Below are 279,121 nucleotides of genomic sequence, written 5' to 3'. Positions count from 1 at the left end.
TATTCTCGACCTCGGCATATTAATGGTGTAGAACCCCACCCACAAACCACGCAACCTTCAGGGTTTGTGAAATATGTTGCCAAGCTTGAATCTACTCAAAATCTGATTTATATCTGATTCGTTCATTTATAGTGCGTTTCTCAGGGATTCTTCTGCACAATTAAAAAAAACTCATTATTATTTACTGTAGAAATATATTAGAATTTATTTATTGTAGACAAGTGGAAGTGTATAATTTTGTAGATATATTTATAAATATTATATTAAGTTCTCAGGATATTGTAGATAATTAATTTATAAATCTTAAGTTATTTTTTTTATAAATTAGATGCATTAATTAGTTTATACTTAAAGTAAGTAGTAAAGTTTTAGTTGTAATGCTGAACGTGCAATATTCTTGTATTATCTAGATTATTTTGTTCTGTACAAATGTAATAAAAGATAAGATTCAGATATTTATTTGAATAACACCTCAACAAAAGTATTGTGTTTCTGAATGAATGAATAGTCGTTTTAATGACACCGAAATTGTAAAGTACAAAACGAAAACATTGAAATATCGTTTAGACATTTATTTCTGTAGCCGCCAAAAATATAAATTGTAAAAATAATTATTTCACAATAATTATAAGAGTTCCAACTTGTAGAACGCAATAAACGAATTCAAAACAATTCTCGCCTTTCAAATTGAACAATCACAGTGACTTCTGTTACCACAGATTATGTAAATCGTTTCCCGCCATTTCGAATCAGTGACAGAGGCGCAGACGACCGTTGCCTATTTGCATATTTTAAAAGTTGGTAACACGCTCTTTGCCTCTTTGTGGGACATTAAAATTTATTAGAATGATTTTGAACTTACATTAAGGTGAATAATATCGAAATGCAATGCATTCTTGATAAATTGTTTCTAGAAATAAACTTTTTTTATGGATGAGGAAGACAAATAAGTATGGGTCGCCTGATTTTAAGTGGTCAGTTTTACCAGTGGGAGGCTCCTTTGCACAGGATGCCGGCTAGATTATGGGTACCACAACGACGCTTATTTCTGTCGTGAAGAAGTAATGTGTAAACATTACTGTGTTTCGGTCTGAAGGGCGCCGTAGCTAGTGAAATTACTGGCCAAATGAGGTTTGACATCTTATGTCTCAAGGTGACGAGCGCAGTTGTAGTGCCGCTCAAAAGTTTTGGATATTTCAAGAAGCCTGAGCGGCACTGCATTGAAATGGGCAGGGCCTTTCAATTACTATCAGCTGAACGTCCTGCTGGTCTCGACCCTTATTTTCATAAAAAAAAAAGATCACCACCGCCAATATTCTACTGCAGCACTAGAGACCATTCAAAAAATCATATGCGCTCTTTTGAGGGTACCCATGTGTTATCGTCCTGAAAACACTGCACAATGAAGCTAAGTTCATAGTTCTTTACTTACAACTAGTAAACAAAGAACGTTCCTTGAAAACTGCATTGAAGAGGAAAACCACACATCCGGATGGTGGTGATGGTATCCTAATTTGTTGCGTGTCATGTGAATGTGGAGTTTGGCGGCAGGTATCTGGTGAAACCAGTGGCGTGCAAGATAGGCACTGTAGTTCTTATTAGTCGTTAATGCGCTTTAGTCGGGCAGCGTTAGGTTTTGAGGTCAAAATATTGAAGATGTTTGTTTTTTGTGACCATATGGTCAACCTAATACTCTAGTTTGTGTCATGCTAGGTACAAGTAGGTACCTTATATAGTTAGAAATTTAGATATTGCACGCATAACACAAAGAGGTTGACGTTACCTCGCGAGGCAATGGTTTTTACTATGTATTTACCGTAATGTAAAACTTATTGGGTGTGTGTTCAATAGAAGTTTGATTATAGATACGAAACTAAATGAACTTTCATAATAGTGATATATATAATTAATTTAGTATCTTATTAAGGAAGGCATTGCCCAATTGCCTATATGGAATGCACGCCCCTGGGTGAAACAGCTCTTCGGAACACTCCCCGTGATAAATGCGGGAGAAGACACACAATGAAACGACGTCTCTACGCATCGCCAGGCGATCGAGCTGTTCGCAGAGTGGATCCCCCACTATTGGAGCAGCTCTGCATTATTGTATACAAAAACTGTATTTATCTATATGGTATCTTTTCATGTCCATAGAGAAAGACCAATAAAAGCTGTGATAAATCACAAGCAGGGGCGTGCATATCATATAGGCAATTAGGCAGTGCCTACCCTGTTATGAACCTAAATAAATATAAAGTCATAAAATTTTGTATGCTTTGTTCAACTCTCAGGTTGTGGCTTCATCTACAGGATCTACTTTCGTTCGTTTCGTTCGAGTCCCGCATCGTTCAAAAAATTTTGTTTTTAAAATTTTATTTGTGTATTAATCCTAGAAGTGAGGGTTATCGCTTTAAAAACATAACAAATTGTTTAGATTTACAAAAGCGACATCTCAAGTCAATTTCCTAATATGCAAATATAGGGGTTGAGCAGGTTATCAACTGTAAAGAAGATCCTGTAGATGAAGCCACAACCTGAGAGTTGAACAAAGCATAAGTACAAGATTTTATGACGATACGTCACTGGAACGGTTAGCTCAGTTGGTTAGAGCACTGGCACGGATATCACTTTAAAAACATTACAAAGTGGTAACGGTAGCAGACAATACTTTTTGAATAGAGGTTTCACGATTCTAGACTCTAGAGGACTGATATTGAATTGAGTCCTTATACACTTTTTATGCCAGTAAACCATTTTATAAAGAAAATGAATATAATATACAGTAATCGATGCAAAATATTCGAACACTGAAAAGTAAAATTTTAACATTACTGTTACATAAATGTTATTATAAATCGAAATGCCAAAATATCAGCATAACAGAATGCCGTGGAACCAATAATACTTTGTAAATTGTGAATGAGAATACAGGGAGGGATTCAGTTACCTCGTTGGCAATATAAAATTTATAATGTCTTATGTCCATGTTAGATTTGGTATGATATTATTTACGCCTTATTATTTTATTATTTTCCATAGGGTTAATATGTAATATAATAATATTGACACACTTTTTACACAAATTATATTGCCCCAAGTTAAGCATATATAGCCTGTGTTATGGGTTACAAGACAATGATATATTTATTAATATTAGCTTTCTAAGCACAAACCTAGCACTAGCCTGAACTGACATGGCGGGCTAGCATTGACGTACCTACCTACAATAAACAATAACGCAATAAGACTCACAATCACGCTCAAACATTGTCTAAAGCAACACTCTGCCTACTATTAGGCAGATTTTTCGTTCAGTTGTGTTTCGACCGCGCTTTGAATACAACGCCACGCAATGACAAACTGTTCAGTGAAAATCTGTCCAAATAACAGCATACCACCTTAAGAAGGATGGAGTTTTGTATTTCAGGTAAGATTAACAAAATTGACGTTTTCAATCATTTTGCTTAATAAATAAATTTCAATTGCTAAATTAAAACGTTCTTGCCTCGTGTTCGAGTCCGCAACACGCGTGACGTAGTAGTGTTACTACTTCTAATAAGCCTATACAATAGACTTTGAACACAACTGCCACGAAATAAGGTTTTAATTTGATCGAATTTCTTAATGTCAAGTTAAAGTAGACGTATATACAACGCCGCACGGACAGTTTTGACGACCTTTTAATAGACGATTGTGAGTCCAATACGGGCTACGAAAAGCATGTCAAATACAGTCCATGATTTAAAGCTTGATGGTCGTTAAATTTAATGATGGAACCTTAGATTAGAGATTGGTCTCCACTGCACTCCAACTACATACCGCACTACCAAAGCACAATAGCTTTTTTATTTATTTATTTATTCATGTATAGGAAACAAACAGTATTATGATACTTAAATATTAACAAATCTTAAAACTTACACTTTCACAAGTGAAGTTTCCAACAATTTATACGACCCTTTTAGTTAAAAGGTAAGCAACGGTAAGATAAAAACCACAAAACAAAAGTAATACAAATTAACAAATAATTAAAAGCTATATAAGTTACACAATACTATACACGCCTATTACATACAAATACTATACAAATAAGTTAAGTATTCAGAAAAAAATTATAAGAATGGGGTTAAAAAAAATCAGTAATTATTTAAATTATCACAAACCAATGATCTGAATACTTTTCATGAAATATGTCAATATGACTGTAATACTGTATGCTCTATTATAACAGCTACACGCCTGAATTATAACGGCAACTATTCGATGCTTGTGTTAGTGGCATCTTGACACTCAATGGCATCTTTCAAATTGTGTAACATACGCTTCGTGTTATTTTACATTGATATTAATAAAGTACAAAATACTTACTGATGATATTATGTCATCCCAGTGTCTTTCATATTTCTCGTAGTATTATTTTCACAAACTTTTATTACGCAACCCGGAATTTTGCGACTACGCCTGCGCTATCTTGTTGGAGCGCAGGGGAGACAAATCCTTAAACTGAGGTTAAGCTGTCAGTGGGAACTTAAATCTAACTCGGAATGTTAATATAAGATAAAAAGCAACATGTCTTTGTTTGTCTGTTAGTGTTATAACTCACACCATAAATCAAATCAAATCAAAATCACTTCATTCATGTATCTCGAGGAAATGTCTCTTTCGAATGTCAAGAGTTTTTATTTCTGTTTAAATTTACCACCACATCGGAAAACGTTGAGCTTTTCTGAGAAGAAGTGGCAAAAACTTATTGCCACTCATTTAAATCAACATTTACAGCCTTATCCTTTTACAAATAATTTCAATTACAATATTTGTAAAGTGACGCAACAAAAATACTCAAACGTCAAAGCCTTACACGAGTAAGTCAAACAAATTGTTTTAGTGGTTGTTGGACATGGATTGTAGATTGAATTCGATAATTACCTGTGAGTGAGAAGCCGTTACTAATGTACCTTCTATAATCACTAATATCATCCTATAATAATTATAAATATCTCTGTATTTCTAATTAGAATGTGCACAGAGAAATTGTTTGCGCGATGCACTAAAATCTAGTCATACTAAAATATACTCCTGCAATGGAGTGAGAGCAGTGTGCCCTTGTGATTTCTAACAGTTACTTCATCACATAAAGTCACAAAAACTGTACAGTCTGTTAAAAAAGTTCGTATGAAACTCGTTCGCAACTTGCTCACTAGACACTCGGCTAATTTTCGATTACTGCAACCCACAGCCTCGTGTTTAATGAGTTGTAATTATTATATATTAATCACTTGTATCATATAGTGTCACTTGCTGTCACAGGCAGATTTATAGGACTACCTTCATGGTGTCAAAAATCATGTCAATGTGTGCGTGCATCATTAAAAAATAACTTCATAATTTACCCCAAACTCACCATGAGAAGTATAAATTTAAAAGAGTACGCACCATAAGAAGTATAACTTTAAAAGAGTACGCACCATAAGAAGTATAACTTTAAAAGAGTACACACCATAAGAAGTATAACTTTAAAAGAGTACGCACCATAAGAAGTATAACTTTAAAAGAGTACGCATCATAAGAAGTATAACTTTAAAAGAGTACGCACCATAAGAAGTATAACTTTAAAAGAGTACGCATCATAAGAAGTATAACTTTAAGAGAGTACGCACCATAAGAAGTATAACTTTAAAAGAGTACGCACCATAAGAAGTATAACTTTAAAAGAGTACGCATCATAAGAAGTATAACTTTAAGAGAGTACGCACCATACAAGTATCACTTTAAAAGAGTACGCACCATAAGTAGTATAATTTTAAAAACGAGCGATAAATATGTATCTAAATACTTAATACAACGCCAAGTCGGGTCCTGTGTATAAGCCAATTGAAACAAATAATATGGTAATTTGAGGGCGGACACAAAATAGCGATTTATAACATCTTCATTCCAGTTTACAAACGAGGCTTCATTACAGGGCCCGTGCTGCGACGTAATTGGGCTGTTGTGTTCCGAGCGAGGGCGCCCCCTCGCGGCTAATTGAAGTATTTCTACAAATTGTGGGGTGACTCTCAATGGATTAGTTAGCGATAATACCGGCCATCTAAACTGTAATCATACATCGGTTTAATTATTTTGATTCAAGATTTGTGTTAGGGTCATGTTCGTGTCTTAGTGCACGTTTACTTACGTGCGCGCTCTTAAGTTTAAAAGGCATTTATTTTCGCAAAATTGATTCCTTAAGAATTATTTTTGATTCACTTCAAACACTACCACCGCTTCGGAAACAAATGGCGCTCTGAGAGAGAAGAAACAGCGCAAGAGACTCGCCCAGCATTCTTTTTTCACTCTTTTTAATAAAAAATATTGTACGGTCATTGTTATAGCTATAAAATAATCATAATCCCAGGCTATCCGACCACTTAGATATTCAGCTGTGGTATAGTAGGACAACAGAGCCATTTTTTTTAATAAAGCTTTTAAATTTATTTATACATAACGCCAGAACTATTATTATTATAAATAATTAATATTGATTGATTATTATATAGAACGAAGTTAACAATGCTTGGCTAAATATTGCAAATATTTAAAATATTCCAGATTTAAAGTGTCAAAAAGCATGGGACGCACTTCTTTGGACGTCAGCCTTTGATGATCTTTTGATCTTATCTACCGACAAAACACAGCGTGCTCGTCTTTTGGCCGTGACACAAAACGAGGGCTTTTGGTTACAAGCCTTGCCTTCTGGGTAGATGGGAACGCTACTTGACAGACAATATGACACAATATGCGTATCACTCCGGCTAGGTTTTATAAATCTGAATGAACCACATCAATGTAGATGTGGCGTTCAGGTAGATGCTCTTGGGCGTCACCGGTTTTCCTGCCTAAAATCGGCAGCATTAATGAAGTCATCCGCAAGGCATTTGCCGCTCTTAACATATACCAGCTGTTTTCGAGCCAAATGGCATTACCCGCCGCGATGGCAAGTGTCCTGATGGAATGACGCTGGTGGCTTGGGTACGGGGAAGGGCGCTGGTGTGGGACGCGACTTGCGTCGTCACTCTGGTTCCTTCTCATTTCTCAGTTTCGTCAGTTGATGCTGGGGCTGCTGCTTCGACTGCTGAGGACAGCAAGCATCACAAACATGTCGGTCTCGGTGAGCCTTCATCTCTGTGCCATTTGGTTTCGAGACACTTGGCCCGTGGGGCCAAGAGGCGCGGAGAATGTAAAAAGTACTATCTTCTATCCTCAATCGGGCTTCTGGTAGCCCAAGTGCTGGCAACTATTTCGGTCAACAGATCACCCTAGCTGTCCAACGTGAAAATGCTGCCAGTTTTCTTGGTACGCTTCCCCGTAATGATGTTACAATTTATGGCGCGCGACGTTCTGGTAATGTGGAACGCGCGTAAACGAAAATGTTTTTTTTTTTTTTAAATTCATACAGATACCACGCATCGAGCAATGAGAATGTGGCTGTCTGTTGAAACTCTTTGCGCATGAAGGGATCAAAAAAAAATACAAAGGAGTGTTATTATGAAATTCAGTACAACATTACATCATCCGTTTAGATGACGTAATGGTTATTAGGACATTGGGTGTTTTAATATTGGCAATAAGCTAATTGTTTCAGAATCTTTAATACAGGATTTAAAGCATGGGTGTAGATAAATCTCATTATAAAATTTGTTTTGATTGAAAAAACTATAACATAATATTATGTTGAAATATCAAACATTCCTCGCGAACAGATTACTATCGTGGAGGAGAGTTTTTGTCTTCTCTAGCCACTTACTGAGCATAATAGCCAAAGTAAGCAATATAGCTTTGTCCTTTCTCAGTATGATAGGAGATCTCGAAGTGAAACATTATCACAGAAATGGGCAGCAAATACGCTGTTTGGATTTGTAAAAATAATAGCAGACATAAAATGTATCTTTTCACGTGTAAGTACAAATTTCAACCTTTTATAGAAGCCATTTTTTCCTAAAATGAATAAAATATAGCATGTCAATAAAATATAATACGTCATTTTAGAAAGTACTCATTGTGCATTTACATGCATCAGAGTGCCAAGCCAAATGTAATAGCAGGTAAATAAATAAATAAAAAAAATCCACACTTAAACAATGTCTGCGAATTGATATTAATATAGCTATTATTAAGTAACATTGGGAAATTTATATGATTCCTGTTCCTGATGACCAGGATTATGAATTAACCACTGGATAAGAAACCCAGGAAGAATGTCTTACGGAATGACGAACAACCAACTCTGGTACGTACCTACACTCTCCACGCGTGACTTTAAGTGGGATAGTTTGGTCTAGAATAAAACAACCCAAGTGGGCAGATGTCGTTGATAATTATAGTAGGTAAGCTGTTTATAATATAAAGCTTTATTTTGTTTAAGGTTTAGCACTGACTTAAAGCCTATCAATATGTAGCACATACAAATAATAGTATTTTATAAATATTAAAGGTAAAAGGTAAAAGGTTAGGTATGCATAAGAGGTCTATTAAATTAAATCCTTATCAAGTTATTTTATACTTTTTATTCTATTTTCTAATTGTAGTTCTATTTTTCATATTTCAATTATTAGCAAAGTTTAACAGAACATACGGCACGTCAACGTCACACATTGTTCGAGACTGGCTCGAGTACACCCACTTGAGCGTAGTATTAGTTGCCCCACTTTGCGACTACGCCTGCGGACTCTAGTTGGAGCGCAGCGGAGACCAGTCCTTAATATAAGATGTTTGATAATATTTGTTGCATCGCTTCACAAAGTTTTAAATTAAAATAATTTGTAAAAATATGAATCTGTGAATATATATATGAATGAGTGATAATGAATGTCAATGATACAATATGTATAACTTTTAAGTGAAAATTTTTTGGGCATGTGAAACAGTGTGTCATGATATCTTAATATATATATAAATTACGTGACACGTTGTTTCTCCGCGATGGACTCCTAAACTAATGAATGGATTTTAATGGGGATACTTCATGGAGTGCAGTTGGGTCCACCTTGAGAGATAGGATAGTTTTTATTTCGATTTGGGACCCATAATTATTTTTATCTTCAATATTTGTTTGGTATGGACATATTTTCTATTAGAGAAATTAGTGACGCACGGTTTGACAGTTCTGCTGTGAAACAATTTCATTATAACAACAGGGAGCATTTTTTAAGAAATAATTCTTGATGTTTTGAAATATTATTGGCGCATTTTTTTTATTATCTACAGAACAATGTCTGTCGGGGCAGCTAGTCTTATATAAATAAGATTCCCTCCAACCTATTTCAAAGATGCTAGCTAACACAAACAATAACATTATTATACACCCTTTTGCAAAGAAAAACGGGCACCTAGATAACCTGTTTCACTGGCATCTTTAGAATTTAGATTATTTCATAATTCTAAGTAGCTTGTTTTTTTTAATGAAAATAAGGGAGAAGACGAGCAGGACGTTCAGCTGATGGTAATTGATACGCCCTGCCCATTACAATGCAGTGCCGTTCAGGTTTCTTGAAAAACCCCAAAATTTCTGAATGGCAATACAACTGCGCTCGTCACCTTGAGACATAAGATGTTAAATCTCATTTGCCCAGTTCACTTTCACTAGCCGGCATCATGTGCAAAGGAGCCTCCCACATAACTGAGCATCCACCGTAAGGGGTTATTTCTTCAAAGTTAACTTCTGCGAAACGTTCCCCTTACCTTCGCAGTACTTGCCGACGACAATCTTCACCATATAGTGATATTCTGGTTTCATCGGAGAATAATACTCTACCTAAGTCCTTTTGAGTCCACGTCGCATAATTTCGAGCGAAGCTAAGTCTAGCAACTCTGTGCTCGCGAAGTAATTTAGGGCCATGGGCTGGACGGTAACTTCATATATTGCCAGTGAGAAGCCTCCTCCTAACAGTCCATAAACTGGTTTCTTTCACTTCCTCTAGTCTTTTTGAGGCCGACATAAGAAGATTTGCGATTTCTCACTGCCTGGTTCACCAGTAAACGGTCAACTCGAGCTTCTGTGCGTGTTTTCCTCCAGTTGATTATCCTGACGTAAAGTGCTAGGGGTCCCGGTTTCCACTCCCGGCAGGTCAAACATTAGTATGATGAATGTTTATATGCGAGTCATGGATATTTTATACGTATTTATGTATAATTCAGTATATATATTGCATTAAATGTATCGTTATCTCACCAATTTAGGGATTTTTTTATATGTCATGAAAGGGGAGGACAAACGAGCGAAACGGTTGTTCTCCAACATCAGAGGAATCACAGGAGCCTTGCAGGTCCTTTAGGAAGGTGTACGCTCTTTTTTGAAGGTGTCCATGTCGTATTGTTCTGGAAACAACGGACAAGGAAGCTCATTTCATATTTCTTTTAAAGAAAATAAGGGACGAGACGAGTAGGACGTTGAGTTGATGTTAATTGATGCGCCCTGCCCATTAATTTCTTTATTCACGGCAGAATTTGGCGCCGTTGTGGTACCCACAATCTAGCCGGCATCCTGTGCAAAGGAGCCTGCCATTGGTAAGTGTAGATATACGTGGCAAAGCTAGAACGCCACACATGTAGTTTAGGGTTATCATCATCACTACATGTGTGGCGTTCGTGTCATACGAAGATGTAATTCGGTGGCAGGATTCAGGTTTAAGTCGTTTCAAGAACTTTCTCGAAAAATGTGGGAGAAGATAAACAATGAAGCGACGTCTCCACGTAACGCCAAGTGATCCAGCCGTTTACGGTAGTGGATTCTCGGCAATTCGATCAGCTCTGTCTGATCAGTAGACTTAGTTAGAACTGATACTGTTATGCAGGAGAATGCATTGATTAGAGCAATACTCCATATGTGACCGGACCTGCGCTTTATAGAGCGCTAGAATGTGAGCCAGCTAGAAGTATTAATAGTATAATAATAATTTATATTTCCATAATAATTGTAAGTAAAATATCCTAAATTATGTAAGTATAATCATAACTAAACAGGCACATGAAGCCGCATAAATGTCTTTATAATATTTATAAATGCCATAATGACTAACAATGGTTTGCAGAATGATGTATTGCCGTGCTCTACTTATGATCCCTAATTTATTTGAAACATATTTGGCTTTTCCTTTCAGATGACCACGGAATTGGCAGTTATATACTAGGTGAGGCATCAACGAGAGCGTTGTCGAAAAGCAGTGATACTACAAGTAAGGTTTTTTCAGTGGCAATCGCGACTTAAGTGTGATAGATAATTCGTGTGAATGTGTGTCAATAATAAATGTTGCAAATATGTTGGTCTCAGTGAGTCATACATCATTGTTTTTTTTATGATAATAAGGGATGAGACGAGCAGGACGTTCAGCTGATGGTAATTGATACGCCCTGCCCATTACTATGTAGTGCCGCTCAAGATAATTAAAAAACCCAAACATTCTGAGTGGTACTGCAACTGCACTTGTTACCTTAGCTTACCATAATCTATCCGACATCCCGTGCATTGGAGCCTCCCACAGGTAAATTATCATTGTGCCGTTTGGTGATGACATACTTGGCTACAGGGCAGGGGCCCCAGGGGGGGGGGACGGAGAATGTACAGAGTACTATCTACGCGCTTCCATAATGCTACTGGGAACCCAATTGCTGGAAACTATTTCGGTCAACGGATCAGCCTAGCTATCCAATGCGCAAATGCTGCCAGTATCTTTGGTTCATTTCCTCGTAACTATAGTCATAGTGTAATGTAATTATAGAATTGTAAATATACTTAATAATTAATTTTAATTATGTGTAAATTTGAATTACTAAAATTGGGCATAAAACTTTTTTAAATTTCCTCTCTTTTCTCTCGCCCCTGCCTTTTTAATTAATCATAGAACATTGTTTAAGATACGCACCATCTACCGTATTGCGAATTCAATTTAGAACAACGTTGTTTGATAAAGAGAATTGTCATAAACATGCTTTTAAAAATACAACTGTTATTCTTACTCACGTTAAAAAATATTGCAATTTCTATCTCTGATGAAAGAAATGGAGAAATATTAAAAAATATTGACAGAAATCAATTTCATGTGACTGAATTAAAAGAAATAAATCACGGAGATAGCTGCGAGCTTGACAACAATGAAAGAAAAGCGAAAGACAAGTTGAAATTTGTAAATTATGTTTCTAGTGATCCATTGCCTTTCAATGAAAGCGATTTAAAAAAGAACGATTGTAAAAATAGCATTCCAAATGCCAAACTGTCAAATGTCAGTGTCGCAAACGTTGAGCAACCACAGATACAAATTTCTAATACGTCGTACACTTCGCCAGGGCTGACAACAGCAAAACATGATGAAAAACAGGGGAAAAAGTTAATAAATGGTAGTGATTCAAGACGTAACGATGAGTATCAGTTTAGTTCCGTTGAATATTACGACGATATGCCGGACTTCACTGAAGCATTATGTCCCGACTCTGTGATTGTACTGGAATTGGAAATAGATCAGCTCAGGACTTATGACGTGGAGTGTGAAAAGATGATTGAGTGGCGCAGTTTGGATTGATATAAAACTTACACTAAATTTAAAGATATGTAACCACATATTATGTCATACTCGTATGAAATATATTATAATGCGGTATTATTGTATTTTTACAAGCTTTTTATTAGCTTCACCTGAATGTATGTTTGCTTGGAATCGACTCTTTGGACGCGATTTTGACCCACTTTAAACGGCCAGATTTCGATCAAACTTAGTAGATTTGTCGAGGACCGTTGACAATATATTACTTTGATAAAATTATTCCATTTATCAATTTGTAAAATAAGTTTTTTGTTATTTTATATAATTTTCATCTATCGTCTATCGGCAGGAATTGATGTTAGTTTTAAAATTCTTTTCTATTTTCTAGTTCGGTTTTCTATAAAAGCGTGTTTATTCATTTTTTAAATACCTACTATTTATTAACGACAAGATCTATGTGCGTCAAACTGTATAATTTTTAATGATAATTTGTTTGATATTTGTGAAAGTACCTATAATGTTGTTTTTATGTCAAAATCATTATTTATCTTTTACATTTTTATTAATTCCCACTAATATTATAAATGTGAATGTTTGTTTGTTTGTTACGCTTTCACGCCTAAAACACTGAAACGATTTGGATGAAATTTAGTACAGAGAGAGACTAGAATTCAGAGAGACAAAAAGGAAATAGGTGACCTTTTCTCACGAGCTCGTCTTTTCCGAACATATGGTAAATTAAGTAATTTAAAAAAAAAATAGATATTTGTAGTGTCAATTCAAAAGCGCTTAGTTTCAGCCTATTTGAATAAAGTTTATTTGACTTTGACTTTAAAATACGTATTATGCTACAATTGCTACCCTGTTATTTGTCTCATTATAATCTAGCCTTGTATGGAAACAAAAAGTTGAAACATACATATTTCAACATTAATAATTTTAACGCATCTTTGGGTGTAATTAAACAACTTATGAAGTTAAAAAATGGCACAACTATTACCATACAGGGATGGATTAGTTACAAATTCAAAAAAAAAATTTTTGAACAGGCACATTCAGTAGTTTTTTCACATAGATAATTTGGGTCTATATAGAGTCTCTTGGTGTTAGAAAACCGAGTGTGCGTGACAAGCTACGTCTGACACTCGCGATTTGTATGACACTTTGTGTTAGTGTGCGTGAATTGCTCAAAATAGAGGTCAGTTCTAAACTCAATTTTTGTTTACGTTTTCACAGCTGTCATAGTCTATCAAGACGTATTATGATCTATTTTATTTAAAGATCCTATGACCTCTCATATGGCAACGCTCCTGTGATTCCACTGGTATTGCAAGATAATGTGAGCGGCGGTGATCACTTAACATCAGGTGACCCGTACATATACTCGAAGGAGGCTTCCATAAAAAAAAACTTTTTATTGAATTTTACGCGCTCGTTTTTGTTATAAATTATCACCTTTTTCACTGATTATTGTGTGTGCCTGAGCGCTTTCAGTCGGCTTTGAGCATTTGTTCATCACTGTTCACCTATCACCAAGCCAGAAACAAAATATTATATATTATAATCTTTTATTAATTTTTAATTAAATAATTATATCACAGGATCTTAGCACTATTTTTGGAGATTAAGATATTTGGAGAACTAAGAACAGCGCCATTGGCAGGGTCGGATTTAGTGGGGGGCAATCGGGGCTACAGTTTCGGAGCCGTCACAAAAGAGGGGCCCCCACAATAGAGATTTCGGAAAATGGATTGAACTATAAAATTTAAATCTCAGAACGATTCAATTTAATTCAAATATTTTGATTCAAAATAGGATGTGACATCACATTTTGAAAGTCAAAAACTACCACCTATTCCAATAAGAATGCCTCAGACCTGAGATGAATGGGCGCAACAAACTTAGCGGGCTTTTTTTTATAAAAAATATGTTAAAGTAATATCGTACTATTAAACTTATTTTAATAGCCTGAGGGCGGTCGCTTCATTCCCAATCCGTGGTATCATTAAGAAAGTCATTTATGTAACCTTTACCCCACAAACGTTTTTTAACAATTCGTTTGAATATCGTAATACTTTTGTTTACAAAATCTTCTGGTGTCATGTTGTAAAAGCATATTCATCGCCCCACAAAAGTCTTACTAACTCGATATTTCGTGTTTCCTCTTTTATAAATAATAATATGTCTGTTAAATAATAAAATAATCTATTCTTGGTTTCACAATAAAATATTTATTGAAACTCGATTGAAAAAAACTGTTTTTGAGGGGGCCTCCACTCCTTTGTTGTCCCGAGTTCTCCAGAACTCTAAATCCGGCACTGGCTACTGGTACAATAGCATCTTATGTATGTCCTACGGTTACGAGCACAAGCGTTCTGATGCTTAAAATGAGTATTTGAGAATATTGACCAACATTTCACAGAAGAGGGCGAGGCATTTTACTAACCATCATGCGAATAAAAAAATCAGAATTCATCATGTGAATTTATACATTATAAGAGTGAATATCTTGTTATTTTAAGCGGATTACGGAGTGCTATGCTCTTTTTACAAGTCGTAATTTTATGGATAAGTACATCTGGCGACATCTATTAGCTCAAGGTTTCTTTCCATTTGGGGGTTAAGTTTCAGAATGAGGGTTGGTATCAAAATGTAAGCTACTTTTACAACCCTTCCTGTGTTTTTAACATGAAGGTAGTGATAGTGTTAGCAGATGGCGTATAAATACAATGATTTTAGAAAAGTAATAATAACATTCGAGTCTATGTAGGGTAATTAAATTAAAAAAAATAAGTTAATAAGCTAGAGATTATCAATGATCATTATTATATCAATGATTTAATAATTTAACACAGAAATCAAATGGAGTCACCCGTTGGGAGCTCCGCTCAGCTTCGCTTCGCCTGCTCATAGCTACGCCAGTTAAATCTTCTTAGAGATAAGAGATGTCGCTATTTTCAAGATCTTATTAACTATGGTTTTTAGAGAATCGTTCTTTTTATTCATTAGAACGTCATTGTTTTTGTCACATAAAATGCTTATTCAATATAAGTAACCATCTCTACTCTGTGCTATATAAATCATTACATAAATCCTACTACTCCACATCTGAACATCTAAGTGATCCGACAGCCTGGGACTAGATTATGATTATTTTATATCAATAGCAATGATAGTACAATATTCTATATTTCATTAAAAAGTGCGCAAAAAAAATGCTGGGAGAGTTTCTCGCGCCGCTTCTTATCTCTCAGAGAAGGCATAAAAGGGTATTTATTTTCTCAAAATTGATTCCTTTAGAATTATTTTTGAAGTCATTTCTAATATTTCAAATGTAACTTTTACTCAAATATCTAATGTACAAACATAGTTGACGACCGATATAGCCGAATGGTTAGTGACCCTGACTACTAAGCTAGTGGTACCGGGTTCGAATCCCGGTAGGTGCAATCATTTATACGATGAATATGGATGTTTGTTTCCGAGTCATGGATGTTTATATGTATTTATGTATGTTTAAGTAAGTATATTGTATTAAATATATCGTTGTCTTGTACCCAATGTACAGGCTATCCCTAGTTTGGGACAAGATAATTTGTGTAAGAGTGTGTCAATATTATTATTATTATTACTTACAATTACACGCGTTTTAATTCTTTAAAAGTGTTTTATTTATTGTACCATGCTAGTCTCAAGCTGTCAATGTACTATCATGATTTCAGTGTTGCAGATGTGCAGTCAGCTTAAGTATTAATAGAAGAGTGACAGTCGATAACAATAGTATTGAATATAGTATTGGTGTCGCGGAATAGTGAAACCTTTCAAACTAGGTTAGCGGTTACCCTGACGCGCAACCTTGAACTATCGACACTGTTTGCCCAGCACTACGTCATGATGTTAACTCAAACTCATATTCAAAATTCAAATTAAAAAAAAATATTTACTGTTAAACATTTATAACTAATTTAGTACAAAAGTAACTTAAATAATACTATAAAATGCCATTAAAATATGCCATTGGGTGTCAAGATACCACGCACACAAACATAGAATAGTTGCCGTAATAAAAAAGCTATTGTTTTTAGGTACTGCGGTATCTAGTTGGATCGCAACGGAGACGTATCCTTTATCTAAGCCTGAAAGCTTTGACCTTCAAGGCAACTAAATTCAGTTATAATTACAAGATATAGTCCTGCAAAAAGTATTTCATTAAAATAGTTCTTATATATATAAGACATCCGAAAAGAAATCCGACACCGACGGTTATAACTGTAACAAGGAGTTCTAATCCGCATATAAGAACTCATTCGTCTGTGGTTGGCCGTCAAGCTAAAGTTAAAGAATAAATGATTCAAATTTAAATATTGACGCGGATGAGAAGATAATCGAATACAACAGAATAGCCCTGTACTTTCTCCGGGGCGTAAAAAGAATAGGGGAGTCCCAGGCCCATGGGTGTCGTAAGAGGCGACTAAGGGCTTTTTAGAAGTGGGAGAGTCACGCTGCCGTCTTATGACGTCAGCACAATCGGGCCAGACTCGTCCGGGTTAATTACCACACTCGCACAGAATACCGGCGTGAAGTAGCGGCCTAGTGCCGCTATGTTTCGCATAGGTTAGTGTCGAGGACCGGAGGCCATCCCTTCCCCCCCCCCCACACAAATTATGAGAGCGGTCCGTAAAAAGATATTACCCCAGGAGGGTACCAGCTCTACCAGAGCCGGAGAATCCCTCCCCGAGCACTCTCGCTCGGGCCGCCCTTCGTATTCTGGGGTGGGCACAGAACCGCGCATGACCGAGGACAAACGAGGCAGTAACACCACGGCACCCCGCTCCACGCTCAACGTGGACTTTTGCAATATCAGCGGAATTCACTCCAATTTAATCGCCGTCCACCACCACCTTGAGACGGCGCAGCCGGCCTTGTGTTTCCTTACGGAGACGCAGATATCTCGACCTAGCGATACGTCATATTTAACGTACCCCGGGTACAAAATTGAGCACAACTTTTTGCCTCATGCCGGGGTATGTGTGTACGTTAGGGAGGATATCTGCTGTCGCCGTCTCAGCAATTTTGAGGGTAGGGACCTGTCTACTCTCTGGCTCCGCGTAGATTTAGACGACCGCGTCCGTATCTATGCGTGTGTCTACAGGTCCCATAGTGGTAACGCAGAAACCGATCATCTCATGGGCTGCGTTCAAGCTGCAATTGACGTCGTGCTTGCACAGATCCCCTCCGCTGAAATCGTGGTCTTGGGTGATTTCAACGGGCACAATGCCGAATGGCTTGGATCACGTACCACAGACTACGCAGGGCGATCTGTGCATAATTTTGCATTGGCGTATGGTCTGTCCCAATTGGTTGAGTCGCCAACGCGGCTCCCGGATGTGGATAGCCACATGCCGTCCTTATTAGATCTTCTGCTGACTACACATCCCGATGGTTACCAGGTCTTTGTCGACGCCCCTCTTGGAACGTCCGACCATTGCCTGGTCAGGAGTGTAGTGCCTATCCGACGCCAACGTCGCAGACCACCAGCGACCCGCCGCGTTTGGCACTACAAGTCAGCAGATTGGGATAGGATGCGTTCCTTTTTTGCATCCTACCCTTGGGGCAAGGTTTGTTTCTCTTCGGATGATCCTAGTGCCTGCGCCATTGCAGTAGGCGATGTGATACTGCAGGGCATGGATATTTTTATACCAAGCTCTGTAGTACCGATCGGTGGCAGATCACAGCCCTGGTTCGATGCGTCAGTTAAAGCAGCATCTGACTGCAAAAAACAGGCGTATCGAACTTGGGTTGCGGCGCTGGGCACAAAGGATCCAAACTGCAAAGTTCTTAAGAGGAAATATAACCGTGCCTCCAGATTTTTTAAGCGGCAAATCGCCCGTGCGAAGTCTAAGCACGTCGTCAAAATCGGCGAGCAGCTTTCCAGTTACCCGACCGGAACACGCAAGTTCTGGTCGTTGTCGAAAGCTGCTCTTGGTAACTTCAACCAGCCGTCCATGCCGCCGTTGCACATGAGGAATGACACCCTGGCCCATACGGCAAAAGAGAAAGCCGAGCTCCTGTGCGCTCTTTTCGCCTCCAACTCGACTCTTGACGACAACGGAAAAACACCGCCGACCATCCCGCGGTGTCAGAGCTCTATGCCTGAAGTACAGTTCAGACAGAAAACTGTTAGGCGAGCTCTGTTTTCGTTGGACGTCAGGAAGTCGAGCGGGCCGGATGGCATTTCTCCAATCGTGCTTAGAACGTGTGCCCCTGAGTTGACGCCGGTGCTAACGCGTTTATTCCGGCACTCTTATTCCAAAGGCGTAGTCCCTGACTCATGGAAGTCAGCCCTTGTCCATCCGATCCAAAAAAAAGGAGACAGTTCGGATCCGGCGAACTACAGGCCTATTGCTATCACCTCCCTGCTCTCCAAAATCATGGAGAGCATAATTAGCCACCAGCTTTTAGTATACCTAGAGGGTCACCAGTTGATCAACGACCGACAGTACGGGTTTCGCCATGGACGGTCGGCAGGTGATCTTCTGGTATACCTAACACATAGATGGGCGGCGGCTATTGAAAGCAAGGGGGAAGGCCTGGCAGTTAGCCTGGATATAGCGAAGGCCTTTGATCGTGTACGGCACAAGGCGCTCCTCTCAAAACTTCCATCATTTGGGCTTCCCGAGAGCTTGTGCAAGTGGACCTCCAGCTTCCTCACTGGGCGTAGCATACAGGTCGTTGTCGACGGATATTGCTCGAACCCGAAGCCCGTGAATGCTGGAGTGCCCCAAGGCTGTGTGCTATCTCCTACGCTGTTTCTTCTGCATATCAATGATATGTTGGACACCTCCAACATGCATTGCTATGCAGATGACAGCACTGGTGATGCCGTATACACGGGCCATGCAGGTCTCTCTCGGGAAATCGTCGACCAGTGCCGGGAGAAACTTGTGTCTTCTATCGAGTCCTCTCTCGAGAAGGTCGCGGAATGGGGTAAATTGAACCTTGTCCAATTTAACCCCCAGAAGACTCAAGTTTGCGCGTTTACCACTAAAAAAAACCCCATTTGTCGTATCACCGCTCTTCGAGAACACTTCTCTTAAAGCCGCGCCTAGTATCGGAATACTGGGTCTCGAAATCTCGAGCGATTGCCAATTCCGTGGCCATCTGGAGGGCAAAGCCAAATTGGCTTCGAAGAAGCTGGGCGTCATCAATAGAGCACGGCAATACTTCAAGCCGGCCCACATTCTAGCGCTCTACAAAGCGCAGGTCCGGCCACACATGGAGTATTGCTGTCATCTCTGGTCTGGTGCACCCCAGTATCTGCTCGATCCATTTGACCGCGTGCAACGTAGAGCAGCTCGAATTGTCGGGGACTCAGTGCTCTGTGAACGGCTGGATCACTTGGCGTTGCGTAGAGACGTCGCTTCATTGTGTGTCTTCTACCGCATTTATCACGGGGAGTGTTGCGAAGAGCTGTTTAACCTGATTCCTGCCGCCGAATTTCACCATCGCACGACACGCCACAAGTTAGGATATCATCCCCACCATCTGGATGTGTGGCGGTCCTCCACAGTGCGGTTTTCAAGAAGCTTTCTCCCTCGTACTACAAAGCTGTGGAATGAGCTTCCTTGTGCGGTGTTTCGGGGACGATACGACATGGGTACCTTCAAAAAAAGCGCGTACACCTTCCTTAAAGGCCGGCAACGCTCTTGTGATTCCTCTGGTGTTGCAAGAGAATGTGGGCGGCGGTGATCACTTAACTTCAGGTGACCCGTACGCTCGTTTGTCCTCCTATTCCATAAAAAAAAAAAAAAAATGATGAGAAGTGAAAACGGTCGGCCTTTAGACTAATGTTTAATATTTATAATTAATATCATTATGTTTAATAGAAAGTGAAAGTGAATATAGAAGTACCAGAGAATATTAGATTGTTCGATTGTTCAACGATCCCGTGTGTGAGGAAGGACCCACCTTTTAACGTTCTCTGGACTTCCACAAATAATTCAAGACCAGAATTAGCCAAATCGGTCCATCTGTTCTCGAGTTTTAGCGAGACTAACGAACAGCAATTCATTTTTATATATATATATATATATATAGATACATAGATTATTTGTTTATTTGACGTAAATTTTATTCCAAAATATTATTCAGTATGGAGCTAGCTTGATTTAAATTAAAATTGAGTCACATTAAATTTATTTTTCACTATAACAATAAAGAACGTTCAGAACATAATATTATCAAAATTATCGTTAAATATCCAATATAGTGCAGTTACATTTCTAATCTTAAATCTACTATTTTAATTGGATTATATAAAAGTACTTATGTAATCATTTACTATATTTATTAATAATTAATAGACACCGGTTTCTAGATTGTTTTGCTTTTCAGCATTGGCCTCCCCAAGTTTTCTCCACAAAGATCTATCTCTTGCTGTCCTCATCCAAGTCGGACCTGCCACCTTAAGAATATCATGTTCCCATCTTCGATGCTGTCTTCCTTTATTTCTGGTATTATATCTTGGACACCATTCTGTCACTTCTTTAGTCCATTTCTCAGTCTTACTTCGTATCATGTGTCCAGCCCATTTCCATTTCAGTTGTTGGATATGATATTTTATATATATATATATATATATATAAGCTATATATATATATATATATATATAGCTTATAAATATAATACTCCCCAAACTCTAACGTTTGATGGCGAGATAGGCTAGATAGCTTCAAAGGCATAGTTGAAGCTATATATATATATATATACTCATAAATGAAATATCATTTATGAGTTCCAAATTTAAATTATATTCTTTTTTAACTTTATACCAAGGAGATTTTATTACAAGTAAGATCTCTTTTCTACTAGCTATTGCTTGCTCTAAAAACTCTTTTGTTCTGCGCGGTGTGAGAACTCGCATTGTCGTGATGGAGGATGATGCGGCGGTTGCAGTTCTCTTTACGGAGTCCAGAAACAACCTGTGGCAAACAAATGCTAGCATACCATTCTGCATTAACCGTTCTTTGTCCCTCAAGAGGAATAGTCGCAACATGGCCGGTTTTGGAGACAAACGTAGCCACCATTTTTTTTTGCAACACTCCGTGAACGAACAATTTTTGTTGGCTTTAACACATTTTCGAACACCCAAACTCGTGACTGGTTTTTTGTTTCGGGTTCGTAAGCATATATCCAGGATTCGTCACCTGATACGATGTATACAGCATTTGAGGATCCTGTGTGGAGTCTTCTTCGAGTTCTGACGCACCAAGTAACGCGAGCCACTTTTTGCTCTTCACAGAGCAAATGCGGTATCCATCGGGAAAACGGCTATATATATATAGCTTATATATATATATATATATATATATATATATATATAGCTTCAACTATGCCTTTGAAGCTATCTCGCCATCAAACGTTAGAGTTTGGAGAGTATTATATTTATATGTTTGTTTCTAACTTTGTATACTGTTTTATAAATAAAAAAAAGAAGAAAAAGATTAGGATAATTGATATAAACGAGATTTAAAAATGAGTTTTCCAAAGAAGTTTCACTTCAGACATGTGTACTTTGTACGCACGCCATTTTATTACTTTCACTGCTTTCTTTCATTTTTATTCATTTTTAGTTTTTAAATCTATAATTATTTAATCAAAGTAGCATCGGTGTAAGTTAAATAAAACCAAATTGTCAGCCTTAGATTAAGGATTGGTCTCCGCTGCGCTCTAACTAGATACCGCACTACCTAAGAACAACTGCTTTTTTATCACGGCAACTATTAGATGCTTGTGTATGTGGCATGTTGACACTCAATGGAATCTTTCAAATTTTGTAACATACGCTTAGTGTTATTTTACATTAAAATTTATAAAATACAAAATACTTACTGATGATATGTGATTCCAGCGTCTTTCTTATTTCTTGTAGTATTATGTTTATAAAGTTTTACCCGCAACCCGGCATTTTAGTTTTAATAATTAGCAAAGTTTAACAGAACATGTGGCACGACAAGTTCGAGACTGGCTCGAGCATGCAGGACGTAGTATTAGTTGCCGCACTTTGGACTATGAAGACCAATCCTTTATCCAAGTGCTTAGCAAAGAAAATTTTAAAACTATCTCCAGCAATAAGCCACGACAAATCTTGAACAAATTTAAAACTTGGCAAGGAACAAAAATTCTCATCAAGCTGCGTTTATGAACCATAATTCTATTATTCCCCAACAATTGGCCTGTACATTCTAGATCCGAGCCAGCAAATTATTCCTTCACCACATTTATGTTACCCTAGTTTTAATGATAGCTAGTAGAAAAGAGATCTTACTTGTAATAAAATCTCCTTGGTATAAAGTTTAAAAAGAATATTATAATTTAATTTTGGAACTACGATCGCACGTATGTTAACACATCCATATGGAATAGGAGAATAAACATTTTACCGTATTAGTTGAGAGTAAAGAAAAGAAAAGAAAGAAAGAAAAACATTTATTTCACGAAACACTCACAGGTTATACTTAATATAAAAAGATAAAAGTACGAGAGAAACCAAGAAAGAACGGAATTAAATACATAGGCTGCACTAAAAGTATCGGGAATGGAATATTTCCACTGTTCCTGTCATATTAAAACCTTAAAACTCGAATACCATTTATTTATTTAAAAAAAGATTCTCGGTCTTGTCACAAGGTCTTGTCAAACTTGTTTAGTCGTTGAGAAAATGGAATTGACTCGAGAAAATTCTAGAGCGATGATTTATTATGACTTTCGAAGTCGTTTAACACAAAAACAGTGTGAACGGATGATTTCTGCATTTGGCGATGAAGCCCCATCCAAAACCACAATTTATCGCTGGTTTGCTGAATTTCAACGTGGACGTGTCAAGCTCAGTGATGATCCCCGTCAAGGTCGTCCAAAAACTGCAGTCACCAAAGAAAACGTTGATGCTGTGCGTAAGCTGATAGAGGAATATCGACATGTGACATACCGCGAAATTCAGGCAACTTTAGACATTGGCATGAGTTAAATACAAATAATCTTCCATGAACAATTAGGTTTAAAAATATCATCCTCCATCACGACAATGCGAGTTTTCACACCGCGCACAGAACAAAAGAGTTTTTAGAGCAAGCAATAGCTAGTAGAAAAGAGATCTTACTTGTAATAAAATCTCCTTGGTATAAAGTTTAAAAAGAATATAATTTAAATTTGGAACTCATAAATGAAATAAGAAAAAACAATCGTGATGACAGATGATGCATTGAAGTTTGAACGGTTGGACCTTACATTCAGTAATTTTTATAGCTTGGAAGTAATATGTTAGAGCAAATGAATAAAATATATAAGAAATAAAGTTTGTTTTATTGATATATAGTAGGTTCCAAAACAAATAACACTGTTAAGTCGTTTTTTTCATCTTTTTAAAGTGAAACTTTTATTATATCGTCTCAAACTTTTTCGTCTGTGTGTTGCATGTCGCGTGACGGTCGGGCGGCACCTATAGTTCGCAACAGCTGACCGTGTAGTGTATAGACTATTACTCATTTGTGCCAGTTTTCTTCCAATTTTCCAAGTATAAAATTAAGATTGATAAAGCGGTTTTATACCCTTAATGTAATATTAATCCAAAAATTTTTAGTGAATTGTCTTTTTTTTAATGAAAATAAGGGATAAGACGAGCAGGACGTTCAGCTGATGCTAATTGATACGCCCTACCCATTACAATTCAGTGCCGCTCAGGATTCTTGAAACCCCAAAAATTCTGAGCGGCACTACAACTGCGCTCGTCACCTTGAGACAAGATGTTAAGTCTCATTTGCCCAGTAATTTCACTAGCTACGGCGCCCTTCGGACAGAAACACAGCAATGCTTACACATTACTACTTCACTGCAGAAATAGGCGCCGTTGTGGTACCCATAATCTAGCCGGCATCCTGTGCAAAGGAGCCTCCCAAGGGTCTATAATGTGAATAAAAGTTTCCCTTTTACTGTGGTTTCATAAAGCCACACAATCCTTTTTACAGCTTGCAAGTAATATGTTAGAGCAAATGAATAAAAAATATAAGAAATTAAGTTTATGTTTTATTATACTACGATCGCACGTATGTTAACACATACATATGGAATAGAAGAATAAACATTGTGCCGTATTAGTTGAGAGTAAAGAAAAGAAAGAAAGAAAAACATTTATTTCACAATATAGAAAGATAAAAGTACGAAAGAAACCAAGAACGAACGTAATTAAATAGTAATTGATTTAAAATTAGAGAGTTCCTGTGCAGTGCAAGAAATAGGTCACCGACTCAGGATTATCTGTGACACGGCCGTGGCTATGAAACAGCACTGTATCGATGTATATCTGGTTCCAAAAACAAATTACAGTGTTAAGGCGCGGACTGACTAGGATTGTAAACGCTAAAACCAACAGTACAATTTTCGTGTTGATCATGTGGCTAAGCTACAAATGGGCATTTATTTTACTGGTTTTGTTTTGTTTATTCAAAATATACATATTAAATTGAATACCTGTTCGGTTTAAGTTTTAGAAAATTACTAATTCTATTAAATTCTTTAAAAAAAGAATGTTGTTGCTGAAAATTCAGAGATTTTTAACTTCAAAGTCTATTTTTGGGAAGCAACTTTCAAATTTTTTATTGAATATTTCAAATTATATATACATATTATATTCGGTTCAAATTTTTCTTTAAGTTCTCCTTTTTGTACTGTATTTTTTGCGTCGGAATATTTTCATTGCGTTATGTTGTAATCGACTCTCTAAGAAACCAATTTTTGTGAATATTGAGGTATGATCGCGCCTTAAGTAGTTTTTTTCATCTTTTTTATTTCTGTCTGATGGTCACCCTATTGTACGAATGGCCTAACCATTAGCCAGCCAATTTATTAAATGTTGTAAATGCTACGGCTGATCATTTAAGCCTCTAGTTAAACGCCGCTGTTTAGTAATGGGGATAGGCTGTTGATTTAACAGCTAATTAAGCTAGTCTGATCCGACATGGACATGATATATTTGCTGCTCTAACTAGCTTTTGTCCCAGTCTTCATCATGCTTCCACGGAAATTTGGACTAATAACTAATCACTAACAGCCGTTCCCAATATTCAGTCTATCTATTACTTGAGATAAAAATCGTAACTATCGTTGACTTTTCTGTACCAATAAACTTATCGACGGTAACTCATCTTATCTGTACACGCTGTCTGTCAATGGGACGACGTATAGCTCACCAGCGATAGAAGTTTGTATGGAAATTACAATTCATAAGGCGATAAGAATGACTTATCGGGTATATTGGGACATCTCCAGATTATTGACAGCTAATTACTGACAGTAGAAGGTAGTAATTTATCTCTATCTGTAGATAGTATATTTGGAACGGCCGTAAATTTTTCTGTAGGTACGCCTGGTAACGTTTAACAATGGCCGTTTTCAATTACCTATCTACCCTTAGTTTAACTTACGGATACATTGCTGTCACCGTTTAATGTCAAGATATTATCTATCCATAGTTATGTCGAATATAGTTATAGTCCAATGCTATCTGTCAATAAGTTATTGAAATGTAAGTAAGCGCAAAAGGATAGATTTGTCTACGTCTAGTAAGTTATTGGAAATGGCCGTAAGACGTCATGATAAACGGTGAAGACGTCGAAAAATATTGAGGTACACGGTTAACTTCTATTTTGGAGCAATGCACGCAGGCTTACACAAATTGTCATACAAATCGCGATTGTAAGACGTGGCCAATTATTACATTATCTATGGGTATAGTATTGGGGCCATCCCACAATTATTACTGTTTGGTAAGCACATAAAAAGAAATTAACAGCAATGTTACTGCATAGTAAATAGACAAAATCACCGACCTCTACCATATACCAATGGATAGGCGGCTGTCAAAGTGCTTTTGTGCCTGTTTGATATTCGCCATTTTGGCGCTGTTGGCCATGTAGCGAGAGTCTACACTAACATCGAAAGATGGAAACTAATTAAAAAAAAAATGTACTTTGATGATTCTTGAAGTATAAATAAAACGGAAAACGAACGAAATTAATTCAAAAAGCTAAAATAGTTCAGAGTTATTGTACGTTCCTTCGCAGCCATTTGTATTATATGTCAAAATTAGATCTCTGGACGCTGGCTAGTAGCTCTTCAAACAGGCACAAAAACATTGCTGTCAAATATATGGAACAGCCAATGTGGTATTCGACAGGTCAGTGGACAAAATGAATTAAACAGATTCAATCTAAGAAAAAAATATTGTACCAGGTTATCATAAGTAAGAAGGTATTAACAATCACAAATACACAATCAGCAATGACAACTGACACGAATGTCAGAAGAGTAACGAGTGTGTAATATAAGGAAGGCATTAGGAAACCTTAGCAAGGTAGTAGTTTGAGTAAAATCAAGGTTTGCAGGTTAGCAACAATCGATAACGGTCCTCGCGGCCGCAAGTGTACGCTTCTATTGATATTAATAAGGTTAACGCGAGTGTTATTTAAATAAAACACTTTTCAAAGGATTGTATAACACTCGCTTTAATCGAAGAAAATACTATGTGCAACAGTACATACGGACTGGCAAATGCCAACCGATTTAGCAGATTGGGACTGTTTTCCAATTACAGCACTAGAGTATGCGGCATAATGCTCAACGTTGAGTGTTCCAACTACAGCAACCAACAATCGAGCACTCTCAAAAGTACTGCTTTCGGGTGATGCGTAGAATAGATACCAACTCAGTGGCAGAAAATTAAAGTGTTTTTCTATAAGTTGGCATTGATCCAAATTTTATTTACTATCGGCAGTAATATTGTTTATTGTTGAAAAAATTTTGAATACTTTCGTTTCGTCGTAGTTTTTTAGGAAATAATAAAACTTAATTCGGACTGTGTTAAAAAAATGTAAGTATGGATAAAGGTACAAATTTACCGAAAAATTATTTAATTATTCTTCGTTTATTTTATATTGGTTTGAGCTGATGGTCTTGTTACCAATGCTCTAAATAAATCAAACTAAAACTAATGAAGGTACAAACATTGACTATTTAATTTTATATACCACATTTAAAATGTGAATACAATTTCATCTTAGAATTCTAAATTATACAAAAATTTATTGAACAGAAATATACTTTTGTCAACATTGCAGTGGCTTGATTGAATCATTTAATTCAAATTCAAATATTTTTATTCAAAATAGGATGTGACATCACTTATTGAAAGTCAAAAAACTACCACCCATTCCAAAATGAATGCCTCAGGCCTGAGAAGAATGGGCGCAACAAACTCAGCGGGCTTTTTTTTTTCATCGAATAAATATGTTTACAAAGTAATATTGTACAATTAAACTTATTATTTAATAGCCTGAGGGCGGTCACTCCATTCCTAAGCTGTGGTATCATTAAGAAAGTCATTTATGTTATAGTAACCTACCACACAAACGTTTTTTAACAATTCTTTTGAATAACGTAATACTTTTGTTTTGAACATTTTCTGGGATTTTGTTGTAAAAATATATACATCGCCCCACAAAAGACTTACTAACTCGACTTAGCCGAGTAGTAGGCACCATCAGTTTATGTCTGTTCCTGGTGTTAACATTGAATGATTAAGAGTGTTAAATTGAAATGAATTATGAGTGTTAAATTGAAATGAAGAAGACAATATCTTATTTTCTTATGAGTTTGCTAACTCTATATTTTTTTTCAACACTGAACTTAGCATCAGCATAATTCGGCATTGTGCGGCACTAGAAACTACCAGGAATACAACAAAACAAAGGTATCTTGTTTCCTAGCATCTCTATATAATCTAAGAAGATACCAAGACAATAACATAATCCCAGTTTGGGTACGAATCGCGCCAAGATTTGACATAACTGGAAGAACGTCGCAAAAATTCAGAGGCTCCATTCAAAATCTGTGGTATGAGTTTCTAAGCCTAATACAGTTTGATCGGTAACTCGTAGGTAAGGTTATAGAAATAAGTTTTCTTAAGGCCTAAATTGTTAGTTGGTTCTGTAATTAGATAGTATGCTCTTCTGTAAATATTTAATAATAAATTAATTAATTTTTAATTTAATTTCCGTCAAAGTTTACAGAAGTTGATTGAAAATTGATTGACGTAGGTGTTACTTTGCGGAAATCCATAATTAACTGGCACAAGACTGTCTCGTCTGTCTTTAGGTTTTGGCGAGACAACACGTCCTGAGGATGCCTCGTGTAGAGGCGAAACACGTGTCGAATTGTTTAAAGAAAAATATTGGCGGAATAGAAAATAAAAAAAAATCAAATCATTTGGAGAAGTTGATTGATCAAATTAATAAAATGTCTTAGTTTTTGATTGTCTTTATTTGAATTAAATAATATTGCATCTCTTTATTAACTTTAAAATTTATGTAATTATTACTAAGATCATTATTAATTTTCTATTAATATTATATTATTTTCAATTCCATATTTACATTTACTTTGAAATTGTTATTTATTTTCTTGAATTATTCTATGCACTATTTAATTGTAGAAACTTTATTGGTTAAAGTTTTATGTTTAGATTTTTAGTGTATTGAGTTGCACTGTTTGTTTCCCGAAAAAAAAAAGTTTAGAGTTCTTTTGCTGTCGCGGGGGGACAGTAGGGGAGGGACACATTTTACCACTTTGGTAGTGTCTCTCGCTCGAACTATTCGGGTTAGAAAAAATGACGCATAAGTAATTTTTTTAAAGAAACCTAAATATCATTTTTGAAGACATATCCATAAATACCGCACATACACGTATGGGTTTGATGAAAAAAAAAATAGTGTTTCAGTTCTGAGTAGGTAACACTTAAAACTGAAACTCAAAATTTACTGTTTTTTTTTTCTATTTTTATGTTAAAATGTTAATGCAGTTCACAGAATACATCTACTTACCAAGTTTCAATAGTTCTTATAGTTTTGAAAAAAAGTGGCTGTGACATACACGGACAGACAGACAAACAGACAAATCTATAAGGGTTCCGTGTTTTGCCATTTGGCTACGGAACCCTAAAAATCAGGGTTTCATACTTGACTATTTCCTCTTCCTTAACTTTAGCAATCTTAACCAAAAGCGATGGAAATGCTCTGTGTCGAACTGAATTATTTGTTCAGTCGTGGGATTTAATAGGCTTTTATCTGTCGCTTACCATTTAGCCGTTACTGTTTAAAGTACATACATGACAATAACTTACAATAACAAAAATATAAAAACAGCCAAACAAAAAGACGCAGATAGATTGTAAAAAATATTTCTCTTGAGTTAAAAGCCAATGAAAGAAGAGTCGTAGCGTTTGTAGGGAAAAAGTCTTTCTAATCTGTCTAATTAAGGTCGGTATTCCAAAAGCTGTCTCAATACGTAATTCCTGATAGTTTTGTCTCTTTCATACACAGTCACGCAGACAGCGACGAAACTATGTATCTGTCTCTTTCATGTCCATATCATTAGTTTGATGAATCGCGCTCATATCTTGCAATCCTTGTTACCCTGGTACATTGGTTGAGCGGTGCACACGTGACTCGGTATCTTTTTCCCACGCCTTTCTTATTTTATCTGTGTCGGATGGTCAAGTGTGACACGCCATTTTGTTTGCTGAATAATTTTCTCATTTATTTCTTATTTTTAGTTAGATAATTTATTATTTGTATTTTATTGAATTATGTGTCTTAATTATAAAATAAAATTAAGTTCAGTCATTGCGGGGTTGAAATTCCAGCATTTGTAAGATAATTACGTTAAATGTTGAAGTTTATTAAAATTTCTTTTAATAATAGGTTATTTTAACTTCCTTGCTTTTTTCTTTTGCGATACATTTTTAATTATCTTTTAAGATACCTATGGAAAAACTCTGTTTTAGCAATTTGCGAAAATTATAACTCCATAATAAAGTACACATAAAAAAAATGTAGATCCAGGAAATGACACTTAGGAATGTCAAAAGTTTTCTTTTCTTTTAATATTTACTGCCACTTCGAAAAACCACTCTTTTAAATCAACATTTACTACAGTTTCATCTATTTAAAAATCATTTCAGTTACAATATATATATAATGTAAAGTGGCGCAATAAAAATACTCAAACGTCAATTACTCAATGTCTTACACGAGTATGTCAAAAAAAGTAATTGTAAATTAATACGTAACAACAAGAGTTATTGAGTACAACTGAAGCATAATTCCACACACACCATAAATAAATAAAAAATGCCTTTTTTTATGAGAGATAGCGAGTTAAAAATGAGCGAGCGAAAAAATGTTTCGTTTTCTGTTAATTAACACCATCTGTTCTAGATGGTATTAATCAAATCAATAGCTTAGACAGTTTTATTAGAGGTACCTAATATAATGGCTTATATTGTTTCCAAATAAGACATAAGATCCATCTGTTATAGTTAATAAGTCATTGTACTTGTTGGATACAATTACTAATTGTGTAATAATAATAATAATATAGTAATCACGACCATCATACACACGAAGCATCCTTACACAAACAATGAGTTCAAGCTCTAAGGTTGATGCATCATACGATACATCCAATGTACGATCATTTATATCAATACTTTTAATTCTTTATTACTTTTCATGAAATAATTTATATTATTTAAATACAAATCGTATTTTGGATGCAGCACTTTACAAACTAATTTGCTATGTATATAACACCATTGTAAAATACCCTATTTGATTGAAAAGAGTGGCTGTTGAGATTCTTGTATGTGTTCTCACGAGCTCAAACTTTTACGTAGATATTATGGTAAATTCGGTAGTTTAAAAGAAATATTTGTGGTGACGATTCAAAAGCGCTTAGTTTAAGTCTGTTTGAATAAAGTTTATTTGACTTTGACTTTGAAATCGTCTTTTGTTGTCGTGTCTCTTTTTCACATAATAATAACTCATCGCGTAGACCTGTCGTCCGTAGAGACACCCCTCTGAGTAAACTTTGCTTCAAAAGGAAGCTCTTCCCATTCCTGTGACAGGATCACAATGTGTATTCCGTACGCAAGTATTCCGACAATCTTTTCCCACGCCAATTCGTTGTAGAATGCCTTGCATGTGCCGGATAAAATTCTAAGGTCCTACAAAGCTTCATGATATTAAATTATTATTAGAGCATTATAGTTGCATCACTATTGACTTTGTTTGTTAATAACATTCAATCAAAGGTATAGAAAGGACTTTTGATTTCAATAGGTATTATGAAATAACAAACTAAACTAAAATGAATTAATTCACTAAAAAAAATCTAACTAAAAAACCGAAATATATATAATAAACAGCTTATTAAAATTTTATGAATTAAATGTATTAGGGTTATTAAAAGCTAAGCTAAGCTTTGTTAGTCTTTTGATTACGAATATAACTCGCATATATAAATTAATTTGGCGTATTAGAGATTTAAAGAAAAAAACATATTTCATTGAAGTGAACCCTAAAAATGACATGAAAACGTTATTTTTATACAATAAAGTGAAAACAGAAAAAAGTTTGAGTCAGCTGACTAGGTTCCGGTAGGAACGAGTAACAGTCACGTGTATGATGTAACCGAAGTACCAGGAGATCAAAACTTTATAAGAGATTGATTTTTATCGATGGAGAGATTCATTTTTATAGCTGGTTATATTATTTTCATGATAATGATGCAAGTGCAGTCCATTTTTCCAAGTGGAATGTTTTGCATTAATTACTATTAAACTATCATTGATTTGAAGAAATTTCTCTATGGGTTATTACAAATCGGTGAATAAATAAAAAAAACAACTTAGAGGAGTTGTTAGCAGTGTTAGGAACAATTCTTTTGGGAGTGAATATGTGTGTGAGTGAAATATTTTGAAGTTAAACTTCTTTAGGCGCAACTTTTAAGGTAGACGACAATGCAACGGAACCGGAAGTCCGTTACGGTAAGATGGCCGGTTTTTGGTTTCTTCGACCATTATTAGGACAGGCAAAGGGTTCAAGCCCATACAGCCATATTCGTTAATAACAACGTCAAATTTACTTTCAATTATTTAATTTAATGAGGGAAAATTTTAAAATGTACCAGTGGTAGAAATAAATAAAAAAAATAGTGGTAGAAAGTGGTAGAATATCAAATGAAAATAATAATCAGTGAAATGAAATGGCGAGATCCCACGAATATTGTACTCTTTCATCGATAAATAAGAATAAAAGAGAAAATCAAGAAACTGATAATAACTTTATCTGTAGAAAGTGTAAGTGTTCTTTTTTCTGATGAATAATATCAATATAACGCTATTTTATTCTTTGTAAAATAAATAAATACTCGCTCGATTTTTTTTTATTCTAGGTAGAGAATGAAATGCCAACTTTGCTCAAAAGATGACGTTATATCCTCAGCGTTTCCGAGAAATATAGCAAAAAAAATCTAAAAAAAATCTCCTAGCTTTTCAGCAATACGTGAGTGCCTAATTAAAGTATTTTTAGGCTTTAATTAAAGTATATAATCATATTGTATTTATGTATCTATTAATTATTATTAAGAAATCCAACTCCATATTGGCCTTTATTTTCTCCGTAGTAGCAAAAAATATGTTTTGATAATTTTACTATATTGTATCCAGTTCTACTTATTTCGGAAAGGCCAATAATATCATACTTAATTTGCGATATGGATTCTTTAAATTCTATCAGACTTACTTCCTACAGGAGTGATCGAGCATGATAAGTACAAATGTATAGTAGTTCATCTGGAGGGTTGGATGAAAATAAACGGGAAAAAACGGCTATAGACAGGAAGACTTGGAAAAATCAGCAGGAGGCTGGATTACTCGTTGAGAGATCCTATAAAAAAATGATAAACTGTTATTCTAATTAACATATTTATATTTAAAGATTATATAATTATATAAAATCATATTATAGCATTATAACATTATTATATTAAAGACTAGCTGACCCGACAGACGTTGTTCTGTCAATAAACGATTCGAGAGATATGGTAAATGCGTGGGTGAGTGCTTGGGTGGGATCGTAACACAAGAAACTATATATTATGTAAGCCTTCCTTGATCTTCAACGAATCTATTACAAAAGATTTCATTGAGATCGGTCTAATAGTTTAGGAGTTATTAGGGAACATACAAACATACTTCTCTTTTATATATATAGATTTACCAATAAATATCACCTAGTACCAATGACGTTGTATATGTATATGTACGTCATTGCCAAATCATACACAAATCATTTAATTTATAAAATTGTGAATTTTTATTATGTTTCTATACTGTCAAAAAGAATTAAAATGCATGTATAAAACTTATAAATTTGTAAACAAATTATTATTTTAAGGATGAATAAAATGCTTTATATATTTATTTATAATTATTAGTAAGTTTTACTTAATTCGCGCGTAAATATTACACGCACACACTTTTTTATAACCATTTTTGGTTGCATTATTTTCACTGCCCTACTTCTACTTTTGAAGTAAAATTTAATTATTTAAAGAAAATTATTGTTATTTCATTTTGTTGTTTTTAAAAGTCTTATGTCTAGCTGTTATGTTATTAGAGCTGTTAATAAAATATAATAATAAAATTAACATAAATATTTACCTCATTAGTCAAAGTACCAAGTACAAGTAGTATGTCTTTTGAACTCAAGTTACAATGTTTTTGGAAGAAAGAGTCCAATTAATTATCGCGATAGCTTTGGTTTAAGTAACAAATAAATTAGATGATTAAAAACTTTTTATTTGACGTGGTTCTATACTTTCGGTACTCTATGACAATTCAATTCCTATGCAATTTGTACGTATCTCTATCTGAGGGTCACGAGATCAATATCCAGATTTGGTGCATTGAACTTGTGACGTCACGTGTTAAAGGGCATTCGGTACTAGGATACCAGAAGCAGCGAGGAGATAGCTCGAATTTTGATAGTACACGCGATTTCCGGCTCTATCCCGATAGCGTTCATCTCCATTTTCGCTTGATGGGTGGCAGGTTATACCGCAGACAGGGGTGTTTACGATTCAATGGAATCGAAATGGACCACAGATTAAGATGCAAGTTGGTTGCGTGGTTTCAATAATAATTATAATAACCTAAAATGAAACAACTAGAACAATGCTACCATAATAATATAACCGAATTTTTTGAAACACATAGAAGTACTTTTATTGTATGTGAAACTTACTTTCGAATATTATTTTGTTTCAATAAAATATTGCTGTGCCCTTACATATTAAATGATTATTAAGATTAAAAAGAGCGCAAAAAAGAATGCTAGGAGAGTTTTTTGCGCCACTTCTTCTCTCTCAGAGCGCTATTTGTTTCCGAAACGGTCGTAGTATCTAGTATATTAGAAATGACATCGAAAAGAATTGTAAAGGAATCAGTTTTGAGAAATAAATGGCTTTTATGCCTTTTTATTATGTACATATATATTGCACCACAATTTAGTAATAATTTAAAAAAAAGCAATTGTGTGGTTTTATGAAACCACGATGCAAGTGAAAATTTTTTTTACAAATTAACATAGGTATTAATATCAAATTAGAAAAAATAATAATTTATATATTATGCTTTACATTTTCATAAAATAAAAAAACCTTTATCAAGTGTGTGAGGTTCGGACCTACTCTTCCACCCGAATGCAATTGCATCGAATATGCGAACTATAGGCGCTGCCTGACCGTCACGCGACATGCAACACTCAGACGAAAACGTTTGAGACGATGCAAAGTTTTACTTTAATTATTTGATTTGAATCACGCAATTTAAGCTATTTATGTCATTATTCATGGTGAATTAATAGTGGTTTTTTATTTGAATGATGCAATAACTACTTGTTTATTTATTCAGATTCACCAGTAGTAATCACAACATTATATTTGTAGTTATGCTAAGCTACAAAGGTATTTTTACTAAATGCATTCCCTTTTAAGGTTATTAACCGGTAAAAAGTGAAGGAATAAATTCATACATTCAAACATAAAATAATGATTTAAGACTGTAAATTTCTACACTGTGACACATGTACTGAATTTATTCGATTGATGTGCTCCTTGTATCTCACCCCAAACTTTGGTTAGTTTTTTAAAAATCAACTATATGCTTTTACGATAAGGTTTGATATCGTGTAAATAATAAACTGTTAATTGAGAAGAAAAGAGAGTAGAATCAATCTGCACCGTTCTTTATCCTGTTGTAGAAAAAACTATTTTTTTATTTTTTTATACGTTGTATAAGTCACATGCATGTTTGAAATTGCTTTTTTTTTCTATTTCTTTTTTAATATTAAAATTAATATTAGGACTCCAGGGTGTGATATCGTTTCTAAAGTCATACATGTTAAAGCAACCTTTATAACGCATTTACTTTTAAATAATTTTTATTTTCTGGGATCCCATTTTAGTAGTACAATTATAATTTTTTCATGTCTGTCAGAACTAATTAACTTGAGCTAACCAACTAGAGATAAAAAATGTCTACAACTTAATCATTCTGATAAAATTATAATGACGACCACAATTCCTGAAAAAATCGATTCACGCGATTGTATGCAACGTGCATTCATTGACGGTAGTACAGTCATGGAGATAGCTAAAATCGACTACGTTTTAAGCAACTGTTCGCACTTAAACGAATAATACTTCGTCGCCAATCGCCGTACTGTAATTACTACAATTTCCAACATATGTTAAATGACTGCACGTTTCATACTAAACTAAATTTTACTTAGGCAGTACCGCCTCTTATTACATAGTATTTACATCCTCTTTGATAGTACCACAACGGCGACTATTTCTGCCGTGAAGTAGTAATGTGTAAGCATTATTGTGTTTCGGACTAAAGGGCCGTAGCTAGTGGGCAAATGAGACTTAACATCTAATATCTCAAGGTGACGAGCGCAATTGTAGTGCCGCTCAGAAATTTTGGGTTTTACAAGAATCCTGAGCGGCACTGCATTATAATGGGCAGCGCGTATGAATTACCATCGGCTGAACTTCCAGCTTGTCTCGCCCCTTATTGTCATTAAAAAAAGACATATTACGTAACAAACCAAAACAGAATTGGAAAACTCAGGTGCATCAACTCACACTTGACCAGTTAGCAACGAAAACTGTTTCAACGAAAGCACAGCACTGTTAGCGGTGACCTTCGATCTGCTGACCTCACAAAATATCACTTGGTCACTCGTCATGACCTACAAACTGAAAATATAAAATATTTTGTATTCCAACAAAAACTGTAACTGTATTCATGGATTGTTTTCAGTTTAAAATTCAACGTTTCGTCCCAAACAAAAAGTCTATGGAGATGTCTGAAAGATTGATTAACTTAATGTCTGATCAACCGAGCAATGACGAATTAAAATTAGTTATTGTCATGCACATCAGAGAGTATGTGTAATTATAATTGAAATTAAATTGTTAATAAACGTTTGTGTGGTACAGGCTACTATAACATAAATGACTTTCTTAATGATACCACAGATTGGGAATGGTGCGACCGCCCAGAGGCTATTAAATAATCAGTTTAATTGTAAGCCATATTTTTATGAAAAAAAAAGCCCGCTGAGTTTGGTGCGTCCTTTCTTTCTTTCAAACAAACAAACAGAAATAGTTTGTGACTTTCGATAAGTGATATCACATCTTATTTTGAATAAAAATATTTGAATTTGAATTACATGAAGATTTCCATTTGAAGATTTTAAGTAAATTAATATCTACTTTAAAATACGCGCGAAAACGCGCGTAGGAAATGAACGGTACCGCGTGATATTATAACAACCAAAATCAAGCGATGGTAATTGAGGCATGACGTCATTCCGATGGCCTGAGGCCGATTGCCATATTTTTTTATTAAATATCATCTAAGTCTATATATTTATATTAAAAAGTAACATTTTTTATAATCTTTGCATCATAATTTTTTATTAAATTAAATTAAATCATTTACTTATTTATTTACAATTAGGTACGGAAACAGATAACACACTTCACTAAATTCTCATAATGGGGTCGTTTCCGATACATTATTATTTGAGGTTTAATACATAATTATCACTATTCACAATGTTATGGACGAAATACATATCAGATACCCATATTCGCTTTTCATGACTACGTAAGTAAAATTTACGTAAGCGCTCAGAGTATTCGGAAATTTTATGTCTAACACTCAACCTGGTATAAAGAGCTCTTACAAACCGCCGCTGAATTGATTCTTCTCTGCCACGTAACATTATAAATCGGAGACCGAATGACTGAACATCAGGATACTTTGGTGAGAACCAAGTCAGTGTAATAAAATATGTAGTACCAAAGAGGATGTAAATACTAAGTAATAAGAGGCAAGACCGAAGAAAAAATTGAAATTTAGTTTTGGTATGAAACGTGCATTGACGTTTGACGTAACTTTGAAATAGTAATTACAATATGGCGACGAGTTTGAAAGCGAACAGTTGCTTAAAACGTAGCGGATATAATCTTTGTAAAATCCGGGGCTTTTACAAAGATAAGACTGCACGTTTCATACAATCGAGAGAATCTTTTTTTTCTTAAAGAGTTTCGCTAGGCTGATAATATTGTGATAATATTATTATTCTTTGATTCATTCATGCTGTCATCTTGGACACTGATAAAATAGGTCCGTGCCGGGAGATTTTATTCTTTTGCGTCGCTTGCCTTCTTGCTAAAAACAATAATAACTCACGTTGAACAATCTAGAACGATGCCTCCTGGTTGGTCAGTAAAGTAGGTTGCTACACGGAAAGTAATTTCCGCAATCCCGGTCTGTTTTGTAATCCCCGTCGCTGATGCACAATGCAATTATACTACACTCATTAGAGGGACCCGAGGAGTTTCAATTATTAATTACGCAGAGAGGGATATAGGAATATGATAGATAGAGCATTGACACACTGAGAGTATCATCATAATATATTAAGAAATAAAGATAAAAAAGTTAAATAGCAGCATTAAATAATTCATAAGTTCAATAGCATTGGATTTTATTTCGAAAGTAAAAGAATATTCTCGATATCCTAATTACAAGCCAGGCAATCGTAATTTTTCGACTGAATAGAGCCGTCTTGACTTAAAATATTTTTGTTGAATATTAATGCCTCAGCTAAATTAAACGCATGCAAAACGTCAAATAAAAAAAAAAACTTCTTACAATTTTGAAATTAATGCATACGAATGGGGTTAACTGGATCGTTGCGATACCATCATCATTAAGGCAATTTAGACAGAGTTCTAGTTATGGACTTTGAGTACTGGAAAGATAAACGAAATATAGCACAACCAGCTGTTACAGATTTACTTGCGCCTATAATTCTACTAATGTCTGAGGTAATTGTCTTCCGAATGTATAGTAGGTATATTTATTTTTGCAAAAATTGTAAGCAGCAATTCGTTAGTCCTTTGAAATTTACAAATGAAACATTTCTACGGCCTGGAATACATACGACTAATAGCAGACATGGATAAATATGGAATATTTCCAGTATGGATCGAATATGTGATGCAGACTAATTGTGTATCGCTCGAACAAAATGGTTCTTCTGTGTTTTGAGCCTGGCCGGAGTTTTGAAAAACAATGCTAAAGGCAACTCTACATTAAATAAATATTTATGGGCCCGTTTTAAATTATGAGAACCATGAATAGTAACAAATTACAATATCAAAACATAGAAGTGAAAAATCCAGAGTCTCCATTTCTCGATTTAAGCCGATTTTACCCAAACGATTGTTGTTACATAGTATGAATAAAATCTTGAAGTGTTAACTTCAAAAACATAATATACAATATAATAATAAAAACATAATTAAAAAAAACATAATAATATTTAATGGTAGTCCTAGTTCCTTCCTTGTCTTGAACCACTCGCTCTATCTTGTTCTTAGATCTATGCAGTCACCTGCTTACTGTGCATGATAAGTTTAATTTTTAATGCGATTTTCTCATTATGGAGTGAGATGTATTTTGGTGTAGTTTTGCTATTTGCAGTGTGATTGAAATTTGATTGTTTCGACCGTGCTAAGTTCTATTTGCCTACGTATCTAACATAAGGTTTGTGTACCAGTATGAAGAAAGCTCTAATACGATTCAGATATCGCATTTTTTATTTAAATAAAATACTAGTGGGAGGCTCCTTGGCACCGGATGCTGGCTAGATTATGGGTACCACAACGGCGCCTGTTTCTGCCGTTAAGCAGTAATGTGTAAGCATAACTTTGATTCGGTCTGAAGGGCGCCGTAGGTAGTGAAATTACTGGGCAAATGAGACTTAACATCTAATGTCTCAAGGTGACTAGCGCAATTTTAGTGCCGCTCAGAATTTTTTGGTTTTTCAAGAATCTTAAGCGGTACTGCATTGTAATGGGTAGGGCGTATCAATTACCATCAGCTGAACATCCTGTTCATCTCATCCCTTATTTTCGTAAAAAAAACAACGGAATATAGAGTACTTTATTACTTTAATAAGATTACATTAAGAAATATCTAAATTCATTAAATTTCATTGCGTATTTCTTCTAGTTTTTCCACACATAATTCTGCATCTCGAATATTTTTGGTTAAGAACGGAATTTGAAAAATTTTGTCTTTCTATCTATTATTGGTATTTTTTTAATGAAAATAAGGGACGTGACGAGCATAACGTTCAGCTGATGGTAATTGATACGTCCTGCCTATTACAATGCAGTGCCGCTCAGGATTCTTGAAAAACCCGAAATTGCGCTCGTCACCTTCAGACATAAGATGTTAGGTCTCATTTGCTCAGTAATTTCACTCAGAGTTCCATCTGACCGAAACACACTAATGTTTACAAAATACTGGTTCACGGCGGAAAAAGGCGCCCTTGTGGTACCCATAATCTAGCCGGCAAAGCGCCTCCTACTGGTATTCAAATCAACGATTTTATTTTAGAAACTGGGTAAGTTGCGATAATATTTTGTTATCACTTCAAGATGCACAATGCCATATAAACATACAAATGATTTAAGTTTTCTTTAGTGTTAATTCCGCCAATATTTGTCTTTAAACAATTCGACACGTGTTTCGCCTCTACACGAGGCATCCTCAGGACGTGTTGTCTCGCCAAAATCTGGCACGAGACACTGTGTCTCAGAGACAAATATTGGCGGAATTAACACTAAAGAAAACTCAAATCATTTGTATAATTATGGATTTCCGCAAAGTAACGCCTACTTCAATATTTTTTTTTTGCCATATAAACACACAACGCCTAAGGAATTTCCACCTTTAGACTAACGTTTAAGACACTTTCCTCAATCTTAACGACAAAGTTTTGTATGCCAGCTTGTACAGTAGTAGTAAACACACAGTGAAAGTCCCCCCTGAAAGTCATTATAGGCACAAGTAAAAGGAGTTTTGAAGGAAGCTTTGAAGGTCACCCAAACTAAAATTTCTCTTAAGGCGCGGACTGACTAGGATTGGAAACGCTACAACAAACAATGATATTATAGTTTTAAAAGAGGTAGATATGTCACTAGCGCGCCGAAAATCAATCGCCTAAATGGAGTCAATTGGTTCCTTTGGTCGTAGTCGCTCTAATATTAGATACAAAAAAGAATACTTAATTGTAATCTTATAACTTTTTGGGAGCTGTCGTTAGTAAAATTGTAAAAATGGGATTCCTTACTGTAGATACCTTTCGGTTTTGTTTTGGTGTCTCTATGTTTTTTATTATTTTATGTATAAATAATTGATATCATCAATGTGAATATATAGAATAATCAATATTAAATTATTTTTTTAAAAAATCAATGACATATTATCTACCTAATTTCAATGCAGTTTTACTACTTTATAGCTTTTACTACATGAACTCATGAATGAATCGTAATTTAGGCATAAAACACGGTGTACGGTAAAAATCATATCTGTTGAATTAACTGTATTTTTTCTATACAAATACGAAGCAATTAGTAAATGAGATTTATCTCTTTTTCGCTTGCGATAATTGCATTTACTATCCTTCTTTGACGTGTAACCGTAATGTAGTGTGCTATTGCAATGTTAAATTATTCATATGTGCGTTAGTGTATCATTTTCAAACACCGAATGTTGTCAACGTAACCTTGTGTTAATATTTGTGTTGATCATGTGGCTAAGCTGCAAACGATTTTCTTTTGTTTACTCAAAATTTACATATTAATTTGAAAAATTGTTCGGTTTAAGTTTTAGAAAAGCACTAATTCTATTAAATTATTTTAAAAAAGAATGTTGTTATTGCTGAAAGTTCAGACATTTTTGACTCCAAAGTTTATTTTTGGGAAGCAACTTCCAAATTTTTTATTGGACATTTCAAATTACATATAAATACTAGCTGACCCAGCAAACGTTGTATTGCTGATATTAAAATCGCGATACAAAGGGAACTGTTGATCGTAGATGGGTGAAAATTTGAAGTTGTATGTATTTTTTGATGTTGACTCATAATCAAACAAATTTAAAAAAAACGTCAAAAAAATAAAAATTTGGCGTGGACCACCCTAAATATTTAGGGGGATGAAAAATAGATGTTGACCGATTCTCAGACCTACCCAATATGTACTCAAAATTTCATGAGAATCGGTCAAGCCGTTTCGAAGGAGTTTCACTACAAACACCGCGACATGAGAATTTTATGTATTAGATTCTATTCGGTTAAAAATTTTCTTTTTTTAAGTCCTTCTTTTTGCACTGTAATTTTGCATAGGATTTTTTTTCATTGCGTTATGTTGTAATCGACTCTCTTCTAAACAAATTTTTCTGGATATTGACGTATGACCGCGCCTTAAATAACGTTCCTGTAAGATTTGTAACATTCACTTTGCGTATAAAATGAGTTGCCGCATTGCACAAACCAATGCGGCAACTCACATTCGTAATGTATCGGATATTTGATCGAATGCATTGAAAGCATGGGGTCGGGGTTTGTATTCCCACTGGTAAATATATAAAATACATCTATTACTACACTTACTTTTCAAATTCAAATATTTTCATTCATTCCAAATCAAATCAAATCAAAATCAGTTTATTCATGTAGGTCACGGAAATGACACATGTGAATGTCTAAAAAAATTTTTTTCTTATTGAAACTACCGCTACTTCGTAAAGGGTTGAGCTGATGAGAAGAAGTAGCAAGAATGAGTATTCAAATTAAGGACATCTGAGAAGGATGCGTGCAGGAAACTCAGCGGGCTTTTTCTATTTTTATAAAATTTCATATGCATCAAATTTATAATTTAAATTTTTTTTTACAAAAAAACGACCGATACACTGTTTCAAAACAATAGATATAATATACTAAAAAGTATAAAAATAATTCCGTATTCTTATACAATATAATTAATTAATCTAATTCTAGTTACGATTATTGTCATTTTTGGAATCGTAGTCCTTCCGCCGCGACTCGCCTTCGCCTCTCGCCTCCTCACAACTCAAGCACATCGCACCTATAACTATATATGTAGTTACAAACCTATCTTGGATGACACCGACTCCAAAAATTATAATAATCGTAAGTATAATTAGATTAATTAATTAGATTGTATAAAAATACGGAATTATTTTTATAGTGCATTTTATATCTATTGTTTTGAAATAGTGTTTTTGAAGTCAGTCATTTTTTTGATAAAAATATTTTTGGTTCACCCAGTCGAAAGTTATGTGGTAACAAAGATAAATAAAACATACCGACGAATTGACAACCTCCTCCTTTTTTGAAGTCGGTTATAAAGCAACCAAAAATCCCACTGTTTAAAATTACATTGCAGTTTACAATATTTTTTAAAGCGGTTTCCAATAAATTCCTTCCATATTATTTAACCAACGTTGGAATAAAGTAAAGCGATTTTTTCAAGTTTCCAGTTTAATAGACACTGCTATCTTAGAAAGCGAGTTCACCTTAAAATTCGTGTAAACCTCACCTGTGATTTCGAGTACTGATAAAGGGTATGGGTTCTGGTATTTTACCATTGGGTTCCCCCTTCTATCTTGATCGAAAAAAATATCCACTCTTTGATTTTTATCCTATATTTTTTTACATGTAATTTTTTACTCATGACAGTTATTAGGTTAAATAAGTAGTTAAGTAATTTATAGGTAACCATATATAAAGATACAAATAAAATTTGAAAAACAAAATTTTATGAACGATGCGGGATTCGAACCCACGACCTCCGGCGTTCCGTGCCGGTGCTCTAACCAACTGAGCTAACCGTTCGAGTACCGCCTCTTTATAAAATTCTGTTTGCTTTGTTCAACTCTCAGGTTGTGGCTTCATCTACAGGATCTACTTTACAGTTGATAACCTGCTCAACCCCAATATTTGCATATTAGGAAATTGACTTTCCAACTGTTGGTTAGAGCACCGGCACGGAACGCCGGAGGTCGTGGGTTCGAATCCCGCATCGTTCATAAAATTTTGTTTTTCAAATTTTATTTGTGTATTAAATCCTAGAAGTGAGGGTTATCACTTTAAAAACATAACATATTGCATATATAAGAACTCTACAAATACATAATTTAAAACCGTTAAATGTAAACATATTTGAATAATAACGAAATAAAACCGTGAAATTGGCCTATAATATATAACATTGCTGGCTGATAGTATTATCTAGGATAAGAATATAGAACATGTACTTGTTGGGCCGAGAACAATTATTATGGCATTGCCAAAAACATTCACTATACACTTCTAGACGGAGTGTGCACTAAGATAAAAATAAATAAATAAAAACATAAAATCACTCCAACGAAAATTACATTTAAAGTGAGTCAGTGCTTTCGATTAAGTTATTTAAATAATAAATCTATTTTCTATAAATATTGGATACTGGAGCATATTATTTTTTTTACCTATAAGTTTTAATATTTGTATTCGTTAAACTTATATAGCTGGGCATATATGAGTTTTGGGATGAGTTTTAGTTCAAAACCGCTACTCGTAATAGTATATTTTCACATTTTTTTATGGTTCAAGGGAGGCCACGGGCAAGATGTGTATCTTATGGTATAAATTACGCCCCACCCATTACAATAAAATGCCACTTATCTATTTTGTTTGAACTCGAAATTCTTAAAGTGGCATCACAATTATTGCGCTCGTCACCGGCCTAGCGATACTCTCTAAAAAAGCGATTCACTCGATTGTATGAAACGTGCGGTCATTGATAGATTGACAGATGACGGTTGTAATCTTTTAAAAAACGAAGATAGTCGAAATTCACTACGTTGTTAGCAAATGTTCGCTTACAAATTCGCCAATCGCCATACTGTAATTACTACTATTTCAAACTTATGTCAAATCGCTGCACGTTACATACTATACTAAATTTCAATCTTTACTGAGACAGTCCTTCCTCTTATTACATAGTATTTACATCCTCTTTGCTCGTCACTTTAAGAATATATAAGATCTCATCAGCCCAGTAATTTCAATATCTACGGCGTCCTCAAACCAAAACACAATAATATTAATAACTAGCTGACCCGGCAAACGTTGTTTTGCCATATAAAGTATAATTCACGCGATAGTTTTATAAGTAATAAAATATTGCCTATATTATAGCCATACATCATTTTGTTCTATTGTCAATAGTTTTTGCAGCGCACGCAAAAATAGGTTTTCGATTTTACACCTTGTGTTACAAAATAGCAATTTTATTACAGATCCCCAATTTTGAAAAAAAAAACATAGCCTTCCTCGATAAATGGTCTACCCAACACTGAAAGAATCATTCAAATCGGACCAGTAGTACCAGAGATTAGCGCGTTCAAACAAACAAACAAACAAACACTGCAGCTTTATAATATTAGTATAGATAAAATTACACACTGCTGGTTAAAGGCAAAAAAGTGCCTCTGTGGTATACTGGTGTAAAGTATTCCAACGAACTTGTCATGGTAAATAAAACATTCACAAAAAATTATTTTCAACTATCTGAATATTTTAATGTGACGCCTCTTCTAAGGATTAATATGTCTATAGTTATGAGATACACTAGAATATTCTCTTTAAGCGGTGTGCCAGTTACTTGCACATTTAATAGTGTCATTTGGCTAAATTGCACTGCTTCGAATATAATAAAAATATAAAACAATGACATTTAACATTTGATAGTGACATTACAAAAAAATATTCCAATTTCAAATGGAAGTTTGTAAAACGGTCTTTAAAAAGTTTCGTTCACGATATTCGACGAAGTTATATTCTACTCTATACAAATATGAACTATCGAGAAAGTTTTAAGTGTGGTTAAGTTTGGATTCCATTTTTTTATTTTCGTTTATCAATTGTTTTACTCATTCTTCATGCCATTGTGAAGTTAATAGTTAGTAGTTATTCTTCTATTTTTCACACTCACACATCTCATTGGAAGTAGTGACGTGCAGTGCTATTGCGACCTATATTGCAAATAATAAATAGAAATAAAAGCAGAGAAGCTCGAATCCGAGTTGCGAAGTTGCGAAGAACTGAACCTGATTTCTGCCGCCGAATTAAACCTTCGCACGACACGCCACAAATAAGGTTATCATCTCCACCATCTGGATGTGTGGCGTTTCTCCACAGTACGGTTTTCAAGGAGCTTTCTTCCACGTACTACAAAGCTGTGGAATGAGCTTCCTTGTTGTTTCCGGGACGATACGACATGGATACCTTCAAATAAAGCGCGTACACCTTCCTTAAAGGCTGACAACGCTCCTGTGATTCCTCTGGTGTTGCAAGAGAATATGAGCGACCCGACGCTAGTTTATCCTCCTTTTCCATAAAAAAATATCGTCGGCTACCAAGTACTATGAGAACGGCTGGATAGAGCTGATATCACATAAAGGGTTTTTAAAAATAATATGCCAGTTTGGGACTGAAGATTATCTCATGTCCTATTCCAGTTCCAGTTACCGTTTTCGCTCCGTTCCCAACATTTTATATGAATAAAGAAAAAAAATAAGCTCTAGTCTATCGCTCTACCAAATTTCATCAAAATCGGTTCAGTAGCTCCGGTGTAAAAGCGTAACAAACTTACATTCACATTTATTATATTAGTAGGGATATTTTAGCATATATTTGTGATCAAAATAATTCAATTCAATTGTTTAATTGACATTTAAACGTACTGAAACTAAGTCATTTTCTTCAATCGCATTAAGTTAATATTTATTGAAAAGACACAATGATTGTCAATCAAATTGACTGTTTGAGACAAAAGACTACTAATTAGTGCACTGCTTGTAATGAGATGCACCACTCGGTTGGATCGTTGACTTCTGTATCCGATAGTGGGCGCTTGTGTACAGGATTATGACTGAAGAGTTGCTCTCCTTAATTTATTATTATCCTGTTCGCTTTTAATAGTTGATTGACACACGAAAGAAAGTTACGGTGTCAAGTATCAAAGTTGCTATGCCTACCACTCGATTAAGTCGATTTAGTATTTTGTTGGTTGAGAAAATGTACCAAACAAATGTGTCAAAGGAATTGTTAAAAAACTTTATGTGGTAAATTGTCAGGCTATTAAGTAACGAAATATTATTTTAAAAAAAGAAGACTGTTGAGTTTCTTGAGCCTGTTCTTCCCAGAGGAATACATTTTCGAATGGGTTGTTGTTTTTTTTTTTTATATGAGAGGGGGCAAACGGGCAAGAGGCTCACGGGATGGGGAGAGGTGAGGCAACCGCCCATGGACATCCACAACAACAGGTGTGTCAAGAAATGCGTTGCCGGCCTTTAAGGTATGCTTTATTCTTGAAGGTCCCTAAGTCGTATCTGTTCGGGAAGACCGCTGCCGGTAGTTGATTCCACAAAAAGGCTGTGCGAGGCAAGAAATTTCGAAGAAAACGCGCGGTTGTGGAATGCCAGACGTCTACTTGATGCGGATGGTACTTTGCACGTAATGTCCGATGGTGGAATTCGGCCGCTGGAATCAACCCGAACAGCTCCTCTGAGCACTCCCCGTGTTGTTTTTGACGTTTATTAAGTGATATTGCTCATGCTAAATTCTTTCGATTATTTAATGAAGAAGGCGTTACTTTGCGGAAATCAATAATTATACAAATCATTTGAGTGTTCTTTAGTGTTAATTCCGCCAATATTTATCTCGTGCCAGATTTTGGCGAGACAACACGTCCTGAGGATGCCTCGTGTAGAGGCGAAACACGTGTCGAATTGTTTAAAGACAAATATTGGCGGAATTAACACTAAAGAAAACTGGAATCATTTGTTCTTTAGATTAGCAAAATCGACATCTCAATTAAATTTCCTAATATGTAAATATTGGGTTTGAGCAGGCTATCAACTACAAAGTAGATAATGTAGATGAAGTCACAGCCTGTATACTTTGAATAAACGAACGGGTATACAGTAAATATTTGTAGTATAAGTAAAGAATGTGACTTATTTAAAAGGCATTTATTTTCTCAAAATTGATTCCTTTAGAATTCTTTTCGATGTCATTTCTAATAACCACTAGATACTACTACAGCTTCGGAAACAAATGGCGCTCTGAGAGAGAAGAAGCGGCGCAAGAAACTCTCCCAGCATTCTTTTTTTGCGCTCTTTTCAATAAAAATATACAATATTGTACAGTCATTTCTATCGCTATAAAATAGTCCCAGGCAGTCCGATCATTTAGATATTCAGCAGTGGAGTAATAGGATTTACGACACAGCCATTTTTTTTATAAAAAAATTAAATTTATTTATAGATAATGCCTGAACAGTGGCTGGCACTTTATTATAGAAGTGTATACATTTACCCTTACAGCTATAATGTATCTTATGAAGCCTACTAGAATTACTTACAAGCAATGCCTTATTTCTAGTGTTATAATATTTAGTAGTAGTTAGTGTTATAAGGTTTCTTGCAATAAAAACTTCATTCATTCATTTATTCAGATGAAGTTTAATATATGTAACTATGCAAGTTTATGTTTATCCCAGCAATAGATGCAGTAAAGCAGCATCAAACAGCGTTCCGCTTTAGAAATGTTAATGTGAAGACATCCTGCCTGGCTCGGTGATGGAAGCCGCGCATAACGAGCCCCAAGGATCCGTTTGTGAATTTCCGCATGTTCCCGTTGAATGCACTCATTAAAACTCTCTCCTCACTCGGGCATAACGTAGCCACTAACACAAACGTTTGATTTATTTTACAGCGGTACCATAAACAAATAAATGGCAGTCAGTTATACCTCTAGATAGCCCGTAACAGCTGTGAAATCGTCGAAAAAACGTGGACTGTTAACCTATATTTTGAACAATTCACGCAGACTAACACAAAGTGACATATAAATCGCGAGTGTAAGACGTAGCTTGTCACGCACACTAAAGTAATAAACCTGGCCTGTTTCAATCGGTTGTCTAGTAGCAAGAGGCTCTATCTAAACGTTTATATTATCCAAAAGCTTGCGTTAAGCTCACACTTTTTATGAAAATAAGGGAAAAGACTTTCTGCTGATGGTAATTGATACGACATGACCATTACATTGCGAATCCGCTCAGGATTCTATAAAACCCAAAAATTCTGAACGGCACTATAATTGCACTCGTCACGTTGAGATATAAGATGTTATGTCTCATTTGTCCAATAATTTTGCTAGCTGCGGCACCCATCAGACCGAAACACGGCAATGTCTACACATTACTGCTTCACGGCAGAAATACATACTTCTTTTGGCGCGTTAGGGAGAAATTATCACCTGCGCGCGCACACCGTCACGCAAATTAGACGCCCTGACTGACGTTAGTTGGTAAGCTAGACTATTTCTATCATACTTCAGCTACCGCAAGCCTCTTTTAACTTATATGTCTACTAAACTACAAGTATCCAGTTCGAAATTAAATCAATTGTGAAATAAAAAAAAAAAACTGATTGTATAAAAATAATTGAATGATATTTATACAAATCTTATGTGTTAAAACGAGCAATTCTGTATATATATAAACTGAATCTCGGGAACGGCTCCAACGATTTTCATAAAATTTAGTATACCCCCTGTATACTAAATTTTATGAAAATCGTTCAGAGGGCGATAACTCGATCTAGCTAAGCTAAGTTTCATTTAAAAAAAAATGAAGTTTTATCCGTGTTTTAATGAGAAACAGCTACATAAGAATACAAAGGTACATTACGCCACTATTTACAAGACTATAATAGCTCAGATGGGACATTGGGTGATCCGGAAAGCAGAACTCCCCGTTTCGAATCCAGATGTCCTATTAGTTTTTTTTTGTTCAAGTTTTGTACATTCTTATAAATCCGAGTAAGTCGTCCGGATATTAATATTTAGAGTGGTTGTATTTAATAACTTTTTATTACATTTTTGTTGAGAGCCAACATCTCTACGAAACGCCAAAGAAGTACGATATGAATCTACTTCCAGATTCAATTAATTTCATATAGCTTGTGTTGTTTCATTAATAATGAGAGATATTAAATTCACACACCAAGTTGATGTCTGGCATTTTACAACCGCAAGTTTTCCAAGAAGTTTTATAGCGCTGCATAGCTATTGTGCAATATAGTGTAAGTACAAGTGTGAGTACCAGTGGGAGGCTCCTTTGCATAGAATGCCGGCTAGATTATGGGTACCACAACGGCGCCTATTTCTGCCGTGAAGCAGTAATGTGTAAGCATTACTGTGTTTCGGTCTGAAAGGCGCCGTAGCTAGTGAAATTACTGGGCAAATTAGACTTAACATCTTGTCTCAAGGTGACGAGCGCAGTTGTAGTGACGCTCAGAATTTTTGGGGTTTCAAGAATCCTGAGCGGCACTGCATTGTAATGGGCAGGGAGTATCAATTACCATCATCTGAACGTCCTGCTCGTCTTGTCCCTTATTTTCATTAAAAAAAATGTACCGTCGGCATGAATACTGTAATTCTCGAACCGATACGACTTGGGGACCGTAGAGCATTGCTTTGAGGTCTTTACAAAGAATTAACACACACAAGAAACTGTAAGTAGACTAACGGCCGTTTTCAATAACGTATCTCTAGTTACGGATAAATTGTCACCCTTTAATGACAAGATCTTATCTATCCATACTTATGTCCAGTATAGTTATAGTCCAATGCTTTACGTTGATAGGTTATTCAAATGTAAGTAAGCGTTAAAGGATAGATTTGTCTACCTCTAGTAAGTTAAACTAAGGGTGGATAGGTTATTGAAAACGGCCGTAAGATCTTTTATACGTCTAGATAGACTATGACAGCTGTGAAAACGTCAAGAAAAATAGAATTTAGAACTAACCTCTATTTTGAGCTATTCACACACACTAACACAAAGTGTCATACAAATCGCGAGTGTACTCTATCTAGACGTATAAATTATCTACGAAAGTAGAGTTATATGCAGTGAATATGAAAAACTGTAAATAATAAAGTAATTTTATTATTAAAAAAAAGCTTAAATGGCGGCAACGCATCTCATCACTTCCCATGACGCTTCTTTTGCCCCCTATATATATATAATAAAAAAAAATAACAAACAACAACCAGTGGGAGGCTCCTTTGCACAGGAAGCCGGCTAGATTATGAATACCACAATGGCGCAACAAGCTTCATTACCTTTTTTTATTAATTCCTACTAATATTATAAATGTTAACGTAAGGTTGTTTGTTACGCTTTCACGCCTAAACCACTGAAACGATTTTGATGAAATTTATTTACAGAGAGAGTCTAGAATTTGAAAAAGGACATAGGCTACCTTATCTCACGAGCTCTACTTATTCCGAACATAAAATGGTAAATTCAGTAATTTAAAATTAATATTTATAGTGACTATTCAAAAGAGCTTAGTTTAAGTGAAGCAGTAATGTGTAAGCATTACCATGTTTCGGTCTGAAGGGCGCCGTAGCTAGTGAAATTACTGGGCAAATTAGACTTAACATCTTGTCTCAAGGTGACGAGCGCAGTTGTAGTGACGCTCAGAATTTTTGGGGTTTCAAGAATCCTGAGCGGCACTGCATTACCATCAGCTGAACGTCCTGCTCATCTTGTCCTTTATTTTCATTAAAAAAAATGTACCGTCGGCATGAATACTGTAATTCTCGAACCGATACGACTTGGGGACCGTAGAGCATTGCTTTGAGGTCTTTACAAAGAATTAACACACACAAGAAACTGTAAGTGGACTAACGGCCGTTTTCAATAACGTATCTCTAGTTACGGATAAATTGTCACCCTTTAATGACAAGATCTTATCTATCCATACTTATGTCCAGTATAGTTATAGTCCAATGCTTTACGTTGATAGGTTATTCAAATGTAAGTAAGCGTTAAAGGATAGATTTGTCTACCTCTAGTAAATTAAACTAAGGGTGGATAGGTTATTGAAAATGGCCGTAAGATCTTTTATACGTCTAGATAGACTATGACAGCTGTGAAAACGTCAAGAAAAATAGAATTTAGAACTAACCTCTATTTTGAGCTATTCACACAAACTAACACAAAGTGTCATACAAATCGCGAATGTACTCTATCTAGACGTATAAATTAAATAATGAAGTAATAATAATAAATAATGAAGTAATTTTATTATTAAAAAAAAAGCATAAATGGCGGCAACGCATCTCATAATTTCTCATCACGCTTTCATTTGCCTCCTCTTATATAAAAAAAAAACAACTGACTTCAAAAATACTATACACAAAACACTAGATATAATATGCAGTAAAAATTATAAAAATAATAACATATTTTTATACAATCTAATTCTTGTAAATATTATTGTTAATTTTGGAATCGATATTGAGTTATTCGTCCAATTGTCGCGCAAATACTTTTACCAAATATAAGACGTTTAAAGTTATTTCATGGATAACATTGTCAGATGTGGACCAGATTACCACGGGAAGCACCAGCTTTCAAATAAAATAAGAATTATCAAAATTGGTTCACCCAGTCATAAGTTCTGATTTAACAAACGTAAAAACATACCGACGTATTGAGAACCTCCTCCTTCTTTTTTTTTTAATGAAAATAAGGGACAAGACGAGCAGGACGTTCAGCTGATGGTAATTGATACGCCCTGCCCATTACAATGCAGTGCCGCTCAGGATTCTTGAAACCCCCAAAAATTCTGAGCGGCATTACAACTGCGCCTGTCACCTTGAGACAAGATATTAAGTCTCATATGCCCAGTAATTTCACTGGCTACGGCGCCCTTCAGACCGAAACACAGTAATGCAATATATTACAGTATGTATGTAATCTATACATTACTGCTTCACGGCAGAAATAGGCGCCGTTGTGGTACCCATAATCTAGCCGGCATCCTGTGCAAAGGAGCCTCCCACTGTAGCACAGTACACAGTAGCAGGTGTACTCAAAGAGATCGGTAATAAAAATTTTAATAGCTTCATTCACAAACATATGTGCCTACCGTGAACGAATTACCTTTACAATTTTCCTACACTATGTGAAAGCATTTGATAAATCAAGAGTTACCTAGTTTTATAATTATTACGACACAGTGATGCAACAGAATATACTGCAACAGCCGTTAATATCTCGAGAATTAAAAAAAACGTCGCTACGATATAAATAGTGTTTACAAAACGGTACAAGACACATGATTAAAGAAAAGCGATGTAACAGAAAATTTCGCACGACTTAACTGCTATTCCGCCTTCCAGTCAGGCCCATACCGCGAGTTCGTCTACACCTACACGACGCCAACAAAACGCGCCAATATTAATTCAATTAAAAAAAAATTATATGACCGTGAAACATGTGATTTTAAACCCAGTGACCCGTACTCCCTGATTTGTGTCAAAGAACAATGGGATTGAGTGAACGGTATCTATTCAATGACTTATTTTGGCGCCAAACTCGGATGACAGTGAGTTTGACAGATGAGCTTCCCGCGCTTTTCCTTCAGGTGCGTTCAAGTTACATATTGATAACAATGTGCTCACATATTGATTAATGATCGTAGACTACTTTCATGCGTTTCATTATAATGTGATGTTTAACTAAAATGCGACTATAAAACATCAGATATTAAAAGAATACGTTCTACAGAATTGTGTCACAAACAAAATAAACGTTGGCCCACTTTTGTTGAATTATTCGCTAAAACCGTTGAGTTCCACATTAAAGATCAAAGCGAGACTACATGGAGTTAGTTAAATTAATGGCTAGAATTAGTTGTTATTATTAGTATTGTATTTTAAAGTATTGGTTTATTGGAATAGTGAAAATTTGCGTCAGATATGACGGGTGAACGGCGTTAGGCGCACGTGGCCGGACGCAACCGTGTTGTGACAACTTTATTTGTGAATCGTGTCGTGTCAAAATTAATCTTCTGTGAGTGCTATGACAAATTGTAGCCCGTGTTAATTATTCTGTGACCAATGGACGTATTCCTGTTACTCTTCAAAGGCCTTAAAATTGATGATGTAAGGTATAGTACAAGACGACTCCTTTGACAGTTTGCAATCTAAATTTGAAATACGAATAGCGTATTTGAGATCTGTCAAAATTTGAAATTATATCTCGTGTTCCAAATTTGAAATTTTACAATTTTAATGGTCGAATGATAATGAATAATTTTGACGGATTGTAATTACAGTGGTTGAGCTTTGTAGTGGATATCACCGCCATTAAAAATTACATTACATTGTTATATAATTCATTAAAATGCTAGAAAAATCTGCTTAATCTTTATATTTAAATCAACGTATGTTTAATGCCTATATGCGTACGTAGGAATGTATTGATACTAATTTAATTACGCAAAGGCAACGCATATTATTCGCATAGTATTTCAATACGATTGCAGAGAGAAATTCTATTTTGAGACATTATTTAATTGATAGCTTATTCGTAATTTAATGTGGAAAATAAGTAAACTTTTATAGTAACAATTCAATTTGAAATAAATTGTTTTAAATTGAAGATGTTATATGATTGTAATTGTTATATTTTACTATCAAAATTACTGTTCTTTCTAAGACTTTTTTTTAGGCTTTATATCTGATAGAACTTCATGTGCACGTTAAGTTATAAATAAATCTCATACACCATAAGGTTACCTGGAAGAGATCGCTGATTAGCGATAAGGTCGCCTAATTGTGCATAACTATTAAGTATTTTGTAGATAACCTTATTGTATATGTTTAGTGCAATAAAGAATTTTCATTCATTCACGTTAATTCAATAGTAGACCCTATTTTTATGCCATTCTAAGGGTTGTGGCCTCGATTTACAATTAAGTAGGTACCTAATAATATTTCAGAAATATTTATATCTTGCTCAGATCTTTTATTTGTCTAGATAGATAGACAGCTGTGAAAACGACGAAAAAAGTTGAGGCTAAGACGTAGCTTTTCACGCACACTAAAGTATCACTCCAGGCCTGTTTTTTATCGGTTGTCTAACAGCAAGAGACTCTATCTAGAGGTATTAATTATTTAACATATCTTGTTAATTTTATGCCCAATATTTTTTTTCGTGCGACGACGGAATTATTTTATGCTTTTAATTTAACTACTAGGCAAATAGAAATTTTACGGTTGAAATTGTACAATGTTGTGTAGTACTGCCCCGGACGAACTCTATACTTCGTTTTTATCACGAAAAATACTCTTACAATTTAGATATAATAATAATATTTGCACACTTTACCAGTCGGAGGCTCCTTTGCACAGGATGCCGGCTAGATTATGGGTACCACAATGGCGCCTATTTGTGCCGTGAAGCAGTAATGTGTAAGCATTATAGTTTCGATCTGAAGGGCGCCATAGCTAGTGAAATTACTGGGCAAATGAGACTTGACATCTTATGTCTCAATGTGACGTGTGCAGTTGTAGTGCCTCTCAGTATTTTTGGGTTATCTGGACGTCCTGCTCGTCTCGTCCCTGATTTTCATAAAAAAAAACTTTTACACAAATTATCTACCGCAAAGTAGACATAGCCTGTACTATGGGTGCAAGACAGCGATATATTTAATACATATAAATTTATATCATTTATACATCTAAATAGAGCCTCTTTCTGCTAGACAACATAAAAAACAGGCCAGGAATATTAGTTTAGTGTGCGTGACAAGCTACGTCTTACAATTGCGATTTCTATAACACTTTGTGTTAGTATGCGTGAATTGCTCAAAATAGAGGTCACTTATAAATTCTATTTTTTTTGGCATTTTCACAGCTGTCATAGTCTATATAGACGTATAAATGATCTAACAATATAAACATCCATGACTCTGAAACAGACAGACAGACAAAAATTCAAAAACATGTTATTTTGGTGTACCGTATATATATTCAAATACATGTAGTAAAAAACGGTTATTTCAATATGTATAGATAAAAATATTTGCACCTACCGGGCTTCGAACCCGGAATTGTACATACAGATGTTCTATGGCTCTACTACTACCATTTTATTCCTTGCTAGACGAGGAAACGGGAATTCATAGAAGTAAAAATAATCTCCACTTACTCTCCTTTGACATGGTTCCTCAGTTGATTCAAGGAGAAAATAGCTTTCACGGAACATTAAGAATGTGATGCGACAAGGTACATATTTAATGTTATTTATTTTTATGTTATGTTTTCGAAGATATATTTATGAAAACGAAAAGATTTTTTTTCGAGAAAGTACAATGAAATATATCCAGTATATAATAATAATATTGACACACTTTTTACACAAATTATCTTCCCCCAAGTTAAGCATATATAGCCTGTGTTATGGGTTACAAGACAATGATATATTTAATACAATATACTTACTTAAACATACATAAATTCATATAAACATACATAAATACATTTAAACATCCATGACTCGGAAACAAACATCCATATTCATCATATAAATGCTTGCACCTACCGGGATTCGAACCCGTATATATTTCATTGTTATAGGATATTATATATATATAAAATACTAGCTGACCCGAAATACGTTGTTCTGTACATAATAAATAAAATATTTTTTTTTATGAATTTGTCTACAATATTTCATAACATCAAGAATTATTTCTTAAAATATGCTCCTTGTTGTTATAATGAAATTGTTTCACAGCAGAACTGTCAATCAATTAAAATCTCATAGAAATAATGTCATACAAAACAAATATTGGAATTAAAATAATTATGGGTCCCAAATCGAAATAAAAACTATCCTATCTCTCAAGTTGGACAAAACTGCACTCCATGAAGTAATCCCCATTAAAATGCGTTCATTAGTTAATGAGATCACTGGAAACAAACATCAGGACACAGGGTTTATATATATTATATTAAGATTATTTAATTATAGGATAATTATAGGATAAATAGGATATAATTAATTAAATTTTGGTTTTAAATTTTCAAAAAATATTGATTTAGGGCGAAGAGAAATTTATAGAGGTCAAGGTTTATATAATATTTTAAAAAATATTCAATTATTTTTAATTTTATACAAATAAATAATTATATGATTTATTTATATAGATTTGGAAACAAAAACAGGATATTAAATCACTTATTGAAAGTCAAAAACTACGAACTGAGAAGAACGAGAAAGAACTGTGCGGGCTTCTTCTTATTTTTAAATAAAATTTTGATACAATCAAATTTATAATTAATAGCCTGATTGCGGTCGCTCCATTCCCAATCTATGGTATCTTTTAGAAGTTCATCTATGAAATAGTAACCAAATAAAATATTTTTACATAAATTTTTGACTTTCCTAATACATTATCTGTTTTGAACACTTTCATTTATGTGAGAATATATTGAGATGTAATTACAGTTAAAATGTTTATTTTCTTAAATTTTTCCTTTAATGATTCCTCAGGACTTATTATAAATAGCGCGAATAGCCCTTTACTGCAGCATAGCTGAGATATTCTGCAGTTGATACATAAGATTTAAAACCTTTAAATTTATTTATTAATAACTTCAGAATTGCGACTGAGACTTTGGTATAAAAGTGTTAAAATTTACCCTTAAAGCTATTGTAGTTAAGTATTTTATGTCTTTGAAAAAATTTACACCGGCATCAGGTTGTGAATAAAATCTTTATTTGTTGCAAAAAGAAAATAAAATTTAGCTTAAAATTACCCTCGACCTCCAAACTAGTATAGCCCCCTCAGTCTCTTCCCAGTTTTGAAATGAAAAATGTCAAAGAAAATAAACAGGAACATATTTTAAGGCAAGTGACTTAAATTAAATGGTGGTTATTGAACTAATGTTGACAACAATAACTATTTTATATATAACTAGCTGACCCAGCAAACGTTGTATTGCCGATATTAAAATCGCGATACAAAAGTAACTATTTATCGTAGATGGGTGAAAATTTGTATGTATTTTTTAATGTTGACTGATAATCAAACAAAAAAAAAAATGTCAAAAAAATAATAAATAAAAATTTCGTGTGGACCACCCTTAACATTTAAGGGGATGAAAATTAGATGTTGTCCGATTCTCAGACCTACCCAATATGCACTCAAAATTTCATGAGAATCGGTCAAGCCGTTTCGGAGGAGTTCAAAGGTTAACACCATGACACGAGAATTTTATATATTAGATATAGGTGTGTGTGTGTGTGTGTGAAAATGTGTTTTGTTCCGTTTATTTATCAAATACCTATCTTGCTCCAAACAAGGCATAACCTGTACTATGGGTACAAGACAACGATATATTTGATATCAATATTCTTACTTATACATACATATTTAAACATCTATGACTCGGAATCAAACATTCATCATCAAACATACCGGGATTCGAACCCGGGACCTCTAACTCAGTAGGCAGGTTCACTACTGCCACTGGGCTACAGGTTTCATAAAAGGCATTTATTGATTCCTTTAGAACTCTTTTCACGTCAATTCTAATATACTAGACACTACTACCACTTCGGAATCAAATGGCGCTCTGAGAGAGAAGGAGCGGCGCAAGAAACTCTCCCAGCATTCTTTAATATTTCTCTTCAATATTTCCTCTCTTTTAATCAAATATAGAATATTGTACTATCATTGCTATTGATATAAAATAATCATAATCTAGTCCCAGGCTGTCCGATCACTTAGGTATTCAGCTGTGGAGTAATAGGAGGAGCCATTTTTTAATAAATCATTTAAATTTATTTAAAGATAATGCCTGATCAGTGATCATTATAATTAGAGTGTATACATTTACCCTTAAAGCTATTATGTATCTGTTGTCATAATCTTAATATATATAAATTACGTGACACGTTGTTTGTCCGCGATGGACTCCTAAACTAATGAACGGATTTTAATGGGGATTACTTCATGGTGCAGTTTGGTCCATCTTGAGAGATAGGATAGTTTTTATTTCGATTTTAGACCCATAATTATTATCAATATTTGTTTGTATGGATCTATTTTCTATGAAAGAATTTAGTGACGCATTGTTTGACAGCTGCGCTGTGAAACAATTCCTGTGTGTGTGTGTGTATAACAACAGGGAGCATTTCTTACGAAATAATTATTGATGTTTTGAAATATTATTGGTAAATACCTATGAAACAGTATTTTAACAAATATAATATACAGTCGGGGCAGCTAGTAAGTCTATATATATTAGAATCAAACTAGAATACATAAAATCTTTCATGATGTTGAAATTCAGTTGACATCATTAGACGCTCGCCTGTCCCAGCGGACATGTTTGGCGGGATTTCGAAATATTTGATTACTTTTTAAACAGGTGTAACATAAATTGTAACAACTATTCCTAATTACCCAATTATAACCCACGCAACAATCAACTATAACTTTATCGTTATTTCTTTAATAATCATTCCAATTTACAATAATTATACATCCAAGTGCGATTTTACTTTAGTGGATTTTAATTGCGGACAATTTTTTTGTTCAGCTCCGAAAGTTTTCCTCTTATCACCTACAAAGACTCGTTATACATGATGTTCCCAAAATTACTAAATATAATAAAAGTTGTGTTTGTAATTGTGTTCGTGTTTATAATAAGTTACCGAGTAGCATTTATTCATAATAGTCTGATACCTTAACTTAAAGCATTGCTAATTCTCACTCTGTCTTCTTCTATTGACCTAAGTCAGAATGAGAAAAAACACTCGTTAGCGGCTGTTTAAAGTTAGCGGACCATTATGAATGAGGGGTTAAATTCTAGATTATTTAAGAATAAGCTATATAGTTGGATAAATGCTTATAATTTTTATAGTGTTAAGTTAAATATTTGCATGCTAGAAATAGTGCACATATAAGCTTATTATTATAATATTTTAACACCATTGTATACTATATTTTTTTGCAAATAAATATATGTATTAAAAAAAATATATATTGAAGTAGGCGTTACTTTGCGGAAGTCCATAATTATACAAATGATTTAAGTTTTCTTTAGTGTCGTCCTGAGGATGCCTCGTGTAGAGGCGAAACACGTGTCGAATTGTTTAAAAACAAATACTGGCGGGATTAACACTAAAAAAAACTTAAATCATTTGTATAATATCATTTGTATACAGTTTGACTATAGTAGAATAGATAGATATAGAAAAAAATGAAAATAGTTCATTTAAATGACAATTTTGAAAAATGACTGATATATTTTATGACTCTTCAGCAAGTCGGTATTATATATGACCAGGTGAATGTAAATCTAAATATTCCACAATAATTCCATCGACAATTACGAAGTGCAATCCTTAGACAATTTATACGTCTATCGGCCGTTTTCAATAACGTATCTCTAGTAACTGATACATTGCTGTCACCGTTTAATGACAAGATCTTATCTATCCATAGTTATGTCCAATACAGTTATAGTCCAATGCCTTATGTCGATAGGTTATTGAAATATAAGTAAGATCGAACCCGCGACCTCTCGCGTTAAGTGCGAGTGCTCTTTCCAACTGAGCCAACCGTTCGAGTGTTCGAGTTCGAGCCACTCTCAGGTTGTGGCTTGATCTACCTTTCTGCATTCTAAAAGTTCATTTAAATTTAGTTTTCAAATTTGATTTATGTGATAAATTTACAAACAGTATTACATGACATAAATAGGTTTAAAAAGTATACATCTATTTACCATTGACAGTTTTCGCATATAAGGGATATAAATGAGGGGTATCACTTTGAAACACAACAATTTGTTAAGTGTAATATGATTTACCTATGAAATAAATGTATTTGTTTTGATTTGATTTAATGATCTCAGGTACAATGAATAGGTTGTCTTATTCTTCCTTTCATCTACAAACAACCTCAACAGAAAGCATGATAACTAATAAACTCCCACAAGGTCCCCCAGATATATTTACATCAATGCGCGCTGAATACTCCAAAGAATTGGATTCTAAAACTTTAATTTAAACTTCAGTGGATCTCTATTGTCGTCACTCCACTAACCTAAAATCTCTCACCATTTTGAATTAATGTCGGGAATGAAAACTTTTATACTCGAATATTTGTTACAAGTTTTCTGTAACTCCAAAGGCTCTCTGCGATTGCTATATATATGTAAGTGTAGTTGAGAGTTTTCTTTGTGTCACTACATGTGGTGATGTCGTAGAGTAGGTCATCCTTTCCCTAAAATATGTTTGAGGGAGGTTTTGGCTGGTCCATGCGTTATACTCGTGAACGGGCGTCACCTGTAAGTCATGGTCGCTCAGAGAGCAATGGAGAGGGCTATGCTCAGGGTTTTCCTGCGAGATTGAATCAGAAATGAGGACATCCGTAGGACAACCATAATCACCGACATAGGTCTATCTGGGCAGATGGTTGCGAAACTGAAGTGGCAGTAGTCAGGGCACATAGTTCGACGGACAGATGGCCGGTGGGGCTGTAAAGTCCTTGAATGGCGACCACGTACCGGAAGACGCATTGTTGGCAGGCCCAAGATGGACCGACTGGTCAAGATCGCTCTTCGATCAATCTTTGGGGGAGGCCTTTGTCCAGCAGTGGACGTCTTTCGGCTGAAATGATGGTGATAGCAAATCGGTAGCCATAATGGTAGTCCCACGATACTGAAACTGAAACCGATACAATAATTGCGTTCGCAGTTTCTTCAGTCGATTCAGCAGCTCTAGCGCTAACGGACGTAGCTTGAACAAAAGAAGTAGACATTTCATTCAAAGGCTCTGTTGATTTAGACAGGACTAATTTGTTCTTTACTCCTGTCAGTATGGGTTCTGTGGTTTCATAATAAAACCATAAACTTAGTATACCAGCGTAATAGACAAAAACTCTCCTCTTTACGGCGAGACTGAACTCGAAATGTTCATGTGTGCTAGTTCTACAGATGTGTGAGTGAGTTGGTGAAGTGTGTAGTATTTTGCTTTTGGTCAATCTCTATGATAAATATTGATTAACGTCGTCTTATTCGCGTATACAATATTTTATTATCTAACACATATTTTTTTAATTAATATAATTTTTTAAAATAGAGTGTTTATTGCGTATATAAAATGTAATATTTAGTATTTTGATGCATATGTTCTATGAAAATAAACATCACGAAAGTAGTATTGAAGAATAAGTATTTATCTTTGAAATAATTCTTTAGTTGGAGTGGTGCTTTAAGTAACAACACAATGTAATACACATCACGACACCAATAGAATTTTTTGAATATCCGTTAAAACACAGAACAATAATGGCCTAAAATTACAAAGCGGTCCAATTTGTCAGGAGACTAATGGACACTAAATTGTTTCAAAACGGTTTCATTGTCTTCATCTATTCCGTCTCTTATATACATATATATCGTACTACAATTATTGTATTCGATTGCCATCTTATTGGTGTCGGAAACACACTTCACAGTAAGAAGCTAATTTAGAATCCCAAATTATAAGTTGTACCACACAATGCACCCAGATGGCAAAGCTCATGGCAGCTCCGCCATTTTAATTAGAGACAAAATTAAGCACTACGCTACAAATTCGTACGGGTCGGAAGAGATACAAACTACTAGAATAATAGTACTCTTTCCAAAGATAATCTCTTTTGCCCTGTGTTTTCCCGGGGCGTAAAAATAATAGCAACCCTATAGCTGATTTGTGAATGGAACAGAATAATATAGAAATCGCGATACAAAAATAGGTGTTGATCGTAGACGGGTGAAAATTTGAATGTATGTATTTTTAATGCTGAATCATAATACAATAAAAATTGTCAAAAAAAATGTTTTGAGGTGGGTCACCCTTACCAATTAGGAATATGAAAATATCCTAATAGATGTTACCCGATATGTGCACAAATATTCATACGAATCGGTTAGGCCGTTTCGGAGGAATTTGGTAGCAAAACGTGTCCCCGCACGAGAATGTTATAAATTAGATCGACATATTTTATTACAAGAAAACGATATATTTAATACAATATACATACTCAAACATACGCAAATACTTATAAACATACATGACTCGGAAACAAACATCCGTATACATATTTCGATTCGAACCAAGGACCTCTAGCTCAGCAGACAGGATCACTAACCACTGGGCTATTTGGGTCGTCATGTCTGTTTCAGTACGCGATTATTTAAATCTCAGGTCTACTCAACAACGTCAATTCAGCTAGACACGTCTATAATAGTTGCGTTCTAATCACATAATCCGATAATCTTATCGTCACTTTTTAGGGTTCCTTGCGCATCGGTGATACTTATAATGTTATACAGGGAAGTAATTTAATAACGCTTTAGCTCAAATTGTGTTTAACTTAAAGGAGTGTGTCCACTACACTTTACCATACCATGATGGTGCTGTGAATGTGTTGGGTACATAAATACGACACGAATTACTATCTCAATATAACTAATTGACGAATCATATAGCCCATATCGATGGCTGAAAAGAAATGATAAATTGAATGAATAAATTGTTGATTCCAAGATACCGACTACAAAAACTTAACGATTCTTTCAAGGGAAACTCTGTGCATTTCTATAACAAACTCCCATCAAAAGTGACAGAGCTATCAATTCGTCATTTCAAATCTTATATTAAAAAATATTTAATTGAGGAAGCCTATTATAGAATAGATGATTTTATAAATGCCAAAATAGCCTGGCCAGATGTCGCTCCATCTCGCAATGACAGCTTGACAATACCTTAGGTTCTTGTAAACCGGTAAAGAGCTATGACTAGTTTTTGTATAATATAGTGCAATAGTATAATTATGGATACAACTTTGTATTTTTGTCTTCTTCTTCTTAACGTACCATCTCCTTGCGAAGGTTGGCAATCATTAGGGCAATTTCTTTTTTCAATTTTAAATAAAGATCTTGTGCTCTTCCCAAACCATTAGCGCAAGTTTTTAAGCCACGATATCCTTCTGCGGCCAGGCCTCCTCCTGCCTGCCACTTCCCCTTACGTGATTAGTTGAAGGAGTTCATATTTCGTGGCATTACGCATCACATGTCCAAAATATTCTAACTTTCGTTCCTTAATAGACGTAAGTATTTCTGTAGCCTTTCCCATTCTCTCTAACACGATGCTATTCCGTACGCGCTCTGTCCAAGAAATTCTCAGCATACGTCTCTACACCCACATCTCGAACGCTTCCAGTTTTTTTGTCATAACTTCTGTCAGCGTCCAAGCTTCTACGCCGTATAGGAGTACAGAAAAGACATAGCACCGCGCTATGCGTATACGAAGAGAGATGTTTAGGTTCCGGTCACAAAGTACTTTTTGATTTTTGAAAAGGCGTCGCGTGCTTGCTCTATTCTGCATCGTATTTCGAGGCTGTGATCTCCTGAGTCGTCAACCATTGTGCCTAGATATCTGAACTTGGCAACCCTTTCAAGACTTTGACCATTGAGGGATAAAGAAGTGGTAAGCTCAGGTATACGGCTTATTACCATGTACTTCGTCTTTTTGGTGTTTATGTTAATACCATACTCAGCACTGACGGAAGCTACGAAGTTGACTAGTCTTTGAAGGCCCTCAAGACTGTCCGCGATTAATATCGTGTCGTCTGTATTTTTGTATATTAGAATAATTTATCTTGTGACGATTCAATGTGATCCTCGAGATTTTATTGAATAAAGATATTCTGATTCTGATTCTGATGGCCTCGAAATAGCTTCCCATGAAGTAGGTCTCAAAATGAACATGGACAAGACGAAGGTCGTGTGTAATGTACATGTCGCATCTACTACCATTAAACTTGGGAGTTGTACTCTCGAAATTGTTGATGAGTACGTCTAACTTTGACAAATATTCCAGTTAGACAAGTCCATTCACGAAAGAGGTCACTTTTCGAATCCAACTCGGATGGGCAGCGTTCGGGAAAATCTTCACGTCCCAAATACCACACAGACCACAGAGCGAAGCACAAAAATGCTTACACATTACTGCTTCACGGCAGAAAAAAGCGCCGTTGTGATACCCATAATATAGCCGGCATCCTGCAAAGGAACCGGTAAATGCTCTAAGTTGCCTCTTACGACACCTTTGGGCCTTCTCTATTATTTTTATGCCCCGGGGAAGCAAGGGTAAATTATAGGTTATGCTTAGCATGGCGCTAGATAAAATATTATTATTATTAAATTTAGTAACCGTAGCATTCATGTATGATTATCTCCGGTTAAATACAAATTAAGTTTATTACTCCCAATATGTAGTAATTATTATCATTTATCACGGGGAGTGTTCCAAAAAGCTGTTTCACCAGATTCCTGCCGCCGAATTCATTCAATAAGGCCAAAATGACACTTATGAATGTCAAAGATTCTACCAACTCTCCGGAAGAGTTGAGCATTAATTAAAAAAAGTACAATGTATGTAAAATGATGCACCAAAATTACTCAAAAGTTTTGACTAACTTGTGTAAGTTTTACCAGTGGGAGGCTCCTTTGCACAGGATGCCGGCTAGATTACGGGTTCTACAACGGCGCCTATTTCTGCCGTGAAGCAGTAATGTGTTTCGGTTTGAAGGGCGCCGTAGCTAGTGAAATTACTGGGCAAATGAGACTTAACATCTTGTCTGAAGGTGACGAGCGCAGTTGTAGTGCCGCTCAGAATTTTTGGGGGTTTCAAGAATCCTGCGGCACTGCATTGTAATGGGCAGGGCGTATCAATTACCATCAGCTGAACATCCTGCTCGTCTTGTCCCTTATTTTCATAAAAAAAAAAGTTAAAAATTGCACATTTGACCATTTTTTCAAACACACTACGAAATGCAATGTCCTATCAATTAATTAAGAAATATAACACGTACTACGACGTATTCGAGAAGACAAACCTCATTAATTCCTTAGGACGTGAACAAAGTTTTTACGACACTTGTCTGAGTCGAGTTAACGACACTCAGCTGACTCATTAACTCATTAGATGCTGCGTCGCTTGTTCTGTTTTGATTTACATTATAGATGTGCGGTTTGGTTTGATCATTTATCTACACCGATGCCTTAAATCCTCTATTAAAGATTCTGAAACAGTTAGCTTATTGCCAACATTAAAACACCCAATGTTCTAATAACCATTACTCGTTTGGATCACTCGTTTGGGTGATCCAAACGAGTGTTGTAATGTTGTACTGAATTTCATAACAACACTCCTATTTTTTTTTCAATCCCTTCATGCTCAAAGAGTTTGAACAGACAGCCACATTCTTATTGGACGATGCGTGGTATCTGTATGAATTTCAAAAAAGAGAACGGCGCTCGTTCCACACTACCAGAACGTCGCGCGCCGTAAAAAAAAGTAGGTTATACGAATCCCCGCCACAAAACAATTAAAATATCGAAGAAAAATCTTCGATATTTTAATTGTTTTGTTTACAAAAAATGAGCGATTCATTTTAAACGCTGCAAAAGAACATAATATTCAAGCGAATTTTAATTATTGCACTACACAAACTGTAAATTACTACTCAAATAAATATTTTTTTCATTAATACTTACATTATTTGTATATAATCAGTAATGGATGATATTAGGTTACTACTCGGACTAACTGTTTCAGAATCTTTTAGAGGATTCATATTATGGGTGTAGATAAAGTCTTGTATGCAACTGTTGATAATAAGTTTTTAAAACACTCATGTGATACTATTGTCACACTCGGCTTCGCCTCGTGATATATATCCACATTCGTGTTTTAATACCCCTTACTACACAACAGTTGCGTAAATAACTATTGTTTTATTACTAGCTGACCCGACAGACATTATAAGACTAAAATGGCTAAAATAAATCAAACTGATAATCTAAAAAGAACTAAATAGCACAGCTATATATACAAAAAAACAATAAAACCGTTTTTTTTTATATTGACACTATCTGCGCATTACAATGCAATTTCATAAGCTACGGCGCCCTTCAGATCGAAACAGGGCTGTTTCACTGCTAGTTTTGCTATCATTGTTCGGAGTTCGGAACAGTAGATATTTGCCGTTATTACTTGACCAGATCGGAGAAAGCTATAGTGAATAAACACCATGCTGAGACCACCAAACATATACCATTATTTTTTTATTGGTAAGCTTTGCTTTAGGACACTGTTGCGGCGTTCGACCTGGGGTCAGCTATTTCATTTTCGCTTACGGTTATCGCAAAAGTATCCATTTTTCATCGCATGTAACTATTCGATCCAATATTCCTTTATTTCTGTATCGATTGAACAAGGCAACACAAGTTTCAAAATGCGTTTCTTTCTGCAGATTAGTAAAATAATGAGGCAACCATTTTTCATATTATTCATTTGACTCAAATGAATCAATATTGTTGGTAAGGTAACGTTAAACCCTGCCACTAATTCTTGGGTAATTTTGATCGGATTGGCTTTCATCATCTCTTTCAATTCATTGTTATTCACCTGTGTGTGATCTTGGGCGGTCTTCCACGTGGTTCATTCTTCAACTTAAAGTTACCATGATAAAGGCGCATAATCCAAAATTTCACGGTGCGTTTATTAGCAGTCCCCTCTCCAAACGCAACATTGATATTGCGAGCTGTTTCTGCCGCGTCGGTACTCGTATTCAAAAATCGCTTGAATTTTCAAAGTATCTATCTTTTTTGTCTAAACTGAATAAAAAAAAACACAACTGAAAGTCAATACTTAAATGTTGCACATTTTTTATAAGATGAACTTCATAGAAACCATGTGAAAAAAAATTCCCTCCAAAATCTCTAACGATGAAAGTTTGTAAATTATAGTTATGTCAATGTCAATTTAATACTTTAAACCCTATTATCTTTTGATTGACACAAATTATTATGTATTGGTATTCCAAACTTAGCATTATAAAATATGAATACAAGCAGGAATAATTTAATTTTGAATCCGGCCTAATGATTTTATTGTTTCTCTGCTGAGAAGAATCTGTAGAAAAGTTTGTAACAAAGCAGAAAATATAGGACGTCAGTAAATTATCGTTAAGCGAATATTAACCTACCCTCAGTTAAGATAAGGGAATGCTGATCGTTGTAACGGGACGAATATCCCGATTCCCGACATTACTGATAGAAGACATTTTGTTACCAGAGTTTTACGTAGTACGTAAAACTTATTCGTGTTTTTTTGTAGAGCTTAGTTTATTTATTAATGTATTAAATGCTTTTTTACGACAATAAGGGACGAAACGAGCAGGACTTTCAGCTGATGGTAATTGATACGCCCTATCCATTACAAGGTAGATCTTTTTATTTCTTTTATTCTATGAGAGGGGGCAAATGGGCAAGAGGCTCACGGGATGGGGAGAGGCGAGGTCACGAAATGCGTTGCCGGCCTTTAAGGTGGGAGTATGCTTTTTTCTTGAAGGTCCCTAAGTCGTATCTGTTCGGGAAGTAGTTGATTCCACAAAGTGGCTGTGCGATGCTCAGGATTCTTGAAACACGCTAAAATTCAGAGCGGCATTACAAAGGCGTTTGACACCTTGAGACATAAGATGTTAAGCCTCATTTGCCCATTAGTAATTTTACTAGCTAGGGTGCCCTTCAGACCGAAAGAAGTAATGCTTATTACTGCTTCACGGCAGAAATAGGCGACGTTGTGGAACCTATAATCTAGCCAGCAGCCTATGCAAAGGTGCCTCCCTGGTAAAATGACTAGCTAATACTTACTACACTTCTTTGTAGATCAATGTTAAGGTACTTAGGGGGCGTCCATTAATTACGTAAGGCATTTTAGGGAATTTTTTGACCCCCTTCTTTGTGAGATATCGTAAAATTTCCTCAACTCCATATCTCACGCGAATCAAAATCTATGTTTTGGCTGTAAGCGTGTTGGATTATTGAGAAAAATAAAACAATAACACAACTTGTTCTTTTATTTTTATTGAACACTAGCAAAGACTATTGTAATTTCAATTCACAACAAGAATACATTTATTCTAATCCAGTCCATGGAGACTCGTGCACTTTTTAAAGCATTTTCTGCTTGAAAAATAATTACGTGATACTTGCCAAGACCTACCAGTGAAATTTGGAAAGATTTATCTTGATCACCTCCCTTTAATAAATCATAATCTATTCATAAATAAATATAAATACATGTTACAAACACGGACTAGTAAAAAAAAGAAGAACTCCACGCCGTGATATTAGCAAGTGAAGCACCCTTATGCTAGTGTATACCTATATACCGTATGCTTATACCAGTTACACAATTTTTTCTCCTCATATATCCACAAATACTTTTATGTTATTGTTTTACACTTTTGCACAATGTACGACGGCATTTTTAAAATATTTTTTTGAGACGCAAACTGATCTGTGACAGACGATGACAATTCTCATAATGGACGCCTATCGGCCTGTAGTAGTGTGTGTGTGTGCGTGGGGCTATGTATTTACACGTTAATCGGCTTGTTTTTGTGCTACACTGTTATGTTAGGTGTCACGGAGTCCTTATTTCTCTACTAGTCCGTGGTTACAAATGAAATTTCCTTACAACTGGATCTGGGTTCTGTTTAGATACATAATCATTCCTACCATGCATTAAAATAAAGAAACATTAAGTATCAGATAATATCAGAATAGAAGTTGACAAACACAGCACTTAACAAACTTTTGATGATAAAACTCCTTTTCCGTGAATTCAATCAAGTTTTAATTAAATCGAAATGTAGACTCACAGTGTATATTTAGGGACACGAACAAATTTTGTACAAAAATTGTTACTAAACATTTCAAAACTTTCATGTTTCTGCTTCCGTTCCATCAGAAATAATCTAGATGATAACTTCTCTTCGTTTTCGTGATTGTATAAATGTTCTAGCATTTTTTTTAATTTCCTAAAAGCAAACTTTTTTATGAAAATAAGGGACGATATCAGGAGGACGTTCAGCTGATCGTAATTGATACGCCCTACCCATTACAATGCAGTGCCACTCAGGATTCTTGAAAAACCCAAAAATTCTGAGTGGCACTACAATTGCGCTCGTCACCTTGAGACACATAAGATCTTAAGTCTCATTTCCCCAGTAATTTCACTAGCTACGTCGCTCTTCAGACCGAAACATAGTAATGTTTACACATTACTACTTCACGGCAGAAATAGGCGCCGTTATGAAATTTTGAGTGCATATTGGGTAGGTCTGAGAATCGGACAACATCTATTTTTCATCCCCCTAAATGTAATCTAACGAATTTTTTTTTTTAATTTTATTGAGATTTTTTTTTAATTTGTTTGATTATGAGTCAGCATTAAAAAATACATACAACTTCAAATTATCACCCTTCTACGATCAACAGTTTCTTTTGTATCGCGATTTTAATATCGGCAATACAACGTTTGCTGGGTCAGTTAGTTATATATAATATCAGAAGTTTTCCGAATGTCAAGCAGCCTAGGAAATAAACGCGGGGAACGTTATACGTCCGAATAAACCAACCATAAGCAAAATGTATATTTGTAAACATTTTGCATATTCTTAGGTATAACCTTATACCAAGTTTATTTATAAGGACCTAAGAAGTTTGTTTTTAATATATTTGCCAATGTGTGTTTGTCCGATGTAAAAGGTATGACGGGTTCATTTTATCCCGACAAAATTTTTAAGAGTTCCCTAGGGAGCGCTATTTGAATATAACACAGGCTCTCGTTTCAAATTAAAACATAACGTAAATTCAACAAATGATATTTTGTCTAGTTCGAGAGATTCCGTTTCGATTCAAGCTCGGATGTAGCCCACTTCTGATTCTGGTGAAGCTGGGCGTGACGCCATTGTCTGTCGCAGCTGACCTCGGCTTACAGCGGCCCGAAGCTTACTGTTGCCAGATACCAAATATAAATTTAATGCAAATGTTCTTTACCTATTTTAAATAATATATTCTAGGACACAAGATCAAAAGGGTTTTTTTTTGGGTCCCGTAGCCAAATGCCAAAAAACGGAACCCTTATAAATTCATCATGTCTGTCTGTCTGTCGGTGTATGTCTCTGCCACTTTTTTCGAAAACTATAAGAACGATACTGTTGAAACTTGGTAAGTAGATGTATTCTGTGGAACCGGATCAACATTTTCACACAAAAATAGAAACAAAAACCATTAATTTTGGGGGTTCCTCAAACTTAGAACTGAAACTCAAAAAATTATTGAGATAGGATGGATGGTCTTGGATGGATGGTTGATGATGATATGGTTTTTCTAAACTCAATAGTTTACCCGAGAGACACTCTCAAAGGGGTAAATTGTGCCCCCCCCCCCCCCCCTGTAACTTCTAAAATAAGAGAATGATACAACTAAAAAAAATATCAAGTACAATACCATGAAAACTTCCAGCAAAAATTGGTTTGAACGAGCTCATTTTCCATTTCAATAATTTAATATCATTTTCCTTTCTATATAACTTTAATATTATGTAACTTGCTGCTACGGAACCCTTCATGGGCGAGTCCGACTAGCACTTGGCCGCTTTTTTATAACAAATTTTAATACCACCGTTCTAAAAATTCGCAAACAACATAAATAATTAACTGTGGAATTAAATAGAACAATTTGCTAAGCTTCTAAGAATAGATTACGAATAACACAGTGGCTAATATTCGAACAGTAATCGGGCAGAGAAATGCTCTACCTCGTCAACAGTAGCAGCGGAAGTGTGTCGACGCCTTTCATTTTTTTTTGCGCCCATACAAAGGCAGAGGGCTACCCTCCGGGATATCGACGGGAGGGAGGTGGTGAATGCTCATGCATACCAACCCAGCCTAAGTCTGCGTTAGTTATGTGGGACTCACGTTAAACCTAAGTGCCTACCGACTTAACAGCACCTGAGGTAGTCTTTGGGCAAGTGCCCTCTAAGCCTTCGTCGAAGGCAACCTTCTCTTGGGGAGAGAGAGGCGCAAGCGGCACTCCCTATGGAGTATCCGCTGGGATTTCTATCGTAGCTAGAGAGATGGGAGACATCGCCTTTTATGTACATCTTCACCATGTCCACCTGTCAGTGTCAACAATATTTAATGTAATTTATTTTCTGTGACAGTTACGTCAATATTTGTAATGATCATTTTATTTTGAGCAAGAAATTAATTTTGTGAAAGTGAAATAAGTTCTGGGATATTTAAATAGTTGAAAAGCCACGCCATTGGTCAGAGCGAATTTGATGTAAAAAAATGGCGCCAAGGATATAGCGATAGCCAATCTTCTTTTTTCAAAAGTAATCTTGAAATTATTTAGTCACTTCAAATGTATGTATGACTTAAGATGGCTGGATCACTTGTTATTGCGTAAAGACGTCGCTTCATTGTGTGTCTACTACCGCATTTATCACGAGGAGTGTTCCGAAGAGCTGTTTAACTTGATTCCTGCGGCAGAATTCCATCTTCGCACGACACGCCACAAGTTAGGATATCATCCCCACCACCTGGATGTGTGGCGGTCCTCCACAGTGCGGTATTCAAGGAGCCTTCTTACACGTACTACAAAGCTGTGGAATGAATTTCCTTGTGCGGTGTTTCCGGGACAATACGACATTGGTACCTTCAAAAAAAGCGCCACTCAGCTTCCTTAAAGGCCGGCAACGCTCCTGTGACTCATCTGGTGTTGCAAGAGAATGTGGGCGGCCGTTATCATTTAACACCAGGTGACCCGTACGCTTGTTTGTCCTCCTTTTCCATAAAAAAACACACCCCTCTGAGTAAACTTTGCTTCAAAAGGAAGCTCTTCCCATTCCTGTGATCCTGGTAATGTGTATGCCGTACGCAAGTATTCCGACAATCTTTTCCCACGCCAATTCGTTGTAGAATGCCTTGCATGTGCCGGATAAAATTCTAAGGTCCTACAAAGCTTCATGATATTATATTATTATTAGAGCATATATTTATATTAAATAGAAATACCGCTATCCTATCAAGTAATTTCTATACCACCCGTTCTATAAGGTTTGGTAAAACACGAAAAGGCTAATTTGAAAAGCTAAAAAAATGTAAATGAGATACCAAGTATTGAATAAGCACACTTTATGAACTGTAGCGGTAATTAAGTATCAAAATTTATTGCGTCGTATATTTTTATGGGCGTTATAAAACCGGAAATGACGAGTTTCATTCATTGGGGAGACTTATTTGCTCAGATCCATTCAAATGTTTATTTGCGGTTGTGGATTGTCTGACTTTCGAGACGTTATGGGTTACAATCATGTATGTACTTACAATAACAAATTTGTTAAAAAAAATATTGAAGTAGGCGTTACTTTGCGGAAATCCATAATAATACAAATGATTTAAGTTTTCTTTTCTTTCTTCTTTTCTCGTCTCTGAGTCTCGTGCCAGATTTTGGCGAGACAACACGTCCTGAGGAAGCCTCGTGTAGAGGCGAAACACGTGACGAATTGTTTAAAAACAAATATTGGCGGAATTAACACTAAAGAAAACTGAAAATCATTTGTATAACAAATTTGTTATTTTTTTTAAAGTGATAACCTGGGATAATTACACAAATTAAATGAACGATGCGGGACTCGAACACGCGACTTCTTGCGTTTCATGCGAGCGCTCTTCCACTGAGCCAACCGTTCGTGTGACGTAAAGTTCATAAATCATGATATGTCTTTATTCAACTCTCAGGTTGTGGCTTTATCTACTGGATCTATTTTACAGTTGATAATCTGCACAACCCCAATAATTGCATATTAGGAAATTGACTTGAGATTTTGCTCTTTCAAATCTAAACAATTTTTTTTAAAAGTGATAACCCTCATTTCTGGGATTAATTACACAAATTGGTAATTTGAGCTCTTACAATAAACTACCGTATAGATGACCAGACGGCGAAATAATTTACCAGTGGAAGGCTCCATTGCACAGGATGCTGGGTATGGGTACTACTATGGGTACCACAACGGCGCCAATTTCTGCCGTGAAGCAGTAATATGTAAACATTACTCTGTTTCGGTCTGAAGGGCGCCGTAACTGTGAAATTACTGCGCAAATGAGACTTCATATCTTATGACTCAAGGTGACGAGCGCACTTGTAGTGCCGCTCAGAATTATTGGGTTTCCTGAGCGAAAGACCCTGAGCAGCATTGCATTGTAATGGGCAGGGCACATCAATTACCATAAGATGAAAGACCTTAATATCATAAAAAAAAAATGTCAAAGTGTGCTTTATCTAGACGTTTAATTTTTAAAATACGAAAGAGCTAATGTCAAGCGTGGCTGACTGTTTACGACTTGTCAATCAACACAAGCACACTCTCACAAATACGCTAATATTTGATTAATAAATCGATCGGAAATAAACAAGACTGTCATAGACAAAACCCTACGCTACCACGTTCGTAATAAAAATCACTATCCTTATTTTGATACATGAACATGACAGTGATATAGACCTACCTTTTTTAATTCCTGCCATCCTAATAACTATAAATATTCAGAAAATAGTCAAACTTATTTCTGAATTAATTGGCATACTTAGGCATTAAGATTAGCTCACATAAATTAACGTTTGAATAAGGGTATTCCGTTTTTAACCGACTTCAAAAAAGGTGAGTCGGTGCCAGCCAAGGTAGGTTTGTAACTACATACCTATACATAGTTGTAGGTGAGATGTGCTTGAGTCGCACGCGGGATTGAGGAGACCAGAGGCGAGAGCGGGGCCGCGGAGCGAGGACGCTGATTCCAAAAGTAACGTTTAGTGCATAATATATCTATTGTGTTGGAATAGTGTTTTTGAAGTCGTCTGTTTTTTTGTTTTTTTTTTTTTTTATAACATAAATATTTTCAGACAGCTTACTTGCGTTATATTTTTATCATATAACTATCCTTTACTTCAGTGGAGCGATACTACAGATCCAACAAATGTGTGTATCTGGTTCCAAATGAGAACTATCGTCTAATTGCTAAGCTTGTTCACTACATACTATACAACAAAGTCCTTCGCTCCGTCTGTCTGTTAGCGATAAACTCAAAAAATACAGCACCGATTTTCGCGCTGTACAGACCAATGGATAGCGTGGTTCTCGAGGAAAGTTTGAGTATATAATTTGTTAAGTTTTTGTATACATTTCTGTATATATTAACGATTACGAAAACGCTGTCTAAAGCACTTAGAGATATAACAAAACAATGTATGGTGGAACTGCGTATCTTAAATAGTTCTACAGAATAGTCTGCGTTGGGATATATTTATCTTTTAAGTATAACATACTATATCCATTTTAATACTTTAAAAAAATTGGCAATTATAAAGCCGTAATATAAAAGCTGTTTACACATATACGATATTAATCCTTATCATTTTATAATGAGAGAACAACGTCTGTTGGATCAACTAGTTAAAGATAAAACAAAGTTTTTTGTCATCATTATTCATAAAAATATAAGTTATGAAATATTTAATATAACATTTTTAGAAAGAAACGTAATGTAGAATCACTAACAATCCGAACTTATGTGTATGTACATTTTTAAAATTAAAATACACAAAGTACAACTTTCATACAAGAAAATTCATAAGGTCGTGAATAATAAGATGAGCTTCCGATGACTGGCTTGTGTGCTAGCTTCCTGTTGTGTGGACCTTGGCTTGTATTTCCTACGTCTTTCTGCTGCCCTAGTAACGCGGCTGCTTACAATATGCGGCTTTGAATATCACTCGCCGGTTCTCACGCTACTGGGAGCAGCTTGAACGATTTAAGTTTTACACTTCTTATGAACGCGTGCTATCCTGGTACGTAAATGTTTAGAAACACGTGACTTTCCCACGGTATTAGATTTTATCTTCACAGGCTTTTAGGAGGCGCGTATTTTGAATTTGAAATGTGTGATTGTGAATTTCGATTTTGAGAAATATTTGTATAAGTAGGTAAAAAATAGGTAAAATTATATGAAAGCCTTATAAGGTTCAAACTTAAAAATAAAATGAATTATGTTCGAATTTCGACCTCAGGGCAATCACTACTTATTAAAATTGTTTATATAACTTTCCTAAATCATGCTTTGACTCAACCAATTAACGAGATGTTATTCGGCTTCCACTGGGTCAATAAAAAAAAAATACGACATATCTCCACACTTTTTATTTTCCATAATAATAAATACAATATTTGGAAGGACCTACCTCACTTTTCACTTCTTGCCGTTTTGGAATTTGAAATACAAATCAACGCGCAACGCTAATGTCGGGGTGTTAGCTTAATATTTATATAAATCCAGTGTCCTGATGTTTGTTTCCAGTGAACTCCTAAAATAAATAATAATAATATATATATATTTGCAAAAAATATAGTATACAATGTTGTTAAAATATTATAATAATGAGCTTATATGTTTTGCTTGCACTATTCCTAGCATTGAAATATTTAACTACAATGAATAATATAAGAGTTTCGTTTCCATAAATTCCTTAACACTATAAAAATTAGCATTTAGCCAACTATATAACTCATTCTTAAATAACCTAGAATTTAAATTTTTAAAAGGATTTTAATGGGGATTACTTCATGGCGTGCAGTTTAGTCCAACTTGAGAGATAGGATAGTTTTTATTTCGATTTGGGACCCATCATTATTTTTACTTCCAATATTTCTTTTCATCATTTCATTATATCAACAGCATATTATAATAACTAAATTCAAAAAATCTAAAAAATTCTTGATTTTATGAAATATTATTGGCAAATTCATAAAAAGCAGTTTTTATTTATTATGTACAGAACAACGTCTGTAGGGTCAGGTACGAATAAAATAAATCTTTAGGTCACCGAATTGATGCCTACTGTGAGGTATCACAGCCTGTAACAGCTCAGTAACTGACATTACCCACAAGATAAGCACAGTAAGAAGTTTTCTCTTCTACAATTGTCGAGTCGAGTTGTCTTCTCACCCTCTGTCTGAGGGCGGAAGGAGGGTGTCAGGGCTGAGCCCTACTATTGTTGGATTCGCCGCTACTTTGTTGGGTCATAACGATGTATAATTTTTTTTTCAACATTTCTGCAATTATTTTTACTTATACATTATTGTAAGATTGCGAAACTGAAGTAGCAGTGGCACATAGTTCGACGGACAGGTGGCCTTTGGGGCAGTAAATTCCTTGAATGGCGACCACGTATCGGAAGACGCAGTGTTGGTAGGCCCCCCACAAGATGGATCGACGATCTGGTCAAGATCACCGGAATACGTTGGATGAGGGCAGCGCAGGACCGATCGTCGTGGAAATCTTTGAGGCCTTTGTCCAGCAGTGGACGTCTTCCGGCTGATGATGATAATACATTAATGTATGCACTTAAGCAGGTTTTATCAAGGAATCCCTCCTTATTAAGTAAGTTTTAGTGTCACTGTTACATAAAATAGTGCAGGGTGCAGAAAATCGGTAACGATCTAAAATGTTCGTTTCTTTGTCGATTCAGCAAACTGAACTACGCTCGGACGCCTTTCGTATTCTGAAGACAATTCACGTGGCTGATAAAACCTGTCTATTTTATTGATATGTTGCCAATAAACGTTTCAGGAAATGTAATGTCTTCAAAATGTTAGCCACTGATTACAGATGAAAAATACGTGATGTGCATTTTGCAGATTTTATCAACTTTTAAATATGGAACATCTATTGTTAAGATATCAGCCTTTGGCGTGGGTACGCTTGTAATTATGAGATCAAATTAGTATTCCATGTATATATTAGATAATTTATACGTCTAGATAGAGTTTCTTGCTATTATAATAATATAATAATATTGACACACTTTTTACACAAATTATCTTGCCCCAAATTAGGCATATATAGCCTGTGTTATGGGTTACAAGACAACGATATATTTAATACAATATACTTACTTAGACATATATAAATACATATAAACATACATAAATACACATAAACATCCATGACTCGGAAACAAACACCCATATTAATCATATAAGCTATTTGATAACCGAAAAAAACAGGCTAGGATTAATGCTTTAGTGAGCGTGACAAGCTACGACTTACACTCGCGATTTGTAAGACACTTTGTTTTAGTGCGCGTGCATTGCTCAAAATAGAGGTTAACGCTATTTTTAAATTTACTGATTCAATTCACATTAATATTTATGAATCCTATGTATAATTTGAGAATGCTTTCAAGTGTAAGAAGGCAGAAGCTGTCAAAGATAGCCAATAAGAATGTCAGAATTAGATTTATGTAACACCGCGCAATGCAATTTCTTTCGACGTTTTCACAGCTGTCACAGTCTACTATGTAGACATTAAATGATCTAAGTATATTTATCTATATATTTTTAACTCAAAAATATTTGTCTTTATATAAATTTGGTTACTGCCGCATTATTTGATTAACGTAAATAATTAAGTAAATCACATTAAAAAAATCAAAATCGATTCATATCGAGTCATAAGGACTGCTGACAGAAAACTTAAAATGGTATAACTATGTGTTTTAATTTAAGTCTTAAATTTTTAAGGCTAGCAACCCATTTCGTAACCTACTGTGTTGCGAGTGTTCATGGTGGTCATCATTTATCATCACTTGAGCCTTATGCCCGTTTGCCCCCTATGATATAAAAAGAAAAAAAATACCCATTTGAAAATGTATGCCTCACCTTATAAGAACGCGCACAGAAAACTCAGCTGGCTACTTCATTTTATGAGATTTCGTTACAAAAAAAATATAACTTAAATAAACTGAGGGCGGTCGCTCCATTCACAATATGTGGTATTATTAAGTAAGTCATTATCAAATCTTTTCAATTTCGCTGTACATTTTTTTAACATTTACTGGGATCATGTTGTAAAAGCATCGCCAAACAAAAATTTACCGACTCGGCTTAACAGTCCATATACATATGTACTTACGTACTGCAGCCCCTACCAGTAACTCACTCTGCCAAAAGTCAAACAAACGCTCAACATAAGTTAACTTGAAAGCTCCAGATAAAACTGTAACCTATTAGCTATCAGACTTAAGACGCGAAGAAATATGCCAACGGTCGGATGCCAAAACGCCTGTCCCCCCAAGTAACACGTCCGATTAATTTTTACAAAGTTACTTGGCAACACAGCCCATCCTTGCTGGCTTGGCCTTTGCGCAGTGTTACATAAATCTAATTCTGACATTCTTATTGGCTATCTTTGACAGCTTCTGCCTTCTGACACTTGAAAGCATTCGCAAATTATACATAGGATTCATATAAATGTGAATTGAATGAGTAAATTAAAAAAAAAACTCTATTTATGAAATTAATTTTGTCTCGTTACTTATTAAAAAGTATTGTATTTTTGTATTTGTATTGTATTTCAAAGATGATTTATCGATCTTTTTGGTAAGTTTTGTATATTTTTTTGTAAGGTAGTTTTTCGGCATGCATCCGGCAAGGGATTTTTAAGGAGAACATGGAGAGGTGTATCGCTATCTCATACAGTATAGGAATCCAAAATAAGATTGGGAGGTTTTTAGTGACAAAAAATCCCACACTGCTGGTCAAACAGTGACTGGCCAGTATCTTTTGAAAAAGTTTCCAACTCTCGCCCAGAAAAAGATCATTTCTTTTTGCTTTTAAACAATGATTCGAGGTTTTTTTTCTCATCATCACAAATTCTTATTACAGTACAACGTAAAATAAAAATCGAAAGTAAAGGATTTTTTATACACACTCGACGTTATGTCTATGACGACGCGTTTTTCCGTTCCCTCTGTCAAAATTAGTCCAGTCATTTCGTACATAAATTGAAAGCATAGTGACAAATAAACATCTGAAGAAAATTGGTTTTTTCGTACTAGTATCACGAGTAAATACACACATAAAAACATATATAAGGATAGACAGACTTTGGATACAATTTAATATAGATTAGATGAAAACATTTTGTTATTTATAGATAAAATTTACTAGATGTTTCGATGCAGCAAAATCTGCAACACGTAATCCTAGAAGCGATCCTACCGAAGCCGGAAATCTTATTTGAGAACCGCAGTCTGTCCCTCAAACGATTCAAGACGAATTGCAAGCCAGAGAGCTTTCTAGTAAGTTCCATTAGTATGCTTCCAAATACAACAGTTACAATGCAGGTTTAGTATACCGATAGAGCCCCTTATTTACGATTTCCGCGATAAATGAAATTTGTACGTTACATCGCAAGATAGTTCGTGCCGATTGCAATAAATCGTGTAACGTAAATATTTTATCAGAGAAATACTGCAGCAGTTTTTAGTTCTGCCGTTGAACTTTCTAGAAATTTGTCGAAAGTGGCCCATTTCATGATAAACTACAGTAGACGCTTGAAATATTCATTTTGTTACTGCCTCCAGTGAATTCAAATTATGTTTCTGTTTGCGTTACTTTTTGCTAAACATCTCTTGAATATTTGAATGTATAGTGTACTTACTAGCTTTGACCCGCGACAACGCCCGCGTTGAATAGTTACTTTGGGCAACATTTTTTATTTTTTAGGATACTTTTCAAGTAATAATATTGACACACTTTTTATGAAGAGTTATTAGTTTTTGGCCATTCTTTCGATTGGCATCATAAGAGTAGGGGTGTTTTTTTTTACATTTAAGTCGGTTCGATTCCCAGACGAGCCAAGTAATTTTTAGAAAATCTTTGAATGCAGAATTACTAACTTTTAATAATTAAATAAAGTCTTCTTTCAGTAAAATAGCCTATCTTCGATATTTAAGGTACTTTCCCTTCATGTCCCATAGTTTTGGGACACCCTGTATAGCCTATGTTATGGGTTACAAGACAATGATATATTTAATACAATAAACTTACTTAAACATACATATATTCATATAAACATGCATATAAACATACATAAATACATTTAAACATCCAGACTCGGAAACAAACATCTATATTCATCATATAAATGCTAGCACCTACCGGGATTCGAACCCGGGACCTCTAGCTTAGTAGGTAGGATCGCTAACCACTCGGCTATACAGGTCGTCTTTTGTGATACAGCGCATATCACTTGTCAATGTGGACAGTCTCTTTAATAGTATTTCCCTGCGAACTTTAATCTCCTATTTCATCCCCATGTAGGTCAAAGTTTCAAAAATGCTCGAACAAATATTTATAAATTATTTCTTATCAAATGCTTAAATACAAAGTTTCATGATTTTATCATCGATAATGTCGAATTTCCATACAAACTGTCATCCCCTATTTCAATCCCTCCCTTTATTGCAATTAAAGGTTGCCTATGTCATTTTTAAAGCTCTATTCTATCCTTGTACTAAATTTTATCAAAATCGGTTCGGTGGTTTAAGCGTGAAAGCATAATAAAAAAACATACACTCACATTTATAATATCAGTAGGTATATGGATATGCTTTTATAACAAGAACCCAGAAAATGTTCAAAACAAATGTATAATGAAATTCAAAAGAATTGTCAAAAAACGTTGTGTGGTTAAGGTTACTATAACATAAAATTATTTCTTAATGATACCACAGATTGGGAATAGTGTGACCGCCCTTAGGCGATTAAATACTACTATTAGATATTAAATTGTAAACATATTTTTCATTTCTCATACTCGGAAAGTAATGTTATTTTGATCTGATTATTGGGTGGAAAATGCTGCTTCTTCTTCCCTCCGTAGAGAGGGAAAAACTCATACAAATTATTCATAAAAATCCCACCCAAGGGCTGGAATAAACTTTGAAAATAGAACTGCTGTCAGTTATGAAGAGTTTTATGTAAAAAAAAAACAAATCAAAAGAAATGCCATGTGACTTTCTAAACAGCCAGTGTGAACTTAGCGCAAACTTCTTTGAGCGGAATAAGCCGCAACAATTACGCGGTAAGTTCCATATTTGAAATTTAAAAAGTCTACATAAATTGGCGGGATACTAATCTGTGCTTAGATAAACAACTAATTTTATTTTCCTCATATTTGAAATGAAAAGTAGAGTGTTTAACTCGGGTAAAAGTATAATTCCTACTCGGACTATCTGCTGCGCTCGGGCGTCTAAATACCTCGGGAATTGATTCTTTCGACCCTCGTAACAATCTACTATTTATCAAAAAAAAAGAAGCCCGCTTTGTTTCTTGCACTTGTTCTTCTCAGGACTGAGGGATACTTTCTCGAATGGATGGTAGTTTTTTTTTAAATAAGTGATATCATATCCTATTTTGAACAAAAATATTTGGATTTGGATTTGATAGTTAAGCAGGAATTACTTCAGGGTTTATACATTTTACAGTCACTAACTAACAACAAAAATTATCGAAGTCTTTTTACGCTTTCCCTGAGTCATGAAATGGTTTCATTTTTAGGATTGCGATAATATGGTAAGACACAAGACTGAGTCTCGTGCCAGATTTTGGCGAGACAACACGTCCGGAGGATGCCTCGTGTCTCTACACCTAAACACGTGTCGAATTGATAAAGACAAATATTGGCGGAATTAACACTTAAGAAAACTCAAATCATTTATATAATTATGGATTTCCGCAAAGTAACGCCTACTTCAATAAATATGGTAAGAGTTGTTTTTTTTGTTTCGATAAATCGATGTAAATGTAAATCTTGATATAAAAGAGTGGCAATGAGTTTCTTGCTACTTCTTCGCATTAGCTCAACCCTTTACGAAGTAGCGGCAGATTTAATAAGAAAAATATAATTTTGACATTCTTAAGTGTCATTTCCGTGACCTAAATGAATAAAGTGATTTTGATTTGATTTGATTTCCGAGTCAAGGATGTTTATATATATTTCAGTATGTTTAAGTATGTATATCGTACTAGCTGACCTGACAGACGTTGTTCTGTTCATAATAAAAAAAACTCTAATAGAATTCTATTAAACGTATTTCTCAACGATCCATATATTATTAACGCCCCCGCAAAACCCTTTTGTGGGTGGAATTTCGTAAAATCCGTTCTTAGCTGACCTTTACTCAACTGGGCTTTATGGTGCCGGATATATCATGATGAGTCACTACATAGGTGGAAATCTCTTAAATATATTTATTAAATATATCGTTGTGTTGTACCCAATTACAGTCTATGCCTAGTTAGGGGCAAAATAATTTGTGTAGATTTCTCTCACTATTGTAATTACCATTATTATATTTTCAAATTTTATTTGTGTATTAATCCTAGAAGTGAGGGTTATCACTTTAAAAACATAACATATTGTTTAGATTTACAAGAGCGACATCTCAAGCCAATTTCCTAATATGCAAATATTGGGGTTGAGCAGGTTATCAACTGTAAAGTAGATCCTGTAGATGAAGCCACAACCTGAGAGTTGAACAAAGCAAACAGAATTTTATAACGAGGCGGTACTCGAACGGTTAGCTCAGTTGGTTAGAGCACCGGCACGGAACGCTGCAGGTCATGGGTTCGAATCCCGCATCGTTCATAAAAATTTTATTTGTGTATTAATCCTAGAAGTGAGGGTTATCACTTTAAAAACATAACATATTGTTTATTATTATTTCAATAAAATTTTTGAGATACAACTTCAATTCCTATCGGATATTTGTTGTTCAAGTGTACAAGATTAGCATTAAAGAAAATATATAATACTCCCGCGGATAGATTCATCTAAAATATATAATTAATATCTCACGTGATTTTTTTAATTGTCTTATAATTTTCTATGATTTTTTGGCATCAAATAGATTGTAATTATAATAATTTGTAAAATATGAAGCTGTAAATATTAATTTTAAGGGATGGCAACGAGTTTCTTGTCTTTTCCTCTCATTAAATAAAACCTTTTCCGGAATACTAAAATGTACAAATTGTTTACATTAATAAGTGTCTTTTATTCGTCATGAATTAATAAACTGAATTTGATTTGATTTAGTAATAGGATGAAATCTTATCATTATGTCATAGACACTGGTTCTTACCTAGCACTAGAAATAAGGGATTGCTTGTAACTAATTCTAGTAGGCTTCATAAGATACCTAATAGCTTTAAGGGTTATTGTAAGTATACACTTCTATAATAAAGTCCCAGCCACTGTTCAGGCATTATCTATAAATAAATTTAAATGTTTTATAAAAAAATGGCTCTGTCGTAAATCCTATTACTCCACTGCTTAATATCTAAATGATCGGACAGCCTGGGACTAGATTGTGATTATTTTATAGCGATAGAAATGACTGTACAATATTGTATTTTTTTATTGAAAAGAACGCAAAAAAAGAATGCTGGGAGAGTTTCTTGCGCCGCTTCTTCTCTCTCAGAGCGCCATTTGTTTCCGAAGCGGTAGTAGTATCTAGTAGTTACTAGAAATGACATCAAAGATAATTCTAAAGGAATCAATTTTGAGAAAATAAATGTCTTTGATGCGTTTTACCAGAATAAGCAGAAAGCAATTCCGGCTGTCCTTCGTCGCGTGAAGTTCACCGAATCCGATGAATCATGAAACATTCGACGAACAAAAGTGGACAATATATCGTGCAATCGTGGACAGTGGCTGCACACACGAGCAACAAACAATCACAGTGCATTGTTTGCTGCAGTTGACCAAGCCGCCATTGTGCGCGGGCCATTGTCAGAAGTTGCTAGTGACGTTTCAAATTTTATCTATGACAGAGTGACAGTTTCTAGATTATCTCGTCATTATAAATAAATAGTCGTAGAATGAATGGGACCAGCACATTTCGTAATGGACAGACCGCTTGTTGCAGAAAGCATCTTTAAAGCACGGACGAGTAAAAAAAGAAGGACTCCGCGCCGTGATATTAGCAAGTGAAGCACCGTTATGCTAGTTTAGTTCAAAATATTTTATTGAGACGCAAACTCATCTGTCACAGACGATGACAATTCTCATAATGGCCGCCTATCGGCCTGTAGTAGTGTGTGTGTGTGCGTGCGTATTTACACGTTAATTTGCTTGTTTTGGTGCTACACTGTTATGTATACCATATATATATTCATGAAGTAAAAAACAGTTATTTCAATATTACAAACACCGATTTTATTTATATGTATAGACTAGCTTATAGACGCCATTCTGTCAATAGAAAAAAAAATGATTTTAGTTATCGGCTATAATGTAGTCTAACGGCCTTTCCCAATATTCAGTCTATCTCTTACTTGAGATAACAATCGTAACTATCGTTGACTTTTTTGTCCCAATAAACTTATCGACGGTAACTCTGTCTGTCTGTCAATGGGACGAAGGATATATAGTTTGTACGGAAATTGCAATTCCCGCGTCCCAATATAGGGCGATTAGAATGTCTTATTGGGTATACTGGGACAGCTTCAGATTATTGACAGCTAATTAATGACAAAGAAGGTAGTAATTTATCTATCTATCTATAGATAGTGTATTGGGAACGGCCGTAAACCCATAGGAAATGTTATCTTATTTGATTAGTTAAATTAGAAACAAAAACGTATTCCTGAATGATAATCCTTCATATTAGGATACCCTTCAACTACCATTCCTTGTGTGCAGTAGGCAAGACGGTGCGAGGTCAGGATCATATCATACATCAAGCAATTATATGGTGTGAAAGAATAAAATATCTAACATAATTAAAATGATAAGAATTAATATCATAATATTTGGGATAATTTATTGAATTAGGCGTTACTTTGCGGAAATCCATAATTATACAAATGATTTAAGTGTTTTTAAACAATTCGACACGTGTTTCGCCTCTACACGAGGCATCCTCAGGACGTGTCTCGCCAAAATCTGGCACGAGACTAAGAATTAACACCAAAGAAAACTTAAATCATTTGTATAATCATAATATTTGTGTAAAAAAGCATAAACAGCTTTTACATTACCAATTTTTTATAATTGCCAATTTTTTTAAGTATTAAAATGGAAATAGTATATTATCCTTAAAAGATAGACACATGCCATCCCGGACTTTTTTGTAGACCTATATAAGATATGAAATTCCACAATACATTATTTTGTTATATCTCAAAGGGCTTAGACAGCGTTTTAGTTAATAAAGCCCAGACGGCAATTTTTTTCCGACACCTACAGATATCATAACAAATTATATACTTAATACTTCCTCGAGAACCACGCTTTCCACTGCTAAAAATCAGTGCAGTAGTTTCTGAGTTTAGACAGACAGACGCGGCGGAGGACTTTGCTTTATAATATATAATGATTTACTTATTTCGTAAGTAATATTGCAAATAGTCATTATTTGGTATTGTATTGGAAAACTATTACCTTTTTAAAAGGCATAAAATCCATTTATTTTCTCAAAATTCATTCCTTTAGAATTCTATTGATGTCATATCTAATATACTAGATACTACTACCGCTTCGGAAACAATGGCGCTCTGAGATAGAAGAAGCGGCGCAAGAAACTCTCCCAGCATTCTTTTTTGCGCTCTTTTCAATAGAAATATACAATATTGTACAGTCATTTCTATCGCTATAAAATAATCATAATCTAGTCCCAGGCTAGTCCGATCACTTAGATATTCAGCTGTGGAGTAATAGGATTTACGACAGAGCCATTTTTTTCATAAAACATTTAAATTTATTTATAGATTATGCCTGAACTTTATTATAGAAATGCATACATTTACCCTTAAAGCTATTATGTATCTTATGAAGCCTACTGGAATTAGTTACAAACGATCCCTTATTTCTAGTGTTATAATAAAAACATTTTGTCACATTGCACCCCGAATTCTGAAACTCTTCATTTTCTTTTAAGAACTTGATGAATAAGTATAATAATCCAGGCAACTTTTCGCATCCTTCCCACGTCATTGAGCCTGGTTGTGCGTTTAATTAATTCTAATTATGCGCATATTCTATCGCCTCCCTTGAGATATATTAGCTGACCCGACAGACGTTGTTCTGTATTTAATAAATAAAATACTGTTTTTTATGAATTTGTCAATAATATTTCATAATATCAAGAATTTTTTCGTAAATATGCTCCATGTTGTTATAATGAAATAGTTTTACAGCAGAACCACTGTAGACATATTGTGCCTACTGTGGCAGAACTGTCAAACCGTGCGTCAATAATTCTCTCACAGAAAAACAAATATTGGAAATAAAAATAATTATGGATCCCAAATCGAAATAAAAACTATCCTATCTCTCAATTTGGACTTAACTGCACTCCATCATGTTATCCCCATTTAAATCCGTTCATTAGTTTAGGGCTCCATCGCGGACACACAACATGACACGTAATTTATATATATTAAGGTTAGTAATATTATGTGTTTTAACAAATCTCGTAGCATGGTGGCTTGAATTCATTATTATTGAAAACTTGGCAAGAGTTGGGTGCTACTTACGAAAAAAGGGTTTGTAACTTAATCAAAGGTTATTAATGATTACAATGAATACTTCTTTCAATTTATTATATTATTTAGTACTCTCCGGGGGCTAACATGCCAACTAAAATGAACACTTAAAGCATTAGAAGTACGGACATTTTTTTTTAGTTTTTATACAAATTATGAAACCAAGTAATATTGGTTTAGTTTAGCATCATAAGCTGTGCAAGCATGCTATAAAATGTCACACTGTGGTAAAGATATAAATACTCATACTATTATATACAATTTAATTTGTATAATAAATTTATGAACGATGCGGGACTCTAGCCCGGGTTCCGTCCGTGCGCTCTTACTAACTGAGCCAACCGTTCGAGTTCACAATAACAAATTGTCGTGATATTTTACTCTCCCGATATAAGTTTTTAACCTTAAGATTAGCTGAACTCTTAGTGTCAAACAGTTTGTTTCCAGTGATCTCTTAAACTAATGAACGGATTTTAATGGGGACTACTTCATGGAGTACAAATTAGTCAAAGTAATTATTTTTATTTCCAATATTTGTTTTGGATGGACATATTTTCTATGAGATAATTTATTGACGCACTGTTTGTGTGACTGCTGTGAAACAATTTCATTATAACAACAGGGAGCATATTTTACGAAATAATTCTGATGTTATGGAATATAATTGAAAGATTCATAAATAACAGTATTTTATTTATTATGTACAGAATAATGTCTTTCGGGTCAGATATTTTATTATATACTAGCTGACCCGTCAGACGTTGTTCTGTATATAATAAATAAAATAATGTATGAATTTGTCAATAATATTATTCATAATAATATATATTCATATAATATATATCATATCATCAAAAATTACTTCGTAAAATATGCACCCTGCTGTCGAAAGGAAATTGTTTCACTGCAGAACTGTAAAACCGTGCGTCAATAAATTCTCTAATAGAAATTATGTATGGACACATCAAAGGAAAAACAAATTTGTTGTTTTTATTTAATTTAGCAGCGTTTTCCTATTTATTCGCCTTTTAAACCTTCAATGGACTTCCACGAATAATTCAAGACCAAAATTAGCCAAATCGGTGCAGCCGTTCTCGAGTTTTAGCGAGACTAACGAACAGCAATTCAATTATATTTATATATATATATAGATTTTATTGAGATTTAAATTTGTTTACAATGTTTGACTAGTACAAGTGTATGTAAATACTCAAGTGCTGAACATATATCATTGTAACGTTTCGTTTATTCGAATGATTTCTGTGTTATAAGAGCACAACTGAAATTGAAAACGGTTCCTGTGCATTTATAAGCTTACTGCGTACGCATAAAACAATCCCGGGACCTTTTAAATTATAATTTAACGTCTAGATATCCGCAGTCTTTGTAGATATCCGTAAATCTTAAGTAGAAATTTAATCTCAAACATTTTTCTAACTTACCGGGATAATGGCTAAGGTAAGATTAATAGGCCTCTGAATTGTGAGGCTTTTAAATAGTGGATAGAATGTGTCGTCCATTTAGTATTATATATTTAAATTTATTTCATAGTTAATATATATATACATAGCTTTAAATAAATAACAGTGATAAAATCAACAAGTAACCACAAAATCAAAAAGGCTCAATCTCTGCAATCTTTCAAAACGATGTTCTATAGTTTTATTTATCACTGAAACAAATTTATTAGTTCTTTTCTTGGTATTTTTTACTGTATCTATATGTTTAAACTATAATATTTATTAATTTACCAGGGGGAGGCTCCATAGTGCCTATTTCTGCTGTGAAGCAGTAATGTGTAAGCATTATTGTGTTTCGGAGTGAAGGGCACCGTAGCTAGTGAAATTACTGGGCAAATGAGACTAAAGATCTTATTTCTCAAGGTGACGAGCGCAACTATAGTACCGCTGAGGAATTTTGGGGTTTTTCAAGAATCCTGAGTAGCACTGTATTATAATGAGCAGGGCGTATGAAATACCATCACTGAAGGTCCTGCTTGTCTCGTCCGTTATTTAAAAAAAAAAAAATTGTGTTTCGGTTTGAAGTGTGCTATACCTAGTGAAATTACTGATCTAATAAGACTTAAAAGCGGCTTAGACTCTTAAAAGAGAGATTTACATCAATAGAATTCACAAAAAAATACATAATTTCCGTACTTATTAGATTTGGTCCAATGAGTGGCGTAGTGCTGCTACGAAATGCTACGAATCGTTGAACTTGTAACGCAATGCTACGTGTTTTCTAATGAATTACATTATTGTTCCGCATGGTATATTTCAAGCCAGGTCACGTTCAAATAATTTTATGATGCAAGTTGATAATACGAGCTTTTTGAAACTGTATATACTGCAGAGTAAATATGTTTATAATCTAGATTTGCTATAAGTTCTGTTACAAATAAAATGCATTTACTTTTTTATAACGTCATGTAATCTAAATTAAACTTGTACGATTTAATTTTTTATTTTCTTTTTATGGAAAAAGGACGACCAACGAGCGTAACTGGTGTTAAGTTATCACTGCAACCTACATTCCCTTGCAACACCAGAGGAATCACAGGAGCGCTGCCGGCCCTTAATGAAGGTGTACGTGCTTTTTTTGTAGGTACCCATGTTGTATTGTCCTGAAAACGCAGTACAAGGCAACTCATTGCACAGCTTTGATGTATGTGGAAGAAAGCTCCTTGAAAACTGCTCTGTGGAGGACCGCCACATATCCAGACGGTGGGGATAACCTCTTAATTATGGGGGCAAATGAAGTATTGCCGTGCTCTATTTATCGGACGCGAACTGTCTCCATAGAATTTGATGAAATGAAAGCTATAAAAATCAATTCAACAAGACCGTTACACCAGTCAAGTTGTATCGCTTCAACGGCCTTATTGAAATTCATTCAAATAATAGACTCAAATAAAAATAAATCAATTCAAAATCACTAAATTAGATCCTGTAGATGGAGCCACAACCTGAGAGTTGAACAAAGCAAACGGAATTTTATAACGAGGCCGTACTCGAACGGTTAGCTCAGTTGGTTAGAGCACCGGCACGGAACGCCGGAGGTCGTGGGTTCGAATCCCACATCGTTCATAAAATTTTGTTTTTCAAATTTTATTTGTGTATTAATCCTAGAAGTGAGGGTTATCACCTTAAAAACATAACATATTGTGTAGATTTATTCATATAATAGACTCAAATAAAAATAAATCAATTCAAAATTACTAACTTTGTCTTTAATCTCTCTGGTCGCGAATCTATTTCTTTACGACCCGTTTCCATAAAAACTTTAGTAAGTCCTTATTCTAGATATTTTTTAGGCGACTCGATGTCGGCGTGTCTGACCACAATCTTTAGTCAACGTTTTAGATCGTGGTTAATGATTCAGTATAACTCTGTAGGTACTGTACCCACCATAGGCTTTAAATATAATTTAAATTATTAATATTATTATTATTAATTATTTTGTTTTTAATTGTGATTATGACATGACATATCTAAAATTTTAAACTGTCATTTTATCTGTAATTTAATTAATATCAAATTAAACTCAACAGTGTTATGTAATTTAATTTAAGTTAGGATTGTTTGTATATCTATGGGTAATGCCTAAAAATAAATGATTTATTATTATTATTATTATTATTATTATTATTATAGGCAGTAAAGTTCATGCAAACGAGCGCTAACTTCTTAACAACATAACCAAACCTAACATTCTTTAAATTTTGTTTTTCTCTTAATCTTTTTTTTAATTCTTACCAGAAAAATATTTTTGTGAATGATAAATGAATTATTAAGCTTTACTTTATGCTAACAGTTATCGAGATAAAATATTTGTAAGTGGTCCAAGCTGCACTGCTGGTCATACTCCTTTGAGTTTAAAAAACTAAAAATTCAAACTACATAGGCTGCACTAAAAGTATCGTGAATGGAATATTTCCACTGTTCCTGCCATATTAAAATCTTTTTAATTGAAAACTCCTTGGTTTTAAAAATCGAATACCAGTTATTTATTTAAAAAAAAATTCTCGGTCTTGCAACAAGGTCTTTTCAAACTTGTTTAGTCGTTGAGAAAATGGAATTGACTCGAGAAAATTCTACAGCGATGATTTAGTATGACTTTCGAAGTGGTTTAACACAAAAACAGTGTGTTGACCGGATGATTTCTGCATTTGGTCATGAAGCCCCATCCAAAACCACAATTTATCGCTGGTTTGCTGAATTTCAACGTGGATGTGTCAAGCTCAGTGATGATCCCCGTCAAGGTCGTCCAAAAACTGCAGTCACCAAAGAAAACGTTGATGCTGTGCGTAAGCTGATTGAGGAAGATCGACATGTGACATACCGCGAAATTCAGGCAACTTTAGACATTGGCATGAGTCAAATACAAATAATCTTGCGTGAACAATTAGGTGTAAAAAAGTTGTTTCCCCGATGGATACCGCATTTACTCTGTGAAGAGCAAAAAGCAGCTCGCGTTACTTGGTGCGTCAGAACTCTCGAAAGATTCCAGGCAGGATCCTGAAATGCTGTATACAGCATCGTATCAGGTGATGAATCCTGGATATATGCGTACGAACCCGAAACAAAAAACCAGTCACGAGTTTGGGTGTTCGAAAATGAGTTAAAGCCATCAAAAATTGTTCGTTCACGGAGTGTTGCAAAAAAAATGGTGGCCACGTCTGTCTCCGAAACCGGCCATGTTGCGACTATTCCTCTTGAGGGTCAAAGAACGGCTAATGCAGAATGGTATGCTAGCATTTGTTTGCCACAGGTCGTTTCTGAACTTCGTGAAGAGAACTGCAACCGCCGGATCATCCTCCATCACGACAATGCGAATTCTCACACCGCGCACAGAACAAAAGAGTTTTTAGAGCAAGAAAACATTGAATTACTAGACCATCCGCCGTACAGCCCCAACCTAAGCCCTAATAATTTCTATACTTTCTCGAAAATAAAGAATAAATTGCGTGGTCAGAGATTTTGATCACCTGAAGATGCTGTGGACGCCGACAAAACGGCCATTTTGGAGACCCCAACTTCCGAATGGAATGGTTGCTTCAATGATTGGTCTCATCGTGTGGAAAAATGTGTTAAATTTCGTGGTGAATACTTCGAAAAGCAATAAATACATTTTTGAATAGTAATGTTGTGTCACTTCCTTGATTCCCGAAATTTTCAGTGCCGCCCTCGTAGTTATACTTATGTAAACACTATATTTGTAATTGGATGATTAAAACCTTTACACTTGATTAAAGATGCGATATTTTTACTGTCTGTCCAAATATTCGATAGTTTAAAGAACTTCATTAGGTACAAAGCTAATAAGATTTTTTTTTTAATTCAGGTACTCAGATATAACTCTCTGGTCTTCATCTTTATAAATAGAAATCAACGTTTGTATGTTTGTTACCTATCATTTCTGACACCATTGATCAGATTGTGGTGAAACTTTGAGTGTTGTGGGGACGCTGGAGACGGCTTCTTACCCGAAAAAAACTGTAAACTGTTAAAAATTTTTTTCATTTATTTAAACTTATCACGGCAATGAAACGCAACCTGAGATCTAGATATAAATAAAATTCAACGTTTATTTCTTGATTCCATATGCGTTACAAAGTCATTAATATTAATCAAATAGTGATGAAACATTGAAAGGGTCTTCTGTTAACACCCGCGACGGTTCTTGACCCAAAACTGTTTGTATATAAATGAAACAGTTTTTCGACCAATTATTTCGTTATGCACATTACGTGGCATAAGTTTAATTTAGAAGTCGGTTAAATATAAAGCAAATTGGTTAAATGATACTCATAACTACGATTCAGTAGGTTAAACTTCCGCTTCTTAAACTAGGAAATATATAGAGAGCGAAAAACAAACGGAAAATACTTGGCGTTTGTTGCAAAGGAGATTCTGTACAAAAGCTTTTCTTTGTAATGCATTACGGGAGAGTGGAATCCTGTCCCGAAAGATATTTTATACCTACGAGCAAGAATCGTCCACTTGACCATAAATAAATAGACAGAACGCGCCATTTATTGATTTCTTAGCCCTAATTTCACCATTCAAGTAGAACGCTTTCTTCTTCGTCGTTACACTCTTGACAAAGGTCAAGTTGAAGAAGAATCGGTCGTGGTCATCACGAGGTAAAATCTTTTGGGGCAGATTTGATTCGCCCCACGAGAATTCGCCACTTTTCACTGCTGGCCGACAGTCTGGTGCACTCGTTCAATGGACCGCCCACAGCAGACTTAATTTGGTCGGTTCATCGCATGGGCGACCTTCCCCAAACTCTGCTGCCCTTCACTCTGCCCCGCACGATAAGGCGCTCAATGCACTCACTCTCGCTCCGGGAGTCGTGTCCGAAGCTTAAGTTAACTTAAGTTCTTCGAACGCGACTCTGTGTTAACACTGAAAGGCGTTTATTTTATGCCAAGTTCTTGGAGAATGGAGACGTTGATGCGAAACTCGGACCATGAGACTCCCAGCATTCTCCTCCAGTACCACATCTCCAGAGCATCAATTTTCTTTTTCTCGGCTTGTCGCAACGTCCACGTCTCTGCAGCATACAAAAATATGGGACAACAAATGTTTGGACGAGCCGGACGTGATTAGAACGAAGCTGCACCCGTACACGAGTTTAGAGATTAAATTCGGATTTCACCAATACAAACTAAACGCAGTTAAAGCCTAAACGCGTTTAAAAGACCTCTGAATGATGCTCAGCATATTTGATCTCGTTCAAGAGCTGCTGTCACTATCGTTATCGCAATAGAAACATTGACATACATTTATTTTTATTTTGTTCATATTTATCGATGACAGTTTAGACAGTAGTATTTGATTTTCTTTTTATGAAAATAAGGTAGGTACGAGACGAACAGGACTTTCTGCTGATGGTAATTGAAACGCCCTGCCTATAACAACCCAGTGCCGCTCAGAATTCTTGAAAAACCCAAAAAATATGAGCGGCATTACAATTGCGCTCGTCACCTTGACAATTAAGATGTTAAGTCTTATTTGCCTAGTCATTTCACTAGCTACAGCACCCTTCAGGTCAAAACACAGGAATGTTTTCACATTACTTGCTGATTCACGGCAGAAATAGGCGCCGTTTTGGTACCTATAATCTAGTCGGCATCCTATGCAAAGTAAACACTCCCGCCCGCACACACGCCCCACTGGTAAAAATAAAGCAAATAGTTTCATAAAAAAAATAGTTTTTGATACATACTATTATTGTTTATCACATATAAACTCAGTTTACGTCAAATGCTCAAAATGTATTGTTAAAATCACTTTGTGTTAAGTCGAGATCAAGACTGGAATTTCAACTCCTCTACCTATAACTGAGTTTTATTAAACTCAGGCTTAGTCCAGTGGTCTGCTCACCGGGGCCCGGGTATGCAATATACATACAACAGTATCCCATAGCAAATCTATGCCTAGATTTGGGGCTAGATCTCCTTGCATTTGAAGCGGTTCAAGTACGCGGAGAACCCACCATGTCCCGTCATCACCTGAACCAGAACCGGATCCAGCTCCAACTGCCTGGTTATTCTGTACGCCTTCTCGGCGCTTGACAGGAAGACTTTTGTAGTCGATGCCACACTTTCCGATCCGTATCTCCTGTCCCATTCTCCAATCGACTCCTTGCGGATCTGTCGCTTGGCGAACGAGACAGGTCACTTGTCATAGTGCGGCCTTGTGTTCAAACGCAGTGCAGCATCCTTTGTGAGCTCGTCAGCTCTTTCGTTCCCCTCCAGCCCCACGTGCGCCTTTATCCAACATAATTTGATCTTATTATTGTTCTTTGTCCCTTTTGGTAGGTATTCTCTTATCTCGACTGCGAGGGGGTGGAGGGTTGCGACGTTTGCGACTAAGTCCAATGCCGACTTTGAGCCACAAAAGATACTGCACTCTTTGGCCGGAAGTTCAAGCGCTAAACTTGTAAGTCCTAGCAGAGCAACCAATTCAGCCTGAAAGACGGTGCATAAAGGTTCCAATTTAAACTTCTTTGTTCGCGTTTCCGCGGCTCTGTTCCAGATGGACAGCGCTGCGCCAACCTTCCCCTCTATTTTACTTCCATCCGTAAAAATACGGATGTTTCCAGATTCATAACTTTCCATATCTGCACTGTCTCTGACGCTCCCTATGTCGATTTCTGCCTGATCTGCTGCATGGGGTAACTGTGCACATGGTACTGGTTTCTCCATCTCTCGATCGCCTAGCGCTTGTTGGGCGTAACCTTTCTTATACTCATATAAGGAGGCTGCTTCCCTGATTCTAATATCAAGCGGAAGCAACCCTGCAAGTGCCAGGGCCGAGTTAAGTGACACGGTCCTGTATGCCTTAACAATTTTTTGGGCAAACCCGCATTTTTTTGTGTCAATGCATAAATTATTTATTTATACATACATATTTATTTATTTATAATCGCTTTTAAAATGCTCACAGAATACCTTTATTTATTTATTTATGGTGTATGTGGATGATGCAGCTACTGTACTCAATAACTTTTGTATTAATTTACATTTACTTTTTTGACTTACTCGTGTAAGAAATTGACTATTTGACGTTTGAGTGTGTCTGTTGCATAATTTTACATATTATATTGTAATTTGAAAATCGATATACTTAAATGTAAATCTTGATATAAAAGAGTGGCAATGAGTTTCTTGCTACTTCTTCTCATTGGCTCAACCCTTTACGAAGTAGCGATAGATTCAATAAGATTTTTTTTTTTGACATTCATAAGTGTCATTTCCGTGACCTACGTGAATAAACTGATTTTGATTTGATTTGATTTGAAATTATCAAAACAAAGTGTTTTCACACGTGCAGTACTCCAGCTACTGATAGGCTTTTGCTATACCAATGTCGGGTACCTGTCTATGAAATTCTTAAGTCTCTGGCAACATTTAAGTTGATTGAATAGTTATATCGATGGGGTTATGCTATTATTATCGTAAAAAAAGGTTCAAGCTTTTATCGGACAAATATTTTAGGCTTTTGATAAAGAAAATGATGGAGTGGAAACCATTGTGTTAAGAATGAGTTTGTCATTGTTGCCGTGGCAGATTTAATATCAAGACTAAATGTTATCTTTATTATGCTTAGTCCGGCCGTAAATAGTGTTACAATTAAAAATATTACATTTGAATTTGGAATGTGTCATTTTTATATGATTGTTCATTGAGCTTTCTCATTTTGGCGCCAATACATTCTACAATATTTTGCGAAATTAAAATGGAGTGGGATGATAAAAAGTATATACTTTGTGCTATCATAGCAGTTCGTTTCTCTTTATCAGACCACTCCATTTTATTATTACAACAATATTCAACACGGTCAGATTGGCGCGAAATAACAATGAATATTTTCATAAGACTGACACGTTCCAAATTCAAGCGTAACATTTTTCTTTTAATTTTAACCGTATTTATGACCATACTAAGTACATTCACAGATTATATTTAAATTGAAACTTTGAAGGTGACCTCAATTATACGCGATTGAATTTGTAAAACATAAGTACATTTCCTAACCTAAAAAAAATTAACAATAAAACTTCTTCGACTTCAAAAAAACCAAACCAAACCAAAATATATAATATGCTCTAAAATATATAAAAAATTGCGTATTTTTATACAATCTAATTTTAATTAATCTAATTCTAGTTACGATTATAGCTATTTTTGGAATCGGTGTCTCCGCCGCGGCCCGCTCTCGCCTCTCGCCTCTCGCCTCGTCACTTCGCGCTTGCGACATATCACCTGTAACTATGTATGAAGATACAAACCTACCTTGGCTGAAACTAACTACCACACGGAAAGCATTAGCTTTCAAACAAAAATAAAATCATCGAAATCGGTTCACCCAGTCGAAAGTTCTGAGGTAACAAACATAAATAAATACCGTTGAATTGAGAATGTCCTCCTTTTTTGAAATCGGTTAAAAATCTGTGTTATTTATTTAAAGACAATATATCCTAGCCAACAAAAAACACTTCATCGTAGAAAAATTAATATCTAATAACCAAGGAACCCTAAACCACGCAATCACAATCCAACGATAATATCAAATAGAACGCGATATATTTCATATGAGCGTAACAGCTTCAATCAATGTTATGTTTTCTATAAAAATAAACATCATAACATGCCATAAGTCCAGTTGTAAATCGACAACAACGTATTGCGCGTGCGCATGAGTTATTATATGGTAGTATTTGGGGCCACTAGATCTGAGGTTTGTTGTTGGCTTAGTCAAACGAGCGTTATGCATTGAAAGAAGTTTTCTGATCTGTACTATAAACGGAAGAACAATGCTTTAAAGAAGATACAATATTTATACACGTATAAGGACTAGAAGTAAGTTGAGAAGAAGTAAGACTTGAATGCTTACTTTTTTATCCTTCAATTACATTTTAAATTTGAATATTAATACAGTTATAGAACTTTTGGAAGTCTGTAAATAAAATAAATACATTAATTTGGAATACTACAAAATTAATTCCACATCATGTTGACGTCTGGCATTCCATAACCTGCGTATTGCGAGGAACTTGTTGCCTCGCACAGCCACTTTGTGGAATGATTCAGTGACCTTTAAGCATTCTTTGGGTGAAGTATTAAATCACTGTAAGCAATAATGTTAAAAATTTATTTTAACGTTTAAATTTAAAATAAAATCACTTATTCATATTATTAACACAAATTTCTTTTGTTCGTCTAGAAGATTACAATACAATTTCAATTTATAGGTTATAAATAGATTTTTAATCATCAAAGAGCGTCTTAGCCCGCTAGTGTAATGGCCCGCGCGGTACCATTATCTAAAACAGCTGGACTAGCGGCAATAAATTTACATCGCCCAATAAAATGTAATGGCGTGTATCGCTCTGTCAAACGTGGAACACTTGTTGATAAATTCAAGGGAACTATGAGCACGGGAGAAATAATAATACTGCTGTAGCAAACACTAATAGAAAAAAACTATGCGAGTTTAAGAACAAGCTAATAAAGCGAAAAATTCCGGAAGCGAATAAAATGAAATACCATTATATTATGTTCACAAATCATGGCACAAACAATAAACTCAAGTTCATTAAATGTATTCAATACACGATAACTTATATGCAAACATTTTTTTTTGAAATGAAAACTTCATGAGTATCGTTAAGCACTTTTCTTGGGATGGGTATAAAATGTTGAACTTGCGTCAGAACACGTGGCCTGATCGAAAATGAATAAGACAGACGTTGACATTATGGATCATGAACTTTGGGTGAAATGTTATAGGATTCAAATTAGATTGCCAAACTTTAACTTCATTTGATACATTAATATAATATATTTGATAATAATATATGTAATAACATGTACGCCTTATAACAAAGTTCCGTATAAAAAATTATATTTTTATTGTAAATCAAAGTCGCTACAAATATATTATTATTGTGTTTTATTTCAATCTATTCGTGACCTTTTTATTGTTTTAAATTATCATGTTATTTATTAAATGTGTCTGAACAGAAGATTAATCACGGCTGTTATTTGACAAATTGCGTTTATAATGATATAATTTATCTTAATGCATTGCTATAAAGCCCTTATTCAATTGATCATGATGAAACAATCGTTTAAATATTAAAAGATGTTTTAATTTTTGAGGTGAAAACTCCTTAGCGGCGTTGAGCACTTTTCTTGGGATGGGTATAAAATGTTAAACTCGCATCAGGACACGTGACGTGATAGAAAATTCGTAAGAGAGTCGTTGAAATTATGGATGAAAATGATTTTTCTGATTAGTCAGTTGATTATTTAACCACATAAATGCTAGAACTTGAATACTGATAAATAAAGCAATCCGTGCGGAATTATTCCCTAACCATTCCAAACTATTCAAAAATGCACAACGATAATGTTTTCACTTCTGCCGGCTCTCCCGGAATGTAACCAGTTATTTTTTCAGTTAGTTTTTATGAAATACTAGCTGACCCAGCAAACGTTGTATTGCCGATATTAAAATCGCGATACAAAAGTAACTGTTGATCGTAGATGGGTGAAATTTGAAGTTGTATGTATTTTTTAATGCTGACTCATAATCAAACAAATTAAAAAAAAATGTCAAAAAAAATAAAAAATAAAATATGGCGTGGACCACCCTTAATCTTTAGGATGAAAAATAGATATTGTCCGATTCTCAGACCTACCCAATGTGCACTCAAAATTTCATGAGAATCGGTCAAGCCGTTTCGAAGGAGAACTACAAACACCGCGACATGAGAATTTTATATATTAGAAGATTTGATATTTCAATTGATATTTGATATTTCAAACGCGCTTTGAATTTGACCACGATTAATGTATTGGATGCAGCACCTTACAAACTATATGTTATGTATTACAGCCATTGTAAAATACTCTATTGATTTAAAAGAGTGGCCGTTGAGTTTCCGAACATTTGGTAGAATCAGTAATTTAAATGAAATATTTATAATAACTATTCAAAAGCGCTAGGCTTAAACCTATTTGAATAATGTTAATTTGACTTTGAAATACAACTATTATATGCTCATCAAACAAATGTCTTGTACCAAACCGAGCCTACCCGAACGAGCGCTATATAACCGAGCGTAAAAACAAAGTCGAAATATGGAACATGCCACATATGACACCATAATAAGCTCCGACTGCTATATATACATTGCCGCATTTACTCCAGCTGCTTAAAATATTATTTGTCAATAAGCAGCAATGTAAAACATTTAATCAGTTTCCATTCGATTCGGACGGTGACAGTTGACACACGACTTAGGAGAAATGTGTGCTTCATTGTCATTATCCACACTTTTGTGTTCCGCTATCAGATTGCGAATGATATGTCCTTAGAAGTGTATAGAACGTCATTGAATGGATAGAAGTAACAAAGTGTAGAACAAAAGATAAGGTTATAGCCAATGCTACAGTATAAACGATTGGCATTTTATTTTCTCAAAATTGATTCCTTTAGAATTCTTTTTGATGTCATCTCTAATACTACTAGATAGTACTACCGCTTCGGAAACAAATGGCGCTCTGAGAGAGAAGAAGCGGCGCAAGAAACTCTCCCAGCATTCTTTATTTGCGCTCTTTTCAATAAAAATATACAACATTGTACAGTCATTTCTATCGCTATAAAATAATCACAATCTAGTCCCAGGCTGCCCGATCATTTAGATATTCGGCAGTGGAGTAATAGGATTTACGACACAGCCATTTTTTTATAAAACATTGAAATTTATTTATAGATAATGCCTGAACAGTGGCTGGGACTTTATTATAGAAGTGTATAAATTTACCCTTAAAGCTATTATGTATCTTGACGCTGATTTACTTTTTATTTATGCTTTCTTACCAATAAATGAAATATAGAATGAGAAAAGTCTTATTTTTATAACATTTGATTGAAACGCAAAGAATAGCGAGGTGATGACGACGCGACTTGGCTTCAAAACTAATGAATTACCTTGAAGTTTGATCTACAGCATCTAGCTCAACTTCTACAGCAACCTTTCTGTTTTGTATATCTTTGTTAACAAATCGATTTCTTGCAACTGGTTGGCTTGTATGAGTTCAAAAAACATCAAATCCACGAATAGCTTTACAGTTGTCTTGACACCTTTTCATTCCTTCAAATCTACGAATAATGCGTTTGAGAAAACGGAATCTAATTCCTTGAGTTATTTAAGTTTATCGAGCCAGCTATAATCGTAGATACCTGATTGGTAACCGGCATTAATCTGCAGAGCACGTAGCACTTATCTTGGCTCTATTGTAGGGCTTCATTCGTCATACAATCTCATTTACTTATACAAATGTTATTTTTACGACTGCATTACTATTTGTGTTGTAACAATGCAGCCTTGTAAACATATGTAGAAGCAAAGAAAGTACCATCATAATATTATTATTAGATATTATGAATGTAAGACTACGGAGGATATAGTTGAAAATATATTATTTTCAATATTCTAAAGTAAAGATGTTTTGGGTTACGGAGTATAAGCATTGTCATGCTTCAAGGTTGTGTTTTAGATCCCAAATTTCTCCATAGCTGCTCTGCTTGTAAACAGCAACTTGCAGTTTCCCGTGGGTAACTTGATGTTATGTGATAGCCTAATTCTGTTTTGCAATAAAATATATTTGTTAGTCTTCAAGCTGGAGAAAAAAAAACTATGTAAGGGGTGACACGTACATAATTCTTAACCAATAAACTACTCAAGCATTAACACTTAGATCATACGCCTAGATAGACTACTCGTATGACAGCAGTAAAAACGTCGAGTTGAGTCGAAATTGAGTTTAGATAACCTTAATTTGAGCAATTTTTGAGCAAAAAAATCGGGTGTCTAACAGCAAGATACTCTATTTAGATGATATGTAAACTATCTAAGCATAAACAAATACAATTTGCTGAATTTAAGGGTTTTTATTATTAACAATGCCAAGCCAAGTTGAAGGACAGGTATCTTTAAACGCTGGGCTAGAATGCGCCAGGTGGATGTCAAGAAGCTCAGCCACCGGCAGAAGTCTGGCAGCAATTGCCTTCAGCATATCGATGACTTGGTGACCAACAGCCTGGGGCTTCGTAGATAGCACGTCCAGGGCTTTTGAACTGATCGCGAAATTTACTGTATTTCGAAGATGATACTGGAACACAGAATATTTAACTTGATTTAAGATTTTATTGAAAGAAAATGTATAAACGAAGGGCCAATATGAATTAAATTATTAATATTACGATTTCAAACCAACAAGTTTTATTTAACATGGTGCACGAGGTATGAATATGAAAAGGTTTTTTAACTTGTTGCTATGATAATATACTGGTTGTAGCTAAAGTTAATAACCAGAACTGTAATGCTCAATTATTTCTAAGCGTACCAAAATGTTATAAAAAAATAAGTAATGCTTAAAACATACTTATAGCATTATCCAAAAAAACGCAATTATTTTATTGGAAGCCTTTTCGTAATGTAACTACCATTCTTGTATTTATTTATTTGGAGAGGGTGGCTATTTATTTAGTCTTAATGAGTCCTAGTAACACCACGTCCAGAATTGAACTATTTTGTTAGCCACTCATGCTTATAGCTCGTCGTCAAGCCCTGCCACATTTACGAACCGGAATATCTTCTTGACGCGAATATTACAATCAGCATCTGGGAGCAGGGTGTACTCGCCAAGGATGGTGTAATTATGCATTAGTGGGCCGCAATTGCAGAGGAGATGAAGAGGCGTTTCATCGGCCTCAAGGCAATATAATTCTTAAGTTGATCATATTTTAGTCGGATATACTGTACCTGAATAAGTAAAGTGATGCCCAGGTGCACAGGCTTTATATCCATCTCGGTGAGTTTTCGTACCAGAAGCCTGGGTGTCAGATCATCCAGGTTGCCAAGTTGTGATATTATTCTGGGCGCCTGAATGATGCAAAAGTGTGTAAATAAGATTTATCAATCATTATTTTATTACTACAATAATTTTCATGCCTCCGCAGTTTATATTATTTGGGGTTCTAATGGAAGTCCTGGTTGATGAGATTCCACGTTTGTGAATCGCCAGGAATGGTTTATCTTAGTTCGTATATCTCAATTCTTGGAAGAACATGATTATAAATCATCAGATGCTGAACGTTATGTTAGAAACTAGATTCAACGAAGAAGCCAGAGTGGGTACCGCAACGATGCCTATTTCTGCTGTGAATTAGTAATGTAATGTAAGCAACATTGTGTTTTTGTCTTCGGACCGAAATACTATGCTACAGGCCTTCAGGGCGCCGTAGCTAGTGAAATTACTGGGAAAATGACACTTAGCATCTTATGTCTCAAGGAGACGAGCGCAATTGTAGTGCTGATCAGAATGTGTTTTGGGTTTTTCAAAAATCCTGAGTGGCACTGGAGGTCATACGAAAAAACCTTGCCATCGCGTCTGGTAATACCATTTGCCGCTGTTAGTATACCAATCTAAAACAGTTGTTATATTGAGAGCGGAAAGTGCCCTGCGGATGACTTCATTAATGCTGGCATGACGACTGATACGGTCTGCCGATTTTAGGCAGGATAGGCAGTGACGTCTAGAGTTAATTTAATCTTATACTTAGCCAGAGTGACTTAGACTCATTTGTGAATATCATATTAACTAGTAGCGTTCCGATTGGCGCAGATGGTCATCTCTTAATATACCAGTTGTTTTAGAGCCAAATGGTTTTACCCGCCGGGATTGCAAACATCCTGATGGTGTGGGTCGCAACTTGAGTCGACGCTCTCATGTCCGCGTTACGTCAGTTGGGCTGCTGCTTCGACTGCTGAAGACAGCAAGCGTCGCAAATTTGTCGGTCTCAGTGAGGCTTACATCTTTTTGTCGTTTGGTGTAGAGACACTTGGCCCGTGGGGCCCAGAGGCGCAGAGTTTATACAAAGAACGATCTTCGCGCCTCTACAGGGCAGAAGCTGCCAGCTATTTCGGTCAACGGATCAGCCTAGCTATCTAACGCGGAAATGCTGCCCGTATTTCTGGTAATCATGGTATTGTTATCATACTTATAAGATTTGTTTTGTTTGTATAAATATAAAATTTTTGATTTTAATTTTTTGTTATGGTGGAATGAATGGCTAGACTAAATATTGCTAGACCAAGTCGTCACGGTTTTCAGGCGGGTTGACTTGCTGTGTGATATGCAATAAAAAGATTTTGATTAAGAAGTTACCGTGAATATGATATCGTAGAGCCTGGCGCACGCGTGGAATACCTGGACATCCGCCATCTGGTCGTGCATGTCCTTACTCTCCACTGACATGTAGTATCTGTGCGCTGTGTCGATGCGGCTTATGGTGCTGGTGTTGCGGGGGAGGTCCTAGATTTAATTTAAGAACATAAGTTCAAGCGATATTAAATTCGTAGCCGAAAATTGTGAAGGATTTACCATCTAAGGGGGGGCTTTTTATGTATTTTTAACCGACTTCAAAAAAGGAGGAGGTTCTCAATTCGTCGGAATGTTTGTTACCTCAGAACTTTCGATTGGGTGAACCGATTTAGATGATTCTTTATTTGTTTAAAAGCTAGTGCTTCCAGTGTATTACTATTGCAATTATTTTTAGTTGTGAGTATGGTTTTATTTAGGTTGTAACTTCATACATAATTACATATATATAGATGAGATGTGCTTGAGTTGCACGCGCAGGGTGAGGAAGCGAGAGCGGAGCCGTGGTGAGAGGACACCGATTGCAAAAATAATAATAATCATAATAATAGGATTTACGACAGAGCCATTTTTAATAAAACATTTAAAATTATTTATAGATAATGTCTGAACAGTGGCTGGGACTTTATTATAATGGTGTACATTTACCCTTAAAGCTATATTATGTATCGTATGAGGTCTACTAGAATTAGTTACAAGCAATCCCTTATCTCTAGAGTTGTAATAATGAAAATCACTATTAAGAGCAAAATTTTTGTAAACGTATATTAAATTTTCATACTTTTTGTACTGACAATGAACAGTCATAATATTAATTTCTTTAAATTTTTATTTGAGAGACTGTCTATAACCAAGCTTATATATAGCACGAACAGTTCTCTTTTGCAGAGCAAACACTATACCAATGTCAGCAGCATGACCCCACAGTAAAATACCGTACGTTATGATGCTGTCAAAATAACTGAAGAACACAAATCTAGCAGTCGCAATATTTGTGTACTCCATAATCTTTCTAACGGCGTCTAGTAAATTCTGATCTTAGTCTATGGTTTAAATCACAAGGCGTTTTCTATGTCAAACATCTACTGGCGCGCCGTGGCAGTAAAATCGACTCATTGAAATTGTCAATCGTTGCAACATGGCGTTCTTTATGCCGTCATGTTCACTTCACGCCATTGATTATCTCGTGTGTGCGCCCGTTTTATGTGTGAACTACAATACTTTATGACCCTAACTAAAATATATAATATAAGTAAAATGTATTTAATTTATTAACGCTACTCATTTTTTTATAGTAGTATCTATGGTAGCAGGGGTGAAGTTAAAGTGAAGAAAAGTTTAAACAAAGCATAATACTTATTTGACCCTATAGATGTCGATATTTTTCAAATCAAATCAAATCAAAATCACTTTACTCATGCAGGTCACGGAAATGAAACTTATTAATGTCAAAAAAAAAATTATTGAATTTACCGCCACTTCATAAAGGGTTGAGCTAATGAAAAGAAGTAGCAAGAAACTTACTTACCACACACTTAAATCAACATTTAACTGGCGTCAAATGCTGTGTCATTCAGAAACGACGTTTGAATGAGATTTGGGTTGGGTTCCGCACGATACGTCATGTGTCATATTGTTTGACAGTGACGCTTTGATTAAGACTACTGCCAGGGTCGGACAGCCTAGCAAAAATCTCTAAGAAAAAAGCGATTCACTCGGTAGTATGAAACGTGCAGTCTTTCATAGATGACGGATATAATCTTGTAAAAAACGGAGATAGGTGAAATCCACCACGTTTTACGGCCGTTTTAAATAACGTATCTCTAGTTACGAATAGATTGCTGTCACCTTTATGTGACATGATCTTATCTATCGCTTTATGTCGATAGGTTATTGAAGTGTAAGTAAGCGTAAAGGGATAGTTTTGTCTACCTCTAGTAGATTAAACTATGGATAGATAGGTTATTGAAAACGGCTGTTAACTTATTACAGTTATTCTTCGCCAATCGCCATACTGTAATTACTACTATTTCAAACTTATGTCAAATCACTGCACGTTTCATACTAAACAAAATTTAAATTTTTACTTAGTTAATCCCGCCTCTTATTACGTAGTACTTACATACTCTTTGGAGTCGCATACAGAACTTACTGTGCTTAGTATCTATTTACATGTGTACAAATTGTGTGCTATTATTTAGTCTTATTATTGAAACTAAGTAAACCTATGTTGATCACGCCGACTTGACTCTTATTTCGTGTTATTTCTTGAAAATAACTCAAAGTATGCAACAATACTATGATGACATTACTCATCATAGTATTGTAAATATAGGTATAAGCTAATAAATTGAACCCGAAATAGGTCAACTATCGAATTTAGTTAAGGAAGAAGTAGCAAAAATACCGTAAGAGAGAATGCAAATATTTCTTCTGAAAAAAATAAAGGTTGAACATTAACGTTGCGAATTTTTGAATATTTTGGAATGGCTAGGGAATAATTTCGCACGAATTGCTTCATTTATCAGTATAAAAGTACTAGCATTTATGTGGTTAAATACAATATTAATTTATTGCGCACACAAAATGACATTTTATTTTACATAAAACTTTAACACTTCCGAACTATTATAATTATTTTACAATAATATTTTAAGTTGATCTCTCAAAAAAATCAACTTTCATCCAAATTAAACTGTTAAAGATTTCATCGTCTGAGATTCGATTCCTTGGGGTGTTTCGGCTTCGCAATCAAAATGATTCAACCACTGGTCCAATGCCCGTATGATCAATAAATTAAAATAGACGAACTATAATCACTTAGAAGTATAAATTCATAATTTCAACGAATGCCTCGCGAATTTTGGATCAGGCCACGTGTCCTGACGCGAGTTTAACATTTTATAACCATCCTAAACAACGTGCTCAACGCCGCTAAAGAAGTATTCACTTCAAAAACTATTTTGTGGTCTAGACTGCAGCAATAACCCGACTTATGTTTTTTAAGGCTCTTTATATCCAGAAATGATTCATTAATTTGTTGTTTCTTGGTTTTTAGAACGCTGAATCTACGAAATACATCTTGTAAAACTCAATGCCAAGATTTTCAATTTTCATTTGCCAAGATTTAAGAAGACTTTAGGAAGTTGTACGTCTGTCACTCACTTCTTGGCACTCAAAAAAATTAGACAATTAACTGACATAGATACGGCGTGACTAGTATACTTTAGTTATTTCCATAGTATTATGTCCTATGGTATATTGCTATGGGGCAACGCTGCTGATATTAATACAATATTTGTGCTGCAGAAGAGTGCTATTCGCGCTATTTATAACCTAGGTCCTAGAGAATCATTGAGAGCAAAATTCAAAGAAATTAACATCTTGACTGTTGCTTCTCAATATATTCTTGATAATGTAATGTATGTTCATAGGCACATAAGTGAATTTGCCAGAAACTGTCATAACCATAATGTTAACACCAGGAACAGACATAAACTGATGATGCCTACTACTCGGCTTAGTCGAGTTAGTAAGTCTTTTGTGGGGCGATGTATATATGCTTTTACAACAAGATCCCAGAAAATGTTCAAAACAAAGGTGTTACGTTACTCGACTGTCTCGCCGAGTAGTAGGCTTTATAAGTTTATGTCTGTTCCTTGTGTTAACGTTATGGATATGACAGTTTTTAGCAAATTCACTTATGTGCCTATGAACATACATTACATTATCAAGAATATAATATTGAGAAGCCATAGTTAAGATGTTAAATTCTTTAAATTTTGCTCTCAATGATTCTTTAGGACCTAGGCTATAAATAGCGCGAATAGACCCTTCTTCAGCACAAATATTGGATTAATATCGGCAACTTTGACACGCCACAAATTAGGATATCAGAAATGCGGTAGACCACAGAAGACACATAATGAAGCGATGTCCCTACGCAACGCCAAATTATCTACCCGTTCACAGAGCACTGGGTCACTGACAATTCGAGAAACTCTGCGTTGCACGCGGTTAAAAGGTTAAAAGACAAAAAAGGCATTTATATTCTCGTAAGTCTTTTCTTAAGAATTCTTTTTGACGTCATTACTAATATACTAGACACTACTACCGCTTCGAAAACAAATGGCTCTCTGAGAGAGAAGAAGCGGCGCAAGAAACTCTCCCAGCATTCTTTTTTTTGCGCTTTTTTTTAAAGAAATTTATAATATTGTATAATTTGTAATATTGTATCAGCTACTTTTATTGCTATTGCTATAAAAGTAGCTGATACTCCATATGTGGCTGGACCTGCACAATAGGTCTGAAATAGGCTCCCCGAAATATTATTTTAAATTGATATCAATTATGCTCACCTTCGCTATATCAATAAGTTTCATTACTAACGATGAATAGAGTCGTCGACTGATAGCGTCTGTTCTTCTTGACCTGTAGTTGTCTACCTCCCTGAAATAAAGAAAACTGTAACTGAAAACTGTAACTGTAACTGTAACTGAAAACTGTAACTGTAACTGAAAACTGTAACTGTAACTGAAAACTGTAACTGGAAGCCATGGTTCATTCTGTTTTAATGTGTTGTTAACAAAGCACTTGCCAATGAATTCAAGCACCATAATCTAAGCTTTAAGATTATGGATTGGTCTCCGCTGCGCTCCAACGAGATACCGGATTACCTAAAACAATAGCTTTTATACAACGGCAACTATTAGATGCATGTGTGCGTGGCATCTTGACACTCAATGGCATCTTTAAAATTTTGTAACATACGCTTCGTGTTATTTTCTGTTGATACTTATTTATGATATGTGATCCCATGTGTCCATGTTTCTTTCTTATTTCTTGTAGTTATTATTTTTACTTATTTAAACTAAGCAACCGAGCATTTTCGTTTCAATTATTAGCTAAGTTTAACAGAACATGTGGCACGTCAACGTCACACATTATTCAAAACTGGCTCGAGAACGCCCACTTGGGCGTAGTATTAGTTGCCGCTCTTTGCGACTACGCCTGCGGTATCTAGTTGGAGCGCAGCGGAGACCAACCCTTAATCAAAGCACTAAAGAGACCGCAGAGAAGAGAAGAGAAGCACCTTTGATCATTTTTACGTCTAAATAAAACGTCTAACGTCGGAAAATTTGTATATGGAACGAATTGTCATACAAATCGCGAGTGTAAGACGTAGCTTGTCACGCACACTAAACTAATATTCCTGGCCTGTTTTCATCGGTTGTCTAACAGCAAGAGACTATCTAGAGTCTAGACGTATAAATTATCTAAGAAAGTCCCAGTCACTGTTCAGGCATTATCTATAAATTTAAATGTTTTTTTTTATGTCTTTGTCGTAAATCCTACTACTTCACAGCTGAATATCTAAGCGATGGGACAGCCTGGGACTAGATTATAATTATTTTATAGCAATAACAACGGCAGTACAATATTGTATAATTTATTAAAAAGAGCGCAAAAAAAGAATGTTGGGAGAGTTTCTTGCGCCGTTTCTTCTCTGTCAGAGCGCCATTTGTTTCCGAAGCGGTAGTAGTATCTAGTATATTAGAAATGACATCATCATTCTTCTAAATGAATCAATTTTGAGAAAATATAGGCCTTTTATGCCTTTTTAGCGGTTAGCCCCGCATTCAAGTAATTGTCACAATACTAAATAAACAATTTGTGTCAATCTTATCCTGACACAAAGTAAAATATATAATTAGCGTACAATATATTATATACATATTATTTTGTATTCTCTCTCAGAGCATTTGTTTCCGAAGCAATAGAAGTAGTAGTATTAGAAATGATATCAAAAATAATTCTAAGGGAATCATTTTTAAGAAAATAAATGCCTTTTATGCTTTTTATGCCAAAAACATACCGTTTCACAATATATTTGATGAGTAGTGACATAGTTCTGTTCAGGTACACCTGATTCTCTTTCTTCAGGTCAAATAATAGTTCATAATCGAATGACGAATCTTGCATCGACTCAACTATAAGTTTAGCCAGTCTCCGGTTATCTTGAAATTCATCCTGAAATTTGGCAACATGTCAATCATCAAAACTCAAAAATCACTTAACCGATTTTCATGTTGTTTTCACTAATAGATAGCCTGGTTCTCGAGAAAGGTTTTAGTATATAATTTGTTATGTTTTCGTCTACATTTTTGTATACATTATCGATGGTTGTTGGAGATGTCAGATAAAAATAAGCCGTCTGAGAGCTTTCAACGAAAACGCTGACTAAACCCTTTGAGATATAACAAAATAGTGTATGGTGGAATTGTGTATCTTATGTAGGTCTACAGAAAAGTCACGGAAGGCATATGTCTATCTCTTAAGGATAACAAACTATATCCATTTTAATACTTTAAAAAATTGCTAATTATAAAGCGGTAATGTTAAAGCTGTTTACACAAAAACGATAATTAAAACTTATCATTTTAATACAACATATTATACAATCATTCAGAAATACGTTTTTGTTTCATTTTTAAATCATTAACTTTGACTGCATATTTCCGATCCGAAAAACTTAAATCAAATTTACTTAATCATATAACATGTCTAGTTTATTGTAAATCTATGGTCAGCAGAATGCGGTAAGAGTTAATATCTAAAGACGTTTACAATTGTGACTGATTAGTTAGTCAATAAACTTTATATCCGTAGATTAAGGATTGATCTCCGCTGCGCTCCAACTAGATACTGCACTACATGGGAGCAATATCTTTTTTATTACGGCAACTATGCTTGTGTGCGTGGCATCTTGACACTCAATGGCATCTTTAAAATTATGTAACATACGCTTCGTGTTAGTTTACATTGAAGTTAATGAAATACAAAATACTTACTGATGAAGTGTGATCCCTGTGTCTCTACTACGTAACCATGCAGTTTACTTTCAATTATTAGCAAAGTTTAACATAACATGTTGCACGTCAACGTCACACAGTGTTCGAGACTGGCTCGAGTACGCCCACTTGTGCCTAGTATTAGTTGCCGCACTTTGCGGCTACACCTGCGGAATCTACTTGCAGCGGAGACCAATCCTCAATCTAAGCTTAAATCACTCGAAGTCAAGATTTAAAATGTAAACACCAAATAACGGAAGAAAAAAGAAAAGTAAGAATTATTCAAGCGTGATCTGTGACGCTTTGTAAGATATAGTCTCAAAGGAGTTGTCTTCTCTTTGTGCAACTACAAGTGCGGCGTTTTTATAAATTAAAACGATTGTTTTGTTATTTCGATCAACGAAAGGTATTTTCTTTAAGGTAAGGCCTCTTTGCACAGGATGCCGGCTAGATTATAGGTACCACAACGGCGCCTATTTTTGCCGTGAAGCAGAAATGTGTAAAAATTATTGTGTTTCGGTCTGAAGGGCGCCGTAGCTAATGAAATTACTAGGCAAATGAGACTTTACATCTTATGTCTTAAGGTGACGAGCGCAATTGTAGTGCCGCAAATTTTTGGGGTTTTACAAGAATCCTGAGCGGCATAGCATTGTAATGGGCAGGTCGTATCAATTACCATCAGCTGGACGTCCTGATCGTCTCGTCCCTTATTGTCACAAAAAAAAAAACGAGGTAAACACTGTTATGTAATAGAAAAAGATAAACTCCATTTAAGACGACGTTATTGTTAGGTCACTTACGTTGTTATATTATTAAGTTTTTTTTTATTTTTTTTTTCGTAATAACATCGAATAAGTTTTAAATTTGGAATAACTTTATTTTGCATTTATTAATAACACAATCAAGGCTTACCAATCTAGATCTTGAAACAAATTTACCTTTTCCGCATTTCCATATACAAAGAGAACAGCAAATAAAACAACACACGGTATTGAAAACATTATCCGAGTGCAATATTCATTTTAAGTGCCCGTATATATTTTTACGATCCTAGCAATACATACGGAATACAGAATTGAAACAGGACGACTTGTAGCCAACTTGCCGCTTAAAAACATATAACATGTCTGAACATCGAGAGCTTTATTAAAACTCACATCAAATAGCATTTCATATTGTGTCGTTTTAAAGGAAATTCAGATTAATATGAACTGTTAAATTTTCGGTTGGTATTTCTTTAGAGTCAGTATTAAACTAGAAAGCCAATTTTTTTTTATGGAAAAGGAGGACAAATGAGCGTACGGGTCACCTGGTGTTAAGTGATCACCGCCGCCCACATTCTCTTGGCACACCAGAGGAATCACAGGAGCGTTGCCGGCCTTTAAGGAAGGTGTACACGCTTTTTTTGAAGGTAGGTATGTCATATCATCCCAACACCGCACAACGAAGTTCGTTGCACAGCTTTGTAATACGTGGAAGAAAGCTCATTGAAAACCGCACTGTGGAGGACCGCCACACATCCAGATGGTTGGGATGATATCCTTACTTGTGGCGTGTCATGCGAAGGTGGAATATTCGGCGGCAGGAATCTGGTGAAACAGCTCACAATAAATGATAATTGTATACGCGTTTATTTTTAATTATGTTTAAAAATGGTTACCTTAGAAGAGTTTATAGTCAAAATTAAAATGGTAATAATAGAAAGGATTAAAGTGGAAGTAGGTGGTGGTTAACGGGTGCTGCTTGTGGTGCCAGGTTGACCTGTTATAGCTAAAAAAAAACTACGTTTAAAAAAACCGACTACAAAAACGGAAATGTATCAAATAACTAAAAATTTAATTTAAGACACCTTTACCTTTAATATTAATGAAATCCTTTTATTTATATGTGATACCTATTGATAGGTTTTAAGTCGGTGCCAACTGCCAAGCCAAATAACAAGTACCTAAAAATGTTCATTAAATGAAAACTACTGGGCCAAACTATGTAAAATTTTTATGGGACCAAATGGCATCTATTTTGTATCGAACTATAGAAAAATTACATAAATCGGATCATCAATCTCAGAGTAATCGGTGTACATACACAAAAAAAATACCGATCGAATTTTTGAAGTCGGTTAATGACAGTAATATGTGGTAATAACGACCATCATGTTCACGAAGTATCCTTACACAAACAATGAGATCAAGCTCTAATGGTCGACGCATCAAATATAACTTATATTATATTATACAGTTAACTATTTATTAATTCTTATGGAAAATTTATATTTTTAAGCACAACACTTATTATATTGGATACAGCACCTTACAAACTAATTTATTTGTTATGGGGCAGTGCAGCCCATTTATAACCTATGTCCTAAAGAATCATTAAGGGAAAAATTAAAAAAAATAAACATTTTCACTATTGCATCTCAATACATTCTTGATAATGTTCTATATGTTCATAGGTACATTCAGGAATTTGCTAAAAACTTTGACAACCATTATGTGAACACGAGGAACAAACATAAAGTTATTGTGCCTACTACTCGATTAAGTCGAGTTAGTAAGTCTTTCATTGGGCGATGTATCTTCTTTTACAATATGATCCCAGAAAATGTACAAAACAAATGTGTTACAAAATTTAAAAGAATTGTTAAAAAATGTTTGTGTGGGAACAGTTATTATTACATAAATGATTTTCTTAATAATTAATTCTCTCTTTAATTATAAATGTTTATTGTACGATATTACATTGTAATCTATATTTTTATTTAAAAAAAAATCGCTGAGTTCCTTGCGCCCGTTCTTCTCAGGTCTGAGGCAGTATATTTTGAATGGATGTTAGTTTTTGACGTTCAATAAGCGATTTTGAATCATATTATGACTAAAAATATTTGAATTTGAATTTATCCTAAATTTTTAATTAAATTGTTATAGGAATAGGATTTCTTTGTATTTAAAATGTTAATATTTAAGGAATATGTACAAATGATTGAATATAGTAAGAAATATAAGGCTTTCTTATTTTTGAATTTTTAGTTTTACAAAGTAGTCTGATAAGCGTTTTCTATAATAAATTGATTTGGAAATTAACATTACCATATTCAAATGCAAATTTAGCTCTGGATTCAAATTAATTTTAAATTAACAATACTTCAAGAATCCACGTAATAAAGTACACATTTTTTTTGTAAATTATTTCCCACCATCTATCAATGTTTGCTAAGGTTGTCATCACTAGTACCGCAGACTCTCGCTACATGGCAAACAGCGCCAAAATGGCGAATATCAAACAGGCACACAAGCACTTTGACAGCCGCCAGTCCAGTGGTATATAGTAGAGGTCAGTGATATCAACACTGCTGGAAAATAGTCTTAGGTATACTTTTCTAGATGATATCTAGAAATCGCAATTTTCTAAATCTACCAGAATATGTTTGAAAACTGATAAAGCCACCGGTAAAAGGATAAAATATAGATAAAGTCGCGTTGCTCAAGTTTATTATAAACATGAAACGGTTATAAAACAATATTCAGTGCGCAGTAAAATGTAATTGTTTCATGTCGACGCAGACCATTCCCTGCCTGCCTTAGAGTTAGTATATTGTAGACAAAACGACGGTCGGATGAAGAGTGTTTTCATAAACCTACTTAAATAAAAACTTTTTGGCTTTTTACTTTTGACTTTTGAAACTTCTTTAGGCGCGTTATGAAAAAATGATGAGAGTGAAATTTTAAGATGAGCGCGCCTCACTGTAACACAAAAGTAACAGGTTGAAGTTGGTTCCTAAAATTTTCTGACGTTTGCGACAATCGTTATTTTTTTTTGGTTTCTTTATCCATTATTAGGACAGGCAAAGGGTTCAAGCCCATACAGCCGTATTCGTTATTTGATAATTAATTATCAAAGCCATCTTTGCAAGATTTTACAATATTGTTCTTTCTACAAACGTAGAATAGAAGGTGGAATAAGTAATTTAAAGGATTTTTGCTTTGTTAGGCCAAAGAAGTATAACTTCTTGCGTGCATACATACAATTTTACACACAATTTTATATTCTACTCAAACAATATTGTTTTTGAGAATATTTTGTAGCGGAGTTTTTATACGGACGTTCGGGCGCAAGCTCTCTATTCGTGCTAAGCGTCAGTTTTTAGTGTTACTCGAGAGTGTCAGACTTAGGACAGTTACACAATATATATATGTATAGGTATCACCGCCACCCACACTCTCCTGCAACACTAGACGAATCACAGGAGAGTGGAACTGACATACCAAGATTTATAGGTTATATACATAACTTACAGTTATATATTATATTTTCATCATTATTCATACAAAATACCTTTATTAATAATTTATAATGTGTGTGGATGGATGCATCAACTAAACTCGAATACTATTTTGGTTTTTAATTTTTATTTCTTACTCGAGTAAGTTTACTTAGAATTTTCAAATCAAGCGGAGTAATCAATTCATCTCGTAGATTTTGATTGAACTTGTCACCGAATTTACAATAACTGGACAGTCGTTTAATTCAGCGACGTAATTCGCACTATTTTCGCCGGTGTTTTAACCTAACCGGTAATATATCCGCTGACGATTATATATTTAGTTGTATGACTAACAATAGGCTTTTGGCGCTAAACCAGTACACGATGTCAGATAAAGCATTGTTTATTTCGTCATATAAAACTAGTTTCTTTTCACTTTTAGTGAAGTGTCATCCGCAAACAATACTACCTTGTGTTTTGTTTCTACAGGGTTGGGTAGATCATTTATGTAAATAAGGAAGAGGAACGGTACAATAATAGACCCTTGTGGTACCCCCATACTGGTGACAAGGCAGCGTTCCGTCTATAATATTTTAAGATCTGAGTTCGATACACAGACTTCATTGCGCCCTTCAGTTCGTATTTCAGGTTATGTTTCCGCCAATATTGAGGTTATAACAGTTCTATTCAAATTTCGTAGAATATTTGATTTATCTAAAAGAAAAAATAAGTAATAAGACATATTTTAGTAAACTGAGCTACACAATAACTTGTTACTGCCATTGTTACTATTACAATGAATAGTTTACCAATGGGAGGCTTTTTAGCGCAGGCTGCCGGCTACCACTGCAGAGCCTTTTCCTGCCGTGAAGTAGTAATGTGTAAGCATTACGTTGCTTCGGTTTGAAGTTAAAATTACCTGGGTAATTTGACCTAAGGCGAATAGTAAGCAGAAAACACGCACACATGGTGTTATTAGACAAGTTTTGTGGTGAAAGTATAGCATTTCGAGCTATGAACACTACTTAATCCTGTTACACATATCCTTAATTCTTATTTGTAGGTTGCTAATGCTTGCTGTTGGTTATAGTTAACACTGCCGAGCCTTTTTGAACTACCACTTTTCTTTGAAGTTAAACAAGTTTTTTGACATGGCGTGACGCATTTTTTTTGGTAATTCTCTCAGAAAAGTTATTCTTATAGCTTGAACTTTTTTGTGTAGGTTCATTTATTCAGATTAGTAGTGAATAACGAGGATTGTAAGCATATAAACTGTTTTCCACCCAAGAATTTTGAAATTATTGGCTTTGTTACATCTCGTATCGCTCAAGGTCGCTGGCATTTAGTGTCGCCTTAACTATTTATTTGGGATGGGATTTTTGGGGGCATTGCACTTACCTGTGAAATTCTTGCTCGACTCATTCCTTTTAGTCCTAATAAAGATATTTTTATGATTCTATATTTTTCAGTTTCAACACAATGCTCTTATAATATTTTATGCAGCAGTTGTATAAGAACGTTGTATATACAATATTACATACATAATACTTCCATGTTAAAGTAATAAGACTTGTTTAGTCTAATTTAAATGTGATTAGTAAACGTAGTATAATGTAAACTTAAGAAAAAACCTTTATACATCTCTCTCTCATCATCTACTCTCATCGCAACCCACACCACATGCGTTTTTTGATCTTTCTTATACAACTGTTGCATAATAGTGTTTTAGCCGCAGGCGAACATCGCAATGAATCACGCCACGAGCGTTTTTTGACTTAGTTATACAACGTGTCGTATACAATAATTTTTCTACGACTTGGTAATTTGAATTTTAAAAAAGTAAACAAACAAATACCACAAGTTTTCGAGTTTAAATGGGCATTTAATCTTATCTCTGGTGAGTTGTTTCATTTTTCCTAATCGCTAGGGTACACCGATACAGCCAACGCAGGAAAATTTTAAATTACAAAATATACCAAGCAGCATCTTGGCAAATTATATTAACAAGTTTCTTCTTAAGTTGACATTAAAATGATAAACCTAATGATTTAAACAATAAAATATTATGTATGTAATAAAGCATGTACTATGTATTACCTAATATATTTATAAACCTACCATTCCTAACCTAGATTTAGTTATCTGTGGCACCACAAAAGCTGTCCTTATTACATCTTTATTAGGGTCATATACACTGATCTGTATAAATACCACTGGACAGGCTGTTCCATATTATGTTTGACAGCAAATTTTTGTGCCTATTTGAAGCGGCACTCGCGAGCGTCCAGAGAAATAATTTTGACGAATAATACAAATGGCTGCGAGAGAAGCGTACTCTGAAGTATTTTTGCATTTTGAATTAAATTCGGTCAGTTTCCGCGTTATTTATACTTCAGGAATCAACATAATAAAGTACACAATTTTTTTTGTAAATAGTATTCCTATTGATTTTTGTTTGGCTTAGGTTGTCAATACTGGTTTTAGTACCACAGACTCTCGCTACATGGCCAACAGCGCCAAAATGGCGAATATCAAACAGGCACAAAAGCACTTTGACAGCCGTCAGTCCAATGGTAAATAGAGAGGTCAGTAGCCATAAACCAAATGTACACACGTACATATTAATTTTACAGACAAGCATATAATAGAATTATCCCTACAAAGTTTTCAATTTAAAGAGCATTTTCAATTTAACCGTGTTTTTTTTTCATTCATTCCATTTCCCAACATTAAACTCAAAATCATTTTATTTGTTGAATGCAATCACTGATTGTGACAGTAATCACGACCATCATGTTCACGAAGCATCCTTACACAAACAATGAGTTCAAGCTCTCAAGGTTGATGCATCCAATAAACGATAATTTATATTTATACAGTTAATTCTTTATTACTTTTTATGAAATAATTTATATTATTTAAACACGACTCATATATTGCATTCAGCATCTTACAAACTAATGTGCTATGTACATTACAGCCATTGTAAATTACTCTATTTGATTGAAAAGAGTGGCCGTTGAATTTCTTATATTTTCTTCTCACGAGCTCAACTATTTACGAACATATGGTGAATTCAGTAATTTAAAAGAAATATTTATAGTGACGATTCAAAAACGCTTAGTTTAAGCCTAATTGAATAAAGTTTATTTGACTGAGTGGACTAAAAACGATTTTTTGCTGTTGTCGGAAATATCTGACCATGTTAGTACAAATTACATCCGTGTCGTAAATAACAGGTTACGACTATCGGAACGGTTAACTTGGATTGCATCGGTTTTATTGGAAGTACAGAATTAATGGTATTTTCTAGAATGCTCTGTGGATTGCAATTCGTCTTGCATCTGGATGTCGTTCCGAATCTTTTTGAGGGCAGACTGCGGCTCTGTAATGAGATTTCCGGTTTCAGGAGACATTACTTCTTGGATATCGTGTTGCAGATTTTCTTGTAGCGAAATATATCTCTCGCAATATATCACGAAATAGAATCTGTAAACTGTTTCCTAAATTCGACTGTATCCGTGATATTTATTAAACTTGTAATGCTTTCTACTCGGTTAAGTCTAGTTAGTAAGTCTTTTATTGGGCGGTGTGTATGCTTTTTTTTTTTTTTGGAATAGGAGGACAAACGAGCGTACGGGTCACCTGTTGTTAAGTGATCACCGCCGCCCACAATCTCTTGCAACACCAGAGGAATCACAGGAGCGTTGCCGGCCTTTAAGGAAGGTGTACGCGCTTTTTTTGACGGTACCCATGTCGTATCGTCCCGGAAACACCGCACAAGGAAGCTCATTCCACAGCTTTGTAGTACGTGGAAGAAAGCTCCTTGAAAACCGCACTGTGGAGGACCGCACATATCCAGATGGTGAGGATGATATCCTAACTTGTGGCGTGTCGTGCGAAGGTGGAATTCGGCGGCAGGAATCAGGTTAATCAGCTCTTCGGAACACTCCCCGTGATAAATGCGGTAGAAGACACACAATGAAGCGATGTCTCCACGCAACGCCAAGTGATCCAGCCGTTCACAGAGCACTGTGTCCCCGACAATTCAGCTGCTCTGCGTTGCACGCGGTCAAATGGATCGAGCTGATACTGGGGTGCGCCAGACCAGAGATGACAGCAATACTCCATGTGTGGCCGGACCTGCGCTTTGTAGAGCGCTAGTATGTGGGCCGGCTTGAAGTATTGCCGTGCTCTATTAATGACGCCCAGTTTCTTTGAAGCCAATTTGGTTTGCCTTCCAGATGACCACGAAATTGGCAATCGCTCGAGATTTCGAATGATTACAATATGATTCGGAAAATGTACAAAACAAATGTGTTACAAAATCTAAAAGATTTGTTAAAAATTGTTTGTGTGGTAAATATTATTATAACATATATGATCTTCTTAATGATACCATAGACTGTTAATGAAGCGGACACCCTCAGGCTCTTTAATTATAAAAGTTTATTGTACGACATTACATTGTAATCTATATTTTTATTTACAAAAAAGCCCGCTGAGTTTCTTGCGCCCCTCTCTTCTCAGGTCTGAGGCAGTCTATTTTGAATGGGTTGCAGTATTTGATGTTCAATAAGTTATTTTGAACCCTATTTTGAATTTGAATTTAATCAATAACAATATTAATATAATAGAATGGACAGGATATATAGATATAACCTAACATATTACAACAACACTTGTTACATAAGACATAAAGCTAAATCATTTCGTAAACGAGTCTTTGACATGGAGAGAAGAACTGATATGAAACTCCCAGCCCATCTTTATTATTATTAAAAAGACTTTTGTTGAAAACCCGTGGTTTAACAATAAAATATGTGTTTTTTGTGGCTCATAGGTACTTTGGTATTCTGCGGTTTCAGTTGAACAAGCGAGCTCAAGTTCTAACTCGACAGATAATTGTAAGCCACCGAGATAAATTAAAAAAAAACCTACTATTAGGCATCAAGTATAATGTCTGTAATAAATATAATACCGTCGTTGATCTCTAGATATGTAGGTATATACATATTCTGGCGATCATCTAGATATGTCAGTCTGGACAGCAATTCATAAAACTCGCCATCATTTTGGAGACATCTGGACATATTATATAATAAATAAAAAAAAAAATAACTAATAAACACGTTAACAAGCATAAAATTCTGTTTGGTATTCGAAATTTTTCCTAATATTATATAAAACTGTTAAATATAATGGTTGAAATATTAAATTAACCTCGTGACGGTTGATGAAAATTATATAAATTAAATAAAATCTTGATTTTCAAATTGAATAATTCTATCAAATTAATGTATTGTCATCGGTCATGTTTGAACGAGTGCTTCTAAATCGCTCCCAAGTGAGTCGGTTACAAACAAATATACATACAGGTGAAGCTAATAAAAAGCGTGTAAAATTGGTAAAAATATAGGGAATTTTTGGAAAATTCTAATTAATTTTAGCATAATAATAACCGAAGGTTTATAAAAATACGACCCCACCCTCCAGACGTTGTTCTGTACATAATAAAAAATAAATCTGGTTTTTATGAATTTGTCAAAAACATTTCATAACAATATCAAGAATAATTTCGTAAAATATGCTCACTGTTTTTATAATGAAATTTTTTCACAGCAGAACTGTCAAACCATCCGTCAATAAATTATCTCAAAAAAAATATGTCCATACAAAACAAATATTGGAAATAAAAATAATTATGGGTTCCCAATCGAAAAAAAATCTGTCCTATCTCTCAAGTTGGACGAAACTGCACTCCATGAAGTAATCCAAATTAAAATTCGGTCATTAGTTTAGGAGTTCACTGGGAACAAACATCAGGACACTGGATTTATATATATTAAGATTTCATAAATAAATAAATAACTTAACGTTTTATAGCAAGTACTTAACTGCTAGTTCAACATATGAAGTATCTTTGTGAATCTGGCATCAATTCACACCCGAAACGAAATGGGTTATGAAATGTTGATCCTCTTATCGCATATATTGAAACGAATTCAATTTCCTCCCATTTTTCGTGCGCTATTACTTTTTTCCCAGCTGCAATATGTTTTTTCGACATATTTTCATCTGTTCGTTGAGTTTCAACGTTCTGTTCATTGATATTAAACTTTGTATTTTTGACTTTTTCTATCTGCTCTTCGTTTTGATGTCTTCATATGCTTGCAGTTCATAATTACTTTACTTAAGTCGATTGTCTCGACTTGTGAATATTATTGAAGTAGAATATTATTTTGAATTTTATTTATTCATACAAAACAAATTTTATAGCTATATTTACAATACTATGCTTACATTTTTTATGAAAATAAGGGACGAGACGAGCTGGATGTTGAGCTGATGTTAATTGATACCTCCTGCCAATTACAATGCACTGCCGCTCAGGATTCTTTTAAGCCCCAAAAATTCTGAGTGGCACTAAAATTGCGCTCGTCACCTTAAGACATAAGATGTGAAGTCTCATTTGCCTGGTAATTTCTCTAGCTACGGAAAGCTACCCTTCAGACAGAAACACAATAATGTTTGCACATTATTGCTTCACGGCAGAAATAGGCGCCATTGTTGTACCCATAATCTAGCCGGCATCATCGGATAGCTAGACTACTGACTGACTGAGCACTTATGACTGACACTGACTGAGCTATTATTGATAGGCGCGTAGATATGTACTTTGTACATTCTCCGCGCCTCTGGGCCTCATGGGCCAAGTATCTCGATACCAAAGGGCACAAATTGTAAGACTCACTGAGACCCACATATTTACGTTTGCCATCTTCGACAGTTAAAGCAGGAGCCCTAGCACTTTATTCCATAAGGAAAAATTGGTTATTAGTAATTTACCGTTGACCTATCAAACAAGCAGGCAACTTTCCATTAGGCGAGCGCATGTAGGTATCAACGAGAATACCATAGGCATTCTCGTGGATGCCATATCGGTTTACCCTTTCGAAAGTTGTGAATTACCAAACATAAAAAAATACAGTCGAATTGAGAACCTCCTCCTTTTTTTAAGTCGTTTAGTTTATGTATTTCTTATGTTAGTAAGTTACTTTGTTGTTCATGGATCAATTTAGAAAAGTTTTCATTTGAAAGGGTCCAAAAGGGTTCAATACTTTGACATTCGTCCCATTTATGCCCGATTGAAAAGCCAATTTTGAAGATAGTATTCATAGGGAAACAACTACTTATGGCCTTACGAATTGTGTTTTTTTTATCAATTTTAGCACTAACACACAATTTTAACACTAGATCAATAATGTTTTAAAATAGTCTCAAATCCACGTACAAAATTTTACAATTAGTGTGTCGCAGTTGTTATGAAGAGGTAGCCATCAAATCTATATACATAAAAACTATGTAAGCTTATATATATAAAGTATATTATGTCGTTGCACTGATGTGATTATTTTTGTTAATTTCATACTGATTGAAAAAAATACCTTAAAATTTTTCGCTTGACCAATTTATATCGAAAAAAAGTATGTTCATACTTATATTATGTTTACCAATTGGTTACTTAACGCTAATGTAGTAAAGACGTTTAAAGTTTAAAGATTTTCGCGAAAATATTGAAGAAACTTCATTAATTTAAGCTTGAGATTGTCCTAATGTAGTACATATGGGTTTCAAAATGATAAATATAGGTTCAGTATAATGTAGAGAAAAAAATCTTGATAAAAATCAATTTTAATTCTGGCAGCCCAACTCGAAGGTAGGGAAAAAAGTACACGAACTTGCGGCACACAATATATTATGATCAAATAAATTAAGATTTTTGTAATATCTATCATAAACCTTAACCTTGATGATAAACATTATATTAAATGATAGATTGAAACTGAACTTATGTTTAAATATAAATGCATTCTTGGACTAGCCTTAACTAATATCACCTTCAGTTCTTGATAACCAGTAATCGAGTGACTTTAATATTACAAACGTAACAAACAATGTTTTTAACATGTGAATAATACCTAAGTTATAGAATGTAACAAAAAAAACAAGACTTAAAACCGAGTGAAAACTACCCACGTAAAATATAGGCTGTATGTTCAGTTGTCGTAGGTACATGCTAGATGGCGTTGCTCGCGCATGTTGAGCGAGGCTAGCCGCTAAGCTGTCAGTCGCGCGCCGACTACCCGATGGGAAAGACGTCCGGAGGGCGCCCCGACGCAGGAGTCCGTGCTCAGAGATTCAGTAGCCGCAGGTGAATATTGAACGGCCAAATGATACAATACTGCCTCTTTATGCATGGATAAACAAAAATAACAAAACACAGAATGACGTTTTACATCACTAAAAACCAAGCACGTTTTTCACTTAATACCTATTACAGCACACTTCAGTATATTAAAAACTTACCACAATACTTCCAATTTTTAAATTGTTATTATAGTTATTGCACGATTTGCAAATCTGAAACTGCTGAGAAGAAGCGACAAGATGCTTCAATGCTGATACTAGTTAATCTTACAATATGATGCTGAGAATAATCTATCTTGGTATGGATTAACAGGTCATCTCTTCGTCGTTACACAACTAAATTAATACTGTTCCTAACCCCTTGCGGTGTCTGTCATGATTGAGATACTACGGCACATAATGCATTAATAGTTACTATTAGATATTTATGTAGTTGAGTCCTGTATAAACTTGAAATATTCAACTTTGGAATGTATTATTATACATAACGATTAACTATAGTGAGACAAAATGAGCATAATGCCATCAAATTTTGACTTCTTATGTTTCCAGAAACGAGCGCAATTGTGGTGCCGATAAGAATTTTGAGTTTCCTAGGAATCCTTTGCGGCACTACATTGTAATAGGCAGGGCGTATCACTCTAGCCATCAAGTGTACGTCTTGTTTGTCTCGTTAGCTCTTATTATAACAAAAATACCTTATCTGTCTTATTAATAAACGCAACGTAAAGTTACTCCAAGTTTTAAATTACTTCTCCCTGTCATGTAATTTCTGAAGTGGCAAAGGTAATATATAAAGACTTTAAACTTGGAATAACTTTATTGCAAGTTTATAACACAGTATAGGTTTATTTAGTTTATAAATGTATATTAGTGATAATAGCAAAAGAATACCAAGATATTCTAATATTGTTAAATCTGCTAAAAATACTAAATTTTATTTAAATGCTAAATTATATTATTGAGAAGATACGATATTATAAGGAAACACAGATGCTATTAAAATAGAGTGTTGTTCATTTGCAAATTATTTCTAGTTCAAGGTTGTTGTTAATCACGGTGTGTTTACGTTAAACTAAATCTGGGAGATAAACCTCAGCTAATTATAACTTACTAACAATGCAATAGATTACTATTGAAGAGATCGATGTGTGATTGAACGGGTTGAATTTCATTGAATTTATGAAAAGTTTGTAATTAATTGTGTTCCTTTTTGGCTACAAAAATGAAAACTTCACGAAGGCGAGGTTAATAATGAGAATTTTTTATTGAAGTAGGCGTTACTTTGCGGAAATGCATAAGTATCCAAATGTTTTGAGTTTTCTTTAGTGTTAATTCCGCCAATATTTGTCTTTAAACAACTCAACACGTGTTTCGCCTCTACACCAGGCATCCTCAGGAGAAGTTGACTCGCCAAACTCTGGCACGATAAAATTACTCTCGTGCTAAAACACAAATATTGGGGGAATCAACACTAAAGAAAGCTCTAAACATTTGGATAATAATAATCTTTTCTAAAAAAAACTACGTGATGTTAAGCCTAAGCGTGACAGCTCAGTCTAATTCAGTACCCATAAAATCACTTTATTTTCACACTGACTCGATTTACACTCTGCTCGCCTTAGGAAGTTTTTACCTCAAAAAAGATTCTAAATATGTACTCTCTATCTTATGTGAACTCAAAGTTGTAAATCTAGATTGTAACACCTTTGAATCTTTTGTGAGCATTAAAGAAAATCTGTATACACTATAAATACTTGGGTATCAAAGACAGCGATGATTGTCCATTAAAGATTTTCATATAAACACGAATGTTGATAAAAGTCCCAATCGGCAGACGTTTGACCGAGTTCCAAATATACTTCTGAATAACACGACATCGCACCAAACAGACAAAGAGATTTCTTTTCAAACACACAGCTGCAGTTGTTACGCCGTCAATCTTCGTACTTTTTGACACGTGGGAAGCTTTTGACAGCGTTAACCATGTGTATTTATTTAACGTCCCTTTCGAACGGACATTCAGCTAATGTTTAATGAAAGCTAATGTTGCAATGTTTTCTAAAATGTCAAGATTTTATTATCATAACAATCAACTGTTTGTAATACTAGGGAACAAAGAAGATGTACGCCAAGGAAAAGATCTAAGACCACTTTATTTAAATATATATCATAATAATCTGCTTCATATAGTCAATGCACGTTTATAACTCTATAATAACAGTGGATAAAATTATTCTAAATTGATGTCTATTTAATAGTTAATATATTGCGAAATTAAAATATTCTAAAGTAAATTTATTACACTCAGTTGAGCCATTTGGATGGTTTCCAAATTAGTTTTTTACCAGCATACAAAAGAAAATCGACGTTCAGTCGGATTTTAAAGGTAGAATTTATCATTCTGAAGTAACCATGTAAACTTTATAAACCGCAGGAATCAAGAGCTGGTTAATTTTAAATTTATGTGGTTTTAAGCAATCTAATTTATTTACTGGCGCAATACAAAATAGAATTATTATTTCATTAAGGACAGAATCATGATCCTCACGATTGTTAAAAAATGTGTAGATTGTCTTTACATTTCACAGATAAACCTTTTAGTTTTAATGTGAATTCGTTCACACACGTCCGTTATTCTAAACGTGTCGAACGTTTCGTTAGCGCATACATTTATTTTAAGCTTACCTACCCATTGTCTAGTCTCGGAGTTTGGTTGGTAAGTATTATTAGTTCACAACTTCTGTAAATAATGTTTATGTTTCGTTTGAATAGCAAATATTCAGTTTCGCTTTTAAGAAATTCATTGTTTTCATGATCAGTAACATTAATCTTGTCTTGTAAATATTTAATGTTGGTTGCTTTACTGCTTCAGCTTCTTCTGCTGCTGTATCATAAGCTTAAGCATGAAAATTTATGCCACAGCTAAACTGAAAAAGAGTAGAATTCAAATTGTCCGAAAAAAAAATGAGTATGAGTTGATTTTATAACGCAGACAACCGTTTGAAATTCTAGTCTTATTGAGGTTATTAACCATAGAACTTTCAAGTATTTTTTTTAAATCCAGCCTTTTTAAAAAGTGTATTATGGTTATTTTTTTGGATTGCTTAAAAATACCATTCCGAATTAACACTTAAAATTATATTTTATCTTTGTTCTATTTTTTGTATAGCTTGAAAAATAATAATTATATTTCTTCATTTACAATATTTATTTGAATCTATATACTATTGAACTATTTCATTGGCATGTAGATTCAAAAATGTATAGTATGTTTTAGTCATACACTTAGAATATACTAGCGTAGAGGTCGTCTACCTGACAACCAGATACCAGTGGGAGGCTCCTTTGCACAGGATGCCGACTAGATTATGGGTACCAGGACGGCATCTTTTTCTACCGTGAAGCTCTAACGTGCAAGCATTATTGTGTTTCAGTCTGAAGGGCGTGGCCCTAGTGAAATTACTGGGTAAGTACTTAACATCTTATGTCTCAAGGTGACGAAGTGTAGTGTCGTTAAGAATTTTTCGGTTTCTCAAGAATCCTGAGCGGCTCTGCATTGTAGGTAGGGCGTATCAATTACCATCAGCTGAACGTCCTATTCGTCTCGTCTCTTATTGTCATAAAAAAACCTGATATTATGACCAATTTTGTTTTGTCAATACGTACGCTAGCTATTGGCTTAATATTCAAAGTATTAAGGAGTTAATACCAAGCGTGGCTGAGTTTTGACAACTTGTCAAACAAAATCGGTTACAGTAACAATATATTCGCATAGCTTCTTCTCTCTCGCACGATTTGTTTATATATACGCTAGTACATTGTAAGTCTATGGTCTCATAAAATTTGTTATTTTAAAGTGACATTCCTCACTTCTGGGATTAATTATGTAATTTAAATTTGTAACCAAAATTAATGAACGATGCGGGACTCGAACCCGCGACCTCTCGGGCTCTGTCCTGTAGATGGAGCCACAACCTGAGAGTTGAACAAGACAAGCCAAGATTTACGAACGATACGAAACGACGGTTGGCTCATTTGATATGAGAGTTCGGAATCCTGCATCAAGAGGCATAAAAGGCATTTATTTTCTCAAAATTGTATCCTTTAGATTTCATTTTGATGTCATTTCTAATGTACTAGATATTACTACCGCTTCGGAAACAAATGGCGCTCTGAGAGCGAAGAAGCGGCGCAAGAAACACTCCCAGCATTCTTTTTAATAAAATATACAAGATTGTAAGATTGTACATTTACGGACGTTCCCAATATGCAGTCTATCTGCGGTTGTGGCCTACTTGAGATAAAAATCGTAACTATCGATGACTTTTCTGTCCCAATAAACTTATCGACGGTAACACACCTTATCCGTATACGCTGTCTGTCAATGGGAGGACGTATAGCTTACCAGCAATAGAAGTTTGTATGGAAATTGCAATTCACGCGTCCCAAAATAAGGCGATAAGAATGACTTATTGGGTATACATGGGACACACTGAAAGTTTTGCTCTTCTAGCTAATCGGAACTATTTGAATTTCGATTATTATATTTTTTGAAAAGTTGCAACCCTTAATCAAAAAACAACCATTGGCGGGAATTCATGTGTCAGTTGTTTTTTATCACACATAAAACGTTCTGCGTACGCAACGGAAATGGAATTAAGTCGAAAAGATTTTAGAGTGATGATTTTTTATGATTTTAAAAGTTCTCTCTATCCGCAAGACCATGCCTCTCGTCTTCAATATGCTTTTGGGAGAGAAGCAGTTTGCTTGAGCACCGTGAGGCGATGGTTTGCTGAATTTTAGAGAGGTCGGGTTTCTTTACATGACGAATTTCGTGAATTTCGAAAGGGTGGCCTTCAACTGCCGTCAACGAAAATAATGTAGCTACTGCTAAGCGGCTAAGTGAAAAAAACCCGCGGATTACCTATGAGACAATTCGAGGACTACTGGGGATTGGTATGAGCCAAATTCAGAAAATTTTAAACGAAGAATTGAAAGTTCGGAAACTTTGTTGTCGTTGGTTCCTTCGGGAACTGACAGCGGAGCAGAAGCGGGCTCGTGTTAATGGTGCCCACAGATACTAATGAATTACGACTACGGACATTCTAATGCTGTTTATGATATTATCACAGAACACAAATAGTGATTTATTGTTTTGAACCCGAAATAAAACAGCAATCTTGTGAATGGGTGTTTGAATATGAGAACAGTCCAACAAAAGTAAGGCAGGCGAGCAACGTTTGCGTGAGCAATACTTGAAGATCAAAAGAGTGTTAATGGCGAGTGGTATTGTACGATTTGTTTACCCAGGGTGTTAAAAAAAGTTCGCGAAAGACGACCAAAAAGCCGCGTTCTGCTACATCATGACACCGCTTCTTCACACATGGCCAATAAAACTAAATCATTTTTAGCTTCTGAAAAAGTACAACTCGTCACCCATCTTGCACATAGCCGCGACCTAGTACCCTGTGATTTCTGTATTTTCCCCAAATCAAAGATTTGAAGAGAGGTTTCACTTTTATCAATTCCGAAGAGGCAGTGATAGCAATCAATCGCCACGTGGAAAACATGCCTTCAGATCTGTGGTCCTCCTATTTTAAGAAATGGTAAAGGAGATTATTTTGAAAAACAATAAACATAATATTTTGATTATGACATTGTTCTTTTAAGTAACGCCAAACTTTTAGTGTGACCTACGTATTGGGACAGCTTCAGATTATTGACAGCTTATTAATGACAGTAGAAGGTAGCTATTTATGTCTATCTGAAGATAAGTATATTATATTGGGAACGGCCGTCAATGTTGGTTACAAATTTAATGTATGTTCTCAGATATTTTTTTGCTAAGTGATCGGTCTGTTTGTCTGTCAGAGAGTCGGGTGTAGCGTGGGGGCGCCGCGGGCGGGGCGTTGCTGGCGCCCGGGGCGCGAGCGGCGCGTGGCGGCGACGCGAGCGAGCTGGACACCCGCGCAGGCCCATGGAGATCCTCACCAGCATCTACGCGCTGCTCGCTGGAGGGGTAAGCTTCTTCCTGCTCTACACAATAAGGACTATTTTCCTGTCACGCGGATTACTCATCTATTACTTAACACATGTGTTTCCTATCTCGCGTGCTGCATGCGGATTGGTTGCAGTTGGGACATTGTCTTGCGTGTTTGCAGGAGCGTTCGTAGTAAGCGGATGGAAATCCGCGTGGCAGGAGAACCACCCAAAACTATTTATTTATTAATAGTTATTTATGCAACTGTTGTGTAATAAGGGGTTATAAACACGAATGTGATAATAGTATCACATGAGTGTTTTAATACCTAACTATCAACAGTTGCATACTAGACTTTATCTACTCCCAGAATATGAATCCTCTTAAAGATTATGAAGCAGTTAGCTTACTGCTAACATTAAAACAGCCAGTCCTAGTAGTAACCTAATATCATCCATTACTGATTATATACAAATTTATTAAGTATTAGTTAAATAAATTAATTTGAATCGCTCATTTTTTCAAAAAAAAAATGGCGGGGTTTCGAATAATCTACTTTTTTTTACAGCGCGCCACGATCTGGTAGTGTGGAACGCGCGTAAACGAAAATGTTAATTTTTTGAAATTCATACAGATACCACGCATCGAGCAATAAGAATGTGGCTGTTTGTTGAAACTCTTTGCGCATGAAGGCATCGAAAAAAAAAAAAACAAGGAGTGTTGTTATGAAACTCAGTACAACATTACAACACTTGTTTGGATGATGTAATGGTTATTACGAAATTTGGTGTTTTAATGTTGGTAATAAGCTAACTGTTTCAGAATCTTTAATAGAGGATTTAAAGCATGTTGTAGATAAAGCATTAAAAAATTGAACATTATTAAAACTATAACTAATTAATTAACAATATTTTATATATCATCCTAATGCTGGGCGCAGACCTCTCCCTTTGTCTTTCATTCGTCCTGCATTCGGCTTGCTGTTCGGGGCAATAGCACTCCTTCATAATTTACTTGATCTCCTCCATGTTTGGCATACTAATGTTAGCGAGGCCCAAACCTATACTAGATTATAGACCTAAATATTAAACTGTTTCGCCTAATTCCTGCCGCCAAATTACACCTTCGCACTAAATGCCATAGGTTAGAATATCATGCCCACCATCTGGATGTGTGGCGGTCCTCCACAGTGCAGTTTTCATGGAATTTTCTTCCACGTACAACAAAACTGTGGAATAAGCTTCATTGCGCGGTGTTTCCGGCACGATACGATATGGGTATCCTTCAAAAAAAGCGCTTACACCTTCCTTAATGGCCGGCAACGCTTCTGTAATCCCTCTGGTGTTTCAAAAGAATGTGGGTGGCTGTGATCACATAACCTTAACCTTAACTCGTCCTCCTTTTCCATAAAAAATCATGGCTTATGTCAATAAAATATTCCCAATGTATTAATAGTAAAACATATGTCTCGAGATATAATACCCATTGTTATGGGCAGGGCGTATCAATTACCATCCACTGAACGTCCGGCTCTTCTCGTCCCTAATTGTCACAAAATGTCAAGTCGGCAAGTATTTTTTTGAGAGTCACGTCTTCGCCCCATCCTAGTGTCCCTGCCATATGCTCTTTCATATACATTTTACATGAAACGATATTACCAAAACTTTCCGTTCGTTAATAATAAATTTATTTATTTACATTACCCATATTATATTGTTAGTATCAACTTATTCTAAGGTTAGTAATATTACAAGGATTTATTTTTAGATTTAAGAGTGATATAACATAACATTTTCTATTAATAAAATTATGTAAATTGTTTAAGATTCATAATATATTTTTATAATTTTGAATTTTTATCAATTCTATCCCCAATTGAATAAAATATATAAAGAAAATAAAATTATAAAGACCCGCCAAGCTTGCAGCGATCTTAGAGCCATTTAATTTTGATGACACGTTGACCCTAACATCTCCACAACAGTACAGATTTCGAAATTTGATGACATCCCGAATGTTTTACACTAACGGCACCTAAACACCCCGAGACCCAGTCACATAAAATCGAACAGGCTTAGCGCGTTACAAGGCCACCCGTTCATCCGCTGGCTCGTTCACACATTCAAGTATTTGTCAGCCGGCGGCGGTCGCAACGCGATAGTGGGTTAATCCTCGCTAATCAGGTGGTTTATGCGATGCTATATTAAAGGTGTTAGGAGTGAGCTATTATTTTAGCCTTTAACCAGGAGGTAGGCAACGTCCCATTCGTCTTTCTGAACGGCATTAAAAAACAAATGTAACTTAGAACTTGAGCTTTGAAAAAAACAAAATGAAAAATGGGATGGCCATGTGACGAGAAGATCCGATAAGAGATAGACAAAAATAGTAACATTCTGGAACGGCAATAGGGAATAGCACAAAGGGACGGTGAAATAAAAATATAGCAGGTTCCAATTGGCAAACAAAAGTACAGGACAGAGACAACTGGAGATCCTTAGAGGAGGCCTTAATCCATTAAAGGTTACTTGTAGATTAGTTATACTAATATAGATTAAAGTAAAAAAAAACTAAATATGTATATCTTAAGCTATACGATATTTTTTTTACAATAAATCCTTTTTTATTTTTATTAATCTTAGCGGTACCATAAACAGTGATCTTTGCTTTGATCCCAAAAGGACCCAACATCCCAACCAGATGGTTATAATGAGATCCGTTGAACAATCTTAATCAACTTGCATTGCTAATATATAAATGGTTATATTTGGATAGATTAAAATATACAAATAGCGGTGAAAATATAAGTTCAGTGTTCAGACTTGATATCGAATGATATGCAGGTCGACGTCCTTCCATCCTCCGTACTTCTATCACTAACATACTTCTAGCACACTTCCCAATTTGAGGTGTTTTTATAACTAGTACACCCCCTATCGTCTAATAGAGGAGGTTTTAGCCCGACATATGAGCCCTGTTTCAGAGTCTAAATTCGTAGTATATTTTTCTCCTCTCAACAAAAAGAAAAAGCGTACTTGTTGTTATTTATGCATATCCCCATCTCCTGGGATTTCAAAGTCCAACCATCAAGGATCCAACTAAGGTTTTTTTTATTACATTATGTTATATTTAAGGAAAGCATAATACACCTCGGAGTTTCCCTGCGAGATTGAATCAGAAATGAGGAGATCCGTAGGAGAACCAAAGTTACCGACATAGCCCGCCACTTAGCTCACCGGACAAATAGCCATTGGGGCAGTACAGTCCGCGAATGGCGACCACGTAGCGTAAGACGTAGTGTTGGTAGGCCCCCACAAGATGGACCGACGATCTGGTCAAGATCGCTCGAATGCATTGGATGAGGGCAGCGCAGGACCGATCGTTGTGGAAATCTTTGTCCAGCAGTGGACGTTTTCCGGCTGATGATAATGAGGATATATTATCTCAAGGTGAAGAGGGCTACTCAGGTGCTGCAAACAGACATCTCCCTTGACGCAAAATAAACTCCATGGTGAAAATGGAGAATGGTGGTCTGAGCGTTTTGCTCTGTTCGCCCGGAGTCAGCACAGTTTTGCCACTTACAGTGTACGTGAGACAGCCCGGGAAATCACCATCAGGTTCAACTGGTACTGGTTGTGGAAATCCAGGAACAGATTCTCCAGAACCACCGGACTGGATGATCAAAAGAAACTCAGTAGCAAAGCTGGTATGCCACGTCAGTTGTGGGAGCATAATAATCCCCAGGCGTGCCAGCCCCATAATTCGGTGTCCCAAAGGATGTAATGTGGCACTCCCACTCATTAAAAGTCAAGGGTTAGTCCCAGTGTCCTCTTCCGTTTGAGTAACATTAGTTTTGGCTTTTAATTGGGAGATTCCTGTTAATTGGATATTTATCACTATCTTCTCCATGGAAATTTGGAGGTTTTTTGTAAACCAATGGCTTTTGCCATTTGCCAATGGATTTTACCATTACTAGTATCCATTTATTTTTGCCAAGATTTATGGCTGATCGAAGCGGATTTACTGATTTACCAGTGACTAGAAATTGCTGCATTTGGTTTAAAGATCGCTGCATCTTATTGCTGAATATAACTCTTTACTGGTCTGAATAATTTATGTATTCTCTTGTGTGGCTTGAAATAGTATTAATTGAAGCTCGTTTTAGAGGGGTGGATCGTTACTTTGTAGAGCTAGGCTAATAATACTTAAGGGCCAACATTTTTGAAATATCGACCGTTATTTCAAATAACTGTTTTCAAAATGTGTACTACAAACGTACCTACACCGCCTACATGGTATAAGACAGTGATAAAAGGGACAATAATATTTTTTATTTACCTTCCAAAATCAGCAGTGCCCCAGAGCACGAGATTTTTCACATACCTACATCAAAACCGAAAGTGCCGTACGGCACCCTATCCTCACAAAGTTGTGACCCTTATTTTGTTTATAAGATGGTTTATTTTGCATGGTCTTACAGCTTGTTTCAATAGCTTTCCGATACATTCACTCAAATCCTAATTAAAAACAATCTACTGCTACACGTAATACGCATTGATGGAACGCTGCGCGAGAACCAAAATCACGCCGATCTGAGGCAATTAGAGTTTCCCAGAACGAAAAGGTTTATGTAATAAGACTCAGACATAGAAGGTCAATAGGATATGTGTTATTTTTTCCAATATATTGTCAAATTTCAAGCTTTTGGGCCTTGAGCCCAAAACCCTTTAGATGGATATCTAAAGGGTAGACTGGATAGTCTGGTAGATTTTCTAACATTTTAATAATTTATAAAAGTATTTTGAATAAATTTCATTAAAAAAAAGAACCGACTTAAAAAAATACTATTCCAAAACAATATAATATGCACTAAAAAGTAAAAAAAAATGTTACTTATGAAGAATAATCCAACTTAGTAATCAACTTATTTTTAGAGTTCTCCTAAGTAAAATGAAATGAAAAATATTATAATAATTCTATCTAAAAGTCAATCCAATTATTACGACACTATAATGTTGCCAGTTACAATTATTTTTATTTTATTTTATTGTTTTGATACTCACATAAACTCTTTTGTCAATGGTTAAAAGGCATAAAAAGGCATTTATTTTCTCAAAATTGATTCCTTTAGAATTCTTTTTGATGTCATTTCTAATAACTACTAGATGCTACTACTGCTTCGGAAACAAATGGCGCTCTGTGAGAGAAGAAGAGCGCAAGAAACTCTCCCAGCAATATTTTGAGCGCTCTTTTCAATAACAATATACAATATTGAACAGTCATTTCTATCGCTATAAAATAATCACAATCTAGTCCCAGGCTGTCCGATCATTTAGATATTCAGCAGTGGAGTAATAGGATTTACGATAGCGCCATTTTCTTTATAAAACATTTAAATTTATTTATAGATAATGCCTGAACAGTGGCTGGAACTTTATTATAGAAGTGTATACATTTAGCCTTAAAGCTGTTATGTATCTTATGAAATCTACTAGAATTAGTTACAAGCAATCCCTTATTTCTATTGTTATAATAACTATTTCCTGAATACGAGTAACTGTTATTTTGAGGACTTACAAACACTTTGGGCGAATAGTATCAGTACCTTTTAGAACCCAGAATTATTAAAAACGTTTGTGTGGTAAAGGTTACTATAATATAAATGACTTTTTTAATGATACCACGGATTGGGAATAGAGAGACCGCCCTCAGGGTATTTAATAACAAGTTAAATTGTACGGTATTACTTTGTAACCACATTTTTCATGAATGAGCCAGCTAAGTTTGTTGCGCCCGTTCTTCTCAGATTTGAGGCATACTTTTTGGAATGGGTGGTAGTTTTTGACTTTCAATAAGTGATGTCATATTATCCTATTTGAATTTGAACCACCACATATGCTCTCTAGAGAGAGAGAGAGTGAATCTATGAAGCAAAAGTATTATTTTCATTTAAATAAATGCCTAACGACAATATAATGATCTAAATTCTAAAACACACCGTGTTGCAAAATGACTAATGCACAAGGAGCCCAACCACATCACTTCTTCATGTCTTATTGATTGCGGGTTGTCAACCGCACTTTTTTTTATGGAAAAGCGTACGGGTCACCTGGTGTTAAGTGATCACCACCGCCCACATTCTCTTGCAACACCAGAGGAATCACAGGAGCGTTGCCAGCCTTTAAGGAAGGTGTATGCGCTTTTTTTGAAGGTACCCATGTCTTATCGTCCTGGAAACACCGCACAAGGAAGTTCATTCCACAGCTTTGTAGAACGTGGAAGAAAGCTCCTTGAATACCGTATTGTTGAGGACCGCCACATATACAGATTGTGGGGATGATATCCTAACTTGTGGCGTGAACAAACGACGTGTGAAAACAACGTTTTTGTTGATAAAAAACAATAATATATTTTATAAATATCTTAAACTGCGACATAAAGCTAGCCTTAAGCCAGTTCTTTTAACGATATGAATTTATTTTGGATTTTAGAAATTTAACTCAATTCTATTAATTTTAATTAATTTCACCCTGGTGCACGTTTAAAGTAATGCGACAGACGAAAAGACTAAATTAATTAGTAGGTAGGCAACCCTAAGGCATAGTTCAAAATTCAACTTCTCCTAACTAATTTTAATAAATTTAATTGTTAAGCCAAAAAATCTAACGTAAATATTTGTTCAATTTAAGTAAAATATATTGGTTAAACTCAGTGTATATATAAACAAGTGTTATTGTGTATTTATTTGTATATTTGTGTTACTTTAATTGTAAAACATATTTTTGATAATAAAAACCCCGCTGAGTTTGTTGCGCCCATTCTTCTCAGGCCTGAGGGATTCATTTTGGAATGGTTGGTAGTTTTTTGACTTTCAATAAGTGATTTCACATCCTATTTTGAATAAAAATATTTGTATTTGAATTTGAAATTGAATACACGAAAATGGAGTGTTACTAAAATTGCCAATGATGGGGTACGTCCCAATTATTCATCCTTTACCATTATTGCCGGCTTGTTACAGGGCTTTACAAAAAACGTAACTTTACAAATAAAAACTGGGCAAAATTTCTCCCGTTTGTCCTTTCATTAAACGTACGATAAAGCAGTGAAGTAACTAAAGTACTAATATTTCTCCTTCAAGTTATAATTATCGCTAAAGTTGTGTTTTCTTTTGTTGTTTTAGCAAGGAATTAATCCAAAGATCGATTCAATAGCCTTCCGACTACATTGTGGAGCAACAACGGCCGCGCTTCTTGCTGCCAGCGCTGCACTGACCACGCGCCATCTTGTGGGAAACCCCATAGACTGCATTCACACAAGGTAGGCACAATAACAATTATACGTACATAGTTGTAGTTCACGTAAAACACAATAGATGGCGCTTAGAAGCAAATTTAGGAATGCACAAAACTGCATTATTTCAGTGTAGATGTCAGAAGCTTGTTATTTTATGGGATTTAAATTGTTTTATATACGATCTACATATTTTATGATTCAATGGAAACGCCATACTTATTTTGAATGTGTTGTTAAATACATATTACAAATCTATGTAAGTATATAAAAATGAATTGCTGTTCGTTCGTCTCGCTAAAACTCGAGAACGGTTGGACCGATTTGGTTAATTTTGGTCTTGAATTATTTGTGGAAGTCCAGAGAAGGTATAAAAGGTAAATAAATATGAAAATGCTCAAAATGAAATAAAAACAACAATTTTGTTTTTCCTTTGATGTGTCCCCCGTCGTTCAGAAATCAAATTGAAAGAATAGTTTAAAATGAATAACTAACTAATCAGAATTTTTATATCTTTTTAAACTGGCTTTTACTGGCGCGATTTTGACCCACTTTAAACGGCCTGATTAAATTCAAAGATTTAATTAATTAATTCTTAGATTTTTCGATGACCGATGACAATACATTAACTCGATAAAATTATTCTATGTTAATTTTAAATTTCAACCATTATCTTTCAAAGTCAAAGGTCAAAAATATTTTATTGAAATAAAACTTGACTTTAACCGATTTATCTAATTTTAGGCAATTTTCGAACACCAAAGAGAATTTTTTATTCAGCAATGCAAATAATAGTTTTAAAAATCTAAAAAACACGCTTTTATGAATTAACCAAACTAAAAAACGTGTTTTTTAGTATGTTTTGACGCACGGTTTGACAGTTTTACTGTGAAACAATTTAGTTACAGCAACAGGGTGCATATTTTATGAAATAATTCTTGATGTTATGAAATATTATTGACAAATTTATAAAATACATTACTTTATTTATTATATACAGAACAACGTTTGTCCGGTCAGCTAGTATTTAATATAATTTTATCGAAACACGTATTATCGCTTAATATTCACAATTTAAGTCACAAATTGGAAACTCACAAGTTTAAATTATTATTATAAAAATCCATGTTAAAAATATGTTTTGTCTGTATTTATTGGAAAGAGTAACAAAAGTATTATTTTTATAATTATTTTTGATTACTGACATAATTCAGGAAGATATTTGAGTATTTCAACTTGGTTAAATAATTTAAATATTTTTTCAACATTATCTCCATATTATTATATTGAATAACGGGAATACGATATCAATTTATTTTTCGATTGTTAAGTCGTAATAAGGGTCGGCCATATTCATTAACTTATCTGCATATTTGGCAATCAAATAACATGAAGAAAAAATATCATTAAATGCTTATATTAAGGAATGGTCTCCGCTGCGCTTCAACTAGATACCGCTTTACCTAAGAATAATAGCATTTCTATTACAGCGTCAGCAACTATTAGCTTTTATATTACGGCAACTATTAGATGCTTGTGTGCGTGGCATCTTGACGCTCAATGACGTCTTTAAAATTTTGTAACATACGCTTCGTGTTAGTTTACATTGAAATTAATAAAATACTTATGATATTACAGTGCTTTTCCTATTGCTTGTAGTATATATTATTTTTACAAACATTTACTACGCAATCCGGCATTTTAGTTTAAATTATTAGCAAAGTTTAACATTACAAGTGACACGTCAACGTCACACATTGTTCAAGACTGTCTGGAGTACGCCCACTTGGGCGTAGTATTATGGCCGCACGTTGCCTGCTACTTTGCTTGCCACCTGCGATATCTAGTTGGAGCGCAGCGGTGACCAATCCTTAATCTAAGGCGTAAGCGAATCACCTCAGGTGATAAAATATCAAATATTTATGAATCATATTTTGATTAAGTAATTGATTAAGCTGTACACTTAGGTGCGTTTCATTGCGTTACAGAAAAAAGAAAGAATTAAAATAATTATTCAATAAGGTCAAACTCACACTTATGAGTGTCAAAGATTTTACCACCACTTCGGAAAAGTTGAGCTGTAATGTGAAGAAGTGGCGAGAAACTCATTGCCACTCATGGCCTCTTATTATGTAGTATTTACATCCTCTTTGACTCGTTGCAGGATCATCCTGACTTTTACGATTGGGTGGTTGTTTTTGACTTTCAATAGTATATATTTGAATTTGATTTGTTCAGGGACATCCCGGAGGACGTCCTGAATACCTACTGCTGGATCCACTCAACCTTCACGGTGGCTGGCGAGGCGGGCGCTTACCCCGGCGTGAGGGGAGCGGGGAACTCGCCTCGCCGCTACGGGAAATACTACCAGTGGGTCGCTTTCTCGCTGTTCCTGCAGGTAAGTACTGAAATCTACTGACGATCGCTATTTCAGATAAGCTTATAACAACAGAAGAAAGAAAATGACGCCTTTATCTAAATAGATACAATAAGCCAAAGAGACGAAGAGCCTAAAAGGCATTTATATTCTTAAAAATCATTGTTTTGATGTTAATCAAAACACTATTTTGCTTCGGAAACAAATGGCGCGCTTAGAGAGGAGAAATGGCGCAATATTAAGTCTCAGGTTTTTTATTGATATAAGATATACATAATCTGCTGTTGAGTGATATTTACAGCAGAACCATTTATGATTAAGTATAATTATAATAATATAACTAGCTAACCAGACAGACGTTGTTCTGTTAATAATAAAAATAAAACTCTTGCGCGTGGAATTTCGTAAAATCCTCTAATCTGGTTCCAGAGATATTGTGATGAGTCACTACATAGGTGGAAATCTCTTACAAAGGTTTAAAGATCAGTTATTCTCATTAAAAACATAACAAACTGTCACTTACATGAGAACAATATTTATAAATAACTAGTTGACCCGACAGACGTTGTTCTGTATATAATAAATAAAATAATGTTTTATATGAATTTGTCAGTAATATATCATAACATCAAGAATTATTTCTTAAAATATGCTCCCTGTTGTTGCAATGAAACTGTTTTACAGCAGAACTGTCAAACTGTGCGTCAATAAATTCTCTCATAGAAAATATGTCCATACAAAACAAATATCGGACGAAAGGGTACACATCTAAGGAAAAACAAAATTGTTGTTTTTATTTAATTCCGACCACTTTCATATTTATTCACCTTTTAAACCTTCCACAAATAATTCAAGATCAATTAGCCAAATCGGTCCAGCCGTTCTCGAGTTTTAGCGAGACTAACGAACAGCAATTCATGTTTATATATATAGATAATCTATGAATCGTCCGTATGATAAACATAGGTAAAAACTAAATATAAGTGTGTGCACTAGACAAAGGAAGTATCATCTGTAATATATTTGGCTAAACGGAGCTTGAATAAATTTAAAGTGCCTGCATCTTTGATATCCGAAGATAGGCCATTGTACAGTTTAGCACCTTCATAGGTAATTGTTTTTAGTTCATAAATACAGGTGGTTTTTTGAGAAGAGCGGTGATGGCCAAGTCGGGAACTACGAGTCTTAGAGAAAAGTCGTGAAAGGAGTCATGTCCTTGATTTATAAGAAAACAATAACTGCATATTTAATTTATTAAAATTACTTATACTTTTGACGGAAATCGACCCGAATGATTTTACAAAAAAAATTACATCCTGTATTATTGAACTACTGGACTCTGTTGCTGGTAAGGATCAAAGTAACTTTGGAAAGATATGTATTACTAAAAATGAAAGGAAAATTTTTACAAATTGCTTTTCTTACCCCTTTTTTTACCTAATTATAAATTGCTCAAAATGGTTTCCGTTGACTACAATGCATAAATTTAAACTCTGTCTTTAAATTGTCTCTATAATGACCTGACTGCATTCGATACCATGAAAGGACTTATCCTTGATAGAATATCAGCAAAAAAAGTAAGATTTCTAACAAACAGTTTGAATTGATCCTTATCAGCAACAATGTCCATTGGTCCAATAATACAGGGATGTAATTTTTTTGAAAATCATTCGGGTCGATTTCCGTTAAAAGTTCAGAGGCGCAGTATGGAGGCAAACCTTGTTCATATATCATCAGGTGACCCGAATGTATTCTATTTATTACTAATTAACTATTAATATTTCATTACATCAAGAATTATTTAATATATTATGCTCCCTGTTGTTATAATGAAATTGTTTCACTCATAGACATTGTTTTCTCTAATAGACAATATGTTCGTACAAAACAAATATTAGAAATAAAAATAAATATGGGTCCCAAATCGAAATATAAACAATCCTATCTCTCAAGTTGGACCAAATTGTACTCAATACTTAAGTATGATATAGTGTAGAGCTTATAAGCAAAATAGTACTCAATTAATGTGAGATTTTATCGAATACGTAGGCTACACTAAAAGATTTGCGTAATTTAAAAAAAAAACAACATGTTATAACCAAAATATTATGTTAATTGCTTTTCAAAATACTCTCTCTCACATTTTAAACATTTATTTCATGCGATCGAACAATTTTTTAAAACAGGAGGACCACAGATCTGAAGGCACGTTTTCTACGTGCTGATTGAACGCTATCACTGCCTCTTCGGAAATGGTAAATGTGAAACCTCTCATCGAATCTTTGATTTTGGGGAAAATACAGAAATCACAGGGTCAGGGCTATGTGTAAAATGGGTGACGAGTTGTACTTTTTCGGAAGCTAAAAATGACTAAAAACTAAAAACGCGGCTTTTTGGTCTTCTTTCGCGAACTTTTTTTTAACAGCCTGGGTAAACAACTGGTAGAATAACACTCGGCATAAACACTCTTTTGATCTTCAAGTGGAATTGTGCAGTGGAACCCGTAGCTGAGAAATAAAATGCGATCATTTTTTTGCCAATGTTTCTCGCCTGCCTCACTTTTCTTGGCCTGTTCCCATTTTCAAACACCCATTCACAAGATTGCTGTTTTTTTTCGGGTTCGAAACAATAAATCCACGATTCGTCTCCTGTGACAATATCATAAACAGCTTAGAATGTCCGTGGTCGTATTTCATAAGCATCTGTGAGCACCATTCCACCCGAGCCCGCTTCTGCTCCGCTGTCAGTTCATGTTGGAACGACAACAAAGTTTCCGAACTTTCAATTGTTCGTGTATATTTTTCTAAATTTGGCTCATAGCAATCCCCAATAGTCCTCGTATTGTCTCATAGGTAATCTGCGGGTTTTCTTCAATTAGCCACTTAACAGCAGCCACATTATTTTCGGTGACGGCAGTTGAAGGCCGCCCTTCACGAAATTCGTCATGTAAAGAAACCCGACCTCTCTCAAATTCAGAAAACTATCGCTTCACAGTGCTCAAGCAAGTTGCTTTATTTTGAAGATGAGCGGCACAGTCTTGCGGAGAGAGAGAACTTTTAAAATCATAAAAAATCATCGCTCTAAAATCTTTTTGACTTAATTCTATTTTCTTTGCGTACGTAGAACTTTCATGTGTGATAAAAAACAATTGACAAATGATTTCCCGCCAATGGTTTTTTTATAACTAAGAAGGTTGCAACGTTTCAAAAAATATTACATTTGAAATTAAAATAGTTCCGTTTAACTAGAAGTGCAATATTTTTAGCCCCATGTATGTATGTGCGTCTAGATGTACGTTAATTTAGGTGCTAAATTTTTATGTATATTAGAATTTTTATGTTTTTATAAAATTATGTTTTCAAATTTAATCTGTGTATTAATCCCAGAAGTGAGGGTTATCACTTTAAAAAACTAAAAAATTATTTAGATTTGACAAGAGCGACATCTCAAGTAAATTTTCAAATATGTAAATATTGGGGTTGAGCATGTTATCAACTGTACAGGATCTACTGTAGATGAAGCCACACCTGAGAGTTGAACAAAGCATACAAGATTTTTATGACGATTCGTTATTCGAACGGTTAGCTCAGTTAAAAAAGCAAGTCGTGGGTTTAGTCCCGCATCGTTCATAAAATTTTGTTTTCAAATTTTTTGTAGAATTTTTATATATACTGACAAATGAAATACCTTAGTCTATTTTATAAAAGCGGTAACTTATAAATGGCCTACCATAGCATAAAATCATACTAAGTCGCTAGCTGTAAGTAGGGTTGCCAGCCCTACTATATAATATATTATCCTACTATTTAAGGTGTAACCTACTATTATTTTAAAAATATAATATAGTAGGCTAAACGACTATATTTTATCAGCATAAAGAGCGCATATTTTCTGTGATGAACAAAGTAAATAAATAGAGCCAGTACCAGTCTCATTAAAGCTGAGTTAATGGAGTTATGTAACTTAATTAATTCTTCTAACTTAATTCTTCTCAGGCCTGAGGCATTAATTTTGGAATGGGTGGTAGTTTTTCGACTTTCAATAAGTGATATCACATCCTATTTTCAATAAAAATATTTGTATTTGAATAAATAAAATTGTAAATATAGGTACTATTGTAATTTTACTATTAAATAAAAACGAATCAAAAAAAGCTCAAAGCAGTATTAAAAGAAATTATAAAAAAAAACATATTTTTAATTAAATCCCTATCTATATTTTTGTATAAAAACTTGCCAGCCCTAACTGTTTACTAAAGATCTGGAAGCAGTTCAGGCCATTTTCGACCCCCTATAACTTCTTTGTGGGTAAAACTACAAGCCTAAATTGGATCGTTTAGTGTGATGGCCAAGTTAAACTATTTATTTAAAACATAAAATGTTTTCAATACTAATATGATCACTATAAGATAAAAAGGCAAAAAAGGCATTTTCTCAAAATTGATTCCTTTAGAATTCTTTTTGATGTCATTTCTAATATACCAGATACTACTACCGCTTCAGAAACAAATGGCGCTCTGAGAGAGAAGAAGCGGCGCAAGAAACTTATTTTGCACTATTTTTAATAAAATATACAATATTTTACTCTCATTGCTATTGCTATAAAATAATCATAATCTAGTATCAGATTACTACTATCACTTAGATATTCAGCTGTGGAGTAGAAGGATTTACGACAGAGCCATTTTTTAATAGAACATTTAAATTTATTTATAGATAATGCCTGAACAATGGCTGGGACTTTATAATAAAAGTGTATACATTTACCCTTAAAGCATGTATCTTATGTCTTATAAGATGTTGTTAGGTTATCTAATTATGTATTAACTTAAGACAGAAGGACTCTTAAGTAGGGACTGAATAAATTGACTTATAGAAAGCATGACATATATCTCACATTTTATACTGTAGAAGAACTGAGTTGCGAGACTGTGATGCTTTTACAAGTTATCGTGTTTGTAGCATTTATTTAGTTACTCACGGTTTGTGGGAGTTGGTACCAAACAGATTCGGGTTAGGTTAGTGAAGTGAGTCGCTACATTCACCCTGATGAAGAACCTCCGAATGGTCCAAAACTAGTTGCTACCAACTCCCACAAACCGTGAGTAATTTCTCCTAGCGTAAATTGTAATTTACGAGGTCGAAAGCACGACTCAAATCGAGAAAGCATCCGTAAACAGATGTCGCTCTGCTGACGTAATGGTAAATGGTTGCATGAAGACAGAAAATTGCTGAATCCGTCGAGAGACCGGGTCGGAAACCAAACTGAGCATCATTTACCTCGATGCCTTCCTTCAGACCTCGATGAATCATACTTTCCAGTATTTTCCCTATCACAGTACCAAGCGAAATCGGTCTGTAGTGAGTAGACGTTTTAAACAAGTAAAGTTTATGATGTCTGATCAAATTTAATTCAAGAAAAAAAAAATTAAAGATTGTAAAATAAGACCTAAAACTTTTCTGAATCATACCGAGTATTTAATAAATAGTAATGTATCTGTTCGATCGAATGTGAAAATGACGGTTGTGGATGGAAGTAACCGCTAAAGTTATATTTTCTAACTACCCTCATCTTCTCAAAATGACAGCTGTTAACGCCCAAAGGCTTATGCGAACGATAGACACGATTTGAGAGTCCGCGTCCGACCACTGCGAAGAAGAGGTGCTGCCAGTTTGTATTTTAAAAAACCCCTTGTTCTATTGTTGCGTCTTACGTAACGGTTTCGATTCATAAGTCTCCTTTTAACGTCCGTGACGAACTTCGCCTGAGCTACGAGTGCCGTGCATCGAGCTGGAAGTTAAAGTGCTGGATCCGAGGCAGGAAGAGGCGAGGAAATTTAAGGTTAGTGGTCACTATCTTTGTCCCGATTTTGCACATTGAGGAAGGGGTCTAAGAGGACTCACATTAATTCCTCAATTATAAAATAATAAAGTACAGTCAAATAATTATTTATATCGAATTACCAGCGTTAGTTATAATACACAACAGTATCATTGTAGCGAAAATAACTACCAATAGCTCTACGATATTTTTACTACAGAAATAAACGGCAAATCATCTCAATTACTCAGGAAACAACTCATCCCTTCGATGGCTAATCTCCAGAGTAACTATGATGCGTATTCCATGAACACATCTAATTCGTAAATAGATCTCTGCGCGATACGGCTTCTATGGTTATCAATCATTGGTCCGCGGCTACCCAGGTGGTTTATATTATTAACTGAAGTGGTAACCTTTGGAAGTAACCTTGCTCACTCGAGTGGATCGTTGAGAATTATTGGCATATCATTCGAAAAGATTCATTGCTGAACTATATTCTATCTTATAGCTAAAACAAATACAAGTAATTTATACTGACGAAGCAAGGCCGGATTGGTCTTGAAGATTTTTGGTTTTGTTATTAGTTCTCCCAGTTTAGCTGATGATAATTGATACGCCCTGCCCATAAAAATGCAGTGCCGCTCAGGATTCTTGACAAACTTTAAAAATTCTAAACGGCTCTACAATTGCGCTCGTCACCTTGAGACATAAGATGTTAAGTCTCATTTGATCAGTAATTTCACCTGCTACGGCACCCTTCAGACCGAAACACATTAATGCTTACACATTTCTGTTTCACGGCAGAAATAGCCGCCGTTCTGGTACCCATAATCTAGCCGGCATCCTGTGCAAAGGAGCTGCCCACTGGTATATGCAAAACAATCATAATATAATGTCTGTCATGGTTTTCGCTGCGTTCGTCTGAAATGATTTTTCTCCAACTTACTTTACGAACCCGGCGGAAAAAACATTTAAATTTTTCGAATTAGTATGCATATTATAATGGCCAAACTAAAGCAAAATCTGTATATTATGTATCATAACTGTATAATATATATTTTCTTTTTTGTAATTATTTCAATGCGTTTTTTTAAACCTAAACCCTAATATTGTTGTTTTGTTGCTTTTTTGATGACTTATAATTGTTATCTAAGCTGTATTTAAGTTTGTGTTGGAAACTTTAAATATATTACATATTTTGTATTCATTATTTATGAATTGAATAAACTTGGCTAAGTCAAGTTAGTAAGTCTTTTGTGGGGCGAAGTATATGCTTTTACAACAAGATCGCAGAAAATGTTCAAAACAAATGTATTACTATATTCAAAAGAATTGTTAAAAACATTTGTGTGGTAAAGGTTACTATAACATAAATGACTTTCTTAATGATACCACAGATTGGGAATTAAATAATAAATCGTATTGTATTACTTTGTAAACATATTTTTAAAAAGCCCACTGAGTTTATTGCGCCCGTTCTTCTCAGGTCAGAGGCATTCTTTTTGGAATGGGTGGTAGTTTTTGACTTTCAATAAGACGTGATGTCACATCCTATTTTGAATAAAAATATTTGAATTTGAATATGTTTAGGTTACGCGTTGCATAACAATTTAATAATGTATAAGTACCAGAAATTTTAGCTAGGGACGGTTAGTAGTAGCATCGTAGTATTAATGCATGAGGTCAGGTCTGGTCAGGATTGGTTTTCTAGCAAGTTAGGCACTGTGGATGTAACTAGTCGTAGTTGAGCTTTGGAATAAGCGAATATTTCTTACCGCAGGTATTTTGCATCGAGCGCAAGGAAACATTTTATGAGTGGGTGTTCAATAGAAGTTTGGTTATAAAATAACGGAACCAAATTAAACTAAATTAACTTTAACACTAGTGCTATATTTATTTAGGTTCATTACGAGGTAAGCACTGCCTAATTGCCTATATCATATGCACGTCCCTGCATGAGGTGTTTAACTATAAATTAGTTATACACTTATTAATAGTTATGTATACTTTTGTTGCTTTTTTTATAAGTTTTGTTGTAAAACTAGCTGACCCGGCAAACGTTGTTTTGTCATACAAATTATTTTTCGAGTTAGACCGTTTCTGGGACATTGCAACAATAGTTTAACTGGGACTAAAATAAACGTAGCCTAAGTTACTCCTTATTACATCAGCTACCTGCCAATAAAAGTCCCGTCAAAATCGGTCCAGCCATTTCAGAGATTAGCCGGTAGAAACAGACAGACAGACTGACAGACAAAAATTGTTAAAAATTCTATTTTGATGTATGTGCCCTATATATTCATATATATGTAGTAAAAAATATTACAAACAGACACTCCAATTTTATTTATATGTATAGATGCATAGATAATAGGACATTCGCAAATAAGATGGCTTTCTATTAATAACAGTATTGTCAAAATCTGTTCAGTAGATCCATAGATTAACTCCTATAACCTCACAAACCTCTTTATACTATTAGTATAGATAATCTAAGCATAAAAGTGGTCTTTGTAAAGACATAAAAGATGGAAAGGTTCAAATCATAACCTACTTATCTTCTTTACAATATAATATTGTAAAGTATTTTCACGACAATTCTAAGCTCGACAATAATATTCTAGCTCTCAGCTTAAATAAATGTGAATCAAATGTGTATTAACTAAAACGAAACTATGTTAATGATTGCAGAGAAATTATTGCTGTCCTCGCTCAAGTTTGGGGTGTAGAGTACAGGAAATAGCGGGCAGTTTAAAGGGTTTCGTTGATTTATGTAAAAGGGTGTATTGAAAGAAATAAAGAAGAAATAAATATATTTATTTGCAACATACACAATATTTACATGTGTCATAATGATCATGTGTAATCATAATAATACAGAACCAACTTAAACATGCTTTTGAGCTTGCACAGGAGACAACTAAGAGCCGTCACGGGGTTCCTAGGGGGCACCTAGCTAGAATGGGTCTCTGTCAATCAAACCTGCGCAGGTTCTGCTGCGAAGCCGCTGAAAAACTCATACATATCCTTCTGGAATGCGAGGCAATTGCCAGAATCAGGCTGGGGTTTCTTAAAATACCTTACCTCAAAGCAGAGGATGTGCTCTGCCAAAGGAATAGGAAAGGAATAGGTCTTGAGAATACAATTTAAATCCCGGCATCCGTTTCCTTGTCAGTAGCCTCGATTTTTCCACAACTCATTGTTTTTTAGACATAGGGTTGGCGCGATAGCGCAAGCAGGGCGCACAATAGATCCTAGGATTTAAGTGCATCCAAATCCCCTACTCATAATTAAAAATAATTTAAAAAAACATAAACAAAATCAATTATACTTTGAAGTGTTTGTCACGAATAGATCATACTTCATCGTAATGCTGATTACTATTGCAACCAGCGCTTATCTGCCAGTGGGACCAATAAAGGACACCACACACGAACGCCAAAAGCAGGTGACGCCTTCGTAAAATAAAATAGACATTAAAACACATTTATGTCGGAATTAAGGAAAATATTATTCAATTATTTCACGAAAGAAAGTAAAAAATCTTTAAGTAGAAATTAGTCGCGATTGATAGGCGATCCAAGTGGGAAGAGGCGGGGCGGTGGAGAATGAGATTATTACGGAGACTATTATGGGTAATGTTCTACTTACTGACCGTGTGCTCCAGGCACTTTGCCGTAACTATTAACTTGGTATAGAATACCCTCATTTCTTCGTTTAGTTCTAGATTTTCAACCTAAGACAAACCCACTATTTCTTCTCAAAATAGGATTCAAAATCACTTATTGAACGTCATAAACCCATTCGAAATAGACTGCTTCAGACGTGGGAAGAACGGGGAGCAAGAAACTCGGCGGGCTTTTTTTTAATAAAAATATGGATTACAATGTAATATTGTACAATAAACATTAAAGAGCCTGAGGGTGTCCGTTTCACTCTCAGTCTGTGGTATCGTCAATTAAATAATTTAGGTTATAATAACCTTTTTCAGACAAACGTTTTTTTTTTTTATTTAGTAACACATTTGTTTTGTATATTTGCTGGGATCATATTCTAAAAGGATATACATTGCCCAATAAAAGACTAACTAAGTCCACTTAACCGAGTAGTAGGCATAACAAGCTTATGTTTCTAATAGAGCTATTTATTTGAATTAATTTATATCAGCTATCTGAAATGGCAGTGGAAAGCAAATGCGTTAAGAAGAAGACAGGAAAAATACACTAAGTAATAACCGAACACAACCGAACGGAACACTATTATAATAACCGAATGGTGTCCATGGGATGGTAGTAGAAGAAAAGGAGAAATGACATTTGAGAAGACTCGCTCGGCCAAAATGAATGCAAATAGAAACAGACAATCAAAAGAAATACTTTTTGAAATAAATTAACTTAACAAAGGCAATTTAAGATTTTAATAATGTATATATATATGTAATGAAAATGGTCTTTGTTTGAGGCTCTTTCACAGCGCAGGCCTAATCCACTGATCGTATCGACACGAAACTACCACCATTCGATGCGAAATTTATCCTAGATTTTTCGAATTCCAACGTTCCTTCATTAACTTATTTCCTATTTAAATGTGCCCAGCGATGCGGGCGGGAACAGCTAGTAAGTAATAATTAATATGTTAAGTCTTTTACCCTAAGGTAAACGACTTCTTCATAGGTCTTGGTTAACAATGTTCTTGTCTGGTTCTGCGCAGGCCCCTGTATAATATTTTATTAAGTAGGATAAGTTATTCTATGTTTTAAAAGATGGGCTGGAAGTTTCTTATTAGTTCTCGTCCCCATGTCAGAACAAGTTCGAACAAAGATCAGACACTAAAAGTAGCATAGATTGAGTTTAAAATCATAAGGTCATCCAACTACAAGGGTCTATATATTCTATGAACGGTGGCTTACAATATCGATATTCATTAATATCGAACATATCGTAATAACATTATCGAATAAAACATTCCTGGAATGTGAGACTAAATGATCGACCTGCCGAGAAATTCCATCTGCCGTAAACCCTGAGTTAACATAGATGAAAAAAAATCCAATACAACAGTGGGAGGCTTCTTTGCACTGGATAGCGGCTATACAGGTAACACATCGCAACGGCGCCTTTTTTTAAAACAAATGTCACACAAAAATTTTACTATCAATTAAATTATTTAATTTTGTTTGTAAAAGTTCTCCGCTTATCACTTGTACCATTTCCTCAAAACCGCTCGCACCTGGGACCACGTCATAGTGCGACATATGGTGTTATTTCAGACTGGACATATGCTGGACTCGTTATTCTTCATTGCAACACTCTGTCAATTTCCTAAATCTGTGTCATTATAATTAGATATATGATGTGAATGACAAATCGAATGTCATTCATTTCTAAAGGCCACTATCCCAAGATATCGCCAAAATAGCGCATTATTGAAACCATTTCTTGTCGGTTTATATAAAGCGTATTATACCTTTACAAAAAATAAATATATATCTACAGAATACGAGTCCAAAACTCAGTTTTTCTTTACATTTCTATTTTTTATACACAGTGCGAAAAAAATCACCAAAATACTCCTAACTATTACAGTTGGAGCCATGCTAATCATTAATCTGGATAAAAATTGTAGGAAAATTTATTAATTGTACTCCAATACTATGTCACATGACATAATTTTGTTCGTTTTTAATTCTAATAAAATCTAATTCTGAATAAAAGCTATGGTTATATTGTTCTAGAGAGGTAACGTAGCTCCGATCGATTCCTCAATGCCATTGGTTCGGTCATCCCCAACTATCATCCGCATATATGGACCGCGTCCGCATCTATGCGTGTGTCTACAGGTCCCATAGTGGTAACGCAGAAACCGATCATCTCATGGGCTGCGTTCAAGCGGCAATTGACGACGTGCTTGCACAGATCCCCTCCGCTGAAATCGTAGTCTTGGGTGATTTCAACGGTCACAATGCCGAATGGCTTGGATCACGTACCACAGACTACGCAGGGCGATCTGCGCATAATTTTGCATTGGCGTATGGTCTGTCCCAATTGGTCGAGTCGCCAGTTGGATCTTCTGCTGACTACACATCCCGATGGTTACCAGGTCTTTGTCGACGCCCCTCTCGGAACGTCCGACCAGGACAGGTCAGGAGTGTAGTGCCTATCCGACGCCAACGTCGCAGACCACCAGCGAACCGCCGCGTATGGCACTACAAGACAGCAGATTGGGATAGGATGCGTTCCTTTTTTGCATCCTACCCTTGGGACAGGGTTTGTTTCCCTTCAGATGATCCTAGTGCCTGCGCCATTGCAGTAGCCGATGTGATACTACAGGGTATGGATATTTTTATACCAAACTCTGTAGTCCATCGGTGGTAGATCACAGCTCTGGTTCGATGCGTCAGTTAAAGCAGCATCTGACTGCAAAAAACAGGCGTATCGAGCTTGGGTTGCGGCGCTGGGCACAAAGGATCCGAACTGCATAGTTCTTAAGAGGAAATACAACCGTGCCTCCAGATTTTTTAAGCGACAAATCGCCCGTGCAAAATCAAAACACGTCGTCAAAATCGGCGAGCATCTTTCCAGTTACCCGACCGGAACACGCAAGTTCTGGTCGTTGTCGAAAGCTGCTCTTGGTAACTTCAGCTAGCCGTCCATGCCGCCGTTGCACATGAGGAATGACACCCTGGCCCATACGGCAAAAGTGAAAGCCGATCTCTTGTGCACTCTTTTCGCCTCCAACTCGACTCTTGACGACAACGGAAAAACACCGCCGACCATCCCGCGGTGTCAGATCTCTATGCCTGAAGTACAGTTCAGACAGAAAACTGTTAGGCGAGCTCTGTTTTCGTTGGACGTCAGGAAGACGAGCAGGCCAGATGGCATTTCTCCAATCGTGCTTAGAACGTGTGCCCCTGAGTTGACGCCGGTGCTAACGCGCTTATTCCGGCACTCTTATTCTAAAGGCGTAGTCCCTGACTCATGGAAGTCAGCCCTTGTCCATCCGATCCAAAAAAAGGAGACAGTTCGGTTCCGGCAAACTACAGGCCTATTGCTATTACCTCCCTGCTCTCCAAAATCATGGAGAGCATAATTAGCCGTCAGCTCTTGGTATACCTAGGGGGTCACCAGTTGATCAACGACCGACAATACGGGTTTCGCCATGGTCGGTCGGTAGGTGATCTTCTTGTATACCTAACACATAGATGAGCTGCGGCTATTGAAAGCAAGGGGGAAGGCCTGGCAGTTAGCCTGGATATAGCGAAGGCCTTTGATCGTGTATGGCACAAGGCGCTCCTCTCCAAACTTAAATCATTTGGGCTTCCCGAGAGCTTGTGCAAGTGGACCTCCAGCTTCCTCACTGGGCGCAGCATACAGGTCGTTGTCGACGGATATTGCTCGAACCCGAAGCCCATGAATGCTGGAGTCCCCCAAGGCTGTGTGCTGTCTCCCACGCTGTTTCTTCTGCATATCAATGATATGTTGGACACCTCCAACATTCATTGCTATGCGGATGACAGCACTGGTGATGCCGTATATACGGGCCATGCAGGTCTCTCTCGGGAAATCGTCGACCAGTGCCGGGAGAAACTTGTGTCTTCTATCGAGTCCTCTCTTGAGAAGGTCGCGGAATGGGGAAAATTGAACCTTGTCCAATTAAACCCCCAGAAGACTCAAGTTTGCGCGTTTACCACTAAAAAAACCCCATTTGTCGTATCACCGCTCTTCGACAACACCAATGCCTCGCCTAGTATCGGAATACTGGGTCTCGAAATTTCGAGCGATTGCCAATTTCGTGGTCATCTGGAAGGCAAAGCCAAATTGGCTTCAAAGAAACTGGGCGTCATTAATAGAGGACGGCAATACTTCAAGCCGGCCCACGGTCATCTCTGGTCTGGTGCACCCCAGTATCAGCTCGATCCATTTGACCGCGTGCAACGCAGAGCAGCTCGAATTGTCGGGGTCCCAGTGCTCTGTGAACGGCTGAATCACTTGGCGTTGCGTAGAGACGTCGCTTCATTGTGTGTCTTCTACCGCATTTATCACGGGGAGTGTTCCGAAGAGCTGTTTAACCTGATTCCTGCCGCCGAATTCCACCTTCGCACGACACGCCACAAGTTAGGATATGTGGCGGTCCTCCACAGTGCGGTTTTCAAGGAGCTTTCTTCCACGTACTACAAAGCTGTGGAATGAGCTTCCTTGTGCGGTGTTTCCGGGACGATACGACATGGGTACCTTCAAAAAAAGCGCGTACACCTTCCTTAAAGGCCGGCAACGCTCCTGTGATTCCTCTGGTGTTGCAAGAGATTGTGGGCGGCGGTGATCACTTAACATCAGGTGACCCGTACGCTCGTTTGTCCTCCTATTCCATAAAAAAAAATCATCAAAAATGAAATGTAGATCAATTGATACATCTTGATAAGATGATATTTTATAGTATGGCGACAATTATACCGAACACCGACATTATACCGAAGATATCCGAGATGTCAGCCTGTACGAGATTAGTATGGCCTTAAAGCAGTAATTACAATCTGTGCTTAAAGCCCCTCCAGAAGCAATTCAATTCCGTCATCCTCGAGGGCAAAACACCGCAAGCATGGCACAGAAGTATAGCGGTGCTGTTCTTGAAAAAGGATGATAAAACGCTTTTGAATAACCTTAGTTCCATAACACTTCTGAGCTATGGCTCAGAAGTGTTATGGAACTATTATATGTAATATGTAACCTATTTTCTAGAGTTATAACGAATCGTCTCGTTCTCATTGTTGACGGTTACATCTACCTTGGAGAAACAATAAGAACCCAGATAATGTTCAAAACAAATGTATAACGAAATTTAAACAAAATAATTTTAATTTTAATATATCACTTTGTAACCATATTTTTTACGAAAAAAAGGAGTCCCTGAGTTTTTTGCGCCCGTTCTTCTCAGGTCTGAGGCATATTTTTTGGAATTGGTAGTCGTCTTTGACTTTCTGACTGTCTTGAATAAAAATATTTCAATTTGAATTTGAATCCAGTTAGGCAGGTCCAATTTCACGAATGATGTCACTCGTCGAATCCAACTCGGATGGGCAGCGTGAAACAGGATGCTCCGTAAAATCTCGTCAAAAAACCACAGTGTCTGAAGACGAAAGCTTTTAACCAGTGTGAGTTTCCAGTGATTACTACGGGGAATATTAACTAACTATGGGGCTGATAAGAAAGCTCATGGTCGCTCAGAGGGCTATGCTCGGAGTTTCCCCATCAGAAAAGAGGAGATCCGTAGGAGAACCAAAGTTACCGCCATAGCCCAAATGATTGCGAAACTATAGTGGCAGTGGGCAGGGCACATAGTTTGACGGACAGATGGCTGTTGGGGCAGTAAAATCGTCGAATGGCGACCACGTACCGGAAGACGCAGATGAAACCTTCACTTTCTTTGAAATATGTGTAAATGAAAAAACAAAAGTTTTTTCGTTAAAGACTTTCACTTTGCCGATTTTCAGACATATAAACTTATAATGTCTACTACTCGACTAAGTCTAGTTAGTAAGTCTTTTCCCAGAAAATGTTCAAAACAAAAGTATTACGTTATTCAAAAGAATTGTTAAAAAACCTTTCTGTGGTAGAGGTTACTATAACATAAATGACTTTCTTAATGATACCACAGATTGGGAATAGAGCGACTGCCCTCAGGCTATTATATAATAAATTTTATTGTGCAGTATTACTTTGTAAACATATTTTTTGATGAGAAAAAAAAAGCCCGCTGAGTTTGTTACGTCCATTCTTCTCAGGTCTGAGTCATTCTTTTTGGAATGGGTGGTAGTTTTTGACTTTCAATAAGTGATGTCACATCCTATTTTGAATAAAAATATTTGAATTTGAATTCCAAAAATGTTTAAAAACAGTACGTTCTAATAAACCCCTTTGACATTTGTACAGTATTATTGTATTGCAGGATTATCAAACAATTTTGTGTTTTACAAGACCAATGAAAATGTAACAATATCGATGTACTAGTTCAGAGATAAAGAGAGCATATCGGAGAGCTTATGCTAGCGTGAATAATATATGTTTGAAATGCCGCAAAGGAGAAAACTCTCCGTAGTTTTATCTTCAGGAAGCGCAGAAATCTCTTGTTGCAGTATAGCGTTGTTACAATAAAGCCTTAGATATTATTAACGTCTAGAATCTAGATAGAGCCGGAGAGAGAGAGAGTCGTGTTTATTATTTTAGTGAAATGACAGCTACGTTTCACACTCGCGATACGTCAGTCACTTTGTTTTAGTATGCGTGTGTTGTTGAAAATATAGGTTAACTATTCGCCGCTATTTTTCAATGTGTTCACAACTGTCACAGTCTATCTGGATGTACACATTATTACAAGAATAAAGCTTTAATACTTGTGAGCTTGAAGAGCTCAAACAAAACGAAAATTGCATTTTTGAGCTCGAAGAGCCCGACGGGACATTCGTGATATTTGAAAGGCAAGTTTTACGCAAAAATCTATTGTAAAAAATACTGTTATAATTACGCACGTCTTAATCCTTTTAAAAGTATTTTATTTATACGGGAATAACTTTACTACTTTCATCCAAAATGCCGATATACTGGAGTTGATAGATTGCCATTTCGTTACCAAGAGAAGTTAAAATCAAATACTATCCAGTGGTATAAGCATGTATTAATGTTATCTCTGTGTTATACATGATCTCAATTTTGATTACTGATTTCAAAAACATTCCAAAAGTATTTCAAGAAATCGCCATCCTTTTAAATTGGTAGTATTAAGAAATGGTAATAATAATCAAACATTTTATACTGTTAATAATGACAGTATGATATAAACATTTTACTGAACCGTCTGAACTGAAAATTTCCCCGAAATGTCAAAAAATTATCAAGATATATAATTTCTCAACTAGATATTATATTCTTGATTTTATTTTTCATAAGCTTTATTCTTCTCTTGACTAATTGAAGTAAAATTGAGAACATAAGTATGGTAGCGGTGATAGTAATGTCTTTCATAGCGGTTGATTTCAACCTGTATCATCCTAGTAACATGTACAAGGACTTCATATGCAGTTTAGATGTTTAATGTAAATTTTGCATCGGATACAGCGATTCCGTTGATTGAGTCTTTGGACACCAAATTAAATTTGAAAATGTGCAGCAGTCGCACTGTATCATCAACAAGATCAAAAACCGTAATTGACGCAGTATTCCAAAGATATATATATATATATATATATGGATATATACATATTTATTTATTTATAATCGCTTATAAAATGCTAACAGAATACCTTTATTTATTTATGGTGTATGTGGATGATGCAGCTACTGTACTCAATAACTTTTGTTACTTACTTACTCGTGTAAGACATTGACTATTTGACGTTTGAGTGTGTCTGTTGCATCATTTTACATTTTACATATTATATTGTAATTTGAAATGGTTTGTAAATCGATGTACTTAAATGTAAATCTTGATATAAAAGAGTGTCAATGAGTTTCTTGCTACTTCTTCTCATTAGCTCAACCCTTTACGAAGTAGCGGTAGATTCAATAAGAAAAATATTTTATTTTTTTTTGACATTCATAAGTGTCATTTCCGTGACCTACGCGAAGAAACTGATTTTGATTTGATTTGATTTATTGACCATATTAAGACCAAAGTATTTATTTCATACTTCAGTTACCATATTCGCATCTTGTATCATTTATCGAAGATGTAAGCTCTGTGTCTGAATATATCTATGTAATTTAAACGAATACAATGTAAAATAATTATCAAACTTTGTGGCACTATGATCATAACTAAAACCTACAATTATCCTGTTCCCGAAATTACACATTCGTCTATCTTAAAGCCAAATTTTTTGAAGGTTTTTTTTTAATGAAAATAAGGGACGGGACTAGCAGGACGCACAGCTGATGGTAATGGAAACGCCCTGCCCATTATAGTGCAGTGCCGCTGAGAATTCTTGAAAAATCCTAAAAATTCTTAGCGGCTCTACAACTGCGCTGGTCACCTTGAGACATACGATGCTAGGTCTCATTTGCCCAGTAATTTCACTAGCTGCGGCGCCCTTCAGACCGAAACACAATTATTCTAACACATTACTGCTTCACGGCAGAAATAGGCGCCGTTGTGGTATCCATAATCTAGCCGCCATCCTGTGCAAAAGAGCCTCCCACTTGTTAAAGGTTTCTTTTCTACCACGCGTGTTGTAGCACACATGTTTTTTTTTAATAATATAACGTCTCGACCTTGAAAGTAAAAATGTATTATAAATGTAATCAATTATGTATTAGCTTCCCATATATTTCGTAATACTTTATCATCCTATTTCCTGTATAATAGAATAAATTAAACACAGTAATATGATTCCAAACAAACGTTATCAAATGACAAAATAAATTCTCATAACGGGCAAGTTCCGAACTTTTATAACTGTTTATTTTTTATTTGTTTACTCACTGTGTCTAGGCTTTTAGGTTTTTATACCATTAAGGCCATGTGTCAATAGAATTGGTAGTATGTCAGTACATCCATTGTTTGGAAGGATTCTTTCCACAGGTTCAGTTTTTTTGTAACGTTTGTAGCAAAGTAATGTCCAAGCAGTATTGTGTTTCGCTAATTATAGGGCCAAATACCACAGTGTCTGACGACGAAGGTATTCAACGAGTGTGTGGTACCAGTGATGGAATGGGATATATATAGATTGCAATGAAGAGGGCTATGCTCGGAGTTTCCCTGCGAGATCGAATCAAAAATGAGTAGATCCATAGGAAAACCAAAATCACCGACATAGCCCAAATGATAGCGAAACTGAGGTGGCAGTGGGCAGGGCACATAGTTCGAGGGAGAGATGGCTGTTGGGGCAGTAAGGTTCTCAAATGGCGACCGTGTACCGGAAGACGCAGTGTTGAAGGGCCCCCATAAGATGGACCCATATTCTGGTCAAGATCGCTGGAATAGGTTGAATGAGCACAGGACTGATTGTCTTGGAGATCTTAGGGGGAGTCCTTTGTCCAGCAGTGGACGTCTTCCGGGTGATATGATGATGATGATGATAAATTTTAAGGCGCCGTAGCTAGCCAAATTACTGCGCTAATCAGACTTAAGATACTCGTATTATGGCTTAATCTAACGAGTCTTGTACATAGTTCGGAATACAACCAAGAATCCTGAGTGGCACTGTATAGTGATTGGAAGGCGTATCACTTACTATCACGTGAATCTTAATGATATTTAATTGTAAAATTCTTAATGATACCACAGATTGAAAATGGTGGTCAGACTATTTAAATTATAAATTCGATTCTATCGAAATTTTATAAAAAAAGCCCGCTAAGTTTATTGTGCCCGTTCTTCTCAGGTTCAAGACATTCATTTGTGTATGGGTAGTAATTTTTGACCATGTGATTTCATATTTAATTTTAAATTAACACTTTTTGATTATAATTTGGATAACTGGCTCTTCTCGTCACTGTTTGTCGTAAAATAAACCACAAAGCTAGTAGAGAAGTAAGAACAGAAATTATGCAACGTTTCCCTATAAATTTTATAAAAATAGGTAAACTGCACTAAGTCTTACCCATCATCGTAAACACCAAAGATTGAGCATGGTGCTCATTTTTTAATTTATACCAAAATTTTTGAGCGATCTTACCAACTGAGCCAACCGTCGAGCGATCACGTCCCGTCTCTTACTGTGGACTTGTGATCGTAGGGCGCGGCTGCACAAGGCGGTGGGCAAGTCCGCAGTAATAGCCTAAACGCATGGTCGGATTTATGGTACGGCCAAACCATCGGATAATCCGGTGGGTGTAGGTGTGCGCCCGCACCAATTAGTCTGATACCAGAGCTATGATTCGGCTGGACCTAATCCGACTATGTGTTTAGGCTATAAGAGACGGGTTAGGCAGTTACCACGAACCCACTTCACTCCTGGTCCGAAACTAGTCGGTACCCACACGGATAAAACGTGAGTAAAGCCGTGTTAATAAACAACTTTATGCTGTAAAAAATACAGTGAGTGAACATTAAAAAATAGCGATTTCTTTTTCTCGCAAGCCACGTTCGGTAGTGGCGTCTTCTTGCCAAACTTTGTCGAGGCTTACAGCACGATCTATGAGATATGTGTTAGTATGAATATTTTAACTAATGCGCGGTTACCAATGCATTTCTTGAATATTTGCCATATCAGTTTTTCGACTAAATGTTTTGCTTTTTCGTTGAAATATGACGTTTTCTTTGCTGAGGGTTCATTCTAGTATCTATAGTCATAGTCAGAATAAAATATAGTTTAGAATTGTATCCTGTTGCGAAAAGTTCAAGAAAAATAGTTTTCGTATTCTTCATCTTGCAATGCTATAGATATTCTGAATTGGTACCTTGATATTAAAACTCCTCGAAACATAATTACTCAAATACAATTCAAATGTTTTTATTCAAAAAGTATATGAATTCGTTTAATATAATATTACAAAGTAAAAAACTACCACCCAATTGAAAATTTATAGCTCGGACCTGAGAAGAACGGGCGCAAGAAATTCATCGAGTTTCTTTTTTTTACACGTTTTTTATTAGCGTCACCTGTGTGTTTGTTTGTTTTTACATAATACGCGCGATTTTGACCCACTTTAAACGGCCAGATTTCGTGCAAACTTATATAGTTTTCATCTATCGTCTATAAGGTTGGAATTGATGCCAATTTTAAAATTCAACTTTAAAAATTTTCGAATACCAAAGAGAATTTTTAATTCAAAAATCCAAAAAATTGTTTAAAAAAACACACTTTTATAAATAAACCAAAATATTAGCGTGTTTTCAAATTTTTTTAACTTTATTTATTTCTAATAAATTTGCGATACAATCAGTCGTATAATTTAAATAGCCTGTCCATTTATGCTATGGTTACCTTTACCACATAAACGTCTTTTAACAGTACTTTAGTATTTCGTAAGACATCGCCCCGTAAAAGATTAATCAACTCGACTTAGCCGAGTGGTAGGCAGAATAACTTTATGTTTGTTCCTAGTGTTAACATTATGGTTATGACAGTTTCTAGCAAATTCACTTTAATGTGGGTTATGTACATACATAACATTATCAAGAATATAGTGAGAGGCAACAGTTAAGAAGTTTATTTATGTAAAATTTGCTCTCTATTATTCTTTAGGGCCTAGATTATAAATACCGCGAATAGCCCTGTTCTGTAGCACAAAGATCTATTTAAAAAAAGTAAAGATTAATATCAGCTGCATTGCCCCATAGAAATACACCATAGATCATAATACTTTAGTATTATGACGTAGTAATATTACTAATAATATAGTAGTAATACGAAAGTAAACTAGTCGCACCGTATCTATGTCAATTAATTGTCTAAGCCTTTTAACCGCCGTATGCTGCAGAACTAAGTCTATTTGCCAATCCTTCAACATGGAGGCCCCATTGCAATCTGGAGTCAAGAGTAATGCCAAGAAATATAGCAGATTCCACTAATTTTATCACCTCTTCATTCAACAAAACATTCGCATCTACATTTTCGACATTCGGCACAGTAGATTTTATAAATTTCGTTTTCTTGCTGTTTAGTATTAGGTTATTAGCGCGAACCCAGTACACGATATCAGATAGAATATCGTTTACATCATATATAAATTGTCATTGTTATCCGCAAACAATACTACTATGAGTTTCCTTCTTTATGGAAGATCATTTATGTAGATAAGAAGAAAGAAGGACGGTCCACGAATAAAGCCTTGTAGTACCCTCATAAAGGCAAAGTCAATTAAACTTTATTCAAATAGGCTTAAACTTAGCGTTTTCAATTACTGAATTTACCATATGTTCGTAAAAAATTGAGCTCGTGAGAAGAAATACAAGAAACTCAACGGCCACTCCATAAACAATACATAAAAAATTTGTTTGTGAGATGCTGCATCTAATATATGAGTCGTGTTTAAATAATATAAATTATTTCATGAAAAGTTATAAAGAATCGTATATTGGATGCATCAACGTTTCGAGCTTGAACTAATTGTTTGTGTAAGGATGCTTCGTGAACATAATGGTTGTGATTACTGTCACAATGAGTCCCATCCAGTCACATCCAACAAATACAATGATTTATTAACACTAACAGGTCAACCTGGCACCACAGTAGCATGAACCAGTCAACATTCCCGTTGCACATAGTTGAAGGAAGGAGACTTGCGGCATACTGGAGTTCCAGAAAATCTCCTGCCATTCACGTCAAACTTCTTAATTCTATTTTAATAATATTATTAACATTACCAAATAATAATAAAGTTCTTATTAAAAAAATTGAGTGTAAGAATAGCCTGTTATCATTTTTGTTCGGATCTGCTATCACAAGATGCAGTTGTCAAACGATTTGTTCTTTCTTTATAATATCAAATAACATATTTGTATCCAAGACATGTTGATTTCTGTCTCACAATAATATTATGTAGAAGAATATCTGTGCGTTTGTCATGCGACAAAAATTAACTTCAATCCTTGTTACAATGCCAAGAAAGAAGCCAATCATCAAATTATGAAGTGTGAATATTAGACACAATACAATCGTGATCCACGGAACATGTTTTGACAGCCGTTGACAGCATCTGTCAGTTTTGACAGCCCGCGCGCGGGAAAAGCTTTTAAGCCGCCATCAAGTTTTATTACCCATACATCATTTTCATAAATCAGTGCACGCTCCCGATTTATTGACGTTTTGATGGCGCTCATGGGTTATTTCTGTAAATAAAATAAAACGTCTGTCTACTTGTGTGTCAAAATTGCGGTCGTAATGTCTCTATTATGGATTGGATTTCGTCCAATAGTAGCCAGTTAAACTGAGTATATAAATCTCCTAAGGACTCGCATTATAAACAATATTGGAAATGTTAAATTATTTTTAAGCCACCGAACTTGTAACGAACAATCTAGGCTGACAACATTGATGTTGTGGTAAAACTGACCACTTACCGAAAATTGAGTATTAAGTTCTTCCCCAGATAAAATAATTTTTATTTATTTATTCATGTATAGGAAACAAACAGTATTACAAAAATAAGTATTAACAGAACTTAAAAATCACACGTTTACGATTGAATTTTTCAAAAATTATGCGATACTTTTTGTTAAAAGGTAACGATATAACCACAAATCAAAAGTTGCACAAATTATCAAATAATCACTAAGCCATATAAGTTACACTATATTATACACTCCTATTATACAATACTACACTTAACTAATTACAATAAGTATAGGATTCAGAAAAAATATATTTAAGAATCATCATCATCAGCCAAAAGACGTCCACTGCTGGACAAAGGCCTCCCCCAAAGATTTCCACGACGATCGGTCCTGCGCTGCCCTCATCCAACATATTCCGGCGATCTTGACCAGTACGCCGGTCCATCTTGCCCCCACAAGATGGACCGACAATCTGGTCTCAAATCAACGTGGTCGCCATTCGAGGACTTTACTGCCCCAACAGCCATCTGTCCGTCGTATGTGCCCTGCCCACTGCCACTACAGTTTCGCAATCATTTGGGCTATGTCAGTGATTTTGGTTCTCCTACGGATCTCCTCATTTCTGATTTAATCTCGCAGGGAAACTCCGAGCATAGCCCTCTCCATTGTCTTCTGAGCGACCTTGAGCTTTCCCATAATATAAAGAATGGGGTTTAAAAAATTCAGTAATTACTTTAAATTATCACACTATTAATCGACTTGAAAAATATTAGAAACCAGTTTAAAAAAAGTGAAGTAAGAAAAATATAAATATGCTCAATGTAAAGAAGAAAATATTTTGTTAAGAACAGAGAGTTCGTTATATTGCGTTGTAATTTTTATTTTGCGCCCAGATAATGGGAAAGTGCTCCTCCTCGGTAACGACGGGAGGTGGTGAATGCTCTTACATACCAACGCAGCCTAAGTCTGCGTTGGTTATGTGGGGCTCACGTAAAACCTAAGTGCCTACCTAAACACTACCTGAGGATGGCTTTGGGCAAGTGCCCTCTAAGCCTTTATCGTAGGTGACCTTGGATCCACTTGGATAATGCATTGTAATAAACGAATTCTCCATACTTAATAAATTTATTGTGCATTTATTATTGTGTGTTTTATTAGTTTTTTCGGAATGAAAACTTCTTTTAGACTGAACCGATACATTCTGACCAAATATGGCTTGAATCGGCTGAGCTAATTTAAGCTCTAAAGGTTGATGCATCTAATATACGATAATTTATATCTTTACAGTTTATTTATGATTAATTTTAATGAATTAAAACGCTCTTAACTTTGAACATGATGAATATATTAGATGCAGAACCTTACTTATACTTTGTTTTGAATTACAGCCCTTGTTAAATACTTATTGAATTAAATAGCATGATCTCTACTCTTAAGCTCTTACAGCATCACGGCAGAAAAAGGCGCCCTTGTGGTATCCATAATCTAGCTGGCATCCTGTGCAATGAAGCCTCCCACTATTAAATGCCCTTAGTCGACTCTTACGACACCCTTCGGCCTAGGTCTTCCATATTCATTTCATGCCCCGGGGTAGCACAGTGCATGTTTTATATTTTTGTTGGTAAAAACAACAGAAAATGCTTAAAATAGAAGGTCAAAGTGGAAAAATCTGTGATCCTGTTGCAGAATAATATTTTATATACGACCAAGAAAAGTCTTAGTAACTTAAAGGAGTAATGGACAGTACAACTTTTTATATGGAAGAGGGGGACTAACGAGCGAATGGGTAACCACCGCCTACACTCAACTGCAACACCAAAGGAATCACAGGAGCGTTGCCGGCCTTTAAGGAAGTACGCGCTTTTTTAATTTACCCATGCCGTATCGTTCCTTGTATAAATATTAAGATTTTCTCTAATTTTAAGTAGCCTGTTTATTAAAAAAAAGCCCGCTGAGTTTCTTGCGCCCATTCTTCTCAGGTCTAAGGCAGTATTTTTGAATGGGTGGTAGTTTTTGACGTTCAATAAGTGATTTTAAATCCTATTTTGAATAAAAATGTTTGAATTTGAATTAATAATAATTTATTGAAACAGTAATTCGACAGATTAGCGTGAATATTACGTATATTACATATATATTTACCTTACATAATATTCCATTGAATCCACCAATTTCTTTTTTTCCTTTCATTCAGGCATTAACGGAAATGTTTGTTAGTTTAAAATAAAAAATTCCAATAGAGTTTTCAATATTTTCGAGCGGTTTATTTAAATAGATTAATTATCACCTATATTGTTTAGTTCTGCAAAATATTTGTGATCTTGCTGTGGCACACGGTCCACGTATAAATCAAATCAAATCAAAAATTACTTTATTCATGTAGGCCAAGGAAATTATACTTATCAAGGAAATGTCGAAATTTTTCTTTTCTTTTTCAGAAAAGGTTCGAGCTTTAATGAGGAGAAGTGCCAAGAAACTCATTGCAACTCTTTGAAATCATATTTTCAGCTTCAGATTTACAAATCATTTCTATGCAAAGTGATGCAACAAAAATAATATTTTTTTTTGTTGCATAATTTTACATATATCGTAATTTTCATCTCTTATCGCATTTATCACAGAGTGTGATCAGCGAAGTTCGGGTTGTTACCAGGAGCCGAATTCCAAACCGGATATTACGTCAAAATGCAAAATTACACCCACATCTAGTTGACGCCAGGCATTCTACAGCCAAGCGTTTTGCAAGAAATTTCTTGCCTCGTTACATTTCATTTTTTGAAGTCGGTTCTTTTAAACGTAGATTTTTTATTTTTTACTTTTAAGTGTCAGTTAATAATAATAAAATATAAACAACCAGAATAAAAACTCCTAAAAAAGCCGTACACAAAAAACAATTATACCATCGAGGTAAACAAATATTTTCATAAAAAATGTTCATAAAATTAAAACTACTGGGCCAAACTATGTAAAATGATTATGGGATTTGGCATCCATTCTGCATCGAAAAAAAAAACGTAAATCGGATCATAAATCTCAGAGTAATCGGTATATTGATAACCTCCTTCTTTTTGAAGTCGGTTAAAAAGTAATACGTTAGGTTAATTAAGAGATGTAGCCTAATACCAAATACTTTTTGAAGATCTGGCTTATCACTTACAAAAAGAAAGTTAAAATGCGATTAGAAATTAACTAGTTACAACTAACAAATCACAGACAATTAAAAAATAAGGACTCCGTGTCACCTTACATAGCAGTGATGCACCAACACAAGCCGGTAAACGTGTAAATACATAGCTCCACGCACACACTTACACTAATCCAAGCCGATCGGCCGCCATTGTGAGATTTACCATCGTCTGTGACAGATAAGTTTGCGTTGCAATGAAATATTTTAAAAATGCCGTCGTGCGTTGTGAAAAAGTGTCAAAACAATACTATAAAAGTATTTGTGGCTATATATGATTATTTAAGGGAGAAAAAATGTGTAACTGGTATCCCCCGTAACCGCACACACACTAGCATAAAGGTGCTTCACTTGCTAATATCACGGCGCGGAGTCCTTCTTTTTTTACTCGTCCGTGGTTCAAATAAAGAATTAAATAAAATCTTTCATCTATATAAAACAGATAATTAATTATAGATATAATTTAAAGGTTTTAAAATAAAATTTACATATAATATTGTCACATAATAGTGTCACATAGGGTTTAAGAAATTGATGAATTTACGTGAACATAAATATGTAAGTGTAATCTTATAAAACCATATTTGTTTTTTATTGTGTAAATTGAGTAAGAGCTGAATTTTTGATTTGAATCCACTCTGAGATATAAATGTGTAATAAGTTTTAATTAACTATTTGATGCTAAAAATCATATAGTTATCATCAGACTCCAACAGGAATCAAACCGACTTTCCAGAGTGTGTATGTTCGAAACAGCAAAGATTAAAAGTAATACAATTGTAAAAATATTTTAAATATATAATGTATTTATCAAAAAGCATGTAAAACAACATCAAACATAAATATTAGATTTTCAGAGTTCAATTAAATATTAATAAGTGAAGTTTGGGCGCCATTTTGAATATTTAGCAAATCCGCAGTGCCGTCCAATTTGTTAGTTTTTGGAGTATTGCTTAGGTACTAATACTTTATCTAGACCTTATTACATTCACGAACGCGTGCTAACACTGCACGCGCGCACTACAACTTAACTTTATAAATAGATTGCACATCGGCTCTGTATGTATTTAACGTAAGGAGCTTTTTCAGTGAGGCCGGCCAGTCGACGCGAACGTCTCGGCGCGCCGCTCGCGCCCTCACCCGACGCCACTCCCGCCAAAATAACTTGTCAAACTCGATTCGAAATTCGAATTTCAAACTTTTTAATTTCTCGGGCAGTGGCCGTCGCGGGAATAGTAGCGCGTAGACAGAGTAACCGAGGTTAAGTCAGTGAGTGTTGAGTTTATGCTAAATACTAAACGTTTGAGCTAATCACCGCGCGTAACCGTGTTTCAAAAATAAAACGTTGTTCGAAACCGGAGCACCTTGAAGGTTAATGACAAAAAGCGTGCATTTAACTGTGTCTACGCGGTCATCATAGCCTGGATAATCCTTTAATATGTATGTCATGTGAGTCATAAGAATACTGAACCCATAGCCTATACAGCCATTATAAGTAGTATTTAAAAAAAATACTAAGGAAATTGTCGATAACACGTCAATGATGCTGCAAACTGAATTTATCATCCATCGTGAGATCTAAGGTTTTGGTTACACGCAAAAAATACAGAATCCCCTAAAGGTAAAATTTGATACCCTGAAAACTATAGATATAACTTAACGGTACATTTGCGTTTTATTATTTACTATCTTTTAACGTCACGTCAAGCAAAAACTCATAAAACGTTTATCGGCCGCGTTCTATATTCAAATCTGCCCAATAAATCCCGCCCGAAAATCTCGAACATAATTACCCAAATTCTCTATGATAGAGTAATCGTGTGTCGAAACAATTCATAATGCTAATAGTTCATCGCACCGGCGGCGGCCGTTTGGACAATGTTGACCCATATTGCTGGACTAAAACACACGCCAAATTACAATACATTAAACAACCGATAATTTTTCTACGTTCGATGTGAATAAATTTTGTCCACTTCTCTCAAATGAAAATTTACAACCATAGTCTGCGTCATGTCCTAATGATTAGCTATGAAAAGATTTCGGCAATAAAACATGAAAAAGAACGTTTCAGTGGTAAATTTACCCGTCGACGTTATTGGCTTTGTGTTATTAGGTTATGTATCTTTACAGGAAGCTTGTTGATTTTAGTGACACATTCATCCGCTTATTAATTTTTATTCGAACATAAAAACTTTTTCGAGTCTCCATAAAACCTCATTGGATATCTAGCCTCGACATAATGCTCTCATTTCCCTGTTTTTGAACGTTACTTTTCGACGAAATGGCCGCTTATCGTTGGTCCTTTCTGTTTTCGCGCGCTTTTTCCTGTCAGATGGAACGGCGTGACCGATTGATGGTGCCTCACGCCGTTGATTGATATAGAATGACCATAGTTACGACCGTCTAACAGCGAAAATGAAGAGCGTCGTAAAATCCTATCGGCGAGATAATAAACATTAATATTGTGGTGGCTAGAAGCTTAAATATCATTCGCACCATGCGCCCGCCTGATTTATGTTAGATTTCTTTGAAAATTTCTTTCACGAATCATTTAACTTGAGCGTTCTGCTAATAATTAGTTCTCTGCTTTTTCGTCTATGGCCTCACATATTTAAATTGAATACAAAAGTTCATTAAAGTTGTCAGGTTATTTTATTTACATTATTTTTATTGAATGTGGTGATTCATCACTTATAAATGTCGCCGAAAATACCCCAAATTCAAAACCGGTTACCGACAGGGAGCGTCTTTGAACATTGACAAAGGTTTTTATTATTACATTACATATTTACTATATTAATAAGTAAAACATCTAAATTATCTCAGAGTTTCCCTGCGAGATCGAATCAGAAATGAGGAGATCCGTAGGAGAACCAAAGTTACTGACATAGCCCAAATGGTTCCGAAACTGGCAGTGGGGATGGCAGATAGCTCGTCGGACAAATAGCCGTTGGGGCAGTGAAGTCCGCAAATGGCAACCACGTTCACGAAGACGTAAGGAAGACCCCCCACAAGATGGACCGACGATCTGGCCAAGATCGCCGGAGGACAGTGCAGAACCGATCGTCATGGCGATCTTTGGGGGAGGCCTTTGTCAAGAAGTGGACATCTTCCACATGAAATGATGATGACAATGGAATACACCTAAATAATATTTTTTTTTGTTTTCTATTATTATGGTCATATTAACACGTTATTTTGTGAAAAAAGTTTCAATTGCATCGTGTTATGTGTATGGACTCTTAAATTCAAAATATTTCATTCAAATAGCACTTTAAATCACTTATATACCAGTTGGAGGCTCGTTTGTACAGGATGCCGGCTAGATTATGGGTACCACAACGGCGCCTATTTCAGCCGTGAAGCAGTAATGATCTGTGTTTCGGTTTGAAGGGTGCTAGCTAGTTAAAATTACTGGGATTAAATGAGACTTAACATCTTTTGTCTCAAGGTGTCGAGCGCAACTGTGGTGCCGCTCAGAATTTATGGTTTTTTCAAGAATCCTGAGCGACACTGCATTGTAATGGGCAGGGCGTATCAGTTACCATCAGCTGAACGTCCTGCTCGTCTCGTTCCTTATTTTCATAAAAAAAACTTATTAAAACTGAAAACAAAATCTTATGAATGATGCAGGAATCGAACCCGCGACCTCTCAACCGCTCAACCTCAACCCCAGTATTTGCATATTAGGAAATTCACTTGAGATGTCGCTGATGCAAATCTAAACAATTTGTTATATTTTTTTAAAGTGATCACACCCCAGTAACGGGAAATAAATGGTGTGGCAGAGTATTAAATATAGCCTGTAATAAACTCTTTTCACTTAGAAAATATAAAATTATCTATATATTATTATAAACCTATACACCTAACGTTCGTTTGTTTTGGGCAAATTTTCTTGTTGAAGACCAATCGTTTTTACATTAATATTGCATTTATAAAGGAGCATGCTTTTATTCATCTTAAATAGACAAGCGACAGCAAAGCAACTTGATTATTTTTCAAATTCGTTTATTCGTCTCTGATATTTTCTACTAAGAGTAGGGTTAGGACCGTTAAAATCGAAAATTTTTTCGTTCGTTCAATCATCGTTTCGACATTGAATACGATGTAACTAAGAGTAGGATTCGACACGACTAATGCGACGATATATCGAATATCGATTTTAGGAGTAGGCCCCCTCGAAGCGGACCATATTCGATGATATGTCGCATTGGCCATCGCACAAAATTATTTAATTACCGTTCGAACCGTACCGAGTACGACGCCGGACCATCAGACCGTCCGATGAACCGGCCGTACCAAATCCGACCATGTGCTTAGGTTATAAGCGGAGGCCGAGTTTAATTCAAATTCAAATATTTTTATTCAAAATAGAATTAATGATGACTTATTAACCAACAAACCTACTACACATTCGAAAATGTATGCCTCAGATCTGAGAAGAACGGGTGCAAGAAAAAAATTCTTCATAGTAAAATTCATTATTAAATAGCAAGCATGAGGTCGTTCCATTCCCGATCTGTGTTTTCATTAAGAAAAACTTTTTTTTTATGTTAGTTAGGGGTGAGATGAGCAGGACATTCAGCTGATGGTAATTGATATACCCTGCCCATTTACAATGTAGTGCCACTCAGGATTCTTGAAAAACTCAAAAATTCTGAGCGAAACTGCAACTGCACTCGTGACCTTGAGACATAAGATGTTAAGTCTCATTTGCCTAGTAATTTCACTAGCTACGGCGCCCTTCAGACCGAAACACAATAATGCTTATAAATAACTGCTTCACGGCAGAAATAAGCGCCGTTGTGGTACCCAAAATCTAGCCGGCATCCTGTGCAAAAGAGCCTCCCACTGGTGAGGTTGTTATTTTCTTAATTCTTTTGAATTAATTACCTACTACATTTTTTTTACATTTTCTAGGATCATGTCTTAAAAGCATATAAGTACATTGCCCAACAAAACACTACATCGACTATAAGACTTAAACGAGTATAAGGCTAAACATGTTTATATTTGTTCCTGATGTTAAAATTTATAGTTTTTTATATAAAAAAAATGGCAGTTGTAGAGACTGTTCATAGAAAAAAACTTAGAAATTTTAGTACTGAAATTTGAACTTGAATATGTTTGAGAACAATTTAATTATTAAAACTTATTTTCATTAATATATTAATGAAACAAATACACTATTTCAACAATGCACAGTATATACACACTGAATTTTAAATTAAATCCATTCAATTTCACTTAATATATAGATTACATAGACACAGCACTAATATCGCACAATACGTCAGCTGTATAGCTACAGGTATACTGCTATAAGCATTTCGGTGACGCGAACTCACGAGATTTCACCCATCCAAAAAGTGTCGAACTAAATATTATATTTATGTTTTAATCCTTTATTAATCTCGTCCGCCAGTCATGAGCATGTCAGTGACGCAAACCCATAAGATGTTCCGCTACCAAAAAGTACCCAACACTGCTAAAGAAATTTTCACTTCAAAAATAATATCAAATATAATATTACGTTACGTTTTGTCACGGACTAGTAAAAAAATAAGGACTCCGTGTCACCTTACATAACAGTGCAGCACCAAAACAAGCTGATTAACGTGTAAATACATAGCCCCACGCACACACTTACACTACTACAGGCCGATAGGCGGCCATTATGAGAATTGTCATCGTCTGTGAGAGATCAGTTTGCGTCTCAATAAAATATTTTATAAATGCCGTCGTGCGTTGTGAAAAAGTGTAAAAACGATACTATATAAGTATTTGTGGCCATATATGATTATTCAAGGGAGAAAAAATTGTGTAACTAGTATCCCCCGTAACCGCACACACAATAGAATAACGGTGCGGAGTCCTTCTTGTTTTACTCGTCCGTGTGTTTTGTTAAATAAATATCACTAATCTCATTTTCGGTTCTAATAAAATAATTATCAAGTCATTTGTGCGTATTTTGTCTTTCGCCAGTATTTCTTATACTCTAGTCAGCGATTTATTCTCTCGAACTCTATTGATGGCATTTAAGAGCTTGTGGGACAGATTACTAGAGAGTTAGAGCCTTTGCGGTGTTGTAAAACAACGTGATATATATCTGTGGACACTGTATAGAACAATCTGGTAAAAATATTCTTACTGTTGTCTAATGAAGATATTTAGATTATCATACTTAGTAAAAAGGCATAAAATGCATTTATTTTCTGAATAATAAAGCCTTTAGAATTATTTTTGATGTCACTACAAACATTACCACCGCTTCGGAAACAAACGGCGGTAGGAGAGAGTAGAAACGGCGCAGAAACTCTCTCAGCATTCTCTTCTTGCGCTCTTTTTTATAAGATATATAATATTGTACTGTCATTGTTATTGCTATTAAATAATCTAGTCCCAAGCAGTCCGATCACTTAGTCAACTGTGGAGTAGTAGGATTTACGACAGTGCCATTTTTTAATAAAACATTTAAATTTATTTATGGATAATGCCTGAACAGTGGCTGGAACTTATGTTATAAAAGTCTATTACATTTACCCTTAAAACTATCTAAGTTTTCGTTTGGCTAGGTATGTGCTTCGAAACTCTTCTAGCTAAATAGGGTTACAAGAATGTACGAGAGGATGTAAAAATATTAGAATTAGCTGTAATTCTGCGGAACTCCAACGTTTATATGATAATGTAGTGTTAATTTACTGAGTTTCACACGTTAGACACGTGGGAAAATCGCCTGCACTTCTTCTTCTGGAGCTGTTGGCTCGCCAAACAATCCAACTAGTTTTGTTGTAATACATTTTTTTAATGTTATTTAATAAAACGTAAATTTTAATTAACATAAAACATGTGTTTTTGAAGGGTTATTTGTAGTAAAATTCAAAAGAATTGTTTTAAGGTGTTTGTGTGGTAAAGCTTATTTTAACATAATTAATACTTTTTATACTTTGGGGATTTCGTGAAGTCTTATTCATTCTACGATTTCAATATTTAAAAAAGAAAAAAATACCGCAAGCCAGCTCATTGTTAGAATTGTCATATGCACTGAAATTTCGCTGATAGAATTTTTTGTATTACCAATATATGTATTTCTAAGTCAAAAATATAGGTTACGGACAACTAATCACCAACATATTATATATTAAATCCTTCTCCGAAACACGCTGCATCTTATGGTATAAGTATTATTCTGATCGGTTTAGCAGTTTTTGCAGTGTAACCGAAGAAATCATCGGCTCTCCATTTATTAATATAGATTAATGGACTTCCGTAAAACTACGCCTAAAACATTCATATTGAAGGTGGAGTAGGTGGAGCGATAAAATAATAGTCAGTCGTAGAGACTGCCAATATAATGAAAACTTACAACTTTAAGTATTAAAATTTGTAATTTAATAATGTTTTGACCAACTTATTTTGAGAACTTATTTTCAGTAATATATTAATCAAACAAAAGCACTATTTCAACAACGCACATAAATACACACTGTACAATTCAATATTACTAATAAGTTATACACAGCACTAATATCGCACAATACGTCAGCTGTATAGCTACAGGTATACTGCTATAAGCATATCGGTGACGCGAACTTACGAGATTTCACCCATCCACAAATTGTCTAATTATATACATTTTTTTAATTATGTATTTATCGCGTACGCCAGTCATGAGCATGTGGGTGACAAGGTTTCCCCCTACCAAGAAGTTTTCACTTCAAAAAAGAATTTTAAACAAAGAGTGCGAACAGAACTAGTCTTTTTATCATACGATTGAAAACGTATAAATCAGTAACACGAGTCGACGACGTAAAAGTAAAACTCGAGTCCGTTTTAATGTCTGCAGATGTGTCGAGCTTTGTTACCGTTTTTTTATTCGTTGCTACAGTTTCGGCAAAGGTAAATGAATTTAAATCTCAATTGTTTGAAGCGGGCCTCGATTTTCAACAATCGATTGCTCTAGGACTTAGCTCAACTGCAAAAAAATTAAATTGATAGGTTTTTTTAATAAAATCGTTTCAGTTGACCAGACGACCTTTTACTGTTTTATGAGATAGTTTTCGAACAAAATGCATTTCTTGTACCCACCATTCCTGTATACCGACAGTATTTACTTGAACATTTACAGAGCCAACCAGGCACCAGAAGCAACGTGGTTCACGAATTTTAAACAGTTATTATCGTCAGTTCACTCGCGAGAGTCACACTGATTAAAGTCACACTGATGAAAGTCATCCTGATTAAAGTGGCAGTGATTAAAGAAATACTGGTGAAAGTCACACTGATTAAAGTCACACCGGTTAAAGTCATACTGATTAAAGTTACATTGATTAGTCACACTGTTTGAAGACACACTGATTAAAGTCATACTGATTAAAGTCACACTGACTAAAGTCGCACTGACTAAAGTCACACTGACTAAAGTCACACTGACTAAAGTCATACTGACTAAAGTCACACTGACTAAAGTCACACTGACTAAAGACATACTGATTAATGTCATACTGATTAAAGTCATACTGATTAAAGTCATACTAATTTAAGTCATGCTAATTAAAGTCGTAGTGATTAAAGTCATTCGAGTCGAGCAAGCGTTCTCCTGATGATTAGTGATCTGTGATATGCCATGCTCGTTATAATGCAGTGCCGCTGGATTATTAATTGAACCCAAAATTCGTCAGTTTGAGACATAAGATGAATATATCCCATCCGCTGTTGTATCCATCTGACCAGGATCTGTAAACAAGACAATATGAACGTGTCAATAAATTCTTAGACAAGCATTAGACTGAATTGTATTAATCAATGACAGAATTTTACATGATTTATAAGTGGGACCTTGTAATGGCTCAGATTCAATTTATATAAAAGTTAAAACAGGCTTTGTGCGCCGCATTGTAGGTTGGCGATATCCGCAGTGCTTACATATTATAATAGAACCGAGGTCTAAAAGTCGGGGAATCATTCATTTTAAAATGAGACGTATTCAAGAACCGCTGAGAAGTGGCATGATAAATCTGTTTCACTGGCTCAAATGTCTTATATTCTTTGTAGTTCCGTTGAAATAGAGCAGTAACATTTGTGCTTTATAGTTGAATATTTATTTTAGTATTAGGCTAAGTCGTAACGGTATTTTTTTTTTCCTCCTCATAAAGGTACAGATGTACAGATTAGTATAAGAATATTGTCTCGTTATTTGGTTTAGTTCTCGTGGCAGGCTACGTCATGCTCGCTTAAGGCGAAGGGTTAGCAGAAAACGCGCAAACATGGTGTTTTTAGACAAGTTTTGTTGTGAAAAAGTAGCATTTGGAGCTATGAACACTACTTAATCCTGTTACACATATCCTTAAGTCTTATTTGTAGGTTGCTAATGCTTTCTGTTGGTTATAGTTAACACTCCACAGCCTTTTTGAACTACCACTTTTCTTTGCAGTTAAATTAGTTTTTTAGCATGGCATGACGCATTTTTTTAGTACTACTCTCAGAAAAGTTATTCTAATAGCTTGTATTTTTTTGTATAGGTGCATTTATTCAAATTAGTAATTAAACGAGGATTTTAAGCATAAAAACTGTTAGAACCTGTTAAAATGTTACGTTTTCAAAAATTTTGAAAATATTGGCTTTGTTACATAGATGGCGGGCCGGCAGCCGTGAGCTCATATCGCTCAAGGTCACTGGTTAGTATCGCCTTAAACGTCTGTGTTGTTGCGGAGTCGAGGGACGGGTCGTTCCTGTCCTAGAATATGGTTGGACAAAGCAATGGCTGGTCGATACGTCATGCTCGTGGACGGGCGCTACTTTTGCGACTAAATGATCCTGTCATACAGAATCCAGATTTGTATTTAAAGCTATGTTTTTTATGTTATTTGTTCGCATAATATCTTTATTTATTTACAGTCTGTGTGAATTTTATTTATATTTTATTGACTTATTTTTTTATTTTGCACTAATTTAAGCAATGTGAAACATTTGAGTATTGACTTCACCGTTTTGAACTTGTGTTTAAAAACTTGTGAAATGAAGAACTTGGACAGTTTGAGTTCAAACATTGGCAATCAGTTTCTTGCCACTTCTTCATTTGTTATTGTATAACTTAATATGCTTATTAGCTGATTTGATTTGATCCCTACATTAGAAATTACAAATACGGTTTTTCCTTACGGCCCTTATGGTTCCCACTCATAATTCGGATACAAGTATCGTATTTCTTTAGGCTGAAGAATCGACATGTAAGTCGTAGCCTTCGGTTCTTACGATTGTCTTTACCTATAAAGGTTTGTCTTTTTTTAATGACAATAAGGGACGAGACGAGCAGGACGTTTAGCTGATGGTAATTGATACGCCCTGCCTATTCTTGATAAACGCAAAAATTCTGAGCGGTACTATAATTGCGCTCGTCACCTTGGGGCATAAGATGTTTAGTCTCATTTACCCAGTAATTTCACTAGCTACGGCGCCCTTCAGAATGAAACACAATAATGTTTACACATTACTGCTTCACCGCAGAAATAGGCGCCGTTGTGTTACCCATAATCTAGCCGGCATCCTGTGCAAAGGAGCCTCCCACTGGTATCTATTGGCCATTGTGTGACTGAACAGAAGTCAGTCACTTGTGTCATCTTGTCCCTTCTTGTCAGATCATCCGTTGCATCATTTTCTAATAATGCCCTTAATCCATTGTAGAGTTACATCGTTATCAGAGGCGTCCAGTTCGAAGGATTAGTGACACTCTTGGATTAGCGCTGAGGTAAAGGTGCGTAATTTAGCCCGTTGAGCAGCGCCATACTGTCGGAGAGAATCTTAACATTGTAACCATTTGCTTTGCTTCTTAGTATACCAGTGTCGGCTCCCTAATGGATAACACACTCACACCACACGACCCGTCCGACGTCACCTCCACAAGCAGTGATATTGAAGCGCGCGTGGAGACGCCTGGAGCCCTATTACCAAAATCTAAATACGAAGTTTCGGTTGACGGATCGTACATTTCTTATTACGAAAGTGTTTCGAATCCGAAGATCGCGATTCGCTATTAGACATTTTGTCTTTCGTTTACCTTATTCCCAAATTCACTTGACATTTACTTTTTCGTTGTTTGAGATTAGTAAGGTCGTAGCTACAACTTCATATTTTATAGTTATGTCTATGGTTCCGAAACGAAATCCGTCCGCACTATTCGATCCAAAGTACTTTGGTAATAGGATTGATTTGTTGTTGTTGAAAGTTGGTTGTTCTTTCGTTTCGGACGAAACTTCGGCTTTCGATTTCGGTACTAGACCCCCTGTCACGAGAACTCTACTAAAGAACACAAAAGAATGATCATCTACATATTATGCAATATTCACTGAATACCTCTAGTTAGTGATTTAAAATCCTATTTTGAATTTAAAATATTTGAATTTATCTGATATTCAATCAAAGGAATTACAGAAACTATAGAATTAAAGCTATAAATGAATGCCTAAGTTGTCTTGTTTATGATGAAGTAGAAAAATTTTCAGATCAAACCAACATGACAAGCACACGTAGTCTAAAGATGGAACCCAAATATAGGTCTAAAATCAAACTCACATGCACACACTCACTCACACACAGTTTCGAGACTTGTTTTAATTGTGCGATAATTGTAAAATTTGGTTTTTAATAATTTTTTGTCTATTTCTTTATTGCTTATCAAATATTATATATTTCAGCTACTTTCATAGTATCATGTCCTACGGAATTATATTGTGGGGTAGGGCCACAGATATTGACAACTTATTGGTGCTGCAGAAAAGGGCAATTCGAGCAGTCTATAAAAAATGCGTTCAAGGGATTCATTGAGAGAAAAGTTAAGTGGAATTAATATTATGACAGTACATATAAGAGAGCCTCCTGTACGCTCATAAACACATTAGCCAATTTCAAAAGACTAGTGATGTACATAATGTCAATACTCGAAACTAACATAAACCCGCAAGTCCATCTACTAGGCTCCATAAAGTTGCTTAATCTCTTAAAGTGGACTGTGTTATACTTTATAATAAATTGCCAAAAAATATTAAAAAATTACCAATAAAAAAAAATGTATCGTAAAAAATAAATTAATATTAATATATAATTATTTGAATGATAATGATAGTTGGTATAAAAGTTTCTAAATTTATTGTTAATGAATATTGTTATACTCATTTGAATGCTATTGTAACTTTTTTACTTCATTCAGACTTACACTAAATAACTTAAAAAAGTTTTACAGTGAATATAGTTTTTTTTAAATTGGATTTGAATATGTATCCGCTAAGTTGCGAGATATTTCCAATACAAGTGTCCTAAGACAACTTACTGGAAAGTCTCAACCACTAAAATGTTTTTTTTTATGATAATTAGGGACGCGGCGAGCAGGACGTCCAGCTGATGGTAACTGATACGCCCTACCCATTACAATGCAGTGCCACTTAGGATTCTTGAAAAACCCAAAAATTCTGAGCGGCACTAGAATTGCGCTCATCACCTTGAGACATAAGATGTAAAGTCTTATTTGCCCAGTAATTTCACTAGCTACGCCGCTCTTCTTCTTCTCAGAAATAGGCGCCGTTGTGGTACCCGTTATCTAGCAGGCTTCCTGTGCAAAGGAGCCTCCCACTGGTAAATGAATATGCATCTTTGTATCTTTGAAATAAACGAAATTTATTGATATATTTAATTAAACATTCAGAAGTAATATAACGATTTATAAGCCCCGTACATAATAAACAATGCGACAGATTCTCGACAAGAGTTCCATGAATATTCAACGATAGTTATAAAAAATGATTTTGTTTCCGATCGTAACGACCGCTCCCCATCTCCATAGCATCGACGAGGCAGGAATTGTGTCTGATAAGCAGTGTTAAGAGTTTCTTTCATCATTCCCTTTATTAACGTCCACGAGACATCTTGACGGAATTTTTTACTTTTAAATTTTAATCCGTGTAGTCTTAGTTTTTATATAATAATATGTATAGGGAAATTGTATGGTTTATGTTTTACTCGTTTCACATAATGTTATTTTTATATTTAGACTAATCTATATATTAACATTTTACATATTATATTGTAATTGAAATGATTTGTTAATCGATGTAAATGTAAATCTTGAAATAAAAGAGTGGCAATGAGTTTCTTGCTACTTCTTCTCATTAGCTCACCCTTTACGAAGTAGCGGTAGATTCAATCAGAATTTGTCATTTCCGTGACCTACGTGAATAAACTGATTTTGATTTGATTTGATTTATATGGTTGGTACTTATATCGTTTTATATAAATTTTGTTGATCATCTGACAGTTCGTTTATTATGTATATACATATTAAGATAAAATATTTATATATCTCGGTAAATCAGGTCAAAATTAAAATACAGAAATAATTTCACACAGTCACTTAGGTAGACATGAAAGCTATTCTTAAAGTGATAGATTAGCGTTCATATAATGTTAATACTTTGGAATTTGATTAATCAGACACTCTCACTCACATATACACAAACACACAGAAACACACACTTAATGCATTTTTTGACCTTTAGGTTCATATTGGTAACCATAGAATGTAAATTGGTTGCCTACAGGACAGGCTATGCCTAGCATAGGGACCAAATACTATGTAATATTATGGTATAAAGTGTCTGTATATAAACTATACTAATAATATTATAAAGCTGCAGTGTTTGTTTGTTTGTTTGAACGCGCTAATCTCTGGTACTACTGGTCCGATTTGAATGATTCTTTCAGTGTTGGGTAGTCCATTTATCGAGGAAGGCTATAGGCTATGTTTTTTTTTTTCAAAATTAGGGATCCGTAATAAAATTGCTATTTTGTAACACAAGGTGTAAAATCGAAAACCTATTTTTGCGTGCGCTGCAAAAACTATTGACAATAGAACAAAATGATGTACAGGCTATAATATAGGCAATATTTTATTACTTATAAAACTATCGCGTGAATTATACTTCATATGGCAAAACAACGTTTGCCGGGTCAGCTAGTAATAAATAAATATAAATCCAGTTCCTTCCATGGAGATAACTTCATGTAGTGTAGCTAAGTCAAACTTAGATAGTCAATGGGATAGTTTTTATTTCGATTTGAGACCCATAATTATTTTTCTATCCAATATTTGTTTTCTATGGACATATTTTCTGACGATGAGAATTTATTGATGGACGGTTTGACAGTTCTGTTATGAAACAATTTCATTATAACAACAGGGAGCATATTATACGAAATAATTCTTGATGTTATAAAATATTATTGACAAAATCATAAAAAACAGTATTTTATTTATTTTGTGCAGAACAACGTCTGTCGGTTCAGCTAGTAATAATTATAAAGTTACTTAGTATCATCACAGAGTATGATAGATATTTACGTATTAAGTATTATACCATATATTATACCATAGATATTTTTGGTGCTTGGAATGCAAAATCTCTGAGGTTTATTCACAATCAAATTAAATCAAATCACTTTATTCACTTAGGTCATATAAATGACACATATGAATGTCAAAATTTTTTTTTACACTTACCACGATTTCGGAAAAAGTTGAGTGATAAATTGAAGTAATAACAAGAAACTCATTGCACCTCTCTTAAAAAAAATTTATTGAAGTAGGCGTTACTTTGCGGAAATCCATAATTATACAAATGATTTGAGTTTTCTTTAGTGTTAATTCCGCCAATATTTTGTCTTTAAACAATTCGACAAATTTAAACGTTTCGCCTCTACACGAGGCATCCTCAGGACGTGTTGTCTCGCCAAAATCTGGCACGAGACCGAATCAAATTTTAAATTTTTTTTAATTTTAGAGTTTTTTTTTTTTTTGCGCCCAAGCAAGGGAATGCGCTACCCTCCGGGATAACGACGGGACGGAGGTGGTGAATGCTCATGCATACCAACGCAGCCTAAGTCTGCGTTGGTTATGTGGGACTCACGTGAAAACCTAGGTGCCTACCCACTAAACACCACCTGCTGTTGGCTTTGGGCAGGTGCCCTCTAAGCCTACATCGAAGGCAACCTTCTCATGGGGAGAGAGAGGCGCAAGCTTCTCATGGGGAGAGAGAGGCGCAAAGGAGAGAGAGGCGCAAACAGAATCAAGTGAGCCGGAAGCCGCTCTTTTATACCCACGTCCCATGAAATGACGCGCTATGATTGGTCGGCTGTTGTGACGTATTACCCCCGGAAGGGATACGTAACAAAGGTGATGGGACTAAATTTGAAAAATGAAACACGTGTCGAATTGTTTAAAGACAAATATTGGCGGAATCAACACTAAAGAAAACTCAAATCATTTGTATAACTCTCTTAAATTTAAATTTAATTTTTTTTTAATTACAATATATTATTATATAGAGGACCGATCGTCGTAGAAATCTTTGGGATTTTATAAATTATATTGTATGTTTTTAAAGTGATAACCCTCACTTCTAGGATAAATACACAAATAAAATTTGAAAAATAAAATTTTATGAACGATGCGGGACTCGAACCCACGACCAAACCGTTCACGTTATAAAATCTTGTTTGCTTTGTTCAACTCTCAGGTTGTGGCTTCATCTACAGAATCTACTTTACAGTTGATAACCTGCTCAACCCCAATATTTGCATATTAGGAAATTGACTTGAGATGTCGCTCTTGTAAATCTAAACAATATGTTATGTTTTTAAAGTGATAACCCTCACTTCTAGGATTAATACACAAATAAAATTTGGTCAGTTGGTTAGAGCACCGGCACGGAACGCTGCAGGTCGTGGGTTCGAGTCCCGCATCGTTCATAAAATTCTATTTTTCAAGTTTAATTTTATGAATGTCATAGCAGTGTCGTCCAGCAGTGGACATCTTCCGGCTGATGATGATGATGATGGTGATCATTATCATCATAGTGATGCATCATCATCACAAGTACTCAAACGTCAAATAGGTACTTAATGCCGTATATAAGTAAAAAGATTTAAATTTAAAAATAAAAACACAACAGTACATGTACAGCAGAGAACAATAAGATGCGTAAATAAATAAAGAAAGGTATTATCTGTCTATATATATAAAAAATAATTGCTGTTCGTTAGTCTCGCTAAAACTCGAGAACGGCTGGACCGATTCGGCTAATTTAGGACTTGAATTATTTGTGGAAGTCCAGAGAAGGTTTAAAAGGTGAATAAATAGGAAAATGCTGCTAAATTAAATAAAAACAACAAATTTGTTTTTCCTTTGATGTGTCCACATTCTATGACAGAATTTATTGACGCACGGTTTGACAGTTCTGCTGTGAAACAATTTCATTACAACAGCAGAGTGCATATTTTACGAAGTAATTTTTGATGTTATGATATATTATTGACAAATTCATATAAAAACATTATTTTATTTATTATATACAGAACAACGTCTGTCGGGTCAGCTAGTATATTATAAAACTATTAATATATTAAATAACTTTAATTTTAAGAACATGAAGCAAAGTCTCCGATGACAGAATCATTATAATACGTTTGTAGAAGAAATATTTTTGAAGTGAAGGATTCTTTAGGAGCACTGGACATTTTATTTGTAGGTATTAAATGAAGCTGTTCATTCGGGTGAAGGCAGCTCCAGACGACGAAAGGAGTCTCGAGAGATCACTCCAGTCCATAATTTCATATTATAATTTTACGGCGATCAACTGCGATTTGCCAAAACATATTTTTAAAGTAAAAACTTCTTTAGCTGCGTTGAACACTTTTTGGTAAGGGAATATCTTTGGGGTTTGCGTCACCGACATGACATGGGATAGTCCACTGACAAACAATCGGAGAGACAGCCTAATAAAATCACTTTATTCATGTAGGTCAAGGAAATGACACTTATGAACGTCAAAAGTTTTCTTTTCTTTTTATATTTTCCGCCACTTTGAATGGTTGAGCTTAAATGAGAAGAAGTAGCTAGAAACTCATTGCCACTATTTTAAATCAAAATTTACAGCTTCATCTTCTTACAAATCATTTCAGTTACAATATATGTAAAGTGACGCAACAAAAATACTCAAACGTCAGATACTCAATGTTTTACACGACTAAGTAAAAAAATGTAAATGTAAAACTATACACAGAAAAACAAGAGTTATTGAGTGACTGAAAATAAATAAAAGCATTTTATTAGCAATTATAAAAAAATATAATAATTTTAATTAAAACAAAAACATGAAGCAGACTTTCTGTTGATAGGATCATCCTGCCACCACAAATAGCGCCCGTTCATGAGCATAACGCATGGACCAGCCATCGCCTCCCTCGACCATAGCTTAGAGAAGGGAACGACCTGTCCCACGTCATCGCCCATTAATTATTATCCTTCGGGTGCAGAAGCCAAAAAAAAACAGTTTTAAAAGAATTTAATATTTTACTAAGAAAAATGCACTTCAAATAATATTGTTAGCTTCATTATGAAGAGATGTCTCATAATATTTAAGATGTTAAAAATATGCGTTCCTCGAGCAAAATTAAGTAACAAAATCTTGATCCAGCAACCAATTAAAAAGACACCAATTAGCATGAATGATCACTTAAGAAATAGGGTCTAATTAAGTTGGTTCCTCGCAGCACGTTTTTAGGGTTTCAAGAGCCCTACAGCGTCTAGAAGGTACCACTATCGGCAACTATCTGTGCCATTCATTTAAACCAAGCTGACATTTTTCTTCAGCGAATATTAATTATTTTGACGCTTGCAACACTTATCTTTCTCAACCAGCATTCGGATGACTTTTATTTAATAACTAGCTGACCCAGCAAACGTTGTATTGCCATTATAGTATCATCATCAACTATAGGAAGCTAAAATTAAGTTTGTTTTTTTAACTCCTGAGAAAGTTAGACAGATACAAAGTTTCTAATTAGTTATTCATTTTAAACTATTCTTTCAATTTGATTTCTGAACGACGGGGGACACATCAAAGGAAAAACAAAATTGTTGTTTTGTTTTAAATTCCGAACATTTTCATATTTATTCACCTTTGAAACCTTCTCTGGACTTCCACAAATAATTCAAGACCAAAATTAGCCAAATCGGTCCAGCCGTTCTCGAGTTTTAGCGAGACTAACGGACAGCAATTCATTTTTATATATATAGATAATATTGAAATGATAGAAGAAGCGCATACCTACACCTTCCTAATAGGCCGGCAACGCTCCTGTGAGCCATTTTCGTGTGTGTCTTTCTGCATGAATATCTCAAATTATTTCTACGAAAGCATATATATTTTAGTTTTGTTTTAGAAAGAACATATAGAGTTGATTTTAAAACCAGAAATACTAATAAGTAAAACCAATTATTTTCATTGATAATGCTCATTTTTTTTTAAATATAACTGTTTTCAACTTTTTGACGAATGAAAGGTCTGTGAAATAATTAAACTACAAATCAAATAATTGGCATTCATTATAATAAATTGTTTAAGTAGCTTTCAGATAAATTCACTGAAATATAAGAATTCTTTTGCTACACGTAAAATAATTCGCAAACAGGCGACATTCAATGTTTAGACAGCATGGAATTCAAAAGGTTAAAATATGATCAAAATAAAATTCGACCACTTTTTTTTTTTATATAGGTATCTTATCTAAAGTTTAGATATTTTATACGTTTAAATAGAGCCTCTTGCTGTTAGGCAACGCTTTATAACAGGCCAGTATTACTTTATTGTGCATGACAGCTACGTCTTATAGTCTAAACACATGGTCGGATTTGGTACAGCGAAATCAAAATACTGAAAAATCAAATCAAATCAAAATCACTATAATCATTTTGGTAAGATTGAGCTTCAGTGATAAAATGTGGCAAGAAACACCACAAGATGGGTCGATGATCTGCTAAAGCAGAACGCAAAAAAAGAATGCTGGGAGAGTTTCTTGAACAGCTTCTACGTTGAAGTTTCGTTACTTTGTCAAAAACTAGCTAATCTAACTCACACTACGCTGTTTCCAATACATAATAATGATACACATTAGCTCTAGCAAAACAGCTGTCCCGGAAGACAAGAATACACACCCATATCTTCTACTTGACTCAATAAAACAAACTCTACGAAACTAATGTACGCAATTGTACACTTCGTTAATACTATTCTAGACGCGTAGACATTTTGTCGATTTCAATCATCTATTAACCCAGTAGATATTATAATTGTAATTTATTCAAATAAATTTTTGTTTATGACAAACATGAACCGTGACATCTTACCATGCGATATGAAAACATTTCTTAATTGTCAACAGTATTTTTGTTATATGATACATTTTTCCAGCTCTTATTACTTACATGGATAATTTTTAGAGGACAAACGAGCATACTCGATAACCGTACACCTGATATTATTATTCAGAAAAGTATTACTTTAATCTGTAGATGGATGATTGTGCTCCCTACTTGTGTTCGAACGCACCTGATGGTAAGTGATCATCGCCGCCCACTCCTGCAACACCAGAGGAATTACAGAAGCATTACCGACTCCTTAGAAAAGTAAACGCGCTTTTTTGAGGTACGCATATCGTATTGATCTGAAAACACCGCACAAGGAAACTCATTCCATAGTTTGGTTGTATGTGGAAGAAAGTACCTTGAAAACCGCACTGTAGAGAAATGCAAGACAGTGGGGATGATATCCTAGATTGTGGACGAAGGTGGAATTCGGCGAAAAGATTTATTTATGAATATAAGGGACGAGACGAGCAGGACGTTCAGCTGATAGTAATTGCTACGCCCTGCCTTTTACAATCCAGTGCCGCTCAGGATTCTTGTAAAACCCTAGAAATTCTGAGTGGCATTACAATTGCGCTCGTCACCTTGAGGCATAAGATGTTTAGTCTCATTTGCCCAGTAATTGCACTAGCTACCGCACCGTTCAGACAGAAACAGTTCAGGCAGAAATAGGCGCCGATGTGGTACCCATAATTTAGCCGGCATCCTGTGCAAAGGACCCACTGGTAAAGATCATATATTCGATATTATATAAATTAAAATCTCTAATAAGCATTTCTAATGTAAGCATTAAGCTATTTTTCGTTTAGATGTCATCGGTTTTGCCACATGAATTCTCAGACCCATAACCCGACGTAATGGAGTGATATATCTACAACGCACGAATCGACCCCGAGACCTTGATTTCCTAAACCTTGGCTATTAGCGTTACGTACATAACATTTATTTACAACCGTAAATCGAATTAAGAAACGGGCGGTTTATTTTTTTAATTCTGGTAACATTGATCTGAATCGGTTAAATGAAGTGAATATTTGCTTTCCGCTGGTGAAAACTGCATGCCAGACGTACTATTTTCAACTGGGTACTAAGAGTTGGATAATATAGACAGAGCGCTTGACATTGTTTTTTATGAAATTTTTAGGGGACAAGTCGAGTAGGACGTTCAGCTGATGGTAATTGATACGCCCTGCCGATTACAATGCAGTGCCCCTTGGGAATCTTGAAAAACCTCAAAAATTTTGTGCGGAACTGCAACTGCGCTCGTCACCTTGAGACATAAGATGTTAAGTCTCATTTGCCCAGTAATTTCACTAGCTACGGCGCCCTTCAGACCGAAACACAGTAATGCTTACACATTACTGCTTCACGGCAGAAATAAGCGCCGTTATTACCTTGGTACCTATAATGTAGTCGGCATCCTGTGCAAAGGAGCCTCCCACTGGTAAAAAGCGTGAGCGCTCTTTCCAACTGAGCCAACCGTTCGAGTGACGTATTGTTTAATGAGACTTAACATCTTCAACTGAATGAAGTAAGTAAAAAAGTTTTCTCCGCACATGGATCCCTGCGCCGGTTACGTAATCTTCTCCCAGTACCTAGTAAAATATGTCTTGCGCAGGCTTGCCTGCTCTCCATTCTTGATTATGCAGACATTTGCTATCCCGACCTTACCGAGGCTCAGCTGGATAAACTCGAACGCCTACTAAATTTATGTATTCGCTTCATTTTTAACCTACGTAAATACGATCATGTCTCCTCCTTCCGAAAAAAACTCAACTGGCTTCCTATACGTCTACGTCGCAATTCCCACATTCTACACCTTCTTTATTCCATAATTTTTCACCAAAACACTCCTTTTTACCTTAAAGACAGATTTGAGCTACTAGGGTCTCAGCATGAGCTTTCGTTGCGCTCTGCTGCGAAACAAATACTTAATGTTCCTTTCCATAAATCTGATAGCTATCACTCTTCTTTCACCATTAATGCCATCACTCTTTGGAATCAACTGCCACTTACTATCCGTCAAGCACAATCATTAGCATCCTTTAAAAATCAACTAAAAAAACATTATCTGTCCTCTATTTGATAGAATCTATCTGTATGTATTGTATCCACTAACATAATTCAACAATTCTGAAATGTTAATTATTGTTCCTACTTTTTACTTTCTTATAAATTTATCTATTTTTTAGTATAGTATATATTATGTGTGTCTATATTTTTGACACTTTTCTTACCCTTTTAATGTACTAATATTTATAACCTAGGTCCTAAAGAATCATTAAGAGAAAAATTTAAAGAAATAAACATTTTGACTGTTGCTTCTCAATACATTTTTGATAATGTTTTGTATGTTCATAAGCACATTGAGGAATTTTCTAGAAACTGTGACATTCATAATGTTAACACGAGGAACAAACATAAACTTGTTGTGCCGACCCAACCGAGTTACTAACCGAGTAGTAACTCGGTTGGGTCGAGTTAGTAAGTCTTTTGTTGGGTGATGTATATGCTTCTACAATATGATCCCAGAAAATGTACAAAACAAATGTTTTACGAAATTTAAAAGAATTGTTATAAAACGTTTGCGTGGGAAAGGTTATTATAGCATAAACGATTTTCTTAATGACACCACGGACTGGGAATAAAGCGAACACCCCCAGGCTCTTTAATTATAAATTTTTATTGTACAATATTACATTGTAATCCATATTTTATATTAAAATAAAAAAAAAGGCCGCTGAGTTTCTTGCGCCCATTCTTCTCAGGTCTGAGGCAGTCTCTTTTGAATGGGTGGTAGATTTTGACGTTCAATAAGTGATTTTAAATCCTATTTTGAATAAAAATATTTGAATTTGAATTTGAACTGTCTTTCTCTTTTATTGTATTACAAATGGTTGCCTGGAAGAGATCACTATATAGTTATAAGGCCGCTATTTGCACCATATCATATAATTATGTATGTTAGTACTTAAGTTATATTTTGTTAATGTGGTGTCAAAAAAGTGTAATAAATAAATAAATAAAAATCTTATGTCTTGAGGTGACGAGCGCAGTTGAAATGCCGCTCAGAATTTTTGGGGATTTTCAAGAATCCTGAGCGGCACTGCATTGTAATGGGCAGGGCGTATAAATTATCATCAGCTGAACGTCCTGCTCGCCTCGTCCCTTAAATTCATAAAAAAACCTTACAAAATAGAAAAACCACTAACAGAAGGACGAAAATAAATAAGATATTAAGCTGATCAAATTGTTCTGCTCTGTCTATATCATATCTTACTCTGGTTTTAGGAAGTATTTATAAATTTTTAATGTCAATCGCTAACCTTACGATATTAATGTGGATTTTCACGCGTAGTGTGATGCAATAACGTGTATATAGCCTTTTAAATTATTGACTTTTCTACCTTGAAGATGTGTACTATAAAAACATCTATTTGTAGTTATTAACCGCAGGAATGGGAATGGAAGGGAATTGGATGTTATTTCGAGATAAGTGTTACGTTTAATGATAATCTTACAGTTTACTTAAAAATAACTGCGAGGTTGTGGTTTTATAAGTCAATAAGATTTTTATTTTTAATTAATTTAAGTCCTACTATGAAATACTAACAAAAAAGTTTGAATAGGATCCACTGACTGGCGGCTGTCAAAGTGCTTTTGTGTCTGTTTGATATTCGCCAATTTGGCGCTGTTGCACATGTAGCGAGAGTCTGCGGTACTAAAACTAGTGATGACAACCTCAACAGACCTCGATAGATGGTGGGAATCAATTCACAAAAGAAATGTGTACTTTATTACGTTGATTCTTGAAGTATAAATAAAACGGAAAACGAACGAAATTAAAAATGCAAAATTACTTGTACTAAACGTCTTGAGTATTGTACGTTCCTTCGCAGCCATTTGTATTATACGTCAAAATTAGTTCTCTGGACGCTCGCGAGTGGCGCTTCAAATAGGCACAAAAAATTTGCTGTCAAACATATGGCACAGCCTGTCCAGTGGTATATGTACAGGTCAGTACGAATGTCCAATTTTAAAGATAGAAAAAAAAATGATATACTTTTCAACCGTCTTCAAAAAAGAGGTATTTCTCAGTTCGACTGATTTTTTTGTATGTTTGTTACATCATACCTACCCTATTTATGAACCTATTTTTTTCATTTGAAAATACTTCTAGATTGTTCTCATTGTAAAGAGTTCCAATTATGAGGACTATGATTATTTGAAGGACTTTCAATTATTATTTAAATTTTTATCATTAACTTGTTATGCCAACTACTCGGCTAAGTCGAGTTAGTAAGTCTCGATGTATATGCTTTTACAACAAGATCCCAGAAAATGTTCAAAACATATACGATATTCAAAAGAATTGTTAAAAATACGTTTGTGTGGTAAAGGTTACTACAACATAAATTGCAAATGGAGCGACAGCCCTCAGGCTACTGAATTATAAGTTTAATTGTACAATATTACTTTATGAAAATATTTTTTGATGAAAAAAAAGCCCGCTGAGTTTTTTGCGCCCATTCTTCTCAGGTCTGAGGCATTATTTGACTTTCAATAAGTGATGTCACATCCTATTACGAATAAAAATATTTGTATTTAATTTAAGTATTGGAATTTCAAATGCATAAGAAGTCCAGTGTTCTAATCATAATTTTAATTGGATAACCGCTTCACTTCAATAGTGAATAAATTATCTTAAAATACAAAACAATAATTGTTTTATTAATGATGTTTCGCGCGATCAAAACTACGGTTGCCAAAAACGGTTAATGAACTCAAATATTCTGTTCAAGTAGTCTTATGTAAGTGGTATATTTTTTTGATCATTATAAATTTATACCATTTGGTAATATTGCTTCAAGTCAAGATCACGTAAGCCATATCAGAACAATATACTCAATATTATTGTGACCGGCAAATTAGGTGGAATAATTAATTCACTCATGTAGCTAGTGAAATTACTGGGCAAATGAGACTTAACATCTTATGTCTCAAGGTGACGAGCGCAATTGTAGTGCCGCTCAGAATTTTTGGGTTTCTCAAGAACCCTGAGCGGCACTGCATTGTAATGGGTAGGTTTTATCAATTACCATCAGCTGAACTTCCTGCTCGTCTCGTCCCTTGTTTTCATAAAAAAAAAAGTTACGGTCTTCCCAGAGTTAAGCTAACACCAAAAAACGGTCATAAACAAAAATGCCGTTCAAATAATATGGGCTATCTACTCATTTTGTCGGTTATTAGTGTGGGTACCTCGTACCATCGTTCATAAAGTAGGTAGATACCATTTTGTTTATCATTTTTGTGAAAGAATCGATTTATTTTTAACCGACTTCAAAAAAGGAGGAGGTTCTCAATTAGTCAGTATGTTTTATTTTTTAATGTTTGCCGGTGTTAGTCGGTGTCAACCAAGATAGGTTTGTAACTACATACATAGTTATAGGTGAGATGTGCTTGAGTCGCACAGGCGACGGTGGAGGCGAGAGGCGGGAGGACACCGATTACAAAAATAACAATACTCGTAACTAGAATTAGTTTAATTAATTAGATTGTATGAGAATACGCAATTATTTTTATACTTTTTAGTGCATATTATATCTACTTATTGTTTTGGAGTAGTGTCCTTGAAATCGGTTGTTTTTTGTTAATATTTTTTTTTGGAAATAACCGTTTTGGTATTAATTATTAATTGCTTGCAAAAAAATTGTCAAAATTTTAATAGTGTATACTTATTGTGTTTTACTTATTTAAAAATCACATCAATTCGACCTATGGTTCAAAATTTTAAAATCACTGTCATCAGCGCCACCTATCCGGCACTTAAGTAACTACTTGCGTTGGAATTGCCATATCACCCTTTGTATGAGTGCAAATTGTCATTTCGATAGCCTAAACATATGTCAGATTTAGTACGGCCAATGGAACGCGGTCTGGTACTGAGCCATATTCGATGGGAAGTCGCATTGTCCATCGTACAAAATTATTATTATTATCGTCCGTACCGTATCGAGTACAACGCCGGACCAATAGCTGACCCGACAGACGTAGTTCTGAATACAATAAATATTACAAATAAAATTTGAAAAACAAAATTTTTATGAACGATGCGGGACTTGAACCCACGACGTCCGGCGTGCCGGTGCCGATGCTCTAACCAAGTGAGCGAACCGTTCGAATAACGTTTCGTTATAAAATCTTGTTTGCTTTGATCAGCTCTCAAGTAGTGAATTCATCTACAGGACCTGCTTTACAGTTGATAGTCTGCTCAACCCCAATATTAATAATAATAATTATAATTATTAATAAATATGATACTGTTTTTATGAATTTGTCAATAATATTTCATAACATCAAGAATTATTTCGTAAAATATGCACCCTGTTGTTATAATGAAGTTGTTTCACAGCAGAACCATGCGTCAGTAATGTCTCTCTTAGAAAATATGTCCATACCACGACCATACAAAACAAATCTATATATATAAAAATGAATTGCTGTTCGTTAGTCTCGCTAAAACTCGAGAACGGCTGGACCGATTTGGCTAATTTTGGTCTTGAATTATTCGTGGAAGTCCAGAGAAGGTTTAAAAGCTGAATAAATATGAAAATGCTCGGAATTAAATAAAAATAACAATTTTGTTTTTCCTTTGATGTGTCCCCCGTCGATCAGAAATCAAATTTAAAGAATAGTTTAAAATGAATAACTTACTAGAATTTATATGTTTCTGATTTTCTCAGGAGGTAAAAAAAAACTTAATTTTATATACAGAACAACGTCTGTCGGATCAGCTAGTATTGGAATAAAAATGATGGGTTCCAAAAAGAAATAAAAACTATCCTATCTCTCAAGTAGGACTAAGCTGCACTCCATGAAGTAATCGCTATTAGAATTCGTTCCTTAGTTTAGGAGTTCACTTGAAAAAAACTTCAGGACACTGGATTTAAATATATAAAGATTTATAATAAACCCGTGGAACTTCTATACAAAAATGTTTTCTTTTATATGATACAACTCTTTTTAGTTTTAGTAATATGGGTCCCGTCAGGGCTTCGGTAGCGCAAAAGATAGAGTCATTGAGTGTTTTTTTTATTGAAAAATGAAGGAGATCAGTTTGACATTCAGCTGATGGAAATTGTTACGCCCTGCCCATTACAATGTAGTGCCGCTCAGGATTCTTGAAAAACCCATTAAATCTGAGCGGCACAACAATTGCGCTCGTCACCTTGAGACATAAGATGTTAAGTCTCATTTGCCCAGTAATTTCACTAACTACGGCGTACTTCAGGCGTAATGTGTAAACATTACTGTGTTTCGGTCTCACGGCATAAATAGGCGCCGTTGTGGTACCCATAACCTAGCAGGCATCCTGTGCAAAGGAGCCTGCGATTGGTACATTACTTGTTCGTACTTTGTACGATTTTTAATATTTGTACCAATATTAAGGCACTAAGGTAAAAGCATCGACTTACAATATACTTACGTATAGACAAACATAGCGTGCGAAAGAGAACAACATCTGTAACGGAAATACAGCAAGATAGAAAAGTAAATCGAATATAATTTAATTGTAACCGATTTTGATTAACAAGTCTTAAAAAGTCAGCCACGCTTGGAATTGAGTCGTTAGCATTTATTAAACCACTGGCTGCCCCGACAGACGTTGTTCTGTTTATACTAAAATAAACTCTTGCGGGTAGAATTTTTCCGTTCTTAGCTGACCTCTGCTCGGCGATAGGAATATTCCTACCAAATTTCAAGTCTCTACGCCTTATGGTTCCAGAGATATCGTGATGAGTGACTATATACGTGGAAATCTCTTATATATATATAGACTAACTAAAACATCAAAAATGTTTACGCATTATCGGGCTGCCAGGTCGTATATACGCTTGTAATACTAAGTGTATGGTAAAAGGTGCTTGAACACATGGCATATACTCAAAATATGCGCATATTAAAAAAATTGGTAATTTTTAAAGTGATATCCCTCAGTTCTGGGATTAACTAAATTAAATTTGTAACCAAACTTTATGAACGATGCGGGAGAGCCAGAGAGTTGAACAAGACATACCAAGATTTACGAATCATACGTCACTCGAACTGTTGGCTCAGTTGGGAGAGCGCTCGAACGGAACCCGAGAGGTTGCGGGCTCGAGTACCGCATCGTTCGAATAAATTTTGATTACAAATTTAATACGCATTTTAGTCATCGAGTTGGGGAAAATTCTCCTTATTTAGAATTTTTTTTTTTAATACCCTTCGATGACCCTAAAGATGATGTGTCATAATCAGGAGGAAACCGAGTGCACAGCTTAAGCATGCTTGTTACAATGAATCACTAATATTTTGTTAGTACGATATATTTGGGTCGACTCTGCTTTTGGCATGTGTTACATCAATGAAATCAGTTCCCTACAATTATGTTGCGAACTCAGACTTACAGGTGAGATAGACAGCGTCTGCAGTGACGTTATTTTTAAGAGTACTGTTAGATATTAATCAGTTATAACTATATCCGTCTCATTTTCACATGTGCTATTAAATATTTCTCATAAATGATACTGGTTTGTTGATAATCAGTAAAATTATAATTAATTCATCTTTCAAATAACCTTAATAATAATTCAAGATTTGTTTATGAAATTTTTTTAACAATTAAAACCAGTTAGTTGATGATAACTTTTTACGTTAATTATCAGGCAAATTTAACTTTATTTATATATATACGTTTTGGTTTCTAATTTCTAACCATGGTTTATATATTTCTTTTGTGCCTTCGTGTGTCGCCTCTTCGTGAATGATTAAAAATTCATTTGACCAAATAAATAGTAATTTAAAACGTGTATTATTGTTATATATGTTAGTTGAAACATTAGATCATAATTATTTATTTTGTGGAGCAAACCAAAATTTACTCCCTTTGTCCCTCCCTAAGTTCACCAACACTCCTACTTTCTTCTAACATTTTAAGCAGGAGTGACCACTAACTATGATATAAAAGTTTTCAAGAACTCGTTCCATTCTTAAACGGGCCAAATAATCGGGAAGATTTTGAATTTTATATGTAGATTAAAATTGATTCATTTAAGGATAAAATAATACTGAGCGATAATCATTGTAAAATCATGCATCAACTAATCAAATATGAATCATAAACAATTGTAGACAATGGATTTTTTTTCTTTCATTTATTCTAAACATTGGAGCGAAATATTAACTTATCCTTTGATGCAGACCGGCTCGTTTCTCATGCTCCATCTGTGTTCTTCATTAGTCTATAGTTGTTAATAGGGTCAGTCTAATTAGAAGATTCTTTGTAACGCTGCTTACGGTAAAAATGGTGTAATACGGTTTTAAGAGCATGCAACAAATAGTTATTGTTCATGTTAGTGAGAACACTTTATGTTCTCCTAGCCGAGCCGCCAAGCGAATTGTTGAAAACATTATTTCCACAAACACCTTATCGCGTGATCCAATGATTATCCAATGAGAATATCCCTATATGGCAAAACAAATAAGTGTGCAATTTCGTTTCATATTTATGAGTGTAAGTTTTTTTTTATAAGGGTAAGGTTTTATAAGGGGTAAGGGTAATGGACGAGATGAGCAGGACGTTCAGTTGATTGTAATGCTGTGCCGCTCAGGATCCTTGAGAAACCCAAAACTTATGAGCGGTACTACAATTGCGCTCGTCACCTTGAGACATACGATTTTGAGTCTCATTTGCCCAGTAATTTAGCTACGGCGGCCTTCAGGTTGAAACACAATAATTATAAAAATATAAACACAATAAGTATGGTAATTAAATAAAAATCTGTCGTTAAGGAACAAAGTAGCCTAAGTAAACGCTCTATTTGTGATTCTGTGCTAGACTTGTATTTCCCTACTATCGTAATACTACTACATATTACATTCACATTTATAACATTAGAATGGAGACAAGGAAAGATAGAAAAGGAAAGCGAATCTTTTGTTACTTTATTAACAAGTCGGAAACAGTAAGCCAGCCAGGCGTGGCACTAGCTCCTTAATATTTTGAATATTAATCGGGCTGTCAGATAACTTATACATTAGTATATTCTCTTATTCAGAATTGGATACGATTTCACTTATTGAAAGTCAAAAACTAGCACCCATTCAAAAAAGTGTGCCTCAGACCTGAGAAGAACTGGCGCAACAAACTCAGCGGGCTTCTTATTTTTTTAGTTAAAAAAAATATGGTTACAATGAAACTCATTATTTAATAGCCTGAGGGCGATCACTTCATTCCCAATCTATCGTAACATTAAGTTAGTCATTTATGTTATAGTAACCTCAACATAAACTTTCTTTTGAATTTCGTAATACATTTGTTTTAAGATTTTCTGGGATATTGTTGTAGTCTTAATAACTCGACTTAGCCGAGTAGTAGGCACTATAAGTTTTTGTCTGTTCGTGGTGTTAACATTATGGTTATGATGGATTCTAGAAAATTCTCTTACATGCCTATGTACGTACTTAGCATTATCCAGAATATATTGAGAAGCAACAGTTAAGATGTTTATTTCTTTAAATAATACTCTGAATGGACCTTTAGGCCCTATTAAATAAAATAAGGCCCATTATTTCAAGGCTTCTTTCTACACAAACCCAATAAAAACACGATTTTAAAGAGAAAGAAGCCATAAAATTTAAGTAATATTTAAATAATAACTCTACCTTCATTTATTTTAACTTAAAACTCGAGTAAAAATAGTACAAAACTGCAATGAATTCAATGACAGAGCCTCATAAGTGCCAAAACCAACTTTATTTCCACATCATGGTCGATGTACACTTATCCGTCGCCTTGGATGTATAGATATTAAGTGCAGCCTTCGGATACAAAGATAATACGGTGATTATCGCGACTAACCCAAGTTTAACTCGTCGACAGCCTTGGCTCGCGATCACTGCGTCATCATAGTTAAGTTTATTGTCAAAGTCATTCAGTATTAACATAAGTGTAAGCTTAAAATTATTGTTCGTTGCACTATTATATTGGACTTGAGAGTTGTAGAGAAATTAATTGGTTTAACTTTTTCTATACAAAGTATAGGTTGGATAAAGATACTTGTTTTTAATATAGAGATGCGTACAACAGTTACTAGTAGGAGGCTCCTTTTTACAGAATGCCTGTTAGATTATGGGTACCACTACGGTGCCTATTTCTACCGTGAAGCAGATTACTGCTACACAAATTACTGGTGAAGCAGATTACTGGTAAAAATGGTGTAATACTGGTGTAATAAGTGTAAGCATTATTGCAAGTGAGACTTAACATCTTATGTTTGAAGGTGACGAGCGCATTGTAATTGGCAGGGCGTTTCAATTACCATCAGCTGAACGCCCTGCTCGTCTCATCTCTCATTGTTATAAAAAGACATCTTTCTAGAAGGTCGGAAACGTACCTGTCATCAGGTGTCACAAAGGTTCGTTTATTCTTTTCTTCTATAAAAGAAATCAAAACCTCTTCTGAGAAGGTCGTGGAATGAGGTAAGAAAACATGCTCAATTTAACCCCCAAAAGACTCTAGATTGTGTTTTAACACTCCACTAGCACCCATTAGTCTTATCTTCGCTCTCGTTATCTCGCTATCGAAATAACACTTCCTTTAATGCCTGGCCTAGTATCGAAATACTGAGTCTCAAAATTGACAGTGATTTCCAATTTATTACCAATATTTCAAGGATTTTTGCTTAACATCGTGCTTACGGGTTACTGAAGTTATTAGAGAGTAAATGGTAGTTTTCAGCTAATTAATAATTTCTATTTTCACTCCTTGATTCTTTATTATCATCAGTACTTCTAGTTTTCCATGGATTTCATCTGGAACTATTAAGAGTTTAGTTACTAAAGTCAGTCAGTCAGTCAACTAATCCGAAAAGGACGGGCTTCTTAGCTTTCTTTTAAGGCCTCTTTTACCACAGTGGTAGAGGCTTCCTTTAGCCTGCGCCATAAATTTATGTCTTGGGAAACACACATCCAGTTCACCCCAATGTAAAATTTCCAAAGTATTTTCGGAATTCCATTTGGCTGCTTCACCCCACATGGATTTCATTTAAGAATCGACTTGCACTAGAAACCTTATTTCCTCTTGACGTGACCAGCCCAAATCCATTTTAGAATTTCAATTTGATTGCCGAAGGCGGCCTTAAGAAGTTAATATGTTTGTTTGAGGAAAAATTTTTACTCTTTATTTCGGTTTGGGGTTAATATTCGAAAACTCAAGCGTATAAATCACGTGAAACCCATTTGGCATACATTACGCAAGTGCAAGAAACGTAAAATTGTTGCTGAAAATAATATCGTGAAACTAATTTCACGGCATTAGTTCTGTTTAAATTCGGCACTCTTGAGAGTTGCCAACTCTCCCCTACCTTCCAACCTGTGAAAAAGCACTTTGCATGAATTCCTCACTTCAATGCTTCAAACACGAGAATATAACCACTTCTTGTTATTAGTTCAAATAAATAACAGAAATATAACAAATAAATGTAAAACAAGAGAAGTAACAAATTGGTTAGTAGAAATAGATGTTTTAAGTAAAATATCAAAAATCAATCAAATAACTATTTTAAAGCAAAGTGATCGATGATAATATAAAATAAAGATCAATATTGATGTGAAAAACCTTTTGCAAAAATTACCAATTCTCAAACAATCAGGTGACCAGAAATTAAACAATTCTCTACAATACATTGAAGTCATTCGAATAACCTATTCCAAAAACCAATGTTTGCAAAAAATAGATAGATAATAAATCTGACAATTGACAATGTTTTACCAACAATTTTAGATTATTTACTATTAGTTAAAAAAAAAATTGTGAATATTAGATTATATTAATAATAGCGTCATTAAAAATAATATTTATTTACATGTGTTCTGTGTGTCAGCTTGAATAAAAGCAAAAAAATTACAAAAATATAAACGTTTACAGTTATGTTCTAATGTGATTGAAAGATATGGAAATATTTAAATCTATATATATATAATTATTAAATCTATATATAATTTAAATCTTGATATAAAAGAGTGACAATGAGTTTTATTGCTACTTCTTCTCATTAGCTCAACCCTTTACGAAGTAGCGGTAGATTCAATAACAAAAATATTTTTTTGACATTCATAAGTGTCATTTCCGTGACCTGCATGAATAAAGTGATTTTGATTTGATTTGCCTACAGTTGTGAATCGGCTGTTCTTTCGCTTACGACTGTTTAGTTGAGTATTTATGTTATCTAGGTAGATTAGGCTCTTTCTTAAATTCATTTATGAGAAAATAGGTCTATTGCAAGTGAGAAAAGAAGAATTTTGGAAGTAAAAAAAGTTAAATAATATCTGTATTGATGAGAGATGTAACCTTGTTACCTTATGATAAATTTATTTGGCAATGATAACTGCCTTATAAGATTTACCAAACATGTGATTCGTATTGAATCTTAGAGTAGGCACTATTTTCTTAATAGATGCAAAAGAATTGAAACCATAAGAAGTATGACTCCAATAACAGGACAATTACTCCAGCACACATGCAGGAATGGATAGAACTTAGAAAGTGGTAGATAAAAAGCAAAGTTTGCCTTTTCAAAAATGTGTCAAACTCCTGACACAATATGTGAATTTGTATAAGAAATAATCTTGAAAGAACTGTTCGATTTATTGGCAGAGATAAGCGAAAGTATGATGAATGTTGAGCCGGGATAACCCCGCATAATGCTCACGTTTAGTTTAAAATAGATCTTACAAGTGGGTTAATAACCGATGCTTTTTGGCCAGACGCGGACGTGGTCTGTGTCGATATTTGTTGTTTGATTGACGGAAGTGTTTTGTAGTCCGATACAGTAACTTGCAGCCACTCATATATTCTGGAGATACGAGAAACAAAGATTATCTTTACACCAGCTTCTGTTTGGCAAGTTTGTTGGCAGAATCAATAGTTTACACAAGCATTTCAAGACTTATAAACAATATGCTCTCCGACATTTAGCTTTGCAGTAATACATAGCGTGAACTTAGAAAACAGGTGGCGTTATCCATTAATTTTGGCACAAATAAAATTTTCTATATATTATCCGAAAAATGAGGGAAGTGGTTTAAAATTACAAATTGGCTAGAATCAGTAACCCTCATGGAGTCTATAGCCCTCTTCAGATCTGTTATATCTACATCTTTTTGTTCCATGTGGTCAACAATAAGTCTTTTCTTGTAAAGAGTCTTTCCTTGGCTTCAATGAATTCGGATGGGGGGCTGCTGTTTGTTTTCTCCCCATGCTGTTTCCTCTAGATCCTGGCCCATGTTCATATATGAAATAAGAGATTATATGAGAAATGTAGGTTCTCTTATACCGTATATATCTCGGGCAGTACTCAGGAGAGTTGTTCGGATTGTTATCAGCAGCCGAAATCCACCACCGGAAATTACATCAAAATGCAAAATTCCACTGGCACATTGGCGGCTGCGTCATCATTTCCCATCACGCTTACGTGATAGCTTACCTCTTGCCCGTTCTCCTGGTCTTATTTAAACATATTCTTGGAGGATGGGGAGCTAAATCTAAATTTCAAAATTTATTTATAATAGACTTATAAGAAGATAAGTATTTGAAAATAAAAACAATTTAACTAAACGGTAGTTTTACTTGTAATCTTTTATGGAGTTTTTTCGATATGCACGAATAAATTTTTATCTGCCACCGATTCCCACAATAGCTCAGAGAGGTAGAATCAGTTACTAAACGCAGCCTCAATGGTCGGCGCCTGCGCAGATTGGCAGCAGATCTGAGGACGAATCAATCATATATTCTCAATGCAACGAGATCAATCGGATTGTGCTTTTGGCTCTTCAGCTGGTGCTATTATTGTTCCTATATTCTACCAGATGGAATTAAACAGGAACTGTGGTTTACCACAAAGATTTTTAAGTTTTATACTCTTGTAGTGTTCTAGTGATTTTCTAAATATATGTGCATATCATTTTAACTAACATATCTTAATATATATAAATCCAGTGTCCTGATGTTTGTTTCCAGTTTTCCAACTCCTAAACTAGTGAACGGATTTTAATGGAGACTACTTCATGGAGTGCAATTTAATCCAACTTGAGAGATAGGATAGTTTTTATTTCGATTAGGGAACCATAATTATTTTTATTTCATGAGACATATTTTCTATGAGAGAATTTGTTGACGCATGGTTTGACAGTTCTATTGTGAAAAAATTTCATTATAACCAAAGCATATTTTAAGAAATTATTCTTGATGTTTGAAATATTATTGACAAATTAATAAGAAATAGTATTTTATTTATTGTATACAGAACAACGTCTGTCGGGTAAGCTAGTTATAAATATGAAATTTACCAGTTCAACGTGTAAACATGAGTCAAATTCGTTCTGACGCCTAATAGATGAACGAAGAAAATTGTTTTTTACAATACGGAAAAGAATACTTTAAAAATAATATGATACTCTTGAAAAATATACAAAATGTTCTTATTCATATTATATTATGAAATAAACCTTGCAGTCCTCAGGCTTCCCTTTGACAGGAACTCAGGATAAAATCCTTAGACAGGACTAAGTCCTGAACTACATTTAGGTCACTCCAGGATTACAGCCTTATTCATTTACTTGCAAGCTCCTTGAAGAGATCCTGTTTACAATACTAATATATACCTTTCCATAGCTATGCTTAGATCTCCAACAAGATTGTCTTACAAGCTTTAGCGATTCAATGACTGTTAATAACTTAAATATTGGGTGATCAACTCGTGAGTTTTAGCATCATAAAATCAACAATCAAATTGAGATTTCAAATTCAAATAATTTAATTCAAATTAGGATTTAAAATCACTTATTGAACGTCAAAAACTACCACCCATTCGAAACTTAAGAAGACGGCCGGAAAATTTCTTTAGAAAAATAAAATATTATTTCTGTGGTATCATTAAAGAGAAATTTATGTTATAGTAACTATTACCACATAAATGTTTTTTAACAATTCTTTTGAATTTAGTTACACACTAGAATTAAAAAAATTCGTGGGATCATGTTGTAAAAGCTTGCCCAACAAAAGACTAACTCGAATTAGCCGAGTAGTAGGCATTACAAAGGATTCCGCCGGATAGAAAGGTATTATTTCAGTTCGGTTGAGCTTTAGGGGAACATACACACACTCAAATTTTGTTTATATATATATAACCTTCATATAATCGCCAAATTGTAACTATTATCAGCTCATCTTTTGCGCCGAATGAAGGAAGGTTTTCTATTATCTACTATCAATCAGTTAAAAGTATTATTCAGGATTAAATACTCTTCAATTTTAATAAAAAGCTTGCCAGAAATTTATAAAACAGCTTTCACTTAAAAAAAAGCTGCTCGACTGTTGACTAACTTAAGTTTTACCCACTTCATATAATTAGCTCAAATAGCTTAAACCGCCAGGAAAACTTTGTGATGTGAATTTAATTGCACTTGGTAGGAATAGTACTAGTTTTAGCGAATTGGCCCGTTGGCTCACGTTGTTCTTAATATAATATTCCACCAAATTTTGTGAGTTTTCTTGAGTATTAATTCCGTTAGGATACATCTTTAATCAATTGGACACGCGTTTTGCCTCTACACGAGGCATCCTCAGGAGATATTGTCGCAATACTCGCAAATTCTGTAAAGAGACAGTTAGTCTACAATTTTCGATGCTTTTATTATTATTATTATTTTAAAGGATTCCAGTCAACATCGATAAGCAATGTTAAGCTTACCAAATATTTTATTATATTTATTTATTAACTACGTTTTTTTGACACCACATTAACGAAATATAACTTAAATACTAACATACGTATAATAATATCATATTGTGTAAATGGCGGCCTTATCTTTTCCAGGCAACCATTTGTAATACAATAACAGAGAAAGACAGTACATTAAAAGGGTTAGAAAAGTGTCAAAAATATACACACACACATAATTTATACTTAAATATATATGAAAGTAAAAGAATACGTAAATAAAAAGTAGAAACAATAATTAACATTAATTATGAATTGTTGATGGATACAATATATGCAAATACTTTCAAATAGAGGACAGATTTAGGTTTTTTTTTTCAATGTTTATTTTTAAATTTATATAAGCTAGCTGACCCGACAGACATTGTTCTATACATAATAAATAATATACTGTTTTTATGGATTTGTCAACAATATTTCATAACATTAAGGATGATTTCGTAACATATGCTCCCTGTTGTTATAATGAAATTGTTTCACAGCAGAACTGTCAAACCGTGCGTCAATAAATTCTCTCGCAGAAAATATGTAACTACAAACCAATATTGCAAATAATAATTAGGAGTCCTGCACTGAACTGCACTCCATGAAGTAATCCCCATGTAAATCCGTTCATTATTTTAAAAGTCCATCACGGACAAACAACGTGTCAAGTAATTTATATATAAATTACGTGACACGTTGTATTAAGATTTGTTTTATTACATTTATTCACCGTAAGAAGTCAAAATAACATAACATATTGCAACAATACTTAGTAAACGTCATGAAGCGACATCAGTTCGTAAAGTGACGTTGACGTGGGGAGAAGAACCGACAAGAAACTCCCAGACCATCTTTTAAATCATATAACAACTAAGCCTATCTAATATAATATCAATTTTAGGTGCCCTGCGCAGAACCAGAAAACAACCATATACTATTATCGTCTATATAACCTACTTTACTATAATAACTATTTATATATATATTACTATAGCCTTCTTTATCAAAGAAGCTTTCTTGAATTTGTGCTCCGTGAGTCCTGTGCTGGTGTTTATTCTAAAATTGAATCCTAAAATTGGTATGAATACCAGGACTTATTTATTTTCTCAAAATTGATTCCTTTAGAGTTCTTCTTGATGTCATTTCTAATATACTAGATACTTCTACCGCTTCGGAAACAAATGGGCTCTGAGAGAGAAGAAGCGGCGCAAGAAAATCTCCCAGCATCCTTTTTTTGCGCTCTTTTTAGTGAAATATACAATACTGTACTGTCATTGATATTGCTATAAAAAATCATAATATAGTCCCAGGCTGTCCGATCACTTAGATATTCAGCTGTGGAGTAGTAGGATTTACGACAGAGCCATGTTTTAATAAAACATTTAAATATATATAGATGATGCATAAACAGTGGCTGGGACTTTATTATAAAACTGTATACATTTACCCTTAAAGCTATTATGTATCTTATGAAGTCTACTAGAATTAATTACAAGCTATCCCTTATTTCCAGTATTATAATATTAAAATCACTATTAACGAATTGACGATTTTTGTGAACGTATATAAAATTTTCATAAATGTACTGACAATGAACAGTCATAATATTTATTTCATGATATTTTTCTTTGAGAGACTGTCTATAAGAGATATGACGAATATCTCTGAAAAAAGAAACTTATGATTTATTTTATTGATAATGTTAATTGATTGTTAATGAATTATCATTTGAGCAATAAAAATATTACTTTTACTATAAAGTCTTTGCAACTACGAAGTCAGAAAGGAAACACGACGACAAATTGTTTACAAATCCAATTAAGAGAGCAGTGTTGCAGACGTGTACTATTTTTAGAAGAGTCACGGACAATTCTTTTGTATCTCTCGTACATATTACGTAATACTGGCGGGGCTCACTGCGTGGTGGGTGAACCAAAACGTAACTTCGAGTTACTATGAGCGATTTTTATATTCAATCTTCGGCAGTTATATTTAAAATTGATTTTGTTCAACGGTCTGTAGAAATAATATTTATACTATTTATTTCACCAATCATCATCATCAGCTGGAAGATGTCCACTGCTGGACAAAGGCCTCCCCCAAAGATCTTCACGACGATCGGTCCTGCGTTGCCCTCATCCAACGTATTCCGACGATTTTGACCAGATCATCGATACTGCGTCTTATATTTTATTAAATTCAAATTTAAAAAAAAACTTAATTCACTGTAAAATTTTATTACTCGAGGCAAAATGAAGTACAAAAGTTAAAATAACATTCAAATGAACAAGAGTAACTATGACAATATTTATTAACAAAAAAATGTAGATATACCAACTATCACTATCATTCAAATAATCATTAACATTAAAATAAGCTTTAGATGTTCATTTATTTTAGATGCATAATTTTTTTTATTGGTAATATTTTAAAAACATTTGGGAGTTTATTATCAGATATAACACAATTTACAAGATTTTGCAATTTTACGGAGCCTAGTAGATGGAATTTCTTATTAACTATTATCTGTTACAATATATTATGTTTTTTTTTAAAGTGATAACCCTCACTTCTAGGATTAATGTACAAATAAAATTTGAAAAACAAAATTTTATGAACGATGCGGGATTCGAACCCACGACCTCCGGCGTTCCGTGCGGGTGCTCTAACCAACTGAGCTAACCGTTCGAGTACCGCCTCGCTATAAAATTCTGAGGTGAGCAGGTTGTCAACTGTAAAGTAGATCCTGTAGATGAAGCCACAACCTGAGAGTTTAACAAAACAAATAGAATTTTATAGCGAGGCGGTACTCGAACGGTCAGCTCAGTTGGCTAGAGCACCGGCACGGAACGCCGGAGGTCGTGGGTTCGAGCCCCGCATCGTTCATAAAATTTTGTTTTTCAAATTACAACTATAGCCAGCACACGTGGTTGTGTTCGCGTGGATTGCGGGCTATTAAATAACTTTTTTTTTACGGCTGATTAATTAATAACTTTCCGTATGCGTATACCCCGCTGCTCTTACAATGAACTGTTCGTAAAACATAATACCCTAAAAAACCTTTATAGATAAAAGTTTTTTGAATGAAAATAAGGGACGAGACGAGCACGACGTTCAGCTGATGGTAATTGATACGACCTGCCCATTACAATGCAGGATTCTTGAAAAACCCAAAAATTATGAGCGGCACTACAATTGCGCTCGCCACCTTGAGACATAAGATGTTAAGTCTAATTTGCCAAGTAATTTCACTAGCTACGGCGCTCTTCAGACCGAAACATATTATTGTGTTATTCTCACACATTACTGCTTCACGGCAGAAATAGGCGCCGTTGTGGTACCCATAATCTAGCCAGCATCCGATGTAAAGGAGCCTCCCACTGGTAAGATAGTAGCTAAATAGCGACCCTTCAAAACTTTCAAATAAATATTCGATATTTACTTGATATTTCACTATACTCTAACCGTGCCAAGGAATACGATCAAATCAAATCAAATCAAAATCAGTTTATCCACGTAGGTCACGGAAATGACACGTATGAATGTCAAAAAAAATAATTTTTTTCTTATTGAATCTACTTTGTAAAGGGTTGAGCTAATGAGAAGAAGTAGCAAGAAACTCATTGCCACTCTTTTATATCAAGATTTACATTTACATCACATTCCGCAGTCTACGTTCTATGTCTATAGTCTATGTCTGCTCGTATTCGTCGTCCCTTATTTTCATTTAAAAAGCTATATAACATTAGGAATAGCTTTAACCGGCGAATAGTGGATGGTTACGGTTAACAGTTAAAGTTATGACGTCATCTAAAAGTTTTCAAATGGTGAAATACATATTTGCTTAATCGGTACTTTAAAATGTTTGTTATTGTTAAAGTTATTTGGTGCAATCCAGCCTTACTTTTCGAGGGTCGCAGTGATAATTTTGCGATGTAATTTCAAAGGGGTTCAAGTTGCTTACGGGTGACTCAAATCTAAATAATGAGGGACTTCAATAAATTTTGAATCATTATAAACATCCCGTTAATACTGTTAGTAATAATAAAATATCATTTATTTGTATTTAGTTCTACCAGTTATAGTCATTAGGAACCAATTTTGAGAAAATAAATGTCTTTTATGCCTTTTATACGGCTCCCTTATCTATATATCTAGAGGCTTACATTGGTATCAAGTAGTGAGAAGAATAAATATAGATTTTCAGGAAAAAAAGTGAAAAAAAAACATAATAATAACCAATTATAAAAGTTTGGACACCTCTGCCTGCGGCCATTTTAATTTTTTCCCGTCCACACACCAATTTCATTCATGTACCTGCGCAGGGCGCGCGGGCAAGCGGCGGCAAAAACGAAAATTTTTTACACACTTTAATTTATTATTATGTCCACTTGCTCAGCGTTTCTCAATCTTCTTGTCGTGACTGTTACTGACTCCTATATAACTATGTATACTGTAACGAACCGGGCTCTTATTTGATTCTCAGTGTCACAATTTTTTCGGAAAACGTATTTCTTCACGTTTCCCCAAAGGTAAAAGTCGAGCGGCGTGAGGTCGCGAGAGACCACGGTGGCCAAGCGACAAGACCACTTCTCCTGATCCATTGAGTGCCCATAGTCTTCATGGAGATACTCTGATAATAATAGGCTCCGTATATATAAGAGATATCCAGCTTTGTTTTGACTCATCAGGATATCTCTGGAACCATAAGGCGTAGAGACTTGAAATTGGGTAGGAATATTCCTTTTACCATGCAAAATTCCACTCGCAAGAGTTTATTTATGATGAACATAAAAACATCTGTCGGGTCAGCTAGGTCAATTATAAAGTATTGAAAAGCAAAAACATAATAAAATATTTCATTGAATTTCATGTCATATGCAATATTTAATTAAATCAATTACATTCTGAACCACTATTAGACGAGTTAATAAGTAATATTGCACGCAACCAATCAAAGATTATGTTGTACGAATAATCCAAATATTAAAATAATATGTTTACAGAAGCAACACAGTTTGTTTACTCTTAATATAGAATCATATACGTTTGAGAGCATTCGTATACGCTGGCTTTGAACATTCTAGACAGAGCAATGCGTTCAATATTTTAATATACTGGCAATGTCCTGCGGTTTCACTCGCGTAGATACCGATGTCGTGGTACTGGACAGTTTACTAAGTCAGACTATTGTGTCATAACTACAGTAGATGGACATAATATGGTGGCTGGACTTTTTTGTAGATATTAATACGTTCTATAATACTGTAGAACATTTTTTGTTCCATCATAAATAGTTTCCGCAGCGCACGCGAATACAGCTTTTTTATGACAAATTTTTTCACATCTTTAGGTATATTATTGCATTTTATTACCCTATTTTTTGAAAATGTAATATAGCTTATGTCACTCAGTGAAGATGCAGCTTTCTAATGGTGAAAGAATATTTGAAATAGGTCCAGTAGTTTTTGTGTGAAAACATACATACAAAACACAGATGTTCTCTGTATATCAAAAAATATCTGGATGTATCTCAAAGTTGAGATATGGATTTAATTTAATTTAATAAATTTAATTTGATATTTTTATAGTTATTTATATGTAATGTTCTTTATATAATTATATATTTAAAGTTTTTTAGCAACTGATATTTTTTTTACGAGACTTCTTCTCGTTTTTACTTATACGTGGTTTAGAGCTTTACTCTTTTTGGTTTTTCTGTGAATTCTTCAAAATTTCTGTCATAAATACATGATCTGCTATGCTATGCCCAACCTCTCAATTAAATTTATGTTGACCTAAATTAATTAGGAAGTAGCCATAAAATGTTAAGAGATAGCAAATACACAAATACAACTGACACTGTTAGTTTTGTAAATCAACTAAAACTGTAGTTTTACTATTTTTCTCCGAATAACATAATAAATATTTGCATTAGATCATTAAATTGAATATTAATTATTTTCGTTGAGCTCCGTCTGAAGATTCTTATATCGATGCATTAAATATAGATATTAACGTTCGGGAAAAGTAATAACGCAAACGGTTCTAATAATTGTATCAACAACATTACAATTTACTGCACACTGGAAGTTGTAGCTTGTGTGAAATATAATGGGTAACAACTTTAGTGTATGGGGTGTGAATATAATAATATTGACACACTTAATATAATATTGACACACTTTTTACACAAATTAACTTGCCCCAAGTTAAGCATCTATAGCCTGTGTTATGGGTTACAAGACAATGATATATTTAATACAATATACTTACTTAAACATACATAAATTCATATAAACATACATAAATACAGTTAAACATCCATGACTCGGAAACAAACATCCATATCCATCGTATAAATGCTTGCACCTACTGGGATTCGAACCCGGGACCTCTAGCTTAGTAGGTAGGATCGCTAACCACTCGGCTATACAGGCTATATATATTACCTAATATATATAATAGTTGCTCAAATAATTTGGGTACAGTACCTTAGTCAGAAAAGCACCAACTTTTTCACTAATTATAATACCGCCATGCATAGAAGGAGAATATAAAATATATGGCACTGACACATACACTGATAATATATATTACATGAATAACACAATGCAATACAAGAATACTTTAGAAATTAATTAAGAATATTATTTAACACAAATTACAATTATGAGATACGTGGGCATATACTTTCAATTTAAAAAGTTGAATCTCATTCTAGTATTTAGTTCAGATAATAATACCAAAGATATTTTTGCCTACCCGCAGAATTTCAGATTATTTACTCGCGGTACGCATACTACGCGTATACCGCGACTCTGTTATGAATAAATATAATTATAATTATTTTGTATGAGAGAAGTGATTGTCTGAATTTTCTGTGTTTTAGTTTAATGCCTGATATTTTAATACATATATAAATATGAAATAAAATATTTCAATACTTGTTTGTGTTGTATATATGTACATATTATGAGAAAATACATATATTAAAATAATGTGTGTTAGCCACACAACAACCTACTAAAGATCATAGACTTACAACATACTAATGTATATACAAACAAAGCATGAGAAAGGGAAGAACATAACTGAGATATAGCAAGATAGAAAGGGAAGGCGAATCTATCGTTGCTGCAACCGATTTTGATAGACATGTCGTAAACAGTCAGCCACGCCTGGCATTACCTATTTAGTATTTTGAATATTAAACTAGCTAACACACACATTGACATATCAAAATTAGTCATAAATTATCGGGCTGTCAGGTATTCTATGCGACATTATATACAAAGTTTATGAACAAGCTAAATAGTATGAGAAGTTGTCATATAGAGTTCTCAGACCTAAATATTACTTAGAACGGCTTTTTATTAATTATATATTAAATAATTCTATCTCAGTACTAGGTATAAACAAATATCCATATTTTCATTTAAATGCGAATCCGCTCAGATGGGTTGTGAACATATTTTTACTAAAAAAAATATCTGTAAGAATTTTTCAGACAAGCATGCCAGAAAGTGTAATATCTAGAAATTTTCTGACATCGCGTGTAATGTTAAGAATTTTTTAGATCCTTGAATGTTTTTGTAAAGAAATGAACAGAAAAATTTAAATTCCTTTATCTGCCAGTTTTCTTTTTAACGATTCTATAATGAGCAATAAATTCACAGAAGCGATCCGAGATCGGTCGTCTAAAGCCCGAATATAGACATTTTAATATCGGTTTAAAGTTAGCCAAACTATTTCGTTTTAAACTTCGTAGATTCGATAAGGCAAACACTGTGTATATAGCCTTCTGAAGTTCTAAACAAAGGCTTCTTATTTTGCATTGGAAATTGCAAACTATTATATGAAAACTACTTAAGCATAATCGATGTGTTAATCTGTTAATATGTTATCTATACTAATATTATAAAGAGGAAAGATTTGATTGTTTGTTTGTTTGCATTGAATAGGCTCCGCAACTACTGAACCGATTTGAATAATTCTTTCACCGTTGGGAAGCTACATTATCCCCGAGTGTTATAGAATATTAGGTATCCCTACTAAAAGTCCAGTAATGTAACCCAAGGTGTAAAAATACGTACGCGAACGACGTCCCGGGTTATCAGCTAGTATATTATAAAATTCTCGTGTCCCGGTGTTTGTTACCAAACTCCTCCGAAACGCCTAAACCAATTTTTTTTTGAAAAATTGTGTGGATATCGGGTAGGTCTGAGAATCGGCCAACATCTATTATAACCCTAAGTGATAAGGGTCACCCAACTATAAATATTATTTTACGGTAAATATTTTTTTTGACAGTTTTTTTTTCTTTTTATTTTATTATGATTTAGCATTAAAAAGAGGGTTGAATGTAACCTCAAATTTTCAGCCGTCTTCGATCAACATCTATTTGAATCTCGATTTTTGTATTATTCTGTGCCATCAACAAATCCGCTATAGGGTTGCAAGATGGAAATCGAATATAATAATTGCAGTACGTTAAATTTTATGTACGATATGTTTGGTAGGTCTGAGAAACGTTCGTCATCTATTTTTTATACCCCAAACCTTTACTTACCAAATTTTTTTTATTACTTTATATGGCAATACAACGTTTGCTGGGTCAGCTAGTGTTTTTATGATAGATGGGGCATTTTGTCACCTATTCGGTGATCACTGCTACTCATAAACTCGTGCAACACCAAAACAATCACTCCAAAAGAGTATTTTCTTTGATTAATTCAAGTTTTACACATTTAAATGAAAAACTTTTAAAGGGTTAAAACGCTTGTAATACAGTTACAAAACCACCATGGAAGACAATCGAAGAACAGCCACTTCTGGACAAAGCCTCCTCCAAAGATGGCCATAATGATCGGTCCTGCGCTGCCCTCATCCAACATATTCAGGCAATTTTGGCCAGATCGTCGGTCATCTTGTATCAAAACTACGTCTTCCGGTACGTGGTCAGCATTCGAGGACTTTGCTGCCCCAACGGCCACCTATGTGCCCTGCCCACTACAGTTTCGCATTCATTTGGGCTATGTCAGTGACTTTGGTTCTCCATCGGATCTCCTCATTTCTAATTCGATCTGGCAGGGAAACCCCGAGAATTGGAGATTGTATATAATATGAAGCCTAATCGTTAACTGCATTTAATAAGATTACCACTAACTATTAAAGCTACTTACCCGTGTTGAAACTCAACCATTGATGTTTTATTACAAACAGTGAAGAAAAGATGCCCCCCTACTAGCAAATTTCTCTTTTAAATATCACACATAATACATGTATTAATATTTTAAATTTTTATTAATATTTAATATTGACACTTTTATACACATTTTATCTTTACCGAAACTAGCCTGTACTATGGGTACAAGACAACGATATATTTAATACAATATATACAAACTTAAACATACATAAATACTTATAAACATCCATGACTCGGAAACAAACATCTATATTCATGATTATATAAATGTTTACAACTACCGGTATTCGAACCCGGGACCTCTAGCTCAGTAGGCAGGGTCACTAAGCACTTGGCTAAATGAGTCATAACATCATAAAGTAAAGCTCAAAACAATTAAATATTACATTTAAAAAAAAAGTTATATTTATTGATCAATAAAAAAGAATGATTCCTTTCACTCGTTAGAATATTGAAAATTTGCGAAAACCTGTGAATTAGTCGCGGTGTATTGGTGAATGAATAAAATAAATAAAATAAATAAAATAGCCTTTATTATTACTAGTGACTTAATTTTTTTTTTTTCTTATAAATAAAACTTAAATTATCTTAACTAGTAATTTGTCTCTCGACAAAGGCCTCCTCTAAAGACTTCCACCTTATTCGGTCTCTGGCTACTCTCATCCAGTCCGGTCCTGCTATTCTTTTAAAATCGTCCTCCCACCTTCTAATCTGTCTACCTTTCCTTCGTTTCCCGTCTCTTGGATACCATTCTGTAACGGTTTTTGTCCATTTCTCGGTGAATGAATAATACAATCTAATTAAAGCAGATCGTGGGCGGGTGCCAACTGTCGACCGTCGATCTGCAGCTAGGGTTGTCACTCTTATTGATTTTAAAATTAATCTATACTAATATTATAAAGCTGCAGTGTTTGTTTGTTTGTTTGTTTGAACGCGCTAATCTCTGGTACTACTGGTCCGATTTGAATGATTCTTTCAGTGTTGGGTAGTCCATTTATCGAGGAAGGCTATAGGCTTTTTTTCAAAATTAGGGATCCGTAATAAAATTGCTATTTTGTAACACAAGGTGTAAAATCGAAAACCTATTTTTGCGTGCGCTGCAAAAACTTTTGACAATAGAACAAACTGATGTACAGGCTATAATATAGGCAATATTTTATTACTTATAAAACTATCGCGTGAATTATACTTTATATGGCAAAACAACGTTTGCCGGGTCAGCTATTAGTAATAAAAATGAAATACACTTGGAGATTTTCAAAAAATATTACAGAAGTAGCTGACCCGGTAGACTTCGTACTGCCTCAATCGTTAAATAAAATATATATAGTTAACAATTGTAGTTAATCTACTTACTACAGTTACCTAAAATTGAGTTTTTTGTTTACGTCCTGAGAAAGTTAGAAATATTTAAAAATTCTAATTAGTTATTCATTTTAAACTACACTGGCCTGCAAAAGTAAGTATCACACTTTTCAAATTAATTTTTTTTCTTAACTATATAAGGTAGAGATTTAAGATTAAAAACGTTTTGTTGTAAATTTTATAGGCTTTAATTCTTAGAAACTAAAATTATACATTAGTAACATTTTTAACTTAAAAAAGATAAAACAATGAAAATAGACATTTTTAGTTAAGTGTAAAAAAATTCAACTAAAATGTATTACATGTTATTTAATTTTTAATAACTGGTATGGTGGTAACCTCGAGCTCTGATTACAGCTTCCAGCCGGTTTGGCATACTGAACACTAGGTTTCGGAGCCGATGTTGGGGAATATTCTCCCATTCTTCTACCAGGGCCTGCTTTAGTGCCCTGAGGGTAGTAGGTGGTGGTCTGCGATTTCTGACTAGCCTCCCAAGCTCATCCCAGGCGTGTTCAATCGGGTTGAGATCAGGACTTCTTGATGGCCAAGCCATCACGCTGATACCGACCTCCTGAATATACTCTTGTACGATATGAGCCGTGTGTGGCCGGGCATTATCATGCATCAGCATCGATCCATCACCCATATTTGCTAAATACGGAACTGCATACTCATTGAGAATCTCTTGAGCATATCTTTACCCAGTGAGGGTGCCATTTTCTATGGATACTAGCTGTGTGCGACCTTCTGAACACATGTACACTGCCTCCACCGTATTGGACTCTTTCTGAGATGCAGGCTTGAAGGTATCGCTCACCAGGTCGCCTGTAAACACTTCGTCTTCCATCAGACGTGTAAAGGGAGAATCGAATCGTAAAATTGTAATTCGGAAACGTCCACTTTGAAAAAGGAATGGTTTTGTTTTTGAAGTTTTTTTTCAGCCAATTCTTAAAAGAAGGTTACCGACTATAAAGTTTTTATGTACAAAATTAAATTCTCTTTGGAATCCTTTTTATTTCGAAACTATATCTTGTGAACTTAAAACGTTATCCCAATTTTAAAAGTGTGATACTTACTTTTGAAGGCCAGTGTATTATTTTTATTTGATTTCCGAACGGCGGGGGACAAATCAAAGAAAAATCAAAAACGTTGTTTTTATTTAATTCCGAGCATTTTCATATATATGCACGTTTTAAACCTCCACCTAATACACCACGGACGAGTAAAAAAAGAAGGACTCCGTGTCACCTTACAAAACAGTGAAGCACCAAAACAAGCCGGTTAACGTGTAAATACATAGCCCCACGCACACACTTACACCAATACAAGCCGATCGGCCGCCATTATGACATTTTCCATCGTCTATGACAGATCAGTTTGCGTCGCAATAAAATATTTTTTTTAAAATGTCGTGGTGCGTTGTGAAAAAGTGTAAAACAATCTACCAGAACTTAAGAAATCGGAGTTTAAAGTAATTGGGACCATAAGGGAGAAAAAATTGTGTTGCTGGTATCCCCCGTAACCGCACACACACTAGCATAAAATTGCTTTACTTGCTAATATCACGGCGTGGATTCCTTCTTTTTTATTCGTCCATATAATACACATATACTTTTTTTAAATTGCCAAACGAGCAAGAAGTTCAAATAACGGAAAATTTTGAGGTAACCCTAGGCATCAAAAGATACGTTGTGACATTTAAGTTAGAAGACGTGTGCTCTAAACTTCAAGGTATCTAAGTTTTTTTTTTATATAAGAGGGTTTATTGAAGTAGCGGAGCTTTGCGGAAATCCATAATTATACAAATGATTTAAGTTTTCTCTGGCACGAGACTCGTACCAGATTTTGGCGAGGCGAAACACGTGTCGAATTGTTTAAAAACAAATATTGGCGGAATTAACAATAAAGAAAACTTAAATCATTTGTATATATAAGTGGGGGCAAACGGGCAAAAGGCTCACAGGTGTGTCAAGAAATGCGTTGCCGGCCTTTAAGGTGGGTTTCTCGCAAAAGACGTTGTTGTAATATGCCAGACGTTAGGAAGCTAGAACGATTAGGTGTACGCGGCGTAGCACTGAAATTACTCACAGATTATCTCAACAACACTTTTGATTCATAATATTGTCTTTATCTAACAGAAAGAGGGCTATTAATGCGCTCTAGAGAAATATATATATACATATATTGACACACTTTTTACACAAATTATCTTGCCCCAAGTTAAGCAAATATAGCCTGTGTTATGGGTTACAAGATAATGATATATTTAATACAATATACTTACTTAAACATACATAAATTCATATAAACATACATAAATACATTTAAACATCCATGACTCGGAAACAATCATCCATATTCATCATATAAATGCTTGCACCTACCGGGATTTGCACCTGGAACCAATGAATACAATAATACATAATACATGAATATAATGTATGTTTGTAAGAAAAAACCATTACGGAATTCAAGAAAAATTTTATTTGAAGACAATTCAAGAAGAAAGAAAAAACATGCCGTATAAGAGGTTAGCTAGGGTTAGTAGGGCTCCTATAAGGTCCTGGTATTCAATTTTAGAATAAAATACCAAACAGTATACTAGGGCTGACTGAGTACACCAGTTTTACTGGTGGGAAGCTTCTTTGCACAGGATGCCGGCTAGATAATGGGTACCACAATGGCGCCTATTTCAACCGTGAAGCAGTAATAAAAAGTAGTAAACATTACTGTTTCGGTCTATAGGGCGCTGTAGCTAAGGAAATCACTGTTGAAATGAGACTCAATATCTTATGTCTCAAGTTGACCAGCTCAATTATAGTGCCGCTCAGAATTTTTGGGTTTTTCAAGAATCAATTACCATAAGCGGAACTCTCGTCCCTTACTATCATAAAAAAAAACAAATTTAAGACATACATTAAAGCTTCCTCCTGGACAAAGAAAGTTTACTATTGTATAGCAGATTATAATTATAGAAGACAGGTTATCTAAAATTTAATGGTATTATATTATATCTATGATTTAAAAGTTGGGCTGGAAGTTTCTTATCAGTTCTTCTCCAAATATCAAAGCCCCTTTACGAACTGATACATCGCTTCCCAAGTGTTGTTGCAGTATGTTATATTTTTTGTCCTCCCCATGTTTAATAAATATATTTCTATTCCATTTTGTCCTGATCGTGTGATTACGATTTTTTTTTATATTGACACTCTTACAAAAACTATCTTGCCCCAAACTAGGCATAGCCTGTGCTATGGGCACAAGACAACAATATTTTTTATACGATACTTTCTTTTAAAATACTATGTTACTTAAGAAGAGTTATTAGTTTTTGGCCATTCTTTCGATTGGCATCATAAATGTAGGGGTGTTTTTTTTTTCATTTCAGTCGGTTCGATTCCCAGACGAGGCAAGTAATTTTTAGAAAATCTTTGAATGCAGAAGTACTTACTTTTAAAAATAATATAAAGTCTTCTTTCAGTAAAATAGCCTATCTTCGATATTAAAGGTACTTTCCCTTCATGTCCCATAACTTTGGGAAACCCTGTATATACCTAAACATACATACAAATCCATGACTCGGAAACAAACATCCACATTCATCATATAAATGTCTGCACCTACCGGGATTCGAACCCGTAACCTCTAGCTCAGCAGTCAGGGTCACTAGCCACTAGGCTATATGGCTGAATCTTCTTCTTCTTCTTCATCAGCCGGGAGACGTCCACAACTGGACAAAGGCCTCCCACAAAGATTTCCACGATGATCGGTCCTGCGCTGCCCTCATCCAACGTCTTCCGGCGATCTTGACTAGATCATCGGTCCATCTTGTGAGGGGTCTACCAACACTGCGTCTTCCGGCGCACATATAGCTGTTTACTTACGTGTAATTATTAGACCAATATTCTCTTGCGATAAAAGATACACTCCATTGTGATATTTAAACTTTAATTCATATTAATATTAATTGTTACCGTTAGAACATGTAGGTGCATACTATGCTACATTTGAAACTGAAATTTTGAACTCCTCAAAGACTACGCATAATCTAATTCTGTGCGGATAAAGCTCACCACTGGAAATTATTTTCAAAATACTAGTACAAAACTTTCAATAGCGATATTTTGAACTTTGAAAATCTGCTAATATTTTGTGTGATATTTTAAATTTTATTTCTGTTTTATATATTGTGCTTCGATCTTAATATATATAAATCCAGTTTCTTGATGTTTGTTTCCAGTGAACTCCTAAACTAATGAACGGATTTTAATGGAGATTACTTCATGGAGTGCAGTTTGGTCCAACTTGAGAGATAGGATAGTTTTAATTTCGATTTGCGACCCATAATTATTTTTATTTCCAATATTTGTTTTGTATGGACATATTTTCTATGAGAAAATTTATTGACACACGGTTTGACAGTTCTGCTGTGAAACAATTTTATTATTGTTATAATTCTTGATGTTATGAAATATTTTTGACAAATTCATAAAAATTTGTATTTTGTTTATTATGTATAGAAATAACTACGTCTGTCTTGTCAGCTAGTTAAATAATATTATTGGTAATATTTTTCACAAAAATAGTGGCAGCCCTAAGCGTCACGTCACGAAAGATTATTTTAGTTATTTATTGTAATCGTAATGGAACTGTGTTTTTTCTATTGTTTCAAGAGCCTTGGCCCATTTGTTTCGCTAAATACTTCGTGTTAGTATTCGTAATCGGTGAGCTTCATATCTTCACATAACTTCTTTAAAAAGCAAATAGATTTCTGGAAGTGATAACTTCTAATGGGAGGGCAAACCGCTTCTTTGGTCTCCGCTGCGCTCCAACTAGATACCGCAGGCGTAGTTGCAAAGTGTGGCTACTAATACTACGCCCAAGTAGGCGTACTGGAGCCAGCCTCAATGTGTGGGGTTGACGTGCCACATGTTCTGTTAAACTTTGCTAATAATTGAAACTAAAATGTTTGAATGGTATATATACTTGGCAACCCGGCATTTTAGTTTCAATTGATATGTTTCAATAGAACATGTGGCACGCACACTTGGGCGTGGTATTAGTTGCCACACTTTGCGACTACGCCTGCGGTATCTAGTTGGACCGCAGCGGAGACCAATCCTGAATCTCAGGATATAATAGAGTAGAGGTTACGAGCGCCTGTTCATAATACTAAATATCTATATAAAAACGGAGCACCAGCCATACGCCCATGTTATTTGTACCACACTGTCACTCAAGATACATTTTATTGAATTATGCGTTACTTTGCGGAAATCTATAATTATACAAATGATTTAAGTTTTTTTTTAGTGTTAATTCCGCCAATATTTGTTTTTAAAACAATTCGACACGTGTTTCGCCTCTACACGAGGCATCTGCCAGATTTTGGCGAGACAACACGTCCTGAGGATGCCTCGTGTAGAGGCGAAACACGTGTCGAATTGTTTTAAAAATAAATATTGGCGGAATTAACACTAAAGAAAACTTAAATCATTTGTACTCGAGATACTCTCAACATCGTCTAACGAGCCGCATTCCCCTCCTCTATACATAGTCCTACCCAGGCTTAGATATTTTTTACCTTACCAAGAATAAATTTATTCTGAATGTTAAAAGTACATTATTAAACAATAATGACATCAATCAAACCAGCTAATTTATTAAGAAACACTCATAATAACAACACACTTACCTAAACACAAACACACAGAAACCATGATATTATGCGTACCTTTTTTTTTTCTTTCTCTTCCTTCTTTGTGCATCTGTTGTAACTGAACTCCTCCTAAACGGCTGGACCGATTTTAATGAAGCTTTCTGTGTGTCTTCAGGTGGATTTGAGAATGGTTTAGATTAAGAATTGAACTACCTCCTAAACGGCTCGACCGATTTTGATGATTTTTTTGTCTGTTCCAGTAAATTTGAGATTGGTTTAGATTCTCAATTCCGTCCATATATCTCAATATATATATATATTTCCTTTTTGCGTCTGTTGTAACTAAAGTCCTCCAAAACGGCTGGACCGATTTTAATGAAACTTTTTGTGTGTCTACAGGTGGATTTGAGAATGGTTTAGATTCACAATTGAACTACCTCCTAAACGGCTCGACCGATTTTAATGATTTTTTTGTGTGTTCCAGTAAATTTGATATTGGTTTAGATTCTCAATTCCGTCCATATATCTCAATATATATATATTTCTTTTTTGCGTCTGTTGTAACTGAAGTCCTCCTAAACGGCTGGACCGACTTTAATGAAACTAAACTTTCTGTGTGTCTTCAGGTAGATTTGAGAATAGTTTAGATTCACAATTGAACTACCTCCTAAATGGCTCGACCGATTTTGATGATTATTTTGTGTGTTCCAGTGAATTTGAGATTGGTTTAGATGCTCAATTCCGTCTATATAATATAATTCTCCTGCTCATGTGTATGTTAGTGAACTCCTCCTAACGGCTGGACCGATTTTTCAAATTTAAGACGTGTGTACAGGACAACGTCTGTCGAGTTCACTAGTATAATATAAAATCACTGTTGGCCAATGATTTGTACTTTATTACTTAGGTAATAAGACATGTAATGTGCTGTAGATTTTATGAAATAAATAAATATAAAAGGCATTTTTTTTCTCAAAATTGTTTCCTTTAGAATTCTTTTTGATGTCATTTCTAATACTAGATACTACTACCGCTTCGGAAACAAATGGCGCTCTGAGAGATAAGAAGCGGCGCAAGAAACTCTCCCAGCATTCTTTTTTTTCGCTCTTTTCAATAAAAATATACAATATTGTACAGTCATTTATATCGCTATAAAATAGTCACAATCTAGTCCCAGGCTGTCCGATCAGTTAGATATAAATAATAACATTACATTAATAATTATAAAGGAATAGGGCTCGGACAGTACACCGTACAAACTAACCTGCATTTATAATAGAAGTTAATATATATCGATATGGAATGAAGCCAAAATTTACGATTAAACAAGACATCGCTCTGAAACTGTTCGACACAAACCAGGAACGATTATTTTGTGTACTCAAGTCATATATCCGTGATCCGGGATCCAAATATTTCGATCGATTTCATAATTTAATTCATTATATTAAACATGAGTGACGTGGAATGTTTTTATTTGTTTTAATATATTGTAATTGTTTTTAATTGAGTTATATAATATTGTGTTTCCTTTAAAAAGGCAAATATATATCTTATGAAATATATCATTGTTTTGCACATATAGTACAGGTTATGCCAGTATATGGCTAGATAATTTATACAAATTTTATTAATCTAAACAATTTATTAGATGTGATAGAGCGACATCTCAAGTCTATTTCTAAATATGCAATTATTGGCGTTGAGCAGGTTATTAACTGCAGAGTAGATCCTCTAGATGCAACCATAGCCTCCAAAACCACAACAAGAGTTGGAGAAGACATACAAAGAATTACAAAGCGTCACTCGCTCGGTTGGCTCAGTTGGTAAGTGCGCTCGGACGGAATCCGAGAGGTCATGGGTTCGAGTCGGGCATCGTTCATAAATTTTGGTTACAAATTTAATTTATAATATAATAAATCCCAAAAGTGAGTGATATCACTTTACAAATAGCAAATGATTAAGATAATTAGTATCCATTGTTAATTACATGATATTTTATATTATTAAAATGTGTCAAACAAAAATGAATTTAAGCGGCGGTGACGATCCACTTCTAAAAAAAAAATTGCAGCTGTCATAAGTAGTTATAGGTAGGCTTTTAGTTATTGTGTAACGGTTTTGTCATGTCTTTCCACAAAGGGGGAGATTCCGCTAAAAGAAAATAAACTGCGAATTTTAAAATAATTTAAGAACTCTATTTTTAAGAAAAATTTATAAGATTAGGTGTAGCATCAAAAATACGGTCTCATCCAAAAGAATGGCTTATATCGCAGCATGCTGACCCCGGGGTAATAACTTAAGTTAAGTGCTTAGAGCGGTGCATTGTCGTAAAGATGTTGCTTCGGATATAAATACTACGGACTAGGCTGGGACTTTGGAACTTATAAACTTTAATAGAACAAATCTCTGATTTTTTTCGTATTTCTGTATTATATGTATATACTTTTATCCCTTATGCTGCTGACGTTAATATAGTTTTTGTGAGTTGAATAGAACTCTTCGTGCTTTATATCGCCCTGGTACGACGATATACATAGACGGTCTCTTAGAGAAAAAAAAAGAAATAAATATTATATAAAACAATTTGTTATGTTTTTAAGTGATAACCCTCACATCTGGGATTAATTACACAAATTAAATTTGAAAAAAAAAATATTTATGAACGATGCGGGCTTGATCGCCATCTCTCATCATTCCGTGCGAGCGCTCTTCCAACTGAGCCAACCGTTCTAGTGACGGATCGTTGATAAAATCTTGTATGATTTGTTTAACTCTCAGGTTGTGGCTTCAGCGACAGGATTTTCTTTTCAGTTAATAACCTGCTCAGCCCCAATATTTCCATATTAGGAAATAGACTTGAGATGTCGCTCTTGTAAATCTAAACAATTTGTGAAAATATTATTTATTGTAGAAAAAACAGAATATATTACAAAAATATTAAGAATAAACATATAAAATTAAATATTTGCAACGGCACTGAACGTAAGTAGTGCATTTCGTGCGTGTAATGTCGCACCAGAATTGCACCACCTCATCACCTCCCGTGGGTGTCGTAAGAGGAGACTAAGGGATACAAAAAACGGAGGATAGGCAGCAGCATCCTTCAGAGATTGCACCACCATCAACTGCTATCGCCAAGCCTGCCAGGCGTGCCAATTACGGCAAATGGATATATAGAGTAAAAAATAAGTCAGTGATTGGCAGCCTAGCGAAATTCTCTAACAAAAAAGCGATTTATTCTATTGTATGAAACGTGCAGTCATTGATAGATTGATAGATGATGACGAATCTTGCAAAAAACGGAGATAGCCGACATCCACTGCGTTATAAGCAACTGTTCGCTTTCAAACTTAGCCGGATTATACTTCGCCGCCAATTGCGATACTGTAATTATTGTATTAACTACTATTTCAAACTTATGTCAAGTTGAACGAAATTTAAATTTTTACTTCGACAGTCCTGCTTTTTATTACGTAGTATTTACATCCTCTTTGGTGACTGGCTTCACATCTGTTGAACCCCACGCTAAGAGCGCATGTTATGACGCGCGCAGATAATTTACAGCCAGCACAGATATTATTTATAACACGGCTACGAACATCACCTGCTTGCAGTTACACTCGTATTTCTTTGAAGTTGCGCTAAAACTTCACAAGACGCTCTGAACATAGAACTACGAACTACATAGACAGACGAAAACTAGAGACCCTTTTTATTAGAAAGATTAATATTTTACCACGGACGAGTAAGAAAATAAGGACTCCGTGTCACCTTACATAACAGTGAAGCACCAAAACAAGCCGGTAAACGTGTAAATACATAGCCCCACGCATACACTTACACTAATACAAGCCGATCGGCCGCCATTATGAGATTTGCCATATCAGTTTGCGTCACAATAAAATATTTTAAGAATGCCGTCGTGCGTTGTGAAAAAGTGTAAAAACAATACTATAAAAGTATTTGTGGATATATGATTATTTAAGAGAGAAAAAATTGTGTAACTGGTTTACCCTGTAACATAAAGGTGCTTCACTGGCTGATATCACGGCGCGGAGTCCTTCTTTTTTAACTAGTCCGTGTATTTTACCAATTATTAAGATTTCCTTAAAGGTATAAAAGGCATTTTTTTTCTTAAAATTGATTCCTTTAGAATTCTTTTTGATGTCATTCCGAATATACTATACACTACTACCGCTTCGGAAACAAATGGCGCTCTGAGAGAGAAGAAGCGGCGCAAGATTTTTTTGTGCTGTTTTTAATCAAATATACAATTTTGTATTGTCATTGCTATTGCTGTAAAATAATCATAATCTAGTAGTAATTTTACAACAGAATTAAACGTTTTAATATTTTTGCTTTATTTTCTCACGAAGTTATGACATGATAAATACTGACCGTTCGTAAGATTGAAGGAAAACCATCTTCTTTAATACACAAATTAAATTTGAAAACAAAATTAATGAACGCTGCGGGACTCGAACCTTTCGCGGTGTGTGCGAGCGCTCTTCCACTGAGCCAACAAGATAAATATTGTATGTCTTTGTTCAACTCTGAGGTTGTGGATTTATCTACAGGATCTACTTTAACCTGCTCAACCCCAATAATTGCATATTAGGAATTTGACATATGTCGCTCTTTCAAATCTAAACAATTTGTTATTTTTTAAAGTGGTAACCCTCACTTCTGGGATTACTTATTATTAGTTCGTCTTGTTTATGTTTCTTTTCTTACCTATGTCATGAAGTTTTATTAAATTAACATACGTTTTTATAAATTATCATCGCACTTTTTATTATCATCCGTGTTCCCATACTAGTGGGAGGCTCCTTTGCACAGGATGCCGGCTAGATTGCAACGGCGTTCTGCCGTGAAGCATTACTGTGTTTCGGTCTGAAGGGCGCCGTAGCTAGTGAAATTACTGGGCAAAAGAGTCTAAATATCTTATGTCTCAAGATGACGAGCGCAGTTGTAGTGCCACTCAGAATTTTTGGGGTTTTTCAAGAATCCTGAGCGGCACTGCATTGTAATGGGCAGGGCACATTAATTACCATCACCTGAACGTTCTGCTCGACTCATCCCTTATTTTCATTAAAAAAATTTTTTTTAAATATTTTTTGCTCTTTTTAAAAATAATGAACATGGCAAATTATTTTGCCTTCATAAATAACATTATATTATTAATTATTTTAAATCTTGCTTCAATCTTGTATTTTGCTCCGTCTATTTCATTTTATGCCTTGCTCTATTAATACGACGACTGTTTTAATATTTGTCAGCATATTGTAAATATTAAAACTAAATTGAATATATTTTACATATTCTTTGATGTGATATTTAACATAATATAGTTGACATCATGTTAAACATGCATAAATTTTGGTTAATCGTACGATACTGAATTATCTATTCAATAGTTATTGATAATGTGCTTGCTTTGCTTTGAAAAATATCACCAAAAGCTTAGATTAAGGATTGGTCTCCGATGCGCCCCAACAAGAGACTGCAGGCGTGGTGACAAAGTGCGGCAACTAAAACTACGCCCAAGTGGGCGTACTCGAGCTAGTCTCAATATGTGACGCTGACGTGCCACATGTTCTGTTTGACTTTGCTAATAATTGAAACTCATATTAAGGGCTGGGTTGCGTAGTAGGGATCACATACCATCAGTAAATATTTTGTATTTAATTAGATTCAATGTAAAATAACACGAAGCTTATGTTACAAAATTTGAAAGATGCCATTGAATGTCAAGATGCCACGCACACAAGCATCTAATAGTTGCCGTAATAAAGAAGCTATTGTTCTAAGGTAGTGCGGTATCTAGTTGGAGCGCAGCGGAGACCAATCCTTAATCTATGGATGTAACTTTATAGCAAGACAGACAAACACCGGACACAATCACATCCCGTCCTTTTATGTGTGGTGTAGGACCCTTAAAAGTCAGATAATTATCCTTATCCAGTGTCCTGAACTTTTAAAAAGTTCAGTCTCAACAAAAAGGGCTCAAACTTAGCCTTTTTATCATCTTTATTAATTATGTCAAATTTATACAAATATGGAGGGTGACGAATGGCTTCTAATTGTAGTTCCTGCAGAGCTGAAACGGTTTCTCGTATCGTATTGTCTGAGTTCTTCGTTATCATGGAGCAATAATGGTGAAGATCGATTCATGAGTCGGGGCTGTTTCACTGCTAGTTTTGCTGTCATTATTCGGAGTTCAACACAGTAGATATCTTCAGATATTGCTTGACCAGATCGGAGAAAGCTTATAGTGAATAACACCACCAATTTCTACAAATTAGCAAAATCCCTTACACAGGAACACAATGACATTACCTACCGGGATTCCAACCCGGGATAAAAATAATAATTTATTGAAGTAGGCGTTACTTTGCGGAAATCCACAATTATCCAAATGATTTGAGTTTTCTTTAGTGTTAATTCCGCCAATATTTGTCTTTAAACAACAAACGAGAGTCTCGTGCCAGATTTTGGCGAGACAACACGTCCTGAGGATGCCTCGTGTAGCGGCGAAACGCGTGTCGAATTGTTTAAAGACAAATATTGGCGGAATTAACACTAAAGAAAACTCAAATCATTTGAAAAATAATAATGTCAAAACCGAATGATAAAAAAGAATGATAAAGTTAAATATACTAAGCTCATGTAAAACCATTAATTTTCTCGCTCCATAATTTCCCAATTACACGGCGGATGACCTGCGCGCGACAACACTGCACCGTCCTAAACCACTCCAAGCGCTCCGGTTTCCAACGAATATTAATATCCAAAACTGCAGCCAAAAACCTACTCAACTTCCAGCCTCATGCCGATCTATCAATACACGATAGATGAAACATGAAACGGAGAAAGCACGACACGTTGTCGTTCATAAAGTTTATTAAAATACCGAAAAAAGTGCATTCGAGCGAATTGCTGTAATGAGAACACTGCCTAATACAAGTGCCTTATAACATCAAACGTGTTTTCTTATGGTGCTCAATACAATAATATAATTAAATAATGTTAAAGACGAACCTCCACGAGTGTATTGGACGTTTAAAATGTTAGACGTGTTTCGGGGTTTAAAGAATCTTATAAAAGTGAACTATGTCCATATCGATTCGCCTGTGTTTCGATTGCACTATTCAATTACTGTTATACTGTTGATATCGTTTAGTCTGATAGTCACTACGAGGCAATACGTTGGAAATCCAATAGACTGCATCCATACCAAGGATATCCCTGAAGACGTGCTAAATACCTACTGCTGGATTCACTCCACGTATACTCTCAAGAGCTTCTTTAACAAGAAAGTTGGCGTGGAAGTCCCATATCCTGGTATAGGAAACAGCAGGGAGAACGGGAAGGAAGATATGAATGACAGGAAGATCTACAAGTACTACCAATGGGTGTGTTTCTGCCTATTCTTTCAGGTGAGTGATAGTAATTAGTTTATCTTTCCCTGTCCTTCCCCGGGGCATAAATAGAATAGGGAAGTCCCAGGCCCAAGGGTGTCATAAGAGGTGACAGGGAATATAACAGTGGGAGGCTTCTTTGTGCAGGATGCCGGCTACATTATGGGTTCCACAACGGCGTCCTTTTCTGCCATGAAGCAGATAAGTGCAAGCATAATTGTGTGTGTTCTGTAGCTAGTGATATTACTGGGCAAAAATTTACTATTTTAGGTTATAGGTCTCGCTTCTGGGAATATAATGTTTATTTTTTATGAACCAAAATTAGAGGATGATTCAGGATTCCTCCAGATTTGACGTGACAGCTGGAAGGATAAAGAAACTACTTAATTATTGAACTAACACTTTGGGTAAGAGTGCCAGAGGCGTCCACTCTAAATTGCAATTGGTCGTAAATCTTAATATTACAATTTTTTTCAATTCCAATAAATATCTCTAGATTATTGTTGCTTAAACTTTTCAAGGCTTTTATGAAAGCTTTATAAGTTGTGGGACATTGTGGACGTTGTGTATATTATTATAACTTTGATAATATTATCACAAATTGAAAAAAAAAACTTATATTATGACGTTTACGCAAATTGCTGTTTTCTTTGTTTTGTCTATTATTTTCTTTGTTTTGTCTAAATTACAATATAGAAGGCTGGCCTAATGGACTTGGTTCTGCAGCATACGCGGTTTAAAAGATAAGACAATTAACCGACGTAGATACAGCGCGTCTAGTTTTCTTTAGTTATTTTCACAGTATTATGTCCTATGGTATATTGCTATGGGGCAATAAAGCCTATATCAATACCATCTTTGTGCTGCAGAAGAGAACTATTCGTGCTATTTATAACCTAAAGCATCATTGAGGGAAAAATTTAAGGAAATAAGCATCTTGACTGTTGCCTCTCAATATATTCTTGATAATGTTATATATAGGCACTTAAGTGAATTTGCTAGAAACTGTCATAACCATAATGTTAACACCAGGAACAAACATAAACTTATAATGCCTACTACTCGACTAAGTCGAGTTTTTAGTCTTTTGTAGGGCGATGTATATGCTTTTACAACAAGCTTCCAGATAATATTCAAAGCAAATGTATTACGAAATTCTAAAGAATTGTTAAAAACGTTTGTGTGGTAAAAATATATAAAAAATTTTTTACTATATTCGTTTACTATATTCATCATCATCATCATCATCAGCCGGAAGACGTCCTCTGCTGGACAAAGGCCTCCCCCAAAAATTTCCACGACGATCGGTCCTGCGCTGCCCTCATCCAGCGTATTCCGGCGATCTTGACCAGATTGTCGGTCCATCTTGTGGGGGGCCTGCCAACACTGCGTCTTCCGGTACGTGGTCGCCATTCGAGGACTTTACTGCCCCAACGGCCATCTGTCCGTCGAACTATGTGCCCTGCCCACTGCCACTTCAGTTTCGTAATCGTTTGGACTATGTCGGTTACTTTGGGTGCTCTTACGGATCTCCTCATTTCTGATTCGATCTCGCAGGGAAACTCCGAGCATATATTATTTCAATATGTTATCATATTATTTGGCTATGTCAATGGATAAATATTACTTTTTTTTATATAAATATAGGACAAAAGAGCGTGTGGTGGTGGTTGTTAAGTGATCACCGCCACCTATATTCTCTTGCAACACCAGAGGAATCACTGGAGCATTGTTGACTTTTATGAAGCTATAAGAGCTGTTTTTGAAGATATGTTGTATGAGAGAACCTCTTCTTCGCAGTTTGATTGTACGTGTCAGAATATTCCTTGAAAACCGCACGTTTTTAAATAAAAAGTTGCTAAATACACCTTGAACAAAAATCATAACGGCCTTACAAATAAACTTGGTATAAAGTTATACATGAGAATAAACTAAGAATATGCAAAATAATGTCAATACAATGATTATACTGAGGTATTCCGAATGACAAGCAGCCTTGCAAATAGGAAACTTATACGTCCGAATAAACCAATCATAAGCAAAATGTATATTTGTAAACATTTTGTATATACTTGGTTTATTCTCAGTTATAACATCATACCAAGATTATTTGTAAGGCCTTAAGTGTTTGACATACAAAACATTGTACCGAGGAACTTGTCAATGTATCTTGTGAGCATTGTTGAGACAATGAAGACTGATAGGAAACGGAACATACAGAACAGATAGAATCATAGTTGTTTATATAATTTGCCAGGTGCGAGACATCAATCGATCGAAAATCTATTTAAGAGATATTGATTCATTTGAAAGATATTAAAAGCTTTTTGGGGATCTTGTTATAACTGCTGTTTATAACATCGTGAATGAATGAAGTGTGATATGTCGACACAGCTTATAATATCTTAAAGATTAAGTTGAGTTCAAAATTCATAGCCCAAAAGAGATGTTTAAGAGCTATATATTTAGATTCATGTCAACCACTGTTTAAAGATTTAGGAACTCTCCCATTTCCGTGTCTATCCACCTATGAAACATGTTTGTCAAACAACATTTTTTATGAAAATACGGGACAAGACGAGCAGGACCTTCAGCTGATGATAATTTATACGTTCTGCCCATTAGAATGCAGTGCCGCTCAGGATTCTTGAAAAGCCCAAAAATTCTGAGTGGCACTACAATTATTGCACTCGTCACTTAGAGACATAAGATGTTAAGTCTCATTTTCCCAGTAATTTCACTAGCTACGACGCCCTTCAGACCGAAACACAGTAATGTTTACACATTACTGCTTCACGGCAGAAATAGGCGCCGTTGTGGGTCCCATAATCTAGCCGGCATCCTGTGCAAAGAAGCCATTGGTAAATTTTATAATCTCAATTCTTTGTATGTATGATGGATTGATAATAAGCGATTCTTCTTACAACAGGATTCACATGGAGCGATTACATTTGACTATTTAGAAAGTGTTGTAATATCTTTATGTATAGTATATCTTTAAGAAAAATTTTCTTTACACGATATGAATTAAGTAAATTTTTCTTTATTCTGTTCTTTGTTTATGTATATTCGAGAGCACAGTTTACTAGTTTCAAATCAAACATAACTGGTTATTCAGAATTTTTTCAACACAACATGCTATAGTGAATCAATAAATTTCTGACAGTCCAGATTCCGGTTCGTGGTCTCCATTCCAGGACTTTGCTGCCCCACCAGCATTTGTCCGTCGAACTATGTGCCCTGCCCACTGCCACTTAGGTTTCGCAATCATTTGGGCTATATCGATGACTTTAGTTCTTCTGCGGATCTCCTCATTTCTGATTCGATCTCGCAAGGGTAACTCCGAGCATAGCCCTCTCCAATGCTCTTTGAGCAACAATGAGCTTCCTCATAAGGCCCAAAATTAGTGACGTCACGTCTGCGTACCGTAAGTCATCATTGGCAACACATACTGGTTGAAAACCTTCGTCTTCAGACACTGCGGCATTTGGGACGTTACCTACTCCAAGCTTAAAGTTCGTTCAGTACCTACCGAATTCTCGCGAACATTCGACATAACTGTATTCTTTATCGCATTCGAGTTTCGGTGCAGTGTAACGCTGGCCTTAAATTGAGATAATAAAAATTGTAAACGGGTCGCGATAAACAGATTTATAAATAGAGTGTGTTAAACTGTAACACGGGTTACGACATCATACCTGCCTTCAAACATTTTCCGACAGCTCACTTACATACTTTTGTACTTTCTTAACAATGTAGATTATGATGCTAGCGATACCTTAGTGTTGATCCATTTTATTTAATGATTTATCTCATGTTGATCCTTTTCATCTAAACTGATATTAAAAAGAGGAAACATTTGTTTTTGTATGTATATTTGTAATGCTTTCACACAAAAACTACTGGACCGATTTCGAAGATTCCTTCACTATTAGAATGTTGCATCTTCACTGAGTGACATAGGTTATATAACATTTTCAAAAAAAAATGTGATCCCCAAAAATGCAATAATATAACCCAAGGTTTGAAAAAAATAGTACTGTACTTATGTCACTATAACTACTTTTATACATTTTAAAAGTTGATAAAAGTGCCGACAATAATCAAACCATATTATTCATACCACTGTATTAATCCTTATCGCATTGAAAATGTATTGAATACCGTATTTCAGTAACTGTAAAATACTTTCTAAATTATTAAAATCGGACATTCCATTCAAAAGATATAACGAATTTAAAAAGAAAATAATAAATAATAAAATGATAACTAAATGATATAAACATTTTATGTTAACAAAAATAAATCTATAGCACGACTTAGTAGACTTTCTTCTTCCACGAGATCGGTATGTACGCGAGTGAAACCGCGGGACATTGCAAGTCAACTAATAAATTTTAAGTATTAAAGGCAAGGCATAAATGGCATTTTTTTTTCTCAAAATTGATTCATTTAGAATTATTTTTGATGTCATTTCTAATAACCACTAGTAACCACTACCGCTTCGGAAACAAATGGCGCTCTGAGAAAGAAGAAGCGGCGCAAGAAACTCTACCAGCATTTTTTGTCATGTATCTTATGAATCCTACTAGAATTAGTTATGAGCAATCCCTTATTTCTAGTGCTATAATAATGAAAATCACTATTAAGAGCAAAATTATTTAAAAACTAATCGGAATTTTGAAGGTATAATTATTAATAATCTCATATATAAGCCACTAGCTAACGCACACTTTGGCAAATATTCTGAGCTGCCCTACAACTGCGCTCGTCACCTTGAGACATAAGTTGTCAAGTCTCATTTGCCCAGTAACTTCACTAGCTACGGCGCCCTTCAGACTGAAACACAGTGCTTACACATGTGCATACACTGCTTCACGGCAGAAATAGGCGCCGTTCTGGTACCCATAATCTAGCCGGAGCCTAAAGGAGCCTCCCACTGGTAAGATGTTATGTTCGTATATAGCAGTATATAGTTCATATATAGCTAGCTATGAATATCATTGCGTACTTTACAATCCGCGACCTAAATCTGTAATCTGTATCAATCAAATTGAAAGCACTTTTATATGAATCCACTTTCAATATTTGATCCAGCCTACATTATATTTTATTGTACCTGCGATGTGTTCAGTAATCGACCTCTGGACCGGTCACAGCCCTTACTATGAGCATTGCATTCGTTAACACCCATCTATAGAAATATGGTGATCTTAATTTTGTAAGCTTTTTCGCGGTTTTCACCAACACGGTAAGTTTTATCATAAAAGTATTTCAAGGTGCATAAAATTGCAACAAGCTGAAAATCAGTAAAATTGTTGAAACATAATTATAGATAAATTTTAATGTTCCCCATCATTCCCGTGTGAGGAAAAAAATTTACTCGAGGTCCAATGGTAAAAATTTAAGTTTTTCGCGATTTTCAGCAACACGATCAGTTATATCTTAAAACTACCCCAAACAAAAAATTATCAAAAAAAAATGTTTTAATACTTTTTTCCAGCGAACAGTAACGATTCAAAAAGTTGTCATCGTCATGTATGTTGTTATGGTGTAAATATAAAACTATTAAAAAAAAATTATCAACAAGGTGGATTTGGAATCAATTTTGTCGGTGGTACAAACACGTCGACTCTACAGTTTTATAATATACTAGATGTCCCGACAGACGTTGTTCTGTTCATAATTAAAAAAACTCTAGTGGATGGAATTTTGTAAAATCCAAATTCTTAGCTAACCTCTACTCGGCGAAAGGAATATTTCTACCAAATTTCAAGTCTCTCCGCGTTATAGTTCTAGAGATATCGAGATGAGACAGTACATAGGCGGAAATCTTTTATATATAATAGCTAGCTGACCCAGCAAAAGTTGTATTGCCAATTAAAAAAAATCAATAATTAAAATTTTTGGGGTATAAAAAATAGATGACGACCGATTCTCAGTCCTACCAAATATATCGTACATAAATTTATTGTCCTACAATAATTATTGTATTTGATTGCCATGTTGCAACCCTATTGCGGATCTGTGGATGGAACAACATTTGTATTATAGAATGATGAATCATAATAAAATAAAAAAAAAATATCATAAAAAAACAAAAAAAAAATATTTAGGGGTGAGTGACCCTTATCATTTAAGAGTATTATTTTATTTATTTATTTATTTTATTTATTTGGAATACCAACAGCTTTAAAAACTTAAACGATACTTAAGATAATTACAGAGAGCCAATTATAGGTTTCCACAATTAGTGCTAGAGTAGAAAAATTTAACTGACAACGTGAGCATATACAATTCGAAAATAACAATTTATATTATCACTAAAGTTAAAGTTAATGTAACAACTTAAGAAGATGTAGGGTTATTAGTAAAGAATTTGTTGGCTAAGGCACATCTTACAGAGTCTACGCTTGAACAGAAGAGATCTAAATTATTATCACTACTTGACAGATTATTGAAGCTATTACTTGCTCGCCAAGTAAAAGTATTTCTTTTATAGTTTAGGTTAGTGTGATGAAGTCTTAGTAAATCATGCTGTCACAGTAATGATGAAAAGTAAATGTTGACCGATTCTCAGACCTACCAAACACAAAATTGATAAAGTTTTCGTTCATACATTCATTCGTTCGTTTATTCAGTTCAAGAATCTGCTTGATTGTATGAAATAGTGCTGTATTGTATGAAATCAAATTGATCGTATCAACCTAAATTTTAAAAGCATAAATAATTCTAATTTAATATCTTCATAATTTAGATTTACTACAGACGGGGTCAATGAGTGTAATATATAGTATAAGTAAGCTATGCAGATGTGTTAATCTTGGTATTTTCTTGTGCTGATAACAACCGCGACGTAATCTCTCGGATTACAGCGTTTTTTGACCCGAATTACAGCATCCGAGTCTTGAGTTATTATGTTTATGATCCACTAAAGGATTTATATAATGAGTGTATTGTATTGTAATCGGTAGTTTAACAATTTTGGCACGAATTACGGAACTAAACTTAAAAAATATGTTTTCTTTTTTTTTTTTAAATAAGGCACGAAACGAGCAGGACGTTCAGCTGATGGTAATTGATACACCCTACCCATTACAATGGAGTGCCGCTCAGGATTCTTGAAAAACCCAGAAATTCTGAGCGGCACTACAATTGCGCTCGTCACCTTGAGAGATATGATGTTAAGTCTCATTTGCCCAGTAATTTCACTAGCTCCGGCGCCTTTCTGGCCGAAACACAATAATATTTACACATTTCTGCTTCACGGCAGAAATAGGCGCCGTTTTAGTACCCATAATCTAGCCGACATCCTGTGCAAAGGAGCCTCCCACTGGTATATTTTATAGTAATCGGTAGTTTAAAAATTTAGGCATGAACGGAACGGAACTTTTGCGAAATATGTTTTCCTACCCGTATTTCGTAATCTACTCAAAACGAACCCTAAAACCATAATTTGAAACTATGCATTCCTGCAGATCGTTTGTCAGTTGGAAAGATAATTTACAAACCACCTGTTACTGTACCACATTAAATACTTTATTATTAGTTTCATGGCATTGGCTACAAGTGTATGATTACTGTAACCATCTTTAATTGTACATATCAACATGAGTAATAGTTCAAGAGCTGTAAGATTTCTATCTATGTAACAAAGCCAATATTTTCAAAATTCTTGGTTGGAAAACAGTTTATATGCTTACAATCCTCGTTATTCACTACTAATCTGAATAAATGAACCTACACAAAAAAGTACAAGCTATAAAAATAAATTTTCTGAGAGAAGTACCAAAAAAAAACCGTCACGCCATGCCAAAAAACTTGTTTAACTTCAAAGAAAAGTTGTAGTTCGAAAAGGCTCGGCAGTGTTAACTATAACCAACAGCAAGCATTAGCAACCTACAAATAAGACTTAAGGATATGTGTAACAGGATTAAGTAGTGTTCATAGCTCGAAATGCTATACTTTCACCACAAAACTTGTCTAAAAACACCATGTTTGCGTGTTTTCTGCTTACTCTTCGCCTTAAATCTGTGATGATAGTCATCACTAGGGCGTTTCGATGAGATAATTGAGCAACATTTAGAGAAGTAATTCCCTTATCGGGGTTCTTATTTTATTAAGGTCATCTTTTAACTATATTCACAATACTACGACTACATAAAATTAAAATATTTATTATATCTTTACACGATATGAGTTTGGTTATCTTTTCTCTGTTCTATTCTGTTCTTTGTTTATTTATAGATGAGGGTACAGATTACTAGTTTCAAATGAAACAAAACTGGTGAAAGTGAATCAATAAATTTCTTACTTCAAGGTTCATCATCATTATCAACAGGAAGACGTCAACTGCTGGACAAAGGCCTCCCCCAAAATCTCCAACAAGACCGGTCCTGCACTGCCCTCGTCTAACGTATTTCGGTGATCTTGACCAGATCGTCGGTCCATCTTGTCATCCAATATCATTACGCAGTACCATTACTTGGAAGCGTACCTAGAATAGTGGCAGCATTTCCGCGTTGGATGCTAGGCTGATTCGGTGACCGAAATAGCTGCCAGCGCTTGGGTTACCAGTAGCCTTATTGAGACGCTTATATAGTACCTTGTACATTTTCCGCGCCTCTGGGCCCCACGAGGTCGGCCTCAAACGGCACAAAGATATATGACTCACTGAGACCGTCATATTTGCGACGCTTGCTGTCTTGCACCAACTGACGTAACTTGGACATGAGAAGGAGCCAGAGTGTCGACGCAAGTCGCGTCCCACACCAGCGCCCTTCCCCGGTTCTTAATTGTATATAAATCACATCCTTTATTTTGCGCTTAGACAAAGGGAAATGGCTAAGCAACGCAGCCTAAGTCTGCGTTGGTTATGTGGGACTCACGTAAAACCAAACCCACTAAACAACACCAGTGGTTGGCTTTGGGCAAGTGCCCTCTAAGCCTTCATCGGAGGTGACCTTCTCTTGGGAGAGAGAGGCGCAAGCGGCACTCCCTATGGAGTATTCGCTGCTCATTCTAAGACAATAACATTCAAAGAATGCATTTAATATAACACATAATTAAATTTATAACACCGCGAATCTCCTCTGGTTTAAAAATTAGGCTGGTTATTAGATTATTATTTATTATGCAAGAAATACATTTGTGAGGTGCTCTTGTAGTTTTTACAATATACATCTCACTGAAATTGATATATTTTCATCAAAAATACAAAAATATAAGAAAATATAAGGTGATATTATACTCAATTTAAAAAATTAGTAACTCTAAATAATAAAATCATTGTTGCTGTATCCTGTTCTTAACTATACTCTTATAACTTTGAATTTTCGTTTAAAATATCTTTGTTGTTTTTTGTGTTGCATTATTGTCCATTGTAAACATAATTAGTATTTAATTTATGGAACTGTTTTGTCTTCTAGTTTCTGTATATTTGTAACTCTGTTTTGTTCCTGAATAAATAAATTAATTAATATTTTGACAGTATAAACAGAGACGTGATTATTGCGTCAACTAATTAAGAAAACAAGCGATTCTGTTCCGGAAGCGAGTTTTAAGTCGTGTATATCGCAGTATCATATTTTATTGTCGACCGGAACGCGTGGGTACTGCACATAAATATTTAAGACATGCTAATATTCCGGAGAATTCTTCTCTGTAAATGTTGAACACTTGAAAGAAAAATTTAAAAGAGAACCGACTTCTAACATTTTATTGACTGTAAATCAGCGTTTTAATATGCTGTAAATAATGGGACGCAACGATCTATTCTCATTTTTCAAATAGTTCAAAGATTTGAATGTTTAAAATGAAATAAATATTTTTTTAATGAACGATGCGGTATTCGATCCGCGATCTCTCGCGTTCCGTGCGAGCTCTCTTCCAACTGAGCCCACCGTTCGAGTGATGTATCGTTGATCGAAATCTTGTTAAAAATGAAAGTTGTTAATTGAAAAGAGTGCAGTTAGTACATGACTTATTTTTACAAAACTAAAACAATATTTACGGTGAAAGTCACGTGCATGGTAAAATATACGATGATTTGATAGAAAAGGGTGACTTATAACTAAATTGAAGAAAAGTATCAAAATAAATAGGAGAACATCACATTGATGAGAAAACATCGAAAAGGACTGGTCTCCGCTGCGCTAGATACTGCAGGCGTATTCGCAAATTGCGACAACTAATGCTATGCCCAAGTGGGCGTACTCGAGCCAGTCTCGTACAATGTGAGACGTTGACGTGCCACATGTCCTGTTAAACTTTGCTAATAATTGAAACTAAAATTTGCGGGTTGCGAAGGCAAACTTTGTAAAAATAATAATACTGCACGAAGTAAAATAACACGAAGCGTATATTACAAATTTGAAAGATGCCATTGAGTGTCAAGATGCCACGCACACAAGCATCTAATAGTTGCCGTAATAAAAAGCTATTGTTCTTAGGTAGTGCGTTATCTAGTTGGAGCGCAGCGTAGACCAATCCTTAACCTAAGGGGGATAAGCAGGGTGCACGACAATGGGATAAGACAAATGTAGTAAAATTGTAACAAAACTGTACCAAAGAGAAGATAAAAGAAAGAAGATACACCACTAACTCCCAACCAAAGTAAAAGAAAGAGTCACGAAAGAAGAAGTATAGAATATATGTAGGGAACCTGTTGTACCTAGAACAGATTTTTTAGATATCTTTTTCTTATTTTTATTTGACGAACTATACTCAAACCATTTTTGCATATTTGATGATTATTTGAAAGGTTAATTATTTGAGTATTCACCACCAAAATATCATAAATGTATATCTCATACTTAGATGTGTTTTAATAATTAAAACGAAAAAAGTGTATGTGTCAGCTCCGATGCACGACTGGAGTTTACTCCTCAAGAACGATTGTCTTTGAACAGGTACTAAACAAAATCAAGTCGAATTGAGTCTGTTACAAACATACATAAAGCTAATAAAAGCGTATTAATTTAAAAAGATCGACATCATATGTAAAGGTAAATAAACGCATTAATAAATATTATATATATATGAAATATTTTACATTTAAGTAGATCTTACATGATTACATCATTATAATTATATTATCGAATCATTAATTATCATAACTGAAACTACAAAAATAGTTAATAGAAAATAAATCATAATAATTAAAAAAATAATTTAGATATTTAAAAAAAATAGGTTAGGTTAAAAAAATTCTATTTGGCGTGAAACGCGCTATATATACTCTCCATATTAAATTAAACATTTAATAATATGCATAGCTCATACAAATTTGTATGAACTATATTGATAATTCAATATTTAATAAATACAAAGCACACATGTTTATATATACAATACATGTCATATTAATGTATGAATTGTAACTTACTTAGTACCTACCCACGTGCTTATCAGATTTTCCGGCACTATTATTCACACCACTTTCTTCCATAATTTATAGAATTTTCACTTAACTTTATGAAAGTATAATAATAAATCAATTTCAATAATATAATTAAGCTTCAAAATAAAAGAAAGTGAAAAAGTGCGCGAGGAATGATGCGCACCAAAAACGTTACTATGCCATTTGAGGAGTAGGTTTTACTCTCCATATATTTCTCATACCGGGCGCCTTATATGAGAGTCGATTCTTAAGGAGTAAACTCCAAAAAGGGATGTATGGCCAAGGTACAACATATCCCATGTAGCCAGTACTATAGTGTCCCTAGGACACATTGAGGAAAATGGGTTAATTTATGGAAAATATAACAATTCTTAAATAAAACTGTTTCATTCATTTAAATTAATATTTAACAAGAAAGAACTTACAAATTCTGAACAAAATCAAAAAGATAGTTATAGAGTATTTTTTCTAATGAGACAGAAACTTTTACACTTTATTAGGAATATTATATTGTGAATGTGATATAATTTAAGAAAATATTCTCCTGCCAAAGTACAATATCTAAATGTGCCCTGGCCAAAGTACAACTAATTGAGAGAGACCGAGGTACAACACAACTTCTATAAAACGGTGGATTTCAAATAATTTAGGGTTACTCATCTCGTAAGTTTATTATTGTACTACTAGTTAAATAAAAGATCTAATGGCATATAAAAGTTCAGAAAATTTTAAAATACTTACTTTTTTCCCAAAAAAAAACTTTTTAACGTCGATAACACCAAACACCGGCCTTATGGCTGTAAGTGAATACTTTAAAATTGAATAGTCAATAGTGATGTACAGAATACACTAGACAATAGAATTTAACATCGCGGGAATTTTTGAAACCAGCCTAATGGCCGAAACTTAAGACGCTATGTGTACCTAACACATAGCGTCTTAAGTCTTAAAATTATAAAAAGATCAACATCGCTCGGTTTCACTATACATAATCGATAGAAATCCTTAATCTAAGAAAACACAAGAGTACTCGGTGTATTGCTAGTCAGAGCCAGTCGAAGTATAAACAAGCCATCCCCTAACATAATCAGTTATGAAATAAACGTAGCGAGCTCAAGACTTAATATTAAGTGTTTAACATTCGCCGAGCGGACGCCAGACACCATTACAGACTTGCACGACCTAATTTAAACATTATTTACACCCAAAACGGGAAGCGGGCCTTTATTTTAGAGCTAAGTGTTGTGTGCATGATTTCTGCGAGTTTTTAAAACGGGAAAACCTAGTAAGAGATAATTATGCTATGGTTTGAATAGAGTAATTTGTTCATGCTCTGTGGCACTCGGCTAAGTCTCTAGGGTTCTGTTTCAACATTGTACAAGCAGGAATTTTCCAGCGTATCATTTTTAGGGTTTGTATCGCAACTTTGTCTGATGTATTTTCGTTTGTTGAACTGAACAGTAGTGCAATAGTATTCCTGTCACTCGGTTCCTATAAACAAATAAATTTTTTCTTTTATATGCTTGTTATCTTAATATATATAAATTACGTGACACGTTGTTTGTCCGCGATGGACTCCTAAACTAATGAACGGATTTTAATGGGGATTTCTTCATGGAGTTAGTTTGGTTCAACTAGAGAGATAGGATAGTTTTTATTTCGATTTGGGACTCACAATTGAAAATGTTTTGTATGGACATATTCTCTATGAGAGAATTTAGTGATGCACGGTTTGACAGTTCCGCTGTGAAACAATTTCATTATAACAACAGGGAGCATTTTTTACGAAATAATTGTTGATGTTTTGAAATATTATTGGCAAGTTCCTATAAAACAGTATTTTTTTTTATTATCTACAGAACAACGTCAACAAATCATAAAAAATCAACTCAATAAATAAGTGTATTTATAGGTCATACAACTATTGAAATATTTTTGTTGATCGTGTTAGAAGTTATATTTCATTGGTGTTAGAAAGAAACTTTAAAGTAGCAAAAATGATAAAATTATCGAAGAAAATTATTGTCCTAAGTCAGCCTCTCAAAAAGTACTGTTGAATATCAAAATTTTCTCTCACGGCTTGAGCACTACTCGAAAGCATTGCAGTATGATAATTGGACCAAAATTTGGAAAATATCTGAAACTCTATAGGGTAAATTCTACGGTGGGAGTCAACCTGAAATCCCTTAAAAAATAACTGGTTGCACTCCGGGAGTGCCGGCAGCAGTGAAAACTAGAACTTTGGAATGGTTATGGAATACTTCGCACGAATTGCTTTATTTATCAATATAAAGTACTATCATATATGTGATCAAATACAATATTCATTTATTGCGCTATCGTACACAAAAATTTATTGAATTAGGCGTTACTTTGCGGAAATCCATAATTATACAAATGATTTAAGTTTTCTTTAGTGTTAATTCCGCCAATATTTGTTTTTAAAAAACAATTCGACGCGTGTTTCGCCTCTACACGAGGCATCCTCAGGACGTGTTGTCTCGCCAAAATCTGGCACGAGACTTTGGCGACTTGAGTCTCGTGCCAGATTTTGGCGAAACACGTGTCGAATTGTTTTTTAAAAACAAATATTGTCGGAATTAACACTAAAGAAAACTTAAATCATTTGTGTATACAAAAATGTCTATTTATGTTATATAAATAAATTAACACTTCAGAACGATTATAATAATTTTATATTAAGAAGTTTGAAAATTAACTTACATCCATAATTTCAACGACTGTCTTACGAATTTTCGATCAGGACACGTGTCCTGACACGAGCTTAACAATTTTTTACCCATCCCAAAGAAAGCGCTCACTCCTTTAAAGAATTTTTCACTTCAAAAACCATCGTTATCAAAATTCAAAGCAACCAATAAACCAGTAATCTCAACTATTTCCCAGTGTGGATTATATTTTTTTAATTATTGCCCTTAAATAAATTCTTCTTTGTACAATTTTATACCTCCTGAAATTCCCCGTCCTATTTCCTAAAAAAGTCATCTTTCCCTGGTTTTTACTCTATTACCATTCAAAATAAAAAACAAACTATTAACATATAAGTTGACGAACTAGCCGAGTGGTTAGCGATCCTACCTTCTAAGCTAGAGGTCCCAGGTTCGAATCCCGGTAGGTGCAAGCATATATATGATGAATATTGATGTTTGTGTCCGAGTCATGGATGTTTAAATGTATTTATGTATGTTTAATTAAGTATATTGTATTAAATATATCATTGTCTTGCAACCCATAACACAAGCTATATATGCTTAATTTGGGGCTAGATAATTTGTGTAAAAAGTGTGTCAATATAATAAGTTAACATAACCTAACATAATTATCAAACATTTTTTTTTTAAATTTGTTGTGTCCCGAAATTCCTAGCGATTCAAATACCTGCTTTGCACAGATGACGTCCGAAGCAGAAATACAGCAAGCTCTATAAAAGGCCGTGTCTATATTTACATACGGCAAAAATAATACGGAAATTAGTACATTTTCCCACGCTCAAGTGAATAGCTGTTATTATTTATCGCTTCATTAGCATACCCAAGTGACTTAGTGCTCTATATATCATCATTTAACTGCCTGCTCTGAGCGTGGACTGACCGCGAGGATATTTTACATTTTCGTATATAACTGGAGCGTGTGTGTTGGTTGAAGCGAGAAAGCTCATGGTCGCTCAGAGGGCAATGGAGAGGGTTATGCTCGGAGTATCCCTGCGAGATCGAATCAGAAGTATACAGACATAGCCCAAATGATTGCGACACTGAAGTGGCAGTGGAGAGGGCGCATAGTTCGACGGACAGATGGCCGGTGGGGCAGAAAAGTCCTAGAAACGCGAGCACGTACCGGAAGACGCAGTTTTAGTAGGCCCCCCACAAGATGGACCGATGTTTCTGGTCAAGATCGGTGGAATACGTTGGATGACCGCACCGTTGGGCAGCGCAGGACCGATCGTCGTGGAGATCTTTGGGGGAGGCTTTTGTTCAGCAGTGGACGTCTTCCAGCTGATGATGATGAGTACGACGCAGGATGTGATGGCCTTAGCCGTCAAACAAACTTGTTATGCCTACGCGCGAAGTATATGCTTTTACAATATGATCGTAGAAAAAGTACAAAACAAATGTGTTACGAAATTTAAAAGAGTTATTAAAAAACGTTTGTGTGGTTATTAGGTATAATAACCATAAACTGGGAATCGAGCGAATAACCTCAGGCTATTTAATTATAAAAGTTTATCGTACGATATAACATTGTTGTAACGAAATTAAAAAAAAACCCGGTTAGTTTCTTGCCCTCGTTCTTCTCAGGTCTGAGTCATGCTATTTCGAATGGGTCGTTTTTAAGTGCTTCTAGTTGACATTGGTTCCTCAGGGTGTGACGAATGGCGCTCTTAGGCAGTTCACAAATAGGTTGGGGACGATATATTGGACTGCATTGGCTCCAAGTTTTGCGAGCTCATCGGCCATTTCATTGCCTATGATTCCAGCATGCCCCGGGACCCATCTAGGGATCACTCTATTTTCTATGCCTAATATGTTTAGGCAGTCTAAGCAGTTTTTAACAAATTTTGACGCCGTCAAGTCTACGTCTAAAGCCAACGATACTGCCTAACTGTCAGAGGGAATGTATATGTTTTGGTTGAAGTAGCCTTTTTGGATATTGGTTTCTTCGCATTCTAAAATGGCGTATAGGTATACTGCTTGAAATATGGACGCAAAACTACCAAGGTTTATACTAGATTTAAACCTGGAGCGTTCTCCATAGACTCCGCAGCCAACTTCATTTTCCATTTTGGACCCATCGGTGAAGAACAAGAGGCTCCCGTCCTTCCACGAGACTCTGTTGTTCATCCAGTCATCCCCAGAACGTAGTTCCACAATATAGTGTTTTACAGTGGTTAATTGTGGAGTTATTTGATCAGGTATCATGCTTAGTATGTAGTCTTGCAAAACTGAGTCTTCTAGAGTTCTAAGTGTTTTCAACATCCAGTTACATGACCCCCTCTGGGCGATTGCCCTCAACATGCTCGCTTTCGTAAAATTGCTGTTTAAACAGTGGAAGTAGCGATAGGTTAAGCATAGTCTCAATGGCCGTACCTGGAGTGGACGTCATGGCTTCGGTTACCCACATACAGGCAAGTCTCTGCAGGCTAATTAGCTTTATCCAGTTGTTTTCTGGCTGGCTTTATTCCACTACACACTGGAGGCGTAGGTGATTTTAGGCCTCGCAGTTGCTTATAGCTAATAAGAGGAGCTATGGGCGTGCTCCCCAGTGTCAACCTACCAGACGTCGACATACACCCAAGGTTGTTTTAGCCTTTTTTACTGTACCCATACCCCATACAGTTTAAAAGAGTTTAAATTCTAAGGAAAATTATAGTTTATTGGAAAAGGTTTTTGTTGACCAAGGGTTACAAAGATGCAAAAGTAAAATTAAGTAATGATATTTTTTTAATTTAAATTATAATGAGGATTATGAACAATTATTAATTCGTTTGTTAGAAACTGGATATTCGTTTATTGTTTCCAACAAACGAATAATTGTTCATAAAGATTTGGGATTGTTTTGTGTAAAAACGTCATAAAACGAACTTACACAAACACGTGGCGTTGTTCTACATTTTGTTTATAATAAAAAGAAAAGCAAATGTATGTTATGAGCTGATTATATTGTGGACTAATTCAGTCGACGACCCATTTCTTCAAGGTTTATCGTTGTAATAAGAATTAATTTGAGCTAAGTGATCACCTCAAACGGTAGAGTCGGATCGTTCTAGAAACACGGCACCAGGAAGCTCATTCCAAAGTCTGGTAGTACGTGGAAGAAAGTTTCATGAAACTTTCATACAATCGAGTCCAGCCATCTGATAGATTATTGAGATAAACTTAAAGAATATGCTGGTGTACCAGGGCTATCCATAATTCTTCTATGACTGATGAATAGGAGAGACAGGCATGTCCACAGGACGTTAAGAGGAATGTGAGCCCGCTAACTATGGGCCTTATGAGGAAGCTCATTGTCGCTCAGAGGGCAATGGAAAGGGCTATGCTCGGAGTTTCCCTGAGAGATCGAATCAGAAATGAGGAGATCCGCAGGAGAACCAAAGTCGCCGATATAGCCCAAATGAATGCAAAACTGAAGTGGCAGTGGCAGGGCACATAGTTCGACGGACAGATGGCCGGTGAAAAGTCCTCGAATGGCGACCACGTACCGGAAGACGCAGTGTTGGCAGGATGCCCCCACAAGATGGACCGACGATCTAGTCGAGATCGCTGGAATACGTTAGACGAGGGCAGGGCAGGACCGGTCGTCGTGGAGATCTTTGGAGGTGGCTCTTGTCCAGCAGTTGACGTGCGGCTGATGATGATGATGATGAGCCCGCTTGCTCGTAGAAAATGAAGATTTAAGAAATGCGACGGTGAAGTTGACATCATCTGGAGTCGAGTTTCCTGTTTCGCGTCCAGAATGCATGAGATCCCAAAGGAAGATACACCATGCCTTTTACAAATTCTGCTATGGAACTTCGATTTCATTTTGAATGTTTAGATGGACCTGGACACATGATTAATATCTTCTCAAAGTTTGTGTAATAATAATTTATTTCATTTGAGTCATGAATATTTATTATACGTCCTGAGAGTTGAACAAGACATGCCAAGATTTACGAACCATACGTCACTCGAACGGTTGGCTCAGTTGGAAGAGCACTCCCGTTGCAGTCCCGCGTCGTTCTAAAATTTGGTTGGTTCCAAATTTAATATAATTTGTAAAAGTTGATCATTAATTTCTTTAATCTTTATTTATCAATTTATCATTAATTTACATTATACTTTGAATAAAAATATTTGAATTTGAGTTGCAAACACTTATAATGATTCATTAGTTTATTTTGTATTTCCTGAAATCTTCACAACATGCCAATACTTATCAGTTCAAAACAAAATCACTTTATTCATGTAGGTCAAAGAAATAACACATAATAATGTCAAAAGTTTTCTTTTCTTTTTATATTTACCGCCACTTCGGAAAGGGTTAAGCTTTAGTGAGAAGAAGTGACAAGTAACTCGTTGCCACTGTTTTAACTCAAAATTTACAACTTAAGCTTCTCACAAATAATTTCATTGACAATAATATATGTAAAGTGTTGCAAAATAAATACTCAAACGTCAAGTACTCAACACCTTGCACGAATAAGTCAAAAAAGTAAATGTAAATTAATACGTAAATACATAAGAGTATAGTACAATCCACACACCGTAAATAAATAAAGGTAATTTGAGAGCATGTGTATGGCATTAACGATTATAAAAAGTATAATAACTATAATTTTAAAAACATGAAGCAGAGTATCTGTTTAATTAGCGCCCGTTCAAGAGCATGACGCATCGACCAGCCATCGACTACCTCGACCATATTTTAGGGAAGGGAAAGACCCGCCCCATGTCACCGCCACAAGCAGTAACATTTAAGCGAGCATGTTCGTCATGCTCGCTGTCGCCTGTCACGAGAACTCAACCAAATAAAAAAAAAGAATGTTCATCGACACATTATGCTGTACTAAGTAAAGTATAAAATTTTACAAAACATTTGCCAACAGAGATTTTATAAGTACCAATATTATGTTAGTTATGAGTGTAAAATATAATTATTGTTAAATAAAATAATTTTTGAAGATAATTCAAGAGAGTAGTAATTCATAAAAATTTTTATAATTTAACAATAATATTCTTCTCTCGATCGCAATGATAAACAACCACGCACCACGTTAATAAGGAATGATCATAACTTCAGCAGATAATCTCATACGAGAGATGATTGCCGACATCCCCGGGGCGCTGTGGTCGATGCCAGAACACAGAGCCGATACCTAATTATTATCTGACATTAAATCATATTATACAACATGGTTACTTAGTCGCCAACTATGAACTATGTGGTGACGTTGTCTATGCTACACAATGACGTTCTATACATATAGACAATGCACGTTATACAAACACATTGATGAAATATGGAACATGCCAGAAATGACACCATCTCTATACATTTCTGCGTTTACTCCGGTTGTTTAAAGTATTATTGGTCAATAGGCAGCAATGTAAACACTTTTTCAGTTTAAGCTGCGTATTTTGAATTTAGAAGCCGATTTGGACAGTGACGTCAGTGGAGTAGCAGTTAGGTATTTTTTTAAGTCCAGACGTTAAAGAGGGTTGCTATAAGTTTTACGTTTGTTAGTCGGGCTCGAATATTTTTTCATTAAATATGGTGCAATTAATGACAATTATCACATCCCTTTCTCTCCCGGTTGTCAGAATGAGACAGATGAAAGGAAGCAACAAGGACACAGTCAGAAATGAAAACTATAGAGTCCGTCTGTTTTTAAAGTGAACAATGATTAGCAATATTTTGTGTACGGAAAGTCATTATTGTGTTTCGGTCTGAAGGGTGCCGTAGCTAGTGAAATTACTGGGCAAATGAGACTTAACATCTTCTTATTCTAATCGAATTCATCATCCTTACATCACAGTAGACTCCTAATACCAATATATTTGCAATACAGAAATCCAGTTATACCACTGAGGAGTTCTCTGGAAACAAATATCAGGACACTGGATTTATATATATTAAGATGGAATAGTAGGTTTGCAATGTTAAATAAATCAATCAAATTCTTCATTTCCTTATATACATGGTATGTTACGATGGTATAATCTTACAGTTTTACATTGTTCGCCAGGTTTAACTAGACATGCAAATTTATTTAATATAGTAGATGGTATAAGTAATTAAACACATAACAAAATTAGATGACGAAATATGTCTGCATGTCAGTAGCAATAAAATATTAATTGACATAATAATAAAAAATAAATAAAAAATTACAGACTCACATTAAAATAAAGGATTGAAACTAAAAATATGTAAATACTCGTCAAAAATTATAGACTCTCTCTATCTTGTAAGGTTATGTAAGGTTTAAGTATTTTTGACGGTCTTACAACCAAACTTTTAAAAATGTTTACAAATAGACATTTTATTTATGATTGATTTATTCTGACGTATAACGTTTCCCGCGTTTATTTGCAAGGCTGCTTGACATTCGGAAAACTTCAAAATTGTCATTGTATTGAAAGTGTTGTCAGAGATGTGATCAACATTTTGCATATTCTTCGTTTATTCTCAGGTGTAAGTTTATGTCAATTTTATTTGTAAGATTGTTAATTTTAAACTTTAAACGAGCAATTCTTGTATATATCGGAAACGGCTCCATCGATTTTCATAATATTCAGTATACAGGGGATTTCGGGGGCGATAAATAGATCTAGCTAGGTTTGAATTAAAAAAAAATAGTTTTATCCGTCTTTTAATGAGAAACAGCTACAATTACATTCGAATAGCAAGGTAAATTTCGCCATTATATACAAGATTATAATAGCTCATATGGGACATTGGGTGATCCGGAAAGCAGAAGACCCCGGTTCGAATCCAGATGTCCTATTAATTTTTTTTTGATTATTATCATTAATAATAATTGCCGTGTAAACGATTACACACAGTAATTAATAATATCTTTTAAACTGCTACTCAAACCATGTCGGGACATGCTGCTAGTTCGAAATAAGAAAGATTTAAACAAAAATTTGTAGCGTGCGAAATTTTCGGAGCACGTTTCACAAATGGCGTGTCTCGTTAGCAAAAATATTGCTAATGAGTTAATTAGACCGCCTCGTAATGTGTATCGATATTTAAGGCTTGCTACAGGCTATTGTTATGTCTAATTATTCAGAAAAATCCTAATTATCGGGGATTTAGGGTGAGGTGCACCTTCGCTGAGTATAAGTTTAGCGTAATATTTGATTTCTTTTTTATAGTCATTTGACAGTTGAAATTATGTTGAGCTTAAGCCAAAAGAGTTCAATTAGACCAGATAAAAAATTAAAAATAAATAATAGAGATTGAACACATTAGAAAATATAATGAAATAAAGAAAGAGTGAATAATGAAAAATTTGCGGGCGATCTGAGGTCATGAAGTGGAATTTTTATATTTATATGCGTCATTAATTGACATTACATAGTTATAATTCAATAATATTATTTTATTTATTTATTTATTAAATGATAACATTCAAATGTTAACAAAACCCTGCAGAACTGTTCTGACAGTTTGACTGCAGGAATGAGTCTCTTTAAATATAGATATTTACATAGTTTAATAAAATTAACTTAATACTTTAAATACTAGTATTTTAAATAGAGATATTTACATTTTTTCATATACTTAACATAATACTTTTAATACTAGAATAACAATATCTAAGTACAATGGTTATGGAAGCGTGCTTAAAAAGTATTTTATTTTTGATATACTTAAAATAAACATTCGTTTGTAGGTACCTCCCAAATAATAACTATTATTTTCTATTAGTTTTGGCTAAAGAATTATTTTAAATTATAGAAGCATATATCTATTAGCCATAATTTTAATTGTTTATGCATTATTGTTTTAAGTATCTCTCTAATATTCAGACCACAGACTTACTATCGTATAGACAAACAACACATGCAAGATAGATTAACATCTCTAACGGAAGTAGAGGAAGATAGAAAAGATAAGATAATTTTGCTTGAAAAGTAATTTTTTTTATTTAGTAGGAACACGTTGTATACAATGTGTTGGCCTTATGGTAAATTTACACATTAATAACTTATATTATCTAACATAGCGCAATAAAAGAATGCTGTAAGAGTTTCTTGTGCCGTTTCTTTTCTCTCAGAGTGTCATTTGTTTCCGAAGCAGTAGTAGTATCTAGTATATAAGAAATGATTTCAAAATAACTCTAAACGTATAAATTTTGAGAAAATAAATGCCTTTTATGCCTTTTTATGTCATATTTACGGGCTAACTCGACATGCAATTAATTAAATTACAAGTGCTTAATAACATTATCAAAATAAGACAATTTCCTTGTTTACTTACTATCTAAATTACTTTATAAAGTACCTAAAAGTCGTAAAAAGTCAGCCACGCTTGGAAATAGCTCATTATAAAAAATGATTTAAGTTTTCTTTAGTGTTAATTCCGCCAATATTTGTAAGCTCGTGCCAGAGTCTCGTGCCAGATTTTGGCGAGACAACACGTCCTGAGGATGCCTCGTGTAGAGGCGAAACAGATTCCGAATTGTTTAAAAACAAATATTGGCGGAATTAACACTAAAGAAAACTTAAATCATTTGTATAATAATGGATTTCCGCAAAGTAACGCCTACTTCAATAAATAGCTCATTTGTATTTTGAATATGAAACTAGCTAACGCACACATTAAGGCTAGGCTCCCATAATTATATGAGATTTTCACGAGATTTTACACCTAAAAGAAATATCTTATGAAAGAGATATACATATTGTTTGCCGTTTGCAAATCTTATGAAACGGACGTAATACCAGAAAAGCCATCCAAACCACAATCATGTCGAAATTGAGTTAGGAACACAAAACTGGTCACGTGATTCATATTTACGGACTGACAAAAAATGGCAGCCCTACTGTCACTCTTTCAATGACATCATGACTTAGTAGCCCAACCCACATGTATGGAATACACTAATATTTATTAAACTTTAAACACGAATTCTATAAAATGTGATGTTTATGGCTTAGAGCGTTTTTCAGGAGCTACGAGCACGTCCAATTACAACTGATAACACCATCACCAAGAAATCTATTGAGAAGACATCCACCAGATGTCGCACATTCGTGCAGATGATCTATTCTAATTACATACGACCGCACGCACCTTTTTATGTAAATAAGGGACGAGACGAGCAGAACGTTCAGTTGATGGTAATTGATACGCCCTACCCAATACATAGCAGTGCCACTAACGATTCTTGAAAAACTTAAAAATTCTGAGCGGCACTACAATTGCGCTCGTCACCTTGAGACATAAGATATTAAGTCTCGTTTGCCCAGTAATTTCATTAGCTACGGCGCCCTTCAGACCAAAAGACAGTAATGCTTACACATTAGGACTGCTTCACGGCAGGAATAGGCGCCGTTGTGGTACCAATAAACTAGCCGGCATCCTGTGCAAAGGAGCCTCCCACTGGTGAACATGTTGCGACATTCTCGTAAAATCCGAGCTTCCTTATAGTGCCACGACAATGCTGTGTTGTGTAGACACCTGCAGGAGATCATAGGTAAAGAACAGTGCTGGCTGTCCACAAAGAATCCAGATCTTCAAGCATTGCTGGAAGTACTCTCTTGTACCGTTTAAATAGCCAATTTTATTGCACCAACCTGTAGATTTCAGAACGGCGAGATATAGAGATTCAAAAATTATAGATAAATAAAAATAAATATTAGCCCTTTGTACAAAATAATTAATATAATTTGATCTGCGATTAGCTAACGGCCGTTCCCAATATTCAGTCTATCTCTTACTTAAGATAAAAATGGTAACTACCGTTGACTTTTTTGTCCCAATAAACTTATCGACTGTTACTCACCAGGACAGGCTACGCCTAGTGTAGGGACCAAATACGATGTAATATTATGTGATAAAGTGTCTGTATATAATAAATAAAAGTATCCGTGCACGCTGTCTGTCAATGGGACGACGTATAGCTTACCAGCGATATAGTTTGTATGGAAATTGCAATTCACGCGTCCCAAAATAAGGCGATAAGAATGACTTATCGGATATATTGGGACTTCAGGATTATTGACAGCTAATTACTGACAGTAGAAGGTAGTAATTTATCTCTATCTGTAGATAGTATATTGGGAACGGCCGAAGACAACTAATTTGTAATTGCTAATATTTAGTCGATAATTATTTTTTTATTTGCATTTTATTGACTTCTATACTACATTGATTAAAATAAGATTTATCTTGTAATAACTGTCATTGATAGTATTTGTTCTTTTCTTTTTAAATATTATGTAATTTAATTTAAAGCGGCCTCACACACAGGTAAGCTTCTTAAAGTTTAAGTGTGTGTTATTATATTGTAACCTATAAACTACATTGTATTTTAAATAAATATTATAATAAAATATATATATATCTCGGCCCAATGCGGTGAAACCCATGAACCCTCACATATTTTCCAACCATTTTCTTAAACAAATGATTTAAAGTTTCTTTAGTGTTAATTACGCCAATATTTGTTTTTAAAACAATTCGACACGTGTTTCGCCTCTATACGAGGCATCCTCAGGACGTGTTGTAACGTGTGTTGGTGGACGTGAGTTCATACATAACCTAGTAAGATTGATGATGTCATCCTTTTCACCGGTATGTATCCTCTGTTTTTCAAAGAGGTCATCAAGGATAATTAAACTTTGTTCATATGGAACATTGGTAAATAAACTATCTACATCGAGAGACAATTTTCTTGCCGTTGCCAAAGCTGAATCAAAATTAGTCACGCACACGGCTGTCAGGTGTTCTATACGCTAGTTTAGTCTATGTTTGAAACACACGAGCCACAAATGATCCATTAATTGAAGTACTAAATATGTAATACATAAAAAATCCCAAATGCACTGCGACACAGCACAGTTGAATACAGTCTATTAACGCACACTGCGGCAATTAAATACCTCATTAGAGATATTTCTCTCTCACACACACAAGGCTAATTATTACCGATACAAATTCATTCTATGTCAACGTGAATTACACGCACTGTGTAATTAATAATATACAAATAGTCTTAGAAATTTATACGTCTAGCCTTTTTCTGCCTTGAAGCAGTAATGAGTAAGCATTCTTGTGTTTCGGGATGAAGGGAGCCGTAGCTAGTGAAATTACTGGGCAAATGAGACTTAACATCTGTGCGTAGAGCATTTTGACATTTAATTTCATCTTTAAAATTTTGTAACATTTCGAGCTTTCAAACTTCGTGTTATTTTACATTAAAATTAATAAATAGAAAATACTTACTGATGATATGTGATCCCAGAGTCTTTCTTATATCTTGTAGTATTATTTTTACAAAGTTTTACTACGCAACCCGGCATTTTAGTTTCAATTATTAGCATAGTTTAACAGAACATGTGGCATGTCAACGTCACACATTGTTCGAGACTGGCTCAAATACGCCCATTTGTACGTAGTATAAGTCGCCGTTCTTTGCGACTACGCCTGCGGTATCAAGTTGGAACGCAGTGGAGACAATATAAAACCTACCGTTTCTAGCAAAACAATTATAATTTGACCAATAAGAGTAATCGGCTAAAACGACATATCTCGCAAACGTCTCCGTACTCCCAAGAATCTCAGCACAATAAAATTCTGCTAAAACCGGTATTATTAAATATTAACGCGCTTAAGACCAGACATTTTCTCGACAATTAATTTCTTGCGTTCTATCTTTAATAGAATTTTCTCCGTGTCGATTTCGAATAACTTGCTACCAAAATTTGAGGGAAATATTGAATATACATAGAAGCGTCATTGAGCCGTGGCGCAAACTTGTTCAGTAAAACACAGTAAAGTCAAACAGTCGCTACACTTTATACTAAAGCGGCCGTATCGACGCACACACACACACATGATTTACTCGGCCGCTAAGCAATCTTGGGAAGACAAAACTAACGCTTCGCCCAGACGTAGGTATAAATGTGAAGGAGACCGCTGAGTTACGCTACTGTTCTATTACTTGTACTGTGACGGCATCTTTCAAACAGATACACAATAATGATGATAATAACACAATCTTATGACGTCAGCACAATCGGGCAAGACTCTTCCGGGCTAATTACCACACTCGCACAGAATACCGGCGAAAAGTAGCTGCCTAGTGCCGCTATGTTTTGCATAGGCTAGTGTCGAGGACCCGAGGCCATCCCCAGAATATGACAATGGAACTTAAAGAGATTTTACCCCAGGAGGGTACCGGCTCTACTAGAGTCGGAGAATCTCTCCCCGAGCATTCTCGCTCGGGCCGCCCGTTATTCAGGGGATGGCACAGAACCGCGCATGTATTCGCACGACACGCCACAAATTAGGATATCATTCCCACCATCTGGATGTGTGGCGGTCCTCTACAGTGCGGTTTTCAAGGGGCTTTCTTACATGTATAGTACGTGTAAGAAAGCCGTGGAATGAGGTTCCTTGTGCGGTGTTTCTGGGACGATACGAAATGGGTACCTTCAAAAAAGCGCGTACACCTTTCTTAAGGGCCAACAACGCTCCTGTGATTCCTCTGGTGTTGCAAGCGAATGTGGCTGGCGTGATCACTTAGCACTAGGTGACCCGTACGCACGTTTGTCCTCCTTTTCCATAAAAAAAACTTGTACCTGTCTGCCACTCGGCATGTAATGCAAAGAAACCTCTTGTAGGTATATGATTGAATCAAATGATTAATATTTCAAACTCAAAGTTCAATAAAATTTATTCAAGTAGACTAAGCACTTTTGAAACACTACAAAAATTATTTAAGTAATTTGAATTACTGACTCTACTATATGGTCGGAAAAAGTAGAGCTCCTGAGAATAATATACTAGAAACTCAACGGCTTCTCTTTCCAATAAATAGAGTATTTTACAATGGCTGTTATATGCATAGCAAAATAGTAGGGTGCTGCATCCAATATATGAATCGTATTCAAAGTTTAAGGCGTTGTATTTACAACGCTTATGAAAAGTTATAAAGAATAAACTGTATAAATATAATTTATCGTTTATTGGATGCATCAACCTTTAGAGCTTGAATTCATTATTTGTGTAAGAATGCTTCGTGAACATGATGGTCGTGATAACTGTCACAATTAGTAGCTATGTGTCTTTAATAAACACAATGATTTATTAATTACTAGCTGATGCCCGCGACTTCGTCCGTGTAGATAAAGGATTCTTAAAAATAATAAGCAAGTTTGGAATTGAAGATTATCTCATGTCCTATATGTTCCGGTTCCCGTTTTCGCTCCCGTTCCCAATATATTACATGATTCTTGGTATAGTTATAGCTCATCGACGTGAATTTCAGTTTTTCACAAATCCCCCGGGAACCATGTATTTATCCGGGATAAAACGTAGCTGATGTCCTTTCCCAAGATCTTGTCTATTGCTGTACTAAATTTCATCAAAATCCACCGGCGTAAAAGCGTAACGAACAAACATACATTCACATTTATAATATTAGTAGGGACTAGATTAGTAGTTGATCCGCTGTTCTCTTCATAATAAAAAAACTCTTGCGGGTGGAATTTGGTAAAAATCGGTTCTTAGCTGGCCTCTACTCGGCGAAAGGAATATTCTTGCCAAATTAAAAATCTCTACGCCTTATGGTTCCAGAGATATCGGGATGAGACCAGTACAAGGGTGGGAATTTCTTATTCACTTATGCACTCGTTCAGGAGTTGACGCATGGACCAGGAAAGGAGGCAACCTGGTACATGATGCAAGGACACAATCGGATTTTTTTATGAAAATACGGGAAGAGTCGAGCAGGACGTTCAGCTGATGGTAATGGATACGCCCAGCCCTAATGGCATTGTAGTCAATTCAGTGGCGCTCAGGATTCTTGAAAAGCCCAAAAATTCTGAGCGGCACTACAATTGGGCTCGTCATCTAAAGACATGAGATGTTAAGTCTCATTTGCCCAGTAATTTCACTAGCCACGGCGCCCTTCAAACCGAAACACAATAATGCTTACACATTACTACTTCACGGCAGAAATAGACGCCGTTTTGGTACCCATAATCTAGACGGCATCATGTGCAAAGGAGCCTCCAAAGGATTGATAAATAACTTTTACATGGTTTAACGTTCGCATAACAAAATTAAATGCATTTGGATAACCTAGATCTAAATAATAAATTTGCAAACAATAATTGTGACAGAAATGAATTCTTGTTCGTATCTTACGATATACATACGTTTAGGTATTAATATCTTGACCTAGTCCAAGCTCAGAGCAGATGGGTCGCTTTGAAGTGCCATAACTGCTGACGTAAAGCTCATGGTAATTCAGTTTTATCGAGAAATTTTATATGAAATTGGGTGAAATATTACGAGCTGATGTGGCACTAAATTATCTTAATGAGGTGATTAACCGAAATTATTGTCTAACGGGCTTAGCAATGATCATATGTTTTAGATAATTTGAACGAAACAGATTTATGAACTGCTAAATCCAAAACCAGGAGTTGTTTATTAATTAGCCGTGTGTATTCTTGTTTTACCAACGAGACTTAAGAACATATAAATATACTTTATATCTCTTTATATTTGATATTCAATTTAATTTATGTATTTTAACTTAATGTATAAATCATATCTAATATTATTATTTTAACAGTCGTGGGAAGACGCCGATATTTACAATATTATTTTTTTTAGTATTGAAGCATTGTTTAACTAAATATTTTTTAAGATAACTATTAAATAAAGAAGGCTTCTCTTTATTTTTGATATAATTTAAGATATCATTATAAATCACCAACCAAGATTTACGGTCCATGCGTCACTCAAATGCTTGGCTCAGTTGGAAAGAGCGCTCGTACGGAACCAGAGAGTCACGGGTTTGCGTCACGTATCATTCAGAAATTTTGGATTTATAAATTGTAACACCACGCGGGCACTAGTAAAAGGATTGCATGAAGTAAATTTAATTTATTTTAAATTTATATTTTTGGCCGACTTCAAAAAAGGAGGTTTTCAATTCGTCGGTATGTTTTTTTTATGTTTGTTAGCTCAGAACTTTCGACTGGCTGAACTGATTATAGTAATTCTTTTTTTATTTGAAAGTATTATCGAATCGTTCATAATATTGATTCACAAAGTTTTACAAGTCAAACAAGATGATTCATTCTCAGACTTAAGAGAATTATACGCTGGAATCCCGCAGGGAAGTATCTTAGATCTAGTCCTTCATTTAATATATCCCTTTGATATCCCAGAACTAGAACGCAATACCAATTACCATTGCAACTTCTGCAGATGGCACAGCTATAAAAGCTTTTGGGCATACACAAGAACAAGTGGTTTTTAAAATCAGCCATAAACATCACCTATGATTGGATAAAAAATGGCATAGCAAACTTAATGAGACAAAATCAAGTCACATTAATTTTACAAATAAAAAATCATATAAAATCAAATAAGTACTGGTTACTTTGAAAACACTGTTCAGTATCAGATAACAAGTAAGTCCTCTCATATAAATAGTTACTTATGACAGTGTAGACTTATGGAATTCAAGATACTCCGAGATATTGTAAATGTATTGCGTAGAAACGATGACTTTCATTTTGTCCTTAATGTGGTAGTTGTAAAAATTATTCAAAAATATACAAAAGCTCATGAGATAAGACTTCTCCATCACGTGAATCCCGTAGAGACGCAAAAGAACTAAACTTTTTAAGTTACACTAACTCAAAGTGAAAAGCAAGTATACGACAGTGAGGTGAATAGTGTAAAGTAACATGTACTAAGTGTAAAGAACAGAAGAACACTAAGAAAAGTGCCAATGAACAATTTCTTAGTTTTACTCTATCTACTAAATTAAGTTAAAATTAAATTGCTCATCTTTCCAAGGCCAGATTGTAATTAAATATCATTTTAATTTTTAGTTTATGTTATATCCTAAAAAAAACTAATAAATATTATATAATTAACATAGTTAATGTTTTTTGGGATGTCTTATGTAGTTGTAAACATTCGACCATACAAAAACAGCAGAGGTTAGGGTATTATCGCTAAGATATCCTCCATTTTCATTCCTCAACATAGTTTTGGGGCTATAATTCACCACCAAGTTGTTTCAACTCTCCAAAAAGCTGTGTAGTGTACATTTTGTTGGTATCGGCGACTGGTTGCGCCACTATGGTGTTCCGATGAAATATAGCCCTAACTGAGTAGACTCCAGAAGAAGACCGTTGTGCGACACAGTTCATTTATCATTGTTTTCTTGCTTTTGTATTTAAGATTAAGCTAATATTTGTTTGATCAAAAATAATTTTGTTTGAGCTCACTCAAACAAAATTATTTTTAAAATTTTGTAAAGTTTTGTTCCGAATTATATTCATTTTCATTTCATTTAAATGTCTGAAAACTATACAGTAATACGAGTACATCTCTACGAATATTATAAACGTGAATGTAAGTTTGTTTGCTACGCTTTTACGCCGGAACCATAAAGCCGATTTTGATGAAATTTGGTACAGCGATAGACTAGAGCTTGGAAAACGACATATGCCACATTTTATCCCGGAAAAAGCCATGGTTCCCACGGGATTTGTGAAAAATTCACGTCGATCAGCTATAACTTTACCAATAGACCTACTATTTACCTGACCTGCTAGTTTGCTATAGCAATCTTCCTCGAAATAAGAATTATATAATATGTTGGGAAAGAGAGCGAAAACGGGAACCGAAACTGGAATAGGACCTGAGATAATCATCAATTCCAAACAATCTTATTATTTTTAAAAACCCTTTATCTACGCGGACAAATTTGCAGGCATCAGATAGTTGATAATAAAGAAATAATAAAAATAATTAAATAAACAATTAATAATAAATATAAATACTAAATTCAAGAAAAATTAAGAAACAGATGAAGCATTTATATCGCAAAACTAAACTGCTTATTTGCCTCCAAGAGATTATATTTAAAAAGAGGCAAGACGTATAAAAAGTGTGCAGCGAATAAAAGAGACGCGTCCTCCACGGAGGGTTTGTTGAGAGGACGGGACCGCTCGATACCTCTTCACTTCTACAACACATGCAATTTTTATAATTAGTCTTCATAAGTATATACAATGTTGGCAGCCATCGGATGGCTTGAAAATTGAATTCTTAAATATGCATTATAGTCTATAGCCTATTTGTTTATTTGATAATTGAGTACAAAACTACATTACACGTATTATCCTTACAAACTAGTTTTATACATACAGGGTAACGTGTCTGATATTTGCAACAATTACGGTGTAAATAGCTTTGCCAAAACACTTAAAAAATACTATTACTAAATCACTTTGAATTTTACAGTAACTTATAACAATAATATAAACTAAATTCCTAAATGCTTCCAAATCTTTAGTTTAATAATATATAATATATATATATATATATATATATAGTCATGAAACACGTCCAACTCAATGCGACCATTTATTAAATTGTACTCCTCAAGAATGCGCTTGATACTTGAAGATACAGTCCCCGGGACTGTAAGCCTAGATTCGATCTACACGGTGGGGTATAGAAAATTTTAGATACCTTAGCTCTCGGATACTTGTAATGGACCTTAATCGCAATACGACTGAGCTAGAGAGGTACTCACAATTTACGTTACGATTAATTGTGCTATGGAGAAAATCTCTTGTCCTTCAGCTTGACCATGTTAAACTCAGCCAGTCGTTCCTCATAGGGATTTTATGGCGAATGTGGCTCTATAAAGGCGCGGTCGCCTTTGTCATTATATTACTGGTGAAATTAGTATTTCAATGTTCATAAAGCATAGAGGGAAGAGTGGAAGACGCTAGACTACAAAAAATCTGCAATGGTTGGGGATATCAACGCGTGCAAACATGCAGCTGAATCACAGGAAACACAGTCGGTAATTTGAATGATTGGTACCTAATAGAGGTTTCTTAATTTTCTATCATTAGGGGTTATAGTATGAAATTGATGATTTATACTGAAAAATAGAGATTAGTTTTTTTTTATGAAACACATTTATTTAATCCAAATAATTACCATTATTATCTATTCAATGCCATCTAATAGGAAACACAACATTAATATTGCGAGCTGTTTCTGCCGCGTTACTTCCGCGTCGGTACTCGTATTAAAAATCAATCGAATATTCGAAGTATCTATCTTTCTTGTCAATTGAAAGTCAAAAATGGAATGTTGCACATTTTATAACAAAATAACTATAAAAGTACCACGTCAATTCGAAGTACCTTTATAGTTGTAATCAATAAAACGGCAATATCATACTTTAACCCCTATTATATTTTAACCTGAATTGCTTCCTTGATTTCATTTAAAGCGAAGCTGAAGGCCTCAATATACCTGGGTCCGATGAGAATAGTACGTTCACCCGAGTGACACACAAACTTACTGCACTTATTAGAGCAAAATAAAAAACCAATTATTATGATTTTGGTAAGTGAATTGTATATCAAGATTTTACAATTTAGTCGCAGCTATTTGATAGCAATTTAATAAATACTTTAAAGGCAGTTAGTAAGGAGTTATAACGAGTTAGGAGTCAGTATTTTTCGTTCCTAGGTATTTTCTTTGATTAACACGAGTGTATTTAAATAAAACACTATACACACACTAAAGGCTTAAAACGCGTGGGCTTGTAACTGTGTTTTTTTTTAACTAGATTTTTGAGTAAAAGTAAAATTTTTATTATTGTTTTAGTTACCCCGATGTTTCAAGACCTCTCCAGATGTCGTTTCCACGGGGATTGACTTCAGTTAATTGAAACTAACTAAAATAATAATATCGCAAAAATGTAATGTAAATACACAGTAACAATTGCACGCGTTTTAATCCTTTAAAAGTGTTTTATTAAAATTTATCGTTCAATTAAATAATACCAATGAATATTAAAATACCTTCACAATTGAATTTTATAAATTTTATCTACCCGCAACTTCACATTAAAAATGGTTTTCATAGAACTTTTCTTCCCACGTATTTGTACCAAGTAATCATACATATTCAAGAGGGGGCAAACGGGCAAGAGTTTCACGTGATGGGCAGCAGCGGCAGATGCTCAACAGTGTTCGGGCAACCTCCCGTGGTCATCCGCAAAACCAGGGGTCAAGAGATTCGGCCTAAAGGTGGGAGTACTAAGTCGTATCGGTTCAGAACTGCAGCCGATAATTTATTCCGCAATGTGGCTATGCGAGACAAGAAGTTCCTCGCAAAATGCGCGCTTGTGGAATAACAGACATCAACATGATGCGGGTGATATTTCTCATTTTGACATGACGTACGGTGATTGAATTCAGCTTTTGGTATCAAGCCAAAAAACTCCTTTGAGCACCCCCCGTGATAGATGCTCTAGAAGAAGCAAAGATAACCCACATTTCTACGCAACGCCAAAGTATCAAGGTGGTCAAAGATTACTTGATCATCGTTGATTCAAGCTTCGTTGTAGGCGGTTAAATGGAAGAAGCTGTTGTACTGGGGAAGTCACACACAGAGATTTTTTTATGAACATAAGGGACGAGTCGAGCAGGACGCTCAAATGTCCATTCCAATGCAGTGCCGCTCAGGATTCTTAAAAAACCCAATAATTCTGAGCGGCACCACAAGTGCGCTCGTCGTCTTGACAGATAAAATGTTTAGTCTGATTTCCCCAGTAATTTCACTAGCTACGGCACCTTTCAGACCGAAACACAGTAATATTTAGATATTACTGCTTCACGTCAGAAATAGGCGCTATTGTGGTACCAATAATCTAGCCGGCATCCTGTGCAAAGGAACCTTCCACTGGTAAAGATGAAAACAGTACTCCAAGTGGGGCCGAATTTACACCTTATAGGGCTTTTATAAAAAAATAATAAAATACCCTAAAAAGCTTGGTGTACTCTACTGAGTATCAACGCCAAGTATGCCAATACTAGCCTTGACAGTTAGAGGAGTGATCTCGAATCGAGTGGATACGACAAAGGAAAACTTTTCGTATTCTAACAATGTAATAAAACTACTCAGCTTTTTACTCGGATGAACCAATTTGATAAAATATGTTATGACTTGAATGACTAACGTGTACAGATGCAATTGCGTTGGGTTCCCGAAACTCTCGGTTTACGATCGAGCACAAATTATGCCTCAGCTCATAAAATGTCTGTTTTTCAGAATGACACGTGCCATATTCAGGGTTACGTGAATACGTTCGGAACAGTTGCAAATGAATGAATTTGTAGGAGTTATTGGTTTATTTATGTTCACCTTGTAGATACAAAGTTTGGAGTGCTTTGGTGCTGTATTTTGTTAATTAGCTTAGTCCCAGTTGGATGGTCTTCCTTGAGACTGATCGATTTTGTTAGCCTGGAAGTTCTACGCGATAAAATTCAATGGATTGTTCCTTTGGATATTGAATATGTACGATATGTATTTCAATTCATTTAATTTTTTTCTTTCATTTGAAAACAGAATATCTGTGGGATGGATGCTTGAAATAGGTCACGAAGACCTGTGCCATAACTAACCGGACCCCAAATCATAATAAAAACAGAAGGAAAAATTACATGCCTGAAGTTGTTGACACAGATTTTTGGCTTGTAGAGCAGTAATTAAGTAAAGCTTCAATAGATATTGCTCTCTAAAGGGATAAGGTGAGCTTTCCCTACATAGGTGTATAATTGTAGACTAAATGTGAAGCTGAGGGCCTCAATACCTTGAAGCCCTCAGAGAATCGTACTTTCTCCCAAATGACACATGGCCACTTATACTTACTGCACTATAGTTAGCAAAATAAAAAACAAATTAAAGTTTGAAGTGCTATAGTGCTGCATTGTGCTAACTAGCATTGTCCCAGTTGGATGGTGTGAGACTTATCAATTTTGTTCTGGTGCAAATTTGTATAAGTTGATATTATTAAAATATGATAGTACTGTCCTATCCTATTAAATAAATTAACAATTTATTTATACCAGAAATATACTGTTAATGACAACTCCTAGTCTTAGTAAACTAGATAAGTCATTTATCGGCAATAACCTATAATAAGGTTTTTAGTATTAGTTTAAGTTCCAATTCAACGAAAATTGGACTAAAGGCCCTTTTTAGCTTTTAATTAATTAACACTTTGGGAAGTTGGGAATAGTAAATTTTATTGCATTTATAGATAATCAAACTCTAAATCTTAATTCTTAGAATAACAAGATTGTAAAACATTGTAAATATTGGAGGTTTATTATAATTTTGTTATCCATAACCTATTGGATAATAATAACTATTCCTTAGTCACACAAGGAGCGTAGCCTGGTGGCAAATGACTAAAACTAAATGAAAACGATAAATAAACTGTTGGGTTTAAACAAAACAAAAGATGTTTAGCTCCTCGCGTGCCAAGAGTACCGGAAGCAGTGACACATTCGTTACAAAGTTAGCACCAAGGGCCAAGATCATGTACAAGTTGGCACTTGGCTTCGGTCAACGTTCCCGATAGCGCAATATTTATTAGCTTTTTGCTAGCTAGCCTTATCATTGAGAATGCATAGATAAATAACCCTATAACAAAAGAAACTGTGTTGTCTACGGCTGCTGTCAACAGGTCGACGACATGGTCCCTGCTGAAAATCAGTGTTAGGATTGGGGTTATCCTAATTTCAATACCAAAAATGATAGGTGCGAGCGTCTTTTTCATGACATCCTATTTTTAGTTTGTTTATTTTACAATGTGTATATAATTTGTGTTGTCATGAATAAGTGCATACTTTACTATCCTATGTAGTAATATTCTTTTATACGGCAGAGAAGAACCAGCGATTACCAGCTACACCACAGAAATAGTAAGAGCGTTGATTATCATCTAAGTGGGCTTTTTTTTCTTGTGTCTTCATTTTATTGTTATTTGTCTCCTTCATTGGGACAATCAACAATATGTTTTTCCTGCTTAAACATAACACCCAATTTTCATAAATTAACATCTAGTTCGCTAGTTTGAAGATCTTGAGGTATTTTGCTTTTCTTCTTGTTAGTGTCATTTTGTCTTCTAAGGCTTTTACTGGTAGGTTTGGGTGATTGTCTGTTCTAGTTTTGTGTGACTCAGCGAATTTTGAAATCTCACCTTTGACGATTTATGTTTCGGAATCATGGCGTAGTAGTCCGATCACTTAGATATTCAGCTGTGTAGTAGTAGGATTTACAACAGAGCTATTTTTAATTAAATATTTAAATTTATTTAAATAGATAATGCCTGAGCAGTGGGTGGGGCTTTGTTATAAAACTGTATACATTTACCCCTACAGCTATTATACTCGTATATCCTTATTTTTCCAAAACAATCGTTGTGGAAATCTTTGTGGGAGGCCTTTGTCCAGCAGTGGACGTCTTCCGGCTGATGATGATGATGATTTGTAGTGTTATAATTATAATAATCTGATAAAGCCTTTTATTTTATTAATTTCAACATAATAACACAAAGCGTATGTTACAAAATTTGAAAGATGCCCTTGAGTGTCAAGATGCCACGCACACAAGCATCTAATAGTTGCCGCAAAAAAGAGCTATTGTGCTAAGGTAGTGCGGTGACCAATCCTTAAACTAAGCCTTTAACCTTCAAAATAGATAGAAATTATAGGGGGGCTAGTTCAAGTTAATATTGATGCTCAAGTATTTCAAAGCCACCACCACGAATTGAAACTATAGCAACGGTGGATCTGTGAGCCGGGGTTTTATCTTGATGGAACAAAAATTTTTGGTGGTTTGTATACGTAGTATGAAATTGCCGATTTATACTGAAAAAATTAAATTCGTTTTGTTTAATTTAACATATTTATTTAATCTTAATAATTATATAATATACATTGCCGCCATCTAATAAGGAAACGCAACATTGATATTGCGACCTGTTTCTGCCGCGTCACGTCAGCGTCAGAGCTCGTATTCAAAAATCACTCGAATTTTCGAAGTATCCATCTTTCTTGTCTAAGCTGAATAAAAAATCAAAAGCAAATATTTTTTGAATTTTCGGATCACTTGCGGAATTAACATTAACAAGCTAAGGAATTCGTAGAGATAATTACTCACGTAGAAAGAGGTAATAAACACGAAGCTAATCAAGCAAAAAGATAATAATCAAACGAAACGGCTTAGTGGGTGTGGTTGGAGCTTCATCTTATCTGTCCACATGAGTGAGCGCGTCTCAAAGCGTGTCTGTACCTGTTGCGTGTATCTCATCGTTATCCTGTCAGATAATACATTTAACATAGCAATGTCAAGGGATTTGGCAAGTAGAATAGTCGATAACTGTTTGCAAAGTCGATACATTTCAAAATCGTGGCACATCACTATACTCATGTACATACCATACAGGCAATTAGGCAGTGCCTAACTCAGTAAGAACCTACATAGATATAGCACTAGTGCTAAAGTTTTAGTTTAATCCGTTATTCGTAATATATAAATAAACACCTTTTTTTTAATATTACATGCTATTAAATTATAAGTTTAATTGTACAATATTACTTTGTAAACATATTTTTTCGATGAAAAAAAAGCCCGCTGAGTTTGTTGCGCCCGTTCTTCTCAGGTCTGAGGCATTCATTTTGGAATGGGTGATAGTTTTTGACTTTCAATAAGTGATGTCACATCCTATTTTGAATAAAAATATTTGAATTTGCATTTGAATAAAAAAGATAGCTTATGTAGGTAATCCGGGAGCTACAATACATCCACTCCCACTCAAAACCTTAGGAAGGAGGGGATGGCTGTAAAACAGCGCTGCATGGAAACATAAATCCATGATGCCACGTCAGGTGAAGCTGAGCCTTTTCCTTTTCGCGTTGCCTAATTATTCATTTTAAATTTGTAATGTTTTTATGGCAATAAAGAATGTATTATTATTAATAATAATATTATATATTGAATTTTATCTTACGTTACATACTAGATACCTACCGTAGGCAGTCTCCAGATTGCATATTCGATTTACAACTGCAATATGTAGACCTCAAAACTTAGTACTGTTGGACTTAACCGCATCTACGACTAGTTAGATCTACAGTGCCTACTTTGTTAGAAAACCAATGTACGCCTCATGTGCCCAGTATCCATTACCCCATCATAAGGTCACGTATTATTGGGCTGTGCGGTCGTCTAGGTTGGTCTCTTAAATATTGCTAGTCTGTTTCCAAATAAATAGCAATATATTTACTACAACAAATATAATATTTACCAGTATGAGGCTCAGTGCAAAGCACAGGATGCTGACAAAATAAAAGTGCTTAAAGACAATGTAAGCACACTTTTCTCCTTAGTTGTGTGTTAACTGTGCACCTCGGTGCATAAAAAGCTTAGGGAAGTCCCAGGCCCAAGGATCTCGTAAGAGGTGACTTAGGGCATTTACCAGTAGGAGCAACCATCCATCCATTACCATCACCTGAACGTCCTGCTCGTCTCGTCCCTCATTGTAATAAAATGAAAATTGCAATTAAATAACAAGTATACGCTACCAAGAAATGCATATTGTAGGTATGTAATTTCTAAGATTTACTATTTCCCAAAGGACACAAAAAACGTACAAATATAATAAAAAAAAAATACTATCATGATCACTTTATCCTAATTAATTGGGTCAGTATTAGCTAGGGTAGTCCTGAATATTACATGAACACAGAACATTCATATCCCTATTATATAATATTATAAATTTGAATGTAAGTTTGTTTGTTACGCTTTCACGCCTAACCCATTTTGATAAAATTTTGTACAGAGATCGACTAGAGCTTGAAAAAGGACATCGGCTTCCTTTTATTGCAAAAGAAAATGGAGGGGTTGAAATAGGGGATGGTAGTTCGAATAAGACCATGAAACTTTGTATTTAGGCACTTGATAAGAAATAATTTACAAACATTTCTCGAGAATTTTTTAATCTTTGACCTACATGGGGATCACTTAGGTGATTAAAGTTAACCAGGAAATACTATTAAAGAGACTGTCCACAATGACAAGGGATATGCGCTGTATCGTAGAAGAGTGCTGCCAGCAGCGGAGAGAGCAGTTTGTATGTGTATTATTTAAATAGTACCCTAAAAGATAAAAAAAAATCCCAAAGTAACTATTCAACGCGAACGAAGTCATAAAAGCTAGTAACAAATAAAGAAATCAAGCAATAATAAAATGCCACGCTGCAAAGATAGAATAAGTAATCGGCAACCTAAATCTAAGTCATTCATTAGTAGAGTCAAAGAAACAGGGAGTGCATACCCAGAGCTCGCACTTAGCACGACGTTGAGGACACTAGCGCCTTGAGTCGCTCTTATTTTAAGTTTTGCTCAAATACCTGTGTAGAGTCCTTGTGCACGTAGACACAATACAGCGCGAGGGTGTGGAGATTAGAAAATCGCTTGCTTGCATGCCCCGGCTGGGATGGCGCATTCGAGGGCCTCTCGAGAGTGGCCCTTTTCATCTAGCATCAATTATGTATCATTAATATTGGTCGTTGTTTGTAGGTCTTTCCTGCTGTGACCTGGTTTTGATTATACATGATATCGTGTCTATTTTTAATTCTAAATTCTTTTAGATTCTACTCCTTATAGACATCTGGAAAAAATTGTATCCGTCATTTATTTAACTGGCCTTATTAATAATTAAACCAATGAGCACGAGTTTAGACAATTTAAAAAAAAAACAGGGGTACAAGCAACATATTAAAGACAAATCACGTCGTATAAAAAAACAAAACCTAAATATGGAACATGCCACAAATTACACCATAATATTCTTCGACTGCTATATCTATACATTACCGCATTTACTGCAGTTGTTTAAAATATTCTTAGATAATAAGCAGCAATGTAAAACATTTATTCAGTTTAGCTTACGTTTGTTGAATTTAGTACCAGATTCGGTCAATGACAGTTGACACATGATTTACGGAGAAAAGTGGGCTTACGTTGTCATTAAGCACACTTTTTCCATTCCGCTACTAGATTGCGAATGATATGTCCTCGTATGTGTATAACTACGTCATTACGGGCACAAACGTAGACTGAAATATGAAGCCTAAATGAAATGACATTAAACTTCCGTACTGTTTTTCCGTGAGAATTATTGGGGTTATGCAATGGGTTATGGGTTATTTACCAAGCCGTTGTAGCTTGGCCAGATAAATACCCGATAAATTCACAACCACCTGAAGAGTTTTTTTCTCAAACCTATTACTGAATAAGCTGAAACACATATCGCTCTACAATGGGGTCTCGGTAATTAATCATAAATACCCGCGCCATCTTATAATAATAAAGGACTAGAGGTTAAAGAAATACTGCACATCACATCATCAGCCGGTAGACGTCTGCTGATGGACAAAGACCTCTACCAAAGATTTCCACGACGGTCACGTATTCCGGCGATCTTGACCAGATCTTCGGTCCATCTTGTTGCCTACTAACACTGTCTCCCGGTACGTGGTCGCCATTCGAGGACTTTACTGCCCCTACGGCCATCTGTACGTCGAACTATGTGCCACTTCAGTTTACCCACTGTCACTTCAGTTTCGCAATAATTTGGGCTCTGTCGATGACTTTGGTTATCCTACGGATCTCCTCATTTCTGATTTGATCTCGCAGGGAAACTCCGAGCGAAGCCCGAAGATATACTTAATGGTTAAATTTAAATCAAAACAGGGCATTTGTAAATATAATAATAATAATAATATGTCATTTATTTCAGGCATTTTAAACCCATTACAGTAAATTGAATAAGATGTACTCAAAAATAAAATTGTATACATCACAGTACTTAATAATTAAATAACTTAAAACTAAGATTGCCCCAAAGGGGGGTTCGTACAAAAAGTAATGTACTGATAATACTATTTCCGGTTAATGTCACGATGCACCGAAAGCCAGTAATGGAGTATAGGATTCTCTGGGTGCTCAGAGCATACACTGAGAATTTCGTTTTCGGATTCGCGAATGCGAGACCAAAAAGCAGCAACTCGTGATCTTATCACTGCGAAATAATCGGGGACTCTGGCGTCGGCAAACATGCCCGACGCACTGCAATATTTGGGCAGTCTCATCAGAATACGGTATGCATTATTATACTGCACTCTGATGCTGCTTCGTGCAGTTTTAGTGCAGTTGACCCAAAGCTGACACGTGTAGAAGCATTGACAATATGCTCTAAATAGTGTCAGCTTCGCCTCAGGACTGCACCGTGCAAACCGGCGTGCGAGCATATTGCATCGAACAGCCAGAGCCCTCCGCTCGCGTTCTATATCTTCGCTATGACACAAATTCTCAGTTAGGATATGCCCCAAGTACCTGAATCGGTCCACTCTATCTATGGATACACCGTCTAAAAAGACCATCGGAATTCTCTCCAGACCTTTCTTAGCCGGAAACACCATCATTTGTGTTTTTTTTACATTATATTTTAGGCCATGCTGCCCTGCATATTTTTCACAGATAGCCAGCAGTTTTCTGAGGCCTCTGATTGAGGGACTTAAAAGCACCATATCGTCAGCGTAGCTGAAGTTATTCACGCACGTTTTCCCTATATGACAGCCAACTCCGGCATTCCTAAGTTCCACAATCAGATCATTGACATAAAGGCTAAAGAGGTCCGGAGAGGTTAGCCCTCCTTGACGCACGCCGCACTCTAATCTAAAGTCATTAGAGATGGCGTCGCCCCATTTTACATAATTTGTTTGGTTTTCGTACCAGTATCTCAACAGATCTACAGTTTTTTGCGGTACATTCGACCAGGTGAGTTTTTGCCATAGTAATTGGTAGTTTACCAGATCAAAAGCTCGGCTCAGATCTAAGAAGCATGCGTATACAGCGGTGTCCCTACGTGTGTAGTAGCTAACTGTCGATTTGAGAGCAAATATAGCAGAATCCGTTGAGAGACCGGGACTAAAACCATACTATTTAATGAATTTTATAATTGCCGACGTCGTATTTTTTTCATCAAGTTTAATATATTATCGAAAAGTCATTTATATTCTGTGCTTTCTGTCAAAGCAAAGAGGATTTAAACGTTTGATGTAAACAGATATCGCGAAAAATCCCATTTAGGGAAAAAATATGTTTTAGTATTTAATACATTTAGTCGTTTACAACTGATGAATTAATTTATGAATAAATCTACTTTATAAGCTACGGAAAGTAATAGTAATATAATGCATGTTTGAAGCTCAGAAATGAAACAACTTTTTTCATACATCCAAATTTTTCGAGGTTTTTGTAATGGTACTCGACATCACGCTGACTCGACAACAAATATATTATGTATTTTGCTCTTTCATATGTTACATATTTCATAGATTCATTGAAACTTGATCTTTTTCAATCATTATTGCATCTTTTGGCTTTGTGGTACAAATTTAAATTGACTGTATTTGATACTTTTATAATCGAATTAATGTGAATAGGGATCAAAGAGGATCCCTACCTCAATGTGCAAAATCGGGCCAAAGATAAAATTGTGACCACTAACCTTATATTTCCTTCTACTCGGAACCAGCACCTTAATTTCTAGCTCGATGCACGGCACACGTAGCTCAGTAGAAGTTCGTCACGGACGTTAAAAAGGAGACTAAAGAAATCGAAACCGTTACGTACGACGCAACAAAAGAACAAAAGGGTTTTCAGAGTGCAAAGTGAAAGCACCTCTTCTTCGTAGTGGTCGGCCGTGGTCTCTCGACTTGTGTGTGTGTCGCTCGCACAAGCCAGTGGGCGTTGACAGCTGTCACTACGACAAGATGAGGGTAGTTAGAAAATATAACTTTAGCGGTCACTTCTATCTATATCTGTCACTTGCACATTGATCGAACAGGTGACGATAGGTCTAACGTGTTTAACAACCACTTTCTAAATTAAATTTCAAGCGTTTTGCAGTGATATTGCAATCCATTTTCGGCCCCATTGAAATAGCTGATCGATGAGTCGTTCTGCAGATCTGTTTTTTCAATGGAACGAAATTCAACGAATTGATATTTTCATATTGGCGCCTATTGAAATACAATAAAGCATTTCTTGTAGTATTATTTTACAAACTTTTACTATGCAACCCAGCATTTTAATTTGAATTATTAGCAAAGTTAAACTACGACCACGTAGATAAAAAAAAAAATAAGCAAGTTTGAAATTGAAAGTTGTCATGTCCTATTCCAGTTCCGGTTCCCGTTTCCGCTCCTGTTCCCAATATTATGAAACTATTAATCTAATTTCTATGAATCTTTGTTTCATCGACGTGAATTTTTGTTTTTCACAAATCCTGCGGGAGCCATGCTTTTTCCGGGATAAAATGTAACCTATGTCCTTTCTCAAGCTCTAGTCTATCGTCTCGAGTCTATACAAATTTCATCAAAATCGGTTCAGTAAATCAATCAAGTATACATCCTCTAACGTTGGCATGCTTTTCGTTCGAACGACGTAGCCGTCAGAACTTGTGTATTGAAATTCGTCATTATCGAAGATAAATCCATGAAACTTTGTAAATACAAAGTTTCGTGGTTTTATTGGTTGGTGCCTAAATAGGCACTTGATAAGTAATAATTTATAACTATTTGTTTGAGTATTTTTAAAACTTTGACCGACATGGAGATCAAATAGAACATTAAAGTTCACAGGGAAATACTATTAAATAGACTGTCCACAATGACAAGGGATATGCTCTGTACCATAGAAGAGCGCTGCCAGAAACAGAAAGAGCAGTTTGTATGTGTATTGAAAAGTATACTCAAAAATAAAAATAAATGCTTAAACCAGTGGGAGGCTCCTTTGCACAGGATTTCGGCTAGATTATGGGTACTAAAACGTTGCCTATTTCTGTCGTGAAGCAGTAATGTGTAAGCATTACTGTGTTTTGGTCTGAAGGGCGCCGTAGCTAGTGACATTACTGGGCAAATGAGACTTTACATCTTATTAACGAGGGCAATCGTTGTGCAGCTCAGAATTTTTGAGCGTTTCAAGAATCTTGAGCGACACTGCATTGTAATGGGCAGGGTGTACCATTTACCATCAGCTGGACGTCCTGCTCGTCTATTCCCTTATTTTCATAAAAAAAAATATTTAATATGGCCATTGTAGCTTCACGCCGTATTAATATTGTTGATATTGTTCCAGGCAATGTTGTTCTACGCTCCACGGTGGCTTTGGAAGTCGTGGGAGGGAGGCAAGATCCGCGCTCTCATGATGGATCTGGATGTGGGGGTCTGCACCGAGATTGAGAAGAAGACTAAGAAGAAGCTGATCCTGGACTATCTCTGGGAGAACCTGCGCTACCACAACTGGTGGGCCTACAGATACTATCTGTGTGAGGGGCTGGCTCTTATTAATGTTATAGGTATGTATATTCCTTTCATAACTACTATCAAAAGGAGATTGAACAAACCTTCCTGCCGCCGCATTCCACCTTCGCACGACACGCCAGAAGTTAGGATATCATTCCCACCATCTGGATGTGTGGCGGTTCTCCATAGTGCAGTTCAAGGAGCTTTCTTCCACGTACCACAAAGCTGTGGAATGAGCTTCCTTGTGCGGTGTTTCCGGGACTTACGACAGTTTAAATGTTTTAAAGTAACAGGAGTGGAAATGTGTGCTCGTATGTGTGAGTTTAGGCTAGATGAGTGTGTGTATGTAGAAGTGCTATTTATACATTTATAGGTAATATTGATATTTAAGAAAGGCTTATATCGTAAGAAAAGCCTTATGAACATAACAATTAGTTATTATTAAAGTGATATCGCTCATTCTGGCATTAATTAAAATAAATTTGTAACCAAAACATATGAAAGACGCGGGACTCGAACCCGCGATCTCTCGGGTTTCATCCGAGCGCTCTTCCAACTGAGCCAACCGTTCGAGTGACGAATGGTTCGTAAACCTATGTCTTGTTCAACTCTCAGGTTGTGGATCCATCTATAGGATCCGCTTTACAGTTGGTAACCTGCCCAACCCCAATAATTGCATATTAGGAAGTTGAATTGAGTTGACGCCCTTAATTTTAAATCTAAACAATTTGTAAAATTAGTTAGAACTTGTTTTCTTTTTTGTTCATTTGCAACAATTGATTTTTTAAACTCGTCGTAAGACACTTTTTACTGTTTTAAATAAATATAACAAAAAATTTTTTTGTAAATGCATCATTTCTAGTTTTAACTAGGATGCCGCAGTCGCTCGTCGTACCGCAGCGCTACGGCGTATGTTTGAGCGAAGCGAGGTAAAGTCTGTGCCTGTGTACAAAAACAAAACAAAATCGTCTTATTATTAAATCATTTTATTAAATCCCTCATTAAATAAATATAAATAGCGCGTGCTAATTTAGAATAATTTGTAAATCATGTTTGTTTTTAATTATAATAATTGAATCAAGTTGAAATTCAAAGAAAACAAAATTCTGTCTCGACAAATAACCTAGAAAATTTCGAAAGCTTTCTATGAGTTCCGAAATTATTAAAATCGGTCCAGAAATGGCCGAGAAACAATTTAACACAGAAATCAATAATTATTGTTCGTTGAGATGACGTCATAGTAAAGAAGTATAAGAATAACGTTAGTAAATAAAGGTTAATATACTAGAAATTATTCCACTTGGAACGAACTCACAGTACAATAGAAGAAGAAGTGAATACTTAAATATCAATATTAATTCTAAGCTCTTCTCGAAGTACCTAAATAAAACTCAAGACATGATATTATCCCACCCTGTTTCAAAACATTCGATAAAATGGCAACAAAAAAAAATCCAATAGAAAGGGCCATCTCGCTATATCGGTCGCTTTATTTCCTATCATTTCCGTTCTGAAACTATTTCAACAATGTCTACAGCACTTAAAATCTGTTCAATGTTTTATCGTAGAGGAAACTCGCTTGTGAAAAACAAAAAGGGATTTTAAGTACATAGAATTAAAAGTGTGAATGTGTTTGTTGCATTATGTTCGCGAATGAAAGAGTATTTATGAGATATTTTACGAAATCAATCATTTCTTGCATTTTGTAAATAGGAAAAGGTATTATTTATATAGAAAATGGGTGGAAAAGATTTTTGTAACTATACCATTAAATATTCCTACTAATATTATAAATGTGAATGTAACTTTTGTTTGTTACGCTTTTACGCCGGAGCTACTGAACCGATTTTGATGAAGTTTGGAACAGAGATAGACTAGAGCTTGGCAAAGGACATAGACTATTTTATTAATTTTTTTTTTATTATATTCGAACCACCAACAGAATTGCACATATATAAAAATTACATTATTTAAGTCTTAGGTACTAAGATTATATATAATTCCATTTATAGGCAGCTACAACATGCAAATTTAGCATAAAGCAGAGTTTCTGATCATCCGCCATCACATGTAGCGCCCGTTCACGAGCATGACGCATGGACCCGCCATCGGCTCTCACAACCATATTTTAGAGAAGAGAACGATCCATCCCACGACTCTGCTAAAGTCCTCATGCAGTATGTCCAGGAAAATTACCGGCAGCAATCAAATTATATGATTTCTGCGGAGTGGCAAAATACTGGGATGCAGTGATCACCAACAGTGAATTAGCTTATATTTATAATTACTCCATAAATAAACAAGGATGCCAACCGCTAAAGCCTTCAGACGCTACCCATTGTATGATTTTACCGTTTCAAATCTTTGACTTCATGTTGTATGAAAATTATATATTTAGATTTGAAAGACTCGCGGAAACCCACGTGACTTGAAAAGAACTGTTGGTTGCAAAATAGAGTTTTTTTTCATTCGCTTGTTTGAAACTTTCATTGAATGAAAAACTTTCCTCGAATTTTAGCTTTATTTTTAAACGCACATTCATACGGCTTCAAGTTAGCTTTCTTTATACGGATACCTTCGTGTATAACGAGGTAAGGATTGTTGTGAGTTTTTGTGTGTCATTATATGCATATAGTATTGTGCCACCAGAAACCATTGTACCACATCTACAGTAGCATGCGATACTTTCACTTTGTCTTCCACATTGCTCTATACGGAGCTGAGATATGGTCTTTCAAGACCGCAGTTAGACAGAGAATCAACGCCTTTGAAATGTGGTGTTGGCGTCGTATGCTTCGAATACCATGGACATGCTTACAGCGGATAGGCCATATTGCACGTAGGGATGCCCACAACCTTGAGCATTTGATGGTTATGGGAAAAATAGAGGATAAAAGACCTAGAAGTCGTAGTGCTAAACGGTGGTCGCATCAAATTTCCTGAAGATCCCCATAAGCGCAGCACTCCACCAGGCGACGGAGAGAAACCGATGGAGACAGCTCGTTGAACAATTGAATGCGAGTCACGATCCACAGCAGTGAGGGAACGACTAAGAAGAGAGATTTCTTCGAAGTTCTTGTGTGTGGGCAAGTTGGTCGCGGATGACCTTATAAGGGTCATTCGCCAAATTGGGGACGTTTTGAAAAATGGAAAGGTAACGAAAGGTATAATTTGCGAATGAATGCTTGTCCGATTAACTTAGCCTTCAGTAATAGACCACTTAACACACGAATCTAGAAAAAAATCGTACCGATATAATAGATTGGTTACAGATTCAGGACGCAATCGCGACATATGGTTAACTTTACCAACACGTATGGCCATTAAAAGAGTGGAATGGTTTTCAAAATAAATGTATTTTTTTTTAGTTTGCATGTATGAAAACTTTGGTATTTCAATTTAGGCCCTAACATCTATACTGGTAGGATGCGATCGGCTTTACCTAAAATTGATTACCGTGTAAGACAAAAGTACTTATTGATATACCTATAAATATAGATTAATCTATTGATGTTCCAATATCTAAGAATATTATATAATATCTTATTATTTTTAATATATCGAATACTGAAAATATATAAGTACGTATTAATATACTACAATTGTATACATTGGCCATAATTGTTTAAGTGAGGTAATATTATCTACAATCGGTCTTTCTCATATATCATGATAAAGATATTGAGTTTGAACGCCGGTTTCGTGGCTCTGAAGGGCCTTTCCCATGTCAGCGTATTTGTAAACCTTAATATTTTGTTATTGGAAACACTCGGGGTGCTGTTTTCAGCAAATACTAAATATTGTGTGTTGTATTTGAATGAACTTATTTTCATAGGTAGCATACAAGTACACTTATTGAAACTCACAATTAAAAACAATACTTTGAAATAAAAAAAATATTTGACTTTGACTTTGTTCCAGGACAAATGTTCCTAATGAACCGGTTTTTTGACGGCGAGTTCATGACGTTTGGGCTGGATGTAATCGCCTACATGGAGTCCGACCAGGAAGACAGGGTTGATCCTATGATATATATATTTCCCAGGTTGGTACTTAAACCATTTCTCTTGCACATATTAGGTAAGAAGCGCATGTTAATGGAAAAACAGCAACAACCAACTAATTATTATAATTTCTTCAATAATTGCGTAATTCTATTAAGAATCTCAATAAATATTTAACATAATAGCAAATATGATATTATAGATCCTTAGCGGCTACCATATCATTTTCAAACATTTTTCAAGTCAGACGTACTATTTATAAAATTCTTAATACATAAATATAATATTTTAATTACAGAATGGTAAAGTGCACACTATTCAACAAGTTCGGATCGTCCGGCGAAGTGGAGCGACACGACGCTCTCTGCATCCTGCCACTTAACGTTGTCAACGAGAAGATCTACGTTTTCCTCTGGTTTTGGTTCGTCATCCTCGGCATCCTCACCTTCATCACGCTCGTCTACAGAATTGTTATTATATTCTCTCCACGCATGCGGGTCTACATGATGAGAATGCGCTTCAGACTCGTCAGGAGAGACAACGTCGATACCATCGTTCGGAGAAGCAAAATGGGCGACTGGTATCTTCTATATATTCTCGGGGAGAACCTTGACTCAGTCATATTTAGGGACATCATGCACGAGTTTGCGAACAAATTAAATCACAACTACCAACATCATATCCATGGCGTTCCTGACGCGTGACCTCCGGTCCCAGGGTGGGTGTTCCACACGTGACTGACGTCGTTACAGCGCCACATGGACCCGCCTGTCTGAGTGCGCTGTACATAACCAAGTGTCTATAGACTTCATTAATATTTCGTGTTCAATGTATGAGCGATGCAAAGCGGACCCAATTAGTCGCATTGGGGCACCCCACGCCCACGCTGGACAATATTAGCCGCGGAGTGTATCATATTATATCAAAGACTTGTTTAAATGATATTTGTAATTGTAATAGTGCAATTCTAAAACGCAATAATAGATTGTACTTAATGTTAAGAACGTGATCTCAGGATAAAATCTGTCAAAGGCCTTTATAAACTCATCGACGGCTATTCAGTTAGAGTGTCTAGTGTTCAACTTTTAGAAGTACTTTTACTTGTAGTTTGGCTGCTCTTAGAAATTGTTTGTCGGGAATGCTTCGTTACTATACCATAGCAATAATAATATTATGAGGATAAGCACACAGATTGCACACCACTTATCTTTTTACACGATTTCTCACTTGCAAAATGTTTCAGACCAAATATGAAATTAAAAGCAATAATATTAGCGTTAAGAATTGGCAAAGCATTTCGATGTAAGGTAAAATGTTATTTAGAAAAATATATATTAAATATTTGGCGTATCTGCCACGTGTGTACTCTTTTGTGAGCCAAAAGACATAATTAAATAAGCCACCAACAAGAGTGGAACAAAAAATGGTATGAGTCGAATATGGAACCCGATTCAAAGGACATCTTAAAAGATTTTGTATTCACGGAATAAAATAGATTTCAATCTGTTGGATTCGTTCGACTAAATATTCCATTTCAATTTTAATTGAACGTGCTTAGTTCGGAATTATCTATTATTAAAATTGAGGAATGGTTGGGTTATGTAAGGGGCTCAGACAAAGGAATAATATACCGAGAGCGTAACTGGAAAGTGAAGTCAGAAAAAGGAAACCAAAAGAACTTTTGCTTGCGGGTACGGAGAATTGAGACTGAGACTCTAAAACGATAAAAAAAGAAGTAAGGATTGTATTTCTAAGATATTCCTTTATCTATCTTTACTTTCGAGAATGCGCTGTGTAAATCTTTTGTTTTGAGGTTAGTGATTACATCTGTTGAAGTTGTTGTGTTTAAGTAGTTTATAATGTGATGGTTGTTTGTGAGTAACAATGTAAGCAATTTTAGTATCTGTTTTCTTATCTGCCAATAATGATATAATTTAGCTAACTCAATAACTAAAGTATTATTAAATTACGTAAACATGAATACTGCCATTGGTATAGATATGATCGACTATCGAACATTCTAGTGCATTTCAATATTTATATCTCGAGTACTTGGCTTCGAAAATCGGCGGGATTAACGGGACGGCTTGTTCAAGGTGATTTTTTATTTATTCAGATTTATTTCATGTCGTTTTAGTTAGCTCCGATCATTTTGTTGTTGAAATTTTAATGTGATTCAATGTTTAATTAATATTGATGGTTTTGCTTTGTGATTGTTTAAATTTTTAAAATTTTAAATATCAAGTCACTTTATAGGTTATCTCTTCAAGACACAGGCAAGTAATATTTGCTATGGGAACTATTGTTGATTTTCGAGATTCGTTAGTTACGTTTGCCGAAACAGTATTATTGATGTATTTTTTATTTGTTTTATTACTCTGTCCCAGGTGCTGTGGTTCGCTGTGGTATAGGTAGTTTTCTTTTTATGCATTTTATAAATGATCAAATCTATAAAGCTTTATAATCTAATCATTTTAATTGCTTGTTATAATGTACTTTAAAATATGTTATCGTGTATTTGTTATTTATTTATGCCTTGAGAGGCTGCACGTTCCAACCTATAAAATATACACATGGCACTCATCCAAAAATGCAGAGTTTCGGAGCTAAATACTTTATCTCTAGTCATTTAACTTGTAATTGTAAACTTAAAGTGCTGCAAGACTTAGTATAGGTATTACGGATTAAGTAAAGAAGACGAAATATGCCATTTCACGTTGAAAGAAAAGGTTTCCCGAAAAAATTCGCATATAAATCTAATTAAATCTAGAATATTAAATGAACATTAATGCTTTGATCGTTATAAGAATACAAGAAAATATTCGGGTTAGCTTAGACTATATTATGATAAGAAAAGATTTCACACTTATATTTGTAGTTCATTGAATGTCTAATTTCATGCAGCATTTAATTTACAATTACAAGTATAATCATCTTAATACTCATCAGTAATTGTAGAATGGAACGCCAATAATGTGCCAAAAATAGAACGGTGTATAAGAAGGGAAGTTACCTTGAAAATATCAAATAAATTATGGAAAAAATACTTTGTGGTTTCATTTTTTTATAAGCTTCAATAAAAAAAGGTATACAAGACAAGTAACCGAAACTAAAGTACGTTTAAAAAACTAAGTAGCAATTAATAATTTCCTTCCTCTCGGATAACCGAGTTCAGATCCATGATCTGCAAAGTCATAAGTCAAAGTCAAATAAACTTTATTCAATTAGGCTTATACTAAGCGTTTTTTAATCGTCGTTATAAATATAGATAATATTTCTTTTAAATTACTGAATCACCATATGTTCGGAAAAAGTAGAACTCGTGAGAAAAACATACTTACAAGAAACTCAACAGCCACTCATTTCAATCAATAGAGTATTTTTTTTCCAATTTATGAATCGTGTTATAACAAATATTTCGTATGCAGTAATATAGAATTAACTGTACAAATAAAAAATATCGTATATTGGATGCATCAACATTAAGAGCTTGAATGCATTGTTTGTGTAAGGATGCTTCGTGAACATAATTATCGTGATTAGGTACTGTCATAATTGCATATAACAAATAAAATGATTTATTAACTATTTGATTTGCTGCATTGCTGAAGTCCGTCTCCACTCTATTAAGCTGTTTGGGTCACGGTTTTATAACCGATTATTCGGGTATCTTCACTCCGTCCCTGACCTCGAATTTCGACAGGGCTCTGGTCACTTGAAGGCCAGTAAGTTTAGTAACCTGCTTCTACCACGATGTAGGTTAGCAGACGCGGGGTAATTTCCCCTCCGCTTATCCAGGCTGGTTAAGCTTTAGTATGATAAGGTTAGGTTAGCTTTCTTAAAGAGACTTAATGATGAATGGATGATAATACGACCAAAACCTTATGGTAAATGATACATTTAGCCCTTTACAATTTTTATACGTCACACGTATGTAAGTATGCATTTCTTAATTTTTATGTACCACATCAACTTTTCGATTCACGGCCGAGCTAATATTCGAAAAATAAGCAATCATTGTACTGTCTTTATCGTACAAAGCCTATTCGATACGGATTAAAATATTCATCCGCTTTAAGCTGTTTATAACTTTCCATATTGTGCAGAGTTGCTCAAAGCGATCGGTTTTATATAACGTGCTATTATAGGTAAATTTGAGTGCTGTACGAGTTAAGCGATATTAAGGGGGCTTCCGGCCAATTTTGTATATATTTTCCTTTCTAGCCTGTTCACGCTTTATATGTGAGAGGGGACTAAAGGCCAGGCGTACCCTATTGTACGTAAATAAATACCCAAAGGTCATGAATTGCGTTAGCGGTCTTTGACCATCTCAAAGTATATTCGAAACGTGAAAGTTGTATCTGTTCAGAAATACAGCAGCCGAAAGTTGATTACACAAGGTGGTTGTACAAGTGAAATGTTGGGCTCAACGTGATTAGCGTGGAATTTCGTTTTGACGTGAAGTCCAGTGGTGAAAATCAGTTTCTGGTAATACGTGCATAACTCCTATGAGCACTGCCCGGGATATATGCAGCAGAATATGCAAAGAGACATCTAGCAGCCGGAATGAAATAAATAATAATAAAAGTAAAGAATCCATCGGCGATGGCTTTATCGTCGATGATTCGAGCCGCTCTTCTTTTGCCTCTCGCCCAGAGGTCAGTAGAGTACTCTATGTGAGGCCGAGTGTGCACCTTTTATAGTTTATTGCACACAGTGGCTTGAAGTGGAGTACTGTCCTGCCTTACTGAGCACACTAAGCTTTTTTGAGGCTCTTTCTTCCAGTGACCACAGAACTGAACGTCACTTGATATATCTACACCAAGTATATAGGCTGTGGAAATTAGAGGAATGTTAACAAATCAAAAAGATACGATGAAGAAATACTTTTAAGCAGTCTACGCACAAACCTAAGTCTGCTTAGGGCTAAGCTAGACTAAATTAAGCCGGCCTCATTCCTTTGACTTCGCCCTAGCAATAACTCTTTTTACAGACGCTGGAGCAGCCGCTTTGACGCATGCAAGATAGAACTCCTATTTTCAAAATGACCTCACATTTTGCACGAACGATCGAAGACAAAATTTTGCAGCAATATGAACCGAAAAGAACTTTCCGCACGCACCGAGCTAAATTTTCCATACCCTGCAGTACATGTCTACCACATTAGCATTAGAGCAGCGACATTTAGATCATCCGACGAAAATTGTCCAGATATAAGGTCAACAAGGATAAAAGACGTAGAAAAAAAAGCCAAGTTTTATATGACGAAGTAAACAATGCTCTATCTGACATAGTATACTGGTTTAGCGCCAATAACCTATTGTTCAATAGTCATAAAACTAAATATATTAAATTTACCGCGCCAAAAAATTAAATGCGAATATTTTATTAAACGGAGAGGTGGTAAAATCATTGGAATCTACTATATTTCTTGGCATTACTCTTGATTCCAAATTGCAATGGGGCCCCCATATTGAATAGCATAGGATTGGCGAATAGGCTTAGTTCTGCAGCATATAGGGTTTAATTAATTAGACAGATAACTGATATAGATACGGCGAGATTAGTATATTTTAGTTATTTTCATAGTATTATGTTCTACGGTATATTGTTATGGGGCAGTGCGGCCGATATAAATACCCTCTTTGTTCTGCAGAAGATGTTAAATATTCGCGCTATTTATAACCTAGATCCTAAAGAATCATTAAGGAACAAACATAAACTTGTTATGCCTACTACTCGGTTGAGTCGAGTTAGTAAGTCTTTTATTGGGCGATGTATATGCTTCTACAATATGATCCCAGAAAATGTACAAAACAAATGTATTAAGAAATTTAAAAGAATTGTTAAAAAACGTTATGTGGGAAATGTCTATAGGGACTATAGCATAAACTTATAAGACTGGGAATGGAGCGAACACCCTCAGGCTCTTTAAATGTTTATTGTACGATATCACATTGTAATCCATATTTTTATATAAAAAAAAGCCCGCTGGTTTTCACGCGCCCGTTCTTCTCAGGTCTGAGACAGTCTATTATGAATGGGTGGTAGTTTTTGACGTTCAATTAATGATTTTGAATAAAAATATTTGATTTTGAACAGAAGATCCGGCAGTGAAAATATGTGATCTTCCACATCAGGGATTCGCGTTG

At 35.1% G+C, this 279,121-nt stretch overlaps 2 protein-coding genes and 1 non-coding gene across 12 annotated transcripts; 2 read left to right on the top strand and 1 right to left on the bottom strand.

The window, feature by feature from the left end:
- Positions 1 to 53,252: 53,252 nt before the first annotated feature.
- LOC126964529 (innexin shaking-B) lies at positions 53,253 to 276,015 on the top strand. Of its 10 annotated transcripts, none has more exons than XM_050807709.1 (8): positions 53,253 to 53,418; positions 123,082 to 123,232; positions 129,103 to 129,250; positions 136,392 to 136,528; positions 138,740 to 138,899; positions 268,799 to 269,018; positions 272,887 to 273,010; positions 273,268 to 276,015. In XM_050807709.1, the coding sequence occupies exons 2-8, from the start codon at positions 123,168 to 123,170 to the stop codon at positions 273,671 to 273,673; spliced, it is 1,260 nt and encodes a 419-aa protein (XP_050663666.1). In that variant the 5' UTR covers positions 53,253 to 53,418; positions 123,082 to 123,167; the 3' UTR covers positions 273,674 to 276,015. The 10 variants fall into 10 exon arrangements, with proteins under 10 accessions (XP_050663666.1, XP_050663665.1, XP_050663664.1 ...); XM_050807708.1 differs by lacking the exon at positions 53,253 to 53,418 and adding an exon at positions 53,505 to 53,938; XM_050807707.1 differs by lacking the exon at positions 53,253 to 53,418 and adding an exon at positions 53,505 to 53,943.
- Trnas-gga (transfer RNA serine (anticodon GGA)) lies at positions 90,168 to 90,241 on the top strand. The gene has a single exon. It is a non-coding gene; the product is annotated as a tRNA-Ser (tRNA).
- LOC126964571 (uncharacterized) lies at positions 101,620 to 111,746 on the bottom strand. The gene is made up of 6 exons (XM_050807768.1): positions 111,666 to 111,746; positions 109,778 to 109,932; positions 108,261 to 108,351; positions 103,909 to 104,055; positions 102,504 to 102,623; positions 101,620 to 101,850 (listed from the first exon to the last, which is right to left on the bottom strand). Exons 2-6 carry the CDS (start codon positions 109,882 to 109,884, stop codon positions 101,620 to 101,622), a joined length of 696 nt encoding a protein of 231 aa, XP_050663725.1. The 5' UTR covers positions 109,885 to 109,932; positions 111,666 to 111,746.
- Positions 276,016 to 279,121: the final 3,106 nt, after the last annotated feature.

Source organism: Leptidea sinapis, chromosome 5 (genome assembly GCF_905404315.1).
Source record: "Leptidea sinapis chromosome 5, ilLepSina1.1, whole genome shotgun sequence".
In the NCBI taxonomy this organism is placed as follows: Eukaryota; Metazoa; Arthropoda; class Insecta; order Lepidoptera; family Pieridae; genus Leptidea; species Leptidea sinapis.
Note: the sequence above shows the minus strand (reverse complement) of the source record. Positions and strands in the feature narration are given on the sequence as shown.

Bases quoted from the DNA above. Each gene is read 5' to 3' on its own strand.
- LOC126964529 (XM_050807709.1), top strand. From the start codon at position 123,168: ATGGGAAAGACGTCCGGAGGGCGCCCCGACGCAGGAGTCCGTGCTCAG. The intron at 136,529-138,739 runs GTAGGCACAATA...TGATTTGTTCAG, and splicing joins ATAGACTGCATTCACACAAG to GGACATCCCGGAGGACGTCC. The intron at 269,019-272,886 runs GTATGTATATTC...ACTTTGTTCCAG, and splicing joins GGCTCTTATTAATGTTATAG to GACAAATGTTCCTAATGAAC.
- LOC126964571 (XM_050807768.1), bottom strand. From the start codon at position 109,884: ATGCAAGATTCGTCATTCGATTATGAACTATTATTTGACCTGAAGAAA. The intron at 104,056-108,260 runs GTGAGCATAATT...AATTAAATCTAG, and splicing joins AACTTATTGATATAGCGAAG to GACCTCCCCCGCAACACCAG. The intron at 101,851-102,503 runs GTACAGTATATC...TCTGTGTTCCAG, and splicing joins GCATCACTTTACTTATTCAG to TATCATCTTCGAAATACAGT.